At 46.5% G+C, this 225339-nt stretch overlaps 6 protein-coding genes and 4 pseudogenes across 7 annotated transcripts; 5 read left to right on the plus strand and 5 right to left on the minus strand.

Annotated features, from left to right (window-relative positions):
* The first annotated feature begins 20734 nt into the window (after positions 1 to 20734).
* Positions 20735 to 25758, plus strand: LOC125102726 (UL16-binding protein 1-like; annotated as a pseudogene).
* Positions 25759 to 33258: 7500 nt separating this feature from the next.
* LOC125101686 (UL16-binding protein 3-like) lies at positions 33259 to 209424 on the minus strand. The gene is given in 7 exon segments (XM_047732027.1): positions 33259 to 33709; positions 184490 to 184654; positions 185355 to 185503; positions 185505 to 185619; positions 185854 to 186105; positions 188825 to 188970; positions 209372 to 209424. Coding segments are annotated over 6 exon segments (849 nt in total). The 3' UTR covers positions 33259 to 33709; positions 184490 to 184520.
* LOC125101681 (trifunctional enzyme subunit alpha, mitochondrial-like) lies at positions 61540 to 63443 on the minus strand (annotated as a pseudogene).
* On the plus strand, positions 71488 to 79107 carry LOC125101682 (circumsporozoite protein-like). Its single transcript, XM_047732025.1, is given in 3 exon segments — positions 71488 to 71539; positions 78129 to 78579; positions 78581 to 79107. Coding segments are annotated over 3 exon segments (792 nt in total). The 3' UTR covers positions 78870 to 79107.
* On the minus strand, positions 89233 to 118496 carry LOC125101683 (retinoic acid early transcript 1E-like; annotated as a pseudogene).
* On the plus strand, positions 121558 to 134492 carry LOC125101685 (UL16-binding protein 3-like). The gene is given in 6 exon segments (XM_047732026.1): positions 121558 to 121576; positions 130584 to 130797; positions 132862 to 133154; positions 133389 to 133506; positions 133508 to 133653; positions 134333 to 134492. Coding segments are annotated over 6 exon segments (924 nt in total). The 3' UTR covers positions 134467 to 134492.
* On the minus strand, positions 145462 to 150310 carry LOC125102723 (UL16-binding protein 1-like). The gene is made up of 4 exons (XM_047734188.1): positions 149995 to 150310; positions 148641 to 148904; positions 148143 to 148418; positions 145462 to 147480 (listed from the first exon to the last, which is right to left on the minus strand). The coding sequence occupies exons 1-4, from the start codon at positions 150131 to 150133 to the stop codon at positions 147356 to 147358; spliced, it is 804 nt and encodes a 267-aa protein (XP_047590144.1). The 5' UTR covers positions 150134 to 150310; the 3' UTR covers positions 145462 to 147355.
* LOC125102725 (UL16-binding protein 3-like) lies at positions 157502 to 163231 on the plus strand. The gene is given in 6 exon segments (XM_047734190.1): positions 157502 to 157622; positions 159879 to 160091; positions 160094 to 160153; positions 160377 to 160652; positions 161329 to 161458; positions 162697 to 163231. Coding segments are annotated over 5 exon segments (786 nt in total). The 5' UTR covers positions 157502 to 157507; the 3' UTR covers positions 161451 to 161458; positions 162697 to 163231.
* LOC125102724 (UL16-binding protein 1-like) lies at positions 168699 to 173535 on the plus strand. 2 transcript variants are annotated; one of them, XR_007128179.1, is made up of 5 exons: positions 168699 to 169014; positions 170103 to 170366; positions 170589 to 170864; positions 171518 to 171696; positions 173402 to 173449. XR_007128179.1 is itself a non-coding variant. In XM_047734189.1 (5 exons), exons 1-4 carry the CDS (start codon positions 168876 to 168878, stop codon positions 171640 to 171642), a joined length of 804 nt encoding a protein of 267 aa, XP_047590145.1. In that variant the 5' UTR covers positions 168699 to 168875; the 3' UTR covers positions 171643 to 171649; positions 173402 to 173535. The 2 variants fall into 2 exon arrangements, 1 of the variants encoding a protein (XP_047590145.1); XM_047734189.1 differs by having other exon boundaries at positions 171518 to 171649; positions 173402 to 173535.
* A 1504-nt stretch (positions 209425 to 210928) lies between the features above and the next one.
* Positions 210929 to 212866, minus strand: LOC125101687 (trifunctional enzyme subunit alpha, mitochondrial-like; annotated as a pseudogene).
* Between the last annotated feature and the right edge of the window lie 12473 nt (positions 212867 to 225339).

Consider the following 225339-nt stretch of genomic DNA (forward strand, 5'->3'; position numbering starts at 1 on the left):
CAGCCAAGCAAAATCAGTAGGATAAGACCAATAGCCTATGACTTGACTCCTATGGAATTTCAGAAAGAAAACAGATGAACATGGTGAGGGCAGAAAGGCCAATGAGGAAACAGACTCCACCTCAGAGCAGAAACTGAGGGTTGTTAGAGGGCAGGGGTGTGGGGGGAAGGGTTCAATGGGTGATGGCTGTTAGGGAGGGCACCTGTTGTGATGAGCTCTGGGTGTTCCATGCAGGTGAGGAATTGAGAAATCCTACCCCCTGAAGCAAAGGACTTACCACTGCACGGAAACAAATTGGAATTGAAGTCAATGAAGGAAAGAAGAAGACCATGTTGTGCTTCCTGAAGAGTGAGGTAAAGATGGAGTGATTTTCGCTCTCCTCTTCTGTAGATGATCATTTCAAACACACTGTGGTAGGATACACTAGCTTCTGACTGCACAAGGAGCTCTCAGAAAGCTGCCATGAAAGATTCAGATCTCAGAGCATGTACATGTCCTATTGATATGTTCCTTCCAGTTGGCCTACCTTCGGTGCCCCACCGGGCCACCAGCATGGAGCCTGAACCTCGGCCTGAGCCCCTCCCTCAACTCTGGCCCTGGAAAGCTCCCCTCAGCTGTGGCCCTCTGGGGAGTCGAGTGGGTCCGTCCTGAGTTCCCAGACGGTCGCAACACACACATATGGAGAAAGCGCTCTAAACAGCAGGCACGAGCGCGGCCCGAATCACCGCACAATTGCGGCCAATTCTCACGAGCTTTCTACCCAAGTCGATATTGATTTGGACAGAATGTCATGAGATTTGGCTGGAAACCCTCGGCCAACTTGCTTCTGGCTTCGTGGACCTTCAGGGAGGCCGCCTGGGCCTGGCTGGAGGTCCCAAGTGGTTGTGGCCCGAACCCTGTGAGAAAGTGCTCTAAAAGCCAGGGCACCGGTGGCCAAACCCTCCCTCTACTCAGCCCCCGCGGGTTTCCTTCTCAGCGCTGGCAGATCGGGCCTCCCATGACCCCAGGCCCTATCCTGAACCCTAGGTTTGGTTTTCAGGCTTCCGTCCCCAGGGGTCTGTCCCCCAGCCCTCCAGATTCGGGACCCCAGAGCCACACCCCAGGAGTCCTCTTGCCACCCAGATGGAAACTGTGCCTTTTGGAGCTGTGCAGAACCCTTCAGAGCCTGAGAAACCTGCATGCCCCCTGAGGACACCCCCACTTTCTGCAGCTCCCTGGCTACAAACCCGCAGCCTGACACACCTCCTGACCCCGCCCACAACTCAGCACCCCAGGGAACCCACCTCAGCCCTGGCAGGTTGGGCCTGCCATGCCCTTAGCTCAGCTCACCTCAGGGATGCCTGTCAGCTCTAGGCAGACCTGGAACTCCCATCTGCCGCGAAGATCTGGGGGGCATGCTGGTTTCTCCCGCTCTGAGGGTTTTGTGCATTTCAAAATGGCATGGTATCCTCCTTGGTGGCAGGCGGAGTCCTAGGTTGTGGTTCAGAGGTCCCCAATCTGGAGGGCTTGGGGGTCAGGCCTCTTGGGACGGAAGTCTGAAAACCCAGCTTAGAATTAGGGTTAGGGGCTAGGGGCATGGCAGGCCCAATCTGCTGGCGCTGAGGCAGGATCCCCAGGGTGTGGAGTTGAGGACATCATGGGGCACATCAGGCTCTGGGTTGGTAACCAGGGGGGCCTCCTGAAGTTGGGGTGGCCTCAGAGAGGCTTGCAGTTTTCTCCCGGTCTGAGAGTTCTGCGCAGCTCCAGATGGCAGTTTCCATCTGGATGGCAGGTAGACTCCTGGGGTGTGGGTCCGGGGTCCACAATCTGGAGAGCTTAGGGGACAGGCCCCTGGGGACAGAAGGCTGAATACCCAACCTAGGGCTCTGGTTAGGGCCTAGGGGCATGTGAGGCCCGATCTGCCCCACTGAGAGGGGTGCGCCAGGGGGCTGAGTAGGCGGAGTGTTTGGCCACGTGTGGGCGTGGCTTTTAGAGCACCTCCTTGCAGGGTTCGTGCTGCGACCACTCAAGACCATGGGCCAGGCACTGGAGGCTCCCTTGAAGTCCCGGACAGCCGGAAGTGAGTTCGCTGGGGGGTTTCTGGACGATTCTCACAAGCTTTCTACCCAAATCCATGTCAGTTTGGGCAGAAAACTCTTTCCAATTGGAGGGTGTTGGGCGGCGATTCGGGCCATGTGCCTGCCCCATACTGGGAGCTCTTTCTCGCTAGGTGCATGTTGGGGCCTTGCGGAACTGCGAGCCAGTCCCATGCTGCTCCCTGAGGGCCCCTTGGAGGCGAGCTCTCTGGGGGCAGAGTTGAGGGAGAGGGTGAGACTGAGCGTCAGCCTCTGGGTTTCTGGCCCGTGAGGCCCTGAAGTTTGGGGTGGCCTGTGGGGGCATGCAGGCCTCTCCAGCTTTGAGGGTTTTAGGCAGCTCCCAAAGGCACTGGTTTCCTGCTGGGGGACAGGCCAAGTTCTGGGGTGTGGCTCAGGGGTACCCAACCTGGAAGGCTCGGGATGACCAGGCCCCTGGGGATGGAAGACTGAGAACACAACCCAGGGTTAGGGTTAGGACCTAGGGGCATGGCAGGCTCCATCAAAAGGCCCTGAGGTGGGCTCCCCTGGGGACAGATGAGGGTGTGTCTGGCCGGTGTTCAGAGGCAATCCAGGCCACCTGTGCTCCCGGCCTGTAGAGGGCTTTATCGTAATCTTCAGACTGAGACCACCTGGGACCTCTGGCTGGGCCCAGGTGGCTCCCCAGAAGGTCTTCGCGGAGAGAAGCAGGTTTGCTGGGATTTCCTGGAGAATTCTCACCAGCTTTCTGCCGAAATTGACATCGTTTTGGGGAGAAAGCTTGTGAGAATTGGCCGGCGTTATGCGGGGATTCAGCCACACCCCCTCCCGGTATTGGGAGGCTTTTATTGCTAGGTGCCTGTGGGGGCCATGCGGGACCGTGGGATGTTCCCACGGTTCCCCTTAGGGCAACTGCAGAGGTGTGTTCCCCAGGGTTAGGGTTGACAGCTCCCAATGGCACGGATTCCTCCTGGCTGGCAGGCAGAGTCCTGGTGTTGGATCAGGGTTCCCAAATCCGGAGGGTTAGGGGAGCCAGGCTGCTGGAGATGGAAGTCTGACAACCCAAAATAGAGTTAGGGTTCATGGCTATGGGCAATGGCAGGCCCGATCTGCCGGTGCTGAGGCAGGATCGCCAGGGGACTGAGTGGAGGGAGTGTTCAGATGGGGTGTCAGGCTTTGGGTTTGTCACCAGGGAGACCCTCAAAGTTGGGGGAGGCCCCAGGGGTGCATGCAGGTTTCTCCTTCTCTAAGGGTTCTGAGCATGTGCATGGGCCACGGTTTCCTCCTGGGTGTCAGGCAGACTGCTGGGGTGTGGCTCAGGGGTCCCTAATCTGGAGGGCTTGGGGGCCAGGCCTCTTGGGTGAAAGCCTGCGAAACCAACCCAGGGTTAGGGTTAAGGCCTAGGGTCATGGCAGACCCCAACTGCCAGCTATTAGGCTCCCCAGAGGGCAGAGTAGAGGACGCGCTTGGCCTGCACTCAGAGGCCATCTGTGCCGCAATTGCACCCGGCGTTTATAGGGTTTCTCACAAGCTTTGGCCCGCGACCACACGGGACCCAGGGATGGGCCTACTTGGCCCCCCTGAAGGCCCCTGCCACCATAACCTAGTTTGCGTGGGTACCCAACCAATTCTCACAAGCTTTCTGCACAAAGTGGCATTCATTTGGGCAGAAAACTGGGGAGAATTGGCTGTCATTGTGAGGCGATACTGGCCATGTGCCTACCTGGTATTGGGAGCGCTTTCTCGCTAGGTGCTTCTTGGGGACATGTAGGACCAAGGTCCTGGTCCAGGTGGCTTCCCTGTCGGCCACCAGGGAGGCAGGCTCCCCAGGGGCAGAGCTGGGGGAGGGGAGGCTGAGTGTTGGGCTTTTGGTTTGCAGTATAGGGTTGCGCAGAAGGTGGGGGTGGCCTGAGGGAGGCATGTTTCTCCCAGTCTAAGGGTTTAGTGCAGATCCCAATGGCACAATCTCCTCCTGGATGGCAGGCAGAGTCCTGGAGTGTGGCTCAGGGGTCCCCAATGTGGAGGGAGTTGGGGGCCAGGCCTCTGGGGATGGAAGACTGACAAAGCAGAGTCAGGGTTCGGGTCTCAGTGCATCGCAGGCCCTATCTGCTGGGGCTGAGGTGGGATCGCTGAGGGGCGGATTGGAGAGCGTGCTTCAAATGGGGTGTCAGATCTGGGATTGTGGCCTAGGGGGCTGCCGAATATGGGGTTGGCCTCTGAGGTACATGCATAATTTTCCCACTCTGAGGGTTCTCTGCTGTTCCAAAGGACATGGTTAGCTTCTATATGGCAGGCAAACTCCTGGGGTATAGCTTAGGAGTCCCCTATCATGAGGGCTTGGGGGCCAGGTATCTGGGGACAGAAGCCTGAGAACCAAACCTAGGCTTAAGGTTAGGGCCTGGGGGCATGGTAGGCCCATTGCCAGTGCTAAGGTGGGATCCATGGAGGACTGACTAGAAGAAAGCCTTGATCAGAATTTGGAGGCAATCCTGGAGGATTACTGGTCCCCCTAGCACACCCCCAGTCCTCCTGAGTGTCCCCTGTCATGGCACTTGTCACACAAGGCTGTCATTTGCTGTCTCTCGGTCTGTCCTTTCTGCTTGGAGTAGATCTCTCTCACCGATGCCTGGCTGGGTGACAGGTGGATGAATGGTTTCGGGATCTTTAGTACTGGAACAGCAGGCATCCCTCAAAACCCTGAAGGGCAGGGGAAGTCTCTGTCCCTCTGTGTGTCCCCAGCCTCGGTGGAACCTAGTGTCCAGGACAAGGGACTTGGGAGTCCTCCCAGATGAAGTTTGTTCTGTGAAGGTGGCTTCCTTCTGAGGTCACTATGCAGTCACAGTGTGTGGCCGTTCCTGTGGGACAGAAAGCATGCTACTCTATTGTAGTCTCCTTGCACACTGTGGTTACCAAAGGGGAAACACACACTCACCCTCACAAGTTCACACTTACGTCTCTGTTTCTGAGCATCACTACCATGGAAATGACAGGGAATTCCTGTTGGGCTGCAGACCTGTAGACGTGCCATTCAAGGTGCCAGTAGAGGAGGATGGAGATGGAGTTCTGGCTAAAAGGATGGAAGTCCTTGCCTCTGGAGTTGAAGAAATTAGATTGGACCCAGAAGGCGCTATGTTCTACTCAAAGAAGGGACATAATCCTAGGATCTTTGAGACCAGGGATCGGCACAGACTCTTCTCAGAAATCTTCTGTAAAGGTTTTCTGTTAGGTGTTGCTGTCCATGTGGTGTCTCCGGCAATGACTCCACTCTTGCACTGTGGCTTGAAAGTAGCCACAGACTGTCCATAACTCATGTTCCCGACATACTGGATTGAGAGAATATGGGGGAGGTCCATTTGGCCCAAGGAGGGTAGTTTCTCCACACCACAGATCTGCAACATGATGGATGATGGAGGAGAGGGCTCTTCTTTTCCAGTGGCAGAGTGGGAAGACATTGGGATCTATCCTGCCTGACCCTGGCCCCTGCATGTGAGAGGAAAAAAAGATGATAGTGCGATTGGCCAACAACGAAGACCTCAGGAATTCCCTCTCCCTGCCCCCACTCCCGCAAATTTCTCTGTGGGCCTCGAGCTTCCCACAACACGTTTGCCTGTGGCTGAATCCCATGTAGGTATTTTTGGCTGAGTAAGTCCCCATTGCCTGGCGGGTGTATCTTGTGGGTTCTACACTACACAGATGCTTGTCTTGTTCAGGCCAAGACCATGAGCACATTTGGGGTTCTCTTGAGTTAGTGGAGGATCTAGCATGTGTAGGCTTCAGGACGAGGCTAATTCAGCCCTCAGCAATGTTATGGAGCACCTGGCTTCCTGGGCCCTCTGTGGCACTGGCCTGGCCTAGGTCACTTGTGCCATCATGATGGAGAAGCCTAGCTTTATCCATCTTCCTCTACTCTCTATCAGCATGTGGGTTTCCTACCAACCATATCTTTGCATATAAACTCTGAGATGGCCTATGGCTTGGGAAAACATTGAAATCCCAGAGTCTCTTTATAACCAGGGTCAGGCTTCTGGGGCCCTGACATGACCTTACTTCCCAGAATATGCCCCATGAAGAGTCCTATGAGAGTCTGGGAGTCCAGGAAAGATCAATGGGTGATTGTGGCTCTAGCTAAAGCCAGTCTGTGGGATCATGCTGGAGGACATCTCCCATCTCAGTCTGGCTTTTTTGCTCATGACCAATATGACTTAGGAGAGTCCCTTCATCATAGCATGAGGCTCATGCTTTCTAAAAGGAGGAAATGGTTTTAGATGAACTGGTTCATGCAAGACAATGGAATGAACTCCTAGGAAGTCCTGGGCAGTCTCTGGGACGGATTCTATCTCAGGAGTTCGGACTCCTATCGTCCCCGCTCCAATGGAGTTCCCCCATTGGACACAATGGCTGTTCCACGGAGATTCCCCAGGGCAACAGTGGACCAGCCAGTGTCTTCGGGGTGTGTCCTCAGGCCATCTGATGTGGCTGAGGGGCCATGAGCCATCCTGAACCCAAACCAAGGTTTTGGCTGTGCTGCCTGACTTGCACACAAATAGCAGTGGCTGGGTCAGGCCATCACTGCAACCGCTGAGCCGGCTTAGCGAGGACCTTGCCCAGGACACTAGCCCCATGACACCGTGAGGGCACAGCGAAGTCAGACAATGCGACAAGAGATTCTCCATCAGAGTACATGATGCAAGGTCTCGTTTCACAGAAAACATGACAAAAAAACATGTAAATGACAGAAGAGTAAGTATTTCATCACATTCTGTATGATAGCAGTGGTGGGAAAAGTGAAGGATGGTGTCAGAAAGGGGAGTGGGAGTTCCAGGAAGCAGGCTGGAGTCATCAGGGGGGAGGGGGTGTCTCATGGAGGAAGGGACCAGGAGGCTCGTCATGGATTCCAACAGGGCAGTGTCAGCGTGTGTACTCTGCCTGACCCATGACCCCCGGGGGCACTGGGGACATTCTAGCTCCAGAGGATCTACAGAAATGCCAATTAGCCTGAGCACAGCCTTCCTGGTACCTCTTCTTTCTTCCTGGGTGTGGCTCTTTCTGTGCTTCTGGAGCTGTTGATTCTGTTTTTCTCCGAGCTGCACCATTTTGCACTGTTTCATTGATGTGGATTCGGGGCTGTTAGTTGACACAAGTTCTTCCTGACGAGAAGTGAAATAGAAGCCACCCTTGTTTCCTAAGTAGACCTGGATAGGTTCCATAGTCATAGCCCTTTCCCAGGCCCCTGGGCCTTCACGTGCTCTCCAAGGCCAAGATTTTAGAAAACATCTTCAATTCTTAACAGAGTGAAAGAATTAGTTCGGTTTTTAAACAATTCAACAACATCGCTCTTTTCATCATCTAAGCAATGACCTGCAAGCATTGAATGAACAAGGCTTGACAGGATGAAGGAGGAATGGGCTTTGCAGTGGGGTTTGGGGCACTGTTGACTCCCTGTTGCCCCCGTGTGGCCACTCTCCAGATAGCATGTGGCCGAATGAGTTCCTGTTTGCAGGATTCAAGGGAGAATAAGACCGAAGGAGGTGGGTCCCTGAATTCCTTAGTTCCTAAAAACCATCCCCTAATTTACAAGCAATATTCTAAATCGAGTATAACTTAACTAGATATTAGGCTCAGGGTCAGGGTCAAGTTACATACATTAACTATGGACAGCTTTGTGTATGTCAATATTCCCTGCCTAAGGTGTTTTTAAAAAAATACAATGGGAGGGCACCTGGGTTAAGCCTCTGCCTTCGGCTCAGGTCATGATCTCAGGGTTCTGGGATCAAGCCCCACATCGGGCTCTCTGCTCACCAGGGAGCCTCCTTCCTCCTCTCTCTCTGCCTGCCTCTCTGCCTACTTGTGATCTCTCTCTGTCAAATAAATAAATGAAATCTTAAAAAAAAAATACAATGGAAGAGGATATATAGTCAAAAAAAGCACTGAGCACATGACCTGTCCTTGGAAATAGGTCACTACACATAATGATTGTTTCATCTTAGCTGAGGACCAGGAGCTGGTCCTCTAGGGACTTGGCAGGTAGCCTCTGTGGCCAGCCCGCCATCTCCCCACAACAGCCACACCCAGCTCAACCCATCCTCCGCTCTGCTCAAGGGCAGCAACCAGACGCACCAGGTGCGGATGGGAGTCCCTCCCGTCAGGCATGGCTTGCTTCCGACAGGCAGAGAAGTGGGCCTGTTCACATGCACGTGACGTGTTCCCTTGGTTCTTTGTTGTTGGCCGCCCCTTTCTTTCCTGCTGGTCCTGAGCCATTAGCTCCTGTGAGAACTTGAGTTTGTAGATTTCTGTGGACATTCTGAAGTGTAGATGTGTGATGTCTTAGTTCCCTGTCCTGGGGTCAGAGATGAAGGTGGGAAAAGTCATCCTACTCTGAAAGCAGCCAAAAGAAATACCGAGTGTGCTCTGTCCCCAGCACCTCAGGTTTGAAAGGCATGGCCCATTACAGACTTCATGTTCTACACAATCAGCTTTAGGGACTCATGGACGCATGTGACATGAAATTGTACTGAAAGAAATCTCATTACTGAATTTTGCCTTGAAGAAGACAGTTTAAGGACACCGCCCCTTGCCCACGCTGTCATTTCTGGTCTGGCCAATGCCCAGTCACATGGACACGTGTAGCCACCAAGGGCACAGCTGTGGCTTCCTCCTGGAGCACTGCTGGTTCCCCTACCCACCTGGTCTGTCCAACCCTGCACACCCCCAGTCCTCCCGAGTATCCACCGTCGAACATAGCTGTGATTGCCCTCCTGGAGTGTTCCCTGTCCCCCTACCCCCACATCTGGTCAACCCTACACACCCTCAGTCCTCCTGAGTGTCCTCTGTTGTAGCAGTTGTCACACAAGTCTATATTTGCTGTCTCTCAGTCTGTCCTTTCTGCTTGGAGTAGATCTCTCTCACAGATGCCTGGCTGGATGATAGGCAGATGAATGGTTTTGGGATCTTTGGTACTGGAACAGCAGACATCCCTCAAAACCCTGATGGGCAGGGGGCGTCTCTGTCCCTCTGTGTGCCCCCAGCTTCAATGGAACCAGGTGTCCAGGATAAGGGATTTGGGGAGTCCTCCCAGATGAAGTCTGTTCTGTGAAGGTAGCTTCCTTCTGAGATCACTGTGCAACCAGTGTGTGGCCATTCCTGTGGGACAGAAAGCATGCTACTCTACTGTATTCTCCCTGCACACTGTGGCTACCAAAGGGGAAACACACACTCACCCTCACAACTTCACACTCATGCCTCTATTTCTGAGCATCACTACCATGGAAATGACAGGGAATTCCCATTGGGCTGCAGACCTGTAGACGAGCCATTCAAGGCGTCAATAGAGGAGGATGGAGATGGGGTTCTGGCTAAAAGGATGGAAGTCCTTGCCTCTGGGGTTGAAGAAATTAGATTGGACCCAGAAGGTGCTATGTTCTACTCAAAGAAGGGACATGATCCTAGGATCTTTGAGACCAGGGATCGGCACAGACTCTTCTTGGAAGTTTTCTGTAAAGATTTTCTGTTAGGTGTTGCTGTCCACATGGTGTCTCTGGTAATGACTCCACTCTTGCATTGTGGCCTGAAAGCAGCCACAGACTGTCCATAACTCATGTTCCAGACACACTGGATTTCAAGAATCCAATTTGGCTCATGGGTGGTAGTTTCAAATAGGGAGGTCCATTTGGCCCATGGGTGGTAGTTTCCCACACCCCAGATCTGCAACATGATGGATGATGGGGGAGAGGGCTCTTCTTTACCAGTGGCAGAGTGGGAAGACACTGGGATCTATCCTGCTTGAACCTGGCCCCTGCACGTGAGAGGAAAAAAAGATGATAGTGCGATTGGCCAACAATGAAGACCTCAGGAATTCCCTCTCCCCACTCCCCCTGCCCATTTCTCTGTGGGCCTTGAGCTTCCCACAACACGTTTGCCTGTGGCTGAATCCCATGACTGGCTGAGTCAGTCCCCACTGCCTGGCGGGTATATCTTGTGTGTTCTACACCACACAGATGCTTGTCTTGTTCAGGCCAAGACCACGAGCACATTTGGGGTTCTCCTGAGTTAGTGGAGGATCTAGTGTGTGTGGGCTTCGGGATGAGTCTAATTCAGCCCTCAGCAATGTTATGGAGCACCTGGCTTCCTGGGCCCTCTGTGGCACTGGCATGGGCCTGGCCTAGGCGACTGGTGCAGTCGAGATGGATAAGCCCTTGTCCTGGGTGGTCCACCTCATGATTAGCTCTATAGGCTGAGACTTAAAGTTCCTCCCTCCTTATTGGCTGGGACCAGGTCACATGCCCATTTATGAGCCAGTCCCCGGAGCCAGGAGTGGAGACATGTAATTTGGCAGTTCGTTAGGACCTCTGTTGTAATGACTTTTCTATTGGCCATGGTGGCAAGATCTTCTGTGATGCTTCTGTTAATAAAACAAATATTAATTTCTGATAGTAAGTGGTTGAAGGTGCTGTCTTAGCACCTAGCACCTCAGTCCCAGGACCTCAGTACTACTGTACTACTCTGCAGAGACAATGGCTGAGAATGAACAAGGTGGATGGAAACTTGTCTGGAGGGCACAAGGGAAGGGTGTGTGTGTGTGTGTGTGTGTGTGTGTGTGTGTGTAGGGGGCTGGGGATAATAGCTCTGGCCAAGCTGTAGCTCCAGCTTATCTAGGTTCAAGAGTCATGGTGTTTCAGCATCCATCATTTTGTAAATGGAGAATATACCTTTTGTGTGGAGTATGGGAAGACTTGTTCCAAGCATTCTGTAGGTCGTACGGAAGTCATGGAGAGCAGCAACCTCCATCTACTAGAATAGGCATAAGAGGTTGAGTGCTCTCAAGAAGGTGTCTGGCTTTCACAGGGCTCCCTATGTGCCTGCACACAAGACTGATGAGGACAGTCACAATTTTGTTCTGAGGATAGAGTCTTGGAAGAATGCAGTGTCCCTTGTGATCCTGGAGTCCACTGTAGAGCTACTTCGTGGGAGTGGTGGTGATATCAGCATCTGCTTCATGAGATGTCTGTCTTCTGTTGAGTTCTGGGTGTAGTTTCTGTGACTGTGTCCTCATGGCTGGGATTTCCAAGGGGTGGGATTTTTTGGCTTCACTGTAAGAGTTGGTCCACTGGGAGTGGGCAAGTCCTGTTCTGCTGCTGAGAAGTGTGTCTCTAGCGGTTGGAGTGTATATTACAAGCCTAGAGGCCAATGGTGAGGTGGTTATGGTGGTCAGCAAGCTATTGTTATTGATGATTTTTATGGGTGAATTCCATAGGATGAGATGTTAGATCTTATGGTTAGGGATCCTCATTAAGTGCCCATCAAGGGTGTTTTTTTCTGAGCTTTATATTTAATATCTTTTTATTGCTTCTAATAGCCCACCTTGTACTTGGTATTCCAACGAGCAGTGCATTACAACACTGCCTGCATTTTACTCTTGTGTTGATGAGGATTCGAGAAAGGAAAATGTTGTCAGTGCTTCTGCAAATTGTACATTGGAACAGCCAAATAATAAAATTTTATTTTTGACACAAAGTAGGATGTATCCTGCCATGATTCTTAGTTTAAAGTAGGGGAGGGGGCCCTCTTTAAATATTGGTAATGAGTACCATAGGCCTTTCTAGGGAACATTAGATTCTATTGGAGACTTGGTCTTTGTGGAAGAATCAGGAGTCGACCAATTATTTGTCACCTGTTTCATTTTCCATGAACAGTTCCACAATATTTGGGTTCACACCTCTACCATGGTGAAATCATCCCAACTTTGGCAACCGCTTGCCCTTGTCTGCCAAGGGTATGCTTGAGGCAAGACAAAAGCTAATTCTCAGTGACTGGGAGGCCCTAGAATCAGGATGCTCTTGGTGAGGAGTTACTGAGATCTTAAATTCTAAATGAGCTCCTTAAACCCAGATGAAATGCATTTCAGATTTAGAAAGTTCAGATAGAAATTTTGTGTGCACGATGACAATTGAAGAAAATGTGTCATCTCTAAACCTAACCTTAACCTCTAAAAGTGAAACCAAACCTGACCTTAAAGCCCAAACTCGAACCCCGAATCCCAAACCTGAAATTGAATCCGAAGCCTAAATTCTGAACTTGAGCCATGGATCCAAGCCCTGAACCATGAACCCAAACCCTAAACCAGAACTCTGAGCCATGAACCCTGAACCCAAATCCCAGGATGAACCCAAACCCCAAATTTGACCTTGAATTTTATCCCAGAAGCCCTGAGTCTTAAACCCTAAATCATAAACCTAAAACCCTAAACTCTAACTGTTCCCTTACCCCTCACTCTAAATCTTCACCCTGACACTATCCCCAAAGCCTGATCTAGAACTCTGGCTTAAACCTGAACCTCAACCCGATTGAAATCCTTCACCACACTTTGTTTATTCATTCACCACTGATGGATATTTGCAATTTCTACCTTTTGATTCTTGTGGACACTGTTTGGGTAGGGGGCTAGGGTTAGGGTCTTAAATTGGGGTCAGGGCTAGGATTGAGAGCAAGTTCAGGTCAGAGTGTGGGTCTGCGTCAGGGCCAGGGTCATGTTCGGTGCCACCGTTTGGGTCAGGGACTGTTGTCATTCCATATTTTTTCCAATTCATTTTTCTTTAGCTATTTTTGGAGAATTTGGGGGATATTGGGCTCCATGCAGCTTGAATTTCCGGAATGAAATGGCTCCACCTGGACCCCGGGAGGGAGCAGGTGCTACTGTTGAAGGGCGAGCTCCCCTAGTACTGCACTGCTCCCCCACTGCCTGCAGAGGGCACAGGACCCAGCTCCCGTCCTAAGCCTGGCCTGTGCAGCTGCAGTTGGGACAGGAGTCAGGCCTCCTCAGGACCCGCTGTGGAGACTTCTGGAGGACGTGGGCTGCTCCCTTGCTGACAGGACAAGCTGGCGAGGATATGGGCCCACATCCACACTGACAGACAGGACCCACTGTGGAGGCTGGGGCCATGTCCACACTGACAGCAGTCTCGCCCCCTCAGGACTGGCCGCTGGAGAAGGTGAGGAGAACCCGCCTGAGCGGGGACTGGTGAGGGGGTGCGTGGTCTCAGGACCCCAAAGAGGAAGGGTGCGCTGTGTAGACACTGGGGCTTCTGTGGTTTTGTGTGTGGTGACGTGGCCTCCCTCTGTGCTGTTTGTGGGGCTATGGGCCTTTCTGGGCTCGGATGTGCGCCCCGGTCCCGCGTCTGTGTTTGTGTGCGGATTCAGTTCCTGAGGTTCCTGAGACAGTTTGTAGTCAGAGAGCCGCCGGCCGCCTCGGTGCTCATGTTCCCCCTGCCTCGTCCCCGCAAGGTCCTTCCCATGTCCACACCCACATCAGGGTTGGTCCAGAGTCTGGAAGTTCCAGAGCGACAGCGCAGACTGTGTAGATGGCTTTGGGGAGAGTAGGTATTTTCCCAGTGTCGCTTCTTCCCCGAGCACGGGGTGTCTTCCCGTCTCCATGTGTCTCCCTCCCTGTGTGTCATCAGTGTCCCATGGCTGTAAGAGGACAGGTCTGTCACCCCCTTGGTTCAGGGGACTCCTAGGTATCTTGTTCTTTTGGATGCAGTAGTAAATGAGGTTGTTCTCCATAGTCTCTTTCTGATGGTTCCTTTGGAGCATGTAGAAATGCAATTGATTTGTGTATATTGGTTTTGTTCCTTGCAAGTTTCTCGAATTTATTAGTTCTGTTTGCCTTAAACTCAAACTTCCAGTTATTTGGCCAGTAGAATGGGTTTATTTGGGAATAGCAGAGAATGGCAACCTGGGATGAGCAATCTACAGGCACATCACAGGCAAGTGCAAGAAACAAAGGAGAGGAACATTATTTCATGGAGAAGGAGGAAGAAGTTGGGAGGGTTGCTTGGAAGGAAAGTCCACTGGAGCAAGGCAGGGGTTTGGGGGGGATGGAGGATTCTCGCTGGCTGAGCTGTGGGGATGGTGGATTTCTTGTAGGAGATGAACCCCCCAGCTTCCCCTGTGGGGCCTGGAACGGATGAGTCTCTCCCATGGGGGGATTGTAATGTGGGGGTCTGTAATGGGCACTGAGCGCCAGGCACCCCCTTCCAGCCTCCCCTTCTGGGCGTCCCCAGTCCACTTTCCGGAGGCTTCCCTTCATGCTTTCTTACAGTTCTAACCAGGTTGTGGTGGAGCATCATGGAGAATTGGAATTCCAAATCCCACTGCTTCTACTGCACCCAAGACATGGGGGCACCCAATTAATCCTCCCACGAGTCTCTTGCTAACATGTGGCCTCCTCCAAGGGAAAGTGGCCTCTCCATGGTGGGTAAACTGGATCCGGGAGGGCTTGGCCTCCGTCCTGAATTCTGCTTTTGTCCTCTCTGCTTCTGTGACGTGGTGCTAATGTGGATGTTTGAAAGAGTCATTTACACTGCGGTGATTTCAAATCTGCAGTAACTTGTCACAGCAGCACAAATATACTTTATTTCCACACTCAGACTCCCCAGCTGTTGTTTCTTTACCACGTTTGCCACTTTACACAGGCTACTTTGGTGCATTTTATCCCAAACAGGGACAGTGTCCCGTGGAACCACCACGTAACCCCAAGTGAGGAAATCATGATGGTTCCCACATTTGAACCCAGACCACGGGCCCACTTCAGCTGTCACCACCTGCCTGATGGTCTGAAATGTCTTCTCCATTTGGATCCAGTTTTCTTCTTCTGAAACTTTTTCCAAGACTTTCCTTATTTGGGTAACCCTGATGGACTTAATTAAGGAGCACAGATGGCTCCCATCTGAGTGGTATTTCTATATGACTTAAGTCACTGGGGCTGTTTTCAGTGTCCATCCACATTGTGACATGCATTGGTTCTTCATTCATTTTTTCATGGTGACTGAACATAAGAACATTGACCCCTTAAAACATTTCAGATGCACAATTCTCTGGCCTTCACTGAGTTCCCACGGTCGTATATCATTCTCCAGAATTTTCTCATTCTCCATGAGGGAGCCTGTATGCATGAAACACCAACTCCCCATTGTCCTTTCCCCTCGGTCCCCTGCAGCCACATCCAGCTTTGGGCCCCAGACACCTCATCCAAGTGGGATCATACAGTATCTGTCCTTCCGTGACTGGCTGATTTCACTCAGTGTAATGACTTCCACGTTCAACCTGTGTTGTAGCCTATGTCAGAACTCCCTTCGTTTTTAAGGCTGAATCATGTTCCATGGTGTATAAACCACATTTTGTTTATCTACTCATCTGTCAGTGGACACTTGGGCAGCTTCCACCTTTTGGCCATTGTGAGAAATGCTGCTCTGAATATGGGTAGTTCTACTTTCAATATTGGGGGGCATATAGGCTGCAGTGGAATTCTGTGTTTAATATTTTAAAGATTTTGTTTATTTGACAGACAGAGATCAAAAATAGGCAGAGAGAGAGAGAGAGGAGGAAGCAGGCTCCCTGCTGAGCAGAGAGCCGGATGTAGGGCTCGATCCCAGGACCCTGGGATCATGACCTGAGCTGCAGACAGAGGCTTTAACCCACTGAGCCACCCAGGCGCCCCTGTGTTTAATATTTTAAGGAACCACCATATTTTCCTCCCACAAATGAACCATTTTACTTCATTCCTTCATAGGCAGAACAAGATAACCATTTACGGGTCTATCTCATTTTGTTTATCCTTTTCCCCATGGATGGACATTCGCATATGTCATTTGCAAAAGGACATCATTTTCCCCATGGATGGACATTTCTGGTTTTTGCCTGTTGTGAACACGGCTGCTATGAATATTCCTGTACATTTTTGTTTGTTTGTTTGAACCAGTGTTGTCAATTTGGGGGGTATATATCTAGGAGTACAATTGTTAAACCCTATGGTAATTCTGCTTGGATCTATTTGAGTAAATGTCAAACTATTTTATATGTAGACTTCACCATTTTTCACAAGCAATGTTTAAGGGTTTCAGTTTCTCAACATCCTTTTGTTATTTCTTGTTTTCTTGATCATAGTGATTTTGCTTGTGCAAAAGGACATCTAACTGGTTTAAATCTTCATTTCCATAAAGACTAATGATGTTTAACATCTATTCATGTGTTTTTCACCATTTGTATGATTTCTCTGGAGAAGGGTCTATCCAAGTCCTTTGTCCATTTTAAAAATGGGGTTGTCTTTTTGTTGTGTTGTAAAAGCTCTTTACATATTCTGGGCAACAGACTCTTATTAGATAAATAATGTACAAATATTTCCTTCCATTCTGGGGGCTGTCTTTTCACTTTCTGAATAGAATCTTCTGATGTACAAATATTTTAAAAATTTTTACATTTCTTTTTTAAGACTGAGTGAGAGAGAGTAAGCAAGTGGATAGGGGCAGAGGGAGAAGGAAAGAGAATCTTAAGCAGGCCCCACACTGAGTGAGGCTCAATCTCATGACCTTGAGATCATGATCTGAGCCAAAATTAAGAGTCAGATGGTTAACCATCTGAGCCACCCAGGCACCCGGGACAGATTTTTAATTTTGAGGATATTTATCTGTTTTTTTTTTTTCTCTCCCTTCTTATGCTTTGGTGTCAGATCTAAAAGCATCGCTAAATCCAAGGTTATAAAGGTTTATCCCCATTTGTTTCCTCTAGGGTTTATAATTTTACCTCTTACATTTAAGGCTTTAACTTATTTTGAGTTAATGTATATATGTGGTGTAAGGAAAGGGTCCAGTTCCATTCCTCCGTACATGGATAGCTGATTGTCTAGCACCCTTTGCTGAAAAGACCATTCTTTTTCCCCAGTGTAATGTCCACCCTTGTCAAAATTCAGTAGACCATAAATGAAGGCTTTTATTTCTGGGCTCTCAGTTAAATCCCACTGATCTGTATGCATACTTTTAAAAAGAAATTTATTTTATTTAAAAATTTTTTGTAAATTTAAAAATCAATTAACATATAATATATTATTTCTTTCAGGTTGTATGCATGCCTTTACGACAGTATCATAATGTTTTATTTACTGTTGCTCTGTATTAAGATTTGAACTTTGGAAGTATGACCTTTCACCTTTGATTTTCTTTTTCAAGATGGTTTTGGCTATCTTGTGGTCCCTTAAAATTCCATATGACTGTTAAGATTAGCTTGTGCATTTCTTCCCAAAGGCCTTTGTGAAATTTCTTGGGAACATATTGAATTTCCACATTGCTTTGTTACTGTTGCCATCTTATCAATAGTATGTCTTTTCATCACCATGGGGTATCCTCAGATTGATTTAGGTTTCCCTTACTTTCTGTCGGCAATGTTTTGTAATTTTTAGTGTATAAGACATATACCTTGATTACATCTATTTCTAAGTATTTTGTCCATGTTGATATTCCCTAAAGTGGAATTGTTTTTTTAAATTCCTTTTTGGATGATTCATTGCTAGTGTATACAGATAAAGAGAGATTTTTATGTATTGATATTTTATCCTGTAACTTTGCAGAATTAGGGAACTGGTTGTGGTCATTTTTTGTTGATCCTTCAGGAAGCTCTCTATGTGAGATGATGTCATCTCTGGTCTCTGAATAGACCTAGTTCTACTGTTTCCTTTCACATGTGGGTTCCTTATTTCTTGCCTTATTGTTCTGGGTAGAACTTTCAGTAATACTGAGCAAGGAGTGAAAGCCAGCATGAAGGACTTGTTTGTGATCTCAGAGTAGAGCTGTCAGTCCTCAAAATTGAACACAGTGTTTGATTGGGGTTAGGGTGGGGTTAGGGTTAGGGCTTATTTAACCTGTGGGGTTAGGGTCTCCCTGCCTTCCACTGTACAGAGCCCATTCTTCTCCGGTAATCAGCAGAGTGATCTTTTTAGCACATAACCTTTGAATCTCTCTGGGATCTGCTCCCCAGCTGCCTGTCCTCTCCAGCCTTTTCTCTCCCACCGAATCCCCCCAACCCGCCTTGGGGCTTCCGGGTGTGTGGTTGTTCCACACGTGCCTCAGGCCTCACTCCAGGCCTTTACGTTCTCTCTGCCCTCTGCCAGGAGCACTCTTCTCTCCCTGCGCTTCATGTCTGGCTTGTTCCCCTGTTGGCTATACCTGGACTTGTCCCTCAGTGAGCTGACTCATGTCTGTCAGTTGGGTGTGGCCTTGTCACCTATTTAAATGTAGTGCCCACTTTCCCTGTGTGAGTGATTTACTAAGCTGCCAGGTATGGGGCAGGCACTGGGAAGTAGCCTTAGTGCCTGTGTGAAAAAATCAGTCTCAGGGCACCTGGGTAGCTCAGTCATTAACCATCTGCCTTCAGCTCTGGTCGTGATCCCGGGGTCCTGGGATCGAACGCCGCCATGTTGGGCTTCCTGCTCAGCGGGGAGCATGATTCTCCCTCTCCCATTGCCCCTGCTTGTGTTCCCTCTCTACCTGTCTCTTTCTCTGTCAAACAAATAAATAGAACCTTAACAAAAATCCATCTCAGAGGGCTCACCACCCTTGCTGACAATGGGGGAGCTGCTGTCCCCACAGGTAGTCCCCTCAGAGAGACAAGACTTCCAACTTCTTGGGGCCCGGGAGATGTAGACCTGAAGCTGGAAGCTTCTACTCTTGGATTCTTGGCTGAGGCCTAAGTAAGCCCCCTCTTCTTCCAGCAGTCCTCTTTCCCCTTCCCTGCCCACAGGCTGGACCTGATTCCTGATCTGGTGGAGTTTGAGGCTGATCGCTCCTAGGAATAGCAGTTGACTGATGGACCCTGTCAGCTAGAGGCCCAGTAACCTTCAAGGGAGGACCCTATGGGGGTGGAGACAGCTCTGTGGGGGGCTGCGACAGCCCCCTCAAAGCAAAGTGGGGCAGGAGGCCAGCCCTGCTGATTCTAGCCAGTCTGTAGGCCATAGAAAGGAGGGGTGTGCCCAAAGATGCTCCACTCCTGGCAGGTGGGGACAGAACCTGCATGGGGTCAGCCAGGGAAGGGCACCTGCAGGGTTTGCCTGGGAACTTGGCACAGGGGGAGCATTCCTGGCTCCAGTGTGCTGACTGCAGGGCTGGCTTCCCGCCTCTGAAGACTCAGGCTCCCTTTGTATGATGGGGTGCTGATGGCCTCCATCTCTGGGAGCAGAAGGTAGGGAGGCCCCACAAACAGACTTGCTCAGGATAGGCTGGGAGAGTGCCTGTAGCTTAAAGCAGCCCAGGGCCTGCCCCCTTGAAGAAGGTGCACACGTCTATGGCCCCCAGCTCTGGGTTCCTGCACCCAGCCTCTGACACTGACCCTCCTCCCGCTTGTCCCTCATCCCTGTAGATAGGTGGTCCTCCTGGAGCTGTCCCTGCAGAGGGCAGAGAAGCCCATCATGGTGGGACACAGGTTCATTTACTAGGTCGTCACCAACCAGTGGGCTGCCAGGCCTGGGTGCCTTGCTGGGAAGGCTGGAGGGTGGTGGTCCTCGAGGTCCCTGGCGCCCCGCACTGGCAGGATGTGTCCATGCAGCACATGGCTAAGGTCAGCTGCTTCTGTGAGCAGCGCTTCCTCCGTGAGGTGGACGACCTGGCGTGTGCAGATGTGGACAGAAAGTTCTGTGACCACGTGGGCATGGAGATCCTGTCCTCCCTCTTTGGCACCTTGCACCCCAGTTTCTACTGGGTGTCCCATGAAGACTTCAGCTACCAGCGCTGGCCAGTCGTTGTTTACAATGTGGCTATTTAGTTCTCAAAGCCCAGAACTAACATGAGTGTTTCCAGTGACTGAAGGGGATGGGATACTTTATTATCTATCATACTTACAATAAGTCTAGTATTTTGTGGCTGATTTTATGCAATTTATAGGATAGGGAGATGATCGTGAGTGAAAGTGATGTACTCTCGCTCCAACACTCACTTTGTCTCAGAGCTAAAGTGTGGTCACTGAAAAAAAAAAAAAATCACTCATTTTTTTTCCTCCTCTGCAAACCTGAAGGTAGCACTGCTTGGAAATAGGATTCTCTGTAGAGTTTACGGGTTGCTAAGTGGTTCCATAGCTGGAGGAATAGCATTCCTCTGCTTCTACTTCCAGAGTCTGAGAACGTGCGTTAAAAGTGGGTATTAAGGAGGGCACGTATTGCATGGAGCACTGGGTGTGGTGCAAAAAAACAATGAATTCTGTTATGCTGAAAAGAAAAAAAAAAAAAGTTGGCCACAGGCCCATATGCTTCTCCTACCCTTGCAAAGATACAGGACTTGAAGCTACGTGCCTGCAGAAAGAAGGGAGAATTGCCTATAAATTATCTCACCAAACTTGATTCTTAGAAAAGATGGCGGTAGGGCTGCCTGGGTGGCTCAGTGGGTTAAAAGCCGCTGCCTTCAGCTCAGGTCATGATCTCGGGGTCCTGGGATCGAGTCCCGCATCGGGCTCTCTGCTGGGCTGAGCCTGCTTCCTCCTCTCTCTCTCTCTCTCTCTCTACTTGTGATCTCTCTCTGTCAAATAAATAAAAAATCTTAAAAAAAAAAAAAGATGGCGGTAAAATTCACCAAGTGCCCAAAAGAATCCGGTTAACTTGTCACACCCATAGGCGCAGGTGTCTCTGTCTAGTGGTTTTCAAGGGCAGAAAATCTTCCTTGCTGGGCGGGCAGGTCCGAGCCCCGCCCGTCGGCGCCCCGCCCACTCGGAGATGACGACCCAGGCGGCTGCGTGGCCCCGGCGCGGTTCAGTCGGTCGCCGCCTCCCCCGCAGCGTTGCTCAGCGCCTCCGCTCTGCGCCTCAGCTCAGCCGGCGGCTCCGCTGGGGCTCGATCTCGGCCGCTTCCTCTGCCTCTCCCGGCGCCGGCCGCGGGGCTCTCTCGCCTCCGCCGCCCGTGGAAGGAGGGAAGGTGGGCGACGCCGAGCGGCTTCTCCGGGACAGAGGTCCAGTCCCTCTCGGCGGGAGACAGGCGCCCGTTCTGCTTCGCGGCCGCCGGTTGCTTCGGACGCCGCTCCGCGCCTCCCCGGGAACTGCCCCGGCTCGGGGTCGCGATGGAGCCCACGGCCGCCACCACGCTCACGGGGCGCTCGCGGCCCCTGTTGCTGCCGTTTCTCCTGCGGCTGCTGCGCGGGATCGCGGCGGCGCCGGCCGGGTGGGTCGTGGGCGCGCCGCGCGGCGGAGCGGAGACAGGTGAGTCCCGGGAACTTGGGAAGCTTGTCGCCGGCGTGGGCCGCCACCCCCCACCCCACCCCCGCCAAGTCGCGGCCGCCCGCGGGCTCCTTGCCCGCTCCGCGGAGTCCGCCGCCGGGACTTTGCCGCCCTGTGGAAAAGAGGAACCTGGGCGACCACGGACTGCCCGGCTCTGGGCGCTGGAGCGGGGGAGGGGGGGGGGGACAGGCCGCCGCGGGGAGTCCGCTGTCGCCCCCGCCCCCGCCTGCCCCCTCGGGGAGCGGGAGCCCAGCCCTGGAGCCCCGGGCTGCGTTCAGGACAGGGCGATCGCGCAGGGCCGGGACCCCGCACACCCCCGCGACTCTGGCACTGAAGCAACTTCTCCAGGAGTCACCACCCCCGCCCCTCCAGAGCTCCACCTGGATATACTTTGTGGACCTTTTAGGGTTTTTCTGTTTGGGGCGTTTTTCGTTTGTTTTGCTTCTATTTTATATCATTCTGACTTATGCATTTCTCTGAGCCTTGTGATCCCTTCCTCTAGTCTCTGCTCAGAAAATTCTTGATAATCTAGTCAGTGCAACAGGGGACAGGCCTTTCTTCACTTTACCTGGACTCATCCTTAGAGCTCATTAGGGCCATCTCCTGGGCCCTGTGGAATCCTGTGACCCATGGTCTTGAACTCTCCCTTCTCTGACTTTGGATTCTATCCTCACTGTCCCTACCCTGCCCCAGCTCCTAAGGAACAGCCCCCTCCCTGCCCCTCATCTTCCTACAGGACACTGGCCTGTGTCCTGACAGTCCTGTGACATGCAGGCCTCCTCTGCTATGGCCAGGCTGGCCTGTGTGTGCATTGGGTAGAGTGACTGATGCAGTGTTTGGCCTGGTAGGCCCGGGTTCCCATCTGGGGATATGTGGCTTCCTGCTAGGCAGAGGTATCCTGATCCTATCCCAAAAGGGGAAGGACGCCAGCCTCTACACTAGGGTGAGCCCCTGTGCAGGAACAGTCCTTGCTCCTTCTTCCACATGTCCTATTGCTGTCACCTAGATGGCAGAGGGGTGCCTGCTGCTCTTTTTCTTCCAGCACCAACCTCCACCTGTGTTTTTCCTTCCCAGATGCTCTCTTGCTTTCCTACAATTTCTCCATCACATCTCAGGCCAGGCCTGGACAACCATGGTGTGAGATTCAAGGCCAGGTCAATGGAAACGAGTTTCTTTATTATGCCTGTGGAAGCAAGCGGGCCATACCTGTTGGTCCTTAGGGAATGAAGCTGAAGGACACAGCATTTTGCAACACACAGATGGAACCTCTGGAAGACCTGGGGGAAGAGCTCAGAAAGAAACTGCTGGACATCAAAGCAGAGATTTTCACTGAGAGCGGTGAGTCCGAAGGCCCAGGGCAGAAGGAGAACACTTTGGCAGGGCTGGGGAGCTATGGTGTTCATGTAAAACTTGAAAGTGGGTCCCAGCAGCCAGGGCAGACAGGGAGGCTGGAGCAGGACCAGGAGAGCGGAAGGGGAGCAGAGGAGTGCGCAGTAGGCGGGGCAAAGGATTGGTCAGGTCCAGAGGCTGACCTCTTTCCCCTGGTGGGGGCGGGGGCAGATTCTCTCACCATGCAGGGCAGGCTCATGTGTGAGCGTGGGGCCCACGGACACAGCAGAGGATCCTGGCAGTTTGTCTTCAATGAGCAGTTAACCTGCCTCTTTGACCCGGAGAACAGAAAGTAGATAGAGATTCCTCTTGGAGACCAACAGGTTAAGGACACGTTGGACGGTGACAGAGAGCTGACCGAGCACCTCATGAAGATCGCGATTGGAGACTGTAAGAGATGGCTCCAGAAATGGTGGGAGCACAGCCATGAGACGCAGGAGACCACAGGTAACTAGAAGACTGGATGGAGTGCTGGTCCTCTTGAAGAGATTGGCCGACCCCACCATACTCTGTGTGTGTGTGTGTGTGTGTGTGTGTGTGTAATGATGCATACATGATGAGTTGTTCTTGGGAGTACAAGGGCCACTAGTATGTTCTAGTATCCTTCCTTTCCCTGCTCACCTACTGGCATCTCTCCCTACTGCACATACCTTTGGTTCTCTCTCTGTGGATTTCTTGCTGGCCCCAACCTGAAAGCCTCATTCTGTTTCCAGAGATTTACTTCTTACTGTTCCCTTTTCTGAGTCTCATTGTTGTTTTTTGTCTCCCCTGGTCTCTTTCTCAAAATCCTTCAGTGCCAGGTGAAATGTCAGCTCCTGATAAGATGTCTCTGTCACCATCCATACATGTCCCCTCCTCTTCTGTCACAGCAGGAGTGACTGTCTATATGGAAAGCCTTGCTTCCCCATTAGCTATATGATCTGCATGAACTGCCCCCTCTTCCATCCCTAGGACCAGTCACAGGGGCTGCCACAAACATGGCAGAAGGAGGACATCTGGGCTGTAGGATTACGTGGGGCAGCAGCAGCTAAAGACTCATGCCCCCAGTTTGGGGCTCCAGATCAGGGCTCTCACTACTGTGTTTCCATTTCAGGAGCACCGGCCACAACACTGCATGTAGTCCGGGTCAAATGTGCAGCCATCAGGCCGATCACTTCCGTCCTCCTTGTGGTCCTCACGCATTCAGTCTTCCTTGTTGTCCAAGGCATAGTCCTTTGAGTAACAGGTACTGTGGGCAGAACTGAGTCAGAAGTGAGAGGCAGATGGCCCGAGGTGAGCACAGAGAAAGGCGAATAGCCAGCCCTTGTCCTATTGCCTGAACCTTCTCACCTGAACATGAGACCAGATATGTTGGGCTATATTAGCTTCTCCCAAGAAAGAGAATCATCAGGAGCTGTTGATGTAGAGGTTGAAGTAGATAATTATTATAAGGGATTGGCTCATGACTAGGGGGTCTGTGAGCTGGAGAGACAGGGAAGCTGGTGGTGGGGTTTCCAGCGCAAACCCGAAGGCCTGAGAATTAGGGCATCTGTGGTGTAAGTCTAGGTCCTGGTCCAAAGAACCAAACACCAGGAATGCTAATGACCAACACTGAGGGCAGGAGAAGGATGGCCCAGCCAAACTGAGAGCAAAGTCACCTTTCCTCCACCGTTTGTTCCATTCAGGTCCTCGTGGATTCGATGAGGACAGTCTTCTTTACTCAGTCTACTGATTCAAATGCTCATGTCTTCCAGAAACACTCTCTACACAGACCCAGAAAGAATGTTTTCCCAGCTATTGGGGGGTGTCCCTTGGCCCGTCAAGTTGACCTACAAAAAGAGCCGGGACCAAGTTCTCACATGCTTGATAGCTGTTACCTGGGCAAGCTTGGCCTTGAGCTCTGATAGCGCCTTGCTAAGCCTGGTGGGAAAGCACAGGGCTCCCCAACCCCAAACTTTCCATCCTGTTTTTGCTAGAGGGATTGAGCAAAATCAGGCCTGGCTCAGACCAGCTTTTCACCTAGGGTGGCACCCAAGTAAGGGCTGGTGTGCAGACAATAGGAGCAACGGGCATGGACAACACTCTGGTTTGGGAGAGAGCAGCAGGTGACTGCACATGATGTGTCCTAGGGATGGGGGACCTCTCCATGCTGCGTCAGGAGAGGGGACTGTGTCTGAACCAAAGAAGAGGGGTGGGAAGGCCGTTGCCCACCCAACCAAAGGCTGGCTTGCAGGGCTCTGCTCCCATGCTACTCGGCTTGGGTGGTGGCAGCTAACCAGAGCGCCCATGGGAGAGGCTCTTCATGATGAGATTCGAAGGCCAGAGCTCCAGGGTCCCCTGGGATACTTGGCTCAGCCCTGGTGCTCTCAGAACCTGGCAGCTCGGCTCTGCAGAGCCCAGAGCCCCAGCCAGCTGAACTGCCCCTGCCTTGAGCAGAGGTGCCTCAGAGTGCCTCAGGAGGGGACATTGAGCTGCTGTTAGAATGGGATGCTGTCTCCTGACCGGACCAGGAAAGGGTGTGGCAGGGCAAGGACAGTCACACTCAGACCTTGTGTTCAGCTACCAAGGGGAGGAGAGGCTGATGACAAGGGAAGATGGATCTTTGCCTGTAACCTTCCCCAAGGCTACAGGAACCAGGATCCAGGTCCCTTTCTGGGTAGGGCTCCCAGCCACTCTCTTAGGTCTTCTCACCTGGCCAGAGGGGGGCCAGGATCTATGTCATGGGAACAGAGGAATCATTGGTGGCTTTAGTCTTGAGCCTAGGTGTTCAGCAGTAGGGCCTGGATCTGACTGTTTTATGGTAATGAGGGAAGAGTTTGGTCAGGCTGCTGGACCCAGGGGTTGGGTGTCCCAGGGTTGGGGGAGGGGTGGCTAGTGTATGGTGATACTTGACCCTCAGTGTGAGCTGGGCTTTGAGCCAGGCAGTAACTGGGGAGGAAGAAGCCCAAGAAGACTGACCCAAGATTTTCTCAGCCACTGGAACAAGCTCCTGTTTCTCTTTTAGAGGCTGAAGTTGCTAAGGAAGGCCTGAGGATCTGCTCTCCTGCACCTGCTCTCCCTTCTGATGAGTGGCTTCTACCTGCTGTCCATGTGCACCAACGGGACCTTTGATCCCTGTGGTGAAGGGGGAATCCTCCAGTCCTCCAGGAGATCATGATTATGGTGGAGATGGAGTATTTCCCTGCCTTCATTCTCGGTCATGATGACCCACCTCTGCACTTTTTCATAACTTGGATGCTCTGGTGATTGTAAGGACCTATTTAGCCAGAGCGACTCCATCTTGGGTAAATAGCCATTTTGTTATTTCTGCAATAAAACTTAAATTGACCCTGCCCTCCCCCAGAGAAACTTACTTAGAAACAAGTCTGGGAAACCAGTGAAATGTAGTCGGCTACTTCCTGATAACAGAGCCCAGAATACAAGGACGAGTCAGGCCAGATAGAGACATCTAATCAGTACAAAGTACTGTTTGTAACAGTGAGAAGGTCTTGCCCAAACCTAAATGACTCCATCTTGGGAAGGACGACGATCTTATTATTCACACTGAATATGTTAACTGACTAAGCCTTCCCAGAAAGTACTGTTTGTAACTGTCCTAGTATGGAGTAATCTTGAATAACACGTCACCAGACTGGATGAAACTAGCCAATCAGCAAGAGACACACAAACCCAGTAGGTTGAGATACCAAAATATGGGTTACTGTTTTACCCAATAAAAGGTAGCCTGTAAGATTGGAGGGGTCACTTTCTTCAGAGACAGCCCTGGCCAGTCAGTCTGACTTCTAATGCTTAGCATAGAATAGAGCTTTGCATAACTTTCACCTTATCTCAGTCTCATTCCCCTGGCCAATCAGTCTAACTTCTAATACTTATCATAAATAAAGCTTTAAGTAGCTTTCACTTTGTCTCAGTCTTGTTTCATTTAATAACGGACCTAACAGTGATAACTGTTGGGATTCCTGTACTTGGCCTTCTTTTTTTTTTTTTTTTTTTTAAGATTTTATTTATTTATTTGACAGACAGAGATCACAAGCAGGCAGAGAGGCAGGCAGAGAGACAGGAGGAAGCAGGCTCCCTGCTGAGCAGAGAGCCTGATGCGGGACTCGATCCCAGGACTCCGAGATCATGACCTGAGCCGAAGGCAGCGGCTTAACCCACTGAGCCACCCAGGCGCCCCTGTACTTGGCCTTCTAACTGCCTGAATAAGAATTCTGAACAAAGAGAATATTTCCCAAGTTCTCCTTCGGTGTTGGAAATCAGACACATGGATGGGACTGGAGGAGATGATGCTGAGTGAAATAAGTCAAGCAGAGAGAGTCAATTATCATATGGTTTCACTTACTTATGGAACATAAGGAGTAATATGGAGAATATTAGGAGAAGGAGGGGAAAAATGAAGAGGGTGGAAATCAGAGGGGGAGATGAACCGTAGAGACTGTGGACTCAAGAAACTGAGAGTTTTAGAGGGGGAGGGTAGATGGGATAGGTGAACCTGGTGGTGGGTATTAAGGAGGGTACGTATCACGTGGAGCACTGGGTGATAAATGCATACAGTGAATCATGGGACACTACATCAAAAACTAATGTGCTGTATGGTGCCTAACATAACATAATACAAAATAGTAATAATAAAAAATTGTTTTATCATGGACAAAGCATCAGTATCCAGAATATATAAGGAGCTCCTACAACCATTGGAACAAGTCTGGTTCTCCAAAGCTGCAGTACATGGCAAATAAGCCTATGAAAAGATTGAAACTCTCACAAATAATCAAGAAAACTCTACTTGGAAGGACAATGGGAATGGAAAAAGGTGGTAAAAGGTACAAACTTGCAGGTATGAGACTCATAAAGTCTGGGGATTAATGGGCAGCAGAGTCACAATAGTTAATATTACAGAACTGTGTATTCTTTATCTTTTTTTGAAACACAAATATCTATTAGTTTAATATATTAAAAATTCAAATTCTATCCAGCCAACTTAAAATATTATATTATATAACCAGAGCATATGAAAGGGGAAAAAAGCCACTGATTGGAAACTGAATCTTACCCAGAACATTCAAGAGGAAACTTTTTATACATTCATGTAATTCCAAGATTAACTAAGTCCTGCCAGAACTATTTCCTAAAGCACACCATCTTTTATTACGACAAATCTTTAATGTCACATTGCTTACATTTTTCATTAAACTTTTACTTATCAAATTTAGCCTAAAATTGGAAGCCAATTCCTCAAACATTTACCTAATTCAGGTCAATTAGTGGCTTAATAAATAGGTTATCTTGTTTACTGACTGGCATGAGAAAATCTGATTTTTTTATTGGAAGCCATTATTGGGGCACCTGGGTGGCTCAGTCCAGTAAGTATCTGCCTTCTGCTCAGGTGAGGATCCTGGGATGCTGAGAGGCAAGGCTCCCCTTGGCCTCTGCCAGCCTCACTCTCAGTGCTCAGGGTCCAGCCTGCTCCCCGCTCTTCCTCTGTCACACTCCCCAATCACCCCTACCCTATCATTCTCTCTCTCCTGCTCTCTCTCAAATAAAAAAAATGGAACAGTCATTGAGTTTCTCTGAGTTGCTAGGTCCAGTAACACTGGTATAAAAGCCATGTGCTCCTGGGATGGGGCAAAGCCCAGGACCACCCACAGGCAGCAACATGCTCAGCTCTCCCTCGAGGAGGCAGAGCACACAGCTCTCCTTGGGTGGTGGCAGGTAAGACAGAGGGCCCATGGGAGAGACTCTCCAGGATGAGATTCAAAAGCCAGAGCTCCAGGGTCCCCTGGGATACCTGGCTCAGCCCTGGTGCTCTCAGAACCTGGCAGCTAGGCTCCTGCAGAGCCCAGAGCCCCAGCCCGCTGAAATGCCCCTGCCTTGAGCAGAGGTGCCTCAGAGTGCCTCAGGAGGGGACATTGAGCTGCTGTTAGAATGGGATGCTGTCTCCTGACCGGAAAAGGAAAGGGTGTGGCAGGGCAAGGACAGTCACACTCAGACCGTGTGTTCAGCTACCAAGGTGAGGAGAGGCTGAAGACAAGGGAAGATGGATTTGTGTCTAAAGGCCTCCCCAAGACTACAGGAACCAGGATCCAGGTCCCTCTCTTTGGGTAGGCCTCCCAGCCCCTCCTTTATGGATTCTGATCCAAAGGGTGGATCAAGATCTAATTAAAGGGAAAGATGATTCATTCCTGGTTTTAGTCTTTTTTTTTTTTTTTAAAGATTTTATTTATTTATTTGACAGATGTACAGCAAAAGAGGGAACACAAGCAGGGGGAGTGGCAGAGGGAGAAGCAGGCTTCCCACTGAGCAGAGTGCCCGATGAGATGCAGGGCTCGATACCAGGACCCTGGGATCATGACCTGAGGAGAAAGTAGACACTTAAGGACTGAGCCACCCAGACGTGCACCCCCCCACTGGTTTTAGTCTTGAGCCCCACTTTTTGGTAGGGGGTCTGGAGCTGACTCTGTGTTGTGCTAATGAGGGAAGAGTGTGTTCGGGCTCTGGATCCTGGGTTGGGGAGCTGTGGGGGGGTGCTGGGCCATCAGTGAGGACAGGTCTTTGAGAAAGGGAGTGAATGTGGGGTGGGGAGGGCAGTAGGACTGACCCAGGATTTCCTCAGCCACTTGAACAAGCTCCTGTCTGTCTTTCAGAGGCTGAGGTTGCTACAAGGAGCCCCTGGGATGTGCTCTCCTGTACCCACTGTCCCTCCTGCAGGGTGGTCTTTCCACCATCTGCTGTTCACCTTAACCAATGGGAGCTTTGATCCCTAGGGTGAAGGGAGAACCCTCCAGATCACCATGATTATGGAGGAGATGGAACATTTCATTGCCTTCATTCTTGGTCATGATAATCCACCTCCGCACTCTTTCATAACATTAACACTGTTTTCTGTTTGTGCTGACTGCTGGAATCCCAACGGTTTGCCTTCTAACTGCTTAAACAAGAATTTTGTAGGAAGAGAATATTGTGCAACTTCTCCTTTGCTAGTGAAAGTGAGATACTTGTCAGCATCATGATCCTGTTCATTGTTAAAAAAAAAATATTATGTGACATTAGAGAACCTCAGGATTTCTTTCTCTTCTGTGATTCAACCTCAAGTCCTTTAATAAAACAAGATTAGAGAGGAGAGTTAAGGTGGTAGAGTAGTGGGAGGACCAAGGCTTCCCTCATCCCTCAAACACAGCTAGATAAACATCAAATCACTCTGAACATCCAAGACAGAGAACTGAGGACCGAAAGAACAAACTACACAATGAGAGGGAGAAAAGAGACCACGTTATCATGGAGGGTAGGGGTTGTGGAGGTGTGATTTGGGGGAGAAGGGTACTGTAGGTGATGCAGAGGGGAAGGGGACCTGGTCATGGAGAGAAGCGATAGAAAGACAGAGGGAGAGAGGAGCGCACAGTGGATCACACAAGGCAAACACTTCCCCAAAGCCATTGACTGGGAAAACGAGATGGGTTGATGAGAGTTTTGACAACAACCAGCAGAGCTCAAAGACTGCAGTTTCAGAAGTCTGCAGTGTGGCCGGTGTGGAGTCTGTCAGGCATAGCAGCTGTCCTGTGGAGAAGGAGGGTGGATAGCCTGGCAGCTGAGAGCCTGATCTGAGGTTCCCTTGGGACGCGCTGGGAAAGAGGGCTCTTGCTTCTTAGCGAGCATCTGGGAGAGGTGGCATTGCTTCCGAGGGGATAGAAGAACCAGTGGGCCCCATCGTGTTCCCCCTCCCCCAGCTCCTTAGCATAGTGGCAGAGACGCCTTCTGAGGGTGGCTAACCTTGATGCTGGCTTTTGGCTGCACTTTACTCCAAACTCCAAGCTCCTTTTCCTTGGTGTGGCTTCTCTCTGGGAGAAAGCTTCATCAGTCCCAACATGGGAGACCTTCCTGCAAAGGATCAGTAGAGGTCCTGGCCACACCAGTTTCCTAAAGTTTGTAGACTTGGAACACAGCCAGTGTGCCTGGCATAGACCAGGGGGAGGCATTGCGGGGGAGGGCGGTGGAGTGGGGGGTGGGTGGCATTTGGCCTGGACACAGGGTGAAGGCAGGGATCTGAAGCGAGTATCTGGTGTGATATTCTTACTCTGGACTCACTTATGAGGCCCCACAGAAGGGAAGAGAGGATGCCTAGGGATGTGGGATGGTTAATTTTGCCTGTTCACTTGGAGAATATTTTGGATAAAATTGACCTTTACATGGGTGAGCTTCAAGTAAAGGAGAATGTCTTTCAGAACATTGCCGGGCCTTGTCAAATCATTGGAAGGGCTGAAAAGAACAAGAATGACCTCCTGCAAAGAACAGGGAGCTCTCCCACAGACTGCTTTCAGACTCCATCTGCACCACTGAGTCTCAGGATGGCTTGAGTTGATGTGGAGTTGACGGCCTCCACAGGTGCATGAGTAAATCTCTCATTACCTCTCTGCCTGTCTGCACGTCCTACTGCTTCTATTTTCTGGGGAAGTCTGACTAAAACAGGTGGGTGAGGAAGACTTAATGGCAGGTGATATTTGTGCCCGGCTTTCACAGGACACAGGCTGTTGGCCCGTGTGATCCAAACTACCTGACAGAGGAATGTTCTAGAACAGAAAGCCTGGAGGCTGATGGTGGGAACCTTAGGGTTTTGGAGAGGAAGAGATTTCAGGAGGTGAAAAGGGCCAGGGAGGTTGTGTGGGAAATCCCTTAGCAGCCATGAAGGATTCAAGCAGAAAAATCATTGGGAACACACTGTCCACAGAAGACTTAGAGGGTGATCTAATCTCCAAAGAGCTGATTCAAGTGCCTGCGATCTCCTACACCAAAGTGAGGGGCAGGGTCTCTAGAGATTAAGGGTGTGTGCCTCCCAATTCCAGTCCTCAGCTGCTCTCCTCTCTCGAAAGGCCTGGGGTGACCATGCTGATGAGGGACAGGAGGGAGAGGCTGCCCAAGGCTGGAGCACAGAGAGGGAGAAGGGAACAAAGAGGGAGGACCTGACTTAAAAAAATGACCAGGAGCTGTTTGGAGCCATTTAACTTGTCACGTCAAATTCTGAAACTGATGTATTTCTTGTGTTCCCATTTTTCAGAACCATACACATTTTTGAAACAAGCCTAAACTTCTTAAGATGTTGTGAGTCTTGCACAGAACACCTTTTTTCTTGAACCATATGACAGAGGTGTCACACTGATGTCCTCCCAGTTTTCGTGATGTCCTGATGCCAACATTTTAGCATATAGTTTCCCCACACTGGAACATTCCCCTGGGTCATCACAGGATCATCTCCTAGTAGGTCTCATGGTAACTGAGGGCCTTCTCGTCCTCAGACTCTGCTTCAAGTTGTTCCAGCAAAGTCCAATATGGCCAAAGAGATCGATGGACTTGGGCATTTTCCATTTCCTGGATGTGCTGAAGATGAGGGTTAGAGTGTTTTATTTGCCTTTCTGGTGGGTTGGTTTCATCTGTAAAGGTAGGTGAAGAGATTCAGATGTAGGAGGCCACTGGGAGTATAAGTTGTCCAGAAGCTCTCAATGTATATTTGAAAGCTTTGTTCAGCTGGTGTTTTAACCCAATTTTGTGTTCATTTTTTTTAGAGTAGTTCAGATTATTTAGTCTTAGAAACAGAAATCTCCTAACACACTATATATATTGTACATCAGTTGGATATCCTATGGTTAATTTTTTGCTATGACACATAGCACCACGGTAAACAATCCTACATCTCTATTGCTTTTTGGTCCCCATGTGTTTCCAGCCTTGAATTAACACTGGGATTGCCATGCAGTGGGATGAAAACACCAACCACTGTCCGGATAGGGTGAACTATAGGGCAAAAGAATGATTCCATTTAAACTCCTACCAACACACACGAGAACCCTTGTTATTCCATTTCCTGTCTACCACTTGTTGTAACCCTCTTTAAAATGTTGTCAGTTTGATGCACGTATAAAGCGAGCCCATTGTTCTTCATGTTATCTTGATTACTTGGGATGTGTTCCGTGATTTCATAGGCTGATTTACTGTCGGTGACTTGCTCCAAGCATTTGCACAGATCTCAGGAGAACCATATTTATACTTATTTATTTGCAGGAGCTCTTTGTATATTCTGGATACCAATCCTTTGCTCATGAGGAAATAAATCAACTGTTAGAATCAGTTCTGTTTCTGCTGTGAAGGCTCACTGTGCACTGAAGGAGGATGACAAGAAAATCAGTGCTGTATGTAAGGGACCTAGGGAAATCAGGAAGATTCTCCACTGCTTCATTCCCAGAATGTCTGTTAAATTCCAAAGTGTCAGGATCATGCCTGAGACTGATAGATGACTGCCTGAAAGTTGATTTCCGAGTCATCCTTAAATTGTGTCTCCACAAAAAATCTAGCAGAATCACACTTATTTTTACCCAATACAGTAGAGGAAGAAAAAAATTCCCCGAGTACTTGTGGATATAAAACAAATTCCAGACTAATTAATCTTTTATAAGGGATATGCTTCTTTCAATATATGTAGATGGAAATAAATTGCTGAAGAAAATAATCACATTATATATATTTCTTAAAGATTTTTTGTTGTTGTTTACTCATTTTTGAGAGAGAGAGAGAAAGCATGCCTGAGCAAGAGCAGGAGAAGGGCAGAGGGGGAAACAAACGCCCTGCTGAGCAGGCAGCCAGATGCAGGACTCCCCCCAGCACCTGAAGATCAAGTCCTGAGCTGAAAGCAGATGCCCCAGCAACTTAGCCACCCACGCCCGGGAAAATAATCACATTATAAGATATTCCATTTAGAAGTCAATGAGGTTAATGGGTTGATTTTAAGGAAAGTAAAATACACTTAATAAAGTTGTTAGAAAAGATTAAAGGAAAAAAAAAAGTCAATGAGGACACAGAAAATGTCCCTGAAGTTCTAGAGCTTCAAACAGTGTCTTTTTGGTGATACTGTCTGCAAGGTCATGGTCCTCTTACAGAGAAGAATCCGATATTGCACAACCAGAGGACAACACAGAAAACGTTGTCTTCGTTGAGATTCTTCAGTCCAGCATTTAAGCACTTCAGTGCAGGAATTCCATCACTGAGCACCGAGAGAAAACGGCATAGAATATGCCAGTGGAATGTGCTGAACAGGAGAGGCTCGAAATCAAGAAGGGACGTGGGAGGTTCCCTATCCTGCAGCAGGTGGTTGGACTGAGGTTCTGGATTTGTAAATTTGGAAGTGCTCTTGGTCTAATGATGAACAGCTCATCCAAAGGCAGCTGGCCCAGAGGCAGAGTCACTGAGCTGGTCCCCACACTGAGGGGCTTCTTGGTAGACTTGGCAGCCTAAGAACAGAACAGGTGTTTGTGGCTGAGGAAATCCCGGGTCCCCTGTCCTGGGACTACCCTTCACCAGCTCTCCCCACCCCAGAGCCCAGCCCTCGCCCAGGGGCATGCATTTCCCCCAGCCATGACCCCAGCCCTGGGCCCAGCCACCTTTACAAACCTCCTCCCTCCTGAACCAAATCATGGAGTCAGCCCTAGGCCCTGTTACCAATGGTCTGGGCTCAGGACCAAAGTGAGTAAAACCAGTGTGCTCACATGACTCGTGTTCCCATGCTCCCTCTCATGGCAGATCCTAAAGGAACTGCTGGGGGATGTGACAGAAGACTGGGGCCTGCATTTGACACCTCTAACCTTGAGGAACCAAGGTTCAGTGAGCAAGAGCAGCCTCTTGGAGAGGCTTCCAGCCTCCTGGAGAGTAGAACACAGATCTCTTAGTCTGATGATCCTTCCGCCATCCCATCCATTCCTGGTCCAGCTCAGCTGGGAGCTCACAGGGGAGCTCAGTTAGCCCATCCCCCAGGTCAGCTCTGCTCAAAGCAGGGGCTGCTCAGTGGCTCAGGATCTGAGGTCTGCAGGAAGCTGGCTGCCAGGGATGGCACCAGCCTCAGCCAGGGTTCCCACGGTTGCACGGAGAACTGGCCTCCTTCTAGTCCCATCATGCAGGGTCTCTACTGTCCACATGCTGCCTCACATGTGAAGACCCAAGCCACATTCTGGAGGAACATGGCCCTACTGTCCAGGCCTATGAGTTGGTCTTCAGAGGCTTTCCTACTCCCTTTATCTGGGATGAGACCCTGGCCCCTGTCCTTGTAACTGCCCAAATGGAGTCCCCTTCTCCTTGAGATGTCCCATGGAGCTGCCATGCTGCTGTCTCTCAAAAGGGAGTACAGCCCATGCTGTGTGTCCCCGCTTTCCCCAAACCACCCACCCTGGGCCCAAATTGACTCTCTCCAATGAAGAACCAGGTCAGAGACAGGCCTGACTTCCCTCAATCTGTTTAGCACCAAAAGGCCTTAAGTTGTGGTGTGGGCCCCTCCCCTTTCCCAGAGGCCTTAACAGTGAGTGAGGCCATATCAGAGCTCAGCGCTGAGCTTGTCCAAGCTGTTGCCAACATGTGATATAAGATCTCACTCATCTGTTCCCTCTGCCCTGTGAGAAGATTCAGGCAGTGGACAGGGGTGAGGCTGGGAATTCACTATTCCCTGTGCTCACACCAGGCCATCTGCCCCTTCTTTCCCTCTCAAACTGCTCTCACTACCTGTCCTTCTAAAGAAGTTCCACACAGAGTGTCAATTTTTTATGATTATGCAAATTATGATGACAAGGATGACAACAAAGGTGACGATAACGACGACGTCAGGGCTCACAATGAACATCCAGATGTTCCTGGTCTGGGCCACATCTGGCTGCGTTGTTGGTGGCGCTGAAATGAAACCCCAAGAATCAGAGCCCCACTTGGGACCCCAAACTGGGGGAGGCTTCCTCAGCTCCTGCTGGCCCAGGTCCATCCTCCCAGGCAGACGGTGTCTGTCACTGTTCTTGTGGCAGCTGCTGTGACCAGTCCTGATGTTGGGAAGTGAGGAGGGGATGCGCCCTGTCCCTCAGGGGCTCCTCAGGCCAAAAGGGGAAGCAGGGTTTGCAATATAAGCAGTCGCTCCTGCTGTGACAGACAGGAGGTGATGCAGGGTAAAGATGGTGACAGCAACTACCTCTCAGGAGCTGACAGTTCAGGTGGCACTGAAGGAAGGATTCCCATCAATACACCAGTTGACATGGAAAAGACAATTATTCTCAGAAACGGGGTCAGTAAGAACACCATCTCTGGAAACAGACTGATGTTCCTCTGATTGGGGCAGCAAGAAATCCAAAAACTACCTGAGCACAAGGTGTGTGCAGTGATGAAAAAATCCAGGAGGTGGGAAGGGAAAGGAAGGATTCTAGAACATCCCTGTGGCCATTATAATTCCAGGAAGAATTTGCCATGGATGGATGAATTTCTCTCTCTCCCTCAGACATGCATACACACACACACACACACACACACAGACACACACACACTGTGGGGTAGGTCGAGGTCATTTCAGAGAACCAGCACTCCATCCAGTCTTCTGAGTTACCTGTGGTCTCCTGTGTTTCATCGCGGCGCTCCCATACTTGCTGGAGCCAGCTCTTACAGTCTCCGTTTGCGGTCTGCACAAGGAGCTTAGTCAGCTTTTCGTCATTGTCCAACGTGCCTCTGAACTGTTGGCCTCTAGGAGGAACCACTGTCTACTTTCTGTTTTCCAGGTCAAAGAAGTGAGTTAACTGCTCATTGAAGGCGAACCACCAGGATCCTCTGGTGTGTCCGTGGGCCCCACACTCACGCATCAGGCTGCCCTGCATGGTGAGAGAATGTGCCCCCGCCCCCACCAGGGGAAACAGGTCAGCCTCTGGTCCTGACCAATCCTTTGCCCCACCCGCTGCACACTCCTTGGCTCCCCTTCTGCCCTCCTGGTCCTGCTCTGGCCTCCTTTTCTGTCTGGGCTGCTGGGCCGCATGTGTGGGACCCACTTTGAAGTTTTACATGAACACCATAGCTCCCCAGCCCTGCTAAAGTGTTCTCCTTCTGCCCTGGGCCTTCAGACTCACCGCTCTTAGTGAAAATGTCCAGCAGTTTCTTTCTGAGCTCTCCCCCCAGGTCTTTCAGAGGTTCCCTCTGTGTCCCCCAGAATGCTGTGTCCTTCAGCTTCATCCCCAGAAAACCAACAGGTTTGACCTCCTTGCTCCCACAGGCATAGGAAAGAAACTTGTTTCCATTCACTTGGCCTTGAATCTCACACCATGATGGTCCAGGCCTGGGCTGAGATGTGATGGAGAAATTGTAGGAAAGCGAGAGAGCAGCTGTGAAGGGAAAACAGTAGAAGCAGAGGTTGGGGCTGGAAGAAAAAGAGCAGCAGGCACCCCTCTGCCATCCAGGTGACAGCAGTGGCATCCCTGTAGGGCTGTGCTGGCAGAGCAAGGACTGTCCCTGCACAGCCCCTCCCCCCAGCAGTAGAGGCTGCTGCTCTTCCCCTGTTGGGATAGGATCAGGATGCCTCTGCCTGGCAGGAGGCCACATAGCCATTGAAATGTCCCCTGTGTCTATCAGGCTGATACCTAGCATCTCAGCCTTTGATAGAACAGATATAGCAGGAGATGCCAAACACGAAACTAAACACATGTCCTCCAACTGTGCTCATGGACAGGTCTGGAGAACTCTTTATAGCAAAGTCATAAAGACTGCACTGAGAGAAGGGCACCAGCATTGTCAAGAAAGTCGGTGACGTCTGTCTGATGGACAACCTTGGCTGAAGGAGGTGATGATAGAGAAACAGTAGTAATTGGGTGAAAAGTCTGAAAGTAAGAGATTTGAGGTGCAGGCGCCCAACTGTCCAAAGCAGGGATGAGGCAAAGACTGAAATGATCCTGAGGCTGGAATGCAAGCCAGGCCTGCCCCACAGAAAACTCTCCGTACCTTGGGCTCACAGAACATTGTGATCCTAAAGGCAAGATAGCCAGATGGCCAACCCAGAAGCTGCTGGATTTAAACAATTAAATCAATGACCAAGTCCCAGGATGGACGGAGAGGAACCTGAAAGCAAACACCCAATAGGAGTCTGGATCCTCTGTCTGGGTTCCAGGCCTGAGCCCCTCCTCAGAGCTGGAACCCTGTAGTAGAAGCAGAAGCAAGCTATCCATCAGAAAGGACCCTTCAGGTCAATAGCAAGTACAGTGCTTCCTGCTAGCCTTCCGCAATGGGTCATGGGTCATTCATAGGGGTGGGTAGACACTGGGGAGCAGAGATCGTGCAGACATTGTCAGTGGACCTAGTGTGTGAGTTGACATCGTCCTCAGGGATCCTAGTGTCATCAGGGCCCCTGTCATTGAAATGGCTGGTATTGCAGATAAGGACAAGTCACTTGCCCCAAGTCCTGATCACAGTGACACCATTGGCTCAGGAACCTGCGTAGAGGTCCTTTCCCATTCCCCACATTTGTTACAGGAGTGAAAACTGTTTGTAGTTGAATTACCTGTGGGTTGGGTGCTGAGTGGCAGGGACATTCAAGTCCAATATTCTCACACTGTCTAGTCTTTTCTCCAAACACAACATTAAAAAAGTATTTTAGAGGCGCCTGGGTGGCTCAGTCACGAGGCATCTCCCTCTGCTCAGCCTATGATTCGGTGGGGCCTGGCATGGAGTTCCCCATCAGGCTCCCTGCTCAGTGGGAAGCCTGCTTCTCCCTCTTCCACTCCTCCTGCTTGTGTTCCCTCTCTTGCTTTCTCTCTCTCTCGGTGTCAAATAAATAAATTCATTAAAAATCAATCAATCAATCAATAAGTGAATAAATAAATAAATAAAATACAAAAGTATCTTATCCTGGATGCAAGGACAGAGATGAATACAAACTTTAAAGCCTCTCTCAGGATGCAAGGACATGAGGAACGCTTTTCGATTTTCATTGAAATGCCAGCCTGGTGCAAAGATTTTCTGTGTCTATTGAATATTGCATAGGACTCTGTTGTAACCACTCAATGTGCTGTTGTAGCCCACAAGCAGCCACAGACAATCCATGGATGAAGGTGCCACTGGACCCACTCCTTGGGCCCCAGGACCCTTAGAATCCACACCACAGAGCCCTGTGGGAAAATGGGCTCTGTGCCCTTTGTGACATCCTGATCTGAATATCAGGAAGAGAGCCCTAGTGCTCCAGGGAGGCAATGACACTCACAGGAGGGAAAGTCACACCCTGTAAAAGGGACTGTGGGCATGTATGCTCCTGGGACCTGGAGCAAAGAGGTCTCTGGCCAGAGGACATCAGAGCTGTGCACCCTGAGCTGGGAGGTGCAGGTGAAGCAGCGCCTGGCGTCCCACGGGGAGGGGGAGGGGGTAATCCGCTGCCCGAGCGTGCGGACAAGTCCATCCCACCAGGACTGGTTGACCCCAGTGGGCACCGCGACTCCTGCAGGGAGAACAGGGGGACAGGGCTCGAGGCACGTGGTCATGTGGCGGCCCCCTCCCTGGGAAAGCCCGGAGTCCTGCCTAGAGTCAGGGGCTCCAGGCTTAAGCTGGGCTCCCAGAGGAAGCTGCAGAGACTGTGAAGAACCGCGGATCTCCAGCGCGGCCCTCTCTCCTCCGCTGTGCTCCCCGCCCCCAGAGCCTGGCCCAACTTTGTGAGATTCCTCTTCCACCTTTCTGGTCGTGGTTGCCCACAACCGCCCGGACACCCTCCAGGCAGAAAGCGGCCCGCAGAGAATAACTGAGGAGTCTGCGTCTTAGGGGCGAGAAGGCTCCAGAACCGCTCCGCGGACACCGTTTCTGCTCCCCGGTCTTACCGCTCACTCCCCAACAAACCGCTCCCACGCCGGGTTCCGCCTCTGAACTCAGGGCTGCAGCCTGCTCTAGCACAGACCGGCAGGAAAAACCGGAGCAGGAGGCCAGGACGGACGCTGGAGACCCCAGTCCACCCCAGTCGCCCTGGGAAGCTCCTCGCGGCTCTACTGCACCGCGATCTGCGGTTTCTACAGAAAATTTTTCTTTTCGCTTCGGGCTTGACTCGGGCCCGGGACCCGCCCACCTCCTACCGTATATTCTAGAATATATCAGCCCTTTCTGGTACTGCTGGTCTGCTCCTCTTTCACCCATTGTCCTAACTTTTCCATCTTCATTTCCACCATCAGTACCTTCCCTTCTCGTGGCCAACAGGTATAAGCTTCCAGTTATGAACTTAAAAGTCATGTGGCGGAGGGGGCGCCTGGGTGGCTCAGTGAGTTAAGCCTCTGCCTTTGGCTCAGGTCATGATCTCAGGGTCCTGAGGTCAGCAAGGAGCCTGCTTCCCCCTCTCTCTCTACCTGCTGCTCTGCCTACTGGTGATCTCTCTCTCTCTCTCTCTCTCTGTCAAATAAATAAATAAAATCTTTATGAAGCACGTGGGTGGCTCAGTGAGTTAAAGCCTCTGCCTTCGGCTCATATCATGGTCCCAGGGTCCTGGGATCCAGCCCCACATCAGGCTCTCTGCTCAGCAAGGAGCCTGCTACCTCCTTTCTCTCTGCCTGTCTCTCTGCCTACTTGTGATCTCTGTCTGTCAAATAAATAAATAAAATCTTTAAATAAATAAATTAAAAAATCTTTTTAAAAAAAAGTCATGTGGATATAGTGTACAGCATGTTCACTGTAGTTAATGATACTGTGTTGTGTATTTCAAAGTTATTGAGAGAGTGGATCTCGAAGCGAGACTTATTGTGCTGACCAGTTCACACTATACACGAATATCCAACCATTACCTTGTACATCCTAACCTAATATAATGCTGTGTATCAATTATATCTCAATAAAAAATAAATTGAAAAAGAAAAAATGATACAAAACGGGATTTTCTTCCCTTCCTGTTCTGAAGGCTGGAATATAGAGAGCAAGGCGTCTGCATCATGTTCTGTCTCCCGGCTTCTGGGTGTTTCTTGCCATGCTTGACATTCTTGGGTTCTGGTCGGCTGCCCTCTGATGTCTGTCTCTGTTGTCACAGGGCTGGCTTCCCTCTCCGCCTCTGTGTATCCACCTGACTTCCCCCCTGTTTGTCTCTGGTCCCTTCTTACAGGGACAACAGTCCTACTCGATGGTGTTTCACCCTAATGACCTCATTTTCATGTGGATATAGCTGCAAAGACCCTATTTCCAAATAAAATCATGTTCCCAAGACCAGGAGTTAGGACTTCAGCATAACTTTTGGGGGACCACAATTCAACCCATAACAAAAGGCATAGACTCTATCACCCCACTGCTATTCCAACAAAAAAGAATCATTCCTTCTTTTCATTTACCTTTAAAGTTTCTTATTGAGATATTACTGACAATAACATTATTTTGAGGTATACAAGAGTCAATATTTGTATGCATATCATTAGCTGTATTTATGCACCTTATTATACATTACATGTCATGACTAGTTTATTTTATAACTGGAAGTTTATACTTTCTGACCACAAGAGGGGATGATTTGGAAAGTGGGAATGAAGACAGAAAAGAGAGGTTGGGAGGAGAATGGCGTGAAGAAGGAAAGAAGGGCGGGAGAGAAGATTGAAGTATTTCAGGAAATATGGCCTGGCAGGAGTAAGCGGGTGGTTTGATGCTGGCTGGGGTCCCAGAGTGGCTGTGACAAGGTTTCTTCACAGCCTCCTCAAATTGCTGAGGAAATTGTCTACCACACTCCTCCTGGGAGTGGTTAAGGAGAAATAGGGAGGGGGAGAGGGGACGGGGTTAAGACTGGGGCAAGAAACCATATGGGAGCAGTGAAAAAACTCTGTGTTGGCTACTGCCCTCTTATCAATCAGTCTTCCCCAGGCTCACTTCTGCCTCAGGTGTGTTTTGTTTTGTTTTGTTTTCAGTGACTTTGGGCTCTGGGGAAAAGGAAGATGGAAAAGATTTTTTCAACTTGAAAAAAATACTGCCAGGAGATGGGAGTCGGAGGGCAAGAGAGGGAGAGAGTGCCTGGTGGGAAGCAAGGCTTAAGACGTCTCCATACTGGAGAGTTTTAGAAAAGTCAGTCTGACACCGCACAGATTATTTGCCAGGTCAGGAGGGTGGGGGGGAGGGCAGAGGGCAGGCACACCTGTGGCTGCCATTACTCCCATTTGGGCGAGAACCACACAGGTTCCCAGTGAGATGCCAACTGGAAGAAGAGTCCATCCAGGAACTAAGAGGAGAGGGTTCAAGGTTTAATCCCAGGGAAAGGAGCTGCACTCACAGCATACACAGCTTTCTTTCTGGATGACTTGGCCTCACCCCTGCAACACATTACCACCTAGCCAGCACTGCGACCGTCCACCAGTCTGCCAAACCAGCTGCTTCCGAAGGATGGGGAACATGGGAAGGCCAGTAAGTCCATGAGCAATGGGCCCACTGACACATTCCTTTTCTTGTGAAGCGAGTTCCTTGATCAGAGCAACAGGGTAGGGAAGACAGTGAGGGTGGGGTAAAGAATTATGTGGATCCACCAATGGTAGTTTTTGGCAAAATCATTGCAGGTAAAGAAGACAAACCAATATCTGCGGTAAGTGTCTATTTCAAAAAAAGAGGAATGCTGTGCATACTATGATGAAAGTGGTCCAGGGTCATGAACCTGCCAGCGAGCTGATCACCCTGGGGATCGGTGCCATATCAGGGCACAGCACTGGTCTCTGTGGCTGGCAGGCTGGGCACTCAGCAGTGGGGACGGCCCGTTGAGCCTCGGTAAACGCAGGTCTGTGCTGCTAAGCCCGTGCCTGACATTAATTCCTGCCCCTTTATTCCTGAGCCCACTGGGCAATGAGGGCTATCCCGGGGAAACAGGCTGACTGATAGCCCCAGAATGGTCATCCTAGTGACTTGATTCTTAAAATCATCCTCTTCTGAAGTCACCCTTTGGGGAGCATTCCCATGGGACACAATTATCCTTCCATTCTCAGAGAATTCTATCCACATACCTCTCCCCCAAATTTCTATGTCACCAAGTTTCCATTTGGATTTTCCAAGTCCCTGGCCATCCAGCCAAACCATTGAAATGGGCATCGAATTGCATATGTGTGCATTTCTTCTTCTGTAGCAAAGTGTACCACCTGGGGTACCGCCCAGCGTTGTGCCCACTGAGAACATTTCCCTCACTCACTGTCCTTCGGGAATAGTCTGGAGAAGGGCTATAATGCTGAAGCTCTTCCCTTTCAGGCGGGACCTGTGGATCATACAGAAGCAGCTGGAAACCAGGCCCCTGTCCTCTATTCCCTTGTCACTGATAGTTGGGAGCTTCCCATGAGGCCATAGATATAGACTGAGAGAGAGGAAGCTGTGGGGTAGGAGTGGGGACCATGAGCATTCAGGCAACTTCTTCAGGGAACGTGCTTGTGCCCTGGGGCCTGATCAAGTACCTATGGCTTCCATTTGATGGAGGGCTGCTGTGCTTATCACTCTCAGGCTGATGGGCCAGAAAGCATCCAGCTCATGAGGGGCAGATCAGGTCACCTGGTGACTCGGTGGCCCAGGTCAGTGTTCAGTCCCCATAAAGGCCCTAGGCAGGCCAAGACTGGTTTTTCAACAAGACAGTAGTTATATGTAGATGATGGCAGGGACTTGCTCCGCATCCTAAGAGGCCTACACTGTGCCTTACCCCTAGAGGCTTGCCAAAGGCTCCAGTATCATCTTTACTTGGAATAAGGTGTGCATTGTATCCATGTCAATATCCTGGGTGTGATATTGCACTACAGTATTTGTAATTTGTTTCCCTTGGGAGAAATGAGAAAAAGAATACCTGGGACATCTTTATATTATTTGTAAGAGCTGTCTATGAATTCATTGTATAGTTATCTCAAACTAAAAATTTAATTGAAAAACTTTCAATCTAAATAAAACCTATTCCAATGTGAAAAATGAAAAAAAAAATCTGTAGAAACCAATAGCATCTGGATCTACCATTGACACTTTAGGCACCATTAAATCTGCTGGAATGTATGACGATGGTAGAGCGGCTCATATAACACCTTGGATCTGTCACGGAGCCGTCTCTGAGTCTGCACCTAAAATGCTCAGAATGCTACAAACTACCCCTTTTGTGCTTGGGGTGAGGAGAGAGAAAATATATGTTAGGAAATGCAGAAATGGATGGATGGATGGATGGATGGATGGATGATTGGATGAACAGATGGATAATTGGTGGGATGTCTTGTGGATTTTCTCTGTGCAGCATCTATGACTCCAGATATTTCCATCCTGTTTTCCTGACACCTCTTTTCGCTAGAAGATCTTCTTCCACAATGACTCATGGTTCAGTCATCCTGATCTCATTCAAGATTTTTGACTCAGAGATGCCTGTAAGCTCTTTAGTTTGTCTTCATTCTTTCCCCAGAGATCACTTTGCCCATTTTCCCGCCTGGCTAAATTTTATATTCCCATTCCCATAATTTCCATAATTCCCATCAATTTCCAAGATTTATCTCCCATATAGTCTTCATTTTCCCCCTGGAGAGAATAAAGCATGGCTTCTTTTGTGTTTTACTGACTCTGACCAGTGTGGTTTCACAATTGGTACTGTGTCCCTCAATAGAAATATTAGCTCATTTAGGTTTTGGAGAATCAAGTATATCCTATTAAAATAAAGTAAATGTATTCATTTTAGGTGTTTAGTTTTGTTTTGTTTTGGAGAAAAAAATATAGGGCCAAACACACTGATTGCCACGAGGAGAGGCTTGTGATATTTAATTGCACTGAGACTGTGAGTTGTTGCATTCTCTAACTCTGAAAATGGGGGAAGGTCTGAGGTGTGCAGAGACTGGGCAGAACCTAGCCCCAAGTGGAGTTTCCCTAGGTCCTTCAATAAATGCAGGTTTCTCTCCTGAAGACCTGAGGATCATGTGAAGACCAGAGAATTCAGCTCAGCTCAGTAATAATCAAAACAATAGTCAGACAGGTACCTGGGTGGCTCAGTGGGTTAAGCATCTCCCTTTGGCTCAGGTTATGATCCAGGAGTCCCAGGATCGAGTCCTACATCAGGCTACCTGCTTGGTAGGGAGTTTCCTTCTCCCTCTGCCCTTCACCCCACTTGTGCTCTCTCTTTCAAATTAATAAATAAAAGCTTAAAAACATGGACAGTCATTGTTTCATTTTTTTCTTCTCTCCTGGACAACAGGGAGCTGCCTCGTAGCTGGGACCCTGGGAATTGCCAAATCTTTTCTATTAAAGGCACACATGCTCTATTGATCCCCTATATTATCCTACTGGTTCAGGGTACATGGAAGAATTATTTCCTTATATTAATTCAATTATATTATTTTACATTTCTTTATATGTTTATATTTCCCCAAAAGTTAGTGGCTTAGAACACCAGTAACCATTTATTATCTCCCGTAGTTTCTGTGGGTCAAGAATTCAGGAGCAGGACCACAGGCAGGTTCTGGCTCAGAGTCCCCCATGAGGCCGCAGTCAAGTGTTAACGGAGGTCACTCTCATCAGAGGGTTTGACTGGGACTACAGTTGGGCCTATAGGGCATACAGGTTGGATGGTGCTTCTAAGCTGGATCCCTTCTATGGCTGTTGGCAGGAGACCTCAGCTTCTCATGACAAGGAATTCTCTATAGGGCTACTTCAGGAAAATGAGAGCCAGGGGCCCCTGGGTGCCTCAGTCAGTTCAGCATCTGCCAAAGGCTCAGGCTAAGATCCCTGGAACCCTGTGTCAGGCTCTCTGCTCAGCACGGAGTCTGCTTCTCCTTCTCCCTCTGCCCCTCCCCCTGCTGGTGCTCTTTCATTCTCTCTCTTGCTGTCTCTCTCAAATAAATAAAATCTTAAGACAAAACAAAACAAAAAAAGTCATGACAGTTGGCTTTCCCCAGAGTGAGAGAACCTAGAGAGAACTGTGGAAACCTCAATGTCTTTTGTGACTTGGCTTGAAAGTCATGTTTTAGTATTTGCATTCTATCCTGACAGCTGCATCCATCATCCCTGTTCAGTGTGGCTGGGGATTACACAGGGCATGAGTATCAGGAGGCCAGAATCACTGAGAGCCATTTTGTAGGTAGGCTCTCACCATTCCTTTATTTGGGTCATCCTTGTCTTCACAGGGCTGTCCCTGTGGACAGAGGAGGACAGTACACAACAGGAGTGGGAGTCAGAATCCAGAAGGAATGCCTCCAACAGGACTCATTTGGATGGCACTGGGATTGAGGAAAACACAAGGAAATATTTTTTCCATGTACCTGGAACCAGTAGGATAAGACAGGGAATAAAAGGAGAGTGCCTTCAATATTCACTGTAAGAGCTGGCAATGGCCAGGGCTGTAGCTAAGAGACAGCTCCCTGTGGTCCAGCAGAGAAACAAAGTGAAACAATGACTGCCCATTTTTTTAAGCTTTCATTTATCAATGTGAGAGAAAGAGCGCAAGTGGGAGGAAGGGCAGAGGGAGAAGCTGACTCCCTGTTGAGCAGGGAGCCTGATGTGGGACTCAGTCTCTGGATCCAGGATCATAACCTGAGCCAAAGGTAGATGCTTAATCCACTGAGCCACCCAGGAACCCATCTGCTCATTGTTTTGATTATTACTGAGCTGAGCTGAGCTGAGCTGAACTCTCTTATCTTCACATGATCCTCAGGTCTTCAGGAGAGAAACCTGCACTTGTTGAAGGACCTAGGGAAACTCCACTTGGGGCTAGGCTTTCCCCAGTCTCTGCACACCTCAGACCTTCACCCATTTTCAGAGTTAGAGAATGCTACTATTCACAGTTTCAGTGCAATTCAATATCATAATTCACAGATTTTTGTACTTGGAAGTGGAACAAACTGTGCACGTGGCTTTGCAAATGGAAAGTAGGTGGATGCTGGGAGCACATTAATATAAGAGTCAGGGAAAGCCTGAAGAGCTTTGAAGAAACTGTCACATCTGAGGAAGCTACCAGTAGGGACTCCAAGGAAAAGTGAAATACCAGGGATCTTCTCTCCCCTTCAGAGCCAAGGTTGTCCAAGACATGAAATTTCAGAGGAAAGAGTGGGAGCTCTTGTATACCTAGTTAGTTATAGATCAAGAGGAAACTCAGTGAGGAAGGGTGAGCAGGGGAGCGAGTGCTCAGGAGAACAGAGACATGCTTAGGGCCATGGATTGTAGGCTTGAGAGACATCCAGTGAAGGCTTTTGTCAACTCCCTAACACCAAGGAGAGGCTATCCTCCGCACCTGCTATGTCCAAAGTAATTCAGTACATCAATTCCTTAAACATTCACTGAACATCTAGAATGTTTAAGATCTTCTCCTAGAGAGTCAAGGCAACAAGAATTTTCCATTTTCTCTGAGGAAGAGAACTAAGAGAACTAATGTACCCAGGGTGAGAGCCAGCTAGATGTTCATGCACTCAGAACACTGGTTGGTATTCTTACAGTAGACCAGAACTCTTAGAACATAGAAGAGAGGAAATTAATTCCATCAGAGATGGTTGGGATAACGCAGGTGACACTATCTGAGCCCTACAGGAATTACACCACTTGTTCAGACAGAAAAAACATAATCTAGACAAAGAGATGAGTCAGAGTCAGTACAAAGATGAGCACGAGGGTGGAATCAGCAAGTAGGCCACACTGGAAGGCCTGGGTATACAGTGCAAGTGTGTTCATGTGCTGTTCTCCCCTGGTTTACCCTTCCCCTTCTCTGTGGGGGCACAGATGTCTGGCCTTGCTCCACACAACTTCCCTCCCAAAGTTTCAGAAGCCAACAGGAGGGGATTACATCTACACAGAAACACTGTGAACATCAAATTAGAAGGATCCCAGTAAACTTGGAATGCAATAGATTAGCATTAACTAATGTTTTATTAGGATGAGTATGTCATAGTCCCTTGTTGATATTAATGATTTATGACAACCTGGTTATCGTAAGATTCACTAATCATTTTGGTCACATTCACAGGCAGACAAGAACTTTAGTTTTGGACATGAATGTTAAAGCACTTGGGACCAACTTTTTAATGTTTTCCACTTTGAGATGCATCAAAAATAGGATACTTTAAAGGAAGAAGGGAAGAATGACTGGGTGGATATTTTGTGATAAAGCATGTATAGTGCAAAGTTAACTGTAGCATCTTAGGGGATCGGTATACTGGTGTTCCCTATAAAATTCTATCAATTTCTCTGGATGTTTACAAATTATCTTATAAATGTTGAGGGGAAATATATTCCTAAAATTATTCTGGTAACAACACAACATAATTCCCTTAGAGCTCTGAAGGAACAAGGTAATTTCTGCTAAATAAAGCACAGACACCCATAACAAACAGGGTAACTTTTGGAAGGAAGGTATGCAGAAACTTATCATGGATCTTAGTAGGAAAGAGAACCCGACTACATCTGTACATACCACTTGTGAAAGCAAAAGTGCACGAGACACCATTGAACAGACCAGGAAGACTTTATTGAAGGCTGTTGTAATAGGGGAGGGAGGCATGTACTCAGCCTGAACTCCACTCCACTGAAACAAGGGGCAGAAGGTTTTTAAGAAGTGGGGAAGCTAGTGGGAAAGTCCTGGAGGTTGAGCAACAGGATGTGTTGAGCACATGGAGTTATTTCCTGAGCTTTTAAATGTACTTCTCTGTAATTAGACCACTCTGTAATTAGTGGCTCCCGTCAAACTTAGTCCCTGTTATGGACTCCACTGTGTCCTCCCAAGAGTCATAGTTTGAAGCCCTAACCCCCAGGGTAACTGTATTTGGAGACAGGGTCTATAAGGGGGTAAGTAAGGATGAATGAGGTCATATGGGTGGGGTCCTGATCCAGTTGGACTGGTGCCTTCTGAGAAGGGTAAGGGACATCAGAAGTAGGTGCACACAGAGGAAAGGCCATGTGAGGACACAGCAGGAAGGACTCCATGTGGGAGCCCTGGAGAGACGTTTTAGGAGAACCAACCTGCCTGCATCTTTTTCATGGACGTCCATTCTCTAGAACAGGGAGAAAATGTTCGTTTTGGTCATGGCAGAGACTAGCGTTTCCCTGTTCCTTAAAATGGCTTTTGAGACAAACAATGGTATTCTAGACTGGTAGAGTCAGCTATGTCATATAGATTGACTCTATCTAGGAAGAGTTGCTTTGATCATGTGAAGAGCCTTCTCAGATGTATGTAGTTTTTAGTTTCCATTAATGAGGGCTATATGTTTCTTGGAATTTCTATGCACAAACCAATGAAAATGCAGTTACAAACACGTACAGGTACACAGCCTCGGCATACAAGCGTAGACACATTGACATGACTGAAAAAAGTTGATTTAAACATAATATTATTTCTTCTTAAGATTGAGGCTAAGAGAGAGAGGTAGTTTCAAAATTATCATCAGATAAAAATCTGCATTATCATTATTGAATTAACAACTGATTTTTTCTTTTAGCCCCTTTTCTGTTTTCAAGTAGTTGTGATATATTAGCTAATCCTACTAGACTTGGCCCCACACACTGGCAATGTAGACCTCAAGTATTTGATGGTTTTAGTTAAAAAAGATGAAGGTGGCTTCCGGAGCGGCCCAAAACTTTGCTGCTTGTGTGCAAACAAGATTTATCAGTTCTGTCCAACTCTGCTGAATGGGGCTGGACTCATGTGTATCCAGACAGGAAAGGGAGCCACAGAAATACACATACACCACTGCTGCTCATCCTCCAATGGAAAGTGCATTAATCAACTTGCAGATACTCCTGCTAGAACTCACCTCTGGTTAGATGCCTACTAGTTTCAGGAGTCTGTCATTTGCTGTGCTCGTATTGGTTTAGAACAGAGGATTTTAAGATCATACAACCCTGTACTAAAACTTTTCAATAAAATCATGCTACTTCTTTCAAAAAAAAAAAAAAGAGGAAGTAGAAAATGTTTCTGTTGCTTCAGCCTCCCAGTTGATGGTGTTCTTATCAAACAAAGGCTCCTTCCCTCCTACAGAGACTGGGAGGTGAGGACCCTATCTCCTTTGATGTTCACATTTGAAAAAGATGGCTCCCCAGGCCTTAAGAAAGATAGTCATACATTATAAAGCTGTTAAGAGGAAAAAGAATTTACAGTTACTAAGTTTTTTAGAAAAGCTTTCTAGGGGCTCTTGGGTGGTTCACTCTTGGTAAAGCTATGCATCTGACTCCTGATAGCAGCTCAGGACTTGTTCTCAGGGTCATGAGTTTAAGCTCTGTGTTGGACTCCATGCTGGGCATCGGGCCTACTTAAAAGTAAAAGAAAAAAAAATAAATAAAATATTCTAAGAAAAGGTAGATCAGGAGCCTGGAGCCAGGAAGGAGATTATTTTAAGTTTAGTCCAGCTGGAAACTAGAACATTAAGGCAGTCTTGGTCATGGCCACCATTGGACTGAGAGCTTAAAATACAGACTGAGGCAACCTCACAGCCTCATGCATAATGAGGTGGAGGTTTTGTTCAGCCCAGGTAAAAGAAAGCCAGGTGAGTTAGTCCCAAACCAGTCTCCAGAATTTCAACAGATACAAAGACTCACAAATATGATGATGAAGATGGTGGCAAAAGCTAAGTTTAGTTGTGTGACATTTGCATGTTAAACATGTGGTTGGAGGGGCCTTGGGTAGCTCTGTCCATTAAGTGTCTGACTCATGGTCTTGGCTCAGGTCCTGATCTCAGGGTTGTGGGATGGAGCCCCCTGAGTCAGGCTCTGTGCTCACTGGGGAGTCTGCTTCTCTCCCTCTCTCTCTGACCCTCCAGCTACTCACTCAGGTGAGCATGTGTGCTCTCTCTCTAAAATAAATGAATAAATTTTTTTTAAATGTGGGCCAAAATTTATTCTCTATGTGAATATCCTGTTCCCCAAAAACCATTCAGCCCATGATTTTAGCATCTATTGATGATGTTGGACAGATACCCTTTTCATTAAGAGCAGAAAAGGGACACTTACTGAATATACATTTGTTTAATAAGTGTCTACTAGGCAGTGTGGTAGGGCTGAGGACGGGGAGCTGGGGAGGCAGGGAAAACTGGCAGCCCTTACTGACCTAATCTCTTCATTCAATGTGGCCCCAGGCTCTGTGCCAAATACAGTTCCTCATATGAACCACAGGTCACATGAACTGACCTCAGTGAGAATTTCATCCCTGCTGACAGAGGACACAGAGCAGGAACCTGATTAAATGCATAGGTGAGCATTATTCATGACACAGAATGGATTCATGACATAGGATAGATTCATTATATACCAGGGTTTTCTCAATGAATTAGACTGATGAAGTTAGAGGGAGGTAGAATCAGTCTCCTTAAGAAAGTATTTTCCAAGTGTTCAGTGCAGACCATATGACATTCTGTGCAACTGTTTAAAAAAAAAAAAGGAGATGAGTGTGGGACAGGGAAGGAGATCCATGATTCAGCGGTTAGTGAACCAAAGGACTGAAGAGCAGGATAGCCCTCTTTGCAATTACTAAAACGGAAAACCAAGTTGGGTCTGTTAAATGACAAATTGTGGAAAGAGTTTGCCCCTGGACAGTGAAAGTAAGAGAAAACAGTGGGTGAGCAAGGCTGAATGTTGTGTTCCTGCTCACTTTTCAATCTGCATTTGCCTCCTTGGCAGTTGAGAACCTTGCAGAGAAACGCTGGGGCCCTTGGATCCTGTAGGCCAACAGACAACCCTGGAGTCCCAAACTGCCCAGAAGTTCAAGGGGCTGCATGTGACTGGCTGGGGGGAGGGCCTTTGTCATCCAGAACTGTTAAATTCCGGGTCCCTGGTGTTACCATGGAAGTCCACACAAGCTGTGCTATACCAATACATGATGGAGGTGAGTCTGAGCCCAGAATCCCCTTTCCCTCCTGCTTCTGCTGCTGGGGGTCCCATCTGCTAGTGAGGAGCAAGACCTCGAGGGTCAGGAGGAGGGAATGGCTTCAGGCCTGGCGTCACACAATGCCTGTCTCTGACCCCTAGGTGATACACATTCATTTTTTTTTAGATTCTTCTTTTTTTTTTTTAGTAGGCCTCTAACAAAGGGCTGGAACTCACAACTCTAAGATCCAGACCTGAGCTGATCCCGACAGTCAGCTTAACCCACTGAGCTTAACCCACTGAGCTTAACCCACTGCTTAACCCACTGAGCCACCTGGGCGTCCCAGGATGACATCCTTGCTATTGCTCTGGCTTGGAAACACAGCTGTGGGATAGTTCTTGGAGTGCATAGTCTCTTCTCTCTCACTGAATTCATCATGGTCATGCTCTGCTATGTCCTGTTGGTCCTGCTGGGAACATTTCTGTCTTGGTGAAGGAAGACATGCAGGTACTTTCCATCTTTTTTACATGTTGGGAACCGAATACCTAGAGCTTTACCTCTTTCTCCATTCAGGTGTGTGTGTGTGTGTCTGTCTTCCACATGTGTTTTAGTGAGAATTATGGATTCCCAGGCCAGTTACCAGGGAATCCGTTCCCACTCAGGTCCTGGAGAGCCCAGCCTACTCTCTATTTTGGACTCTTGTCCCCCCAAAGTGGCAATCCTTCCTCACACTGCTCCCCTCACTCTCTGGACATTCTGGAAAACAGAGCCTTGATTTAGGACTCCTCCTTCAAATCCTCCCACTCTTCACCCCTCCGTTGCTAAGTCCTGACATCTTCACAGAAGGCCTCTGACCAGGACATGTTCCGTATTCATTGACCACACACCCCTGAATCATTGCCTGTTCGCTTTCTGCTAACCATCCTGTGGGTCTGGCTAGAATGTAAGGCCCTGGAGGGCAGAAACTGTCTTGTGCTCTTGCAGTTCACTCTCTACCCAGCCCCATGCTCTGCTTGTCACAATGAACAGAATGCTTGTCAAATGAACACACCCAGCAGCAGTGGACATACTGCATGGTCTGGAGAATTTGCCATTGTCCCTAAACCTCAGATGGTTGGAGAGGGGATCGGGTTGAGGATCCGGAGCTGATGATGGAGGGATGGAGAAGGGACGCTCCTCCCTCTCGCAGCCCAGCCCTTCTCAGGGTTCCTTTTGGAGTCACAGAGTCTGGGGGACCTAAAAGGATATTTTCTCCCCATCCAGCCCCCACCTGTTCCCCTCAGTGGTGCTCACTCTCTTTGCTCCATTCCATGCTCGTGACTCAGTTCAGATCTGGACAGCTTGGTTTCATTTTTATGCTCTGCCTTCTTATTTTTCTCCTTGTACTTAATGTGTTGAAGAAACAAGATGGTCTTAGAGAATTTTTATATCTTGGACTTGGCTGGTTGAATCCATGTACCTGTTTCTATTGTCCTGCTGACAATATTTTCTATAAACCAGCTGTTAGATATGGAGACTTGATTAGTTTTCAATTCGATTTTGGATTTGCAAAGTTACTTCTTTTTGGTGTTGTAAATCCATATCCCATTATATTACATCAAAAGATTGGGCTGGACCTTCAGGTGGGTCCCTAGTACACATGAGAACTTGTGCACCTGTGGGCAAAGGACTGTGAGGAGCTATTCAGCTGCGATGATGCAGACGGTGTCCCCTTCCCGGACATTGTGGTGCTCTTGAGAAGCAGAAAGCTCAGGACCATCTTCCATGGGGACTGAGAAATTTACTCAAGGTCTACCAAAGAATCTTGAACTTTGTTTATTAATAGTTTTACCTCCCTACACCTTTCAAATAAGAGTTGGTGCTTCCTACCTTCTTATGGATTCCTGTGCCAACTGAAACAAAGCTTCAGAATTAGCCAGAAGATGTGAAACTTTTTTTCAAGGTTTGACAAATGAATAACATTTTGATGCGATTTCTATTTTCCAGAGCTACGACTGAACAAATAATGTCATTTTATAGCATTGCCAAATTACACATAAAATGAAAACCAATTCAATAAGTTGAATTTACAGAAGAATTTAAGAGCCCCAATGACTAAATAATGCAGCTTATCACTTTTGATGTTTAGAGGAAATGCGCAATGTTAGCGGTTATCAGAACTTGAAATATGATGACATAGAGTTTCAGGCAATAAATCCATCTGATGGTCAGTCTTAAGAAGCAGAAACCTTGATGGGATTAACAGGCAGGGATGTCAATGGGTGAAGCCCCCATGAGAATAATGGTGGAAGTCTGGGGGGTCTTCGAGACCATTCAGATCAAAGTGGTTCAGACTCCAAGTGCATGAGGAGCAGAGTTTGTGTGATGGCATCCTGTACTGCCATCTAGCCTAGGGAAAGTCCCTCAAGGTCTCAGGAGAGTCCCTAAGGAGAAGTGGGCCATCAGAGGAGTCCTGTGTCTCCCAGGAAGAGGTCTGCCTTAGCACCCTGTCAGGCTGGGAGCAGCCCTAGGGAGAGTGACCTTGGTGCATCCACAGCAATGAGCTTCAGAGTGTTGACCTGCTGTCTCCCACCAGGCCTGGCCATGCCCAGCTATCACCAAGCACCGTGCCCAGGCATAGACACACACACAATACATCCAGTCTCAGCCCTCAACTGCCCTGGCTCACAGCCCCCAGCTGCGGCTGTCCTCCAGGGGATCAGGCATAGGATGCATAGCCCAAAGCAAATTTTGCTAACACCACCGCCCCACTCCCACGTTCCCTGGTGGATGTGCTCCATCAGAACTGGTGTGTCTGGGTTCCACTAACACCTTGAAGAGCAAGCATAGGCCACAACAGGCAGAGAGTCTGTGCAGGTGGCCCCCAAACAATAGCAAGTCATAAGCAATACACATAGGATAATCTCCTAATGTGCTAGGTTCTGATTTACAGGGGATATTACTGCACTGTGGGGCTCTCCAGCAACTCTTTTTCATAAAGTCACTACTTTCAAGAGCAGAAGACACAGCTGACTTTCTTGACACACAGAAACAAACACAGAGGGGCAGACAAAATGAGGGCACAAACTTATCCCAAATGAATGAGCAGAATGAGGACACAGCTAGAGATCCAAGTAAAACAGATACAAGTAACATGCCTGATAGAGAATTTAAAGCAATGATCATAAGGATACTGGACTTGAGAAGAGTGGAAGTTATGATCGAGACGCTGAACAGAGAGATAAGGAATAACACGGCAGAGATAGAGGGCACAATAAAAGAAGTGAAAAACACTCCTGATGGAATAAACAGCAGGATGGAAGAGGAGAGGAATGAGTTAGTGACCAAGAAGAGAGAGTAATGGAAAGTAGCCAAATTGAACAAAAGAGAGAAAAAAAAACAATTATGCAAAATGAGAATAGACTTAAGAAACTAAGAGACTCCATCAAACATGATAGCATTCTTATTAGGATAGTCCTAGAAGAAGAAAAGAAAAGGGGGCAGAAAGTTTCTTGGAAGAAATAATAGCTGAAAACTTCCCTAAAACCTGGGGATGGAAACAGATATCCAGGTCCAGGAGGAACAGGGAATCTCCCCTCAAATTAACAAAAGCAATCAAAATTAACAAAATTAATCAAAATTAACCAAATATACTTTAATTATGAAGACCTATCATAATTAAATTGGCAAAATATAGTGATAAAGAAAAAAAAATTAAAAGCAACAAGACAAAAGAAGACAAGAGAAAACCTATAAAGCTAGGAAAACATTTTTCAATGGAAACTTTACAGCCAGAAGGGAATGGCATGATATATTCAAAGTGGGAAATGGGAAGAATCTGTAGTCAAGAATACTCTAACCAGCAAGGTTGTCATTCAGAACAGAAGGGGAGAGGAAGGGTTTCCTAGGTAAACAAAAGCTAAAGGAGATCATGACCACCAAACCAGACCTGCAAGAAATGATAAAGGGGACTCTTTGAGTGGAGAGGAGAGACCAAAAGTGACAGTATAAAGGTAGGAAAATGTGAAAAGGAGAAGAGTAAATAATGGATTCATTAATTCATTTTTTATAATTTTTGAGAAAGATTTATTTATTTCTAGAGAATGTGCACGAGCAGGAGGAGGGGCAGAAGGAGAGGGAGAGAGAATCTCAAGCAGACTCCTCGCTGAGTGTGGATCCCAATGCAGGGCTTGGTCTCACCACCCTAAGATCATAACCTGGCCAAAATCAAGAATTGGGTGCTCAACAGACTGAGCCATCCAGGTGTCACTAAATGACCTTCAACTTTATCTAGACTGTTCTATGCAGAAGAGGTCATATAGAATCCTAATGGTACTCATATATCAAAACCCACTAACAAATATGCAAAGAAAAAAGAAAAAGAGATCCAAATATATCACCAAGGAAAATCAGAAAAAGTGAAAGAGAAAGAATCAGAGAAAATCATCAGAAACAACAACAAACAAATAATAAAATGACATTAAATGCATATCTAACAATAATTACTCTGAATGTAAATGGACTAAACACATAATCAAAAGACATATGGTGATGGAATGGATAAAAACAGCACCCATCTGTAGGATGTCTGCAGGAGACTCATTTTAGACCTAAAGACACCTTCAGATTGAAAACGAGGGAAAGAAAGACATCTATCATGCAATGCATTGTCGAAAGAAAACCAGAGTAGCAATAGTTACATTGGACAAAGTGGACTTCTATTTTATTTGTTTTTTATTTTTTAAAAGATTTTTCTTTTCAATAATCTCTACACCCAATATTGGGCTTGATCCTACAATCCTGAGATCAAGAGTCCCATGCTCTACAAACTGAGCCAGCCAGGCACCCCCAAAGTAGACTTATAAAAATTTTATTTATTCATTCATTCATTCATTTAAGATTTTATTTATTTATTTGAGAGAGAGAGAGTAAAAGAGAGAGGGAGAGAGGCAGAAGGAGAGGCAGACTCCCCATTGAGCAGGGAGCCCAATATGGGGCTCAATCCCAGGATCCTGAGATCATGACCTGAGCTGAAGGCAGATGCTTAACTGACTGAGCAACCCAGGTGCACCACCAAAGTAGACTTTTAAAATAAAGACTGTAACAAGAGACAAAGAAGGATACTACATAAAAATAAAGGGGACAATCCAACAAGAAGATAGAGCAATTATAAATATTTATGCACCCAACATGGGAGCACCCAAATACATCAAACAGTTAATAACAAACATAAAGGAACTAATACATAATAATACAATAATAGTAGGTGGCCCTAATATCCTACTCACCTCAATGGACAGATCATCTAAAGAGAAAACTGATCAAGAAAGAATGGCTTTGAATGACACATGGGAACAGATGGACTTAATAGATATATTTAGAACATTCCATCCTAAAACAGCAGAATACACATTCTTTTCAAGTACATGTAGAACATTCTCCAGAAAAGGTCACATATTAGCCCACTAAACCAGCCTCAACAAATTCAAGAAGACTGAAGTCATACCATGCATCTTTTCTGTCCACAATGCTATGAAACTAGAAGTCAACCATAAGAAAATAATATGGAAATAGTAGAAATACATGGAGGTTAAGTATTACACGATCATAGAATGAATGGGTAACCACGAAATAAAAGAAGAAATAAAAATTACATGAAAATGATGGGACCTCTGGGTGGCTCAGTTGGTTAAGCGGCTGCCTTCAGCTCAGGTCATGATCCCAGAGTCCTGGGATCGAGTCCCACATCGGGCTCCTTGCTCAGCAGGAAGCCTGCTTCTCCCTCTGCCTCTGCCTGCCACTCTATCTGCCTGTGCTCACTCTCTCTCTCTCTCTCTCTCTCTCTCTCTCTCTGACAAATTAATAATAAAAAAAAAATCTTTAAAAAAATTACATGAAAATGAAAACACTACGGTCCAAAACCTTTGGGATGCAGCAAAAGCAGTTCTAAGAGGGGGAGTTTATAGCACTACAGGCAGACCTCAAGAAGCAAGAAAAATCTTGGGGTGCGTGGGTGGCTCAGGTGATTAAGCATCTGACTCTTGATCTCAGCTCAGGTCTTCATTTTAGGGTTGTGAATTCAAGCCCCATGTTGGACTCCATGCTGGGTGTGGGGCCTACCTTAAAAAAAAAAAAGAAGCAAGGAAAAGTTATCAAAAAACAACCAAACTTACACCCAAGGAAGCTAGAAAAAGGAAAGCAAATAAAACCAAAAACCTGGAGAAGGAAGGAAATAATAAGTATTAGGAGTGGTACATGGTTGCAATGGGATATTATTCAGCCATAAAAAGAAAGAGTTATTAAAAAGAGTTATAAAGAGTTATTAAGAAGTTATTAAAAGTTATTAAGAAGTTATTAAAAAGAGTTATTATAAAAAGAAATGTTATTGTCATTTGCAATAATGTGGATGGACCTGGAGGTTACAGTGCTAAGCAAAATCAGTCAGAGAAAGACAAGTACCATATGAATTCACTCACATGTGAAATTTAAGAAACAAAACAAACTAGGGGCGCCTGGGTGGCTCAGTTAAGCTCCTGACTCTTGGTTTCAGCTCGGGTCATGATGTCAGGGTCCTGAGATGGAGGCCATGTTCAATGGGCATAGGGGCCCATGTTCAATGCAGAAACCCCACTCTCTCTCTCTTTCTCTCATAAATAGATGAAAGAAAGAAAGAAAGAAAGAAAGAAAGAAAGAAAGAAAGAAAGAAAGAAAGAAAGAAAGAAAGAAAGAAAAAGAAACAGGGGCTCCTGGGTGGCTCAGTCGATTAAGCGTCTGCCTTCACCTCAGGTCATGATCCTGTGGCCCTGGGATCGAGCCCCGCATCAGGCTCCCTGCTCAGTTGAGAATCTGCTTCTCCCTCTCTCTCTGCCCTTCCCCCCATGTTCTCTCTTTCTCTCTCTGCTCTATCTCTTTCAAATAGATGAAATCTTAAAACAAACCCCAAAGGAGCAAATGGTGGGGGGAGCGAAAGAGAGCAAAACCTAGGAAGAAACTCTTAATTATAAAGAACAACTGATGGTTACCAGAGGGAAAGTGTTGGGGGTGGTGGGGGAAATAGGTCATGGGGATTAAGGAGCACACTTGTGATGAGCACTGGGTGATGTATGGAAATGCTGAATCACTATATTGTACACCTGAAACTAATATAACCTTGCATGTTAACTAACTGGAATTTAAATAAAAACCTAGGGGTTTGCCTGGGTGGCTCAGTCAGTTAAGCCACTGAATCTTGATTTCAGGTCAGGTCATAGTTTGAAGGTTGTAAGATCTAGTCCCACCTTGGGCTTTTCACTCGGCCATGGGACCTGCTTAAGATTCTCTCCTTCTACCTCTGCTCCCATCCCCCTCCTTGTGCCTGGTTCCTCTTATAAAAATAAAATAAAAACTTCAAAAAAAAAAAAAAGTAAAGTCTGAAAGCCCTAGTGGAGATGAGGAGAGGTTGTGGGGCCAGGGGGTGGGATGGAGGAAGAGTAGAGAGGGGCAGGAGAAGGAGGCAGATGAAAATGTTTGAGGCCTGAGCTTTGACTTAGGAGGACCATGGGGAGGGGTTCTCTTAGACATTTCCCTAAACAGAAAAGGCTCCACGTCCTGTGGCATGGCTGTTGGAACCAAGTTCAGCCTCATCCTCCTTCTGTAGCCACACATTCTGCACTGGGCAATGTCAGTCCAGGCATCCAGGGGTGCATCGCATTGGAGGTTCCCTGAAGGCATCAGGCATTGGGGAATCTTCTAGCTAGAGGCATGGTAAGGGCTGTGCTGGCTCTTTTCTGGCTGGGCAGCGTGGGTGGGGCTGGTTTGGTCCCTGGGTGAGGAGCCAGGCAGGGACAGGTGGGATAGTTATCGTAGAGAATAAAATGGGTATAAAGGAAAGTAGGAGGCCAGCAGGAAATCTCCAAATGCTTCTGGCCCTTGTGTGCTCCTCAGGGAAAGAGAGCCCGAGGCCCTTGGACCTGGGGCATGGTGGGACAGAGGTCTATTTTGCAGTGCTCGGACTCCAGACAACTGGCACCTCTGCTCTGCTCACAGGGGTCTCCCCCACAAGCCAGTGACCCGTCTGCTTTCCTCCTTGAACTTCCCAGCGCAGAAGATCACTGCACCTGCCACGCCACGTGCTCCCATCATCAGCCACATCCTAGCTGCCTCCCCTCAGGAGTCACTGCTCCTCAGCCCCAAGTCACAACCTCCCTCTGAATTTGGGACAACCAGCAGCAGATCCTTGTATATTGGAAAGTTCACTCACCCTAGGGGGTGGGATGATTTGTCAACCCAAAGCTAGTGGACATAGTTGCAGTTCCTGGCAGTTCAACCTCAGGGGATGGCTATCCCTGCTCTTTGAAAAACAGAAAGTGAGATCCTACTGTGCAGCTGGTTTATACCCATGGGTTTTGTGACAGCTGCTCTGATAGGTCCTGGGGTTGGAAGTCCAGAGGAGCTGGGTCTTGCAGCCAAGGGGTCACACAGCTGGTGGGGGAAGCAAGGGTAACAAGTATGACCAGTCACTCCCACTGTGATGGAAGTGGAGGAGGGGACACATGGGGAGGCTGTACTGAGGCTGTACTCAGAAGCTGGCAGTCGAGGTGGCACTGAAGGATTTCCAGCAAGACATCAGATGACATGAAAAAGAACAATGAATCTCAGAAAAAATAATAGAAAGAAGATAATCTCTGGAAACAGATGCTGCCCTCGGGTTTGGGGCCAGCAAAAAACCAGGGTGAGAGGACCAAAGGTATGTGCATTGAGGGAGAGATGCCAGGAGGTGACAAGGGAAAAGACGGATGTTAAACATATCTGTGGCCATTATTCTCCCAAGAAGCTGTACTGGATCTATCACTTACACACAAACATCCCACACTACACACACACACACACACAAACACACACACACACACTGTCAGGTAGGTCAACCTCATTTCAAGAGAGCCAGCACTCCATCCAGTCTTCTGAGTTACCTGGGGTCTCTTGCATCTCATCCCAGTGCTCCCACATGTGCTGGAGGCAGCTCTTACAGTCTCCGTTTGAGAGCCATGAGGAACTCGGTCACTTCTCTATCATTTTCCATGTCTCTTAAGTCAGCCTCCGGGATGAATCACTGTCCTGTTTCTGTTCTCTGAGTCACAGAGATGAGATAGCTATTGAAGCCAAATAGCCAGGACCCACTGGTGCTTTCACTGGGTGGCTCAGTTGGTTAAGCTTCTATCTGCCTTCAGCTCAGGTCATGATCCCAGGGTCCTGGGATCGAGTCCCTCATTGCGCTCCTTGCTCAGCAGAGTGTCTGCTTCTCCCTCTGCCTGCAGCTTCCCCTGCTTGTGCTCTCTCTCTGACAAATAAATAAAATCTTTTAAATAAAAAGAACCCTGGCTTCAAAGGAATACATCGTCCTGTCCTGACCTGTGAGAGGGTCTGCCCCATCCCACTTCCCCCTCAGGAAAGAGATCAGCCTCTGGTTTCGTCATAATTAGTCCCTCCCCCACCATCCATCCCACTCCTTCCTTTCCTATCTCCTAGTCCTACTCTGTCTTCTATATCCTGCCCTGGCTTCTGGGCTCTTGGGTGGACCCGCTTCCAACTTTTACAAAAACCCAGTTGTTCCTTAAATCTTGAACACTAGATTCTTTTTATTAAAAGATTTTATTTATTTATTTGATAGAGATCACAAGTAGGCAGAGAAGCAGGCAGAGAGAGAGGGGGGGGGGGAAGCAGGCTCCCTCTGAGCAGAGAGCCCAAAGCAGGGCTCGATCCCAGGACCCTGGGATCATGACCTGAGCTGACGGCAGAGGCTTTAACCCACTGAGCCACCCAGGCAGCCTGAACACTAGCTTCTTTATGTGATATAGCACAGTGATCAAAAATAGCTGGGCAGCCAATCCAGAGACTGCTAGATTTACACAATAAAAACCAAGACAAGACCCCAGGGTAGATGAGGAGGCGGATGAAAGCAGCTACCCAACAGAAAGTCTGAATCCTTTGCCTGGGTTCCAGACTTGAGACAATTCTCTGATCTGGGACCTGGATCTAGAAAGAGAGGCCAGGTTCCAGTGAGGAGGAAGCCTTCAAGTGGACAACAAATGCAATGATTCCTGTTGGCCTTTTCCAAGAGCTACATGGCCATTTACTAGGGTAAGTATTTGCAGAAAGCCAGAATCCACCCAGACATTCATGTGGTACAAGTGAGCGAGTGACATCATCCCTGGAGAACTGAAGGATCATCATGGCCCTTTTGTTGAAGGAGTGAATAGTGGGGGAGGTGAGAGCAGGGAGCAGGTAACAATGTCCAGATCCCATTCATAGCAGTGTCATGTGGCTCAGGAAATCTGCACAGTGGCCACCTCACATTCCTGAGATTTGTAACAGGAATGACCAATCTTGGCAGTAGTGAACTTCTTGTGGGTTGGGGGCTGTATAATAGGGAAATTCGAGTATAATCTTCTTACACTGCCTTCCTGACTTTACTGGGAGAGAGAGAGAGTTATAGCTGAAGGCACTTTAATCAAGGTGCATGGCCAGCGCCAGAGTTTGTTTTCCCACTGGTTACTCTGATAAATGTAGATGACATCCTGTCAGAGTTAGTAAGCCAGGGAGCAGGGTGTGAGTGCCTGTTCACTAATAAAACTTTTTATTAGGGCTGGTAGCATTTATTAGACCACTTAGCAGCTGGTTTGGGGTAAGCTGTTTTCTGTAGGCAGCCTTGTACTTCCTGAGCTGGTCCACATTCTGAGCTCCCCACAGATGCACAGAGTGGAAGCAGGACCCTCCAAGGAGGGGCCTGGCGAGGGTATCTCCAGGACAAACAACTGTTCTCACATATCCCTCTGCTGGTGGCCAACATCTCTTCTGGCAGGCTTGATGGCCTCATTTGTGAGTCTGGTTACCAGGCAGTACCAGATGTCATCGTCAGAGGAACCATCAGAGATAGGAGACAGATTCAGGCTTATCAAAATACTCTCCATCTCAGAATTCAAACTGATTTTTCACACTTTCCTGGTAGATGTGAAAGCCCTTCCAGATGTATGACCTCCGAAGCCCTGGGATGCCATCTGCTTCAGAAGCTCTAGGCTTCTGCCTTCAACCCTCTCCTTAAAAGCTTTGCCTACCTCTTCTATGAAGTTGGCTACATCCATGCCAACTTCATCCCACCACTGTGGCAGCTTCCACGGGAAAGCCAAAGCTCCCGGTAAGGGAATCCAACTTCTTAGGGTCATCTCCTTTGTGGAGAAGACTGATGATTTCAGACATCATGGGTATGAGACACTTCTTGGTCCAGAAGCCAGGTCCATCCTTAATCACAATGGTGACCTTGCCCTGCTTAGAAGGAGTGCTAGAGTAGAAGCATTGTGTCCTTAGATGTTTTTGGGGGGTTGTGATCATCTCCAGCAGCTGCATTTTGTCCACAGGAGAGAAGTATTATCTGCCAATCACCTGCTCAGGTCTTTGTCTGACAGTGGCAACTTCACTGATTGGGAGAGATGATGTGTTACTGGCAAAAACACAGTGATCTGGAATCATCCCTTCTACTTCCTTTAGCATCTGTGCTTAAGACTAAGTTCCTCAAAACCGGCTTTGATCACCTTTGGCCTTCAACTGGCCTTTTCAAAGGTCTAGGAATTGAGATGCCTGGTCAGTTGCTGAATGGAGTCTCCTTGAGATGATGTTAGGGTTTTCTTCTTCACTTTATCCTTCAGTCCTCTGAACACTTGTTGCTGTCCTTAGCCCAGCCCACCTAGTGAAGCATCATTATATATAGTCTTTAGGCCCCAATCCTTGGGGATTTGGGCCATGCAGGCTCCCATCAGCCCTGCACCAAGAATGGCTTGATGCTTAACCTCCTTCTGTGGTGCTGCATGTTGATTCTTCTTGCACAGGACCTGACCGTGGTAAAGTCCCATCAAGGCCTTTGATTCTTTGGTCTTTGCAAGCTCTCCAAATTTCTGAGATTCAGAGATAGTCGGTGTCCTTCCCTTGCTCAGTTCTAGTCTTTACCACACAGGTTATCTTTAGACATGCAGGATAAAGAACTTTGGTTTGCTTTTCTACCCTTTCATCCTTCTTTTGTAAATCTGTTGCCTGACAAATGGAATGCTCATGGCTTGTGATGGTACTTTTCGTACCAACCTCTTGTGTGTTTTTGGAGAGATTTTCTTATCAGCTAGTTGTTTGGCAAAAGTAGTTGCAACTTCTTCTAGATGTTCAACTGTCTGTTTCTATTTATTTTAGAGAGAGAGAAGGCATGAGAGCATGCCTGAGTTGGGTGAGGGGCAGGTGGAGAGAATCTTCAAGCAGACTTCCCACTGATCATGGAGTCCCACATGGGACTTGATCTCACAACTTATGAGTTCATGACCTGAGCCAATACTAATTGTTAGATACTTAATAGACTGAGCCACTTCCTCTGGAGGTTTTAATCCTGGTCCCAGGGGTTCCTCCAGTTGGTCAACCCCCCATTCTCCCAGTGGCACTGCCAGGCCCTTCCAGGTTTCCTCCTCCCAGAGACAGACCCGAGATCCCATTTCCAAGTCTATGCCTGGGGCTTCCTTCTTAGACAGATCACCTGCACCTACTAAGCTCTCATCTCACCCTGGGCCTGAGAACTCCCAACCCTTATGTTTTTTTTTTTTTTATCCTCCAAGTCTTCCAGAGTATGCACTTGCTGGAGAGAGACTATAGGGAATCAGGCCAGAACCCTTTAAATACGCAAATAGATGCTAATTTGGAGTTTCCTGCTATCCTACTTCCATGTCCTCAAATAGAGATGGGCCCTGTGTCTGGCACAGGCCTCCTCCAGTTGTCCACAGTCTTTGGATGGTGAGGATTTCATGACAGCATGTGCTCTGTGAATGTGTGGAGTGGCTCTTTGTTTCATTGCAAGTGAATTAAGGGCTCAGTGGATGGAGGCAGGTTGGTGATTTGTGGGATCTTCTCAGTCCTTGTATCAGGTTAAGGTCCCAACAGCCAGAAGCCACTGGACTTCTCACCTTGTCACCAAAGATAAGGATGTGATTAGGTTTTCTCTTTGTGGGTGACTGAAATGGTCACAATGATGAGTGCATGGACGTGAGGTGGAACCTGTGGAGTCAGGAATGTCTGGCCATGCCTGCTTGTCCAGGGAAGTGAGCCCTAAATCTCAAGAAGAACCTTCCCTCAGTTCCTTCTCCTCCTGGTATTTCACAGAATGCATTAGCCATAGCATGTATTCATCCTATAATAGGAATGTGATAGAGAGACACATTCTATCTCCAAAGATCTCATGAAGTTGGAAGGATTTGAGAGCAAGCTGTCACTCTGATGTCCCATCCACTGCCAAGTACTTTAGTGCATGTTTCTTACAAGCCAGGAAAACACTTTCCTGGACCAACAAAAAATCACCAAAACAGATCTCACATCACTACAGTCCTACCCTCTCCCCCACAGACCCCATCCAACTGTCACAAATATTGTCCCTCATAGCTAAAGGGTCTGTCACATGTCAGTATTTTCAGCTTCCTCCTTGTGTGGAAGGTGGAGGTATAGAGTGTTTTCTTTGCCTGCTTTCGTTGATGAGTTTAATTTGTATGGGTATGTGGAGAGACTTGCATTCTGTGACCACTTCTACTATATGTTACTCAGAAGTCCCCATGGAACATTTGAAAGATTTTAAATTTTGTCTCAAAGGCTTTTGGTTGTTGATTTTTGACAGTGGCTCAAAGGATCGAGTCTCGTGGAGAGAAACAGAAGTCTTCCACCAGTACTTTAAATATATGCTCCTGTTTTGGTATTTAGGTGGCTACTATATTTTTTGCTGTGAGAAACAGCACTACAGGAAGCACCCTACATCTACCTGCTATTTGGTAATTACTACCCAGACTGGTTCTAATATGGGGATTGCAGTGTGGTTGGGCGAGCACATCTTCCACTTTTCCAGATAGTGTGAAATTCTATTTTAAAGGTTGATTTGATCCCATAATGCAAGGAACTTCCTGTTATTCCATTTCTTGGGTGTTGATAGGCTTAAAAATATTTGCCACTGTTACAAGTGGGTGAAAGTATCTCATTGTCTTTTTCTTTCTCTCTCCTTCAGTTTTTGTTTTATTTTATTTTTAAGGATTTTATTTACTTATTTGAGATAGAGAAAGAGTGAGAGTGAGACCATGAGCCAGGAGAGAGAGGGAGAGAGAGAAGCAGACTCCCCACTGAATAGGGAGCCTGACATGGGGCTCAGTCCCAGGACCCCGGGATCATGTCCTGAGCCGAAGGTAGATGCTTAACTGACTGAACTGCTCAGGTACCTCTCTCCTTCAGTTTTTAAATGCACACTCACATACACAAATACACACACAGAATTGGCATGTAATATTGTATTCATTTTAGGTGTACAACATAATAATTATAAATATCTTGAAATGATCACCACAATAAGTTTAGTAAACATCCATCACCTTAATAGTTAGAATTTTTTTCTTGAAACAAGAAATTTAAGATCTAGTGTCTTAGCAACTTTCAAATATACAATTCAGTAGTATTAACTGTTGTCACCATGCTATAATGTTAATCCCCAGAATTTATTAATCTCATAGCTGAAAGTTTGTACCTTGTGACCACCTTCACCCATTCTCAGTGTCCTTCCAATTAGAGTTTTCTTGATTATTGTGAGATTTTCAGCCTTTTCATAGGGTTATTTGCCATGTATTAACTCCTCATACCATTTTCCCTGCTTCTTTGGAGAACCAGACCTGTCCCAATCTATTTGCAGGAGGTGATTCTATCATCTGAATACGATCCCTTGTACATGGGGAAATAAGGCACCTTTTAGAAGGAGATATTTCTTCTGTGAAGACTCACTGTGTCCTGAAGGAGGTGAGTCAGTGGGTAGGGATGACAGGAGAGTGAGGGCTGGAGGTGGAGGTTCGGGAGAAATGAGAAAGATTCTCCTTCCTGGAATAGTTGCTTGTGTGCTGGCTCTCAGGATCATGTCTGACAGCTGAATGCTTCACAGTTGATTTCTGAGTGATCTTTAAATTCTGTTTCCACTCGAAATCAGCAGAATCACTGGTTTTATTTACTCCATAACATGGAGGGAGACTGAATGCCGTTATATTTTTACTGGGTTATAATGCAAGATTCCGAAATCACTTGACCTTTCAAAAATAAGATGTTTATGTAAAGTATCCATTGCAGAATAAATTACTAAAGGAAGCTATTGTAAATATAATCTATTTCATTTTTATGTATTTTTGTTTCAAGTTTTTGTTTAAATTCCTCTAAGTTAACATATAGTGTAATATTATTTTCAGGAGTAGAATTTAGAGATTTATCACGTACATACAAGACCCAGTGATCATCACAGTACATGCCCTCTTTAATCCCCATCACGCTTTTTGCCCATCCCCCAACCACCTCCCCTTCAGCAACCCTCATTTTGTTTGTTCTGCATAGTTAAAAGGCTGTTTAATGGTTTGCCTCTTTCCCCCACTATGTTCATCTGTTTCATTTCTTAAATTCCATACAGTAGTGAAATCATGCAGTATTTGTCGTTCTCTGACTTATTTCTTGCTAAGCAACATGCACTGGCTCTATCCATGTCCTTGTAAATGGCAAGATTTCATTCTTTTTTTTTTTAAGATTTATTTATTTATTTAGAGAGAGAAACAGTGAGAACAGGAGGGAGAGAAGAGAGAGTCTCAAGTAAATTCTGTGCCAGGTGCGGAGCCCAGTGCAGGGCTCGATCTCACACTCCTGAGGTCAGGACATTAAGATTACCACCTGAGCTGAAACCAAGAGTTGGATGCTTAACTGACTGTATCCTCCAGGTGTCCCAAGATTTCATTTTTTTAATGGTTGAATAATAGTCCATTGTGTATATACACCACAACTTCTTTATCCATTCATCTGTTGTTGGACATTTGAGCTCTTTCCATAATTTGGCTATTGTCGATAGTCCTGCTACAAACATTGGGGTGCATGTGTCCCTTCAAATCAGTATTTTTGTATCCTTTGGGTAAATACCTAGCAGTGAAATTGCTGGATTGTAGGATAGCTCTATTTTTAACTTTTTGAGGAACCTGAGTACTTTCTTCTATGGAGGCTACACTGGCTTACATTCCCACCATCAGTGCATGAGGGTTCCTCCTTCTCGATTCCTCACCAACACCTGTCATTTCCTGTGTTGTTAATTTTAGCCATTCTGAAAGGTGGAGGTGATATCTCATTGTAGTTTTGATTTGTTTTCCCTGCGGTGAGTGATGTCAAGCATCTTTTCATGTGTCTGTTAGCCATCTGAATGTTTTCCTTGGAAAAATGTCTATTCATGTCTTCTGTCCATTTCTTTCCTGGATTGTTTGGTTTTTGGCCATTGAATTTTATAAGTTCCTTATGGATTTTGGATACTAACCCTTTATCACATGTCATTTGCAAATATCTTCTCCCATTCTGTGGGTTGACTTTTAGTTTTATTGATTCTTTCCTTCACTGACAGATGCTTTTTATCTTGAGGTAGTCCAAATTGTTCATTTTTGTTTTTGTTTCCCTTGTCTCCAGAGACGTGTATAGTAAGAAATTACTATGGCGATGTCAGAGGTTGCTGCCTGTGTTCTCCTCTAGGACTGAGATGGATTCCTGTCTCACATTTAGGTCTTTCACCCATTTTGAATTTACTTTGGTGTATGGTATAAGGAAGTGTCCAGTTTCATTCCTTTGTGTGTTGCTGTCCTGTTTTCCCAACACCATTGGTTGAAGAGACTGTCTTTTTTTCCATTGGATATTCCTTCCTGCTTTGTTGAAGATTTATTGACCGTGTAGTTTGGGGGTTTACTTCTGGGTTTTCTATTCTGTTGCATCAATTTGTGTATCTGCTTTTGTGCTAGTATCATACTGTTTTGATCACTACAGCTTTGTAATATAACTTAAAGTTCAAAATTGTGAGGCCTCCAGCTTTGCTTTTCTTTCTCAAGATTCCTCTGTCTATTCAGGGTCATTTCTGGTTCCACACAAATTTTAGGATTGTTTTAGTTCTAAGAAAAATGCTGGTGGTATTTTGATAAGGATTGCATTAAATGTGTAGATCGCCTTGGTAGTATAGACATTTTAACAATATTTATTCTTCCAAACCATGAGCATGGAATGTCTTTCCATTTCTTTGCATCATCTTCAATTTCTTTCTTAAGTGTTCCATAGTTTTTAGGGTGCAAATTTTTTCCCTCTCTGGTTAGGATTATTATGCACCACAAATTCCTAGGTCTCTCCTTATTTTGGGTGCAATTGTAAATGGGGTTGTTTTCTTAATTTCTATTTCTGCTGCTTCATTATTAGTGTAAAGAAATGCAACAGATTCCTGTATGTTGATTTTTGTATCCTGTGACTTTGCTGAATTGTGTATCAGTTCTTGCAATTTTTTTGTGGGGTCTTTTGGGTTTTCTACAGAGAGTATCATGTTGTCTGTGAAGAGTGGAAGTTTGAATTCTTCCTTGCCAATTTGGATGCCTTTTATTTCTTTTTGTTGTCTGATTACTGTGGCTAGGACTTCCAGTCCTATGTTGAATAATAATGATGAGAGTAGACATCCCTGCCTTGTTCCTGACCATAGAGGAAAACCTGTCAGGTTTTTTTTTTTTCCCACGGAGGATGATATTAACTGTAGGTCTTTTGTATGTAGCCTCTATGATGTTGCAGTATGTGCTGCCTTCGATTTCTACTTTGTTGAGGGTTTCTATCAAGACATATGTTGTACTTTGTCAAATGCTTGTTCTGTGTCTACTGAGAGAATGATATGGTTTTTACCTTTCTTTTATTAATATGGTATATCACGTTGATTGATTTGTGAGTATTGAACCACACTTGCAGCCCAGGAATAAATCCCCCTTGATCATTGTGAATGATTCTTTCAATGGATTTGATTTGCTAGGATTTTGTTGAGAATCCATGCATCCATGTTCATCAGGGATATTGGTCTGCAATTCTCTTTTGTATTAGGGTCTTTGTCAGGTTTGGAATTGAGGTTGTGCTGGCTTCATAGAATGAGTTTGGAAGTATTCCTTCCATTTCCAGTTGTTGAAACAGTTTGAGAAAATAAGTATTAACTCATCTTGAAATATTTGGTAGAAATTTACCTGGGAAGTCTTAGGCCCTGGACTCTTTTGGGAGATTTTTGATTCCTTCTTCAATTTCCTTGCTGGTTATTAGTCTGTTCAGGTTTTCTATTCCTTCCTGTTTAAGTTTTGGTAGTTTATACATCTCTAAGAATGCATCCATTTCTTCCAGATTGCCTTATTTATATAGCTGCTCCTAATATGCTCTTACCATTGTATTTCTGTCCATTGCTGTGAGTGGGGTGTTGAAGTCCCCTACTATTATTGTATTATTGTCAATGCATTTCTTTAATTTTGTTATTAATTGGTTTATATAATTGGCTGCTGTCATGTTAGGGCGTATATATTTATAATTGATAGATCATCTTCTTGGACAGACCATTTAAGTATGATACAGTGTTCTTCTTCATCTCTCTTTTTTTTAAGATTTTGTTTTTAATGTCTATACTGCCTAGAGCAATCTATGTTTTTAATGCTATTCTGATCAAAATTCCACCGGTATTTTTTGAAGAGCTGGAGCAAATAATCCTAAAATTTGTATGGAATGAGAAGAGACCCTGAATCACTAAGGAAATGTTGAAAAACAAAAATAAAACTGGCGGCATCACATTACCTGATTTCAAGCTTTACTATAAAGCTGTGATAACCAAGACAGCATAGTACTGGCATAAAAACAGACACATAGACAGTGGAACAAAGTAAAGAGCCCAGACATGGACCCTCAACTCTATGGTCAATAATCTTTGACAAAACAGGAAAAAATATACAGTGGAAAAAAGACAGTCTCTTCAATAAATGGCGCTGGGAAAACTGGACAGCTATATGTAGAAGAATGAAACTCGACCATTCTCTTACACCATACAGAAAGATAAACTCGAAAAAGAAACGAGCCCTGCTGACACTTGGATCTTGAACTTCCAGCCTCCGGAACAGTGAGAACGTTCTGTTGGTGAAGCCGTCCAGCCCGGGCTAATTTGTTATGGCAGCCCCAGCTGACCCATGCAGACTTTTTCCACCTCCTCCAACTAAAGTGGTTAAGCCAGGAAATCCTCCTCTCTGGGAAGGATCCTGAGAGAGTTAATAAGAAGCCACTTGCCTCACAACTCAAGGTAACCTGTATTGCTCTCTCAATTCCATTTCTGGGTATTTCTTTAAAGGAAACAAAACTCTAACTTGAAAAGATACATGCACTCCCCCATGTTCACTGAAGCATTGTTCACAACAGCCAGGATAAAGAAACAAACTGAATGTCCACTAAGGGGTGACTGGATAAAGAAAAATGGGGTGTATATAGACATACTCAGCCATCAGAAGGAATTTTGCCATTTGTGACAACATGGATGGATCCTGAGGGCATCACGCTGAGTGAAATAGCTCAGACAGAGAAAAACAAACCATACGATCTCACTTAGACATGGGATCTAAGCAAAGACCTTGAGCTCATACAGACAGAGAATAGATGGGCAGTTGGAGGAGGCAGGGTGTGAGGCGTGGGTGAAATTGGTGAAGTGGGTCAAAAGGTACAAAGTTCCAGTCATAAAATAAATAAGTCATGGGATGTACTGTACAGCACGGTGACTATTGTTAATAACACTGTACTGTGTATTTGAACGTCACTGAGAGTAAAACTTTACAAAAAAGTTTTCAAAGCCTTCCTCAAACAAAAAAGAGAAAAGTTCTGATCCCAAGAAACGTGTTACTCTGTGAGGTAACAGATATTAACGAGGCTTATTGTGGTGATCATCCCATAATATGTATAGATGTGCAGTCATTATGTTGTTCTTCTGGAACTAATATAATGCTTTTTATAGCTCAGTTAAAAACAAACAAACAAACAAACAAAAAAACAACCCAGAAAGACTCCTGGACATAGGCCACCAAGGGGAGAGTGAATCATTCCCATCTGAAGCAACTCCAGATCATCCCACATAAGCCTGAGGAAAACCAGTGGGGAGCGCCTAAACAGGCACACTTCCCCTCACTTGCTAATGCAGTTACCTCAATGCAGGCCTCATTGCTGGGTGAGGTGGTTGCTTTCTGGAGCAAGTGAAGAATTCGCATATTCTATTGTTATTTTCCTCTTTATATTTCTTCATATTTTTAAAATTTTCTACCTGCACCTTGAGCTAAGAAAAGAAATAAAAAATTTAAAAAATAATCTGAGTCATTAAAACAAAGTCCGACTTATTTCCCCTGAGCTGTTTTGCCAAAAAAAAGCAGCAAGAACAAGAGTAAGCTTCAAAACAAAGGATCAGAATCACTGTTTACTCAGTCAGAAAGTAAATTCATATAATAATCCACTTTTTCAACCATCACTCTTGCACGTTCTTCTTACACCTCTTCCGCCAGTTTACAGATATTTTGGGAACAGGAGTAGAAAAACATTATGAGAGATTTCCTCATTGAAATATTTGTGGTCGTTACAGTGACATCACAAAGTACCTTCATGTCCACTGATGGGTCACCCTGCAGCAGTGTCCACTCATATTGGACGATGGCGTGGTCATCCGTGATCTCAAGGCCGTCCAAAACCGCTCCATCTGTAGGTAATGGCAAGATCACATCCTGCCCGGCCTTGCTAAGTGGGGGGTTATCCTTTTCTGTGAAAGAAAATCAATAGTTCACAAGAGAGACGATCCCCTATTTTTTAAATAATTTATTTAAAGAAGTATCATGTTGGCTAGTATAGATGCAGTCCAGTGAACAACTACTAAGAGAATGCATAGAAACTAAAAGTCATTTTCTTGCTGGCTTTCATCAGATTATCTTTTCATAATGAACAATCAAATAGCGACATAGTAGGAATATGGACTTTAACTATAACAGGTGGAGAAGACGTGGTGTGGAGTATCAGCTGGTGGCAGTAGCTAGAACAAGGTGGTGGATACAAGACCAGTACTAGGCTCTCCAATCTGGAGTACTTATTCTCCAGAGTCAGATTTTCATTTAATTCATAAATAATTTAAGTTCAAAGTTCTATTAAATGAATTTAGCAAGAAAAGACTTCTGAAACACATCTTTTTTTTTTTTAAATCCTCCTCTGATACAGATTTTATTTTTTTCTTATCCTCAAGTTTTTAAAATAGAAGTGATATAAAGTGTTCAATGCATAGAAAATAAAGTTTGGAAAGTTAAGGCAAATTCTTGAATTCACACAACATAAAATTCACTTAGAAAGTTTTTAGAATATGATTTTTCATTTTGGAACATAGAAAACATTCACAGGTTCTAACAACTAACTGTTATTTGTTTATTTTTAGTTCCTTTTAAAAAAGATCTTATATATTTATTTACTTGACAGAGAGAGAGGGAGAGAGAACACACAAGCAGGGGAAGTGGCAGGCCGAGGGAGAAGCAGGCTCCCCGAGAGCAGGTGCCGGGAACAACTGATTTTTATAACAGAAGCTGGACAGAGTTTCTGTATGGCAGCAGCAGAAGTATGTATTTACCTTCGATCTGGAATGGTACTAAATAATTCAAGGCTAACTTGAAGTAGTGTCCGCTGACCACTAATCTTTAACCAATCGCTGCTTTAGTGCTGATGGATAGGAGAAGCTGCATACAGAAAACACATCTAAGAGGAGAGTTGTGAATATTTTATTGATTTAGGCTTATTAATAAACTTTCCCAAATGCGCTTATAGCTTAAAGGAATTTAGTAATTTAGTAACTGGGAGGGAAATCTATAGGTTCTTGTAATATATCCTATTTGGCAATCACTATTTCCTCTCTCCTCCAGTGCTGAACCTCTGCCCAGATTCTGGCCGGGATTTGTTCTTCCGAAATTTCTCTGAATGACATTGCTCCAGAGTCCCAGCTGCTTCCCAAACAAACACCTAAGGGCCAACCCAGATATCCCAGCACCTGAGGCCAGCAGCAATCCTATTTGTTTCTCACTAGGCCACAAATACATCACTGTGGTCACACTACAGCTAAAATGACTTCTCTGAGATTCTAATCTGATTGGGTCATTTCCTGCTAAAGAAAAACCCTTCAACAAATTACCATGACCTTTCAGATGTTTAGAGACCTGCTGGTCCAGCCCTATCTTCTCACCCACTGATCCTCCCACTACCCAGACACAGAGATTATTTCTGAGGGGCCAGCAGCTCTTAGAGCTGTGGCTTTTCTGAGTCAGAATGCTGCTGGTAGCCTCAAAAAGAGATGGCTTTTTTATGAGCCCATTTACAGGGAATAAGCACACTTGCTACTATCGATGGTTACATTTGTCTACTGAGAAGATGACTCCCATTCTTTGTTGGTATTGTTTTTGTTTGTTTTTTGTTTTCATTTTTGTTTTTTAATATTTTATTTATTTATTTATTTGAGAGAGACAGACACAGTGAGAGAGGGAACATAAGCAGGGGGAGTAAGAGAGGAAGAAGCAGGCTTCCCACTGAGCAGGGTGCCTGAGCAGGGATCATGACCTGAGCTGAAGGCAGACACTTAATGACTAAGCCACCCAGACTCCCTGGTGGGTTTTTTTTTTTTTTTTTAAGATTTATTTATTTGAGAAAGGGAGTGGGGGAGGTTGGTTGGGGGAAGGACAGAGGGAGAGGAAGAGAGTTTTTAAGCAGACAGGGCACTGAGAGCAGCTGGATGGAGCTGGACATAGGGCATGACCCTGAGATCACCACCTGAGCTGAAATGAAGAGTCGGATGCCTAACTGACTGCACCACCCAGGCACTCCAAGACAAGTCCCACCTTTAGAGTCATTTAAAACAATGAGGACTCATAACTCAGATTTAAATAAGCCACATAAGCAACCTTTGCCTAAGAAGAAATTTGTTTTGCCTTTTCCATCTCAGAGCAAAGACCTAGTGTCTGAGGTCTTTATTCTGCTTCTCCCAGGTAAGGAAAGAGGTGACAATTTCACTACTAATAGGCCATTTTACAGAGTGTTACAGAGAACTTTCTTTTGGCTCTGGAAGTCTCATTGCTTTCCACACAATGGTTTCCCACTTTATAATTCTGGAAATCATCTTATAATCCACAGTAATACATTATAGTTAGCAACTATTTGCATGAAAATTTATTTTAAAATACTTTTTGTAAGTAAACAAACTAAAATATACCTGTATGATATAAACAACAATGAATGCTATATTTTTAAGCTCTCAAAGATGTAACCCCAAAGTCTTAAATTGGAAAAATTAGGTAAGTTCTGAAATGTCCCACATAATTACAAAACCAATTCATCCTGCCTCTCCTGGAAGAAGTAGAAAAAAAAAATCACTGTTTTACTTGTTTGCTTTTCTTTAGGTAAGCTTTAAGATATGATTTATCAGCATAGCAAAACCCTCATATCTTCCACACTGTTGCAACCAAAGCAAGAGAGATACATTCCTTCCTCAGTTCAAGTCTAGGCAAATTATGCTGCGTAATGTATTCTGAAATAAGTCAGAGCTTAAGTACCCAGGAACACGTCTTAAAAACAAACAATGATCAGAAGAGGAAAGGAGTGTGCTATCATTTAAAAGTATTTGACTTGCTGGGACACCTGGCTGGCTCAGTCGGTGAAGAGAGGGACTCCTGATCTCAGGGTTGTGAGCTTGAGCACCATGATGGGTGTGGAGATTATTTAAAATCTTGAAGGGCTACCTGGGTGGCTCAGTCGATTAAGCGTATGACTCTCGATACTGGCTCAGACATGATCTCAGGGTCCTGAGATGGAGACCGGCATGGGACTCTGCACAGGGCATGGAGGTTGCTTGAGATTCTCTCTCTCTGCCTCCTCCCCCACCCCCACTCTCCATGTCTCCACAAAAACAAACAAACAAAAAACAAACAAACAAACAAAAAAACAAAAAAAAAAACCCTTTAAAAACACTTGACTTGGTGATAAAGAACAAGATAAGGGTAAGTTTGAATTTTCATCCTAAACTGCAATACATCAGTGTTAAGTCCTATAGAAACACTGATTTCTTTTGAAAACTAAACACACTTTGTCAGAGGCAAAATAAGACTCAGACCATTTTTGAAGCATATCAAGTTCAGTCATTTTCTAGTGATAAGAATATTGTTAAGTAATCTGATTTACAACACACTGCTGTGAACGAGCCTTGATAACAAGGAGGTTTTGCAATCTAGCTCTGTACTGTGTGGACACAAATGATGCAGTGGAGGTTGAGAAATTAACAGAGACTCCTGAAGTCAGGACACAGAGTGGGGCCAGACTAAGGGAAGAGGCTTAGATACTACGTGTCAAAATCCATGTGGCTGATTGGCTTCTGTGATTTTCTTTTTTCATTGTCTCCTCTTCCTAACTGTAACACTTCAGGAAAAGATTATTCACAACTCCAGTATGACTATCCTCATTTTGTGTGTGTATCGTTATGGTCTTTCTCTGTATGAGCTGATGATAATAAGTAAGAGGTGCCATTTATTGGGTGATTTCTTTGTACCAGGCATCAGGCACCATGCTCATGAGCCTTAATGTCACTCACCTTAATGTCACAAATGTCTGGGTAGGTATTATCATCTGCATCAGACTCATGAGGAAATGAGAATCAGAGGCTTCGTTGCCCAGGATGATACAAATGATAAATTTGTCAGTTTGGATGTCAGCCCAGATCTTTCTAAATATACTTTGGGGGTTCCCAAAGTATATCCAGTTATAGGAAATATAAATTTATATCCTCAATTAGTCTACGAACTTATCAATGTGTTCTATTTATTGATATTTATTCATATATTCTAGTAACATTAATAACAATATTGCTATTAATAAATAACAATAAATAATTACATTTACTTATCTATTCTAGTAACATATCTAGTTATGTTACCACATAAACTTCACAGTTGCCAATTTAATTTTTATCTCTGCTATCAGACATATACTTTATCAATTTTTCACCATTATAAATAATGGCACAATAAATTTTCTGGCTCCTACTCTTTCTTTAGTATGGATCACTTTCCCATAAAAATATCCCAGAAGAACAAATGGCCATTTTAATGGTGTCTGCTACATATTTCTCGGAGACACTTGGACACGGCTCCATGACTCATGTGTGGCAGGGCCCTTTAGGGCAGATTGCTTCCTCTCACAGAGTCTTCCAGTACACTGGGGATTATAACGGAACCCAGATCTTTGGCTGGGTTGTGAGGAGAGTGAGTTCATGTGTCTAAGGACCTTACAATAATGCCTAGCACCCAAATCAGCAGCCGCGACAAACATGGCTGATGGGTTCAGCCATAAATTTGTGCCATCTCATTCCACGTGCCCCCATCATTTCATGATGTCTTTATTCATCTCAAATGACCCGCTGACAAATTCTCTGCAAGAGCTTTTGTCAACGATATTCTTGCTCAGTTAGCTTCCAACTCTGTATACTCACAAGAATTGGAAAAAGAGGCAGTTCTAGAAGGAAAAATGTACAAGTTTCAGAACCATAAAGAGCTTCAAGAGGTTAAGCATCTAGGCAAGGCAAACACAGGGCATGTGGGTAGACAATCTTTGACCTAGCTGCAAATGAGGGCACCTGGGGACCTGAGCTACACTCTTCTAGTAACATGTTACTGGGGATCTGAAGTGTATGACAGTGTTTTCCAGAGTGAGGACAAAGCCCTATGATCACACATTTTTATCCCTGACATCTACATAATTGAATTCCAGACAAACACCCCCTAGGGAAGAGAAGGGGAAAGAAGGAAGAGGAAGAAAAGTGACTCAGAAATTCCTACTAGTAAACTTAACTTTAAAAAAAAAATTTCATGAGCATATTCTTCCCTTGCTTATTATCCTTTTGATTTCCCCTTAGCTTATAAGAAAGCTCCTTTGGTGAGGTTGGTTTCTTCCAGATGTGCAGTGAGAACAAGAAAAAGGGATTTTGTTTCTTCGATGCTGGGAATTTTTTTAGTCCATGTTTGAGCAAGGAGGAAGGATGTGTGTGTAATAGCCTTGGGGTAGGCTCAGGGATGTTGGTGGAGGTCCAAGTGAACGTGCCTCTTGCTTTTGCTTCAAGGAGAAAACATTGGGCTTCTTTCCAATGTCTGCCTCAGGACTGAGCAGTCACAGGGTGGCTTTTGATGTCTGCTCCCCTGACAAGGGTCCTGAGCTTTCTCTCAGGTGGAGGTGAGTAAGGAGATGGGCCCTTGTTGGTATGGTTTCCCAGACCCTTCTCTTTGGACCTTGAGGTCCTAGAGACTCCAGATTTCCCAAGTGGCTGAGGCTCCCCCCACCATCCCCAATGTCGATATATCATTTTTATGTTATCATAACTCAAAGAGCAGAATGCAATCAAACACACAGCCAACCACATGTGGGCCCAATCGAGGTTTTATTCCCTCAGTGGCTTTAATCTCCAACTACCATATTTGTGTGTGTGTGTGTGTGTGTGTGTGCCTGCCTCCTGTATGGGCCTTGACTATCATTCAGAGCATCTGCCAGAAGTAAAACCACAGAATTAAAAAAAAAAAAACTTCATTATTAACTTTTTAAAAAAGAAACATGCCTTCAACTTCCTCTTTTCAATTAAAGTCAAGTCCCTTCCTATCCCTTTCATGATTCATGGGAATCAGTTGGACCCACTTCAAAATTTCAGACAACAAGTTTCCCTTCTCATTTTTGTCTGACGAAAGCCACTGCACATGGAATCATGAGTCATGAGAGCCAAGCCAAGAAACGGGTGTGCCATGAGCAATCTGGCATCTACTTAAATTTTGTTCCTGCGATTACTCAGCACAAACCACGACTTATAAAAATCTGAGCCTAGAGGCTCCTGGGTGGCTCAGTAGATTGAGCCTCTGCCTTTGGCTCAGGTCATGATCTCAGGGTCCTAGGATGGAGCCCTGCATTGGGCTCTCTGCTCAGTGGGGAGCCTGCTTCCCTTCTCTCTCTCTGCCTGCCTCCCTGCCTACTTGTGATCTCTGCTTGTCAAATAAATAAATACAATCTTTAATTAAAAAAAAATCTGAGCCTAAAATAAACTTATTATTTTCTTAGAGCTTTTCTCCTCTTTTAAGTAGAATTTCTGTGAATCCTTTCAGATTAGCCTCAGGCTAGAAAATCCAGAAGCAGGCCATGGTGCCCTCTCTGCCCACCCTTCCGGGTTTCTCAGAAGCCATCTATAAAACCGGAGTCAAAGCCACTCCTCTGGATGGCCCCGAACTAAAATCCCTTGGAACGAGGATGCTTCATCTCTCACTTGGCTCTACTGCCCAAGTGGTCGCCTGGGGGCCGCCACCCAACAGGTGCCAGGGCAGCAGGACCCGGAGGTCTGGCCCGGCCTCCTCCCGCGGAGTGCTCGCCCGTGCGGGGCGAGGCTCCCAGGTCCCCCGCCGGCGGCAAGGACGCGGCAGAGGCTGCAGCTGCTGTAGCCGCGGGGCAGCGCGAACTTGCAGACGCTGCGGCCGCGGGCGGTGCACTTGAACAGGCAGCAGCCGAGCATGGCGGCGGCGGGCGACCCGGGCCGCCGAGGCAGCTCCACCACGGCCACCGAGCAGCGCGGCTCGGAGCTGCAGGCCGCCGCGCACGGCCGTCAGTCCCGCACGGTCGCCGGCGCGCTCAGGAAGCTGGCGCCGGCCGCCAGGGAGTCCTTGGTGCGGATGATGGCGTCCGGCGTGGCGCTGTAGCCGCGGCCGCCGGGCCGGGCAGCCCTCCTCCGGGAGCCAGACGCCCGCGCGCAGCTCCAGCTCCCGCTCCTCCTGCGGCCGCTCCTGCTGCGGCAGCCGGCGGAACTCCTCCAGCAGCTGCTCCACTCCCGAGAGCTGCGCGTGCAGCCCGGGCGGCGCCGCGGACGGCAGGCCGGCAGCACGGCCGCTCGGGAGCCACGGGCAGAGCAGCCGCAGCCCGCTCACCGCAGGGTTCCGCGGCGGCCGCCCGCGCCCGCGCTTTCCCGGGCGGTGAGGGCCATGGCGGCCGGCAGCTGAGGCGGCGGGCCTAGGAGGGCCGCAGAGCGCGAGGAAGGCGTGAGAGCGCGGGGCCCTGTGCCCCTCCGGGGTGTCCGCCGCGGCCGCTACGCCCCGCGCCTCACAGCGCGGCCACTTCGGTGCCCGGTTGCGCCCCCGGAGTCGCGGGCGCGCAGTCGCCAGCGGGAACCGCAGCCACGAGAGGCACAACCGGCCCCGCCTGCACCGCCGCTCGTGCTACGGGGAGGCTTCCGGGAACGCCCGCGCCTCTCGGCCGGGACCCTGGAGCTCTCTGAAGAGACGGCCTTGGCGCGAATCAGCACCGGTCCTGTGAACAGCGGCTCCAGCAAGTTCCGAGGAGCGCCAAGCCCCGCCCAGCTCCCCCTCCCTCCGCCCGCGTGCAGGCCCGCCCCCGCCTCCCACCGGCCCCGCCTCCCACCGGCCCCGCCTCCCACCGGCCCCGCCTCCCACCGGCCCCGCCTCCCACCGGCCCCGCCTCCCACCGGCCCCGCCTCCCACCGGCCCCGCCTCCCACCGGCCCCGCCTCCCACCGGCCCCGCCCCTCTCGCGTGCTGTTCCGCTCCCTGCTGGCAACGACCACGTGCGCACGTTGCCCTCTGCAGACTCCTCCAAGGGGGAAGCGCGCAGGAGGGAGACCTGCTGCGTGGGTTTCTAGGGGTGCTGTGTGTACTGAGCTTGCATGGGCGACCGCGGCCCTCTGAGTCTGGGCGGGGGATTGTGTCTAAACCCAGTCGGCTTTATTGACACGCGAGACCTGCTTGGGGAAGCTCAGATCTTTGTGACCTCGGGGTCTGCTTTAGAAAAGGGACTTGAACTGGGGAACCAGTTCGGACAGTCTTTGGTCCTTCACCTCCAATGTCCCCGTCACGTTCGGGTCCCCAGATGCACTTGGGTAGCACAAGGCGGGCAACGCTGCTGAAAAACAGAAAAATCAAGTAGTCACGTGCAGTCGTATTTCCACAGACATAACCGGAAATCCGAACAGTGAAGATGCATTTTAGTTAATTAAATTTAGCAGATAACTTTTTCCTTTACGGAGATACGCTTGACATATAACATGTTAGTTTCGGGTTTACATAATGAGTCAGCACTTGTATATATCGTTCACGGATCACCACAACATCTGTCACCATACACAGTTACAAAACCGAGCACAGTGTTCTGTTTTGTTTTTAAAGATTTATTTATTTGAGAGAGAGAGAGCACCAGTGGGAGGGGCAAAGGGAGATGGAGGGAGAATCTCCAGCGGACAGCCCAGCTTGTGGATCCCACGCAGGTAGATCCCATGACCTGGAGATCCTCCCTCACCTAAGGGGAAACCAGGAGTGAGTGGCTAAACCCATAGCGCCACCTAGGGGCCCCAGAGCAGTAGTGTTTTAAATGGCATAGTAAGGTTTATGAAAATCCCATCCCGTGGAGACCACACCTGAGTTGTAAGTGACTGCCAGTGGCTTCTACATCTTTTTTTTTTTCAGAGTTTCTATCGACTCGTTTTTCTCCTGATTATGGATCACAATTTCTTGCTTTTTGGCATGTCCAGAAGTTTTTTTTGATTGGATGCATGAACATTGTAATTTCCACATGGTTCAGTGTCCTTTTTAGAGGGAAAGAGATAATAATAGGATAGAAAAATAGTTTCTGAATATATATATGGTTTTAGAGCTTATATTTAGGAACCCATTGCTTCCAGATCTAGAGCAGAGAAGGAGATAGAACTAGAAGGTAAAAATACAAAAGAAGAAAAAAGAGAAAAATCCATTATTTCTTGCTATTCCATGAAAAGGAAAATTCATAGAGTTCATGAGGTTGTGTATATGCATGGCTCTGAAGCTGAAATATTAACCTCTTAGCCCTACAGGGAGTGGCCCACTTTGGGTTACAGGTTCTTCCACCTCAGGGATATTCACCCCACGCAACTGAAGCCACTTAATGATGTCCTTGACAGCATAAGGATTCCTTTCACCTTAGACCTCAGAGAGCTTCAGTTGGCTTATGGTAAGGAGAAACTGTCATGGTGATAAAAATGGACCCTGAAGGTAGCATTCAAATCTTCTAAATACTAGCTGTTATAAAATAATTATTAATATGAAAAATAGACACATATGATAATAGGCTATAGCATTAATTAACAACTGTAATGATTTCAAAGTTTGCCAAGCACTTTCAGGTACATGATTTCATATGGTCTTCACAGAGATCTTAAGATGGAACATAGGACCTTTGCTCCTGCCGTTGGGATAGTGGAAGAGAGTCAGTACAGAATGAGACTCTACTCATGTGCTCCGCGGCGGAGATAATGAGGGACAGTGGGAGGGACAGCGTTCCTCAGGAGCATTCATTTCCAATCCTGCCAGCACTGCTAAAGATGCCCCCTCTCTAACTTCACTACAGGGTCCCTTGGAGAAAAGTGGAAATGAATTAATGTGTTTACCATTAACACTGGTTATTTCTGGGGTGTGAGATGGGAACAGTGGAAGGGGATAGGCACTTTTTTACTTTATAAGACTTCATATCACTTGAAATTTTTAAAATGAGGTTGTCATAAAGCATTTTACATTTAAAAAAAAAGTAGTCCCTTTCTTCTGCTGCAGTCATAATAGAGCAAAGGGGTTGGATTTAGCCTATGAAGTTAGATGAAAAATCTAGAAAAAGGGACCCGTGGGTGGCTCAGTAGGTTAAGCCACTGCCTTCGGCTCGGATCATGATCCATGATCCCAAAGTCCTGGGATCAAGTCTCACGTCAGGCTCCTTGCTCAGTGGGGAGACTACTTCTTTCTCTGCCTCTTCCTGCCACTTTGCCTGCTTGTGCTCTCTCTCTCTCTCTCTCTGACAAATAAATAAGTAAATAAATAAGAAAAATCCAGAAAAAAAAGAGAAAAATTAACAATGTGCTTTGGACATCAGATAATAGGCAGCAGAGCACCCAGGAGAAGGGATACTAAGGAAGGGATCCTTTTGACTGCCCTGGCTTCCTGCCCAGAGAGGGATTCCAAACCGCAGGGCTTGGAGGGGAACTCAAAGGGAGCCGGGCAGTCTCTCTGAGCAGAGAAAATGGAATTGAGAATTTGGAGGCGGTGGCCAGGTGCTAGAATCCACAGAGCATAGTACCAGAGGGGAGAGAACTACACAGAAAGAATTCTGGAGATGTGCAGGGGCCCCTTCCCCTACCCCAAGCCTTCCCCAGAGTACTGGTCGAGTACATGCATATGAGGAAAACATCCAAGGCCAGAGAAAGAACCACTGGAAAGAAGCAGACAGAACAATTTCCCAGCTGCACAGGCCTGGGAATGGTCGATGTTCTGGGCAGCCTGAGTGGAGAAATCTGTAATTCCAGGGTGTGGGGGGGTGGATGTCAGGGGGAAGGATTACAAAGAAGTTCAAGGACACTTGAGCTAAGCAGGGGATAGATGTTCATGCTTTGACTGTGGTGATGGTCTCACTGGAGCATGCGTATGTGAAGCCCCATCAGACTGTATACTTGAAGTAGATATAACTTATTGTCTTCAATCACATTTTAATAAAACTGAAAAAACAGGTGTGTTTACATGGTGTATTAGGAGGGACGATTGGGCTTATTATGATTTGTGATAAAGCAAATAAATCATGCATCTCCAACTTCTGGTTTTTCTCCTTTCATTTTTATCTGAAGCAAAATATCTTTCTTTTGAAAACCTAAACATCAACACCTTATCGATGAATGAAGCATTCGTATGTGAGGACACATATGTCAAAAACTACAAAAACTAGGGCTCACAGAAATGAAGGAGATCCCCCAGGATTAGAAGGCATGTGACCCTTCTGAAGCCTGACTCTCATACAACCTATCAGCTGGACAGTCATTACACTGTGATTCCTCCTTGCCCACCACTTTTGGAGTCTACTCTGCCCACCTCCCTGGAAGGGGCAGCCCCAGCTTCCAGGTGCCCCACCCCTGTTGGCTCAGGAAACCAGTAAGGAGCACCAGGGCCAAGCGGAAACCCTCAGATACTCTCTCCCAGGAGCATCCAGTACAGAATCGAGAAACATGGAGTCAGTGAGAACAGCCTAGCTGGAAAGCCAGGTGAGCTCCAGGGCTCCGTGGAAGGGGAGGATGGAGCAGAGAAACGGCTCAGCAGAGGGCTACAAAGGGAGCAGTCCAGAGGGGCAAGGGAGAACAGTAAGCACACAGCCCCAGACAGGACCAGAGTGAAGGCAGTAGCTGCCTGACAACTTTAAAGGCCCAGATGGCTTCCCTGAGAGCATCCTTGCTTGGCCTTAAACTTGGGGTGCTTTTCTCCCTTGCAGGCTGAAAGGTCCCTCAATAGTTGGTCCGTGATCAAAGGAGCGAGACTGATACAAAGCGAAGGTCAAGCAAAGCTTTATTTCGCGCCCAGCATCGAGAATCAAACCAACCGGTAGGGGCCGCCTCTTACAGAGAGGGCGACCCAACCCAACCTCACAGACTAACTTTTATAGAGCAAAGGCCATGCGGTTGAGCCTGGCCACACACAGGTGGCCAGTGAGAGTGCAACACACAGAGAAAGCTGCACAGTCATGCTAGGTCACACGCGGGTAGCTATTTGAACTAGCCAATCACCTTGGTCAGAATTGGCACCCAAAAGGCACCCAAAAGGCGGGGCCCACACTCCTTGGTAGCTAGGGACACAGTTTGCTGCCCCACTGACTGGGTGTCTCCACCTGGCCTGACCCACCCTTGTATTCGGGCTTTGTTACCTGGTACTGGTTTCCCGGACTTGCTTTTAAGAAAGTTCCCCTGGAGGGAGAGGGCAGGGTCAGTCTAAGTTTTACTGCATAAACAACAAAATCACTGTTGAACCAGATGGAGCCGCTCTGGCTATATAGGCCCTAACACAGGCAAGTGATCCAGGTCTGGCCTGATTAAATCTCTGGGAGGCTTGAGGTAAAAGAGCCATTGTGCATAAACCTGTGAGATGACTCAGAGGTAGGGCATGGGCCTGAAGGATGGCCTAGACACAAAGTCGGAGAGCTCTGAGCAACCTGGCAGCTGGTCTAACAGGGAATATTTCTTCCTTCTAGGACCAAGCAGTCTTGGATGTCCACCTCTGTCTGCGCCCATGACTCCTGCTTCGCTCAGTCTGGCCTTTTCTGCCCTCTTTGTGCAAAGCCCGAGTTCACCTCACCTCAATTCCAGGAAGGCACAGAAACTGAGTCAGCGACAGTTGGTCCCGGGAGGGAGGTTCTGTTGAGTCCGGTTTGGTCCTTTGCCCCCCCTCCCCCACCCTCCCAGGGGTCGTGACTGAGGTGCAGAGAACATGAAGGTGAAACATGAAGGCTTCTGGCCCTGCCTTCCTTCCCCCACTGAGGATGGAGTGAGACAAAGGCAGTGATATGGAGCTGAGGAAATTCCTGGAAAGTTGTCTAATCACTGACTAAGTCAATGCCTAATGTTTGCTTAGACATTTCTTTTGATTTTTATTTTAAACTTAAGAGACACTTATAAGAAGTGTTGTGTTAGGGACTGCCAAGAACTGGTTTTGAGATCTACACAAACGCTGACTTCTTGACTTACAACAACCTTACGCCGCATATGCCCTAACTATCCCTGAGTTATAGTGGGTGGGAATATCCTACTTCACATAGCAAAGCCAGTCCATTTCTGGGCAACTCTATTATAGTCATTAGAAATGTTTTTCCTGGGGCACCTGGGTGGCTCAGTGGGTTTAAGTGTCTGCCTTCAGCTCAGGTCATGATCCCAGGGTCCTGGGATTGAGCCCTGCATTAGGCTCTCTGCTCAGCAGGGAGCCTGCTTCCCCCTCTCTCTGCCTGCCTCTCTGCCTACTTGCGATCTCTGTCTGTCAAATTAAAAAAAAAAAAAAAGAAATGTTTTTCCTTATATTCAGTTCTAACCACTTTGTACTTGTCCTAGTTCATTTTATGGGGTCTCTCAGAGCAATCTCTACCTTCTGCCAAATGACAGTCCTTCAGATATTTAAAAACTGGCTCATCTCTCATGCAACTTAACCTGCTTAATATAGCACAGTCTCAAGTTCTTGGACAGCAACACCTAGGCCAATACTTGCTGGTCATGTGGCCTTGGGGCAAGCACCTACTCTCTTTAAAGCACAGGCTGTTTACCTATAATACAGAAACAATGACATAACCTTACCTCCCACAATTGTGGTGAGGTGGGTAGGTAGGCCATTGGCCTCAAGGAATGGGGGGCAGGGTGTGGGGGTGGGAGGGTCTGAGGGGCATGATGGGGAAGGAACAGGGACATTGGGTGGGAACTGCCTGGCTCCCAGAGGGAAACCACCAGCAAAGCCCTCTATTGCTCACTCCCTCACCCTCCCTTTTGCACAAGTTCACTTGCCTGTCAGCTCCACCATCGTCTCTGGTTTACCAAGACATTCCAGGGTGTTGTCGCAATCATCTTTTGAGACCTTAGGGATGCCTGTGCCTTTAGTTTTTGAATGTCCCGCGTGTCTATTTGCTAGGCTTGCTGCCACAAAGTTCCACTAAAAAGGTTTTGCACTCAATTCCACTGATGGAGGAAAAAAGGGTGTCCCGGCCCCAACAAGCAATTCTCCAGACAATAGCCAGGTAGCTTACAATTTAATTCCATTCTGACATGGATTAGGTGGAAATGGCATTAGATCCCACAGTGCGAGGGGTCAATCCTACAAGGCTTCCTGCCTCAACATCCTTCAGATGCCAACTGCGAGTCCAGATTGTCACCCCTGCTCCTGACCCACCAATGATCCCTCGGGTTAAGTGGGTTAAGCCTCTGGCTTCAGCTCAGGTGGCCTGCATCAGGCTCTCTGCACAGCAGGGAGTCTGCTCCTGCCCCACTCTCTGCCTGCTTGTGATCTCTGTCTGTCAAATAAATAAATAAAATCTTTTTTTTTTTTTTTAAAGTTCTTTATGGGGTGCCTGCGTGGCTCAGTTGGTTGGGCGGCTGTCTTTGGCTCAGGTCATGATCCCGCGGTCCCTGGATCAGGTCCCGCATCTGGCTTCCAGCTCCACGGGGGTTTGCTTCTCCCTCTGACCTTCTCCCCTCTCATGCTCTCTTTTACTTGCTCTCTCGCTCAAATAAATAAATAAAATCTTTTAAAAATATAAAAAATAAAAAAGTTTTTTTTTTTTAAATGAGAAGACTGAACATTAGTGTTCTTTTGAACAGCTCAAAGAGCTGAATCATATCCTACAGCAGTAACATTGCTCCTTGTTGAACCATAGATGGAGTGGGTTATTTTTGTCATCAAAATCGTATCTTTGGAAGGGCCTGGGTGGCTCCGTCGGTCAAGCTTGGGTCATGATCCCAGGGCTTGGGATTGAGCCCCATGTCAGGCTCCGTGCTTCAGTGCGGAGTTTGTTTCTCTGTCTGCCCCTCCCTCTGCTCCCGTGCCCGTCTCTGTCCCTCTCTCTCTCTTACACACACACATATGTTCTCTCTCTCTCTCTCAAATAAACAAATACAATCTTAAAAACAAAAAACAAGAAAGAATCTTAACTTTAGACTCCACAGAGAGCCCCAGGAACTTTGACTTTAACCCCAGAGCTGCCAACTTTTCTAAATTGCTACACTTTGGTTTGTGAGGTCTGGGTGAACTTGGGGAGGACATTATGAGGATGATGACAGCGAAGGCAGAAAGAAATAAATTTGGAAGGTTAGAACAGTGATATAGGTAGGGGACTAGTCAGGGGGCTCTGATGCTGTCTGGCATGCTATCACATTCTCTCTGTCCATCTGAGTCTCTGTTTTTCACTGTGTATATATCTGATTCTATTTGGAAAAAAATGTATAATGTATTTATAATTTAATTCATCATTGAGGATATTCATGACAAGAAAACTACCAGCTTGTCAAGACATTAATAAAAACTGAAATATCTACTTAAAATTAAAAAAAAATTTTTTTGTTGAAATGTAATATTCTTATACAGTAAAGTGTATAAATCTTTTAATGGTCAGCTTGATGTTTTATTAAAGTGAACTGTGTCTGCATAATCACCTGTCAGATCAACTTAGAGATCATTTCCCAATCAGGGTCCAGTATTCTGACTTCTATTACCGAGGATCAGTTTTGTCGATTTTGAAATTTACATAAATAGAAACACAGAGTATATATTCTTCTGTGTCTGACATTTTCCTCTGAATTTCCTATCTATGGGAATCATTCATGTTTTGTGTAGCAGTTCCCTCCTTATTGATTTCTCCATAGTGTTTCATTTGTAAATATGTCACATTATTATTTATCCTTGCAACTAAGCCAGGTGCTATAGGGCACATTAATATGTAAACAGATAAGTTAATTCCCACATGTCACCTTGTACCTTTGTGTCATGACATCAGTCAGTCAGCAGGGTGGACCTGTGGTTTCTGCACAGCAATAATTTATCTGCACAAGAAAGTGTATGTGAACACATAAACATTTCTCATTAAGCCAAAATAAATATATCCCTAGGTCATTTTCCTCTCAACTGAATTTAAAAAAAAAATGCCAGCAGCCTCTCCAGGTCCACCTGACATGGGGAACATCTGATGGAAAGAGCGTCAGAGTAAAGCGAACAGGCCTAAATGATCATGAGCAAATAGCTTCCTTTTGCCAATTCTTCAAAATGACCAAGTCAGCGCATTGCAAGGGCCCCCTTCAAGGGCCATGGGAGAAGGAGGCTGAGTAAAGGAAGGGTTCTTTTTTTGTCTTTTTTTTTTTTTTTTTCAGATTTTGTGTACTTATTTGGCAGAGAGGGAGACAGGGAACACAAGCAGGGGGGTAGAGTGGGAGAGGGAGCAGCAGGCTCCCCACTCAGCAGGGAGCCCCATGTGGGGCTCGGTCTCAGGGCCCTGGGATCGTGACCAGAGCAGAAAGTAAACTCTTAAAGAGTGAGCCACATGGGCGCCCCTAAAGGAAGGGTTCTGAAGCTGAAGACTCATCAGCTTCTCAGTAAACTCACCCATGGTAAAAGATCATGTATTGGATTGGCAGTCAGATTAGTGTCAGTTTTTGCCAGCTAGGGTTGGTCTAATGCTGTAACTACGTCCTGGTCCAGAGAAGAAACCCCTGATTATAGAACCACTATTGTGACATTACAAAGATTGTTGAGGACATCATACTATCCTCACAGAGCAAACAATTTTTTCATCAAAAAACTGGGGGAATCCTAGGATAGAGTGCAACAAGACAATACTCTATCCAGGAAGTGGATCTGAAACCCCGCCCAACTGTAGGACTAGACACAGTTTCGCCCCTCCCCTCACTGCACTATTGTGCCACCTGGGCCAGCCTCCATCCGCCCCCACATCAGAGTAACCCCAGCCCTAGTGTGGGGTGTGGGGCTCAACACTAAGGAAGGGCATCATTTCTGTGTAGAGATGGAACAGTGGACAAGGGCGTGGGTGAGACCCATGGCACACCTCTCCCAAGTCTTTATTAGACTTCGTCCTCTCCCACAGCCAGAGGCAGCCTGCTGCACACTTACTTTATTTCATAAAAATGCCAAAGAAGATCCAGACTGAGCTGATAAAGATTGCTAAAACAATCCTTGGAGTTTCCCGGATGGACGAAGACTTGGGTTCTGAGACATTTACTGATGGTGCTAAAACAAACAAAAAGTGAAAGTCCTGTTCAACCCAAGAAAATACCTTCTTGAGGATCGCCAGAGGGGATCCTTGTAGGTAAAGGGGCTTAAGAATCCACTTATCCCAATGAGCACTGAGTAATGTATAAAATTGGTGAATCATTATATTATATATATGAAATTAATATATTCTGGATGTTAATTATAATTCAATAAAAATAATAAAATACCTTCCTGAGCACCTACTTGCCCCAGGCAGCCCATGTCACCTCCAAATTTATTGATTCATGATGTGGCAGCCCCTCTATCTGATCCTGGGGTCTATGGAGGAATGCGGGGTTGTGCCTTGTCCTCATGGAGCTCATATTTCTACTGAGGGAGACAGCTGATGTCCATCTGATTATCATAGAGTGTGACATATTCACTGTGGGCAGAGCTTTTTGAGAGTGACAGAACTGGGGGTGCTTCATTCTGTCTGAGGGAGGTGGGGAGGGCTTCCTCAGATGTGACTTTTGTACTGCTTAAAGGATAAGTAAAACAGAGGAAGAAGAGAAGGTTGTAAGCACAATGTAGCTTGTAGACTCGGGGACCACCTAGAAGTTCCAGGTGACTGGATCATTGGTTGTAGGGGAAGGGGGCCCCTGCGTGGAGGGAGGGGAATGGAAAGGAGTGCAATAGGAGGGCCTATGGCGGTCACTGCCTCTCCAGTCCACCAAGAGCTCAGTTAGTTGACTAATCCGTCAAATCAATTGCACACCCGTACTCCTATCCACACAGAGAAGGAAGGTATTTGACCTTTAAAGAGAGCAACCACCTCACCCTGCTCATTTACCTGGGGGTTCCAGCACTTTCTCCCAGTGTTCTAAGAATGCCCTGAGCCAGTGATTGCAGTCTCCCACGGAGATCCTCCTGAAATAGCCAGACAGTCCCTTGTCCTCCCACTCCTCCTTGATGCCTCTGGCTCCAGGGTTCATGACTGTCCAGGTCATGCTCATAGCATCAAAGAGGAGGGCCGCCTGTCCATTGATGTTGAAGCACCAGGATGCAGTGGGGCACCGTTCTGCTTCATGCTCACAACACAGCTGGTTGTCCAGGGAGGGACGACCTGCAATCCACACACAAAGTCATCCGCTTGGACTCTTAACACCATGATTTCCTGTGAGGTCCAGCATGTCTCTGAGGTAGAGCCAGTGTTGAGTTCTTACAGGAGCCCCTTCCCTGCACATGCTCCTTGTCTCTCTTGCTGACTGTCTCCCTCGACCTATTCCCTTCCCCTACTCACCCCTGGTCATGCTGTTCTCCAGTTTTATGTCAGGCAGGATCATCCTGAGCTCTTACCCCACCTCTTCCAATGTCTCTGTCAGTTCTGTTCATGCTTTGGTGGCATTCACCTTCTTCCCCAGGAGACCCAAAGTTCTGAAATTGTTGCCATCACTGTCATACTGAAGGAAGGGCTTTTGGTCCACTGAATCCTGCACTTCATACCAGCGGTCTGCAGGTCTGGATCGAGATGTGACAGTGAGGTCAAGGCAGAGAGAGTGAGCATCTGTGAAAGAAAAAGGCAGCTGGGGCCCCAAGATTCCCTCTGAAAGGCTTACTGCAGAGGGAGGGGGGTCTCCATCCCAGCCCCCTCCACTTCTGCATCCTTAGTCCCCACCTTTTACTACCTGAGCCTTAGGAAAGTACTTCAATGTTACCTACCATAGACCACTCAGGGACACATAATACTACCAGGAGGATACATCTGACAAATACTTTTAGTGACATCTGTCAAGTTCTTAGGCAGAAAAACTAAAAGACAGTGTCTGTCCTCCTGGCACTTAAAATCTAGCTGACCAGACAGGACTTTCAACAGAAAGGAAAAAAAAAACAAAAAAAAAAAACAAAAAAAGACACTATAGGACACATGCCAAACTCATGATGGCTCCTGGGGGTAACCAGGAAAGGCTTCCTGGAATAGAAGGTGGGAAATGGCAGGAGAGGGGGAGCTGCCCCATGGGAACACCGTACAAGGAGAGTGCCTTAGCCTGGGGTTCTGGTCCTTCAGAGCACATGGACAGGTTGGCACTTGCCTGAAATGTGGGGAAGCCCTTTTCTCCTGTCTTCCCTCGCCCCCGCTAGGTACCCAGATCCCAGGACACTCACGGCCCACTGTCTTCCGGGCTCGTACCAGCAACGGCAATAACAAAAGAAAACCTGCAGAGTAAGATACTGGCAACATTCCTGAGGAGCGACACCCTCGGACAGCACACTACAGGAAGTGGGTGTGGGACACTTCCCAATGTCATCATACAAGATGGCTGACAGTTCTGCAGGAATCTGACAGAAGCAAGTGGTGCTGAGGGAGAGTTTTGTACCTGTTCAAGATAAGATTACTCATTTAAGACAAGACAGAGAGAAGACATCACAAAGCAAAGTTCACTTGAAAAAATCCCTCTCCACTCTCCTCAAAACCACTTCCAGTCTAAGTGAGACTGTTGGCAGTGAAGTGAGTACCTTTCCCCTCCCCCACGCCCCCATGCTGCCACCAACCTCCTGTCTTCCCACATTGCCTCTTCTTCCCTCCCTGATCTTCCCATTTCCTCCTCCATCTTCCCACATTTTCTCCACTCTCCCCTTTCCCACCCCCTTCCTTGTCTACTGGATCTCTTCCCTCATATCTGATTGAGATTCACACTTCCCAAGTGCACACAGGTTAATCAAAGGACCTGGAGACACAGGGCACCGGGTCTATCATCAAAGACAGGTTGACAATCTTGAGTCCAACAATCCTGTTGGAGCCAAGACTTGTGGACCCAAGAAAAGCCAAGTAGTTTATCATTAGAGAAAGTCTTGGGGTTCTGGTGTTTGAGTTGTGCAAATTAGACTAAGAACAAAGCTTTGGTGTCACTGTGACATTTCTCATGTCATTTTTCTCTTGAAAGTGCCTCTGAAGTCTTAATGCTTTTCAGCGCATCCCCTCTCCCCTCACTTTTACAGCTATCCCCCTGCCCCTTTCCATCCAACCACCTTAGCAAGCTCAGGTTGGTATAACAGAATAGCACATGTCAGGTAGCTGTAAAGCAAGTGTCTATTTCTGACAGTTCCTGAGGCTGGAGAGTTCAAGATCAAAACATCAGCAGATCCTCTGTCTAGTGAGGACCCCTTCCTAGCTTGCAGAGGGCAGTTTTCTCCTTGTGTCTTCAACCTGGTGGATTGCAGCAGGAGACAACAAGCACTTCCTTTTCTTTTTATAGGCAGCAGTGATGGGCAGCCTCCTATCCTAATTACTTCTGAAAGACTCACCTAATACCTTTATGTTAAGGATTTCAACAAGAATTTCGGAGGATAACAATGTCCAATACTATCTGTCCCTCCCACAGTTAGGTTTTTCACCGTGTGCCTGGTATCCTGCTGGTTATTTAAAATGCAAGTCACACCCATTTGGTGTGATACCTTGTGAGTCTGGCTCCAGGGCTTTCCTGATGCCCAGTAAATGGGCTACATCACTGACCTTCCTTTAACTAGATCAAATGTTTTAGAATCAGCCATCCATTGTCACCACCTACCTAGAGGTCACCAATCAGGAAGTCAGGGGCAGCTCTCAGGAGCTATCAGGAATGTCGGGGGCCTGCCTGGTTGTACTCCACAAAGACCTGGATCAAACCAGCCAGACCCAAGATGTTGGGTGCCAGGACAAGGAACCCCTGACCAAACAAGAATAAAAAGCAGGAAACTCTGCATCACCATACCGAGTAATAAATATTCCACCCCTAGCTGTCAATAATGAGAGAAACCAAACTGCTCTGCATTCTCTCTCTCGCCAGCTCTCACATTTTGAGAGAATCTCTTTAATAAACTTTCTTGCTTGTGTCATTCGTCCACTGTGTTGAATGTCTGTCATTGAATTATTCTCAGGACAAGACCAAGAACCTTCAGTGACTCCTTGGGATGGGCTGGGTCGAGGTCCTTGAGGCACAGGGTTTCCCCACATTGCCTGGCAAAAAACAAACTTCAAAGAAAGTAACCATAGACTATGTTCAGGGCTTTCTCTCTGGGAAAAGGGGGTTATTTGCCCAGACAACTCAGGGTCAGTGTGTGAAGGGGTCTGAAACTGCATGTAACATTCCCAACTAGTAAAATTGGATAAGCTCTGTCTGAGAACACGTTTCCACCCTGGCCTGGCAGAAGGACCACAGATTCCTGTTGGAGCATGTTCCGTGTATGGTATGCTACTTGTGGGCAGGAAAGGTGACTCACGCAGCTGCTAGAACACCCAGCGGGTTGGGCTCATGGACAGGCTATGTGTGACTTTGTCCATCTTAGCTTATAAAGGGGCCGGCATTTTCCACAGTCACCGAGTGAGTCTGAAGTCCCAAACCTAAGCCTAAGCTCTAGCCAGTACCTTAAATCCATACGAAGACATAAATAGCAATGGTAAAAGTAGCTACATAGTAAACATGACAGACACTACACATTTAATCTTATTTGTAATTAATTGTTTTTTTTAAACATTTTATTTGTCACAGAGAGAGAGCACAAGAAGGGGGAGCAGCAGGTAGAGGGAGAAGCAGACTCCCCACTGAGCAGACAGCCCTATGTGGGGCTCTATCCCAGGACCCTGGGATCATGATCTGAGCTGAAGGAGACACTTAACCAACTAAGCCACCCAGCCATCCCTGTAATTGTTTATTTCCTGTTGATTTTCAGAAAAATTGAGTCATAATTGACATATAACATTGTATCATTTTCAGGCTTACAACATAATGATTTGATGTCTGTATATTTGCTATGTGATTTAAAAGACAATTGCATAAGCACCAGTGATAAACCTGTTTGGCTTAAGAGGTATGTGGGTTTAAACTGCATAAAGAGGTCATCTGTATAACGATGATGGCACAAAGAGGGAGAGGGAATCAAAGGATAATGGAGCAAGGTTGGTGTTACTCTGAGCTAGACTGGTTTAGATAGATCTGCTAACTGTAATCCCCAGGGCAACTACGTAAGAAAAAAAATGTGGAAGAATACAGGAAATGAAACAGCAAATGAACGAAAATGGTTAAGAGGCAAGTGGTTTATTGGATGTAGACCCTGTGGAATATGAAAGATGAGAGAACTAGAATCGTCCAAGGAAAAACCATTGATGGCTATGCAGGTTTGGATACCATGTTCAGAAGAGAAACTCTAAAAGAGAAGTGAAGTGAAGCAGAAGGAGCAAATCCCCACCCGTCACTGTCCAGCAACATTCCCTACCTGCTCTTCATCCATACTGTGGATGTTTCCACACTTCACCTTTGAACCTCTGCAGTCCCAGACACATGGGTTACCCCGCACGCATGGACCCCTCGCCTCACACTGACTCCATCAGCCTTGTCTGCTGCCACACTGGAGGGTTCTGGTTTCTCCACATCCTTTCCAGCACTTGTCAGTGTCTTGTCTTCTTGATGCCAGCCATGCTAGGAGATGTGAAGTGGTATCTTTCTGTGGTTTGGATTTGTATTTCCTTGGTGGCTAAGCATATTAAGGAATTTTCATGTGTTTATTGTCCATTTATACACTTCTTTGGAGAAATGCATACTCCAATCCTTGCCCCATTTTTAAACTGTGCTATGACCTGTGTATTGTCCCATGTTAGAGTTCTTTATATATTCTGGATACCAGTGTTACCAGATAGATGGTTTGCAATTACTTTCTCTCCTTCTATAGGTAGTCTCTTTTACTTTCTTGATGGTCTCTTTGAAGCACACGTGTTTTAAATTTTGAGGAAGTTGATTTCATCTTTTGCTTTGTTGTTAGTTGTGCTATTGGTGCATAAGAAGGTCTTTCCAAACAAGCTCACAAAGATTTACTCCTATGTTTTCTTCTAATGCTTTCATAGGTTTATCCCTTACATATATATCCAATTTGGGTTATTTTTTTGTGTATGGTGTGAAGGGTGGAAGAATATGGTACCCTCACATTTATTGCTTTGCCATATTGTTTATTTTGAGAAACAGCTAATGCAGGGGGAGGCTGTCTCTGAACTCCCTTCCCACCCCCCCACCCCCATTTGTTTGAAGACAGAAACTTGGAAAGGAACTCACATGTCCACAATCTCCTGGCAACCAGGATTTACTCATCACAAGAGTGGAGACTAGAAGTCCACAACACACCCAGACAGCTTTGTCACAAACTATTATACCATCTTTTCTAAAAAATCAGCTACTCTCTCCTAAAAGGCCCACATCCCTGCTCCCCTTTTCTCTATTAAATATGCCACTTAATCCTGGCTTTTTAGCCCCTTCCAGGAGTCACTAATTTTTCCCTGAATATCTCCCCTGTGTACATAAGGTATATATTTTAATAATAATATATATTTTATATAAATTGTATATATTATATATGTATATGTATATTTTTTAAAGTAAACTTCAGTTTGTTGAGGGGCTGAGGGAGAGAATCTTAAGCAGGGTTCCCACGTCCCTGAGACCATGACCTGAGCCAAAATCAAGAGTTGGAAGCTCAACGACAGATTCACCCAGGTGTCTCACCTTGATTCTTAATCTCCATAGCATCTCCTGAATCTGGCAAAAAAAGAAAAGGATGTAATCTCCAACAGGCAGGGAGCCACCTTCTTGTCCACCACCTTCTTGTCTTCACAGTATCTGGTGTTCTCCTAATGACTCTTTCGTAATTATATTTGGCAAGTGACGATTGCTGAGATTACTCAATTCACAGACCAAAGGCAGATGATGGAGGTGTGGATGGGAGTGTTGAAAAGGCAAACAGGAAATGAAAATACTTATCTAGACTTGAGTCCTACAACGAAGTTGTTCCCAGATCCTGGTGTTTTCAGTTTAATGAAAACACTTTGTTCTTTCCAAATTTACTGATCCTCTGTCATGAATAGTCACTAACCATTTTCTGGGACACACTAGCGGACAAGGGATCGGCCCGTTAGCAAGGTGATCATGAATCAACAAAGGAGACAGACACACAGCCTAATTAGGACACAATGGGACACTTTCTGGGCTCAGAGCTTTCAAAGCTCAGAAAGGGGGTGATGCATTCTGTCTAGAAGAGGTGGAACGTCTTCATAGGAGGTGATTTTTGAGTGAGTCTTCAAGGATTATTAGAACTTGACCAGGTAGTGCGTATGGAGAAAGAGAATTCTAGGCAGGGGATGAGCATGAACAAAAGGCCAGAGGCATAACTGTGCACGTTGATTTCAGGAATTCCAGGTGACCTATCCATCAGTTATTGGGGTAGAGGATCTGCCTGCAGTGGGGGTATTGGATGGTGGGGCCTTGGGGAAGTGACTAGGCCAGAAGGACAGGCCATGAACGGGCCCCTAGTTCCCTGGATCCTTCTACAATGTGAAGGCACAGTGGGAAGACAGCTGTCTACCAGCCAAGCAGCAGACCCTCACCAGACACCTGCCAGAGCCTTGATCCTGGACTTCCCAGATGCCAGAACTGTGGGAAAACATTTTCTGTTGTTTATAAGCCACCCAGTCTGTGGCAGTTCGTCATAGCAGCCCCATGGGACTAAGACAGGAAGAAGGAAGTTGGAATGCTAGCATCTATGATACCAGGTACCAGGCTTCTGGAAGGCAGGACTGGTGCAGAGGAGAAACGCATCTTTTCCCAAGATGCTCACACAGTATACATACTGATGCCTGCACAGTAGATCTAACAACGTTTGGGGAAGGCACCGGCTATGTTGGGAGAAAAGTGTCAAGGCAGGGAAGGTCCCCACAGTATCTGCTCCTATCTAATAACATAGCTGAAAAAATTAAGCCCGAACCAGAAAGTACACACATATTTTTACATAAATACCCTGGAGTTGACTGGTTTCTGGCCAGGGAGAGCATTTCAGGAAAGCAGGGCTGGAGTGCCTGGAGGATGAATGGGCATGGGTGGGGTGTGTGGGCTGTTTTGCCTCTGATTTTCCCGGAGCTTGCCTGTGGGCAGATGCCTGGACTTAGTGTGAATAAACCTCCACAGGGGTGTGGCCAGCTGGGAAAGCCATCCACCAGCTCTGGCCCAGGGCCCAGAATCCTCTCCCTGGCCCACCCACTGCTCCAGGAGGGCGCTCCGGGATGCACATGGCCTTTAGTGTCCAAGGGTGGGGCCTGGGGGTCAGCCAGCCCCCTTCCCCAGTCTCCCTGTCACCCTTTGTCCCATGGGCAGTGCTGAGGACTAACAGGAGGCAGGAGACCTGAGCAATCCTGGGGAGGGGGGTAAAGTGGAAAGGGAGAGGGGTTGGGGAGCAGGGCAGGGGCATAGGAAGGAGATGGGGACTGAGAACAAGAAGTTTCCCCAAGAAAGTGGGCAAACAGCAATGGGGAGGATGGGCGTGGAGAGGGGCGAAGGCTGGAGGGTTGGGCCCCCACTGTGGTTTGGGCTGGCACCTGTCAGCTGTCCTGCCTCACTTCCAGCAGCCATTGTCTCTCTTCCTCCCCCTGCCTCCTTGCATTCCCTTAGCCCACTTCTAATTTTACACCCCTACCCTACATTTTACACTCAGAGAGAGAGAAAGAGAGAGAGAGCGAGCAAGGGAGAGCACATGTGTGTGTGAGGGGATCAGAGGCAGAGGGAGAAGTAGGGTCCCCCTGGAACTCCAGGTGGGACTGATCCCAGGACCCTGGGATCATGACCTGCTGAGCCACCCAGGTGCCCCGGCTCCCCTCTACTTTCTTGTGGGGCAGGAGATGTACCCCGCCTTCTGCCCTTTGGAGGGTAAGAGGATTGAGGAGACTATCACTGCTCAGGCAACAGGCAGACTCTCTGAGGAGCAGACACTAGCAGGGCAGACAAACCAGTTCAGTCACTGGGCATGGGTGGGACCGGCTCTGTGGGGGAGCGCTGCCGAACTCTGGGGCACCGCGTGGCAACTGCTCCTTCACCCTTTGTTGGGTAGAGTTTTTTGGAAATCAAGGCAAATCACTCTCCCCCTCCTCCCACCCCCCCCCAACACACACCCACAAAGAAACCAGAAAAAAATCAAAGGAAAGTGACACCCAGTTTCTCCACCATCCCTCCCCTTTATTGGCTCCATTATAATTTCACTGTGAAGCTATCCCACTTTGTTGATGATCAAGGGCAGGATGAGTCATAGGGAGACCACCCCACACCCTATGCCTCTTTAGTAGCCTTCTTTATACACTAATTGTCATCTGTAATGACCCTGCCCTTCCCACACCTGAATTCACTTTCCACACTTAGACCTCCGCTATCAGACACCCATGCACCCCTACGTCCTGCATTTCACACTATCACCCACCCTCCACCAGACTGTGTGACTTCACACAGCCTGCACCCCAAAGCCCCACAAATAAACATGTCTCCCTACATAGCCTTCCATTTCTTACTCACCCTCCTTTGGCACACACACAAATCACCCCTCACAATGCCTTCGGTACAGAAGGTCTCCTCATGCCCCCTCCACCACATATCCTTTCTCCCCTACTCTCCAGCCTGCTTGCCTGACACACCCAGTCCACACCCCCTACAAACAAACACTTGTTCCCCCCTCCCCACCTACCTTTGCTTCCTCACACTCGGTACACACGTACACACTCCTTCTACACAAAGTCCTGCCCTGCCTGCTGCAAAATTCTTCCACACAAAAGATTCCAACTTAATTCCACTGCAGTCTCCAGGAACTGTTCTCTCACAGGCATTCCTCTGACACACACTTCCCAGTACACACATAGTCCTGCCCAAGTTCATCCCACTCCCCACGTGGCAGACATCTACCACACCTTCCCCTTCCATCCCATGCTGGACCTGTCCAGAGACACAGATAACAATTTTTGAAGACACTTCTGGGAAACACTACAAGCACACACACACACACACACACACACACACATGCACACACAACAAAACTTGACAAAGTTTTCTCACGTAAGTTGGTAGTTGTCCCTCACACTCACCCACATGAAACTTAAAAGTCAAAAACCAGTTATTTTATTAGCAAAACAAGTTTATTCAGGAATAGCAGAGGAATTGCAATTTGAGACAATCAAACTGTGGCAAACCATAGGCAAGCCTGAAGAGAGAAAGGAAAGGTCAGCTTTAATGAGGGTTTAGGAGGAATTTGGGGAGGGTTGTTTTGAACAAAGTTTATTGGAGAAGAGCAAGAGTTTGGGGTTGTGGAGATTTCTTTTTGGTGGCAAGTGGTGGTTAGTGGGTTGTTGCTAGGGTAAGGGGAGATCTTCCTCCTTTTTTTCTTTTCTTTAAGCTTTATTTATTTATTTATTTGACAGAGAGCACAAGCAGTGGGAGCAGCAGGCAGAGGGAGAGAGAGCAGCAGGCAGCCCAACTCATAAGAGTCATAAGAGACCCTTAATCTCACAAAACAAACCAAGGGTTGCTTGGAGGTGGTGGGGGGGTGGCGGGGGGCGGATAGGTTAATGTGTAAGCCTGATGATTCACAGACCTGTACCCCTGGGGCAAATAATACATTATATGTTAATAAAAATAATTAGAAAATAATTAGAAAAAAAAAAAGAATGATCTTTCTGCCCTCTTTAGGTATGCAGCCTGCAAGGAATGACTTGTGTATGAGAGTGCCCCTACAGGGCTTCTGCCTCCATTTTTAAAAAATTATTTGTATAATTTTTACAGGTCTCTGAATCATCAGGCTTATACACTTCACAGCACTCACCATAGCACATACCCTCCCCAATGTCCATAACCCAACCACCCTCTCCACCCCCTTCCCCCCAGCAATCCTCAGTCGTTTTGTAAGATTGAGAGTCTCTTCTCGTTTGTCTCCCTCTGGCTCCCTTCTTATTTCATTTTTTCCTTCCTAACCCCCCAACCCCCCTACTCTGGCTCTCAAATTCCTTGACTCCATTTTAAGTGAGGTTGTTTTTTGTTTTTGTTTTTGTTTCTTTTCACACCCAAGAGACTCCCCTGGTGATCCCTCACTCCCCTTGCTCTCACTCTTCCTCAGTCACAAGTAAATTAGTGTCACTGCCACAATACATTTTCCTCTCTCCATCCAGCACATCCCTCCCCCCACACACACCCTGTGAGTCAGAGGATGTCCACGCCCCTCCCCCCATGCTTCTTTAGTAGCCTTCTTTATAAACTGGCTGTCATCTCTATCGACCCTGCCCACCAGAGACAGTATCCCTCTGAGTCATCCTGGCCTTGATCATCAACAATGTAGGATGGCTTCATACACCCTGACCAGTCCTGCCCAAGATACTGGGCCCTTCAGCAGCCTCAGATCACACTCAGGTCTTCAGGGAGGTTCTTCAGGGTCTTCAGGAAGGCCAGGAGCTCTGCCCCAGGGCTGAGTTGGAAATCATTAGGTGTTTATTTAGAACCTACTTGGAACAATGATGGCTACTTTCGATGTTCCCACCCATTTCTCAAGCTGCAGCCCAGGCCATTCTCTTATGGTCAGGATAGCCTTGACAGTCACCAGAGGTTGGGAAGGGCCACACCTTCCCCAACTGCTTCCTCTCAGGGATTGAACTCTTGGAATTACAGGTCACATCTCTCCGGCCCTAGCATTAGGTGTCTCTTCCCAATGACGAGATCTGTGGGGTGCTACAGCTACCCCACCCAAGTCAGAGCACTGCCCACATGCTCCTGGCCTCCCTGAAGAACCTAAAGAACTTGCTCACATGCTGAGATTCTCACCACCCACCTGATGGATGCAGATGGCAGTCTGACTCAGGCCAGATTTTCTTTGCTCCCTCCTACACAAAAATGCAGAGTGCCTGTTCAACACACTGCCTAGCTCTAAATCAGAAGGGGCACCAAGCATTGGTGTAGACTAATGCCCATGGACAGTATGGACTCTTAAAACTTCGAGCTTGTTTTACTCAAGTGAAGGCCATATGAAGTAGGAGGGCTTAGTCCACTTTTCTCAGCCCTACGGGGAGAGGGCTCAGCAGAGTATGAAAAGGGTGCATGTAGCATGGGCACTTGGGTGGCTCAGTGGGTTAAAACCTCTGTCTTCAGCTCAGGTCATGATCCCAGGGTCCTAGGATCGAGTCCCGAATCGGGCTCTCTGCTCGGCAGGGAGCCTGCTTCTCCGTCTCTCTCTGTCTGCCTCTCTGCCTACTTGTGATCTCTGTCTGTCAAATAAATAAGTAAAATCTTAAAAAAAAATAAGGTGCATGTAGCAGATAGACAGAGATAGAGATGGGTACTGAACCATGATGTAAAGAGGGGGGACTTCAATATAAAAGAGTGACTGTAAAAAGAGATGCCATATGGTAACCCAGGGTCTCAGGGGAGAGGGGAGCTGAGGAAGGACATACTTAGAAGCCCCTCCCTCCCCCTTCCTTTTCCATCTGTTCCTTTACTTGTCAATCCACTGTTTTCTCCACATGGCCCAAGAATTCCCCAGGTTGTTGTTTACAGTCATCTTTTAAGACCTTCATCATATCCAGGGGCACATGGGTGGCTCAGTCAGTTGAGCATCTGACTCTTGATTTCAGCTCGGGTCATATCTCAGGGTCGTGAGACTGAGCCCCATGTCAGTCTCCACACTGAACCTGGAGCCTGCTTGAGATTCTCTCTCCCTTTCCCTTGGCCCCTCCCCCTACTTGTACTCATGGTCACGCTTGCTCTCTCTTTAAAAAAAAAAAAAGACCTTAGTGATATCCATTAATTATTTCATCTTTAATCAACATAGAATTCATTTCTGTATTGTGTGTTAGAGATTCCTTGTGAGTTATGTGGAGAATGAGTTGTCCCTGTGCCGTTTGATGGTTAGCCTGTCTTTCATCCATATTTCTTGCCACTTCTATCAGTTATCAAGTGTCTGCACATACTTGGATCTTCTTCTTGGCTCCCTTTTTTGGAACTGGTCTTTTGCCTTCCTTCCTGGACACCAATTCCCTTTGCTACTGGGAATTTAGCCTAAACCCCAGACCTGGTTGGGGAAGTTAAGCCCTTTTCTGCCACTTTCTATTAAAAATGACCACGAACTGGATGGCTGAAAACAACAAAAATATATTCTTTCACAGCTGTGGAGGCTAGAAGTCTTGAAGTCAAGGTGTCAGTCAGGCAATGCTCTCTCTAAAGGCTCTAGGCACGATCCTTCCTTGCCTCTTGCTAACTTTTGGTGGTTGTCAGAAGCCCGTGGCACTGTGTGGCTCCAAGGTCTGCCTCTGTCCTGACATGTTGTTCTTGTGTATTATTGTCTGCACATGGCTTTCTCTTCTTTATGTGTCCAAGTTTCTTTCTTCTTAAAAGGGCTCAGGCATAGGATTAGGGCCAACCCATATCCAATATCACTTCATCCTAATTGGATTCCATCTCCAAACATCCTAACCCCAAATAAGGTCTCATAATGGTAAGGGTGGACACAATTCAGGTCACGGCATCCATACTGTGTTGGTAGTATTCTATACAACAATGACCTAGAAATAAAAGAATTTTAATAAATGTCTAGGTGATTCTCATCTGAAAGAGATAGCACATGTATTTATAATTTAATTCAACACATCATTGAGTGTATTCCTGAGAGGAAAACTTCTGGTTTGTCTAGACAGTAATGGAACCGAAACCTCTACTTAAATATTTTTATTTATTTATTTTTAAAGATTTTATTTATTTATTTGAGAGAGAGAGAGAGTACAAGCAGGGTGGGGGAAGTGGGGCAAAGGGAGAGGGAGAAGCAGACTCCCACTGAGCAGGGCGCCCAATGTGGGGGATCCCAGGACCCCAAGATGATGACCTGAGCTGAAGGGAGATGGTTAACCAACTGAGCCACCCAGGTACCACCCTCCCCCTCACTTAAATATTCTTTAAAAAACTTTTTGTTGTTGAAATGTAAAATGCCCCCACAGTGAAGTACACAAATGTTTAATGGTCAGCTTGATGTATTTTTATTTGTTATTATTATTTATTTATGTATTTATTTTTTGTGAGTAAAGCAATAGGAGCTTATTAAGTGAACATATAGAAAAACTCTCAAGAGTGAGAGGGGTCCCGACAGGTTTATTTAGCTTGATTTATTTTTAAAAATGGAATTCACCTTGGGGCACCTAGATGGTTGAGTTGGTCAGGCATCTGACTTTGGCTCAGATCATGATATCTGGTTCCAGGGATCGAGGCCCACGTCCAGGTCCTCACTCAGTGGGGAGTCTGCTTGTCCCTCTCCCTCTGCCCCTCACCCTGTTTGTACTCTCTTTCTCCCTCTCTCCCTCTCAGATAAATAATAATAAAAAATGGAATCCACCTGTACCATCACCTATCAGATTAAGTGAGAGATCATTACCAATCAGAATCCACTATTCTTGATTCCTATTACCAAAGGTCAGTCTTGTCTGTTTTTGGAACTTCATAAATGGAATCATAGACTATATATATATATATATATATATATATATATATATACTCTTTTTCCACTAAAATGGAAAGGAAAAAATATTTTCCTTTTAATATTTTGTTTATGAAATACTCATGTTTTTTTAGCAGATTATTCTTTATTTCTATTTAGTGATTCCTTTGTAAATCCATCACACTTTATCCTTTCTTCCATGTGGGGTGACAGAGAAAATATCTATTGTTTTTTAATTTTTTATAATGATTTTATTTACTTATTTGACAGACAGAGATCACAAGTAGGCAGAGAGGCAGGTGGAGAGAGAGAAGGAAAGCAGGCTATCTGCTGAGCAGAGAGGGGATTGATCTCAGGACCCTGAGACCATGACCCAAGCCGAAGGCAGAGGCTTTAACCCACTGAGCCACCCAGGCACCCCCAATATCAATTGTTTAAACATGGACATTGATTGCCATGTTAATCCAACCCGTAGTCTTGTGTTCCATGTCATGACATCGGTCTGTCAGCACAGTTGACTCTAATTTCTGTTTGTGTACGAGTTGACTAGATCTATAAGGGAAAACTGTTTTTCTATACTCATAATACTTCTGACACCATTTATGTTTATTTCCCACATTAAGCAATTCTCCAGCTCTCTGGATCTACCAACTGGGTGCCCTACAATTTAATTCAATTCTGATGCTTACTACCCAGAGTCATTACAGATCGTACAGGATAAGCCTCACTCTCCAAATCTACTCGTCCCCACCTGCTTAAATACACTTGCAGGGAGTGGGTCCGCATATTACCCAGTTAGGACTGACTTGGGCACAAATCAAGAGTTCCCATGATTGCCACCTTGATAATTTGCTATAGAGTTTTATAGAATTTAGGCAAACACTTTACTATCACTGATTTGTTGTAAAGGATATTTTAAATACAAATGTAATACAAATTGACCAGCCAGATGAAGAGGCGCATAGATCTGCAAGGGTCCCGAGTGCAAAAACTCTACCTGTGGAGTTTGGGGTATACAACCCTCTTGGCACATGGATATGTTTGCCAATCTGGAAGCTTTCCAAACCGCTTCCATGAGGGTTTTTATGGAGGTTTTATTATGTAGGTATGGTTGAGTAAATCATTGGCCATTGGTAATTAGCTCAATCTCCAACTCTTCTTCCCTCTCATGAGGGGTGTGTGTGTGGGTGTGTGTGCGTGCGTGTGTGTGTGTGTGTGTGTGCATATGTGTGTTCATGTTTGGTCTGAGTTCTACCTTTTAATCCCATGGCTCCTCTGGTGACCATCTCCCATTCTCCAAGGTGAGCTCGTTAACATAGCTCAGGTGTGGTGCAAGGTGCTTATTATGAGTAACAAAAGATACTCCTCTCATACCTACCACACAGGAAGTTACAAGGATTTTAGACTCTGTGCCAAGGGAGGTTTTGCTGACTCAGTTGGTAGAGCACATGACCCTTGATCTCAGGATTGAGATGCATGTTAGGGGTAGAGTTCACTTAAAAAAAATTTTTTTTAAATAATAAATACACCAGTCTTCCTAAAAGAATATTTTTAAAAAGTGATTTGTTTATTGATTGATTTTAAAGAGAGAGAGAGAACACACAAGCAAAGGCCCAGAGGGAGAATCTAAAGCAGACTTTCTGCTGAGCACAAGCCTGATGTAGGGGTTGATCTCACAACCCTGAGATCATGACTTGAGCCAAAATCAAGAGCTGGATGCTTAATGGACTGAGCTACCCAGGTTCCACCCCAACAATAATCTTAAAAAGAAAAAGAAGAAATTCTGTCAGGAATTAAGACTAAGACCACATATACCTACTTTCCTTCCCTCCTTCTTTCCTTTCCTTTTCTTTCTTTCTTCCTCCCTCCCTCCCTCCCTCTCTCTCTCTCTTTTTTTTTCTTTCTTTCTTTCTTTCTTTCTTTCCTTCTTTCTTTCTATATTTACCCATTTATTTGAGAAAAAGAGAACAGTAGGAAGGGGAAAGGGAGAAAGAAACTTTAAGCAGACTCCGCACTGAGTGTGGAACCCAACATGGGGCTTGATATCAGGACCCTGAGACCATGACCCAAGTCTGACATTTAACCAACTGAGCACTCAATTGCCCCCACATAGACATTTCCTATTATGTCACATCACTGGCTGCCAAAACAAGATACGACAGACAGGTCTACAACAACTTTTTTTTCCTTAGTTTTTCACAGTTCATAGTTCTGGAGACTGGAAGTCTAAGATCAAGATCTTGGTAGGGCTGGTTTCTTCTGAGGTCTCTCTCCTTGGCTTATAGTTGTACATCTTCTCCCTGTGTCTTCATAGGGCCTTCCATGTGACATATTTGGTCTACGTCCTCTTCTTATAAGGACACCAATGAGGGGCACCTGGGTAGCACAGTCAAGTTGAACAGGAGACTCTTGGTTTGGGTTCAGGTGGTGATCTCGGGGTCCTGGGATTGAGCCCCGTACAGGCTCTCTCTTTCAAACAGACAGACAAACCTTAAAAAAAAAAAAAAAAGACACCAATCAGATTGGATTAGGAGTATACCCTAATGGCCTCATTTTAATATAATTATCTTTTCAAAGGCCTTGTCTCTAAATAGGGTCACATTCTGAGATACTGGGGAAGGTAGGGCTTTCCATGTGAATGTGAAGGAACACAATTCTGGCCACAAAAGCCTAGCAATAACTTAAGTTGTTTAAGAAAGTGACCATTATTACATAAAATATCTCACTAACTGAAATAAATATATTCCTCCTTTCCCTCTTAACTGAATCAAAAATTGCAGCAGCCAGTCCAGTTCCATTTGACATGGCAGGCGGGATGTCTGACAGGAGGAGCATCAGAGTAAAACCTGACAGGCCTTACTGATTGTGAGCAAATAGCTTACTTTTGCCAATTTTTCAAAATGACCAAGTCAACATATTGCAAGGGCCCCTTGCAGGGCCATGGGAAGAGGAAGCAGAGTAAAGGAAATGAAGCTGAAGCCTCATTAGCTTCTTAGCAAAACCCACCTGTGGTAAGAGATCTGTGGCAGCCAGATTGTCACCAATGTCTGTTCTCACCACTGGCGGGGGGGGGGGGGGGCGGTGTTGGTTTAACATCATCACCTTTTGATGGTCTAGATAGACCTGCCAGATAATGGAACAGCTGTGACATTACAAAAATTAGTGAACTATATCGAGCTATTCTCAGAGAGCATCAAAGGTCTAGGGGAACCTTGAATTAGATTGTGACAAGATAACACCCGGTCCCCACACGTAGATCCAAGACCCCACCCCACTTTAGGAGTAGACGCTTGGTTTGCCCCTCCCCTCACTGCACTATTGTGCTGCCTGGACCAGCCTCCACCATCCCAACATCAGAGTAACCCCAGCCCCAATGTGGGGTGGGGGGCTCAACACTGAAAGTATGTCCTTTCTGTGTAGATGCATCAGGGACAGGGACTTGGGTGAGACTCATGGCTCACCTCTCCGAAGTCCTTAGCAGACAACATTCTCCCCCACAGCCAGAGGCCAGCCTGCTACACACTTTCCTGATTTGCTAAAGATGCAGATGTAAATTAGGATTAAGCTGATGAAGATTGTTGGATGATCCCTGGAGTTTCCAGGAGGGAGAAGGCTGGTCAGCATCTGGGACATTTATTGATGGTGCTAAAACAAACAAAAAGTGAAAACCTTCTCAAACAAACAACAACGACAAAAAACCCTGATGCTATCAGACAGGATGCTTGTTGGGGGGGAGTTGGTGAAACAGGTAAAGGGGCTTAAGAATCCACTTGATGACCACTGACTAATGTATAGAATTGTTGAATCATCATATTATCCATGCGAAATTAACATATTTTGCATGTTAATTATATTTCAATAAAAATAATAAAATACTTTCCTGAGCACCCACTTTCCCCAGGCAACCCATGTCACCCCCAAATTTATTGATTCATGATGTGGCAGCCACTCTATCAGATCCCGACCTCCTCGCCTCCCTAATCTCACATTCTCCCCCACCTTCTCTCCACCTGATTTCCACACTCTAATTCATACACAGGTGTAACCCCTACACAGTTCAAGCCCCACACTGGGCTTAGCCTAAGGTCAAAGTTCAGCCTGTAATCCCTTGGCCACAGAGCAATTTCCTAGCTGAGTGGCTTCATGTCTAATTCTCATAGTATCAGATGAGTAAAATGCTTCCATGGGAAATGACATCCAGCTGTTCTAATTCATCTTTTATACATCTCTGTGTCTCTGGAAGCTAAGGCTTTTTATAGAAACTCTGTCAAATCTGGGACAGTTTTATTTTACTATAAGTTCGTATATCATTAAGTTCTTGGTAGTCTGTCTTTTTTAAAAATGTGTTTTATTTATTTATTTATTTTAAAGATTTTATTTATTTATTTGACGGAGAGAGATCACAAGTAGGCAGAGAGGCAGGCAGAGAGAGAGGAAGGGAAGCAGGCTCCCTGCTGAGCAGAGAGCCCGATGCGGGAATCGATCCCAGGACCCTGGGATCATGACCTGAGCTGAAGGCAGAGGCTTAACCCCTGCCCAGCTGCCCCTATTTATTTATTTATTTATTTATTTATTTTTTTTTTTTCGTGACTTGATCATTCATTTTTTTTATTTATTTATTTTTTTAATTTTTTTATTTTTTTCAGCATAACAGTATTCATTATTTTTGCACCACACCCAGTGCTCCATGCAATCCGTGGCCTCTACAATACCCACCACCTGGTGCCCCCAATCTCCCACCCCCCACCCCTTCAAAATTCTCAGATCGTTTTTCAGAGTCCATAGTCTCTCATGATTCACCTCCCCTTCCAATTTCCCTCAACTCCCTTCTCCTCTCCATCTCCCTTTGTCCTCCATGCTATTTGTTATGCTCCACAAATAAGTGAAACCATATGATAATTGACTCTCTCTGCTTGACTTATTTCACTCAGCATAATCTCTTCCAGTCCCGTCCATGTTGCTACAAAACTTGGGGATTCATCCTTTCTTTCTTTCTTTTTTTTTTTTTTTTTGCAGCTTTATAAACATATATTTTTATCCCCAGGGGTACAGGTCTGCGAATCGCCAGGTTTACACACTTCACAACACTCACCATAGCACATACCCTCCCCGATATCCATAACCCCACCCCCTCTCCCAACCCCCTCCCCCCATCAACCCTCAGTTTGTTTTGTGAGATTAAGAGTCACTTATGGTTTGTCTCCCTCCCAATCCCATCTTGTTTCATTTACTCTTCTCCTACCCCCTCGACCCCCCATGTTGCATCTCCTCTCCCTTATATCAGGGAGATCATATGATAGTTGTCTTTCTCCGATTGACTTATTTCGCTAAGCATGATACCCTCTAGTTCCATCCACATCGTCGCAAATGGCAAGATTTCATTTCTTTTGATGGCTGCATAGTATTCCATTGTGTATATATACCACATCTTCTTTATCCATTCGTCTGTTGATGGACATCTAGGTTCTTTCCATAGTTTGGCTATTGTAGACATTGCTGCTATAAACATTCGGGTGCATGTGCCCCTTCGGATCACTATGTTTGTATCTTTAGGGTAAATACCCAGCAGTGCAATTGCAGGGTCATAGGGTAGTTCTATTTTCAACCTTTTGAGGAACCTCCATGCTGTTTTCCAGAGTGGTTGCACCAGCTTGCATTCCCACCAACAGTGTAGGAGGGTTCCCCTTTCTCCGCATCCTCGCCAGCATCTGTCATTTCCTGACTTGTTAATTTTAGCCATTCTGACTGGTGTGAGGTGATATCTCATGGTGGTTTTGATTTGTATTTCCCTGATGCCGAGTGATATGGAGCACTTTTTCATGTGTCTGTTGGCCATCTGGATGTCTTCTTTGCAGAAATATCTGTTCATGTCCTCTGCCCATTTCTTGATTGGATTATTTGTTCTTTGGGTGTTGAGTTTGCTAAGTTCTTTATAGATTTTGGACACTAGCCCTTTATCTGATATGTCATTTGCAAATATCTTCTCCCATTCTGTCAGTTGTCTTTTGGTTTTGTTCACTGTTTCCTTTGCTGTGCAAAAGCTTTTGATCTTGATAAAATCCCAATAGTTCATTTTTGCCCTTGCTTCCCTTGCCTTTGGTGATGTTCCTAGGAAGATGTTGCTGCGGCTGACGTCGAAGAGGTTGCTGCCTGTGTTCTCCTCGAGGATTTTGATGGATTCCTTTCTCACATTGAGATCCTTCATCCATTTTGAGTCTATTTTCGTGTGTGGTGTAAGGAAATGATCCAATTTCATTTTTCTGCATGTGGCTGTCCAATTTTCCCAACACCATTTATTGAAGAGGCTGTCTTTGTTCCATTGGAGATTCTTTCCTGCTTTGTCGAAGATGAGTTGACCATAGAGTTGAGGGTCCATTTCTGGGCTCTCTATTCTGTTCCATTGATCTATGTGTCTGTTTTTGTGCCAGTACCATGCTGTCTTGATGATGACAGCTTTGTAATAGAGCTTGAAGTCCGGAATTGTGATGCCACCAACTTTGGCTTTCTTTTTCAATATTCCTTTGGCTATTCGAGGTCTTTTCTGGTTCCATATAAATTTTAGGATTATTTGTTCCATTTCTTTGAAAAAAATGGATGGTACTTTGAGAGGAATTGCATTAAATGTGTAGATTGCTTTAGGTAGCATAGACATTTTCACAATATTTATTCTTCCAATCCAGGAGCATGGAACATTTTTCCATTTCTTTGTGTCTTCCTCAATTTCTTTCATGAGTACTTTATAGTTTTCTGAGTATAGATTCTTAGTCTCTTTGGTTAGGTTTATTCCTAGGTATCTTATAGTTTTGGGTGCAATTGTAAATGGGATGGACTCCTTAATTTCTCTTTCTTCTGTCTTGTTGTTGGTGTAGAGAAATGCAACTGATTTCTGTGCATTGATTTTATATCCTGACACTTTACTGAATTCCTGTACAAGTTCTAGCAGTTTTGGAGTGGAGTCTTTTGGGTTTTCCACATAGAGTATCATATCATCTGCGAAGAGTGATAGTTTGACTTCTTCTTTGGCGATTTGGATGCCTTTAATTTCCTTTTGTTGTCTGATTGCTGAGGCTAGGACTTCTAGTACTATGTTGAATAGCAGTGGTGATAACGGACATCCCTGCCGTGTTCCTGACCTTAGCGGAAAAGCTTTCAGTTTTTCTCCATTGAGAATGATATTTGCGGTGGGTTTTTCATAGATGGCTTTGATAATATTGAGGTATGTGCCCTCTATCCCTACACTTTGAAGAGTTTTGATCAGGAAGGGATGCTGTACTTTGTCAAATGCTTTTTCAGCATCTATGGAGAGTATCATATGGTTCTTGTTCTTTCTTTTATTAATGTGTTGTATCACATTGATTGATTTGCGGATGTTGAACCAGCCTTGCAGCCCTGGAATAAATCCCACTTGGTCGTGGTGAATAATCCTTTTAATGTACTGTTGAATCCTATTGGCTAGTATTTTGGCGAGAATTTTTGCATCTGTGTTCATCAAGGATATTGGTCTGTAGTTCTCTTTTTTGTTGGGATCCTTGTCTGGTTTTGGGATCAAGGTGATGCTGGCCTCATAGAATGAGTTTGGAAGTTTTCCTTCTATTGCTATTTTTTGGAACAGTTTCAGGAGAATAGGAATTAGTTCTTCTTTAAATGTTTGGTAGAATTCCCCCGGGAAGCCGTCTGGCCCTGGGCTTTTGTTTGTTTGGAGATTTTTGATGACTGTTTCAATCTCCTTACTGGTTATGGGTCTGTTGAGGCTTTCTATTTCTTCCTGGTTCAGTTGTGGTAGTTTATATGTCTCTAGGAATGCATCCATTTCTTCCAGATTGTCAAATTTGTTGGCGTAGAGTTGCTCATAGTATGTTCTTATAATTTTTTGTATTTCTTTGGGGTTCGTTGTGATCTCTCCTCTTTCATTCATGATTTTATTTATTTGGGTCCTCTCTCTTTTCTTTTTGATAAGTCTGGCCAGGGGTTTATCAATCTTATTAATTCTTTCAAAGAACCAGCTCCTAGTTTCGTTGATTTGTTCTATTGTTTTTTTGGTTTCTATTTCATTGATTTCTGCTCTGATCTTTATGATTTCTCTTCTCCTGCTGGGTTTAGGGTTTCTTTCTTGTTCTTTCTCCAGCTCCTTTAGGTGTAGGGTTAGGTTGTGTACCTGAGACCTTTCTTGTTTCTTGAGAAAGGCTTGTACCGCTATATATTTTCCTCTCAGGACTGCCTTTGTTGTGTCCCACAGATTCTGAACTGTTGTGTTTTCATTATCATTTGTTTCCATAAATTTTTTCAATTCTTCTTTGATTTCCTGGTTGACCCATTCATTCTTTAGAAGGATGCTGTTTAGTCTCCATGTATTTGGGTTCTTTCCAAATTTCCTCTTGTTATTGAGTTCTAGCTTTAGAGCATTGTGGTCTGAAAATATGCAGGGAATGATTCCAATCTTTTGATACCGGTTGAGACTTGATTTAGGACCAAGAATGTGATCTATTCTGGAGAATGTTCCATGTGCACTAGAGAAGAATGTGTATTCTGTTGCTTTTGGATGAAATGTTCTGAATATATCTGTGATGTCCATCTGGTCCAGTGTGTCATTTAAGGCCTTGATTTCCTTGTTGATCTTTTGCTTGGATGATCTGTCCATTTCAGTGAGGGGAGTGTTAAAATCCCCTACTATTATTGTATTCTTGTCGATGTGTTTCTTTGATTTTGTTATTAATTGGTTTATATAGTTGGCTGCTCCCACGTTAGGGGCATAGATATTTAAAATTGTTAGATCTTCTTGTTGGACAGTTCCTTTGAGTATGATATAGTGTCCTTCCTCATCTCTTATTATAGTCTTTGGCTTAAAATCTAATTGATCTGATATAAGGATTGCCACTCCTGCTTTCTTCTGATGTCCATTAGCATGGTAAATTCTTTTCCACCCCCTCACTTTAAACCTGGAGGTGTCTTCGGGTGTAAGATGAGTTTCTTGTAGGCAACATATAGATGGTTTTTGTTTTTTTATCCATTCTGATACCCTGTCTCTTTTGATTGGGGCATTTAGCCCATTAACATTCAGGGTAAGTATTGAGAGATATGAATTTAGTGCCATTGTATTGCCTGTAAGGTGACTGTTATTGTATATTGTCTCTGTTTCTTTCTGATCTACTACTTTGAGGGTCTCTCTTTGCTTAGAGGACCCCTTTCAATATTTCCTGTAGAGCTGGTTTGGTATTTGCAAATTCTTTCAGTTTTTGTTTGTCCTGGAAGCTTTTAATCTCTCTGTCTATTTTCAATGATAGCCTAGCTGGATATAGTATTCTTGGCTGCATGTTTTTCTCATTTAGTACTCTGAATATATCATGCCAGCTCTTTCTGGCCTGCCAGGTCTCTGTGGATAAGTCTGCTGCCAATCTAATATTTTTACCATTGTACGTTACAGACTTCTTTTCCCGGGCTGCTTTCAGGATCTTTTCTTTGTCACTAAGACTTGTCAATTTTACTATTAGGTGACGGGGTGTAGACCTATTCTTATTGATTTTGAGGGGGGTTCTCTGAACCTCCTGGATTTTGATGCTTGTTCCCTTTGCCATATTGGGGAAATTCTCTCCAATAATTCTCTCCAATATACCTTCTGCTCCCCTCTCTGTTTCCTCTTCTTCTGGAATCCCAATTATTCTAATGTTGTTTCGTCTTATGGTGTCACTTATCTCTCGAATTCTCCCCTCGTGGTCCAGTAGCTGTTTGTCCCTCTTTTGCTCAGCTTCTTTATTCTCTGTCATTTGGTCTTCTATATCGCTAATTCTTTCTTCTGCCTCATTTATCCTAGCAGTGAGAGCCTCCATTTTTGATTGCACCTCATTAATAGCTTTTTTGATTTCAACTTGGTTAGATTTTAGTTCTTTTATTTCTCCAGAAAGGGCTTTTATATCTCCCGAGAGGGTTGCTTTAATATCTTCCATGCCTTTTTCAAGCCCGGCTAGAACCTTGAGAATCATCATTCTGAACTCTATATCTGACATGTTACCAATGTCTGTATTGATTAGGTCCCTAGCCTTTGGTATTGCCTCTTGTTCTTTTTTTTGTTGTGAATTTTTCCGCCTTGTCATTTTGTCCAGATAAGAGTTTATGAAGGAGCAAGTAAAATACTAAAACAACCCCAGGGTGGCAACAACCCCAGGAAAATATGCTTTAGGCAAATCAGAAGAGATCCTGAATTGTGAGGGGGGAGAAAGGGGATAAAAAGGGGTTCAGAAAGAAAGAAAAAAAAAACTATTAAAAAAAAGAAAGCCGATAAAGAAAAAATATAAAAAGAGGAAAAAATATATATATATTAGATAAACTATTTAAAAAACGTTAAAAAAAGAAAACGGTAAAAGTTAAAAAAAATTTAGCAGAAGAAGAGAAAAAGAAAAAAAAATTGAAAAAGAAAAAAAAATTAAATTAACTGCAAGGCTAAAAAATCATGGGGAGAAAGCCATGAGTTCCGTGCTTTGCTTTCTTCTCCTCTGGAATTCCGCCGTTCTCCTTGGTAGGTGAACTTGGTCCTGGCTGGGTTTCCCGTAGATCTTCTGGGGGAGGGGCCCGTTGTAGTGATTCTCAAGCGTCTTTGCCCCAGGCGGAGTTGCACCGCCCTTACCCGGGGCCGCGCTGAGTCATCCGCTCGGGTTCGCTTTCGGGAGCTTTTGTTCCCTGAGCGCTTTCCGTAGAGTCCGGAGGACGGGAATAAAGATGGCAGCCTCCCGGTCTCCGGCCCGGAGGAGCCGAGAGCCCGGGGCCCCACTCCTCAGTGCGTCCTCAGAGAACAGCACCGAATGACTCCCGTCACCCTGGCCTCCGGCCGCGCTCCGAGCTGACCGAGCCTGCGACCGGTTCAAGGCAACCCCGAGCTGAGAGTCACTCCTCGGCTCTGTCTCTGCAGCCGGCTTCCCCGTTCTAATACCGGTAAGCTCTGCGACACTGAGACACCCCCGATCCTTCTGCGACCCTGCGGGACCTGAGGCCTCGCTTACCCCGCCTGGGCTTCACCCCAGTTAAGCCTCTGGAGCGATGTCCCTCAGCGGAACAGACTTTTAAAAGTCCTGATTTTGCTCCGTTGCTCCGCCGCTCGCCGGGAGCCGGCCCCTCCCCCCGCGGTCTATCTTCCCGTCGCTTTGGATTCACTTCTCCGCCAGTCCTACCTTGCAGAAAGTGGTTGATTTTCTGTTTCTGGAATTGCTGTTCTTCTTCTCTTCAATCTCCCGTTGGATTTGTAGGTGTTTGCAATCTTTAGATAAGCTATTTAGCTGATCTCCCGCTACCCGAAGTAGTCTCAGCCTGCTACTTCTCCGCCATCTTGACTCCTCCCCCCCCCTATTTATTTATTTTTAATATGTTTTTTAAGTAGGCTCCACACCCAGCATGGGGCTTGAACTCACCACCCTGAGATCAAGAGTCCGATGCTCCACCAACTGAGCCAGCCAAGTGCCCCAATTGCTAATCTTGCAGAAGTGGGACCAGCTTGCTGTGGGGAAACTCTGGAGGCCACCCGCAAAGGTACGGGGCCTCAGTGTGCATAGCCATGCTTATCTGTCCTATGCCAGCTTGGCAATGTGGGTAGAGAAAGAGAAACATGGTTTGAAAAGTATAGACTGAGCTTAGCCAGTCTAGGCTCAGTCTAGGGATATTATTTTAAACATAAAATGATTCTCTTCACCCCTCTCCTCAGAGCCTAAAGGTATGTGGATAGTTTTCTATTGCTGTGTGACAGACGACCACCAACTCAACTGCTTTAATGGCACTCAGTCATTAGCTCACAGATCTGTAGGTTAGAAGTCTAGCATGACGAGGTTGGGTTCTCCGCTTGGGGTCCCATGAGGCTGTGATTAAGGTGTTGGTCAGGTCCCAGGTGATCCTTAAAAAAAAGAGTTGAAGAGTGCCTCGGTGGCTCAGTGGGTTGGACATCTGCCTTCAGCTCAGGTCATGATCTCAGGGTAACGGGGTTGAGCCCTTCACTGGGCTCTCTCCTCAGCAGGGAGTCTGCTTCTCCCTCTCCTTCTACCCTTGCTAGTGAGCTCTCTCTTACTCACTCACTCTCTAAAAAAATAAAAAAATAAACAAAAGAAAAGAGTTGAATAAGAGAAGATTGCCCCTTCAGATGCTCCAAGAAGCCAAATTTGTGGCTTTCTTCACAAAACCATGTGAAGGTATTCAGGAGGCGTCCGGGGTTAGAAAAGCTCCCAGGCAGATCAGTCCCTGTCAGAAAGCTCTAGTGTAGGGGCGCCTGGGTGGCTCAGTCATTAAGCATCTGCCTTCAGCTCAGTTCATGATCCCGGGGTCCTGGGATTGAGCCAGCCCCTCATTGGGCTCCCTGCTTGGTGGGGAACGTGATTTTTCTCTAAGAGTCCCCCGTCTTGTGTTCTGTGCCTCATTGTCTCTCTCTCTGTCAAATAAATAAATAAAATGTTTTAAAAATGGGGGGAGCAGTGCCTGGGTGGCTCAGGAGTTTGATGTCTGCCCTCGGTTCAGTTCATGATATCAGGTTCCTGGGATCGAGCCCACATCAGGCTCCCTGCTAGACAGGAGGCTTGCTTCTCCCTCTCCCACTCCCCCTGCTTGTGTTCCCTCTCTCACTGTCTCTCTCAAATAAATAAATAAAATCTTAAAAAGAAAACACTATTGTAGAAAAACTGCAGTTCAGTAGGAACGTGCAGCCTGCTCACAGGGGTCAATTTGTTCTTGTCCAGGAAGGGGGGAGGCCAGCCCTGCAGGGCCTCATGGGTGTTTTGCTGGAAGCATCCAGTGGCAGCAAGGAGGTCAGTTTTCTCACAGGTGTCCTCCTGAGAGAGCTTCGAGTAGCCTGATCCGGCTGCTGATTTGGTGTGCGCTTGACAAGTGTCTCCCCTTGATTTCTTCATCTGTCGGGTTGAGTCTTAGGAAGGATCAACTCTCAACCTTAGGAGAGGAGATTGAAAGTCAACACCACACACAAACTTTGTCCCAAACCCTCACACCTCCCATGTGTTCTTCTAAGGGCCTGTTCATCTTTCCTAAAAATCATGTCCTCAGTCTCCCCTAAGAGGCCTGTATCTCTGCTCTTCTTTCTCTATTAAGATGGTATTTAAGACAGTTCTGACAGGGGTCTAGGCCAAGAACTCAGAAAGGTAGAGAGAAAATTATTTTTCCTCCCCTGCAATACGAATATTAAAAAAAAAAAAAACACAAAAAACTTTCTTTCCCAAGCTGAGGGATGATCTGGCTTGTGCTGTGGTAGCCATGAGAACGTGGCTCTCAGGTCTTCAACTACAGGGCACTCACTTGACCACGGGCCCCGCTCTGAAGCCCATTGTTGTGGATACACCAAGGTCACTCTCTCTAGGGCTGCTCCCAGACAGACAGGGAACTAATACAGGCCTCTTCCTGGGAGACACGAGACTCCTCTGATGGCCCACTTCTCCTTATGGACTCTCCTGAGACCTTGTGGAATTTTCCTTAGACTAGATGGCAGTACAGGACGCCACCACACAAAGGTTGCCCCTCCTGCACTTGGGGTTTGAATCGCTTTGATCTGAATGGTCTCCTGGATCCCCCAGACTTCCCCCATTTTTCTCACGGGGGTTTCCCCCATTGAAATCCCTGCATGTTAATCCTGTCTAGGTTTCTGCTTCTCAGGACTGACCATCAGATGGATTAATTGCCTGAAAATTTATGTCATTATATTTCAAGTTCTGATAACAACTAACATTGCACATTTCCTTTAACACATGAAAAGTGATAACCTTGTTACTTGGTCATTGGGGCCCTTAAATTCTTCTGCAGATTCAGCTTTTTGAATCGGTTTTCATTCTATGTAAGTGATTTGGACAATGCTGTAAAATGACATGTTTTGGTTGGTCATAGCTCTTGAAAACAGAAATTACATCAAAATGTTATTCATTTGTCAAATCTTGAAAAAGTTTCACATCTTCGGGGTAATTCTGAAGCTTTGTTTCAGTTTGCACAGGAATCCATAAGAAGGTAGAAAGCATTAACTCTGATCTGAAAGGTGTAGGGAGGTAAAACTATTAATAAGCCAAAGTTCAAGTTTCTTTGGTAGACCAGTTCTTGAGTAAATTTCTCAGTCCCCGTGGAAGATGGTCCTGAGCTTCCTGCTTCTCAAGAAGAGCACCACAACGTCTGGGAAGGGGACACTGTTTGTGTCATCACAGCTGAATAGTTCCTCACAGTCCTTTGCCCTCAGGCGCACAAGTTCTCATGTGTACCAGGGACCCACCTGAAGGTCCAGCCCTATCTCTTGATGTAATATATTAGGATAAGGATTTACAACACCAAATAAGAAATAACTTTGCAAAACCAAAATCATATAGAAAACTAATCAAGTCTCCAGACCTAACATCTGGTTTATGGAAAATATTGTCAGCAGAACAATACAAACAGGTACAGGGATTCAAGCAGCCAAGTCCAAGATATGAAAATTCTATAAGATCATCTTGTTTCTTCAACACATTAAGTACAAGGAGAAAAATAAGAAGGCAGAGCATAAAATGAAACCAGGCTGTCTAGATCTGAACTGAGTCATGAGCGTGGAATGGAGCAAAAAGAGTGAGCACGGCTGAGGAAACAGGTGGAGGCCAGATGGGGAGAAAAGATCCTTTTAAGTCCCCCAGGCTCTGTGACACCACAAGGAACCCTGAGAAGGGTTGGGCTGCGAGAGGGTGGAGCGTCCCTTCTCCATCCCTCTATCCTCAGCTCCTGATCCTCAACCTGATCCCCCCTCCAAATATCTGAGGTTTAGGGACAATAGCAAATTCTCCAGACCATAGAGTGTGTCCACTGCTGCTGGGTGCATTCATTTGACAAGCATTTCTGGGGCTCAAAATACTGTGAGCAGAGCATGGGGCTGGGTAGAGGGTGAACTGCAAGAGCTCAAGACATTTTCTGCCCTCCAGGGCCTTACAGTCTAGCCAGACCCACAGGATGGTTAGCAGAAAGTGAACAGGCCATGCTTTGGGGCATGTGGTCAATGAATACGGGACATGTCCTGGTCAGAGGCCTTCTGTGAAGAAGGCAGGACTTAGCAACAGGAGGGGTGAAGAGTGGGAGGATTCGAAGGAGGAGTCCTAAATGAAGGCTCTGCTTTCCAGAATGTCCAGAGAGTGAGGGGAGCAGTGTGAGGAAGGATTGCCACTTTGGGGGGATAAGAGTCAAAAGTAGAGAGTAGGCTGGGCTCTCCAGGACCTGAGTGGGAACAGCTTCCCTGATCACTGCCCTGGGAATCCACAAGCCTCACTAAAACACATGTGGAGGACAGACAGACAGACACGCCTGAACAAAGAAAGAGGCAAAGCCCTACGCATCCGGTTCCCAAGATTTGGAAAAGGATGAAAAGGACCTGCGTGTCTTCCTTCACCAAGACAGAAATGTTCCCAGTAGGACCGACGGGACATAGTGGAGGAGGAGGATGATGAATTCCATGAGAGAGAAGAGACTGTGTGCTCCAAGAACCATCCCACACCCATGTTTGTAAGCCAGAGCAATAGCAAGGATGTCATCCAGGGATGCCTGAGTGGCTCAGTAGGTTAAGCATCTGACTGTGGGTGTCAGCTCAGGTCTGGATCTCAGAGCTGTGAGCTGCAGCTCTTCATTAGGGGCATACTAAAAAAAAAAAAATCTTAAAAAAAAGAATGTGTATCATGTAGGAGTCAGAGACAGGCATTGTGTGACCCTAGGCCCGAAGCCATTCCCTCTTCCTGACCTTCGAGGTCTTGTTCCTTGTTGGGGGATGGGAACTATAGCAGCAGAAGCAGGAGGGAAAGAGGGGATTCTGGGCTCGGGACTCACCCCAGTCATGCATTGGCGTAGCACAGCTTGTGTGGACTTCCGTGGTGACGCCAGGGACTGGGAATTAAACAGTTCCAGATGGCAACGGCCCTCCCCCGAGACGGTCACATGCAGCCCCTTGAGCTGTTTCTGGGCAGTTTGGGACTCCAGGGTTGTCTGTTGGCCTACAGGATCCAAGGGCCCCAGCCTTTCTCTGCAGGGTTCTCAACTGCCAAGAAGGCAAATGCAGACTGAAAAGTGAGCAGGAACACAACGTTCAACTTTGTTCACCCACTGATTTCTCTTACTTTCACTGTCCAGGGGCAAACTCTTTCCCCAGTTTGTCATTTAACAGACCCAACTTGGCTTTCCATTTTAGTAATTGCAGAGAGGGCTATCCTGGTCTTCAGTACTTTGGTTCACTCAAATCATGCTCAAATCATGGCTCTCCTTCCCTGTCCCACACACGTCTCCTTTTTTTTTTTTTTTCTTAAACAGTTGCATAGAATGTCCTATGGTCTACACTCAACACTTGGAAAATACTTTTTTTTTTTAAAGATTTTATTTATTTATTTGATGGAAAGAGATCACAAACAGGCATAAAGGCAGGCAGAGAGAGAGGAAGGGAAGCAGGCTCCCCGCTTCACAGAGAGCCCGATGCGGGGCTCGATCCCAGGACCCCAGGATCATGACCTGAGCCAAAGGCAGAGGCTTTAACACACTGAGCCAGCCAAGCACCCCAGGAAAATTCTTTCTTAAGGAGACTGGTTCCCTTTCTCCCTGACTTCATCAGTCTAATTCATTGGAGAAAACCCTGGTATGTCATGAATCCAGTCTATGTCATGAATAATGCTCACCTATGCATTTAATCAGGTTCCTGCTCTGTGTCCTCTGTCAGCAGGGATGAAATTCTCACTGAGGTCAGTTTCTGTGACCTGTGGTTCAGATGAGGAATTGCACTTGGCACAGAGCCTGGGGCCACATTGAATGCAGAGATGAGGTCAGCAAGGGCTGCCAGTTCTCCCTGCCTCCCCAGCTCCCCGTCTTCAGCCCTGCCACACTGCCTAGTAGACACTTATTCAATACATGTATATTCAGTAAATGTCCCTTTTCTGCTCTTAATGAAAGGGTATCAGCCCAACATCATCAATAGATGCTAAAATAATGGGCTGGAAAGGTTTTTGGGGAACAGGATATTCACATAGAGAATAAATTTCAACCCACATCCAAAAAAAAAGATTTATTCATTTATTTTAGAGAGAGAGCACACATGCTAGCCTGAGTGAGTAGGGAGAGGGTCAGAGGGAGAGGGAGAGAAGCAGACTCCCCAGTGAGCACAGAGCTTGACTCAGGGGGCTCCATCCCACAGCCCTGAGATCAGGACCTGAGCCAAGACCACGAGTCAGACACTTAATGGACAGAGCTACCCAGGGGCCCCTCCACCCACATGTTTAACATGCAAATGTCACACAACTAAACTTAGCTTTTGTCACCATCATCATCATCGTTTTTGTGAGTCTTTGTATCTGCTGACATTCTGGAGACTGGCTTGGGACTAACTCACCTGGCTTCCTTTTACCCAGGCTGAACAAAACCTCCACTTCCTTATGCATGAGGCTGTAAGGATGCCATAGTCTGTATTTTAAGCTCTCAGTCCAGTGGTGGTCATGACCAAGACCGCCTTAATGTTCTAGTTCCTAGCCCAACTAACCTTAAAATAATCTCCTTCCTGGCTCCAAGCTCCTGATCTCCCTTTTCTTAGAACATTTTATTTATTTTTATTCTTTCATTTTACCTTTTAAATAGGCCCATGCCCAGCGGGGAGTCCAACACAGGGCTTGAACTCATGACCCTGAGATAAAGTCCTGAGCTGCTACCAGGAGTCAGATCCTTAGCTTCACCAGGATCCCCTAAAAAAACTTAAAAAAAAAAAAACAAACAAAAAACCTTGTAACTGTAAATTCTTTCTCCTCTTAACCGCCTTATAACCCATGACTATCTATCTTAAGGCCCTGGAAACCATCTTTTTCAAATGTGAACATCAAAGGAGATAGGGTCCTCACCTCCCAGTCTCTGCAGGAGGGAAGGAGCTTTTGTTTGATAAGAAGACCATCAACTGGGAGGCAGAAGCAAGAGGAACATTTTCTACTTCCTCTTTTTTTTTTTTTTGAAAGAAGTTTATTTATTGAAAAGTTTTAGTACAGGATTGGATGATCTAAAAATCCTCTATTCTAAACCAATACGAGCACTGCAAATGATAGACTCCTGAATCTAGTGGGCATCTAAGCAGAGGTGAGTTCTAGCAGGAGTATCTGCAAGTTGATTAATGCACTTTCAGTTGGAGGATGAGCAGCGTTGGTGCATGTGTATTTCTGTGGCTCCCTCTTCTGGCTGGATACACATGAGTCCAGCCCCATCCAGCAGAGTTGGACAGAACTGATAGATCTGGTGGTTTCGCTTAATGTTTGCACACAAGCAGCAAGGGCTACACATGTTTTAGGATTGGGCCTTTCCTGAAGCCACCTTCATCTTTTTGAACTGAAACCATCAAATACTTGAGGTCTACATTGCCACTTTGTGGGGCCAAGTCTAGTAGGATTAGCAAATATATAAGAACTACCTGAAAACAAAAAGGAAGGCTCTAAGAATCAATCAGTTGTTAATTCAATAATGGTCATGCAAATTTTTATCTGAAGATAGTTTTGAAATTAGCTCTCTATCTTAGCCTCAATCTTAAGAAGAAATAATATTATGTTTAAATCAACTTTTTTCAGTCATGTCCACGAGTCTACATTTGTATGCCGATGCAGTCTACCTGTGCATGTCTGTAACTGCATTTTCATTGGTCTCTGCATAGAAATTCCAAGAAATAGAAAACCCTCATTTATGGAAACTAAAAATTACATACATCTAAGTAGGCTCTTTATATGATCAAATCAACTCTTCCTAGATAGAGTTGTTCTATATGACATAGCTGACTCTACCAGGCTAGAATACCATTGTTTGTCTCAAAAACCATTTTAAGGAAAGGAAAACGCTAGTCTCTGCAAAGACAAAAACGAACATTTTCTCCCAGTTCTAGAGAATGGACGTCCATGAACAAGATGCAGGCAGGTTGGTTCTCCTGAAACCTCTCTCCTGGGCTCCCACATGGAGGCCTTCCTGCTGTGTCCTGACATGGCCTTTCCTCTGTGTGCACCCACTTCTGATGTTTCTTACCCTTCTCAGAAGGCACCAGTCCAACTGGATCAGGACCCCACCCATATGACCTCATTCATCCTTCCTTACTCCTTACAGACCCTGTCTCCAACTACAGTTACCCTGGGGGTTAGGACTTCAAACTATGACTGTTCAGGGGACACAGTGGAGTCTGTAACAGCGACTATGTTTGACAGGAGCCACTAATTACAGAGTGGTATAATTACAGAGAAGTACATTTAAAAGCTCAGGAAATAAGTCCATGTGCTCAACACAGCCTGTTGCTCAACCTCCAGGTCTTTCCCACTAGCTTCCTCACCTCTTAAACACCCCCTGCCCCTTGTTTCAGTGGAGTGGGGTTCAGGCTGAGTACATGCCTCCCTCCCCTATTACAACAGCCTTCAATAAAGTCTTCCTGGTCTGTTCAATGGTGTCTCGTGCACTTTGGCTTTCACAATTGGTATGTACAGATGTAGTCAGGTTCTCTTTCCTACTAACACCCATGATAAGTTTCTGCATACCTTCCTTCCAAAAGTTACCCTGTTTGTTATGGGTGTCTGTGCTTTATTTAGCAGAAATTACCTTGTTCCTTCAGAGCTCTAAGGGAATTATATTGTGTTGGTGCCAGAATAATTTTAGTATGTTTCCCCCCAACATTTATAAGATAATTTCAAAAACATACAGGAAAATTGCTAGAATTTTATAGTGAACACCAGTATACTGATCCCCCAAGATGCTACAGTTAACATTGCACTATACATGCTTTATCACAGATTATTCACCTGGTCATTCTTCCCTTCTTCCTTTAAGGTATCCTATTTTCTACATCTCAAAGTGGAAAACATTACAAAGTTGTCCCAAATGCTTCAGCATGCACGTCCATAACTAAAGTTCTTATCTGCCTCTGAATGTGACCAAAAGGAATTAGTGAATCTCATGATAACCAGTTTGTCATAAATCATTAATATCAATGAGGAACTACAACATACACATCCTAAGAAAATATTAGTTAATGCTAATCTATTGCTTTCCAAGTTTACTGAGATCCTTCTAATTTGATGTTCACAGTGTTTCTGTGTGGTTGTAATCCCCTCCTGTTGGCTTTTGAAATTACGGGAGGGAGGTTATGTGGAGCAAGGCCAGATGTCTGTGCCCCACAGAGAAGGGGAAGGGTAAGCCAGTGGACAACAGCACATCAACACACTTGCACTGTATACCCAGGCCTTCCAGTGTGGCATAATTGCTGATTCCCACCCTCATGCTTATCTTTGTACTGACTCTGGCTCATCCCTTTGTCTAGATTATTTTTTCTGTCTGAACAAGTGGTAAAATTCCTGTAGGGCTCAGATAATGTCACCTGAATTTTCCCAACCATTTCTGATGAACTAATTTCCTCTCTTCTAAGTTCTACGAGTTCTGGCAACTGTTAGAATACCAACCAGTGTTCTAGGTGCGTGGACATCTAGCTGGCTCTCACCCTGGGCTCATTAGTTCTCTTAGTTCCCTTCCTAAGAGGAAACAGAACATTCTTGTTGCCTTAACTCTCTAGGAGAAGATCTTAAACATTCTAGATGCTCAGTGAGTGTTTACAGAATTGATGTATGGAATTACATTGGACGTAGCAGGTGCTGAGGATAAACTCTCCTTGGTGTTAAGGAGTTGACAAAAGCCTTCACTAGATGTCTCTCAAACCTACAATCCATGGCCCTAACCATGTCTCTCTCTGTTCTCCTGAGCACCCACTCCCCTGTCCGCCCTTTCTAACCGATCTCCTCTTGATCTGTAACTAACCAGGTATACAAGAGGTCCCGCTCTTTCCTCTGAAATTTCATGTGTTGGACAACCTTGGCTTTGAAGGGGAGAGAAGAGCCCTGGTATTTCACTTTTCCTTGGAGTCCCTACTGGTAGCTTCCTCAGATGTGACAGTTTCTTCAAAGCTCTTCAGACTTTCCCTTACTCTTATATTAATGTGCTTCCAGCATCCACCTACTTTCCATTTGCAAAGCCACACGCACTGTTTGTTCCACTTCCAAGTACAAAAATCTGTGAATTATGATATTGAATTGCACTGAAACTGTGAATTGTGGCATTCTCTAACTCTGAAAATGGGGGAAGGTCTGAGGTGTGCAGAGACAGGGGCGGGGGGGAGCTTAGCCCTAAGTGGAGTTTCCTTAGGTCCTTCCACAAGTGCAGGTTTCTCTCCTGAAGACCTGAGGATCATTGAAGACCAGAGAGTTCAGCTCATCTCAGCTCAGTAATAATCAAAACAATGAGCAGACAGGCTCCTGGGTGGCTCAGTGGATTAAGCATCTACCTTTGGCTCAGGTTATGATCCTGGAGTCCCAAGATCAAGTCCTGCTTTGGGCTCCATGCTCAACAGGGATTCTGCATCTCCCTGTGCCCTTCACCCTACTTGCGCGCTCTCTCTCCCATTAATAAATGAAAGCTTAAAAAAAATGGGCAGTGATTGTTTCACTTTGTTTCTCTGCTGGACCACAGAGAAGCTGTGTTTTAGCTAGGACCCTGGCCATTGCCAGCTCTTACACTGAATATTGAAGGCACTCTCCCTTTATCCCCTGTCTTATCCTACTGGTTCCAGGTACATGGAAAAAATATTTCTTTGTGTTTTCCTCAATCCTAGTGCCACCCAAATGACTCCTGTTGGAGGCATTCCTTCTGGATTCTGACTCCCACTCCTGTTGTGTACTGTCCCCCTCTGTCCACAGGGGCAGCCTTGTGAAGACAAGGATGACCCAAGTAAAAGAATGGTGACAGCCTACCTACAAAATGGCTCTCAGTGATTCTGGCCTCCTGATACTCATGCCCTGTGTAATCCCCAGCCACAATGAACAGGGATGATGGGTGCAACTCTCAGGATAGAATGCAAATAGTATAACATGACTTTTAAGTCCGTATCACAAAAGTCATCAATGTTTCCACCTTTCTCTCTAGGTTCTCTCACTCTAGGGAAAGCCACCTGTCGTGACTTTTTTTTTTTAAGATTTTATTTATTTGAGAGAGACAGCAAGAGAGAGAATGAAAAACACTAGCAGGGGGAGGGGCAGAGGGAGAAGGAGAAGCAGACTCCATGCTGAGCAGAGAGCCTGACACAGGGCTCCAGGGATCTTAGCCTGAGCCTTTGGCAGATGCTGAACTGACTGAGGCACCCAGGGGCCCCCAACTGTCATTTTCTTCAAGTAGCCCTATAGGGAATTCCTTGTCAAGAGAAGCTGAGGTCTCCTGCCAACAGCCATAGAAGGGATCCAGCTTAGAAGCACCATCCAACCTATATGCCCTATAGCCCCCCTGTAGCCCCAGTCAAACCCCCTGATGAGAGTGACCTCAGTTACCACTTGACTGCAGCCTCATGGGGAACACTGAGCCAGAACCTGCCTGTGGTCCTGCTCCTGAATTCTTGACCCACAGAAACTGTGGGAGATAATAAATGGTTATTGCTATTCTAAGCCACTAACTTTTGGGGAAATAACAACACATATTAAGAAATGTAATATAATATAATAGAAGTAATAAAAGGAAATAATTTTTCCATGTATCCTGAACCAGTAGGATAGTATAGGGATCAATAGAGAGTGCCACCAATAGAATGATCTGGCATTTCCCAGGGTCCCTGCTGAGAGACAGCTAGCTCCCTGTTGTCCAGGAGAGAAATAAAAGTGAAAAAATTTCTGCCCATTGTATTGATTACTACTGAGCTCAGTTGAATTCTCTGGTCTTCATATAATCCTTGGGTCTTCAGGGGAGAGAATCCTCCACTTTGTCTAAGGACCTAGGCAAACTCCACCTGGGGCTAGGTTCAACCGAGTCTCTGCACACCTCAGACCTTCCCTTACATTCAGAGTTAGAGAATGTCTAAATTCACAGTTTCAGTGCAATTCCATATCACAAGCCTCTCCTCATGGCAATCAGTGTATTTGGCTTATATATTTTTTTCCAAAACAAACAAACAAAAAAACACCTTAAAATGAATATATTTACTTTGTTTTAGTAGGATGTATTCAGTTCTCCATAACCTAAAGGAACTAATATTTCTACTGAGGGAGGCCAACATACCACTTGTTTGACCACACTGGTCAGAGATGTTAATACACAAAAGAAGCCATACTTTATTCTCTCCAGGAGAGAAGTGAAGACTTCATGGGAGATAAATCCTGGGGGAATATAATATTTAGCCTGGTGGGATGATGACGAGTGTAACCTCTGGGGAAAGAATGAAGACAAACTAAAGAGCTTACAGGCATCTCTGAGTCAAAAATCTTGAATGAGATCAGGATGACTGGACCATGAATCATTGTAGAAGAAGATCTTATAGCGAAGGGAGGTGTCAGGAGACCAGGTGGGAAATATCTGAAGTCATAGATGCTGCACAGAGAAAATCCACAAGACATCCCACCAATAATCCATCTGTCCAACCATGTATCAATCCATCCGTGCATTCATCCATTCATCCATCCATTCTGCATTTCCTAATATATATTTTCTGTCTCCCTACCCCATGTACAAAAGGGGTAGTTTGTAGAATTCTTAGCATTTTAGGTCCAGACCCAGAGAATGTTCCGTGACAAATCCAAGGTGGTGTATGGGCCGCTCTGCCATTGGCATACATTCCAGCACATTTAAAGGTGCCTGAGGTATCAATGGTAAATAGGGATGTTATTGGTTTCTACAGATTTTTTTTTCATTTTTCGTATTGGAACAGGTTTTATTTAGCTTAAAAGTTTTTCAATTAAATTTATAGTTTAAGATAACTATACAATGTATCCATACACAGTTCTCGGAAATAATATAGAGATGTCTCAGGCATTCTTTTTCTTGTTTCTCCCAAGGGTAACAAATTACAGATACTGTAGTGCAATATCACACCCAGGATATTGACATGGATACAATGCACACCTATTCCAAGTAAAGATAACACTGGAAACTTCAGCAAGCCTCTAGGGGTAAGGCACAGTGTAGGCCTCTTAGGATGTGGAGTAAGGCCCTGCCATCACCTATATATAACTACTCTCTTTTTGAAAAACCAGTCTTGGCCTGCCTGGGGCCTTTATGGGGACTGAACACTGACTTTGGGCTGCCGAGTCACCAGGTGTCCTGATCTGCCCCTCCTGAGCTGGGTGCTTTCTGGTCCATCGCCTGAGGGTGGTAAGCACAGCAGACCTCCATAATCAGATGGAAGCAGTAGGTACATGATCTGGCCTGATCAGGCCCCGGGGCACAAGCAAGTTCCCTGAAGAAGTTGCCTGAATGCTCCTGGTTGCCACTCCTACCCCATAGCCTCCTCTCTCTCAGTCTATATCTACGGCCTCATGGGAAGCTCCCAACTATCAGTGACAAGGGAATAGAGGACAGGGGCCTGGTTTCCAGCTGCTTCTGTATGATACACAGGTCCCGCCTGAAAGGGAAGAGCTTCAGCATTATAGCCCTTCTCCAGCCTATTCCCAAAGGACAGTGGGTAAGGGAAATGTTCTCAGTGGGCACAACACTGGGCAGTACCCCAGGTGGTACACTTTGCTGGGAAGGAGAAATGCACATGTATGCAAGTAGATGCCCATTTCAATGGTTTGGCTGGATGGCCTGAGACTTGGAAAATCCAATTGGAAACCTGTGACATAGAAATTTGGGGGACAGGTATGTGGATAGATTTCTCTGAGAATGGAAGGATAACAGTGTCCCATGGGAATTCTTCCCAAAGGGTGACCTCAGAAGAGGAGGATTTTAAGAATCCAAAGCTAGGATGAACATTCTGGGGCTACGGTCAGCTTGTTTCCCTGGGACAGGCCTCATTGCCCAGTGGCCTCAGGAATAAAGGGGCAGGAGTGGATGTCAGGCACGGGCTTAGCAGCACAGAGATGTGTTTACCAAGGCTGAGCGGGCTGAACCCACTGCTGAGTGCCCAGCCTGCCAGCCACAGAGACCGACATTGTGCCCTGACATGGCACGGATCCCTGGGGTGATCAACCCACTGGCAGGTTCATGACCCTGCACCACTTTCATCATAGTATGCACAGCATTCCTCTTTTTTTGAAATAGATACTTAAACCACAGATATTAGTTTATCCTCTTCGCCTGCAATGATTTTGCCAAAACTACCATCAGTGGACCTAAATAATTCTTTACCCCACCCTCACTGTCTTCCCTACCCTGTTGCTCTGATCAAGGAACTTGCTTCACACGAACAGAAATGTGTCAGTGGGCCCACTGCTCACGGACTTACTGGCCTTCCCATGTTCCCCGTCCTTTGGAAGAGCTGGCTTGGCAGACTGGTGGACAGTCGCAGTGCTGGCTAGGTGGTAATGCCCTGCTGGGGTGAGGTCCAGTCGTCCAGAAAGAAGGCTGTATACGCTCTGAGTGCAGCTTCTCTCCCTGGGATTAAACCCTGGACTCTCTCCTCTTAGTTCCTGGATGGACTCCTCTTCCAGTTGGCATTCACAGGGAACCTGTGTGGTTCTCACCCAAATGGGAGTAATGGCAGCCACAGGTGTGCCTGCCCTCTGCCCTCCCCGACCCTCCTGACCTGGCAAATAATCTGTGTGGAGTCAGGCTGACTTTTCTAAAACTCTCCAGCTTGGAGAAGTCTTAAGCCTTGCTTCCCACCAGGCACTCTCTCCCTCTCCTGCCTTCTGACTCCCATCTCCTGGCAGTATTTTTTTCAAGTTGAAAAAATCTTTTCCAGCTTCCTTTTGCCCAGAGGCCAAAGTCACTGAAACAAACAAACAAACAAACAAAAACCTGAGGCAGAAGTGAAGCTGGGGAAGACTGATTGATGAGAGCCATCAACAGGGTTTTTTAACTACTCCCATATGGTTTTCTGCCCCAGTCTTAACCCCGTCCCCTCTCCCCCTCCCTATTTCTCCTTAACCACTCCCAGGAGGAGTGTGGTAGACAATTTCCTCAGCAATTTGAGGAGGCTGTGAAGAAACCTTGTCACAGCCACTCTGGGACCCCAGCCAGCATCAAACCACCCGCTTACTCCTGCCAGGCCATATTTCCTGAAATACTTCAATCTTCTCTCCCGCCCTTCTTTCCTTCTTCACGCCATTCTCCTCCCAACCTCTCTTTTCTGTCTTCATTCCCACTTTCCAAATCATCCCCTCTTGTGGTCAGAAAGTATAAACTTCCAGTTATAAAATAAACTAGTCATGACATGTAATGTATAATAAGGTGCATAAATACAGCTAATGATATGCAATCAAATATTGACTCTTGTATACCTCAAAATAATGTTATTGTCAGTAATATCTCAATAAGAAACTTTAAAGGTAAATGAAAAGAAAGAATGATTCTTTTTTGGTGGAATAACGGTGAGATGATAAAGTCTATGACTTTTGTTATGGGTTGAATTGTGGTCCCCCATAAGTTATGCTGAAGTCCTAACTCCTGGTCTTGGGAAAGTGATTTTATATGGACATAGGGTCTTTGCAGCTATATCCACATGATACTATCCACATGGTCCCTTCCTGTAAGAAGGGACCAGAGACAAACAGGGAGGAAGTCACATGGATACACAGAGGCAGAGAGGGAAGCCGGCCCTCTAACAACAGAGACAGACATCAGAGGGCAGCCGACCAGAGCCCCAAATGTCAAGCACGTCAGGAAACATCCAGAAGCTGGGAGACAGAACATGGCTCTGCAGAGGCCTTGCTCTCTTTATTCCAGCCATCAGAATGGGAAAGGAAGAACATCCCATTTTGCATTATTTTTTTCTTTTTGAATTTATTTTTTATTGAGATATAATTGATACACAGCATTATATTAGGTTAGGATGTACAAGGCAATGGTTGGATATTCGTGTATATTGTGAAGTGGTCAGCACAATAAGTCTCGCTTTGAGATCCACTGTCTCAATGACTTTGAAATATACAACACAGTATCATTAACTACAGTGAACATGCTGTACACTATATCCACATGACTTTTTAAAAGATGTTATTTATTTATTTACTTAAAGATTTTATTTATTTATTTGACAGAGATCACAAGTAGGCAGAGAGACAGGCAGAGAGAAAGGAGGAAGCAGGCTCCTTGCTGAGTAGAGAGCCCTATGTGGGGCTGGATCCCAGGACCAGGACAAGAGCCAAAGGCAGAGGCTTAACCCACTGAGCCTCCCAGGCGGCCCCCACATGACTTTTAAGTTCATAACTGGAAGGTTATACCTGTTGGCCACGAGAAGGGAAGATACTGATGGTGGAAACGAAAATGGGAAAGATAGCGTGGTCAGGACAATGGGTGAAAAGGAGCAGACCAGCCTCACCAGAAAGGACTGATATGTTCTAGGCTCTACTGCGGGGGGGGGGGGGGGGGGGGTGTCCCGGGGCGGAGTCAGGTCCGAAGGGAAAATTTTCTGTAGAAACCACAGATCCCGGTGCAGTAGAGCCGCCAGGAGCTTCCCAGGGCGACTGGGGTGGACTGGGGTCTCCAGCGTCCATCCTGGCCTCCTGCTCCGGTTTTTCCTGCCGGTCTGTGCTAGAGCAGGCTGCAGCCCTGAGTTCAGAGGCGGAACCCGGCGTGGGAGCGGTTTGTTGGGGAGTGAGCGGTAAGACCCGGGAGCAGAAACGGTGTCCGCGGAGCGGTTCTGGAGCCTTCTTCTCCCCTGATGACGCGACTCCTCAGTTATTCTCTGTGGTTGCTTTCTGCCTATATGGTGTTCGGCGGTTGTGGGCAACCGAACTACAAAGGTAGAAGAGGAAATTTCACAAAGTTGGGCCAGGCTCTGGGGGCGGGGAGCACAGCGGAGGAGAGAGGGCCGCGCTGGAGATCCGCGGTTCTTCACAGTCTCTGCAGCTTCCTCTGGGAGCCCCGCTTAAGCCTGGAGCCCCTGACTCTAGGCAGGACTCCGGGCTTTCCCAGGGAGGGGGCCGCCACATGACCACGTGCCTCGAGCCCTGTCCCCCTGTTCTCCCTGCAGGAGTCACGGTGCCCACTGGGGTCAACCAGTCCTGGTGGGATGGACTTGTCCGCACGCTCGGGCAGCGGATTACCCCCTCCCGCTCCCCGTGGGACGCCAGGCGCTGCTTCACCTGCACCTCCCAGCTCAGGGTGCACAGCTCTGATGTCCTCTGGCCAGAGACCTCTTCGCTCCAGGTCCCAGGAGCATACATGCCCACCGTCTCTTTTACAGGGTGTGACTTTCTCTCCTGTGAGTGCCATTGCTCCCCAGAACACTAGGGCTCTCTTCCTGATATTCAGATCAGGATGTCACAAAGGGCACAGAGCCCCTTTTCCCACAGGGTTCTGTGGTGTGGATTCTAAGGGTCCTGGGGCCCAAGGAGGAGGTCCAATAGCACCTTCATCCATGGATTGTCTGTGGCTGCTTGTAGGCTACAACAGCACATTGAGTTGTCACTACAGAGTCCTATGCAATATTCAATAGACACAGAAAACCTTTGCACCAGGCTGGCATTTCAATGAAAATCGAATAGGGTTCGTCATGTCCTTGCATCCTGAGACAGGCTTTAAGGTTGGTACTCATCTCTGTCCTTGCATCCAGGATAAGATACTTTTGTATTTTATTTATTTATTTATTCACTTATTGATTGATTGATTTTTTTTTAATTTTATTTTTTATAAACATATATTTTTATCCCCAGGGGTACAGGTCTGCAAATCGCCAGGTTTACACACTTCACAGCACTCACCATAGCACATACCCTCCCCAATATCCATAACCCCAACCCCCCTCTCCCAACCCCCCGCCCCCCATCAACCCTCAGTTTGTTTTGTGAGATTAAGAGCCACTTATGGTTTGTCTCCCTCCCAATCCCGATTTTTAATGAATTTATTTATTTGACACCGAGAGAGAGAGAAAGCAAGAGAGGGAACACAAGCAGGAGGAGTGGAAGAGGGAGAAGCAGGCTTCCCACTGAGCAGGGAGCCTGATGGGGGACTCCATGCCAGGCCCCACCGAATCATGAGCTGAGCAGAGGGAGATGCCTCGTGACTGAGCCACCCAGGCGCCTCTAAAATACTTTTTCAACATTGTGTTTGGAGAAAAGACTAGACAGTGTGAGAATATTGGACTTGAATGTCCCTGCCACTCAGCACCCAACCCACAGGTAATTCAACTACAAACAGTTTTCACTCCTGTAACAAATGTGGGGAATGGGAAAGGACCTCTATGCAGGTTCCTGAGCCAATGGTGTCACTGTGAACAGGACTTGGGGCAAGTGACTTGTCCTTATCTGCAATACCAGCCATTTCAATGACAGGGGCCCTGATGACACTAGGATCCCTGAGGACGATGTCAACTCACACACTAGGCCCACTGACAATGTCTGCACGGTCTCTGCTCCCCAGTGTCTACCCACCCCTGCAAATGACCACATGGCCCTTTGCGGAAGGCCAGCAGGAAGCACTGCATTGCTGTTGACCTGAAGGGTCCTTTCTGATGGATAGCTTACGTCTGCTTCTATTACAGGGTTCCAGCTCTGGAAACGGGCTCAGGTCTGGAACCCAGGCAGAGGATCCAGACTTTCTCTTGGGTGTTTGCTTTCAGGTTCCTCTCCGTCCATCCTAGGACTTCGTCATTGATTTAATTGTCTAAATCCAGCAGCTTCTGGGTTGGCCATCTGGCTATCTTGCCTCTAGGATCACCATGTTCCATGAGCCTAAGGGATGGAGAGCTTTCTGTGGGGCAGGCCTGGCTGGCATTGCAGCCTTAGCATCATTTCAGTCATTGCTGCATCCCTGCTTCAGATAGTTGGGCACCTACACCTCAAATCTCTTACTTTGGGACTTTTCACCCGTTTACAACTGGGTGCCTATTTCTGCAACACCGCCTCCTTCAGCCAAGGTTGGCCATCAGACAGACGTCACCGACTTTCTTGACAACACTGGTGCCCTTCTTTATGACTTTGCTGTAAAGAGTTCTCCAGACCTGTCCATGAGCACAGTTGGAGGACATGTGTTTGGTTTCATGTTTGGCATTTCCTGCTGTATCTGTTCTGTCAAAGGCTGAGATGCTAGGTATCAGCCTGATAGACACAGGGGACATTTCAATGGCTATGTGGCCTCCTGCCAGGCAGAGACATCCCGATCCTATCCCAACAGGGGAAGAGCAGCAGCCTCTACTGCTGGGGGGGAGGGGCTGTGCAGGGACAGTCCTTGCTCTGCCAGCACAGCCCTACAGGGATGCCACTGCTGTCACCTGGATGGCAGAGGGGTGCCTGCTGTTCTTTTTCTTCCAGCCCCAACCTCTACTTCTACTATTTTCACTTTGCAGCTGCTCTCTCGCTTTCCTACAGTTTCTCCATCACATCTCAGCCCAGGCCTGGACCATCATGGTGTGAGATTCAAGGCCAAGTGAATGAAAACAAGTTTCTTTCCTATACCTGTGGGAGCAAGGAGGTCTTTCCTATACCTGCTGGTCCTCTGGGGACGAAGCTGAAGGACACAGCGTTTTGGGGGACACAGAGGGAACCTCTGAAAGACCTAGGGGAAGAGCTCAGAAAGAAACTGCTGGACATTTTCACTAAGAGTGGTGAGTCTGAAGGCCCAGGGCAAGAGGAGAACACGTTGGCAGGACTGAGGAAGCTATTGTGTTCTTGTAAAAGTTCGACGTGGGTCCCAACATGCGGCCCTGTAGCGTGGACAGAAAAGGAGGCCAGAGCAGGACCAGAAGGGCGGAAGGGGAGCTGAGGAGTGCGCAGCGGGTGGGGCAAAGGATTGGTCAAGACCAGAGGCTGACCTGTTTCCGCTGGTGGGGCGGGGGCAGATTCTCTCACCATGCAGGGCAGCCTGATGCGTGAGTGTGGGGCCCACGGACACACCAGAGGATCCTGGTGGTTCGCCTTCAATGAGCAGTTAACTCACTTCTTTGACCCAGAGAACAATGGTTCCTCCGGGAGGCCAACAGTTCAGAGGCATGTTGGACAATGATGAAGAGCTGACCAAGCTCCTTGTGGGGACGTCAAAGGGAGACTGTAAGAGCTGGCTCCAGCAAGTATGGGAGCCCTGCGATGAAATGCAGGCGACCACAGGTAACTCAGAAGACTGGATGGAGTGCTGGTTCTCTTGAAATGAACTTGACCTACCCCACAGTGTGGTGTGTGTGTGTGTGTGTGTGTGTGTGTGTGTATGCATGTCTGAGGGAGAGAGAGAAATTCATCCATCCATGGCAAATTCTTTCTGGAATTTTAATGGCCACGGGAATGTTCTAGAATCCTTCCTTTCCCTTCCCACCTCCCGGATTTTTTCATCACTGCACACACCTTGTGCTCAGGTATTTCTTGGATTTCTTGCTGCCCCAATCAGGGGATCATCAGTCTGTTTCCAAAGATGGTGTTCTTACTGACCCCCGTTTCTGAGAATAATTGTTGTTTCCATGTCAACTGGTGTATTGATGGGAATCCTTCCTTCAGTGCCACCTGAGAGGTAGTCGCTGTCACCATCTTTACCCTGCATCACCTCCTGTCTGTCACAGCAGGAGCGACTGCTTATATTGCAAACCCTGCTTCCCCTTTTGGCCTGAGGAGCCCCTGAGGGACAGGGCGCATCCCCTCCTCACTTCCCAACATCAGGACTGGTCACAGCAGCTGCCACAAGAACAGTGACAGACACCGTCTGCCTGGGAGGATGGACCTGGGCCAGCAGGAGCTGAGGAAGCCTCCCCCCGTTTGGGGTCCCAAGTGGGCCTCTGATTCTTGGGGTTTCATTCAGCGCCACCAGCAACGCAGCCAGATGTGGCCCAGACCAGGAACATCTGCATGGTCATTGTGAGCCTCGACGTTGTCGTTATCGTCATCGTTGTCGTCCTCATTGTCATCATAATTTGCATAATCATCAAAAATTGACACTCTGTGTGGAACTTCTTTAGAAGGACAGGTAGTGAGAGCAGTTTGAGAGGGAAGGGAGGGGCAGATGGCCTGGTGTGAGCACAGGGAATGGTAAATCCCAGCCTCACCCCTGCCCACTGCCTGAACCTTCTCACAGGGCAGTGGGAACAGATGAGTGAGATCTTATATCACGTGTTGGCAACAGCCTGGACAAACTCAGCACTGAGCTCTGATATGGCCTCACTCACTGTGAAGGCCTCTGGGAAAGGCGAGGGTCCCACACCTTGACTTAAGGCATGTTGGTGCTAAATGGATTGAGGGAAGTCAGTCCTGGCTCTGACCGGGTTCTCCATTGGAGAGAAAGGGTCAATTTGGGCCCAGGGTGGGTGGTGTGGGGACAGCGGGGACACACAGCATGGGCCGTACTCCCCTTTGAGTAAGAGCAGCATGGCAGCTCCATGGGACATCTAAAGGAGAAGGGGACTCCATCTGGGCAGTTATAAGGAGAGGGTCCAGGGTCTCATCCCAGGTAGAGGGAGTGGGAAGGTCTCTGCAGACCAACTCAAAGGGCTGGACAGTAGTGCTGTTTTCCCCAGTCGTGGCTTGGGTCTTCACATGTAAGGCAGCAAATGCCCAGTAGAGACCATGCATGATGGGACTAGAAGGAGGCCAGTTCTCTGTGCAACAGTGGGAAGCCTGGCTGAGGCTGGTGCCATTCCTGGTTCAAGGCTACCAAGAAGCCCTTTATCATAGGGACCAGCGCAGCGACTCTGCCTCTGGGCCAGCTGCCTTTGGATGACCTGCTGTTCATCATTAGACCAATAGAACTTCCAAGTTTACAAATCCAGAACCTCCGCCCGACCACCTGTTGCAGGACAGGGAACCTCCCATGTCCCTTCTTGATTTCGTGCCTCTCCTGTTCAGCACTTTCCACTGGCACATTCTATGCTGTTTTCTCTCAGTGCTAAGTGATGGAATTCCTGCACTGAAATGTTTAAATGCTGGACTGAAGAATCTCAACAAAAACTTTTTCTGTGTTGTCCTCTGGTAGTGCAATATCGGATCCTTCTGTCCTTGAGAGGACCATGTCCTTGCAGACAGTATCGCCAAAAAGATACTGTTTGAAGCTCTAGAACTTCAGAGACATTTTCTGTGTCCTCACTGACTTTAAATCTTTTCTAACAACTTTATTAAGTGTCTTTTACTTTCCTTAAAATCAACCCATTAACCTCATTGACTTCTAAATGGGATATTTTATTTTTTTATTATTATTTTTTTAAAGATTTTATTTATTTATTTGACAGAGAGAGATCACAAGTAGACAGAGAGGCAGGCAGAGAGAGAGAGAGAGAGGGAAGCAGGCTCCCCGCTGAGCAGAGAGCCCGATGCGGGCCTCAATCCCAGGACCCTGAGATCATGACCTGAGCTGAAGGCAGAGGCTTAACCCACTGAGCCACCCAGGCGCCCGTAAATGGGATATTTTATAAGTGATTATTTTCCCGGGCCTGGGTGGCTAAGTTCCTGGGGCATCTGCTTTCAGCTCAGGACTTGATCTTCAGGTCCTGGGGGGAGTCCTGCATCTGGCTGCCTGCTCAGCAGGGCGTTTGTTTCCCCCTCTGCCCTTCTGCTGCTCTTGCTCAGGCACGCTTTCTCTCTCTCTCTCAAAAATGAGTAAATAAAAAAAAATCTTTAAGAAATATCTATAATGTGATTATTGTCTTCAGCAATTTATTTCCATCTACATATATTGAAAGAAGCATATCTCTTATAAAAGACTAATTCATCTGGAATTTTTTTTTTATTTTATAAACATATATTTTTATCCCCAGGGTACAGGTCTGCGAATCGCCAGGTTTACACACTTCACAGCACTCACCATAGCACATACCCTCCCCAATATCCATAACCCCACCCCCCCTCTCCCAGCCCCCTCCCCCCATCAACCCTCAGTTTGTTTTGTGAGATTAAGAGTCACTTATGGTTTCTCTCCCTCCCAATCCCATCTTGTTTCATTTATTCTTCTCCTACCCCCTCAACCCCCCATGTTGCATCTCCTCTCCCTCATATCAGGGAGATCATATGATAGTTGTCTTTCTCCGATTGACTTATTTCGCTAAGCATGATACCCTCTAGTTCCATCCACGTCATCGCAAATGGCAAGATTTCATTTCTTTTGATGGCTGCATAGTATTCCATTGTGTATATATACCACATCTTCTTTATCCATTCGTCTGTTGATGGACATCTAGGTTCTTTCCATAGTTTGGCTATTGTAGACATTGCTGCTATAAACATTCGGGTGCACGTGCCCCTTCGGATCACCACGTTTGTATCTTTAGGGTAAATACCCAGCAGTGCAATTGCTGGGTCATAGGGTAGTTCTATTTTCAACATTTTGAGGAACCTCCATGCTGTTTTCCAGAGTGGTTGCACCAGCTTGCATTCCCACCAACAGTGTAGGAGGGTTCCCCTTTCTCCGCATCCTCGCCAGTATCTGTCATTTCCTGACTTGTTAATTTTAGCCATTCTGACTGGTGTGAGGTGATATCTCATTGTGGTTTTGATTTGAATTTCCCTGATGCCGAGTGATATGGAGCACTTTTTCATGTGTCTGCTGGCCATCTGGATGTCTTCTTTGCAGAACCATATGATCCTCTCCATAGATGCTGAAAAAGCATTTGACAAAGTACAGCATCCCTTCCTGATCAAAACTCTTCAAAGTGTAGGGATAGAGGGCACATACCTCAATATTATCAAAGCCATCTGTGAAAAAACCACCGCAAATCTCACTCTCAATGGAGAAAACCTGAAAGCTTTTCCGCTAAGGTCAGGAACACAGCAGGGATGTCCGTTATCACCACTGCTATTCAACATAGTACTAGAAGTCCTAGCCTCAGCAATCAGACAACAAAAGGAAATTAAAGGCATCCAAATTGGCAAAGAAGAAGTCAAACTATCACTCTTCGCAGATGATATGATACTATATGTGGAAAACCCAAAAGACTCCACTCCAAAACTGCTTGAACTTGTACAAGAATTCAGTAAAGTGTCAGATATAAAATCAATGCACAGAAATCAGTTGCATTTCTCTACACCAACAACAAGACAGAAGAAATAGAAATTAAGGAGTCCATCCCATTTACAATTGCACCCAAAACTATAAGATACCTAGGAATAAACCTAACCAAAGAGACTAAGAATCTATACACAGAAAACTATAAAGTACTCATGAAAGAAATTGAGGAAGACACAAAGAAATGGAAAAATGTTCCATGCTCCTGGATTGGAAGAATAAATATTGTGAAAATGTCTATGCTACCTAAAGCAATCTACACATTTAATGCAATTCCTATCAAAGTACCATCCATTTTTTTTTTCAAAGAAATGGAACAAATAATCCTAAAATTTATATGGAACCAGAAAAGACCTCGAATAGCCAAAGGAATATTGAAAAAGAAAGCCAAAGTTGGTGGCATCCCAATTCCGGACTTCAAGCTCTATTACAAAGCTGTCATCATCAAGACAGCATGGTACTGGCACAAAAACAGACACATAGATCAATGGAACAGAATAGAGAGCCCAGAAATAGACCCTCAAGTCTATGGTCAACTCATCTTCGACAAAGCAGGAAAGAATGTCCAATGGAAAAAAGACAGCCTCTTCAATAAATGGTGTTGGGAAAATTGGACAGCCACATGCAGAAAAATGAAATTGGATCATTTCCTTACACCACACACGAAAATAGACTCAAAATGGATGAAGGATCTCAATGTGAGAAAGGAATCCATCAAAATCCACGAGGAGAACACAGGCAGCAACCTCTTCGACCTCAGCCGCAGCAACATCTTCCTAGGAACATCACCAAAGGCAAGGGAAGCAAGGGCAAAAATGAACTATTGGGATTTTATCAAGATCAAAAGCTTTTGCACAGCAAAGGAAACAGTGAACAAAACCAAAAGACAACTGACAGAATGGGAGAAGATATTTGCAAATGACATATCAGATAAAGGGCTAGTGTCCAAAATCTATAAAGAACTTAGCAAACTCAACACCCAAAGAACAAATAATCCAATCAAGAAATGGGCAGAGGACATGAACAGACATTTCTGCAATGGAATTTGTTTTATATCCCGTAAGAACTCAGGGAATTTTTTTTCTTCCTCTACTGTATCAGGTTAAAATAAGTGTGATTCTGCTAGATTTCTTGTGGAGATACAATTTATGGATGGCTTGGAAATCAACTTTCAGGCAGTCATCTGTCAGTCTCAGACATGATCCTGACACTTCGGAGTTTAACAGATATTCTGGGAATGAAGCAGTGGAGAATCTTCCTGATTTCCCTAGGTCCCTTACCTACAGCACTGACTTTCCTATCATCCTCCTTCAGTGCACAGTGAGCCTTCACAGCAGAAACAGATCTGCTTCTAACAGTTGACTTATTTCCTCATGAGCAAAGGATTGGTATCCAGTATATACAAAGAGCTCCTGCAAATAAATAAGTATAAATATGGTTCTCCGGAGATCTGTGCAAATGCTTAAAGCAAGTCACCGACAGTGAATCAGCCTATGAAATCGCTGAACACATCCCAAGTAATCAAGGTAACACGAAGAACAACTGGCTTGCTTTATACGTGCATCAAACTGACCACATTTTAAAGAGCATTATAGGAAGTGGTGGACAGGAAATGGAATAACAAGAATTCTCTTGTGTGTTGGTAGGAGTTTAAATGGAATCACTCTTTTGCCCTATGGTTCACCCTATCCGGATGGTGGTTGGTGTTTTCATCCCACTGCATGGCAATCCCAGTGATAATTCAAGGCTGGAAACACATGGGGACCAAAAAGCAATAGAGATGTAGGATTGTTTACCGCCGTGCTATGTGTCATAGCAAAAAATTAGCCATAGGATATCCAACTGATGTACAATATATACAGTGTGTTAGGAGATTTCTGTTTCTCTCTAAGACTAAATAATCTGAACTACGCTAAAAAAATGACACAGAAATGGGTTAAAACACCAGCTGAACAAAGCTTTCAAGTATATGTTGAGAGCTTCTGGACAACTTACACTCCCAGTGGCCTCCTACATCTGAATCTCTTCACCTACCTTTACAGATGAAACCAACCCACCAGAAAGGCAAATAAAACACTCTAACCCCCATCTTCAGCACATCCAGGAAATGGAAAATGCCCATGTCCATTGATCTCTTTGGCCATATTGGACACTGCTGGAACAACTCAAAGCAGAGCCTGAGGACAAGGAGGCCCTCAGGTACCATGAGACCTACTAGGAGATGATCCTGTGGTGACCCAGGGGAATGTCCCAGTGTGGGGAAACTATATGCTAAAATGTTGGCATCAGACATCACAAAAACTGGGAGGACATCAGTGTGACACCTCTGTCATATGGTTCAGGAAAAAAGGTGTTCGCTACAAGACTCACAATGTCTTAAGAAGTTTAGGCTTGCTTCAAAAATGTGTATGGTTCTGAAAAATGAGGACACAAGAAATACATCAGTTTCAGAATTTGACGTGACAAGTTAAATGTCTCCAAACAGCTCCTGGTCATTTTTAAGTCAGGTCCTCCCTCTTTGTTCCCTTCTCCCTCTCTGTGCTCCAGCCTTGGGCAGCCTCTCCCTCCTGTCCCTCATCAGCATGGTCACCCCAGGCCTTTCGAGAGAGGAGAGCAGCTGAGGACTGGAATTGGGAGGCACGCACCCTTAGTCTCTAGAGACCCTGACCCTCACTTTGGTGTAGGAGATGGCAGTCACCTGAATCCAAGCTCCTTGGAGATTAGATCACCCTCTGAGCCTTCTGTGGACAATGCGTTCCCAATGATTTTCCTGCTTGAATCCTTCATGGCTGCTAAGGGATTTCCCACACAACTTCCCTGGTCCATTTCACCTCCTGAAATCTCTTCCTCTCCAAAACCCTAAGGTTCTCACCATCAGCCTCCAGGCTTTCTGTTCTAGAACCTTCCTCTGTTAGGAAGTTTGGATCACATGGGCCAACAGCCTGCATCCTGTGAAAGCCGGGCACAAATATCACCTGCCATTAAGTCTTCCTCACCCACCTGTTTCAGTCAGACTTCCCCAGAAAATAGAAGCAGTATGACATGCACACAGGCAGAGAGATGATGAGAGATTTACTCATTCATGTGCCTGTGGAAGCCGTCAACTCCACATCCTGAAGCCATCCTGAGACTCAGCGCGGTGCAGATGGAGTCTGAAGGCAGTCTGTGGGAGAGCTCCCCGGTCTTTGCGGGGGGTCATTCTTGTTCTTTTCAGGCCTTCCACTGATTTGACAAGGCCCGGCAGTGTTCTGAAGGACATTCTCCTTTACTTGAAGCTCACCCATTTAAATGTCAATTTTATCCAAAATATTCTCCAAGTGGACAGGCAAAATTAACCATCCCACATCCTTAGGCTAAATTAAGCATCCTCTCTCCCCTTCTGTGGGGCCTCACAAGTGAGTCCAGAGTAAGAATATCACACCCGGTACTCGCTTCAGATCCCTGCCTTCACCCTGTGTCCAGGCCGTCTGCCACCCACCCCCCACTCCACCGCCCTCCCCCGCAACGCAGTGCACCTGTGCTCTATGCCAGGCACACTGGCTTTGTTCCAAGTCTACAAACTTTAGGAACCTGGTGTGGCCAGGACCCCTACTGATCCTTTGCAGGAAGGTCTCCCATGTTGGGACTGATGAAGCTTTCTCCCAGAGAGAAGCCACACCAAGGAAAAGGAGCTTGGAGTTTGGAGTAGAGTGCAGCCAAAAGCCAGCATCAAGGTTAGCCACCCTCAGGAGGTGTCTCTGCTGCTATGCTAAGGAGTTGGGTGAGGGGGAAACGCGATGGGGTCCACTGGTTCTTCTGTCCCCTCAGAGGCAATGCCACCTCTCCCAGATGCTCCCTAAGAAACAAGAACCCTGTTTCCCAGCGCATCCCAAGGGAACCTCAGATCAGGCTCTCAGCTCCCAGGCTGTCCGCCCTCCTTCTCCACAGGACAGCTGCTATGCCTGCCAGACTCCACACAGCCCACACCGCAGACTTCTGAAACTCCAGTCTTTGAGCTCTGCTGGTTGTTGTCAAAACTCTCATCAACCCATCTCATTTTCCCAGTCCATGGCTTTGGGGAAGTGTTTGCCTTGTGTGGTCCCCTGTGCGCTCCTCTCTCCCTCTGTCTTTCTTTTCATTTCTTTTCTTTTCTTTTTTTTTTTAAAGATTTTATTTATTTGTCAGAGAGAGAGGAGAGCGAGCGAGCACAGGCAGACAGAATAGCAGGCAGATGCAGTCTCCCTCTGTCTTTCTATCACTTTGCTCCACGACCAGGGCCCCTTCCCCTCTGCAGCACCTGCAGTACCCTTCTCCCCCAAATCACACCTCCGCAACCCCTACCTTCCATGATGACGTGGCCTCTTTTCTCCCCCTCATTGTGTAGTTTGTTCTGTCCATCCTCAGATCGCTGTCTTGGGTGTTCAGGATGATTTGATGTTTATCTAGCTGTGTTTGAGGGATGAAGGAAGCCTTGGTCCTCCCACTATTCTACCACCTTAGCTCTCTTCTCTTAAAAAAAAAAAATTCTTGTTTAAGCAGTTAGAAGGCAAACTGTTGGGATTCCAGCAGTCAGCACCAACAGAAGACAGTGTTAATGTTATGAAAGAGTGCGGAGGTGGATTATCATGACCAAGAATGAAGGCAATGAAATGTTCCATCTCCTCCACAATCATGGTGATCTGGAGGGTTCTCCCTCCACCCTACCTACGGGTCAAAGCTCCCGTTGGTTAAGGTGAACAGCAGATGTTGGAAAGACCACCCCCCAGGAGGGACAGTGGGTGCAGGAGAGCACATCCCAGGGGCTCCTTGTAGCAACCTCAGCCTCTGAAAGACAGACAGGAGCTTGTTCAAGTGGCTGAGGAAATCCTGGATCAGTCCTACTGCCCTCCCCACCCCACAGTCACTCCCTTTCTCAAAGACCTGTCCTCACTGATGGCCCAGCATCCCCCCCCACAGCACCCCAACCCCTGGATCCAGAGCCTGAACACACTCTTCCCTCATTAGCACAAGACAGATTCAGCTCCAGGCCCCCTACCAAAAAGTGGGGCTCAAGACTAAAACCAGGGGGGTGTCTGGGTGGCTCAGTCCTTAAGCGTCTGCCTTCTCCTCGGGTCATGATTCCAGGGTCCTGGGATTGAGGCGCACATCTCTTCGGGGTCTCTGCTTAATGAGAAGCCTGCTTCTCCTTCTCCCTCTCCCACTCCCCCTGCTTGTGTTCCCTCTTTTGCTGGGCATCTGTCAAATAAATAAATAAAATCTTAAAATACAAAAAGAGTAAAACTGGGAATGAATCATCTGTTCCCTTTAATTAGATCTTGATCCACCCTTTGGATCAGAAGCCATAAAGGAGGGGCTGGGAGGCCTACCCAAAGAGAGGGACCCGGATCCTGGTTTCTGGATCCCTGGGGAGGCTTTTAGACACAAATCTGTGTTCCCTTGTCTTCAGCCTCTCCTCACCTTGGTAGCTGAACACAAGGTCTGAGTGTGACTGTCCTTGCCCTGCCACACCCTTTCCTGGTCCGGTCAGGAGACAGCATCCCATTCTAACAGCAGCTCAATGTCCCCTCCTGAGGCACTCTGAGGCACCTCTGCTCAAGGCAGGGGCATTTGAGCGGGCTGGGGCTCTGGGCTCTGCAGGAGCCTAGCTGCCAGGTTCTGAGAGCACCAGGGCTGAACCAAGTATCCCAGGGGACCCTGGAGCTCTGGCCTTCGAATCTCATCCTGGAGAGTCTCTCCCATGGGCCCTCTGTCTTACCTGCCACCACCCAAGGAGAGCTGTGTGCTCTGCCTCCTCGAGGGAGAGCTGAGCATGTTGCTGCCTGTGGGTGGTCCTGGGCTTTGCCCCGTCCCAGGAGCCCATGGCTTTTATACCAGTGTTACTGGACCTAGCAACTCAGAGAAACTCAATGACTGTTCCATATTTTTTATTTGAGAGAGAGAAGGAGAGAGAGAACAATGGGGTAGGGGTGATGCGGGGGGTGACGGGGGGTGGGGTGGGGTTGGTTCCTGAGCACTAAGAACGAGGCAGGCAGAGGCCACAAGGGGAGCCTTGTCTCTCAGCATCCTGGGCTCCTCACCTGAGCAGAAGGCACATACTTACTGGACTGAGCCACCCAGGTGCCCCAATAATGGCTTCCAGTAAAAAAAATCAGATTTTCTCATGCCAGTCAGTAAACAAGATACCGTATTTATTAAGCCACTAATGGACCTGAATTATGTAAATGTGAGAGGAATTGGCTTCCAATTTTAGGCTAAATTTGGTAAGTAAAAGTTTAATGAAAATTTTAAGCAACGTGACATTAAAGATTTGTCGTAATAAAAGATGGTGCGTTTTAGGAAATTGTTCTGGCGCGACTTAGTTAATCTTGGAATTATATGAAAGAACAAAAAGTTGCCTCTTGAATGTTCTGGGTAAGATTCAGTTTCCAATCAGTGGCTTTTTTCCCCCTTTCATATGCTCAGGTTATATAATATAATATTTTAAGTTGGCTGGATAGAATTTGAATTTTTAATATATTAAACTAATAGATATTTGTGTTTCAAAAAAAGATAAAAACAAATACACAGTTCCGTAATATTAGCTATTGTGACTCTGCTGCACATCAATCCCCAGACTTTATGAGTCTCATACCTGCAAGTTTGTACCTTTTACCACCTTTTTCCATTCCCATTGTCCTTCCAAGTAGAGTTTTCTTGATTATTTGTGAGAGTTTCAATCTTTTCATAGGCTTATTTGCCATGTACTGCAGCTTTGGAGAACCAGACTTGTTCCAATGTGTTTGCAGGAGCCCCTTATATATTCTGGATACTGATCCTTTGTCCATGATGAAACAATTTTTTTATTATTACTATTTTGTATTGTTATGTTAGTCACCGTGTAGCACATCATTAGTGTTCCATGATTCACTGTATGCATTTATCACCCAGTGCTCCACACGATACGTGCCCTCCTTAATACCCACCACCAGGCTCACCCATCCCTCCCACCCTCCCCCTCTAAAACTCTCAGTTTGTCAGAGTCCACAGTCTCCCGTGGTTCATCTCCCCCTCCGATTACCGCCTCCCTTCATTTTTCCCTTCCTTCTCCTAATGTTCTCCAAAGTATTCCTTATGCTCCACAAGTAAGTGAAACCATATGATAATTGACTCTCTCTGCATGACTTGTTTCACTCAGCATAATCTCCTCCAGTCTTGTCCATGTTGATGCAAAAGTTGGGCACTCATCCTTTCTGACCGCTGAGTAATACTCCATTATGTATATGGACCACATCTTCTTTATCCATTCATCTGTTGAAGGGCATCTCAACTTTTAGAAGCAGATCTGTTTCCTTCTTAAAGACTCACTGTGCCTTGAAGGAGGTGAGTCGGAGGGGAGGAATCAAAGGAGAGTCACTACTGGAGATGTCTGGTCTGGGGAAATCCTAATCGCATTGCTTGATTTCCAGAATTTTCTCTGCATCCGGAATGTCAGGATCATGTCTGACACTGACAGATGACTACTTGAGAGGTGGTTTCAGAGAGACTGAATGCCATTTCTACCCACTGCGTCATAATGTAAACTTCTGAAATAATGTAACCTTTATTTAATATTTTACTTAAATACCTATTCAAAGGATAAATTACTAAAGGAAACTATCATCAATACAATCTTGTCCTAGTCAATAGATCTGAGTGGCAGAAGAAAGAAGCCCTGAGATTCTCCACTTTCACACACTATTCTTTCAGCAATGAGTAGCTCATGATATTGACGAGTGTCTGATTTCCAACACCGAAGGAGAACTTGGGAAATATTCTCCTTGTTCAGAAGTCTCGTCCAGGCAGTTAGAAGGCCAAGTACAGGAATCACAACAGTTAGCACCAGAACATCCGTGTTAAGAAAAAGTGCAGAGGTGGGTCATCATGACCGAGAATGAAGGCAGGGAAATACTCCATCTCCACCATAATCACGATCTCCTGGAGGACTGGAGGATTCTGCCTTCGCCATAGGGATCGAAGGTCCCATCGGTGGACATGGACAGCAGGTAGAAGCCACTCATCAGAAGGGAGAGCGGGTGCAGGAGAGCAGATCCTCAGGCCTTCCTTAGCAACTTCAGCCTCTAAAAGAGAAACAGGAGCTTGTTCCAGTGGCTGAGAAAATCTTGGGTCAGTCTTCTTGGGCTTCTCCCTCCCGAGTTACTGCCTGGCTCAAAGCCCAGCTCATACCGAGGGTCAAGTATCACCCTACACTACCCCCACCCCTAACCTGGGACACCCAACCCCTGGGTCCAGCAGCCTGACCAAACCCTTCCCTCATTACCACAAAACAGTCAGATCCAGGCCCTACTACTCAACACCTAGGCTCAAGACTAAAGCCACCAATGATTCCTCTGTTCCCATGACATAGATCCTGGCCCCCCTCTGGCCAGGTGAGAAGGCCTAAGAGCGTGGCTGGGAGCCCTCCCCAGAAAGGGACCTGGATCCTGGTTCCTGTAGCCTTGGGGAAGATTATAGGCAAAGAACCATCTTCCTTTGTCTTCAGCCTCTCCTCCCCTTGGTAGCTGAACACAAGGTCTGAGCGTGACTGTCCTTGCCCTGCCACACCCTTTCCTTTTCCGGTCAGGTGACAGCATCCCCTTCTAACAGCAGCTCAGTGCCCCCTCCTGAGGCACTCTGAGGCACCTCTGCTCAAGGCGGGAGCAGTTCAGCTGGCTGGGTCTCTGGGCTCTGCAGGAGGCTAGCTGCCAGGTTCTGAGCACACCAGGGCTGAGCCAGGTATCCCAGGGGACCCTGGAGCTCTGGCCTTCGAATCTCATCCTGGAGAGCCTCTCCCATGGGCCCTCTGGTTAGCTGCCACCACCCAAGCCGAGTAGCATGGGAGCAGAGCCCTGCAAGCCAGCCTTTGGTTGGGTGAGCAACGGCCTTCCCACCCCTCTTCTTTGGTTCAGACACGGGCCCCTCTCCTGGACACAGCATGGAGAGGTCCCCCATCCCTAGGACACATCACGTGCAGCCACCTGCGGCTCTCCCCCAAGCCAGAGGGTTGCCCATGTCCGGTGCTCCTACTGTCTGCACACCAGCCTTCACTCGGGCCCCTCCCAGGTGAAAAGTTGGTCTCAGCCAGGCCTGATTTTGCTCAATCCCTTTAGCAAAAACAGGATGCAAACTTTGGGGTCAGGGGCAGGGGAGCCCTGTGCTTTCGCACCAGCCTTAACGAGGCACTAGCAGAGCTCAAGGATAAGTTTGCCCAGGTAACAGCTATCAAGCATGTGAGAACTTGGTCCTGGCTCCTTTTATGGGTCAACTTGATGGGCCAAGGGACACCCCCCAAGAGCTGGGAAAACATTCTTTCTGGGTCTGTCTAGAGAGTGTTTCTGGAAGACATGAGCATTTGAATCAGTAGACTGAGTAAAGGAGACTGTCCTCATCAAATCCACGAGGGCCTGAATGGAACAAACGGCGGAGGAAAGGTGACTTTGCTCTCAGTTTGGCTGGGCCATCCTTCTCCTGCCCTCAGCATTGGTCATTAGCACTCCTGGTGTTTGGTTCTTTGGACCAGGACCTAGACTTACACCACAGATGCCCTGATTCTCGGGCCTTCGGGTTTGCGCTGGAAACCCCACCACCGGCTTCCCTGGTTCTTCAGCTCTAGTCGTGAGCCAATCCCTTATAATAATTATCTGCCTCAACCTCTACATCAACAGCTCCTGATGAGTCTCTTTCTTGGGAGAAGCTAATACAGTCCAACGCATCTGGTCTCATGTTCACGTGAGAAGGTTCAGGTGATAGGACAAGGGCTGGCCATTCACCTTTCTCTGCGCTCACCTCGGGCCATCTGCCTCTCACTTCTGACTCAGTTATGCCCACAGTACCTGTTACTCAAAGGACTATGCCTTGGACAACAAGGAGGACTAAGTGCGTGAGGACCACAAGGAGGACGGAAGTGATCGGTCTGACGGCTGCGCTTTTGACCAGAGGTCCATGCAGGGTTGTGGCCGGTGCTCCTGAAATAGAAACACAGTAGTGAGAGCCCTGATTAGGGGCCCCAAACTGGGGGCATGAGTCTTTAGCTGCTGCTGCCCCCACGTAATCCTACAGCCCAGATGTCCTCCTTCTGCCCTGTTTGTGGCAGCCGCTGTGACTCATCCTGGGGATGGGGGGGGGGACGGTTCATGCAGATCATATAGCTAATGGGGGAAGCAAGGCTTTCCGTATAGACTCCTGCTGTGACAGAAGAGGAGGGGACACGTATGGATGGTGACAGAGACATCTTATCAGGAGCTGACATTTCACCTGGCACTGAAGGATTTTGAGAAAGAGACCAGGGGAAACAAAAAACAACAATGAGACTCAGAAAAGGGAACAGTAAGAAGTAAATCTCTGGAAACAGAATGAGGCTTTCAGGTTGGGGCCAGCAAGAAATCCACAGAGAGAGAACCAAAGGTATGTGCAGTAGGGAGAGATGCCAGTAGGTGAGCAGGGAAAGGAAGGATACTAGAACATACTAGTGGCCCTTGTACTCCTAAGAACAACTCATCATGTATGCATCATTACACACACACACACACACACACACACACACACACACACACACACACACACACAGTATGGTGGGGTTGGCCAATCTCTTCAAGAGGACCAGCACTCCATCCAGTCTTCTAGTTACCTGTGGTCTCCTGCGTCTCATGGCTGTGCTCCCGCAGTTTCTGGAGCCATCTCTTACAGTCTCCATTTGCGATCTTCACGAGGAGCTCGGTCAGCTCTCTGTCACTGTCCAACATGTCCTTAACCTGTTGGCCTCCAGGAGGAAACTGTATCCACTTTCTTTTCTCCGGGTCAAAGAGGCAGGTTAACTGCTCATTGAAGACAAACCTCCAGGATCCTCTGGTGTGTCCGTCGGCCCCACGCTCACACATGAGCCAGCCCTGCAGGGTGACAGAACCTGCCCCCGCCCCCAGCAGGGGAAACAGGTCAGCCTCTGGACCTGACCAATCCTTTGCCCCACCCACTGCACACGCCTCAGCTCCCCTTAGGCCCTGCGAGTCCTGCTCTGGCCTCCTTGTCTGCCCTGGCTGCTGGGACCCACTTGGAAATTTTACAGGAACACCATAGCTCCCCAGCCCTGCCAAAGTGTTCTCCTTCTGCCCTGGGCCTTCGGACTTACTGCTCTCAGTGAAATTCTCTGCTTTGATGTCCAGCAGTTTCTTTCTGAGCTCTTCCCCCAGGTCTTCCAGAGGTTCCATCTGTGTGTTCCAAAATGCTGTGTCCTTCAGCTTCATCCCCCAAGGACCAAAGGGTCTGACCCGCCTGCTCCCACAGGCATAATGAAGAAACTCGTTTCCATTGACCTGGCCTTGAATCTCACACCACGGTTGTCCGGGCCTGGCCTGAGGTGTGATGGAGAAATTGTAGGAAAGCAAGAGAGCGTCTGGGAAGGAAAAACACAGGTGGAGGTTGGTGCTGGAAGAAAAAGAGCTGCGGGCACCCCGCTGCCATCCAGGTGACAGTAATAGAATGTGTGCAAGACAGAGCAAGGACTGTTCCTGCACAGGGGCTCACCCTAGTGTAGAGGCTGGCGTCCTTCCCCTTTTGGGATAGGATCAGGATACCTCTGCCTAGCAGGAAGCCACATATCCCCAGATGGGAACCCACACCTACCAGGCCAAAGGCTGCATCAGTCACTCTACCCAGTGCACGCACAGGCCAGCCTGGCCATAGCAGAGGAGGCCTGCATGTCACAGGACTGTCAGGACACAGGCCAGTGTCCTGTGGAAGATGAGAGGCAGGGCGGGGGCTGCTCCTGAGGAGCTGGGGCAGGGTAGGGACAGTGAGGATAGAATCCAAAGTCAGAGAAGGGAGAGTTCAAGACCATGGGTCACAGGATTCCACAGGGCCCAGAAGATGGCCCTAATGAGCTCTAAGGATGAGTCCAGGTAAAGTGAAGAAAGGCCTGTCCCCTGTTGCACTGACTAGATTATCAAGAATTTTCTGAGCAGAGACTAGAGGAAGGGATCACAAGGCTCAGAGAAATGCATAAGTCAGAATGATATAAAATAGAAGCAAAACAAACGAAAAACGCCCCAAACAGAAAAACCCTAAAAGGTCCACAAAGTATATCCAGGGGGAGCTCTGGAGGGGCGGGGGTGGTGACTCCTGGAGAAGTTGCTTCAGTGCCAGAGTCGCGGGGGTGTGCGGGGTCCCGGCCCTGCGCGATCGCCCTGTCCTGAACGCAGCCCGGGGCTCCAGGGCTGGGCTCCCGCTCCCCGAGGGGGCAGGCGGGGGCGGGGGCGACAGCGGACTCCCCGCGGCGGCCTGTCCCCCCCCCCTCCCCCGCTCCAGCGCCCAGAGCCGGGCAGTCCGTGGTCGCCCAGGTTCCTCTTTTCCACAGGGCGGCAAAGTCCCGGCGGCGGACTCCGCGGAGCGGGCAAGGAGCCCGCGGGCGGCCGCGACTTGGCGGGGGTGGGGTGGGGGGTGGCGGCCCACGCCGGCGACAAGCTTCCCAAGTTCCCGGGACTCACCTGTCTCCGCTCCGCCGCGCGGCGCGCCCACGACCCACCCGGCCGGCGCCGCCGCGATCCCGCGCAGCAGCCGCAGGAGAAACGGCAGCAACAGGGGCCGCGAGCGCCCCGTGAGCGTGGTGGCGGCCGTGGGCTCCATCGCGACCCCGAGCCGGGGCAGTTCCCGGGGAGGCGCGGAGCGGCGTCCGAAGCAACCGGCGGCCGCGAAGCAGAACGGGCGCCTGTCTCCCGCCGAGAGGGACTGGACCTCTGTCCCGGAGAAGCCGCTCGGCGTCGCCCACCTTCCCTCCTTCCACGGGCGGCGGAGGCGAGAGAGCCCCGCGGCCGGCGCCGGGAGAGGCAGAGGAAGCGGCCGAGATCGAGCCCCAGCGGAGCCGCCGGCTGAGCTGAGGCGCAGAGCGGAGGCGCTGAGCAACGCTGCGGGGGAGGCGGCGACCGACTGAACCGCGCCGGGGCCACGCAGCCGCCTGGGTCGTCATCTCCGAGTGGGCGGGGCGCCGACGGGCGGGGCTCGGACCTGCCCGCCCAGCAAGGAAGATTTTCTGCCCTTGAAAACCACTAGACAGAGACACCTGCGCCTATGGGTGTGACAAGTTAACTGGATTCTTTTGGGCACTTGGTGAATTTTACCGCCATCTTTTGTAAGAATCAAGTTTGCTGAGATATAATTTATAGGCAGTTCTCCCTTCTTTTTGAAGGCACGTAGCTTCAAGTCCCCTTTCTCTGCAAGTGTAGGAGAATCATATGGACCTGTGGCCAACTTTCAACGCACCTTCTCAGGCTCTGGAAGTAGAAGCAGAGGAATGCTATTCCTCCAGCTATGGAACCACTTAGCAACCCGTAGATTCTACAGAGAATCCTATTTCCGAGCAGGGCTACCTTCAGGTTTGCAGAGGAGGAAAAAAAAAGGAGTGATTTTTTTTTTTTCAGTGACCACACTTTAGCTCTGAGACAAAGTGAATGTTGGAGCGAGAGTACATCACTTTCACTCACGATCATCTCCCTATCCTATAAACTGCATAAAATCAGCCACATTATGCTAGACTTATGGTAAGTATGATAGATAATAAAGTATCCCATCCTCTTCAGTCACTGGAAACACTCATGTTAGTTCTGGGCTTTGAGAACTAAATAGCCACATTGTAAACAACAGCACCTGGAGGAACCTAAGGCAGCTGACTGAATCAGGTATGACCAGATATGTGTAGGGCTCTAACAGAAGCTGGATGAACTGTTCTAGCCTGCATTTATTTATTTATTTATTCATTCATGGAACATAGATTTATCTACTTTTCGTTTCCTTTTACAAAGGAACTCAAAATATGTGGGTCTGTTGGTAAGCATGTCCTGTGTCAAACTGGAAAATGTACTATGAGAAGTCATGTGTTTCTAAAAATTGTGAACAGAATTTAAAATCTGCCAATCAGCTAGGAATGCTAGGATAAGAGTGAACTACCGTGTACTTCTCCATTTCCACAAGAAATTTAGGTTTTTAAGGGTTAACAATTCTAGTATAGAAGTTTAATGAATAATTTTAAATAGTTTAAAAGACATTTAAAGAATATACCTACACTGTGTGAATTGTAGTGATACTTTGCCTGTTGAGGAGAAATCACTAATATTGTTTTCTTTTTCCTATTTTTTTTTAAATTTAAACTCAATTAAATGACATATAATGTATTCCTAGCTTCCAAGGTAGAGAGGCTAGTGGTTCATGTCTCACATAACACACAGTGCTGACTACACCATGTGGCCTCCTCCCCCACAGTGTCCACCACCTAGTTTGTCCATCCTGCTCCCTCTCTCCCCTCCAGCAGCCCTCAGTTTATTTTCCGTGATTAAGAGTCTCTTCTGGTTTATCTCCCTCTCTGGTTTCATCTTGTTTTATTTCTCCCTCCCTTCTTCCATGACCCTCGATTTTCTTTCTTAAATTCTACATATGAGTAAGACCATATGATACTTGTCTTCTCTGACTGACTGACTTCGCTTAGCAGAATACCCTCTAGTTCTGTGCTTCTTGTTGTAAATGTCAAGATTCCATTTTTTTTTTTTTTTTGATGGCTGAGTATTTTATACCACATCTTCGTTATCCATTCACCTGTCAGTGGACATCTGTGCTCTTTCCGCAATTTGGCTATTGTGGACACTGTTGCCATAAACACTGGAGTGCACTTGCCCCGTCGGTTCACTACATTTGTATCTTTGGGGTAAATCCCCAGTAGTGCAATTGCTGGGTCATAGGGTAGCTCTATTTTCAACTTTTTGAGGAATCTCCATAGGGTTTTCTCGAGAGGCAGCACCAGCTTGCATTCCCACCAACAGTGTGAGAGGGTTCCTCTTTCTCCACATTGTCACCAACATCTGTCCTTCCCTGACTTGTTAATTTTAGCCATTCTGACTGGTGTAAGGTGGTATCTCATGGTGGTTTTGATTTGTATTTCCTTGATGCCGAGTGATGTTGAGCATTTTTTCATGTGTCTGTTGGCCATTTGGATGTCTTCTTTGGAGACATGTCTGTTCATGTCTTCTGCTCATTTGTTGATTAGATTGTTTGTTTTTGGGTGTTGAGGTGGTAAGTTCTTTATAGGTTTTGGATTCTGGCCCTTTATCTGTCATTTACAATATCTCCTACCATTCTGTAGTGGTCTTTTGGTTTTGTCGACTGATCCTTTGCTATCCAAAAGCTTTTTATGGGGTGCCTGGGTGGCTTAGTTGGTTAAGTGTCTGCCTTCTGCTCAGGTAATAATCCAAGGGCCCTGGGTTTGAGGCCTGCAAGGGGCTCCCTGCTCAACGGGGAATATGTTCTTCCCTCTCTCTCTCTGTCCCTCCTCCCTGCTTGTGCTTTCTCTCTGAAATAAATAAATACAATCTTTAAAACAACAATAACAACAAAACCTAGAGCTTCTTATTTTGATGAAGTCCCAGTAGATCATATTTGCCTTTGATTCCCTTGCCTCTGGAGACATGTCTTATAAGAAGTTGTTGCGGGTGAGCTCATAGAGCTTGCTACCTATGTTCTCCTCTAGGATTTTGATGGATTCCTGCCTCACATTTAGGTCTCTCATGGATTTTGAGGCCGTTTTTGTGTAGGGTGTTAGAAAATGATCCAGTTTGGGGGCACCTGGCTGGCTCAGTGGTTAAGCCTCTGCTTTCTGCTCAGGTCATGGTCTCAGGGTCCTGGGATCGAGCCCTACATCCGGCTCTCTGCTTAATGGGAAGCCTGCTTCTCCCTTTCTCTCTGCCTGCCTCTCTGCCTGCTTGTGATCTCTGTCAAATAAATAAAATCTTAAAAAAAAAAAAAAGAAAAGAAAGAAAATGGTCCAGTTTCATTCTTCTGCACGTGGCTGGCCAATATTCCCAACACAATTTGTTGAAGAGACTGCCTCCCCTCCCCCTCCCGCCAACAGGATATTCTTTCCTGCTTTGTCAAGGATTAGTTGACCCTAGAGTCGAAGGCCCATTTCTGGGCTCTCTATTCTGTTCCATTGATCTATGTGTCTGTTTTTGTGCAGTACCATACTGTGTTGAAGATTATAGCTTTGTAATAGAGCCTGAAGTCCAGAATGTGATGCCACCAGCTTTGATTTTCTTTGCCAACATTGCTTTGTCTATTTGGAGTCTTTCCTGGTTCCATACAAATTTCAGGATTACTTATTCCAGCTCTGTGAAAAAGTTGATAGTATTGTCATAGGGACTGCACTGAATGTGTAGATGGCTCTGGGTAGCACAGACACTTAACAATATTTGTTCTTGCAATCTGTGAGCATGGAATGTCTTTCCAACTCTTCGTGTCTTCCTCAATTTCTCTCATGAGTGTTCCGTAGTTTTCTATAGTTCTGTAGTTTGCTTCTTTGGTTAAGTTTATTCCTACATTTCTTAGGATTTTATGTGCAACTATAAACGGGATCACCTTTTTAATTTCTGTTTCTTTTGTCTCATTGTTAGTGTATAGAAATACAACCGATTTCCATGCCTTGATTTTATATCCTGCCAGTTTGCTGAATTCCTGTATGAGTGCTATCAATTTTGGGGTGGAATCTTTTGGGTTTCCCATATAGAGTATCATGTCATCTGTGAAGAGTAAGAGTTTGACTTTTTCTTTGTCGATTCAGATGGCTCTTTATTTCTTTTCGTTGTCAATTGCTGAGGCTACGACTTCTAGGACTATGTTGAACAACAGTGGTCAGAGTGGATATCCCTGCCTTGTTCCTGAGCTTAGGGGAAAATCTCTGTTTTTGCACATTGAAAATGATATTCGCCTGAGGGTGGTAAGCACAGCAGCCCTCAGTAATCAGATGGAAGCGGTAGGTACATGATCTGGCCTGATCAGGCCCCGGGGCACAAGCAAGTTCCCTGAAGAAGTTGCCTGAATGCTTGTGATCCCGACTTCTACCCCACAGCCTCATTCTCCCAGTCTGTACCTAGGCCTTATGGGAAGCTCCCAACAGAGGAAGAGAGTACTGGTGACTAGTTTCCAGATGCTTCTGTAGAATCCTTAGGTCCTGCCTGAAAGGGAACAGCTGCAGCATTACAGCCCTTCTCCAGACTATTCCCGAAAGACAGTGTATAAGGAAATGTTCTCAGTGGGCACAACGCTGAGCGGTACCCCAGGTGGTACAGTTTGCTGGGAAGGAGAAATGCACACTTATGCAAGTAGATGCCCATTTCAATGGTTTGGCTGGATGGTCAGGGACTTAGAAAATCCAATTGGAAACTTGTGACATAGAAATTTGGGGGAGAGGTATGTGGATAGAATTCTCTGAGAATACAAGGATATTTGTGTCCCACAGGAATGCTCCCCAAAGGGTGACCTCAGAAGAGGGGGATTTTTAGGAATCAAGTTGCTAGGATAACCATTCTGGGGCTATCAGTCAGCCTGTGTCTCCAGGACAGCCCGCATTGCCAAGTGGGCTCAGAACAAAGGGGCAGGAATGGATTTCAGGCACGGGCTTAGCAGCACAGTCCTGTTGCTGCTAGGTCCACCGAGGCTGAGAAGATTGTGCCCACTGCTGAGTGCCCAGCGTGCCAGCCACAGAGACCAACACGGTGCCCTGATATGGCACAGTTCCCCAGGGTGACCAGCCTGCTGGCAGGTTCATGACCCTGGTCCACTTTCATAACAGTAAGGCACAGCATTCCTCTTTTTTGAAAGAGATACTTATCACAGATATTAATTTATCCTCTTTGCCTGCAATGATTTTGCCAAAACTACCATCCGTGGACCTACATAATTCTTTTCAACAGTCTCAGTCTTCCCTACCCTACTACTCTGATCAAGGAACTTGTTTCACAAGAAAAGAAATGTGGCAGTGGACCCATTGCTCATGGACTTACTGACCTTCCCATGTTCCCCGTCCTTCGGAAGCAGCTGGTGGACAGTTGCAGTACTGGCTAGGTGGTAATGCATTGCATGGGTGAGGCCAAGTTGTCCAGAAAGAAGGGTGTATGTGCTGTGAGCACAGCTCCTTTCCCTGGGATTAAACCCTGGACCTTCTCCTCTTAGTTCCTGGATGGACTCCTCCTCCAGTTGGCATCTCAGAGGGAGCCTGTGTGGTTCTCGCCCAAATGGGAGTAATGTCAGCCACAGGTGTGCCTGCCCTCTGCCCTCCCCCCCCCCACCCTCCTGACCTGGCAAATAATCTGTGCGGTATCAGACCGACTTTTCTAAAACTCCAGCATGGAGAAGTCTTAAGCTTTGCTTCCCACCAGGCACTCTCTCCCTGTCCTATCCTCTGGCTCCCATCTCCTGGCAGTATTTTTTTCAAGCTGAAAAAATCTTTTCCATCTTCCTTTTGCCCAGAGGCCAAAGTCACTGAAAAACAAAACAAAACAAAACAAAACAAACAAACAAAAAAACCCAAGGCAGAAGCAAGGCTGGGGAAGACTGATGACTGGGCAGGAGCCATCAACAGGGTTTTTAAACTTCTCCCATAGGGTTTCCCCTCACCCCTCCACCCCTGCACAGTCTTAACCCCATCCCCTCTCCCCTCCCTGTTTTTCCCTAACTGCTCCCAGCTGGAGTGTGGTAGACATTTTCCTCAGCAATTTGAGGAGGCAGTGAGGAAACCTTGCCACACCCACTCTGGGACCCCAGCCAGCATCAAACCACCCGCTTACTCCTGCCAGGCCATATTTCCTAAAATATTTCAATCTTCTCTCCCGCCCTTCTTTCCTTCTTCACCCCATTCTCCTCCCAACCTCTCTTTTCTGTCTTCATTCCCACTTTCCAAATCATCTCTTCTTGTGCTCAGAAAGTATAAACTTCCAGTTATAAAATAAACAAGTCATGAGATGTAATGTTTAATATGGTACATAAACATAGCCAATAATATACAAATATTGACTCATGTACACCTCAAAATAATTTGTCATATGTCATTAATATCTCAATAAGAAACTTTAGAGGTAAAGAAAAAAGGGATGATTCTTTTTTTGGTGGTGTAAGTGTGGGATGATAGAGTCTATGACTTTTGTTATGGGCTGAATTGTGGTTCCCCAAAAGTTATGCTGAAGTCCTACCTACTGGTCTTGGGAAGTTGATTTTATATGGACATAGGGCCTTTACAGTTGTATCCACATGAATATGAGATCGTTAGGGTGAAACACCGTCCAGTAGAACTGTTATCCTAGTAAGAAGGGACCAGAGACAAACATAGAGGAAGTCATGTGGATACACAGAGGCAGCGAGGGAAGTTGGCCCTGTGACAACAGAGACAGACATTAGAAGGCAGCTGACTAGAGCCAATGAATGCCAAGCATGGCAGGAAACGCCCAGAAGCCAGGAGACAGAACATGGCTCTGAGGATGCCTTGCTCTCAGTGTTCCAGCCTTCAGAACGGGAAGGGAAGAAAATCCTGCTTTGTATTATTTTTTCTTTTTGAATTTATTTTTCATTGATATAATTGATATACAGCATTATATAGTTTCAGATGTACAACGTAGTGGTTGGATATTTGTATATATTGTGAAATGGTCAGCACAATAAGTCTCGTTTCGAGATCCACTCTCTCAGTGACTTTGAAATATATAACACAGAATCTTTAACTACAGGGAACATGCTGTACCCTATATCCACATGACTTTTTAAAAAAGATTTTATTTATTTATTTGACAGAGAGAAAGAGATCACAAGTAGGCAGAACAACAGGCAGAGAGAGAGGGGGAGGCAGGGGAGGCAGGCTCCTGCAGACTCCAGGACCCTGAGATCAGTGACCTGACCCAAAGGCAGAGGCTTACCCCACTGAGCCACACAGGCGCCACCGCATAACTTTTTAAGTTCATAACTGGAAGCTTATACCTGTTGGCCATAAGAAGGGAAGATACTGATGGTGGAAATGAAGGTGGGAAAGATAGGGTGGTCAGGACAATGGGTGAAAAGGAGCCGACCAGCAGTACCAGAAAGGACTGATATATTCTAGGAAATACGGCAGGAGGAGGCGGGTCCCGGGGCGGAGTCAAGCCCCAAGTGGAAATTTTCTGTAGAAACTGCAAATCTCGGTGGAGTAGAGCTGCGATGAGCTTCCTGGGGCGAACGGGGTGCACTGGGGTCTCCAGCGTCCGTCTTGGCCTCCTGCTCCGGTTTTTCCTGCCGGTCTGTGCTACAGCAGGCTGCAGCCGTGAGTTCAGAGGCGGAACCCGGGGCGTGGGAGCGGGATATTGGGGAGTGAGCGGTAAGACCCGGGAGCAGAAATGGTGCCAGCGGAGCGTTTCTGGCATCTTCTTCTTCTAACCCGGACTCCTCAATTATTCTCTGTGGGCCGCTTTCTGCTTGGAGGGTGACTGTGGGCAACTGTCGCCTGGGCCAGGAGAGGGACCGAAAACAGAGGCAGCTTCTGGGCACCTGGCTGGCTCAGTGGGTTAAGCGCGGGACTCTTGATTTGTGCTCAGGTCCTGATCTCAGGGTCCCTAGATGGAGTCTTACCTGAGGCTCTGTGCTTAGTTTGAGCTCTGTGGGAGATTCACTCTCTCCCTCTCCCTCTGCCCCTTCCCTTCACACTTCCTAAAGGAAATCAATGAATCTTTTAAAAACGGGGTGGGGATAGCATGGAGGACATGGGGAGTTAGGAGAAGGCAGTTGGGGGAGATTGGAAGGGGAGGTGAACAATGAGAGACTATGGACTCTGAAGAACAATCTGAAGGGTTTGAAGTGTGGGGGGTGGGAGGTTGGGGGAACCAGGTGGTGGGTATTAGAGAGGGCATGGATTGCATGGAGCACTGGGTGTGGTACAAAACTGTTACACTGAAAATAAATTAAAAAAAAAAAGATTACAAAAAAAAAAAAAACCAAAACCGGGGTGGGGAGGAAGTGGAGCAGGGTGGGGGTGGGGGAGAGGAAGCTGAGGGTTAGTGAGAAACCTCAAAAGTTAGGCCAGGCAATGGCTGTGGGAGCACAGCGAAGGGAGAGAGGGCCCCGCTGGAGATCTGTGGTTCTCCTCAGCCCCTGGAGCCTCCCCTCGGAGCCCTGGGCAACCTGAGTCCCCTTGCCCCTACTCTGGGCAGGACTGGAGGCTTTCCCAGGGAGGGGACCTCCACAGGACCCCTTACCTCAAAGCCATTCCCAGGGTTCTCCTGGTATGAGTCACCTCATACCCCACCGCAGTCAACCAGTCTAAGTGGGATGGACTTGCCTACACACTTGGGCAGCGGATTACCCCTCCTCTTCCTCGTGGGACTCCAGGCGCTCCTTCACCAGCACCTTCCAGCTCAGGGTGCACAGCTCTGATGTCCTCTGGCCAGAGACCTCTTCGCTTCAGGTCCCAGGAGCATACTTGCCCCCAGCCTCTTTTACAGGGTGTGACTTTCCCTCCTGTGTCATTGCCTCCCTGGAGCGCTAGGGCTCTCTTCCTGATATTCAGATCAGGATGTCACAAAGGGCACAGAGCCCCTTTTCACACAGGGCTCTGTGGTGTGGATTCTAAGGGTCCTGGGGCCCAAGGAGCCAGTCCAGCGGCACCTTCATCCATGGATTGTCTATGGCTGCTTGCCAGCTACAACAGCACATTGAGTGGTTACAATAGAGTCCTATGCAATATTTAGTAGGCACAGAAAATCTTTGCTCCAGGCTGGCATTTCAATGAAAATCGAATAGGGTTAATCACATCCTTGCATGCTGAGAGGAGCTTTGAGGTTGGTACTCATCTCTGTCCTTGCACCTAGGATAAAATACTTTTGTATTTATTTATTTTATTTGTAAAGAGTCCTCCAGACATGTCCATGAGCGTAGTAGCAGGACATGTTTTTAGTTTTGTGTTTGGCATTTCTTGCTCTATCTGTTCTGTCATATGCACTTCTCTGAGCCTTCTATCTGCCTTGGCAATGCCTGCTGCTCTAGTCTGTGATGTGTGGACCACCCTTTCCAGGCTTCCAAGACCCATCCTAAGGGCAGGTTATCAGCATCTCCAGGGCCCTGCTGAGGCCTGTGACCCATGATCCAGAACTCTCCCTCACCTGACTTTGGATTCTATCCTCACCCTGTCCCCACCGGGCCCCAGCTCCTCAGGAATAGCCCCCTCCATGCCCCTCATCTTCATACAGGACACTGGCCTACCTCCTGACAGTCCTCTGACATGTAGACCTCTTCTTGCCATAGCCAGCCTGGCCTGTGCCTGCAGTGGGTAGAGACCGAGTGATGCTGGGTATCAACCTGGTGGGCGCAGGTTCCTATCTGGGGCTGTGTGACTTCCTGCAAGCAGAGACATCCTTTTCCAATCCCAACAAGGGAAGAGCACCAGCCTCCAAGGCTACGGGGAGCCATACTGCAGGACAGTCCTTACTCTGCCAGGTCAGCCCTCCAGGGATGCCACTACTGTCACCTGGATGGCAGAGGGGTGCCTGCAGCTCTTTCTCTTCCAGCCCCAACCTCCACCTCTGTCTTCCCTTCACAGATGCTCTCTCGCTTTCCTACAATTTCTCCATCACATCTAAGACCAGGCCTGGACAACTGAGGTTTCAGATTCAAGGTCAGGGCAATGGAAACGAGTTTTCTTCTTACTGGCATGGGAGCGAGCAAGTCAAACCCATTGGTCCTTGGGGGATGAAGCTGAAAGACACAGCATTCTGGGGGACACAGAGGGAACCTCTGGAAGACCTGGGGGAAGAGCTCAGAAAAAACTGCTGGACATTAAAGTAGAGATTTTCACTGAGAGTGGTGAGTCTGAAGGTCCAGGGCAGAAGGAGAACACTTTGGCAGGGCTAGGGAGATATTGTTTTCATGTAAAACTTCAAAAGGGTCCCAAATATATGGCCCAGCAGCTGGGACAGGCAAGGAGGCCAGAGCAGGACCAGGAGGGCCGAAGGGGAAGCTGAGGAGTGCGCAGCGGTTGGGGCAAAGGTTTGGTCAAGACCAGAGGCTGACCTGCTTCCCCTGGTGGGGGCGGGGGCAGATTTTCTTACCATGCAGGGCTGCCTGATGTGTGAGCGGGGGGCCAACGGACACACCAGAGGATCTTGGTGGTTTGCCTTCAATGGGCAGTCAACCCACCTCTTTGACTCAGAAAACAGAAAGTGGACAGTGGTTCCACCTGGAGGCCAACAGTTCATTGGCACGTTGGACAATGATGAAGAGCTGACCAAGCTCCTCATGGGGACCGCAAACAGAGACTGTAAGAGCTGGCTCCAGCAAGTATGGGAGCACTGGGATGAAATGCAGGAGACCAAGGGTAATTCAGAAGACTGGATGGAGTGCTGGTTCTCTTGAAATGACCTCGACCTACACCACAGTGTGGGCGGTGTGTGTGTGTGTGTGTGTGTGTGTGTGTGTGTGTGGAGAGAGAAATTGATCCATCCATGGGAAATTCTTCTTGGCAGAATAATGGCTACAGGAATGTTCTAGAATTCTTCCTTTCCCGTCTCACCTCCTGGAATCACTTCCTTGATGCATACACCTTTGTGTTTGGGCATTTCTTGGATTTCTTGCTGGCCCCAAACAGGGGAGCATCAGCCTGTTTCCAGAGATGGTCTTATGTTCCTTTATCTGAGAATTACTGTCTTTTTCATTTCACCTGGTGTATTGCCAGAAATCCTTCAGTGCCACTTGGACTGTCAGCTCCTGAGAGGTAGTTGCTGTCACCATCCTTATCCTGCATCACCTCCTGTCTGTCACAGCAGGAGCGATTGCTTATATTGCAAACTCTGCTTCCCCTTTTGGCTGGAGGAGCCCCTAAGGGAAAGGACGCATCCCCTCCTCCCTTCCCAACATCAGGACTGGTTACAGCATCTGCCACAAGGACAGTGATAGACACCGTCTGATTGGTAGGATGCAACTACAGGATCTGAGGAAGCTTCCCCCAGTTTGGGGTCCCGACTGAGGCTCTTATCCTTGCATTTTCATTTCAGTGCCACCAGCCACACAAGGTACAGCCCCAGGCAAGGCCACGCCCATCGGACCCTGCACATGGATCTTCCCCCTGCTCCTCAGCTGTGCAGTCATAATGGACATCCTTGTCAGAGACCATTAGATCCACAGGTAGTGAGAGCAGATTGAGAGGGAAGAGAGGGGCAGATGACCTGGTGTGAGCACAGGGAACGGTGAATTCCCAGGCTCACCCCTGCCCACTCCCTGAAGCTTCTCAGAAGGCAGTGGGACTAGATGAATGAGATCTCATATCATGTATTGAGAACAGCTTGGACTAGCTCAGTGCTGAGCTCTGATGTGGCCTCACTCACTGATAAGGCCACTGGGAAAGGAGAGGGGCCCAGACCACTGCTTAAGGACTATTGGAAGTCATTCCTGGCTCTGACCGGGTTCTCCATTGGATAGAGTCAATTTGGGCCCAGGGTGGGTGGTGTGGGGACAGCAGGGACACACAGCATGGGCCATACTCCCCTTTGAGTAAGAGCAGCATGGCAGCTCCATGGGATGTCTCAAGGAGAAGGGGACTCCATCTGGGCAGTTACAAGGACAGGGGCCAGGGTCTCATTCCAGGTAGAGGGAGTGGGAAGGCCTCTACAGACCAACTCAAAGGGCTGGACAGTACTGCCGTGTTCCCCCAGTCATGGCTTGGGTCTTCACATGTGAGGCAGCAAATGCCCAGTAGAGACCGTGCATGATGGGACTAGGAGGAGGCTAGTTCTCTGTGCAACAATGGGAACCCTGGCTGAGGCTGATGCCAGCTGGCAGCCAGCTTCCTGCAGACCTCAGATCCTGAGCCACTGAACAGCCCCTGCTTTGAGCAGAGCTGACCTGGGGGATGGGCTAACTGAGCTCCCCTGTGAGCTCCCAGCTGAGCCAGACCAGGAATGGGTGGGATGGTGGAAGGATCATCAGACTAAGAGCTCTGTGTGCTGCTTGCAGGAGGCTGGAAGGGAAGGGAAAAGAAGGACTTTTTCCACAGGGTTCCCCAAGGTTAGAGGTGTCAAGTGCAGGCCCCTGTCTTCTGTCACATCCCCCAGCAGGTCCTTTAGGATCTGCCATGAGAGGGAGCATGGGAACCTGAGTCACGTGAGCACACTGGTTTCTTACTCACTTTGGTCCTGAGCCCAGACCATTGGTAATAGGGCCTGGAGCTGACTCTGTGATTTGGTTCAGGAGGGTGGAGGTTTGTAATGGTGGCTGGGCCCAGGGCTGGGGTCATGGCTGGAGGAAATGCATGCCCCTGGGCGAGGGCTGGGCTCTAGGGTGGGAAGTGCTGGTGAAGGGAAGCCCCAGGACAGGGGACCCAGGATTTCCTCAACCATGGAGATAAACACTTGTTCCATTCTTAGGCTGCCAAGTCCACCAAGAAGCCCCTCAGTGTGGGGACCAGCTCAACGACTCTACCTCTGGGCCCGCTGCCTTTGCATGAGCTGCTGTTCATCATTAGACCGGCAGCACTTCCAAATTTACAAATCCAGAACCTCAGTCCAGCCACCTGGTGCAGGACAGGGAACCTCCCATGTCCCTTCTTGCATTTCATCCCTCTCCTGTTCAGCACTTTGCACTAGCATATTCTATGCCATTTTCTCCCGGTGCTCAGTGATGGAATTCCTGCACTGAAGTGTTAAATACTTGAATGGGGAATCTCTACAAAGAGAACATTTTCCGTCTTGTCCTTTGGTTGTTTTCAACAAAGAGAACATTTTCCTTCTTGTCCTTTGGTTGTGCAATATTGGATTCTTCTCTGTAAGAGGACCATGTCCTTGCAGACAGTATCCCCAAAAAGATATTTATGGAAGCTCTAGATCCTCAGGGATTTTTTTTCTATGTACTGAGAAACAGGCTCATGTGACATATTGTGATTGTTTTCTTCAGTAAATTATGTCCAGGAACGTATATTTAAATAAATATTATCTTTATTATAGAATATACTTAATTTGGAATTTTATTTTTTTTCAAAGATATTATTTATTAGAGAGAGAGAGAGGGAGAGAGAGATATATCAAGCTGGGGGAGGGATATGTAAGTTTGGCTCTCCCAAGATCTGTGCAAATGCTTAGAACAAGTCACAGACAGTAAATCAGCCTCAAAAATCACTGAACACATCCCAAGTTATCAAGATAACACGAAGAACAACGGGCTTGCTTTATACATGCATCAAACTGACAAGATTTTTAAAAATATTTTATTTATTTATTTAACAGAGATCACAAGTGAACAGAGAGGCAGACAGAGAGAGAGGAGGAAGCAGGCTCCCTGCGGAGCAGAGAGCCCGATGCAGGGCTCAATCCCAGGACCCTGGGATCATGACCCTAGCCAAAGGCAGAGGCTTTAACCCACTGAACCACCCAGCCACCCCAAACTGACAAGATTTTAAAGAGAGCTATAGCAAGTGGTGGACAGGAAATGGAATGACAAGAGTTCTCTTCTGCATTGGTAGGAGTTTAAATGGAATCCCTCATTTGCCGTATAGTTCACCCTATCCAGACGTGGTTGGTTGGGTTTATCCTACTGCATGGCAATCCCACTGTTAATTTGAGGCCGGAAATACTCGGGGACCAAAAAGCAATAGAGATGTAGGATTGTTTACTGTGGTGCTATGTGTCAGAGCAAAAAATTAGCCATAGGATATCCAAATGAGGTACAATATATACAATGTGTTAGGAGATTTCCGTTTCTCTCTAGTTAAGACTAAATAATCTGAACTCTTGTCAAAAAATGAACAAAGGTGAACCAAAACACAGGATGAACAAAGCTTTCAAATATATATTGAGAACTTCTGGACAACATACTCTCCCAGTGGCCTCCTACATCTGAATCTCTTCACCTACATTTACAGATTAAGTTAATCCACCAACAAGGCAAATAAAACACTCTAACCTTCATCTTCAGCACATCCAGGAAATGGAAAATGCCCAAGTCTGTGGATCTCTTTGGCCATATTGGACATTCTTGGAACAATACGAAGCAGAGTCTAAGGATGAGGAGGCCCTCAGGTACCATGAGACCTACTAGGAGATGATCTTGTGGTGACCCAGATGAATGTCCTGGTGTGGGGTAAATACATCCTAAAATGTCAACATCAGGGGACATCACGAAAACTGGGAAGACATCAGTGTGACAGCTGAGATACAAGTGAATAGGATCCAGCAGTACATTAGAAAGATTTTACACCATGACCAGGTGGTTGGTATTCCTGGGCTACAGGGGTGGTTCAACTTCCACACACCAAGCAACGTGATACACTACCTTCATAAAATAAAGGACAAGATCCATACGATCCTCTGAATAGATGCAGAAAAGCATTTCACAAGGTACAGCATTCTCTTGATGAAAACTCGTCACAGTGTAGGGATAGAGGGAATATACCTCAATACCATAAAAGCCATATATGGAAAGCCCACAGTGAATATCATTTTCAATGTGCAAAAACTGAGAGATTTTCCCCTAAGCTCAGGAACAAGGCAGGGATATCCACTCTGACCACTGTTGTTCAACATAGTCCTAGAAGTCGTAGCCTCAGCAATTGACAACGAAAAGAAATAAAGAGCCATCTGAATCGACAAAGAAAAAGTCAAACTCTTACTCTTCACAGATGACATGATACTCTATATGGGAAACCCAAAAGATTCCACCCCAAAATTGATAGCACTCATACAGGAATTCAGCAAACTGGCAGGATATAAAATCAAGGCATGGAAATCGGTTGTATTTCTATACACTAACAATGAGACAAAAGAAACAGAAATTAAAAAGGTGATCCCGTTTATAGTTGCACATAAAATCCTAAGAAATGTAGGAATAAACTTAACCAAAGAAGCAAACTACAGAACTATAGAAAACTACGGAACACTCATGAGAGAAATTGAGGAAGACACGAAGAGTTGGAAAGACATTCCATGCTCACAGATTGCAAGAACAAATATTGTTAAGTGTCTGTGCTACCCAGAGCCATCTACACATTCAGTGCAGTCCCTATGACAATACTATCAACTTTTTCACAGAGCTGGAATAAGTAATCCTGAAATTTGTATGGAACCAGGAAAGACTCCAAATAGACAAAGCAATGTTGGCAAAGAAAATCAAAGCTGGTGGCATCACATTCTGGACTTCAGGCTCTATTACAAAGCTATAATCTTCAACACAGTATGGTACTGGCACAAAAACAGACACATAGATCAATGGAACAGAATAGAGAGCCCAGAAATGGGCCTTCGACTCTAGGGTCAACTAATCCTTGACAAAGCAGGAAAGAATGTCCTGTTGGCGGGAGGGGGAGGGGAGGCAGTCTCTTCAACAAATTGTGTTGGGAATATTGGCCAGCCACGTGCAGAAGAATGAAACTGGACCATTTTCTTTCTTTTCTTTTTTTTTTTTAAGATTTTATTTATTTATTTGACAGAGATCACAAGCAGGCAGAGAGGCAGGCAGAGAGAAAGGGAGAAGCAGGCTTCCCATTAAGCAGAGAGCCGGATGTAGGGCTCGATCCCAGGACCCTGAGACCATGACCTGAGCAGAAAGCAGAGGCTTAACCACTGAGCCAGCCAGGTGCCCCCAAACTGGATCATTTTCGAACACCCTACACAAAAACGGCCTCAAAATCGATGAGAGACCTAAATGTGAGGCAGGAATCCATCAAAATCCTAGAGGAGAACATAGGTAGCAAGCTCTATGAGCTCACCCGCAACAACTTCTTATAAGACATGTCTCCAGAGGCAAGGGAATCAAAGGCAAATATGATCTACTGGGACTTCATCAAAATAAGAAGCTCTAGGTTTTGTTGTTATTGTTGTTTTAAAGATTGTATTTATTTATTTCAGAGAGAAAGCACAAGCAGGGAGGAGGGACAGAGAGAGAGAGGGAAGAACATATTCCCCGTTGAGCAGGGAGCCCCTTGCAGGCCTCGAACCCAGGGCCCTTGGATTATTACCTGAGCAGAAGGCAGACACTTAACCAACTAAGCCACCCAGGCACCCCATAAAAAGTTTTTGGATAGCAAAGGATCAGTCGACAAAACCAAAAGACCACTACAGAATGGGAGGAGATATTGTAAATGACAGATAAAGGGCCAGAATCCAAAATCTATAAAGAACTTACCACCTCAACACCCAAAAACAAACAATCTAATCAACAAATGAGCAGAAGACATGAACAGACATGTCTCCAAAGAAGACATCCAAATGGCCAACAGACACATGAAAAAATGCTCAACATCACTCGGCATCAAGGAAATACAAATCAAAACCACCATGAGATACCACCTTACACCAGTCAGAATGGCTAAAATTAACAAGTCAGGGAAGGACAGATGTTGGTGACAATGTGGAGAAAGAGGAACCCTCTCACACTGTTGGTGGGAATGCAAGCTGGTGCTGCCTCTCGAGAAAACCCTATGGAGATTCCTCAAAAAGTTGAAAATAGAGCTACCCTATGACCCAGCAATTGCACTACTGGGGATTTACCCCAAAGATACAAATGTAGTGAACCGACGGGGCAAGTGCACTCCAGTGTTTATGGCAACAGTGTCCACAATAGCCAAATTGCGGAAAGAGCACAGATGTCCACTGACAGGTGAATGGATAACGAAGATGTGGTATAATATACTCAGCCATCAAAAAAAAAAAAAAATGGAATCTTGACATTTACAACAAGAAGCACAGAACTAGAGGGTATTCTGCTAAGCGAAGTCAGTCAGTCAGAGAAGACAAGTATCATATGGTCTTACTCATATGTAGAATTTAAGAAAGAAAATCGAGGGTCATGGAAGAAGGGAGGGAGAAATAAAACAAGACGAAACCAGAGAGGGAGATAAACCAGAAGAGACTCTTAATCACGGAAAATAAACTGAGGGCTGCTGGAGGGGAGAGAGGGAGCAGGATGGACAAACTAGGTGGTGGACACTGTGGGGGAGGAGGCCACATGGTGTAGTCAGCACTGTGTGTTATGTGAGACATGAACCACTAGCCTCTCTACCTTGGAAGCTAGGAATACATTATATGTCATTTAATTGAGTTTAAATTTAAAAAAAATAGGAAAAAGAAAACAATATTAGTGATTTCTCCTCAACAGGCAAAGTATCACTACAATTCACACAGTGTAGGTATATTCTTTAAATGTCTTTTAAACTATTTAAAATTATTCATTAAACTTCTATACTAGAATTGCTAACCCTTAAAAACCTAAATTTCTTGTGGAAATGGAGAAGTACACGGTAGTTCACTCTTATCCTAGCATTCCTAGCTGATTGGCAGATTTTAAATTCTGTTCACAATTTTTAGAAACACATGACTTCTCATAGTACATTTTCCAGTTTGACACAGGACATGCTTACCAACAGACCCACATATTTTGAGTTCCTTTGTAAAAGGAAACGAAAAGTAGATAAATCTATGTTCCATGAATAAATAAATAAATAAATAAATGCAGGCTAGAACAGTTCATCCAGCTTCTGTTAGAGCCCTACACATATCTGGTCATACCTGATTCAGTCAGCTGCCTTAGGTTCCTCCAGGTGCTGTTGTTTACAATGTGGCTATTTAGTTCTCAAAGCCCAGAACTAACATGAGTGTTTCCAGTGACTGAAGAGGATGGGATACTTTATTATCTATCATACTTACCATAAGTCTAGCATTATGTGGCTGATTTTATGCAGTTTATAGGATAGGGAGATGATCGTGAATGAAAGTGATGTACTCTCGCTCCAACATTCACTTTGTCTCAGAGCTAAAGTGTGGTCACTGAAAAAAAAAAAATCACTCCTTTTTTTTTCCTCCTCTGCAAACCTGAAGGTAGCCCTGCTCGGAAATAGGATTCTCTGTAGAATCTACGGGTTGCTAAGTGGTTCCATAGCTGGAGGAATAGCATTCCTCTGCTTCTACTTCCAGAGCCTGAGAAGGTGCGTTGAAAGTTGGCCACAGGTCCATATGATTCTCCTACACTTGCAGAGAAAGGGGACTTGAAGCTACGTGCCTTCAAAAAGAAGGGAGAACTGCCTATAAATTATATCTCAGCAAACTTGATTCTTACAAAAGATGGCGGTAAAATTCACCAAGTGCCCAAAAGAATCCAGTTAACTTGTCACACCCATAGGCGCAGGTGTCTCTGTCTAGTGGTTTTCAAGGGCAGAAAATCTTCCTTGCTGGGCGGGCAGGTCCGAGCCCCGCCCGTCGGCGCCCCGCCCACTCGGAGATGACAACCCAGGCGGCTGCGTGGCCCCGGCGCGGTTCAGTCGGTCGCCGCCTCCCCCGCAGCGTTGCTCAGCGCCTCCGCTCTGCGCCTCAGCTCAGCCGGCGGCTCCGCTGGGGCTAGATCTCGGCCGCTTCCTCTGCCTCTCCCGGCGCCGGCCGCGGGGCTCTCTCGCCTCCGCCGCCCGTGGAAGGAGGGAAGGTGGGCGACGCCGAGCGGCTTCTCCGGGACAGAGGTCCAGTCCCTCTCGGCGGGAGACAGGCGCCCGTTCTGCTTCGCGGCCGCCGGTTGCTTCGGACGCCGCTCCGCGCCTCCCCGGGAACTGCCCCGGCTCGGGGTCGCGATGGAGCCCACGGCCGCCACCACGCTCACGGGGCGCTCGCGGCCCCTGTTGCTGCCGTTTCTCCTGCGGCTGCTGCGCGGGATCGCGGCGGCGCCGGCCGGGTGGGTCGTGGGCGCGCCGCGCGGCGGAGCGGAGACAGGTGAGTCCCGGGAACTTGGGAAGCTTGTCGCCGGCGTGGGCCGCCACCCCCCACCCCACCCCCGCCAAGTCGCGGCCGCCCGCGGGCTCCTTGCCCGCTCCCCGGAGTCCGCCGCCGGGACTTTGCCGCCCTGTGGAAAAGAGGAACCTGGGCGACCACGGACTGCCCGGCTCTGGGTGCTGGAGCGGGGGAGGGGGGGGACAGGCCGCCGCGGGGAGTCCGCTGTCGCCCCCGCCCCCGCCTGCCCCCTCGGGGAGCGGGAGCCCAGCCCTGGAGCCCCGGGCTGCGTTCAGGACAGGGCGATCGCGCAGGGCCGGGACCCCGCACACCCCCGCGACTCTGGCACTGAAGCAACTTCTCCAGGAGTCACCACCCCCGCCCCTCCAGAGCTCCCCCTGGATATACTTTGTGGACCTTTTAGGGTTTTTCTGTTTGGGGCGTTTTTCGTTTGTTTTGCTTCTATTTTATATCATTCTGACTTATGCATTTCTCTGAGCCTTGTGATCCCTTCCTCTAGTCTCTGCTCAGAAAATTCTTGATAATCTAGTCAGTGCAACAGGGGACAGGCCTTTCTTCACTTTACCTGGACTCATCCTTAGAGCTCATTAGGGCCATCTTCTGGGCCCTGTGGAATCCTGTGACCCATGATCTTGAACTCTCCCTTCTCTGACTTTGGATTCTATCCTCACTGTCCCTACCCTGCCCCAGCTCCTCAGGAGCAGCCCCCGCCCTGCCTCTCATCTTCCACAGGACACTGGCCTGTGTCCTGACAGTCCTGTGACATGCAGGCCTCCTCTGCTATGGCCAGGCTGGCCTGTGCGTGCACTGGGTAGAGTGACTGATGCAGCCTTTGGCCTGGTAGGTGTGGGTTCCCATCTGGGGATTTGTGGCTTCCTGCCAGGCAGAGGTATCCTGATCCTATCCCAAAAGGGGAAGGACGCCAGCCTCTACACTAGGGTGAGCCCCTGTGCAGGAACAGTCCTTGCTCTGTCTTGCACACATTCTATTACTGTCACCTGGATGGCAGCGGGGTGCCCGCAGCTCTTTTTCTTCCAGCACCAACCTCCACCTGTGTTTTTCCTTCCCAGACGCTCTCTTGCTTTCCTACAATTTCTCCATCACACCTCAGGCCAGGCCCGGACAACCGTGGTGTGAGATTCAAGGCCAGGTCAATGGAAACGAGTTTCTTCATTATGCCTGTGGGAGCAGGCGGGTCAGACCCTTTGGTCCTTGGGGGATGAAGCTGAAGGACACAGCATTTTGGAACACACAGATGGAAACTCTGGAAGACCTGGGGGAAGAGCTCAGAAAGAAACTGCTGGACATCAAAGCAGAGAATTTCACTGAGAGCAGTAAGTCCGAAGGCCCAGGGCAGAAGGAGAACACTTTGGCAGGGCTGGGGAGCTATGGTGTTCCTGTAAAACTTCCAAGTGGGTCCCAGCAGCCAGGGCAGACAAGGAGGCCAGAGCAGGACTCGCAGGGCCTAAGGGGAGCTGAGGCGTGTGCAGTGGGTGGGGCAAAGGATTGGTCAGGTCCAGAGGCTGACCTGTTTCCCCTGCTGGGGGCGGGGGCAGGTTCTGTCACCCTGCAGGGCTGGCTCATGTGTGAGCGTGGGGCCGACGGACACACCAGAGGATCCTGGAGGTTTGTCTTCAATGAGCAGTTAACCTGCCTCTTTGACCCGGAGAAAAGAAAGTGGATACAGTTTCCTCCTGGAGGCCAACAGGTTAAGGACATGTTGGACAGTGACAGAGAGCTGACCGAGCTCCTCGTGAAGATCGCAAATGGAGACTGTAAGAGATGGCTCCAGAAACTGCGGGAGCACAGCCATGAGACGCAGGAGACCACAGGTAACTAGAAGACTGGATGGAGTGCTGGTCCTCTTGAAGAGATTGGCCAACCCCACCATACTGTGTGTGTGTGTGTGTGTGTGTGTGTGTGTGTGTGTGTGTGTGTAATGATGCATACATGATGAATTGTTCTTAGGAGTACAAGGGCCACTAGTATGTTCTAGTATCCTTCCTTTCCCTGCTCACCTACTGGCATCTCTCCCTACTGCACATACCTTTGGTTCTCTCTCTGTGGATTTCTTGCTGGCCCCAACCTGAAAGCCTCATTCTGTTTCCAGAGATTTACTTCTTACTGTTCCCTTTTCTGAGTCTCATTGTTGTTTTTTGTTTCCCCTGGTCTCTTTCTCAAAATCCTTCAGTGCCAGGTGAAATGTCAGCTCCTGATAAGATGTCTCTGTCACCATCCATACGTGTCCCCTCCTCTTCTGTCACAGCAGGAGTCTATACGGAAAGCCTTGCTTCCCCCATTAGCTATATGATCTGCATGAACCGTCCCCCCCCCATCCCCAGGATGAGTCACAGCGGCTGCCACAAACAGGGCAGAAGGAGGACATCTGGGCTGTAGGATTACGTGGGGGCAGCAGCAGCTAAAGACTCATGCCCCCAGTTTGGGGCCCCTAATCAGGGCTCTCACTACTGTGTTTCTATTTCAGGAGCACCGGCCACAACCCTGCATGGACCTCTGGTCAAAAGCGCAGCCGTCAGACCGATCACTTCCGTCCTCCTTGTGGTCCTCACGCACTTAGTCCTCCTTGTTGTCCAAGGCATAGTCCTTTGAGTAACAGGTACTGTGGGCATAACTGAGTCAGAAGTGAGAGGCAGATGGCCCGAGGTGAGCGCAGAGAAAGGTGAATGGCCAGCCCTTGTCCTATCACCTGAACCTTCTCACGTGAACATGAGACCAGATGCGTTGGACTGTATTAGCTTCTCCCAAGAAAGAGACTCATCGGGAGCTGTTGATGTAGAGGTTGAGGCAGATAATTATTATAAGGGATTGGCTCACGACTAGAGCTGAAGAACCAGGGAAGCCGGTGGTGGGGTTTCCAGCGCAAACCCGAAGGCCCGAGAATCAGGGCATCTGTGGTGTAAGTCTAGGTCCTGGTCCAAAGAACCAAACACCAGGAGTGCTAATGACCAATGCTGAGGGCAGGAGAAGGATGGCCCAGCCAAACTGAGAGCAAAGTCACCTTTCCTCCGCCGTTTGTTCCATTCAGGCCCTCGTGGATTTGATGAGGACAGTCTCCTTTACTCAGTCTACTGATTCAAATGCTCATGTCTTCCAGAAACACTCTCTAGACAGACCCAGAAAGAATGTTTTCCCAGCTCTTGGGGGGTGTCCCTTGGCCCATCAAGTTGACCCATAAAAGGAGCCAGGACCAAGTTCTCACATGCTTGATAGCTGTTACCTGGGCAAACTTATCCTTGAGCTCTGCTAGTGCCTCGTTAAGGCTGGTGCGAAAGCACAGGGCTCCCCTGCCCCTGACCCCAAAGTTTGCATCCTGTTTTTGCTAAAGGGATTGAGCAAAATCAGGCCTGGCTGAGACCAACTTTTCACCTGGGAGGGGCCCGAGTGAAGGCTGGTGTGCCGACAGTAGGAGCACCGGACATGGGCAACCCTCTGGCTTGGGGGAGAGCAGCAGGTGGCTGCATGTGCTGTGTCCTAGGGATGGGGGACCTCTCCATGCTGCGTCCAGGAGAGGGGCCCGTGTCTGAACCAAAGAAGAGGGGTGGGAAGGCCGTTGCCCACCCAACCAAAGGCTGGCTTGCAGGGCTCTGCTCCCATGCTACTCGGCTTGGGTGGTGGCAGCTAACCAGAGGGCCCATGGGAGAGGCTCTCCAGGATGAGATTCGAAGGCCAGAGCTCCAGGGTCCCCTGGGATACCTGGCTCAGCCCTGGTGTGCTCAGAACCTGGCAGCTAGCCTCCTGCAGAGCCCAGAGACCCAGCCAGCTGAACTGCTCCCGCCTTGAGCAGAGGTGCCTCAGAGTGCCTCAGGAGGGGGCACTGAGCTGCTGTTAGAAGGGGATGCTGTCACCTGACCGGAAAAGGAAAGGGTGTGGCAGGGCAAGGACAGTCACGCTCAGACCTTGTGTTCAGCTACCAAGGGGAGGAGAGGCTGAAGACAAAGGAAGATGGTTCTTTGCCTATAATCTTCCCCAAGGCTACAGGAACCAGGATCCAGGTCCCTTTCTGGGGAGGGCTCCCAGCCACGCTCTTAGGCCTTCTCACCTGGCCAGAGGGGGGCCAGGATCTATGTCATGGGAACAGAGGAATCATTGGTGGCTTTAGTCTTGAGCCTAGGTGTTGAGTAGTAGGGCCTGGATCTGACTGTTTTGTGGTAATGAGGGAAGGGTTTGGTCAGGCTGCTGGACCCAGGGGTTGGGTGTCCCAGGTTAGGGGTGGGGGTAGTGTAGGGTGATACTTGACCCTCGGTATGAGCTGGGCTTTGAGCCAGGCAGTAACTCGGGAGGGAGAAGCCCAAGAAGACTGACCCAAGATTTTCTCAGCCACTGGAACAAGCTCCTGTTTCTCTTTTAGAGGCTGAAGTTGCTAAGGAAGGCCTGAGGATCTGCTCTCCTGCACCCGCTCTCCCTTCTGATGAGTGGCTTCTACCTGCTGTCCATGTCCACCGATGGGACCTTCGATCCCTATGGCGAAGGCAGAATCCTCCAGTCCTCCAGGAGATCGTGATTATGGTGGAGATGAAGTATTTCCCTGCCTTCATTCTCGGTCATGATGACCCACCTCTGCACTTTTTCTTAACACGGATGTTCTGGTGCTAACTGTTGTGATTCCTGTACTTGGCCTTCTAACTGCCTGGACGAGACTTCTGAACAAGGAGAATATTTCCCAAGTTCTCCTTCGGTGTTGGAAATCAGACACTCGTCAATATCATGAGCTACTCATTGCTGAAAGAATAGTGTGTGAAAGTGGAGAATCTCAGGGCTTCTTTCTTCTGCCACTCAGATCTATTGACTAGGACAAGATTGTATTGATGATAGTTTCCTTTAGTAATTTATCCTTTGAATAGGTATTTAAGTAAAATATTAAATAAAGGTTACATTATTTCAGAAGTTTACATTATGACGCAGTGGGTAGAAATGGCATTCAGTCTCTCTGAAACCACCTCTCAAGTAGTCATCTGTCAGTGTCAGACATGATCCTGACATTCCGGATGCAGAGAAAATTCTGGAAATCAAGCAATGCGATTAGGATTTCCCCAGACCAGACATCTCCAGTAGTGACTCTCCTTTGATTCCTCCCCTCCGACTCACCTCCTTCAAGGCACAGTGAGTCTTTAAGAAGGAAACAGATCTGCTTCTAAAAGTTGAGATGCCCTTCAACAGATGAATGGATAAAGAAGATGTGGTCCATATACATAATGGAGTATTACTCAGCGGTCAGAAAGGATGAGTGCCCAACTTTTGCATCAACATGGACAAGACTGGAGGAGATTATGCTGAGTGAAACAAGTCATGCAGAGAGAGTCAATTATCATATGGTTTCACTTACTTGTGGAGCATAAGGAATACTTTGGAGAACATTAGGAGAAGGAAGGGAAAAATGAAGGGAGGCGGTAATCGGAGGGGGAGATGAACCACGGGAGACTGTGGACTCTGACAAACTGAGAGTTTTAGAGGGGGAGGGTGGGAGGGATGGGTGAGCCTGGTGGTGGGTATTAAGGAGGGCACGTATCGTGTGGAGCACTGGGTGATAAATGCATACAGTGAATCATGGAACACTAATGATGTGCTACACGGTGACTAACATAACAATACAAAATAGTAATAATAAAAAAATTGTTTCATCATGGACAAAGGATCAGTATCCAGAATATATAAGGGGCTCCTGCAAACACATTGGAACAAGTCTGGTTCTCCAAAGCTGCAGTACATGGCAAATAAGCCTATGAAAAGATTGAAACTCTCACAAATAATCAAGAAAACTCTACTTGGAAGGACAATGGGAATGGAAAAAGGTGGTAAAAGGTACAAACTTGCAGGTATGAGACTCATAAAGTCTGGGGATTGATGTGCAGCAGAGTCACAATAGCTAATATTACGGAACTGTGTATTTGTTCTTTATCTTTTTTTGAAACACAAGTATCTATTAGTTTAATATATTAAAAATTCAAATTCTATCCAGCCAACTTAAAATATTATATTATATAACCTGAGCATATGAAAGGGGGAAAAAAGCCACTGATTGGAAACTGAATCTTACCCAGAACATTCAAGAGGCAACTTTTTGTTCTTTCATATAATTCCAAGATTAACTAAGTCGCGCCAGAACAATTTCCTAAAACGCACCATCTTTTATTACGACAAATCTTTAATGTCACGTTGCTTAAAATTTTCATTAAACTTTTACTTACCAAATTTAGCCTAAAATTGGAAGCCAATTCCTCTCACATTTACATAATTCAGGTCCATTAGTGGCTTAATAAATACGGTATCTTGTTTACTGACTGGCATGAGAAAATCTGATTTTTTTTACTGGAAGCCATTATTGGGGCACCTGGGTGGCTCAGTCCAGTAAGTATCTGCCTTCTGCTCAGGTGAGGAGCCCAGGATGCTGAGAGACAAGGCTCCCCTTGTGGCCTCTGCCTGCCTCGTTCTTAGTGCTCAGGAACCAACCCCACCCCACCCCCCGTCACCCCCCGCATCACCCCTACCCCATTGTTCTCTCTCTCCTTCTCTCTCTCAAATAAAAAATATGGAACAGTCATTGAGTTTCTCTGAGTTGCTAGGTCCAGTAACACTGGTATAAAAGCCATGGGCTCCTGGGACGGGGCAAAGCCCAGGACCACCCACAGGCAGCAACATGCTCAGCTCTCCCTCGAGGAGGCAGAGCACACAGCTCTCCTTGGGTGGTGGCAGGTAAGACAGAGGGCCCATGGGAGAGACTCTCCAGGATGAGATTCGAAGGCCAGAGCTCCAGGGTCCCCTGGGATACTTGGTTCAGCCCTGGTGCTCTCAGAACCTGGCAGCTAGGCTCCTGCAGAGCCCAGAGCCCCAGCCCGCTCAAATGCCCCTGCCTTGAGCAGAGGTGCCTCAGAGTGCCTCAGGAGGGGACATTGAGCTGCTGTTAGAATGGGATGCTGTCTCCTGACCGGACCAGGAAAGGGTGTGGCAGGGCAAGGACAGTCACACTCAGACCTTGTGTTCAGCTACCAAGGTGAGGAGAGGCTGAAGACAAGGGAACACAGATTTGTGTCTAAAAGCCTCCCCAGGGATCCAGAAACCAGGATCCGGGTCCCTCTCTTTGGGTAGGCCTCCCAGCCCCTCCTTTATGGCTTCTGATCCAAAGGGTGGATCAAGATCTAATTAAAGGGAACAGATGATTCATTCCCAGTTTTACTCTTTTTGTATTTTAAGATTTTATTTATTTATTTGACAGATGCCCAGCAAAAGAGGGAACACAAGCAGGGGGAGTGGGAGAGGGAGAAGGAGAAGCAGGCTTCTCATTAAGCAGAGACCCCGAAGAGATGTGCGCCTCAATCCCAGGACCCTGGAATCATGACCCGAGGAGAAGGCAGACGCTTAAGGACTGAGCCACCCAGACACCCCCCTGGTTTTAGTCTTGAGCCCCACTTTTTGGTAGGGGGCCTGGAGCTGAATCTGTCTTGTGCTAATGAGGGAAGAGTGTGTTCAGGCTCTGGATCCAGGGGTTGGGGTGCTGTGGGGGGGGGATGCTGGGCCATCAGTGAGGACAGGTCTTTGAGAAAGGGAGTGACTGTGGGGTGGGGAGGGCAGTAGGACTGATCCAGGATTTCCTCAGCCACTTGAACAAGCTCCTGTCTGTCTTTCAGAGGCTGAGGTTGCTACAAGGAGCCCCTGGGATGTGCTCTCCTGCACCCACTGTCCCTCCTGGGGGGTGGTCTTTCCAACATCTGCTGTTCACCTTAACCAACGGGAGCTTTGACCCGTAGGTAGGGTGGAGGGAGAACCCTCCAGATCACCATGATTGTGGAGGAGATGGAACATTTCATTGCCTTCATTCTTGGTCATGATAATCCACCTCCGCACTCTTTCATAACATTAACACTGTCTTCTGTTGGTGCTGACTGCTGGAATCCCAACAGTTTGCCTTCTAACTGCTTAAACAAGAATTTTTTTTTTTTGAAGAGAGCTAAGGTGGTAGAATAGTGGGAGGACCAAGGCTTCCTTCATCCCTCAAACACAGCTAGATAAACATCAAATCATCCTGAACACCCAAGACAGTGATCTGAGGATGGACAGAACAAACTACACAATGAGGGGGAGAAAAGAGGCCACGTCATCATGGAAGGTAGGGGTTGCGGAGGTGTGATTTGGGGGAGAAGGGTACTGCAGGTGCTGCAGAGGGGAAGGGGCCCTGGTCGTGGAGCGAAGCGATAGAAAGACAGAGGGAGACTGCATCTGCCTGCTATTCTGTCTGCCTGTGCTCGCTCGCTCTCCTCTCTCTCTGACAAATAAATAAAATCTTAAAAAAAAAAAAAAGAAAAGAAATGAAAAGAAAGACAGAGGGAGAGAGGAGCGCACAGGGGACCACACAAGGCAAACACTTCCCCAAAGCCATGGACTGGGAAAATGAGATGGGTTGATGAGAGTTTTGACAACAACCAGCAGAGCTCAAAGACTGGAGTTTCAGAAGTCTGCGGTGTGGGCTGTGTGGAGTCTGGCAGGCATAGCAGCTGTCCTGTGGAGAAGGAGGGCGGACAGCCTGGGAGCTGAGAGCCTGATCTGAGGTTCCCTTGGGATGCGCTGGGAAACAGGGTTCTTGTTTCTTAGGGAGCATCTGGGAGAGGTGGCATTGCCTCTGAGGGGACAGAAGAACCAGTGGACCCCATCGCGTTTCCCCCTCACCCAACTCCTTAGCATAGCAGCAGAGACACCTCCTGAGGGTGGCTAACCTTGATGCTGGCTTTTGGCTGCACTCTACTCCAAACTCCAAGCTCCTTTTCCTTGGTGTGGCTTCTCTCTGGGAGAAAGCTTCATCAGTCCCAACATGGGAGACCTTCCCCCAAAGGACCAGTAGGGGTCCTGGCCACACCAGGTTCCTAAAGTTTGTAGACTTGGAACAAAGCCAGTGTGCCTGGCATAGAGCACAGGTGCACTGCGTTGCGGGGGAGGGCGGTGGAGTGGGGGGTGGGTGGCAGACGGCCTGGACACAGGGTGAAGGCAGGGATCTGAAGCGAGTACCGGGTGTGATATTCTTACTCTGGACTCACTTGTGAGGCCCCACAGAAGGGGAGAGAGGATGCTTAATTTAGCCTAAGGATGTGGGATGGTTAATTTTGCCTGTCCACTTGGAGAATATTTTGGATAAAATTGACATTTAAATGGGTGAGCTTCAAGTAAAGGAGAATGTCCTTCAGAACACTGCCGGGCCTTGTCAAATCAGTGGAAGGCCTGAAAAGAACAAGAATGACCCCCCGCAAAGAACGGGGAGCTCTCCCACAGACTGCCTTCAGACTCCATCTGCACCGCGCTGAGTCTCAGGATGGCTTCAGGATGTGGAGTTGACGGCTTCCACAGGCACATGAATGAGTAAATCTCTCATCATCTCTCTGCCTGTGTGCATGTCATACTGCTTCTATTTTCTGGGGAAGTCTGACTGAAACAGGTGGGTGAGGAAGACTTAATGGCAGGTGATATTTGTGCCCGGCTTTCACAGGATGCAGGCTGTTGGCCCATGTGATCCAAACTTCCTAACAGAGGAAGGTTCTAGAACAGAAAGCCTGGAGGCTGATGGTGAGAACCTTAGGGTTTTGGAGAGGAAGAGATTTCAGGAGGTGAAATGGACCAGGGAAGTTGTGTGGGAAATCCCTTAGCAGCCATGAAGGATTCAAGCAGGAAAGTCATTGGGAACGCATTGTCCACAGAAGGCTCAGAGGGTGATCTAATCTCCAAGGAGCTTGGATTCAGGTGACTGCCATCTCCTACACCAAAGTGAGGGTCAGGGTCTCTAGAGACTAAGGGTGCATGCCTCCCAATTCCAGTCCTCAGCTGCTCTCCTCTCTCGAAAGGCCTGGGGTGACCATGCTGATGAGGGACAGGAGGGAGAGGCTGCCCAAGGCTGGAGCACAGAGAGGGAGAAGGGAACAAAGAGGGAGGACCTGACTTAAAAATGACCAGGAGCTGTTTGGAGACATTTAACTTGTCACGTCAAATTCTGAAACTGATGTATTTCTTGTGTCCTCATTTTTCAGAACCATACACATTTTTGAAGCAAGCCTAAACTTCTTAAGACATTGTGAGTCTTGTAGCGAACACCTTTTTTCCTGAACCATATGACAGAGGTGTCACACTGATGTCCTCCCAGTTTTTGTGATGTCTGATGCCAACATTTTAGCATATAGTTTCCCCACACTGGGACATTCCCCTGGGTCACCACAGGATCATCTCCTAGTAGGTCTCATGGTACCTGAGGGCCTCCTTGTCCTCAGGCTCTGCTTTGAGTTGTTCCAGCAGTGTCCAATATGGCCAAAGAGATCAATGGACATGGGCATTTTCCATTTCCTGGATGTGCTGAAGATGGGGGTTAGAGTGTTTTATTTGCCTTTCTGGTGGGTTGGTTTCATCTGTAAAGGTAGGTGAAGAGATTCAGATGTAGGAGGCCACTGGGAGTGTAAGTTGTCCAGAAGCTCTCAACATATACTTGAAAGCTTTGTTCAGCTGGTGTTTTAACCCATTTCTGTGTCATTTTTTTAGCGTAGTTCAGATTATTTAGTCTTAGAGAGAAACAGAAATCTCCTAACACACTGTATATATTGTACATCAGTTGGATATCCTATGGCTAATTTTTTGCTATGACACATAGCACCGCGGTAAACAATCCTACATCTCTATTGCTTTTTGGTCCCCATGTGTTTCCAGCCTTGAATTATCACTGGGATTGCCATGCAGTGGGATGAAAACACCAACCACCATCCGGATAGGGTGAACCATAGGGCAAAAGAGTGATTCCATTTAAACTCCTACCAACACACAAGAGAATTCTTGTTATTCCATTTCCTGTCCACCACTTCCTATAATGCTCTTTAAAATGTGGTCAGTTTGATGCACGTATAAAGCAAGCCAGTTGTTCTTCGTGTTACCTTGATTACTTGGGATGTGTTCAGCGATTTCATAGGCTGATTCACTGTCGGTGACTTGCTTTAAGCATTTGCACAGATCTCCGGAGAACCATATTTATACTTATTTATTTGCAGGAGCTCTTTGTATATACTGGATACCAATCCTTTGCTCATGAGGAAATAAGTCAACTGTTAGAAGCAGATCTGTTTCTGCTGTGAAGGCTCACTGTGCACTGAAGGAGGATGATAGGAAAGTCAGTGCTGTAGGTAAGGGACCTAGGGAAATCAGGAAGATTCTGCACTGCTTCATTCCCAGAATATCTGTTAAACTCCGAAGTGTCAGGATCATGTCTGAGACTGACAGATGACTGCCTGGAAGTTGATTTCCAAGCCATCCATAAATTGTATCTCCACAAGAAATCTAGCAGAATCACACTTATTTTAACCTGATACAGTAGAGGAAGAAAAAAAATTCCCTGAGTTCTTACGGGATATAAAACAAATTCCATTGCAGAAATGTCTGTTCATGTCCTCTGCCCATTTCTTGATTGGATTATTTGTTCTTTGGGTGTTGAGTTTGCTAAGTTCTTTATAGATTTTGGACACTAGCCCTTTATCTGATATGTCATTTGCAAATATCTTCTCCCATTCTGTCAGTTGTCTTTTGGTTTTGTTCACTGTTTCCTTTGCTGTGCAAAAGCTTTTGATCTTGATAAAATCCCAAAAGTTCATTTTTGCCCTTGCTTCCCTTGCCTTTGGTGATGTTCCTAGGAAGATGTTGCTGCGGCTGAGGTTGAAGAGGTTGCTGCCTGTGTTCTCCTCGTGGATTTTGATGGATTCCTTTCTCACATTGAGATCCTTCATCCATTTTGAGTCTATATTCGTGTGTGGTGTAAGGAAATGATCCAATTTCATTTTTCTGCATGTGGCTGTCCAATTTTCCCAACACCATTTATTGAAGAGGCTGTCTTTTTTCCATTGGACATTCTTTCCTGCTTTGTCGAAGATGAGTTGACCATAGAGTTGAAGGTCTATTTCTGGGCTCTCTATTCTGTTCCATTGATCTATGTGTCTGTTTTTGTGCCAGTACCATGCTGTCTTGATGATGACAGCTTTGTAATAGAGCTTGAAGTCCGGAATTGTGATGCCACCAACTTTGGCTTTCTTTTTCAATATTCCTTTGGCTATTCGAGGTCTTTTCTGGTTCCATATAAATTTTAGGATTATTTGTTCCATTTCTTTGAAAAAAATGGATGGTACTTTGATAGGAATTGCATTAAATGTGTAGATTGCTTTAGGTAGCATAGACATTTTCACAATATTTATTCTTCCAATCCAGGAGCATGGAACATTTTTCCATTTCTTTGTGTCTTCCTCAATTTCTTTCATGAGTACTTTATAGTTTTCTGTGTATAGATTCTTAGTCTCTTTGGTTAGGTTTATTCCTAGGTATCTTATAGTTTTGGGTGCAATTGTAAATGGGATGGACTCCTTAATTTCTATTTCTTCTGTCTTGTTGTTGGTGTAGAGAAATGCAACTGATTTCTGTGCATTGATTTTATATCTGACACTTTACTGAATTCTTGTACAAGTTCAAGCAGTTTTGGAGTGGAGTCTTTTGGGTTTTCCACATATAGTATCATATCATCTGCGAAGAGTGATAGTTTGACTTCTTCTTTGCCAATTTGGATGCCTTTAATTTCCTTTTGTTGTCTGATTGCTGAGGCTAGGACTTCTAGTACTACGTTGAATAGCAGTGGTGATAACGGACATCCCTGCCGTGTTCCTGACCTTAGCGGAAAAGCTTTCAGTTTTTCTCCATTTAGAATATTTGCGGTGGTTTTTTCACAGATGGCTTTGATAATATTGAGGTATGTGCCCTCTATCCCTACACTTTGAAGAGTTTTGATCAGGAAGGGATGCTGTACTTTGTCAAATGCTTTTTCAGCATCTATGGAGAGGATCATATGTTTCTGCAAAGAAGACATCCAGATGGCCAGCAGACACATGAAAAAGTGCTCCATATCACTCGGCATCAGGGAAATTCAAATCAAAACCACAATGAGATATCACCTCACACCAGTCAGAATGGCTAAAATTAACAAGTCAGGAAATGACAGATACTGGCGAGGATGCGGAGAAAGGGGAACCCTCCTACACTGTTGGTGGGAATGCAAGCTGGTGCAACCACTCTGGAAAACAGCATGGAGGTTCCTCAAAATGTTGAAAATAGAACTACCCTATGACCCAGCAATTGCACTGCTGGGTATTTACCCTAAAGATACAAACGTGGTGATCCGAAGGGGCACGTGCACCCGAATGTTTATAGCAGCAATGTCTACAATAGCCAAACTATGGAAAGAACCTAGATGTCCATCAACAGACGAATGGATAAAGAAGATGTGCTATATATACACAATGGAATACTATGCAGCCATCAAAAGAAATGAAATCTTGCCATTTGCGACGACGTGGATGGAACTAGAGGGTATCATGCTTAGCGAAATAAGTCAATTGGAGAAAGACAACTATCATATGATCTCCCTGATATGAGGGAGAGGAGATGCAACATGGGGGGTTGAGGGGGTAGGAGAAGAATAAATGAAACAAGATGGGATTGGGAGGGAGAGAAACCATAAGTGACTCTTAATCTCACAAAACAAACTGAGGGTTGATGGGGGGAGGGGGCTGAGAGAGGGGCGTTGGGGTTATGGATATTGGGGAGGGTATGTGCTATGGTGAGTGCTGTGAAGTGTGTAAACCTGGCGATTCGCAGACCTGTACCCTGGGGATAAAAATATATGTTTATAAAATAAAAAAAAAAATTCCAGATGAATTAGTCTTTTATAAGAGATATGCTTCTTTCAATATATGTAGATGGAAATAAATTGCTGAAGACAATAATCACATTATAGATATTTCCTAAAGATTTTTTTTTTATTTACTCATTTTTGAGAGAGAGAGAGAAAGCGTGCCTGAGCAAGAGCAGCAGAAGGGCAGAGGGGGAAACAAACGCCCTGCTGAGCAGGCAGCCAGATGCAGGACTCCCCCCAGGACCTGAAGATCAAGTCCTGAGCTGAAAGCAGATGCCCCAGGAACTTAGCCACCCAGGCCCGGGAAAATAATCACTTATAAAATATCCCATTTACGGGCGCCTGGGTGGCTCAGTGGGTTAAGCCTCTGCCTTCAGCTCAGGTCATGATCTCAGGGTCCTGGGATCGAGGCCCGCATCGGGCTCTCTGCTCAGCGGGGAGCCTGCTTCCCTCTCTCTCTCTCTCTCTGCCTGCCTCTCTGTCTACTTGTGATCTCTCTCTGTCAAATAAATAAATAAAATCTTTAAAAAATAATAATAAAAAAATAAAATATCCCATTTAGAAGTCAATGAGGTTAATGGGTTGATTTTAAGGAAAGTAAAAGACACTTAATAAAGTTGTTAGAAAAGATTTAAAGTCAGTGAGGACACAGAAAATGTCTCTGAAGTTCTAGAGCTTCAAACAGTATCTTTTTGGCGATACTGTCTGCAAGGACATGGTCCTCTCAAGGACAGAAGGATCCGATATTGCTCTACCAGAGGACAACACAGAAAAAGTTTTTGTTGAGATTCTTCAGTCCAGCATTTAAACATTTCAGTGCAGGAATTCCATCACTTAGCACTGAGAGAAAACAGCATAGAATGTGCCAGTGGAAAGTGCTGAACAGGAGAGGCACGAAATCAAGAAGGGACATGGGAGGTTCCCTGTCCTGCAACAGGTGGTCGGGCGGAGGTTCTGGATTTGTAAACTTGGAAGTTCTGTTGGTCTAATGATGAACAGCAGGTCATCCAAAGGCAGCTGGCCCAGAGGCAGAGTCGCTGCGCTGGTCCCTATGATAAAGGGCTTCTTGGTAGCCTTGAACCAGGAATGGCACCAGCCTCAGCCAGGCTTCCCACTGTTGCACAGAGAACTGGCCTCCTTCTAGTCCCATCATGCATGGTCTCTACTGGGCATTTGCTGCCTTACATGTGAAGACCCAAGCCACGACTGGGGAAAACAGCACTACTGTCCAGCCCTTTGAGTTGGTCTGCAGAGACCTTCCCACTCCCTCTACCTGGGATGAGACCCTGGCCCCTCTCCTTATAACTGCCCAGATGGAGTCCCCTTCTCCTTTAGATGTCCCATGGAGCTGCCATGCTGCTCTTACTCAAAGGGGAGTACGGCCCATGCTGTGTGTCCCGCTGTCCCCACACCACCCACCCTGGGCCCAAATTGACCCTTTCTCTCCAATGGAGAACCCGGTCAGAGCCAGGACTGACTTCCCTCAATCCGTTTAGCACCAACATGCCTTAAGTCAAGGTGTGGGACCCTCGCCTTTCCCAGAGGCCTTCACAGTGAGTGAGGCCATATCAGAGCTCAGTGCTGAGTTTGTCCAGGCTGTTGCCAACACGTGATATAAGATCTCACTCATCTGTTCCCACTGCCCTGTGAGAAGGTTCAGGCAGTGGGCAGGGGTGAGGCTGGGATTTACCATTCCCTGTGCTCACACCAGGCCATCTGCCCCTCCCTTCCCTCTCAAACTGCTCTCACTACCTGTCCTTCTAAAGAAGTTCCACACAGAGTGTCAATTTTTGATGATTATGCAAATTATGATGACAATGAGGACGACAACGATGACGATAACGACAACGTCGAGGCTCACAATGACCATGCAGATGTTCCTGGTCTGGGCCACATCTGGCTGCGTTGCTGGTGGCGCTGAATGAAACCCCAAGAATCAGAGCCCCACTTGGGACCCCAAACGGGGGGAGGCTTCCTCAGCTCCTGCTGGCCCAGGTCCATCCTCCCAGGCAGACGGTGTCTGTCACTGTTCTTGTGGCAGCTGCTGTGACCAGTCCTGATGTTGGGAAGTGAGGAGGGGATGCGCCCTGTCCCTCAGGGGCTCCTCAGGCCAAAAGGGGAAGCAGGGTTTGCAATATAAGCAGTCGCTCCTGCTGTGACAGACAGGAGGTGATGCAGGGTAAAGATGGTGACAGCGACTACCTCTCAGGAGCTGACGGTTCAGGTGGCACTGAAGGAAGGATTCCCATCAATACACCAGTTGACATGGAAATAACAATTATTCTCAGAAACGGAGGTCAGTAAGAACACCATCTTTGGAAACAGACTGATGATCCCCTGATTGGGGCAGCAAGAAATCCAAGAAATACCTGAGCACAAGGTGTGTGCAGTGATGAAAAAATCCGGGAGGTGGGAAGGGAAAGGAAGGATTCTAGAACATTCCCGTGGCCATTAAAATTCCAGAAAGAATTTGCCATGGATGGATGAATTTCTCTCTCTCCCTCAGACATGCATACACACACACACACACACACACACACACACACACACACCACACTGTGGGGTAGGTCAAGTTCATTTCAAGAGAACCAGCACTCCATCCAGTCTTCTGAGTTACCTGTGGTCGCCTGCATTTCATCGCAGGGCTCCCATACTTGCTGGAGCCAGCTCTTACAGTCTCCCTTTGACGTCCCCACAAGGAGCTTGGTCAGCTCTTCATCATTGTCCAACATGCCTCTGAACTGTTGGCCTCCCGGAGGAACCATTGTTCTCTGGGTCAAAGAAGTGAGTTAACTGCCCATTGAAGGCGAACCACCAGGATCCTCTGGTGTGTCCGTGGGCCCCACACTCACGCATCAGGCTGCCCTGCATGGTGAGAGAATCTGCCCCCACCCCACCAGCGGAAACAGGTCAGCCTCTGGTCCTGACCAATCCTTTGCCCCACCCGCTGTGCACTCCTCAGCTCCCCTTCCGCCCTTCTGGTCCTGCTCTGGCCTCCTTTTCTGTCCACGCTACAGGGCCGCATGTTGGGACCCACGTCGAACTTTTACAAGAACACAATAGCTTCCTCAGTCCTGCCAACGTGTTCTCCTCTTGCCCTGGGCCTTCAGACTCACCACTCTTAGTGAAAATGTCCAGCAGTTTCTTTCTGAGCTCTTCCCCCAGGTCTTTCAGAGGTTCCCTCTGTGTCCCCCAAAACGCTGTGTCCTTCAGCTTCGTCCCCAGAGGACCAGCAGGTTTGACCTCCTTGCTCCCACAGGTATAGGAAAGAAACTTGTTTTCATTCACTTGGCCTTGAATCTCACACCATGATGGTCCAGGCCTGGGCTGAGATGTGATGGAGAAACTGTAGGAAAGCGAGAGAGCAGCTGCAAAGTGAAAATAGTAGAAGTAGAGGTTGGGGCTGGAAGAAAAAGAACAGCAGGCACCCCTCTGCCATCCAGGTGACAGCAGTGGCATCCCTGTAGGGCTGTGCTGGCAGAGCAAGGACTGTCCCTGCACAGCCCCTCCCCCCAGCAGTAGAGGCTGCTGCTCTTCCCCTGTTGGGATAGGATCAGGATGCCTCTGCCTGGCAGGAGGCCACATAGCCATTGAAATGTCCCCTGTGTCTATCAGGCTGATACCCAGCATCTCAGCCTTTGACAGAACAGATACAGCAGGAAATGCCAAACATGAAACCAAACACATGTCCTCCAACTGTGCTCATGGACAGGTCTGGAGAACTCTTTACAGCAAAGTCATAAAGAAGGGCACCAGTGTTGTCAAGAAAGTCGGTGACGTCTGTCTGATGGCCAACCTTGGCTGAAGGAGGCGGTGTTGCAGAAATAGGCACCCAGTTGTAAACGGGTGAAAAGTCCCAAAGTAAGAGATTTGAGGTGTAGGTGCCCAACTATCTGAAGCAGGGATGCAGCAATGACTGAAATGATGCTAAGGCTGCAATGCCAGCCAGGCCTGCCCCACAGAAAGCTCTCCATCCCTTAGGCTCATGGAACATGGTGATCCTAGAGGCAAGATAGCCAGATGGCCAACCCAGAAGCTGCTGGATTTAGACAATTAAATCAATGACGAAGTCCTAGGATGGACGGAGAGGAACCTGAAAGCAAACACCCAAGAGAAAGTCTGGATCCTCTGCCTGGGTTCCAGACCTGAGCCCGTTTCCAGAGCTGGAACCCTGTAATAGAAGCAGACGTAAGCTATCCATCAGAAAGGACCCTTCAGGTCAACAGCAATGCAGTGCTTCCTGCTGGCCTTCCGCAAAGGGCCATGTGGTCATTTGCAGGGGTGGGTAGACACTGGGGAGCAGAGACCGTGCAGACATTGTCAGTGGGCCTAGTGTGTGAGTTGACATCGTCCTCAGGGATCCTAGTGTCATCAGGGCCCCTGTCATTGAAATGGCTGGTATTGCAGATAAGGAGAAGTCACTTGCCCCAAGTCCTGTTCACAGTGACACCATTGGCTCAGGAACCTGCGTAGAGGTCCTTTCCCATTCCCCACATTTGTTACAGGAGTGAAAACTGTTTGTAGTTGAATTACCTGTGGGTTGGGTGCTGAGTGGCAGGGACATTCAAGTCCAATATTCTCACACTGTCTAGTCTTTTCTCCAAACACAATGTTGAAAAAGTATTTTAGAGGCGCCTGGGTACTCAGTCACGAGGCATCTCCCTCTGCTCAGCTCATGATTCGGTGGGGCCTGGCATGGAGTCCCCCATCAGGCTCCCTGCTCAGTGGGAAGCCTGCTTCTCCCTCTTCCACTCCTCCTGCTTGTGTTCCCTCTCTTGCTTTCTCTCTCTCTCGGTGTCAAATAAATAAATTCATTAAAAATCGGGATTGGGAGGGAGACAAACCATAAGTGGCTCTTAATCTCACAAAACAAACTGAGGGTTGATGGGGGGAGGGGGGTTGGGAGAGGGGGGTTGGGGTTATGGATATTGGGGAGGGTATGTGCTATGGTGAGTGCTGTGAAGTGTGTAAACCTGGCGATTCGCAGACCTGTACCCCTGGGGATAAAAATATATGTTTATAAAAAATAAAATTAAAAAAAATCAATCAATCAATAAGTGAATAAATAAATAAATAAAATACAAAAGTATCTTATCCTGGATGCAAGGACAGAGATGAGTACCAACCTTAAAGCCTGTCTCAGGATGCAAGGACATGACGAACCCTATTCGATTTTCATTGAAATGCCAGCCTGGTGCAAAGGTTTTCTGTGTCTATTGAATATTGCATAGGACTCTGTAGTGACAACTCAATGTGCTCTTGTAGCCCACAAGCAGCCACAGACAATCCATGGATGAAGGTGCCATTGGACCTCCTCCTTGGGCCCCAGGACCCTTAGAATCCACACCACAGAACCCTGTGGGAAAAGGGGCTCTGTGCCCTTTGTGACATCCTGATCTGAATATCAGGAAGAGAGCCCTAGTGTTCTGGGGAGCAATGGCACTCACAGGAGAGAAAGTCACACCCTGTAAAAGAGACGGTGGGCATGTATGCTCCTGGGACCTGGAGCGAAGAGGTCTCTGGCCAGAGGACATCAGAGCTGTGCACCCTGAGCTGGGAGGTGAAGGTGAAGGAGAGCCTGGCGTCCCACGGGGAGCGGGAGGGGGTAATCCGCTGCCCGAGCGTGCGGACAAGTCCATCCCACCAGGACTGGTTGACCCCAGTGGGCACCGTGACTCCTGCAGGGAGAACAGGGGGACAGGGCTCGAGGCACGTGGTCATGTGGCGGCCCCCTCCCTGGGAAAGCCCGGAGTCCTGCCTAGAGTCAGGGGCTCCAGGCTTAAGCGGGGCTCCCAGAGGAAGCTGCAGAGACTGTGAAGAACCGCGGATCTCCAGCGCGGCCCTCTCTCCTCCGCTGTGCTCCCCGCCCCCAGAGCCTGGCCCAACTTTGTGAAATTTCCTCTTCTACCTTTGTAGTTCGGTTGCCCACAACCGCCGAACACCATATGGGCAGAAAGCAACCACAGAGAATAACTGAGGAGTCGCGTCATCAGGGGAGAAGGCTCCAGAACCGCTCCGCGGACACCGTTTCTGCTCCCGGGTCTTACCGCTCACTCCCCAACAAACCGCTCCCACGCCGGGTTCCGCCTCTGAACTCAGGGCTGCAGCCTGCTCTAGCACAGACCGGCAGGAAAAACCGGAGCAGGAGGCCAGGACGGACGCTGGAGACCCCAGTGCACCCCAGTCGCCCTGGGAAGCTCCTGGCGGCTCTACTGCACCGGGATCTGTGGTTTCTACAGAAAATTTTCCCTTCGGACCTGACTCCGCCCCGGGACCCCCCCCCCCCCCCCCCCCCCCCCCGCAGTAGAGCCTAGAACATATCAGTCCTTTCTGGTGAGGCTGGTCTGCTCCTTTTCACCCATTGTCCTGACCACACTATCTTTCCCATTTTCGTTTCCACCATCAGTATCTTCCCTTCTCGTGGCCAACAGGTATAACCTTCCAGTTATGAACTTAAAAGTCATGTGGGGGCCGCCTGGGAGGCTCAGTGAGTTAAGCCTCTGCCTTTGGCTCTTGTCCTGGTCCTGGGATCCAGCCCCACATAGGGCTCTCTACTCAGCAAGGAGCCTGCTTCCTCCTTTCTCTCTGCCTGTCTCTCTGCCTACTTGTGATCTCTGTCAAATAAATAAATAAAATCTTTAAGTAAATAAATAAATAACATCTTTTAAAAAGTCATGTGGATATAGTGTACAGCATGTTCACTGTAGTTAATGATACTGTGTTGTATATTTCAAAGTCATTGAGACAGTGGATCTCAAAGCGAGACTTATTGTGCTGACCACGTCACAATATACACGAATATCCAACCATTGCCTTGTACATCCTAACCTAATATAATGCTGTGTATCAATTATATCTCAATAAAAAATAAATTCAAAAAGAAAAAAATAATGCAAAATGGGATGTTCTTCCTTTCCCATTCTGATGGCTGGAATAAAGAGAGCAAGGCCTCTGCAGAGCCATGTTCTGTCTCCCAGCTTCTGGATGTTTCCTGACGTGCTTGACATTTGGGGCTCTGGTCGGCTGCCCTCTGATGTCTGTCTCTGTTGTTAGAGGGCCGGCTTCCCTCTCTGCCTCTGTGTATCCATGTGACTTCCTCCCTGTTTGTCTCTGGTCCCTTCTTACAGGAAGGGACCTTGTGGATAGTATCATGTGGATATAGCTGCAAAGACCCTATGTCCATATAAAATCACTTTCCCAAGACCAGGAGTTAGGACTTCAGCATAACTTATGGGGGACCACAATTCAACCCATAACAAAAGTCATAGACTTTATCATCTCACCGTTATTCCACCAAAAAAGAATCATTCTTTCTTTTCATTTACCTTTAAAGTTTCTTATTGAGATATTACTGACAATAACATTATTTTGAGGTATACAAGAGTCAATATTTGTATGCATATCATTAGCTGTATTTATGCACCTTATTATACATTACATGTCATGACTAGTTTATTTTATAACTGGAAGTTTATACTTTCTGACCACAAGAGGGGATGATTTGGAAAGTGGGAATGAAGACAGAAAAGAGAGGTTGGGAGGAGAATGGCGTGAAGAAGGAAAGAAGGGCGGGAGAGAAGATTGAAGTATTTCAGGAAATATGGCCTGGCAGGAGTAAGCGGGTGGTTTGATGCTGGCTGGGGTCCCAGAGTGGCTGTGACAAGGTTTCTTCACAGCCTCCTCAAATTGCTGAGGAAATTGTCTACCACACTCCTCCTGGGAGTGGTTAAGGAGAAATAGGGAGGGGGAGAGGGGACGGGGTTAAGACTGGGGCAGAAAACCATATGGGAGTAGTTAAAAAACCCTGTTGATGGCTCTCATCAATCAGTCTTCCCCAGCTTCACTTCTGCCTCAGGTTTTTGTTTGTTTGTTTGTTTCAGTGACTTTGGCCTCTGGGCAAAAGGAAGATGGAAAAGATTTTTTCAACTTGAAAAAAATACTGCCAGGAGATGGGAGTCAGAAGGCAGGAGAGGGAGAGAGTGCCTGGTGGGAAGCAAGGCTTAAGACTTCTCCAAGCTGGAGAGTTTTAGAAAAGTCAGCCTGACTCCACACAGATTATTTGCCAGGTCAGGAGGGTCGGGGAGGGCAGAGGGCAGGCACACCTGTGGCTGCCATTACTCCCATTTGGGTGAGAACCGCACAGGTTCCCTGTGAATGCCAACTGGAAGAGGAGTCCATCCAGGAACTAAGAGGAGAGAGTCCAGGGTTTAATCCCAGGGAGAGAAGCTGCACTCAGAGCGTATACAGCCTTCTTTCTGGACGACTGGACCTCACCCCAGCAGGGCATTACCACCTAGCCAGCACTGCGACTGTCCACCAGTCTGCCAAGCCAGCTCTTCCAAAGGACGGGGAACATGGGAAGGCCAGTAAGTCCGTGAGCAGTGGGCCCACTGACACATTTCTGTTCGTGTGAAGCAAGTTCCTTGATCAGAGCAACAGGGTAGGGAAGACAGTGAGGGTGGGGTAAAGAATTATTTAGGTCCACTGATGGTAGTTTTGGCAAAATCATTGCAGGCGAAGAGGATAAACTAATATCTGTGGTTTAAGTATCTATTTCAAAAAAAGAGGAATGCTGTGCATACTATGATGCAAGTGGTGCAGGGTCATGAACCTGCCAGTGGGTTGATCACCCCAGGGATCCGTGCCATGTCAGGGCACAATGTCGGTCTCTGTGGCTGGCAGGCTGGGCACTCAGCAGTGGGTTCAGCCCGCTCAGCCTTGGTAAACACATCTCTGTGCTGCTAAGCCCGTGCCTGACATCCACTCCTGCCCCTTTATTCCTGAGGCCACTGGCCAATGAGGCCTGTCCCAGGGAAACAAGCTGACCGTAGCCCCAGAATGGTCATCCTAGCTTTGGATTCTTAAAATCCTCCTCTTCTGAGGTCACCCTTTGGGAAGAATTCCCATGGGACACAGTTATCCTTCCATTCTCAGAGAAATCTATCCACATACCTGTCCCCCAAATTTCTATGTCACAGGTTTCCAATTGGATTTTCCAAGTCTCAGGCCATCCAGCCAAACCATTGAAATGGGCATCTACTTGCATACATGTGCATTTCTCCTTCCCAGCAAAGTGTACCACCTGGGGTACTGCCCAGTGTTGTGCCCACTGAGAACATTTCCCTTACCCACTGTCCTTTGGGAATAGGCTGGAGAAGGGCTATAATGCTGAAGCTCTTCCCTTTCAGGCGGGGACCTGTGTATCATACAGAAGCAGCTGGAAACCAGGCCCCTGTCCTCTATTCCCTTGTCACTGATAGTTGGGAGCTTCCCATGAGGCCGTAGATATAGACTGAGAGAGAGGAGGCTATGGGGTAGGAGTGGCAACCAGGAGCATTCAGGCAACTTCTTCAGGGAACTTGCTTGTGCCCCGGGGCCTGATCAGGCCAGATCATGTACCTACGGCTTCCATTTGTTGGAGGGCTGCTGTGCTTACCACCCTCAGGTTATGGGACAGAAAGCTGGGTGCTTACCACTCAGTTCATGAGGGGCAGATCAGGTCACCTGGTGACTCGGCGGCCCAGGGTCAGTGTTCAGTCCCAATGAAGGCCCCAGGCAGGCCAAGACTGGTTTTTCAAAAAGAGAGTAGTTGTATGTAGGTGATGGCAGGGCTTTGCTCTCCATCCTAAGAGGCCGACACTGTGCCTTACCCCTAGAGGCTTGCCAAAGGCTCCAGTATCATCTTTACTTGGAATAAGATGTGGATTGTATCCATGTCAATATCCTGGGTGTGATATTGCACTATGGTATCTGTAATTTGTTTCCCTTGGGAGCAAACGAGAAAAAGAATACCTGGGACATCTCTATATTATCTGTAAGAGCTGTCTATGAATTCATTGTATAGTTATCTCAAACTAAAATTTTATTTGAAAAACTTTCCCTATGACCCTGCAATTGCACTACTGGGTATTTACCCCAAAGATACAGATGTAGTGTAAAGAAGGGCCATCTGTACCCCAATGTTTATAGCACCAATGGCTACGGTCGCCAAACTCTGGAAAGAACCAAGATGCCCTTCAGCGGACGAATGGATAAGGAAGATGTGGTCCATATACACTATGGAGTATTATGCCTCCATCAGATAGGATGAATACCCAACTTTTGTAGCAACATGGACAGGACTGGAAGAGATTATGCTGAGTGAAATAAGTCAAGCAGAAAGAGTCAAGTATCATATGGTTTCACTTATTTGTGGAGCATAACAAATAGCATGGAGGACAAGGGGAGATGGAGAGGAGAAGGGAGTTGAGGGAAATTGGAAAGGGAGGTGAATCATGAGAGACTATGGACTCTGAAAAACAGCCTGAGGGTTTTGGAAGTGGCGGGGGGTGGGAGGTTGGAGGAACCAGGTGGTGGGTATTAGAGAGGGCCCGGATTGCATGGAGCACTGGGTATGGTGCAAAAACAATGAATACTATTACACTGAAAAGAAATGAAAAAAAAAAAAAAAGAAAAACTTTCAATCTAAATAAAACCTATTCCAATGTGAAAAATGAAAAAAAAAATCTGTAGACACCAATAACATCCCTATCTACCATTGATACTTCAGGCACCATTAAATCTGCTGGAATGTATGCTGATGGCAGAGCGGCTCATACAGCACCTTGGATCTGTCACGGAGCAGTTTCTGGGTCTGGACCTAGAATGCTAAGAATGCTACAAACTACCCCTTTTGTGCTTGGGGTGAGAAGAGAGAAAATACATGTTAGTAAATGCAGAAATGGATGGATGGATGGATGGATGGATGGATGGATGGATGGACAGATAGATTATTGGTGGGATGTATTGTGGATTTTCTCTGTGCAGCATCTATGACTCCAGATATTTCCATCCTGTTCTCCTGACACCTCTTTTCGCTAGAAGATCTTCTTCCACAATAACTCATGGTCCATTCATCCTGATCTCATTCAAGATTTTTGACTCAGAGATGCCTGTAAGCTCTTTAGTTTGTCTTCATTCTTTCCCCAGAGATCACTTTGCCCATTTTCCCACCTGGCTAAACTTTATATTCCCATTCCCATAATTTCCACAATTCCCATCAATTCCCAGGATTTATCTCCCATATAGTCTTCACTTTCCTCCTGGAGAGAATAAAGCATGGCTTCTTTTGTGTTTTAATGACTCTGACCAGTGTGGTTTCACAATTGGTACTGTGTCCCGCAATAGAAATATTAATTCATTTAGGTTTTGGAGAACCAAGTACATCCTATTAAAACAAAGTAAATGTATTCATTTTAGGTCTTTGGTTTTGTTTTGGAGAAAAAATATAGGGCCAAACACACTGATTGCCACGAGGAGAGGCTTGTGATATGGAATTGTACTGAGACTGTGAGTTGTGGCATTCTCTAACTCTGAAAATGGGGGAAGGTCTGAGGTGTGCGGAGACTGGGCAGAACATAGCCCCAAGTGGAGTTTCCCTAGGTCCTTCAACAAATGCAGGTTTCTCTCCTGAAGACCCGAGGATCATGTGAAGACCAGAGAGTTTAGCTCAGCTCAGTAATAAAACAATAGTCAGACAGGTACCTGGGTGCCTCAGTCAGTTAAGCATCTGCCATAGGCTTAGGCCAAGATCTCCGGAGCCCTGTGTCCGGCTCTCTGCTCCACATGGAGTATGCTTCTCCTTCTCCCTCTGCCCCTCCCCCTGCTGGTGCTCTATCATTCTCTCTCTTACTGTCTCTCTCAAATAAATAAAATCTTAAAACAAAACAAAACAAAACAAGTCATGACAGTTGGCTTTCCCCAGAGTGAGAGAACCTAGAGAGAAATGTGGAAACCTCAATGTCTTTTGTGACTTGACTTGAAAGTCATGTTTTAGTATTTGCATTCTATCCTGACAGCTGCACCCATCATCCCTGTTCATTGTGGCTGGGGATTACACAGGGCATGAGTATCAGGAGGCCAGAATTACTGAGAGCCATTTTGTAGGTAAACTGTCACCATTCCTTTACTTGGGTCATCCTTGTCTTCACAGCGCTGCTCCTGTGAACAGAGGGGGACAGTACACAACAGGAGTGGGAGTCAGAATCCAGAAGGAATGCCTCCAACAGGAGTCATTTGGATGGCACTGGGATTGAGGAAAACACAAGGAAATATTTTTTTCCACGTACCTGGAACCAGTAGGATAAGACAGGGGATAAAGGGAGAGTGCCTTCAATATTCACTCTAGGAAAAAAAATATTCACTGTAAGAGCTGGCAATGGCCAGGGCTGTAGCTAAGAGACAGCTCCCTGTGGTCCAGCAGAGAAACAAAGTGAAACAATGACTGCCCATTTTTTTAAGCTTTCATTTATCAATGTGAGAGAAAGAGCGCAAGTGGGAGGAAGGGCAGAGGGAGAAGCTGACTCCCTGTTGAGCAGGGAGCCTGATGCGGGACTCAGTCTCCGGATCCAGGATCATAACCTGAGCCAAAGGTAGATGCTTAATCCACTGAGCCACCCAAGAACCTGTCTGCTCATTGTTTTGATTATTACTGAGCTGAGCTGAGCTGAACTCTCTGGCCTTCACATGATCCTCAGATCTTCAGAAGAGAAACCTGCATTTGTTGAAGGACCTAGGGAAACTCCACTTGGGGCTAGGCTCTCCCCAGTCTCTGCACACCTCAGACCTTCCCCCATTTTCAGAGTTAGAGAATGCCACAATTCACAGTCTCAGTGCAATTCAATATCATAATTCACAGATTTTTGTACTTGGAAGTGGAACAAACTGTGCACGTGGCTTTGCAAATGGAAAGTAGGTGGATGCTGGGAGCACATTAATATAAGAGTAAGGGAAAGTCTGAAGAGCTTTGAAGAAACTGTCACATCTGAGGAAGCTACCAGTAGGGACTCCAAGGAAAAGTGAAATACCAGGGATCTTCTCTCCCCTTCAGAGCCAAGGTTGTCCAAGACATGAAATTTCAGAGGAAAGAGCAGGAGTTCTTGTATACCTAGTTAGTTATAGATCAAGAGGGAACTCAGTGAGGAAGGGTGAGCAGGGGAGCAAGTGCTCAGGAGAACAGAGACATGCTTAGGGCCATGGATTGTAGGCTTGAGAGACATCCAGTGAAGGCTTTTGTCAACTCCCTAACACCAAGGAGAGGCTATCCTCCGCACCTGCTATGTCCAAAGTAATTCAGTACATCAATTCCTTAAACATTCACTGAACATCTAGAATGTTTAAGATCTTCTCCTAGAGAGTCAAGGCAACAAGAATTTTCCATTTTCTCTGAGGAAGAGAACTAAGAGAACTAATGTACCCAGGGTGAGAGCCAGCTAGATGTCCATGCACCTAGAACACTGGTTGGTATTCTTACAGTAGACCAGAACTCTTAGACATAGAAGAGAGGAAATTAATTCCATCAGAGATGGTTGGATAACGCAGGTGACACTATCTGAGCCCTACAGGAATTACACCACTTGTTCAGACAGAAAAAACATAATCTAGACAAAGAGATGAGTCAGAGTCAGTACAAAGATGAGCACGAGGGTGGAATCGCAAGTAGGCCACACTGGAAGGCCTGGGTATACAGTGCAAGTGTGTTCATGTGCTGTTCTCCCCTGGCTTTACCCTTCCCCTTCTCTGTGGGGGCACAGACTTCTGGCCTTGCTCCACACAACTTCCCTCCCAAAGTTTGAGAAGCCAACAAGAGGGGATTACATCTACACAGAAACACTGTGAACATCAAATTAGAAGGATCCCAGTAAACTTGGAATGCAATAGACTAGCATTATCTAATATTTTATTAAGATGAGTATGTCATAGTCCTTGTTAATATTAATGATTTATGACAACCTGGCTATCGTAGATTCACTAATTCCTTTTGGTCACATTCAGAGGCAGACAAGAACTTTAGTTTTGGACATGCATGTTAAAGCACTTGGGACCAACTTTTTAATGTTGTCCACTTTGAGTTGCATCAAAAATAGGATACTTTGAAGGAAGAAGGGAAGAATGACTGGGTGGATATTCTGTGATAAGCATGTATAGTGCAAATGTTAACTGTAGCATCTAAGGGGATCGGTATACTGGTGTTCCCGTATAAAATTCTAGCAATTTCTCTGGATGTTTACAAATTATCTTATAAATGGTGAGGGGAAATATATTCCTAAAATTATTCTGGTACCAACACAACTATAATTCCCTTAGAGCTCTGAAGGAACAAGGTAATTTCTGCTAAATAAAGCACAGACACCCATAACAAACAGGGTAACTTTTGGAAGGAAGGTATGCAGAAACTTATCATGGATCTTAGTAGGAAAGAGAACCCGACTACATCTGTACATACCACTTGTGAAAGCAAAAGTGCACGAGACACCATTGAACAGACCAGGAAGACTTTATTGAAGGCTGTTGTAATAGGGGAGGGAGGCATGTACTCAGCCTGAACTCCACTCCACTGAAACAAGGGGCAGAAGGTGTTTAAGAAGTGGGGAAGCTAGTGGGAAAGTCCTGGAGGTTGAGCAACAGGATGTGTTGAGCACATGGAGTTATTTCCTGAGCTTTTAAATGTACTTCTCTGTAATTAGACCACTCTGTAATTAGTGGCTCCCGTCAAACTTAGTCCCTGTTATGGACTCCACTGTGTCCTCCCAAGAGTCATAGTTTGAAGCCCTAACCCCCAGGGTAACTGTATTTGGAGACAGGGTCTATAAGGGGGTAAGTAAGGATGAATGAGGTCATATGGGTGGGGTCCTGATCCAGTTGGACTGGTGCCTTCTGAGAAGGGTAAGGGACATCAGAAGTAGGTGCACACAGAGGAAAGGCCATGTGAGGACACAGCAGGAAGGACTCCATGTGGGAGCCCTGGAGAGACGTTTTAGGAGAACCAACCTGCCTGCATCTTTTTCATGGACGTCCATTCTCTAGAACAGGGAGAAAATGTTCGTTTTGGTCATTGGCAGAGACTAGCAGTTTCCCTGTTCCTTAAAATGGCTTTTGAGACAAACAATGGTATTCTAGACTGGTAGAGTCAGCTATGTCATATAGATTGACTCTATCTAGGAAGAGTTGCTTTGATCATGTGAAGAGCCTTCTCAGATGTATGTAATTTTTAGTTTCCATTAATGAGGGCTATATGTTTCTTGGAATTTCTATGCACAAACCAATGAAAATGCAGTTACAAACACGTACAGGTACACAGCCTCGGCATACAAGCGTAGACACATTGACATGACTGAAAAAAGTTGATTTAAACATAATATTATTTCTTCTTAAGATTGAGGCTAAGAGAGAGAGGTAGTTTCAAAATTATCATCAGATAAAAATCTGCATTATCATTATTGAATTAACAACTGATTTTTTCTTTTAGCCCCTTTTCTGTTTTCAAGTAGTTGTGATACATTAGCTAATCGTACTAGATTGGCCCCACACACTGGCAATGTAGACCTCAAGTATTTGATGGTTTTAGTTAAAAAAGATGAAGGTGGCTTCTGGAGTGGCCCAAAACTTTGCTGCTTGTGTGCAAACATTAAGCGAAGCCACCAGATTTATCAGTTCTGTCCAACTCTGCTGAATGGGGCTGGACTCATGTGTATCCAGACAGGAAAGGGAGCCACAGAAATACACATACACCACTGCTGCTCATCCTCCAATGGAAAGTGCATTAATCAACTTGCAGATACTCCTGCTAGAACTCACCTCTGGTTAGATGCCTACTAGTTTCAGGAGTCTGTCATTTGCTGTGCTCGTATTGGTTTAGAACAGAGGATTTTAAGATCATACAACCCTGTACTAAAACTTTTCAATAAAATCATGCTACTTCTTTCAAAAAAAAAAAAAAGAGGAAGTAGAAAATGTTTCTGTTGCTTCAGCCTCCCAGTTGATGGTCTTCTTATCAAACAAAGGCTCCTTCCCTCCTACAGAGACTGGGAGGTGAGGACCCTATCTCCTTTGATGTTCACATTTGAAAAAGATGGCTCCCCAGGCCTTAAGAAAGATAGTCATACATTATAAAGCTGTTAAGAGGAAAAAGAATTTACAGTTACTAAGTTTTTTAGAAAAGCTTTCTAGGGGCTCTTGGGTGGTTCACTCTTGGTAAAGCTATGCATCTGACTCCTGATAGCAGCTCAGGACTTGTTCTCAGGGTCATGAGTTTAAGCTCTGTGTTGGACTCCATGCTGGGCATCGGGCCTACTTAAAAGTAAAAGAAAAAAAAATAAATAAAATATTCTAAGAAAAGGTAGATCAGGAGCCTGGAACCAGGAAGGAGATTATTTTAAGTTTAGTCCAGCTGGAAACTAGAACATTAAGGCAGTCTTGGTCATGGCCACCATTGGACTGAGAGCTTAAAATACAGACTGAGGCAACCTCACAGCCTCATGCATAATGAGGTGGAGGTTTTGTTCAGCCCAGGTAAAAGAAAGCCAGGTGAGTTAGTCCCAAACCAGTCTCCAGAATTTCAACAGATACAAAGACTCACAAATATGATGATGAAGATGGTGGCAAAAGCTAAGTTTAGTTGTGTGACATTTGCATGTTAAACATGTGGTTGGAGGGGCCTTGGGTAGCTCTGTCCATTAAGTGTCTGACTCGTGGTCTTGGCTCAGGTCCTGATCTCAGGGTTGTGGGATGGAGCCCCCTGAGTCAGGCTCTGTGCTCACTGGGGAGTCTGCTTCTCTCCCTCTCTCTCTGACCCTCCAGCTACTCACTCAGGTGAGCATGTGTGCTCTCTCTCTAAAATAAATGAATAAATTTTTTTTAAATGTGGGCCAAAATTTATTCTCTATGTGAATATCCTGTTCCCCAAAAACCATTCAGCCCATGATTTTAGCATCTATTGATGATGTTGGACAGATACCCTTTTCATTAAGAGCAGAAATGGGACACTTACTGAATATACATTTGTTTAATAAGTGTCTACTAGGCAGTGTGGTAGGGCTGAGGACGGGGAGCTGGGGAGGCAGGGAAAACTGGCAGCCCTCACTGACCTAATCTCTTCATTCAATGTGGCCCCAGGCTCTGTGCCAAATACAGTTCCTCATATGAACCACAGGTCACATGAACTGACCTCAGTGAGAATTTCATCCCTGCTGACAGAGGACACAGAGCAGGAACCTGATTAAATGCATAGGTGAGCATTATTCATGACACAGAATGGATTCATGACATAGGATAGATTCATTATATACCAGGGTTTTCTCAATGAATTAGACTGATGAAGTTAGAGGGAGGGAGAATCAGTCTCCTTAAGAAAGTATTTTCCAAGTGTTCAGTGCAGACCATATGACATTCTGTGCAACTGTTTAAAAAAAAAAAAGGAGATGAGTGTGGGACAGGGAAGGAGATCCATGATTCAGCGGTTAGTGAACCAAAGTACTGAAGAGCAGGATAGCCCTCTTTGCAATTACTAAAACGGAAAACCAAGTTGGGTCTGTTAAATGACAAATTGGGGAAAGAGTTTGCCCCTGGACAGTGAAAGTAAGAGAAAACAGTGGGTGAGCAAGGCTGAATGTTGTGTTCCTGCTCACTTTTCAATCTGCATTTGCCTCCTTGGCAGTTGAGAACCTTGCAGAGAAACGCTGGGGCCCTTGGATCCTGTAGGCCAACAGACAACCCTGGAGTCCCAAACTGCCCAGAAGTTCAAGGGGCTGCATGTGACTGGCTGGGGGGAGGGCCTTTGTCATCCAGAACTGTTAAATTCCGGGTCCCTGGTGTTACCATGGAAGTCCACACAAGCTGTGCTATACCAATACATGATGGAGGTGAGTCTGAGCCCAGAATCCCCTTTCCCTCCTGCTTCTGCTGCTGGGGGTCCCATCTCCTAGTGAGGAGCAAGACCTCGAGGGTCAGGAGGAGGGAATGGCTTCAGGCCTGGCGTCACACAATGCCTGTCTCTGACCCCTAGGTGATACACATTCATTTTTTTTTAGATTATTCTTCTTTTTTTTTAGTAGGCCTCTAACAAAGGGCTGGAACTCACAACTCTAAGATCCAGACCTGAGCTGATCCTGACAGTCAGCTTAACCCACTGAGCTTAACCCACTGAGCTTAACCCACTGCTTAACCCAGTGAGCCACCTGGGCGTCCCAGGATGACATCCTTGCTATTGCTCTGGCTTGGAAACACAGCTGTGGGATAGTTCTTGGAGTGCATAGTCTCTTCTCTCTCACTGAATTCATCATGGTCATGCTCTGCTATGTCCTGTTGGTCCTGCTGGGAACATTTCTGTCTTGGTGAAGGAAGACATGCAGGTACTTTCCATCTTTTTTACATGTTGGGAACCGAATACCTAGAGCTTTACCTCTTTCTCCATTCAGGTGTGTGTGTGTGTGTCTGTCTTCCACATGTGTTTTAGTGAGAATTATGGATTCCCAGGCCAGTTACCAGGGAATCCGTTCCCACTCAGGTCCTGGAGAGCCCAGCCTACTCTCTATTTTGGACTCTTGTCCCCCCAAAGTGGCAATCCTTCCTCACACTGCTCCCCTCACTCTCTGGACATTCTGGAAAACAGAGCCTTGATTTAGGACTCCTCCTTCAAATCCTCCCACTCTTCACCCCTCCGTTGCTAAGTCCTGACATCTTCACAGAAGGCCTCTGACCAGGACATGTTCCGTATTCATTGACCACACACCCCTGAATCATTGCCTGTTCGCTTTCTGCTAACCATCCTGTGGGTCTGGCTAGAATGTAAGGCCCTGGAGGGCAGAAACTGTCTTGTGCTCTTGCAGTTCACCCTCTACCCAGCCCCATGCTCTGCTTGTCACAATGAACAGAATGCTTGTCAAATGAACACACCCAGCAGCAGTGGACATACTGCATGGTCTGGAGAATTTGCCATTGTCCCTAAACCTCAGATGGTTGGAGAGGGGATCGGGTTGAGGATCCGGAGCTGATGATGGAGGGATGGAGAAGGGACGCTCCTCCCTCTCGCAGCCCAGCCCTTCTCAGGGTTCCTTTTGGAGTCACAGAGTCTGGGGGACCTAAAAGGATCTTTTCTCCCCATCCAGCCCCCACCTGTTCCCCTCAGTGGTGCTCACTCTCTTTGCTCCATTCCATGCTCATGACTCAGTTCAGATCTGGACAGCTTGGTTTCATTTTTATGCTCTGCCTTCTTATTTTTCTCCTTGTACTTAATGTGTTGAAGAAACAAGATGGTCTTAGAGAATTTTTATATCTTGGACTTGGCTGGTTGAATCCATGTACCTGTTTCTATTGTCCTGCTGACAATATTTTCTATAAACCAGCTGTTAGATACGGAGACTTGATTAGTTTTCAATTCGATTTTGGATTTGCAAAGTTACTTCTTTTTGGTGTTGTAAATCCATATCCCATTATATTACATCAAAAGATTGGGCTGGACCTTCAGGTGGGTCCCTAGTACACATGAGAACTTGTGCAACTGTGGGCAAAGGACTGTGAGGAGCTATTCAGCTGCGATGATGCAGACGGTGTCCCCTTCCCGGACATTGTGGTGCTCTTGAGAAGCAGAAAGCTCAGGACCATCTTCCATGGGGACTGAGAAATTTACTCAAGGTCTACCAAAGAATCTTGAACTTTGTTTATTAATAGTTTTACCTCCCTACACCTTTCAAATAAGAGTTGGTGCTTCCTACCTTCTTATGGATTCCTGTGCCAACTGAAACAAAGCTTCAGAATTAGCCAGAAGATGTGAAACTTTTTTTCAAGGTTTGACAAATGAATAACATTTTGATGCGATTTCTATTTTCCAGAGCTACGACTGAACAAATAATGTCATTTTATAGCATTGCCAAATTACACATAAAATGAAAACCAATTCAATAAGTTGAATTTACAGAAGAATTTAAGAGCCCCAATGACTAAATAATGCAGCTTATCACTTTTGATGTTTAGAGGAAATGCGCAATGTTAGCGGTTATCAGAACTTGAAATATGATGACATAGAGTTTCAGGCAATAAATCCATCTGATGGTCAGTCTTAAGAAGCAGAAACCTTGATGGGATTAACAGGCAGGGATGTCAATGGGTGAAGCCCCCATGAGAATAATGGTGGAAGTCTGGGGGGTCTTCGAGACCATTCAGATCAAAGTGGTTCAGACTCCAAGTGCATGAGGAGCAGAGTTTGTGTGATGGCATCCTGTACTGCCATCTAGCCTAGGGAAAGTCCCTCAAGGTCTCAGGAGAGTCCCTAAGGAGAAGTGGGCCATCAGAGGAGTCCTGTGTCTCCCAGGAAGAGGTCTGCCTTAGCACCCTGTCAGGCTGGGAGCAGCCCTAGGGAGAGTGACCTTGGTGCATCCACAGCAATGAGCTTCAGAGTATTGACCTGCTGTCTCCCACCAGGCCTGGCCATGCCCAGCTATCACCAAGCACTGTGCCCAGGCATAGACACACACACAACACATCCAGTCTCAGCCCTCAACTGCCCTGGCTCACAGCCCCCAGCTGCGGCTGTCCTCCAGGGGATCAGGCATAGGATGCATAGCCCAAAGCAAATTTTGCTAACACCACCGCCCCACTCCCACGTTCCCTGGTGGATGTGCTCCATCAGAACTGGTGTGTCTGGGTTCCACTAACACCTTGAAGAGCAAGCATAGGCCACAACAGGCAGAGAGTCTGTGCAGGTGGCCCCCAAACAATAGCAAGTCATAAGCAATACACATAGGATAATCTCCTAATGTGCTAGGTTCTGATTTACAGGGGATATTACTGCACTGTGGGGCTCTCCAGCAACTCTTTTTCATAAAGTCACTACTTTCAAGAGCAGAAGACACAGCTGACTTTCTTGACACACAGAAACAAACACAGAGGGGCAGACAAAATGAGGGCACAAACTTATCCCAAATGAATGAGCAGAATGAGGACACAGCTAGAGATCCAAGTAAAACAGATACAAGTAACATGCCTGATAGAGAATTTAAAGCAATGATCATAAGGATACTGGACTTGAGAAGAGTGGAAGTTATGATCGAGACGCTGAACAGAGAGATAAGGAATAACACGGCAGAGATAGAGGGCACAATAAAAGAAGTGAAAAACACTCCTGATGGAATAAACAGCAGGATGGAAGAGGAGAGGAATGAGTTAGTGACCAAGAAGAGAGAGTAATGGAAAGTAGCCAAATTGAACAAAAGAGAGAAAAAAAAACAATTATGCAAAATGAGAATAGACTTAAGAAACTAAGAGACTCCATCAAACATGATAGCATTCTTATTAGGATAGTCCTAGAAGAAGAAAAGAAAAGGGGGCAGAAAGTTTCTTGGAAGAAATAATAGCTGAAAACTTCCCTAAAACCTGGGGATGGAAACAGATATCCAGGTCCAGGAGGAACAGGGAATCTCCCCTCAAATTAACAAAAGCAATCAAAATTAACAAAATTAATCAAAATTAACCAAATATACTTTAATTATGAAGACCTATCATAATTAAATTGGCAAAATATAGTGATAAAGAAAAAAAAATTAAAAGCAACAAGACAAAAGAAGACAAGAGAAAACCTATAAAGCTAGGAAAACATTTTTCAATGGAAACTTTACAGCCAGAAGGGAATGGCATGATATATTCAAAGTGGGAAATGGGAAGAATCTGTAGTCAAGAATACTCTAACCAGCAAGGTTGTCATTCAGAACAGAAGGGGAGAGGAAGGGTTTCCTAGGTAAACAAAAGCTAAAGGAGATCATGACCACCAAACCAGACCTGCAAGAAATGATAAAGGGGACTCTTTGAGTGGAGAGGAGAGACCAAAAGTGACAGTATAAAGGTAGGAAAATGTGAAAAGGAGAAGAGTAAATAATGGATTCATTAATTCATTTTTTATAATTTTTGAGAAAGATTTATTTATTTATTTCTAGAGAATGTGCACGAGCAGGAGGAGGGGCAGAAGGAGAGGGAGAGAGAATCTCAAGCAGACTCCTCGCTGAGTGTGGATCCCAATGCAGGGCTTGGTCTCACCACCCTAAGATCATAACCTGGCCAAAATCAAGAATTGGGTGCTCAACAGACTGAGCCATCCAGGTGTCACTAAATGACCTTCAACTTTATCTAGACTGCTCTATGCAGAAGAGGTCATATAGAATCCTAATGGTACTCATATATCAAAACCCACTAACAAATATGCAAAGAAAAAAGAAAAAGAGATCCAAATATATCACCAAGGAAAATCAGAAAAAGTGAAAGAGAAAGAATCAGAGAAAATCATCAGAAACAACAACAAACAAATAATAAAATGACATTAAATGCATATCTAACAATAATTACTCTGAATGTAAATGGACTAAACACATAATCAAAAGACATATGGTGATGGAATGGATAAAAACAGCACCCATCTGTAGGATGTCTGCAGGAGACTCATTTTAGACCTAAAGACACCTTCAGATTGAAAACGAGGGAAAGAAAGACATCTATCATGCAATGCATTGTCGAAAGAAAACCAGAGTAGCAATAGTTACATTGGACAAAGTGGACTTCTATTTTATTTGTTTTTTATTTTTTAAAAGATTTTTCTTTTCAATAATCTCTACACCCAATATTGGGCTTGATCCTACAATCCTGAGATCAAGAGTCCCATGCTCTACAAACTGAGCCAGCCAGGCACCCCCAAAGTAGACTTATAAAAATTTTATTTATTCATTCATTCATTCATTTAAGATTTTATTTATTTATTTGAGAGAGAGAGAGAAAAAGAGAGAGGGAGAGAGGCAGAAGGAGAGGCAGACTCCCCATTGAGCAGGGAGCCCAATATGGGGCTCAATCCCAGGATCCTGAGATCATGACCTGAGCTGAAGGCAGATGCTTAACTGACTGAGCAACCCAGGTGCACCACCAAAGTAGACTTTTAAAATAAAGACTGTAACAAGAGACAAAGAAGGATACTACATAAAAATAAAGGGGACAATCCAACAAGAAGATAGAGCAATTATAAATATTTATGCACCCAACATGGGAGCACCCAAATACATCAAACAGTTAATAACAAACATAAAGGAACTAATACATAATAATACAATAATAGTAGGTGGCCCTAATATCCTACTCACCTCAATGGACAGATCATCTAAAGAGAAAACTGATCAAGAAAGAATGGCTTTGAATGACACATGGGAACAGATGGACTTAATAGATATATTTAGAACATTCCATCCTAAAACAGCAGAATACACATTCTTTTCAAGTACATGTAGAACATTCTCCAGAAAAGGTCACATATTAGCCCACTAAACCAGCCTCAACAAATTCAAGAAGACTGAAGTCATACCATGCATCTTTTCTGTCCACAATGCTATGAAACTAGAAGTCAACCATAAGAAAATAATATGGAAATAGTAGAAATACATGGAGGTTAAGTATTACACGATCATAGAATGAATGGGTAACCACGAAATAAAAGAAGAAATAAAAATTACATGAAAATGATGGGACCTCTGGGTGGCTCAGTTGGTTAAGCGGCTGCCTTCAGCTCAGGTCATGATCCCAGAGTCCTGGGATCGAGTCCCACATCGGGCTCCTTGCTCAGCAGGAAGCCTCCTTCTCCCTCTGCCTCTGCCTGCCACTCTATCTGCCTGTGCTCACTCTCTCTCTCTCTCTCTCTCTGACAAATTAATAATAATAAAAAAAAATCTTTAAAAAAATTACATGAAAATGAAAACACTACGGTCCAAAACCTTTGGGATGCAGCAAAAGCAGTTCTAAGAGGGGGAGTTTATAGCACTACAGGCAGACCTCAAGAAGCAAGAAAAATCTTGGGGTGCGTGGGTGGCTCAGGTGATTAAGCATCTGACTCTTGATCTCAGCTCAGGTCTTCATTTTAGGGTTGTGAATTCAAGCCCCATGTTGGACTCCATGCTGGGTGTGGGGCCTACCTTAAAAAAAAAAAAGAAGCAAGGAAAAGTTATCAAAAAACAACCAAACTTACACCCAAGGAAGCTAGAAAAAGGAAGCAAATAAAACCAAAAACCTGGAGAAGGAAGGAAATAATAAGTATTAGGAGTGGTACATGGTTGCAATGGATATTATTCAGCCATAAAAAGAAAGAGTTATTAAAAAGAGTTATAAAGAGTTATTAAGAAGTTATTAAAAGTTATTAAGAAGTTATTAAAAAGAGTTATTATAAAAAGAAATGTTATTGTCATTTGCAATAATGTGGATGGACCTGGAGGTTACAGTGCTAAGCAAAATCAGTCAGAGAAAGACAAGTACCATATGAATTCACTCACATGTGAAATTTAAGAAACAAAACAAACTAGGGGCGCCTGGGTGGCTCAGTTAAGCTCCTGACTCTTGGTTTCAGCTCGGGTCATGATGTCAGGGTCCTGAGATGGAGGCCATGTTCAATGGGCATAGGGGCCCATGTTCAATGCAGAAACCCCACTCTCTCTCTCTTTCTCTCATAAATAGATGAAAGAAAGAAAGAAAGAAAGAAAGAAAGAAGAAAGAAAGAAAGAAAGAAAGAAAGAAAGAAAGAAAGAAAGAAAGAAACAGGGGCTCCTGGGTGGCTCAGTCGATTAAGCGTCTGCCTTCACCTCAGGTCATGATCCTGTGGCCCTGGGATCGAGCCCCGCATCAGGCTCCCTGCTCAGTTGAGAATCTGCTTCTCCCTCTCTCTCTGCCCTTCCCCCCATGTTCTCTCTTTCTCTCTCTGCTCTATCTCTTTCAAATAGATGAAATCTTAAACAAACCCCAAAGGAGCAAATGGTGGGGGGAGCGAAAGAGAGCAAAACCTAGGAAGAAACTCTTAATTATAAAGAACAACTGATGGTTACCAGAGGGAAAGTGTTGGGGGTGGTGGGGGAAATAGGTCATGGGGATTAAGGAGCACACTTGTGATGAGCACTGGGTGATGTATGGAAATGCTGAATCACTATATTGTACACCTGAAACTAATATAACCTTGCATGTTAACTAACTGGAATTTAAATAAAAACCTAGGGGTTTGCCTGGGTGGCTCAGTCAGTTAAGCCACTGAATCTTGATTTCAGGTCAGGTCATAGTTTGAAGGTTGTAAGATCTAGTCCCACCTTGGGCTTTTCACTCGGCCATGGGACCTGCTTAAGATTCTCTCCTTCTACCTCTGCTCCCATCCCCCTCCTTGTGCCTGGTTCCTCTTATAAAAATAAAATAAAAACTTCAAAAAAAAAAAAAAGTAAAGTCTGAAAGCCCTAGTGGAGATGAGGAGAGGTTGTGGGGCCAGGGGGTGGGATGGAGGAAGAGTAGAGAGGGGCAGGAGAAGGAGGCAGATGAAAATGTTTGAGGCCTGAGCTTTGACTTAGGAGGACCATGGGGAGGGGTTCTCTTAGACATTTCCCTAAACAGAAAAGGCTCCACGTCCTGTGGCATGGCTGTTGGAACCAAGTTCAGCCTCATCCTCCTTCTGTAGCCACACATTCTGCACTGGGCAATGTCAGTCCAGGCATCCAGGGGTGCATCGCATTGGAGGTTCCCTGAAGGCATCAGGCATTGGGGAATCTTCTAGCTAGAGGCATGGTAAGGGCTGTGCTGGCTCTTTTCTGGCTGGGCAGCGTGGGTGGGGCTGGTTTGGTCCCTGGGTGAGGAGCCAGGCAGGGACAGGTGGGATAGTTATCGTAGAGAATAAAATGGGTATAAAGGAAAGTAGGAGGCCAGCAGGAAATCTCCAAATGCTTCTGGCCCTTGTGTGCTCCTCAGGGAAAGAGAGCCCGAGGCCCTTGGACCTGGGGCATGGTGGGACAGAGGTCTATTTTGCAGTGCTCGGACTCCAGACAACTGGCACCTCTGCTCTGCTCACAGGGGTCTCCCCCACAAGCCAGTGACCCGTCTGCTTTCCTCCTTGAACTTCCCAGCGCAGAAGATCACTGCACCTGCCACGCCACGTGCTCCCATCATCAGCCACATCCTAGCTGCCTCCCCTCAGGAGTCACTGCTCCTCAGCCCCAAGTCACAACCTCCCTCTGAATTTGGGACAACCAGCAGCAGATCCTTGTATATTGGAAAGTTCACTCACCCTAGGGGGTGGGATGATTTGTCAACCCAAAGCTAGTGGACATAGTTGCAGTTCCTGGCAGTTCAACCTCAGGGGATGGCTATCCCTGCTCTTTGAAAAACAGAAAGTGAGATCCTACTGTGCAGCTGGTTTATACCCATGGGTTTTGTGACAGCTGCTCTGATAGGTCCTGGGGTTGGAAGTCCAGAGGAGCTGGGTCTTGCAGCCAAGGGGTCACACAGCTGGTGGGGGAAGCAAGGGTAACAAGTATGACCAGTCACTCCCACTGTGATGGAAGTGGAGGAGGGGACACATGGGGAGGCTGTACTGAGGCTGTACTCAGAAGCTGGCAGTCGAGGTGGCACTGAAGGATTTCCAGCAAGACATCAGATGACATGAAAAGAACAATGAATCTCAGAAAAAATAATAGAAGAAGATAATCTCTGGAAACAGATGCTGCCCTCGGGTTTGGGGCCAGCAAAAAACCAGGGTGAGAGGACCAAAGGTATGTGCATTGAGGGAGAGATGCCAGGAGGTGACAAGGGAAAAGACGGATGTTAAACATATCTGTGGCCATTATTCTCCCAAGAAGCTGTACTGGATCTATCACTTACACACAAACATCCCACACTACACACACACACACACACAAACACACACACACACACTGTCAGGTAGGTCAACCTCATTTCAAGAGAGCCAGCACTCCATCCAGTCTTCTGAGTTACCTGGGGTCTCTTGCATCTCATCCCAGTGCTCCCACATGTGCTGGAGGCAGCTCTTACAGTCTCCGTTTGAGAGCCATGAGGAACTCGGTCACTTCTCTATCATTTTCCATGTCTCTTAAGTCAGCCTCCGGGATGAATCACTGTCCTGTTTCTGTTCTCTGAGTCACAGAGATGAGATAGCTATTGAAGCCAAATAGCCAGGACCCACTGGTGCTTTCACTGGGTGGCTCAGTTGGTTAAGCTTCTATCTGCCTTCAGCTCAGGTCATGATCCCAGGGTCCTGGGATCGAGTCCCTCATTGCGCTCCTTGCTCAGCAGAGTGTCTGCTTCTCCCTCTGCCTGCAGCTTCCCCTGCTTGTGCTCTCTCTCTGACAAATAAATAAAATCTTTTAAATAAAAAGAACCCTGGCTTCAAAGGAATACATCGTCCTGTCCTGACCTGTGAGAGGGTCTGCCCCATCCCACTTCCCCCTCAGGAAAGAGATCAGCCTCTGGTTTCGTCATAATTAGTCCCTCCCCCACCATCCATCCCACTCCTTCCTTTCCTATCTCCTAGTCCTACTCTGTCTTCTATATCCTGCCCTGGCTTCTGGGCTCTTGGGTGGACCCGCTTCCAACTTTTACAAAAACCCAGTTGTTCCTTAAATCTTGAACACTAGATTCTTTTTATTAAAAGATTTTATTTATTTATTTGATAGAGATCACAAGTAGGCAGAGAAGCAGGCAGAGAGAGAGGGGGGGGGGGGAAGCAGGCTCCCTCTGAGCAGAGAGCCCAAAGCAGGGCTCGATCCCAGGACCCTGGGATCATGACCTGAGCTGACGGCAGAGGCTTTAACCCACTGAGCCACCCAGGCAGCCTGAACACTAGCTTCTTTATGTGATATAGCACAGTGATCAAAAATAGCTGGGCAGCCAATCCAGAGACTGCTAGATTTACACAATAAAACCAAGACAAGACCCCAGGGTAGATGAGGAGGCGGATGAAAGCAGCTACCCAACAGAAAGTCTGAATCCTTTGCCTGGGTTCCAGACTTGAGACAATTCTCTGATCTGGGACCTGGATCTAGAAAGAGAGGCCAGGTTCCAGTGAGGAGGAAGCCTTCAAGTGGACAACAAATGCAATGATTCCTGTTGGCCTTTTCCAAGAGCTACATGGCCATTTACTAGGGTAAGTATTTGCAGAAAGCCAGAATCCACCCAGACATTCATGTGGTACAAGTGAGCGAGTGACATCATCCCTGGAGAACTGAAGGATCATCATGGCCCTTTTGTTGAAGGAGTGAATAGTGGGGGAGGTGAGAGCAGGGAGCAGGTAACAATGTCCAGATCCCATTCATAGCAGTGTCATGTGGCTCAGGAAATCTGCACAGTGGCCACCTCACATTCCTGAGATTTGTAACAGGAATGACCAATCTTGGCAGTAGTGAACTTCTTGTGGGTTGGGGGCTGTATAATAGGGAAATTCGAGTATAATCTTCTTACACTGCCTTCCTGACTTTACTGGGAGAGAGAGAGAGTTATAGCTGAAGGCACTTTAATCAAGGTGCATGGCCAGCGCCAGAGTTTGTTTTCCCACTGGTTACTCTGATAAATGTAGATGACATCCTGTCAGAGTTAGTAAGCCAGGGAGCAGGGTGTGAGTGCCTGTTCACTAATAAAACTTTTATTAGGGCTGGTAGCATTTATTAGACCACTTAGCAGCTGGTTTGGGGTAAGCTGTTTTCTGTAGGCAGCCTTGTACTTCCTGAGCTGGTCCACATTCTGAGCTCCCCACAGATGCACAGAGTGGAAGCAGGACCCTCCAAGGAGGGGCCTGGCGAGGGTATCTCCAGGACAAACAACTGTTCTCACATATCCCTCTGCTGGTGGCCAACATCTCTTCTGGCAGGCTTGATGGCCTCATTTGTGAGTCTGGTTACCAGGCAGTACCAGATGTCATCGTCAGAGGAACCATCAGAGATAGGAGACAGATTCAGGCTTATCAAAATACTCTCCATCTCAGAATTCAAACTGATTTTTCACACTTTCCTGGTAGATGTGAAAGCCCTTCCAGATGTATGACCTCCGAAGCCCTGGGATGCCATCTGCTTCAGAAGCTCTAGGCTTCTGCCTTCAACCCTCTCCTTAAAAGCTTTGCCTACCTCTTCTATGAAGTTGGCTACATCCATGCCAACTTCATCCCACCACTGTGGCAGCTTCCACGGGAAAGCCAAAGCTCCCGGTAAGGGAATCCAACTTCTTAGGGTCATCTCCTTTGTGGAGAAGACTGATGATTTCAGACATCATGGGTATGAGACACTTCTTGGTCCAGAAGCCAGGTCCATCCTTAATCACAATGGTGACCTTGCCCTGCTTAGAAGGAGTGCTAGAGTAGAAGCATTGTGTCCTTAGATGTTTTTGGGGGGGTTGTGATCATCTCCAGCAGCTGCATTTTGTCCACAGGAGAGAAGTATTATCTGCCAATCACCTGCTCAGGTCTTTGTCTGACAGTGGCAACTTCACTGATTGGGAGAGATGATGTGTTACTGGCAAAAACACAGTGATCTGGAATCATCCCTTCTACTTCCTTTAGCATCTGTGCTTAAGACTAAGTTCCTCAAAACCGGCTTTGATCACCTTTGGCCTTCAACTGGCCTTTTCAAAGGTCTAGGAATTGAGATGCCTGGTCAGTTGCTGAATGGAGTCTCCTTGAGATGATGTTAGGTTTTCTTCTTCACTTTATCCTTCAGTCCTCTGAACACTTGTTGCTGTCCTTAGCCCAGCCCACCTAGTGAAGCATCATTATATATAGTCTTTAGGCCCCAATCCTTGGGGATTTGGGCCATGCAGGCTCCCATCAGCCCTGCACCAAGAATGGCTTGATGCTTAACCTCCTTCTGTGGTGCTGCATGTTGATTCTTCTTGCACAGGACCTGACCGTGGTAAAGTCCCATCAAGGCCTTTGATTCTTGGTCTTTGCAAGCTCTCCAAATTTCTGAGATTCAGAGATAGTCGGTGTCCTTCCCTTGCTCAGTTCTAGTCTTTACCACACAGGTTATCTTTAGACATGCAGGATAAAGACTTTGGTTTGCTTTTCTACCCTTTCATCCTTCTTTTGTAAATCTGTTGCCTGACAAATGGAATGCTCATGGCTTGTGATGGTACTTTTCGTACCAACCTCTTGTGTGTTTTTTGGAGAGATTTTCTTATCAGCTAGTTGTTGGCAAAGTAGTTGCAAACTTCTTCTAGATGTTCAACTGTCTGTTTCTATTTATTTTAGAGAGAGAGAAGGCATGAGAGCATGCCTGAGTTGGGTGAGGGGCAGGTGGAGAGAATCTTCAAGCAGACTTCCCACTGATCATGGAGTCCCACATGGGACTTGATCTCACAACTTATGAGTTCATGACCTGAGCCAATACTAATTGTTAGATACTTAATAGACTGAGCCACTTCCTCTGGAGGTTTTAATCCTGGTCCCAGGGGTTCCTCCAGTTGGTCAACCCCCCATTCTCCCAGTGGCACTGCCAGGCCCTTCCAGGTTTCCTCCTCCCAGAGACAGACCCGAGATCCCATTTCCAAGTCTATGCCTGGGGCTTCCTTCTTAGACAGATCACCTGCACCTACTAAGCTCTCATCTCACCCTGGGCCTGAGAACTCCCAACCCTTATGTTTTTTTTTTTTATCCTCCAAGTCTTCCAGAGTATGCACTTGCTGGAGAGAGACTATAGGGAATCAGGCCAGAACCCTTTAAATACGCAAATAGATGCTAATTTGGAGTTTCCTGCTATCCTACTTCCATGTCCTCAAATAGAGATGGGCCCTGTGTCTGGCACAGGCCTCCTCCAGTTGTCCACAGTCTTTGGATGGTGAGGATTTCATGACAGCATGTGCTCTGTGAATGTGTGGAGTGGCTCTTTGTTTCATGCAAGTGAATTAAGGGCTCAGTGGATGGAGGCAGGTTGGTGATTTGTGGGATCTTCTCAGTCCTTGTATCAGGTTAAGGTCCCAACAGCCAGAAGCCACTGGACTTCTCACCTTGTCACCAAAGATAAGGATGTGATTAGGTTTTCTCTTTGTGGGTGACTGAAATGGTCACAATGATGAGTGCATGGACGTGAGGTGGAACCTGTGGAGTCAGGAATGTCTGGCCATGCCTGCTTGTCCAGGGAAGTGAGCCCTAAATCTCAAGAAGAACCTTCCCTCAGTTCCTTCTCCTCCTGGTATTTCACAGAATGCATTAGCCATAGCATGTATTCATCCTATAATAGGAATGTGATAGAGAGACACATTCTATCTCCAAAGATCTCATGAAGTTGGAAGGATTTGAGAGCAAGCTGTCACTCTGATGTCCCATCCACTGCCAAGTACTTTAGTGCATGTTTCTTACAAGCCAGGAAAACACTTCCTGGACCAACAAAAAATCACCAAAACAGATCTCACATCACTACAGTCCTACCCTCTCCCCCACAGACCCCATCCAACTGTCACAAATATTGTCCCTCATAGCTAAAGGGTCTGTCACATTCAGTATTTTTCAGCTTCCTCCTTGTGTGGAAGGTGGAGGTATAGAGTGTTTTCTTTGCCTGCTTTCGTTGATGAGGTTTAATTTGTATGGGTATGTGGAGAGACTTGCATTCTGTGACCACTTCTACTATATGTTACTCAGAAGTCCCCATGGAACATTTGAAAGATTTTAAAGTTTTGTCTCAAAGGCTTTTGGTTGTTGATTTTTGACAGTGGCTCAAAGGATCGAGTCTCGTGGAGAGAAACAGAAGTCTTCCACCAGTACTTTAAATAATGCTCCTGTTTTGGTATTTAGGTGGCTACTATATTTTTTGCTGTGAGAAACAGCACTACAGGAAGCACCCTACATCTACCTGCTATTGGTAATTACTACCCAGACTGGTTCTAATATGGGATTGCAGTGTGGTTGGGCGAGCACATCTTCCACTTTTCAGATAGTGGTGAAATTCTATTTTAAAGGTTGATTTGATCCCATAATGCAAGGAACTTCCTGTTATTCCATTTCTTGGGTGTGATAGGCTTAAAAATATTTGCCACTGTTACAAGTGGGTGAAAGTATCTCATTGTCTTTTCTTTCTCTCTCCTTCAGTTTTTGTTTTATTTATTTTTAAGGATTTTATTTACTTATTTGAGATAGAGAAAGAGTGAGAGTGAGACCATGAGCCAGGAGAGAGAGGGAGAGAGAGAAGCAGACTCCCCACTGAATAGGGAGCCTGACATGGGGCTCAGTCCCAGGACCCCGGGATCATGTCCTGAGCCGAAGGTAGATGCTTAACTGACTGAACTGCTCAGGTACCTCTCTCCTTCAGTTTTTAAATGCACACTCACATACACAAATACACACACAGAATTGGCATGTAAATATGTATTCATTTTAGGTGTACAACATAATAATTATAAATATCTTGAAATGATCACCACAATAAGTTTAGTAAACATCCCATCACCTTAATAGTTAGAATTTTTTTCTTGAAACAAGAAATTTAAGATCTAGTGTCTTAGCAACTTTCAAATATACAATTCAGTAGTATTAACGTTGTCACCATGCTATAATGTTAATCCCCAGAATTTATAATCTCATAGCTGAAAGTTTGTACCTTGTGACCACCTTCACCCATTCTCAGTGTCCTTCCAATTAGAGTTTTCTTGATTATTGTGAGATTTTCAGCCTTTTCATAGGGTTATTTGCCATGTATTAACTCCTCATACCATTTTCCCTGCTTCTTTGGAGAACCAGACCTGTCCCAATCTATTTGCAGGAGGTGATTCTATCATCTGAATACGATCCCTTGTACATGGGAAATAAGCACCTTTTAGAAGGAGATATTTCTTCTGTGAAGACTCACTGTGTCCTGAAGGAGGTGAGTCAGTGGGTAGGGATGACAGGAGAGTGAGGGCTGGAGGTGGAGGTTCGGGGAGAAATGAGAAAGATTCTCCTTCCTGGAATAGTTGCTTGTGGCTGGCTCTCAGGATCATGTCTGACAGCTGAATGCTCACAGTTGATTTCTGAGTGATCTTTAAATTCTGTTTCCACTCGAAATCAGCAGAAATCACTGGTTTTATTTACTTCCATAACATGGAGGGAGACTGAATGCCGTTATATTTTACTGGGTTATAATGCAAGATTCCGAAATCACTTGACCTTTCAAAAATAAGATGTTTATGTAAAGTATCCATTGCAGAATAAATTACTAAAGGAAGCTATTGTAAATATAATCTATTTCATTTTATGTATTTTTGTTTCAAGTTTTGTTTAAATTCCTCTAAGTTAACATATAGTGTAATATTATTTTCAGGAGTAGAATTTAGAGATTTATCACGTACATACAAGACCAGTGATCATCACAGTACATGCCCTCTTTAATCCCCATCACGCTTTTTGCCCATCCCCCAACCACCTCCCCTTCAGCAACCCTCATTTGTTTGTTCTGCCTAGTTAAAAGGCTGTTTAATGTTTGCTCTTACCCCACTATGTTCATCTGTTTCATTTCTTAAATTCCATACAGTAGTGAATCATGCAGTATTGTCGCGTCTCTGACTTATTTCTTGCTAAGCCAACATGCACTGGCTCTATCCATGTGCCTGTAAATGGCAAGATTCATCTTTTTTTTTTAAGTTTATTTATTTATTTAGAGAGAGAAACAGTGAGAACAGGAGGGAGAGAAGAGAGAGTCTCAAGTAAATTCTGTGCCAGGTGCGGAGCCCAGTGCAGGGCTCGATCTCACACTCCTGAGGTCAGGACATTAAGATTACCACCTGAGCTGACAACAAGAGTTGGATGCTTAACTGACTGTATCCTCCAGGTGTCCCAAGATTTCATTTTTTTAATGGTTGAATAATAGTCCATTGTGTATATACACCACAACTTCTTTATCCATTCATCTGTTGTTGGACATTTGAGCCTTTCCATAATTTGGCTATTGTCGATAGTCCTGCTACAAACATTTGGGGTGCATGTGTCCCTTCAAATCAGTATTTTTGTATCCTTTGGGTAAATACCTAGCAGGAAATTGCTGGATTGTAGGATAGCTCTATTTTTAACTTTTTGAGGAACCTGAGTACTTTCTTCTATGGAGGCTACACTGCTTACATTCCCACCATCAGTGCATGAGGGTTCCTCCTTCTCGATTCCTCACCAACACCTGTCATTTCCTGTGTGTGTTAATTTTAGCCATTCTGAAAGGTGGAGGTGATATCTCATTGTAGTTTTGATTTGTTTTCCCTGCGGTGAGTGATGTCAAGCATCTTTTCATGTGTCTGTTAGCCATCTGAATGTTTTCCTTGGAAAAATGTCTATTCATGTCTTCTGTCCATTTCTTTCCTGGATTGTTTGGTTTTTGGCCATTGAATTTATAAGTTCCTTAGGATTTTGGATACTAACCCTTTATCACATGTCATTTGCAAATATCTTCTCCCATTCTGTGGGTTGACTTTTAGTTTTATTGATTCTTTCCTTCACTGACAGATGCTTTTTATCTTGAGGTAGTCCAAATTGTTCATTTTTGTTTTTGTTTCCCTTGTCTCCAGAGACGTGTATAGTAAGAAATTACTATGGCGATTGTCAGAGGTTGCTGCCTGTGTTCTCCTCTAGGACTGAGATGGATTCCTGTCTCACATTTAGGTCTTTCACCCATTTTGAATTTACTTTGGTGTATGGTATAAGGAAGTGTCCAGTTTCATTCCTTGTGTGTTGCTGTCCTGTTTTTCCCAACACCATTGGTTGAAGAGACTGTCTTTTTTTCCATTGGATATTCCTTCCTGCTTTGTTGAAGATTTATTGACCGGTGTAGTTTGGGGGTTTACTTCTGGGTTTTCTATTCTGTTGCATCAATTTGTGTATCTGCTTTTGTCTAGTATCATACTGTTTTGATCACTACAGCTTTGTAATATAACTTAAAGTTCAAAATTGTGAGGCCTCCAGCTTTGCTTTTCTTTCTCAAGATTCCTCTGTCTATTCAGGGTCATTTCTGGTTCCACACAAATTTTAGGATTGTTTTAGTTCTAAGAAAAATGCTGGTGGTATTTTGATAAGGATTGCATTAAATGTGTAGATCGCCTTGGTAGTATAGACATTTTAACAATATTTATTCTTCCAAACCATGAGCATGGAATGTCTTTCCATTTCTTTGCATCATCTTCAATTTCTTCTTAAGTGTTCCATAGTTTTTAGGGTGCAAATTTTTCCCTCTCTGGTTAGGATTATTATGCACCACAAATTCCTAGGTCTCTCCTTATTTTGGGTGCAATTGTAATGGGGTTGTTTTCTTAATTTCTATTTCTGCTGCTTCATTATTAGTGTAAAGAAATGCAACAGATTCCGGTATGTTGATTTTTGTATCCTGTGACTTTGCTGAATGTGTATCAGTTCTTGCAATTTTTTTGTGGGGTCTTTTGGGTTTTCTACAGAGAGTATCATGTTGTCTGTGAAGAGTGGAAGTTTGAATTCTTCCTTGCCAATTTGGATGCCTTTTATTTCTTTTTGTTGTCTGATTACTGTGGCTAGGACTTCCAGTCCTATGTTGATAATAATGATGAGAGTAGACATCCCTGCCTTGTTCCTGCCATAGAGGAAAACCTGTCAGGTTTTTTTTTTTTTCCCACGGAGGATGATATTAACTGTAGGTCTTTTGTATGTAGCCTCTATGATGTTGCAGTATGTGCTGCCTTCGTTTCTACTTTGTTGAGGGTTTCTATCAAGACATATGTTGTACTTTGTCAAATGCTTGTTCTGTGTCTACTGAGAGAATGATATGGTTTTACCTTTCTTTATTAATATGGTATATCACGTTGATTGATTTGTGAGTATTGAACCACACTTGCAGCCCAGGAATAAATCCCCCTTGATCATGTGAATGATTCTTTCAATGGATTTGATTTGCTAGGATTTTGTTGAGAATCCATGCATCCATGTTCATCAGGGATATTGGTCTGCAATTCTCTTTTGTATTAGGGTCTTTGTCAGGTTTGGAATTGAGGTTGTGCTGGCTTCATAGAATGAGTTTGGAAGTATTCCTTCCATTTCCAGTTGTTGAAAACAGTTTGAGAAAATAAGTATTAACTCATCTTGAATATTTGGTAGAAATTTACCTGGAAAGTCTTAGGGCCCTGGACTCTTTTGGGAGATTTTTGATTCCTTCTTCAATTTCCTTGCTGGTTATTAGTCCTGTTCAGGTTTTCTATTCCTTCCTGTTTAAGTTTTGGTAGTTTATACATCTCTAAGAATGCATCCATTTCTTCCAGATTGCCTTATTTATATAGCTGCTCCTAATATGCTCTTACCATTGTATTTCTGTCCATTGCTGTGAGTGGGGTGTTGAAGTCCCCTACTATTATTGTATTATTGTCAATGCATTTCTTTAATTTTGTTATTATTGGTTTATATAATTGGCTGCTGTCATGTTAGGGCGTATATATTTATAATTGATAGATCATCTTCTTGGACAGACCATGTAAGTATGATACAGTGTTCTTCTTCATCTCTCTTTTTTTAAGATTTGTTTTTAATGTCTATACTGCCTAGAGCAATCTATGTTTTTAATGCTATTCTGATCAAAATTCCACCGGTATTTTTGAAGAGCTGGAGCAAATAATCCTAAAATTTGTATGGAATGAGAAGAGACCCTGAATCACTAAGGAAATGTTGAAAAACAAAAATAAAACTGGCGGCATCACATTACCTGATTTCAAGCTTACTATAAGCTGTGATAACCAAGACAGCATGGTACTGGCATAAAAAGACACATAGACAGTGGAACAAAGTAAAGAGCCCAGATATGGACCCTCAACTCTATGGTCAATAATCTTTGACAAAACAGGAAAAAATATACAGTGGAAAAAAGACAGTCTCTTCAATAAATGGCGCTGGGAAAACTGGACAGCTATATGTAGAAGAATGAAACTCGACCATTCTCTTACACCATACACAAAGATAAACTCGAAAAAGAAACGAGCCCTGCTGACACTTGGATCTTGAACTTCCAGCCTCCGGAACAGTGAGAACGTTCTGTTGGTGAAGCCGTCCAGCCCGGGCTAATTTGTTATGGCAGCCCCAGCTGACCCATGCAGACTTTTTCCACCTCCTCCAACTAAAGTGGTTAAGCCAGGAAATCCTCCTCTCTGGGAAGGATCCTGAGAGAGTTAATAAGAAGCCACTTGCCTCACAACTCAAGGTAACCTGTATTGCTCTCTCAATTCCATTTCTGGGTATTTCTTTAAAGGAAACAAAACTCTAACTTGAAAAGATACATGCACTCCCCCATGTTCACTGAAGCATTGTTCACAACAGCCAGGATAAAGAAACAAACTGAATGTCCACTAAGGGGTGACTGGATAAAGAAAAATGGGGTGTATATAGACATACTCAGCCATCAGAAGGAATTTTGCCATTTGTGACAACATGGATGGATCCTGAGGGCATCACGCTGAGTGAAATAGCTCAGACAGAGAAAAACAAACCATACGATCTCACTTAGACATGGGATCTAAGCAAAGACCTTGAGCTCATACAGACAGAGAATAGATGGGCAGTTGGAGGAGGCAGGGTGTGGCGTGGGTGAAATTGGTGAAGTGGGTCAAAAGGTACAAAGTTCCAGTCATAAAATAAATAAGTCATGGGATGTACTGTACAGCACGGTGACTATTGTTAATAACACTGTACTGTGTATTTGAACGTCACTGAGAGTAAAACTTTACAAAAAAGTTTTCAAAGCCTTCCTCAAACAAAAAAGAGAAAAGTTCTGATCCCAAGAAACGTGTTACTCTGTGAGGTAACAGATATTAACGAGGCTTATTGTGGTGATCATCCCATAATATGTATAGATGTGCAGTCATTATGTTGTTCTTCTGGAACTAATATAATGCTTTTTATAGCTCAGTTAAAAACAACAAACAAACAAACAAAAAAACAACCCAGAAAGACTCCTGGACATAGGCCACCAAGGGGAGAGTGAATCATTCCCATCTGAAGCAACTCCAGATCATCCCACATAAGCCTGAGGAAAACCAGTGGGGAGCGCCTAAACAGGCACACTTCCCCTCACTTGCTAATGCAGTTACCTCAATGCAGGCCTCATTGCTGGGTGAGGTGGTTGCTTTCTGGAGCAAGTGAAGAATTCGCATATTCTATTGTTATTTTCCTCTTATATTTCTTCATATTTTTAAAATTTTCTACCTGCACCTTGAGCTAAGAAAAGAAATAAAAAATTTAAAAAATATCTGAGTCATTAAAACAAAGTCCGACTTATTTCCCCTGAGCTGTTTTGCCAAAAAAAAGCAGCAAGAACAAGAGTAAGCTTCAAAACAAAGGATCAGAATCACTGTTTACTCAGTCAGAAAGTAAATTCATATAATAATCCACTTTTTCAACCATCACTCTTGCACGTTCTTCTTACACCTCTTCCGCCAGTTACAGATATTTTGGGAACAGGAGTAGAAAAACATTATGAGAGATTTCCTCATTGAAATATTTGTGGTCGTTACAGTGACATCACAAAGTACCTTCATGTCCACTGATGGGTCACCCTGCAGCAGTGTCCACTCATATTGGACGATGGCGTGGTCATCCGTGATCTCAAGGCCGTCCAAAACCGCTCCATCTGTAGGTAATGGCAAGATCACATCCTGCCCGGCCTTGCTAAGTGGGGGGTTATCCTTTTCTGTGAAAGAAAATCAATAGTTCACAAGAGAGACGATCCCCTATTTTTAAATAATTTATTTAAAGAAGTATCATGTTGGCTAGTATAGATGCAGTCCAGTGAACAACTACTAAGAGAATGCATAGAAACTAAAAGTCATTTTCTTGCTGGCTTTCATCAGATTATCTTTTCATAATGAACAATCAAATAGCGACATAGTAGGAATATGGACTTTAACTATAACAGGTGGAGAAGACGTGGTGTGGAGTATCAGCTGGTGGCAGTAGCTAGAACAAGGTGGTGGATACAAGACCAGTACTAGGCTCTCCAATCTGGAGTACTTATTCTCCAGAGTCAGATTTTCATTTAATTCATAAATAATTTAAGTTCAAAGTTCTATTAAATGAATTTAGCAAGAAAAGACTTCTGAAACACATCTTTTTTTTTTTTAAATCCTCCTCTGATACAGTTTTATTTTTTTCTTATCCTCAAGTTTTTAAAATAGAAGTGATATAAAGTGTTCAATGCATAGAAAATAAAGTTTGGAAAGTTAAGGCAAATTCTTGAATTCACACAACATAAAATTCACTTAGAAAGTTTTTAGAATATGATTTTTCATTTTGGAACATAGAAAACATTCACAGGTTCTAACAACTAACTGTTATTGTTTATTTTTAGTTCCTTTTTTAAAAATCTTATATATTTATTTACTTGACAGAGAGAGAGGGAGAGAGAACACACAAGCAGGGGAAGTGGCAGGCCGAGGGAGAAGCAGGCTCCCCGAGCAGGTGCCGGGAACAACTGATTTTTATAACAGAAGCTGGACAGAGTTTCTGTATGGCAGCAGAAAGTATGTATTTACCTTCGATCTGGAATGGTACTAAATAATTCAAGGCTAACTTGAAGTAGTGTCCGCTGACCACTAATCTTTAACCAATCGTGCTTTAGTGCTGATGGATAGAGCTGCATACAGAAAACACATCTAAGAGGAGTTGTGAATATTTTATTGATTTAGGCTTATTAAACTTTCCCAAATGCGCTTATAGCTTAAAGGAATTTAGTAATTTAGTAACTGGGAGGGAAATCTATAGGTTCTTGTAATATATCCTCTTTGGCAATCACTATTTCCTCTCTCCTCCAGTGCTGAACCTCTGCCCAGATTCTGGCCGGGATTTGTTCTTCCGAAATTTCTCTGAATGACATTGCTCCTTTCCCAGCTGCTTCCCAAACAAACCTAAGGGCCAACCCAGATATCCCAGCACCTGAGGCCAGCAGCAATCCTATTTGTTTCTCACTAGGCCACAAATACATCACTGTGGTCACACTACAGCTAAAATGACTTCTCTGAGATTCTAATCTGATTGGGTCATTTCCTGCTAAAGAAAAACCCTTCAACAAATTACCATGACCTTTCAGATGTTTAGAGACCTGCTGGTCCAGCCCTATCTTCTCACCACTGATCCTCCCACTACCCAGACACAGAGATTATTCTGAGGGGCCAGCAGCTCTTAGAGCTGTGGCTTTTCTGAGTCAGAATGCTGCTGGTAGCCTCAAAAAGAGATGGCTTTTTTATGAGCCTATTTACAGGGAATAAGCACACTTGCTACTGTCGATGGTTACATTTGTCTACTGAGAAGATGACTCCCATTCTTTGTTGGTATTGTTTTTGTTTGTTTTTTGTTTTCATTTTTGTTTTTAATATTTTATTTATTTATTTATTTGAGAGAGACAGACACAGTGAGAGAGGGAACATAAGCAGGGGGAGTAAGAGAGGAAGAAGCAGGCTTCCCACTGAGCAGGGCCTGAGCAGGGATCATGACCTGAGCTGAAGGCAGACACTTAATGACTAAGCCACCCAGACTCCCTGGTGGGTTTTTTTTTTTTTTTAAGATTTATTTATTTGAGAAAGGGAGTGGGGAGGTTGGTTGGGGGAAGGACAGAGGGAGAGGAAGAGAGTTTTTAAGCAGACAGGGCACTGAGAGCAGCTGGATGGAGCTGGACATAGGGCATGACCCTGAGATCACCACCTGAGCTGAAATGAAGAGTCGGATGCCTAACTGACTGCACCACCCAGGCACTCCAAGACAAGTCCCACCTTTAGAGTCATTTAAAACAATGAGGACTCATAACTCAGATTTAAATAAGCCACATAAGCAACCTTTGCCTAAGAAGAAATTTGTTTTGCCTTTTCCATCTCAGAGCAAAGACCTAGTGTCTGAGGTCTTTATTCTGCTTCTCCCAGGTAAGGAAAGAGGTGACAATTTCACTACTAATAGGCCATTTTACAGAGTGTTACAGAGAACTTTCTTTTGGCTCTGGAAGTCTCATTGCTTTCCACACAATGGTTTCCCACTTTATAATTCTGGAAATCATCTTATAATCCACAGTAATACATTATAGTTAGCAACTATTTGCATGAAAATTTATTTTAAAATACTTTTTGTAAGTAAACAAACTAAAATACCTGTATGATATAAACAACAATGAATGCTATATTTTTAAGCTCTCAAAGATGTAACCCCAAAGTCTTAAATTGGAAAAATTAGGTAAGTTCTGAAATGTCCCACATAATTACAAAACAAATTCATCCTGCCTCTCCTGGAAGAAGTAGAAAAAAAAAATCACTGTTTTACTTGTTTGCTTTTCTTTAGGTAAGCTTTAAGATATGATTTATCAGCATAGCAAAACCCTCATATCTTCCACACTGTTGCAACCAAAGCAAGAGAGATACATTCCTTCCTCAGTTCAAGTCTAGGCAAATTATGCTGCGTAATGTATTCTGAAATAAGTCAGAGCTTAAGTACCCAGGAACACGTCTTAAAAACAAACAATGATCAGAAGAGGAAAGGAGTGTGCTATCATTTAAAAGTATTTGACTTGCTGGGACACCTGGCTGGCTCAGTCGGTGAGAGAGGGACTCCTGATCTCAGGGTTGTGAGTTGAGCACCATGATGGGTGTGGAGATTATTTAAAATCTTGAAGGGCTACCTGGGTGGCTCAGTCGATTAAGCGTATGACTCTCGATACTGGCTCAGACATGATCTCAGGGTCCTGAGATGGAGACCGGCATGGGACTCTGCACAGGGCATGGAGGTTGCTTGAGATTCTCTCTCTCTGCCTCCTCCCCCACCCCCCTCCATGTCTCCACAAAAACAAACAAACAAAAACAAACAAACAAACAAAAAAACAAAAAAAAAAAACCTTTAAAAACACTTGACTTGGTGATAAAGAACAAGATAAGGGTAAGTTTGAATTTTCATCCTAAACTGCAATACATCAGTGTTAAGTCCTATAGAAACACTGATTTCTTTTGAAAACTAAACACACTTTGTCAGAGGCAAAATAAGACTCAGACCATTTTTGAAGCATATCAAGTTCAGTCATTTTCTAGTGATAAGAATATTGTTAAGTAATCTGATTTACAACACACTGCTGTGAACGAGCCTTGATAACAAGGAGGTTTTGCAATCTAGCTCTGTACTGTGTGGACACAAATGATGCAGTGGAGGTTGAGAAATTAACAGAGACTCCTGAAGTCAGGACACAGAGTGGGGCCAGACTAAGGGAAGAGGCTTAGATACTACGTGTCAAAATCCATGTGGCTGATTGGCTTCTGTGATTTTCTTTTTTCATTGTCTCCTCTTCCTAACTGTAACACTTCAGGAAAAGATTATTCACAACTCCAGTATGACTATCCTCATTTTGGTGTGTATCGTTATGGTCTTTCTCTGTATGAGCTGATGATAATAAGTAAGAGGTGCCATTTATTGGGTGATTTCTTTGTACCAGGCATCAGGCACCATGCTCATGAGCCTTAATGTCACTCACCTTAATGTCACAAATGTCTGGGTAGGTATTATCATCTGCATCAGACTCATGAGGAAATGAGAATCAGAGGCTTCGTTGCCCAGGATGATACAAATGATAAATTTGTCAGTTTGGATGTCAGCCCAGATCTTTCTAAATATACTTTGGGGGTTCCCAAAGTATATCCAGTTATAGGAAATATAAATTTATATCCTCAATTAGTCTACGAACTTATCAATGTGTTCTATTTATTGATATTTATTCATATATTCTAGTAACATTAATAACAATATTGCTATTAATAAATAACAATAAATAATTACATTTACTTATCTATTCTAGTAACATATCTAGTTATGTTACCACATAAACTTCACAGTTGCCAATTTAGTTTTTATCTCTGCTATCGACATATACTTTATCAATTTTTCACCATTATAAATAATGGCACAATAAATTTTCTGGCTCCTACTCTTTCTTTAGTATGGATCACTTTCCCATAAAAATATCCCAGAAGAACAAATGGCCATTTTAATGGTGTCTGCTACATTTCTCGGAGACACTTGGACACGGCTCCATGAC

Source organism: Lutra lutra, chromosome 6 (genome assembly GCF_902655055.1).
Source record: "Lutra lutra chromosome 6, mLutLut1.2, whole genome shotgun sequence".
Taxonomy (NCBI): domain Eukaryota; kingdom Metazoa; phylum Chordata; class Mammalia; order Carnivora; family Mustelidae; genus Lutra; species Lutra lutra.

Excerpts from the sequence above, each read along its gene's own strand:
- LOC125102723 (XM_047734188.1), bottom strand. The coding sequence starts at position 150,133 with ATGGAGCCCACGGCCGCCACCACGCTCACGGGGCGCTCGCGGCCCCTG. Across the intron at positions 148,905-149,994 it reads GCGCGGCGGAGCGGAGACAG|ACGCTCTCTTGCTTTCCTAC; the intron begins GTGAGTCCCGGG and ends TTTCCTTCCCAG. Across the intron at positions 148,419-148,640 it reads AGAGAATTTCACTGAGAGCA|GTTCTGTCACCCTGCAGGGC; the intron begins GTAAGTCCGAAG and ends GGGCGGGGGCAG.
- LOC125102724 (XM_047734189.1), top strand. The coding sequence starts at position 168,876 with ATGGAGCCCACGGCCGCCACCACGCTCACGGGGCGCTCGCGGCCCCTG. Across the intron at positions 169,015-170,102 it reads GCGCGGCGGAGCGGAGACAG|ACGCTCTCTTGCTTTCCTAC; the intron begins GTGAGTCCCGGG and ends TTTCCTTCCCAG. Across the intron at positions 170,865-171,517 it reads TGAGACGCAGGAGACCACAG|GAGCACCGGCCACAACCCTG; the intron begins GTAACTAGAAGA and ends TTTCTATTTCAG.